Source organism: Manihot esculenta, chromosome 17 (assembly GCF_001659605.2).
Source record: "Manihot esculenta cultivar AM560-2 chromosome 17, M.esculenta_v8, whole genome shotgun sequence".
Classification (NCBI taxonomy): domain Eukaryota; kingdom Viridiplantae; phylum Streptophyta; class Magnoliopsida; order Malpighiales; family Euphorbiaceae; genus Manihot; species Manihot esculenta.
In genome coordinates this window covers 29,630,883-29,915,903 of record NC_035177.2, presented here as the reverse complement: position 1 = coordinate 29,915,903, position 285,021 = coordinate 29,630,883, and the positions used below count along the sequence as shown (strand labels likewise).

Below are 285,021 nucleotides of genomic sequence, written 5' to 3'. Positions count from 1 at the left end.
AATTTCACAAAAAATTGAATTCAATCATAACTGTATGATTTGATTTAATTTACTTTAATTTAATCAATTATATTTTTTAATAAATTTTCATTTTAAACCATAATTTATGTATTTTAATATTTAATTGAAATATTTAAATTTTATTTTTTTATAATAATAATCATGAACTAATATAAATAAAAAATAAAAAATTTTAAATTGAAAACTACAATTTATTTAAAAAAAATCAAATTCATATATTCATTCATATAAAATATCTAATTAAAATTAAATTAAATCAAAAAATTAAAAAATTTTAAAATTAAAAATCAAACTAATAAGAAAATAAAATAAAATGAAACTAAATTCTTAATTTATTAGATTGCTTAATTATTTTAGTTTAAACCAAATTTTGCTCGGTGTTACTAGGTTATGTCTGAAGGATAGCACTAGTGGGCCTTTTAGGTCCAATTATTTATGGGCCTAGCCCGTTAAAACTCTCAGAGTGACATAGGATAGTTGCTGAATTTGAAATGTGGCAGCCTTTTATTGGTCCTTATATTTATATCAGAACGGTTTCAGACTTCCAAACCATCTTTGCGTTATGTTTGAGAGGTGACATAATAAATTAAATTTTAAAAAAATAATTTCCATTAAATGAAAACCTTTTGATTTTTATTATTTGAGATAAATTAGAAAATTTTAAATTATTTTAATATTTAAAAAAATAAAATATTTTCGATCAATCAATTTAATAAATTAAAGTTACAAAATTTTGTTCTCATAGTCTCATGTTTTATTATTTATTATTGTTCAATGGACTTGATCCATGCAAAACGACCCGATCCATGACATGATTCTTTCATTTTTATTTTAAAAATATATAATTAAATTTGACATGTAATTATTGATGTGACATTTTTTAAATTAAAAAAAAAATATTCTTCTTTTATCTATGATATTTAATTAAAAATATAATAGCTAATGAATGCTTATTTTAATTTTATAATAAAAAAATTCAAATTAATTCTTAGGATTTCAATTTTTATGAAAGGGCTTGTGGTGTCTTGTGGTGTAAGAGAAATGTTTGTTGTGGCTCCTATACAGATATCTACATTGCCTCCCACCTAATTAATATTCTTGAGTAAAATCTAAATGTTTCCTTTATTATTATTATTAAATTAGTGGTTTTGTGCACCCACTCCTTACATTCTTTACTATTAATTTACTTCGTATTTTAATTTTTATCAAAATAATAATTTATAATATTATATGGTTAATAATTTATTAATTTTAATAGTGTATTTTTTTTTAATTTAAATTTTAAATACGAAACACATTAAAAATTTAAAAGAGAGCGTTTTATTTATTAAGTGAAATGCAAATTCGAATAAGTCGAATAAGTGAATATTCATAAAATTATAAACTCTGAGATAAGCCATAGACAAAAAAAAGGATGAAAGTAAGTATATTTTTAAATTTTTTATGTTGAAGAAAAAATTTAATAATATAATGTTATATTTATTTTTATATTTTTAAATAATTATAATTTAATTTTAAGTGGTAATTACAAATTTTTAATAAAAAATGATTTTATAAAAATATAACAAGAGATATTATTTAATTTAAAATTTAGAAGAAATTTGATTAATATTTACATTACTAGATTAGTTTATATTTACCTATAAAAAATATGCCATCCGACTATTTTAAAATTCTTTAAAAAATTTAAACATAATAGATGTTTTGAAAATAAGTTTAAATTTTTTAAAATAGATTTTCATTCAATAATGATTTAGTATTAAATTTATATATTGTTTAAGATGAACTGAAATTACAAATAATATATAAATTTTAAAATAATTTCTAATTTAACAAAAATTTAATTAAAAATAGTTATAATATTATATATTTGAATATATATTAATTATTAGCTCATTTTTTTATAGTTATTAGCATAAATTTATTTAAAACCTAGATAATTTATAATATATTCATGAGATTTAAAAAATATACAATTTAATCCTTATTAATTTAGTAAAAAATAATTTAATATTTACAATTTTATTCTGTTAATAAAAAATATTTATATTAGAATTTGTCATTAAATTATAATAATTTAATTTTATAATTTTAATATTTATAATAATTAATTTTTTTTATTTAAATTAAATTTTCAATTAACAATTAATTAATGTTAAAATGAATAAAAATATTATTTATTAATAAAATAAAAATTTAAATATTAAATTATTTACTGTTAAATAAGTATAAATTAAATTATAGATTTTGCTAGATTTAAGAGACTAATACTGTAAATTATTATTATTATTTTTTTTTACTTTATAGTAGTATTTTTTTTTCTTATGTGTTAAAAAATATTAATAATTTCCGTATTCCACCGATCGTGCCTGGGGATTGGAACAGGGTAGACCTTGAAAGCTAAAGCAGATCGTCCTTGAGTGATTTTCAAGTAATGGTAAATAACGCCATTGCCTTCAGCTCTTCTTCTCTTATTAGATCCCCTCTTCTCTTACTTCCAGAAGAACGAAGAGGAGAGAAGCTTAACTAACAGCCATGGACAATCCCTTTGCCACTCTCCTTCTCTTCCTCTTCGCGGTTGTTGTCGCCTCTTCTGTAACCCACGTCAGATCGGACTCCTCCGACCACCGCTACAAGGAGGGCGACTCTGTTCCTCTATACGCCAACAAGGTTGGCCCTTTTCAAAACCCCAGGTAATTATTTCATTTGCCCTCTTCAATTCTTCCCTTCTTTGATCTCTCGTTTTGATTTTCTGGATCTGGGTTCTTCATTCCGCATTGGAATTCTTATTTGCGCTGTTTGGGTTGGCAAAATGTGAATTGGAGAATGAGACGCTCAATGTAGATTTGAGTTCTGTTTTGGAAATTGAGTTGAATAATGGTGTAAAACTTGTTCTTGAGTGATTCTAGATTGATTGGTAATGTTTGTTATTTTCAATTTTTATGTAGTATTAGTAGTATTTCCCATACTTTTGGAGAGTTATTGATTTTTTGTTATTAATTGGCTGATTTTTCAGTGAAACATATCGCTATTTCGATCTGCCCTTCTGCGTTCCAGGTTCTTATCTCTACCTGAATTATAGATTAGATTTTGTTGGACTTTAATTCGTTTGCTACACATTGTTGCTAATAAGTTGGAAGTGGATCTTTATGTCTGCTGCATTTCACACTGGATTAATCAAAATTACTTTAGAAGTCTTGAGGTCTTGGATGGTAAAAAGATATTGTTTGGTCCATTGATTTATTCAGTTTCAATGGCAGATCATGTCAAAGAGAAAAAGGAGGCTCTTGGTGAGGTGTTGAATGGAGATCGTCTAGTCAGTGCTCCTTACAAACTAAACTTCAGAGATGAGAAAACCTCATCACTTGTTTGTAAGAAGACACTTTCAAAGGAGGAAGTTGCAAAGTTCAGATCTGCAATAGATAAAGACTATTACTTCCAAATGTATTATGATGATCTGCCCATCTGGGGCTTCATAGGAAAGGTTGACAAGGAAGGCAAGACTGACCCGAGTGAATACAAATACTTCCTTTACAAACATATCCAGTTCGATGTTCTTTACAATAAGGATCGTGTGATTGAAGTGAGTGTGCGGATGGATCCCAATTCACTCTTGGATCTGACAGAGGACAAGGAAGTTGAAACAGAGTTCTTTTATACTGTGAAGTGGAAGGAAACAGATACTCCCTTTGAGAAGAGAATGGAAAAGTACTCACTATCTTCTTCATTGCCACATCACTTGGAAATCCATTGGTTCTCCATTATAAACTCATGTGTGACAGTTCTCCTTCTGACTGGTTTTCTTGCTACCATTCTCATGCGGGTTTTGAAGAATGATTTTGTGAAGTAAGATTCATTTTTAAATTGTGCCAGTGAGTACTAATATTTCTAAGGATATCTATTTCTGATATTATGTACTTATTTCTTCAAGGTATGCACAAGATGAAGAAGCAGCTGATGATCAGGAAGAGACTGGATGGAAGTACATTCATGGTGATGTATTTAGATATCCAAAGTACAAATCTTTGTTTGCTGCAGCCCTTGGGTCTGGCAGTCAGCTGTTCACTCTGTAAGGAACTCATTTACCACATCTATTCTGAATTCATGTTGCTAGCTTTTGGCAATAAAGATTAAGTGTTCATTTTTTTTAAACTCTTTATGTGCAGCACTGTATTTATTTTTATTCTTGCATTGGTTGGTGTATTTTATCCATACAATCGAGGAGCTCTATTTACTGCACTTGTGGTCATATATGCACTTACGTCTGGAATTGCTGGATATACAGCAACCTCTTTCTATTGTCAGCTGGAAGGAAATAACTGGGTAACTTGCTATGTTTATGTAGATTTTGTTTGCATTAGAATTACCTTTTAATGGTGTCTTTCAAAAGCAAGATTCTTAAAGTGAATTAACTTGTCCATTTTTTCCTGTTGACAGGTGAGGAATCTTTTGCTGACAGGATGCCTTTTCTGTGGGCCCTTATTCCTCACATTCTGCTTCCTTAACACTGTTGCCATTGTCTATAGTGCAACCGCAGCGTTGCCTTTCGGCACTATTGTGGTAATAGTTCTTATATGGACACTAGTAACATCACCTTTACTTGTTTTGGGTGGTATTGCTGGGAAAAATAGCAAGGCTGAATTTCAAGCCCCTTGCCGCACCACTAAATATCCTCGGGAGATCCCACAATTGCCTTGGTACAGGAGTAGTCTTCCTCAAATGGCAATGGCAGGTTTCCTGCCTTTTAGTGCTATTTACATTGAGCTATACTACATTTTTGCAAGTGTTTGGGGACACAGGATTTATACCATTTACAGCATCCTTTTTATTGTCTTCATTATTCTTCTGATTGTCACTGCTTTCATAACTGTGGCTTTGACGTACTTTCAACTTGCTGCTGAAGATCATGAGTGGTGGTGGAGGTAAATAAATTTTCCTGTTCTATTTTCTTCCTTTACTTTTTGCATCATCATGATTAATATGTTCAATGTTTGCCAATCTCATTTTTAATATTATAATTTTTCTCCTGGTGCTAATATATATTGCCTACTCTTTTTACTAATGAACTTGCTAAAGAACAGTCAGCATCTTGTCATATATTGTTTCTTATAGTTCAGTTCTTAAGTATTAGATAGAGATGTTAAAATTTAACCAGCGGATTGCTTAAACATTGTTGAATTTTGACAAATCAAAATTTTATTTTTACAAAGATTCATGTTGACAACTTATAACAATATGGATAAGATAACAGTGGGTTGGTTTGTCAAACAAGATAGTTTATGTGGACTTAATATTTAGCGATGGACAAACTTGGAGATTGTGTCTGGATAGAGAATTTGAATATTGAGTTTTTAGTTCCAATTATAAAATAAAGATTTGAATTCTAAAATGAAGGAGAAAAATGCTTCAACCAATTCATAGGGTCTATTAGATTTAATACATGTCTCAAATTCATTTCAAAATAGTCTTTCATCCGCAATTGGTGCATTTGCTTGCTAATTAGGTCTGCTTATGGCCTTGTGTTGCTAAAACCATTTGCATGCTTGTAGATTAATATCATTATCTACCTGTCACTTCTGGCAAAAGCAGAGTTCAATAGTTAGACAATCATTTGCTTGATTATCTTTTTGTAATGTCCAAATATCTATTATGAGCTTAACTTTACATGACTATCAGCTTTCCCACCTTTTTGGACTGAACTGATTCTGATTCTTACAGGTCTTTTCTCTGTGGTGGATCGACCGGGCTGTTTATCTATGCTTATTGCTTGTACTACTACTATGCAAGATCTGATATGTCTGGCTTCATGCAGACCTCTTTCTTCTTTGGGTACATGGCTTGCATATGCTATGGCTTCTTTCTCATGCTTGGGACAGTGGGATTCCGTGCCTCCTTGTTCTTTGTACGTCATATATACCGGTCTATTAAGTGTGAGTAGAATGGGTCTTTTCTCTTTTTTTGGTTTCCATGAACTCTGTCAGAGAAACATCTATGATTTTGTTCAAAGTTAGGTTGGAGACTGTATTGGATATCAAAAGTTCGAAAAGTTAAAAAGGCAGGCCCTTTCCCTGGTTATGCATTTCTTTTACGGGAAGGGGTTTGTTTTCTGAGGTCTCTGTTATGCATTGGCTTAGGCTGTAGGAACCTTCCAAGGAAATATGTGGTTTAGTCAACATTTTGGGTATATGTAATTGTCAGACATACAAAATGAAAAATATTTGTTCTGTTGCATTTACCTTCAGTTTATACAAGCTCCTTCCTTTTTCGAGTATGTGCTTTTAGAATGTTTTTTTTTTCTCTCTCTCTCTCTAAGGTAAAAAGTTAATTAAAGATAGGGCCAAGCTCTTGTAAAAACAAAGGTTACAATAGCATGCAAAAAGCCCATGGCCAAAAGAAGCCCACAAAACAAAAAGGTTCCAGAGCCCATATTAACAAACCCTAGAGCTATCAGCTACAAAAGCATTGTTGCCTCCATCCAGTCGGCGTTAAGCATTTCCGACTATGCAATAGTTGTACTGCGAAGAAGAGGATGATCACGGAAAAGCATTTAAACAAAAATAGGAACCACATCACCAAACCCAACTCAGGAAGAAATGGAGCCATGGCTTAGGAGACTCGGACAAAGCATCGGCTTCTAAGGAGGGAAAAACAGAGCATTGGTTCAAGGAGAACCAGGATAGCAAAGGTATCGAACATAAGGTTACTGACACTTAAATGTGGAGTCCGACACGAAGAAAAGCTCCAGTACCTCCGGTCACTACTCAAGATCCAGGTCCGAGGTCTTGCATGTGAATCAAACGATGATAGTTTTCGATATGACGATTATCGTTTTCGATATGCAAACTTATTGGTAAGAAATAATCACAACAAACACTAAAAAATAATTAAAGATATGCAGATTAAAGAAAATCTTTATCAATTTTGCATCGATTTACATTAAAATACTGTTTTATTTAAAAATAAATGTAGATAAAATAAGCACACTCTAATCGAAGAAAATAAAACTGTTTTCTTACTCGGTCGAGACAGAAGAGAGCAGTGTGATTGAGTTTGATAACCTTATGGTGCTTAGAATGCTATACCATAAGAATGGTATTGAAAGAGGGGGAAAAAATGAAAATCATATTCATCATTATCTCTTGACTTTAATTTCCATCCTTTCAAGCTACGTGATAATTATGCTTTAATAATGACAATATGACCTTGATAATTTACTCTTCATGATGGGATTTACAGCATTGGAAGTTGAGATTTGTTCAAGTCAATGATTAAAATAAATAGATATAATATAAGTTGGTTGGAAATTTATGTGTTTGAGATTTATGTATAATTAATTTAATTAAAGTATATATAATAAATGTATAATTTTTTAATTAATGATTATTAAACTCATTTTCATATATAATCTCTGCTTTCTAATTTTTATTAAAAGAGAATTTTATTGTTCTCCCACCATCTCATGGGAATCGTTTCAGGAATTAAGGATTGGTTTATATTGATGCTCAGAGTTGGTGTTTAACTATTCTTCTGCTATTTATGCTTTTTTTTTTTTCAATTTCTTTTAAATTATAGCTTTCTTTTTTGACATATAATGTATTCTAATGAAGCAGTAGGTCTAGAAAAAGATATTTTTAATATTAAAGAAAATATTATTTTTAATTATTAGTATTTTTTTAAAATTATGATAAATTTATTTTTATTGAAAAGAGAAAGTATATTAAAATAAAATAATAAAAATTATTTTATTTTTTAGCTTAATTGATTTGAATTTAGACTACATTCACGAAATAAATTAAAATTCATTAATTGTTAGATTTCTCTCTTTTTAGTTATTTTATAAGAAGTTGATATGCAAGAAAGAAAAAACAAAAGATGGAAGTTTACATGCAAGAAAAACAAAATTCAAACGATGACAAAGCAAAGTATGCCAATATTGTTAATTGCTTTCATTTCCAAATTTCTAAGGATTTGAGTGCATAGAAATTCTTGTTGGGCTGAACTTTCAATGAAGATTGAAAAATAAGAAATTCCCATGAAACAAATGATAGATCTAACTGATCTCAACTAAGTTATATAAGTCTTCTAGTTGACCCTGCAGCTTCTGTCCTCTGCTAACCACCGCCATGAACGATCCTTCAACCCTTCTCATTCTTGCTGTTTTCATCGCTTCTGCTGCGACCCATGTGAGCTCTGATGCCTCCAATCATCGCTACAAGGAAGCTGACCCTGTTCCCCTCTACGCCAATAAGGTCGGCCCTTTTCATAACCCCAGGTAAAATTCTAGATCTGGGCATTTATTTATTTTCTGGGAATTCATCAGGCCCTCTTCTGATTGCGTATTAACAATGTTGATAGTGATTTCAAGTTCTGAACAGAGAATGCTGTTTTTTTTTTTTCGTTTGCTGTTTGTTAATTTAGAATTGCACTGTGTGTTTGATTGATTTCATTTTGAATGTAGGATTGCACCATGTATTTTGAACTTGCTAATTAGTTCTCCAATTGTTTTTCAGTGAAACGTATCGCTATTTCGATCTGCCCTTCTGTGTGCCAGGTTCTTATCTCTTTTATCTAGTTCTTTTGTTTCATTTGCGCCGTTGTGGTTGTTAATAAGTTAAAAAAGCAGATATTTAAATTCACTATTTTTTACGTGATTAACTAAAGTCCTATCATTTGTTCATTCTGATAAATTGGGTAAATTTTTATGGCAGATCATCTTAAAGAGAAAAAAGAAGCTCTTGGTGAGGTGTTGAATGGCGACAGGTTAGTTAGTGCTCCCTACAAACTCAACTTTAGAGAGGAGAAAAGTTCAGAAGTTGTTTGTAAGAGGACACTTTCCAAGGAGGAAGTTGCTAGGTTCAGATCTGCAATTGACAAAGATTATTACTTCCAAATGTACTACGATGATTTGCCGATTTGGGGTTTCATAGGGAAGGTTGACAAAGAAGGTAAGGCTGATCCGAGTGAGTACAAATACTTGCTTTACAAACATGTTCAATTTGATGTTCTGTACAACAAGGACCGTGTGATTGAAGTAAGTGTCCGGATGGATCCTCATTCCCTCCTGGATCTGACGGAGGACAAGGAAGTTGATGCAGAGTTCCTTTATACCGTGAAATGGAAGGAAACAGATACTCCCTTTGAGAAGAGAATGGAGAAGTACTCATTGTCTTCTTCACTGCCTCATCACTTGGAGATTCATTGGTTCTCCATTATAAACTCATGTGTGACAGTTCTCCTTTTGACTGGTTTCCTTGCAACAATTCTCATGCGGGTATTGAAGAATGATTTTGTGAAGTAAGATTTATTTTTTATTATGGCAACAATTGACTTATTATTTTATAGATCTATTTTTCTTATATCATCAAATTGTGTTTCAAGGTATGCTCAAGATGAGGAAGCAGCTGATGATCAAGAAGAGTCGGGATGGAAGTATATCCATGGTGATGTATTTAGATATCCAGAGTTCAAGTCATTATTTGCTGCAGCCCTTGGGTCTGGGACCCAGCTATTCATTCTGTAAGGAATTCATGGACCACATATGTTCTAAAGCATAATGCCCATTTTATTGTGTGGCTAGGTTATCAACACGATTGTTTATTTCTTTTCATATGCAGCACTATATTTATCTTTATTCTTGCACTGGTTGGTGTATTTTATCCATATAATCGCGGAGCTCTATTTACTGCACTGGTAATCATATATGCATTAACTTCTGGGATTGCTGGATATACATCAACCTCTTTCTATAGTCAGCTGGAAGGAGAGAACTGGGTGTGTAAGTTTATACAGATATTGTTTGCATTAATTTACCTTTTAGCGGGAGTCTATTAAAAACAAGACTCTTCAAAGTGAACTAAGTTGTTCATTTTTCATATTCACAGGTGAGGAATCTTTTGCTGACAGGATGCCTTTTCTGTGGGCCTCTATTCCTCACATTCTGCTTCCTTAACACGGTTGCAATTGTTTACAGTGCAACTGCAGCATTGCCTTTCGGCACTATTGTGGTAATAGTCCTTATATGGACATTAGTAACATCTCCATTGCTTGTCTTGGGTGGTATTGCTGGGAAAAATAGCAAGGCTGAGTTTCAAGCCCCTTGCCGTACCACAAAATATCCCAGAGAGATCCCACAATTGCCTTGGTACAGGAGTGCTCTTCCTCAGATGGCAATGGCGGGTTTTCTGCCTTTTAGTGCTATCTACATTGAGCTTTACTACATATTTGCCAGTGTTTGGGGTCACAGGATTTATACCATCTATAGCATCCTGTTTATTGTCTTCATTATTCTTCTGATTGTCACGGCTTTCATAACTGTGGCATTGACATATTTCCAACTTGCTGCTGAAGATCATGAATGGTGGTGGAGGTACGATTTTTGCTGTTCTTTTTTAATTACTATTGAATACGGTAAAACTTTAGCAACCTTAGTTGTTTGAGTCTAGATGATTGCTTTTTATTACAGAAAATCACACATCTTTTCATGCATGGTGCTCCTTATAATGTCATGAACTTCTTGTCTAGACATGGTTGACTATTAACCAATGGAACTTTTTTGTATATCAAAACTTACTGAAGTAGGAGAGAGATTTATGCAACAACCAGGTAAACATTAATGAGATAACAATGGTTGTTAAACTAGTTCTATTGTCTTAGGCTTTGTTTGTTCCACAGAAAATATTCTTTAGGAAAACTTTTTTCGCGTTTGGGTATTCAGAAAATTTAATCAATAGAAAATATTTTCTTGGTAAAACAAAAAAGTAAGTTTAAGAAAACGACTTCCTCTTTTGAAAAGAGGAAATTATTTTCCACGCCTTAAAATTTTTATTAAAATCTCTACATATAAACTTATTAATTCTAAATTAAAATTAAGTAATGGAAAATAAGTTATATATTTTTCACGGAAAATATTTTTAAAATACAAGTTATTTTCCGCAAACAAACGGAACCTTAAACTCTTAATATTCAGTGTAAGATTTCTTTTAGAATATGGAATTTGAAATTAAAAATTTGAACTTTTTTTTTTAATTTATATAGATTGAGATCTGAAATTGTAAAGGATGGGAGAAAAAGAATGTTTCAAATGGATCTTAAAGTTTGCATTAATTATATTGCATGAGGACAGCCATCACCCAAGTCAGGGACACATAAATGAATGGCATTGCATTCTGTAGACTTCACATGGGAAATTTTTTTTATGAATTGTTAAGTCCCTTGTGAAAATTACGTGTACTTGCTGTGGCTGATGAGGCTTGTTTTTTGGTTCTAATTGACTGAAATCTGTGTTTCAGGCCTTCTTTTGGCCTGTTGGGTTGATGAAGCTTATTGCATTCCTGTAGAATAGCATATATCCACCGCAACCTACTTTCAAAATCATATAGCTCACTATTCAGACAATCATGTCCTTGATTATGACTTTATTCTGTCACTATATCAACCTTCTACTTGTTTTTGCTCAACTGTGAATTCATAATTTGATATGGTAGCGAGTTAACCTGTTATGTTTTCTTTTGATATCCTATGCAAAGACACTTTAACGAACTGAACTTGGTTTTGAGTGTCACAGATCTTTTCTCTGCGGTGGATCAACCGGACTGTTTATCTACGCCTACTGCTTTTATTATTACTATGCGCGGTCTGATATGTCTGGCTTCATGCAAACCTCTTTCTTCTTCGGCTACATGGCCTGCATATGCTATGGCTTCTTTCTGATGCTAGGGACAGTGGGTTTCCGAGCCGCACTGTTCTTTGTTCGCCACATATACAGGTCCATTAAGTGTGAGTAGTAGGCTGATTCTTCCTCGATCGCTATCGTGTACTCTGCAATAGAAAGATCTATGATTTTTTTTTATCAGAAGCTTAGGCAGAAGATTACAATGGTTATCAGAAGCAAACCAAGCAAACATAGAACTCGGCCATGACTTTCCTGAGGGAGTCTTTGCTGATGGCCTTGAGAAACTTCTGAGAAGTATGGAATTTATTGGCATTTTTGTGAGGGAAATTTATGTGCCAGTGAAAAAAATTCTTGTACTGTTCCATATACAGCCAGCATACATCAAATTGGATGAAAAAATTATTTCGTTGACTTAAAAAATAAAAATATTTTAATAAATTTTTCAAAAGCGCGAGATTGACTTGTTAATAATATTTAGAGATTAAATAATAAATCTCTTAAATATATTTAATACATTTAGCACAATAAAATTTAAAAAAATACTTTTTTTTATAAGACTATATTAACAATTAAATAATTTAATTTACATTATCAATTGTTCTCAAACTTATTAAATTTTATATTTTAATTAAGAGATTCATAAATAATTATTATTAAATAACATATATTCTAAAATAAATAAAGAACTTATTTTATCATTAATTATAATATAATAATTAATAGAGTTTCTATTTGTTTGATTTGAAATAAAGTAAAATAATTTTATTTATGAAAACACATTAAGTATTATTAAAATTAATATTTTGTATCATAAAATTTATGTCAAGTGATATTTTTAAATAATGTTTTTATAAGAAATATATTAAAAAAATAATTTTTAAATATATAAATATAATTTTTTACAAGTGAATATAGAAAAGTTAGATTAAATGAATATTTTATTTAGTTACTTAGTTTTAATAGTAAAAAAATACCATTATTATGAATTAAACTAATATTTTATTATATTATTTGCAAAAATATATCATTATCTTTATATTTTAAAATTAGAACCTTACAATGTTTTGTATTTATTAAAAACGTCACTTCTATTTTTATTAATATAATAATTTTTTCATTAAAAAATAAAAGAATATGTAAAAATAATTTATTTATTTATAAATTTTTTAAAAATAAAATTTAAAGTTTCATAAATTTTAATTTATTTTTGTAATGAAGTAATTGTACGTTATTTTTATCAAGAAACTGTACGTTATTTCGAAGTCCCATTAATTAATTAATTAACTAATTAATTTTCTTGCTTGTTAATTGAATTTTATTAATTATATTGACCTTCTACAGAAATAAAAAAAATAAATTTACTGAAAAAAAGGGAAAGAAAAACTATGTAAATCCTCTTGTTGGCTTCATCCATTTCACTACCTGCAAGAGAAACAAGTGAAGAAACAAGAAGCATGAAAATTCCTTCTGCAATTCTCCTTCTCGCGCTTCTAGTCTCCTTTTCTGTAACTCACGTCAAATCGGACGCCTCCGATCACCGCTACAAGGACGGCGATTCTGTTCCCCTTTACGCCAATAAGGTCGGCCCCTTTCACAACCCCAGGTAATTCCTTCAATTTCATTTCCTAGATCTGATTTTTTGTCTGGCATTTTTCATTTTTCAATAGTGTTCTATTTGGATGTATTTTCAATATTTATCCATTAAAAAGTAGAAATTAGGGAATGAGACACAGCGTGGAAAGGGGTTTTGAAATTTGGAAAATCAATAGAAATGGCGATACCAAACGTATCTTATGAATTGAGTTTCGGAGATCGATGCAGAGTATGAAGTTTTTATTTGCCCTTTTTCCCCTTTTGTATATTTATATATTTTTATTACTGGTGTATTTAATTAAGTATTGGGCTAGATTGTGACTATTCTGCTTATTTATCTTACTCTCACTTTTGGGTTGCTGATAATTTCTGTGTTTTCTGATTGTCTGAAATTTCAGTGAAACGTATCGCTATTTCGATCTGCCCTTCTGTGTTCCAGGTTGTTGTCTCTGCTTGTGCTTTATCTTCTATTTATAGCGGATTTTCTTTTTGTACATGTACTTTTATTTATGTTTTTTTTGGCTAATTTTTTGTTTATTCTCAAGGAAACCTTTCCAAATGCAACATTGGAAACTTGTTGAATAAGCTACTTGTTTAGAGTGGACATATAAAAAGACAGGAAGAAAATAGATGTTTAGGAAGTTTTAATGTGTGCTATATGTGCTGCACTCCACTTAATTCAAATGCGATAGACATTATATTTGTTCGCATGTTCAATAATTGATTTTGAAGCTAGAAAGGAGAGCATTGCAAGAATTTTGAACCTTAAGGATGAAATTTTGTTTGGATGTGAGAATTTTGCCCATTTCTCTTTTTTGATGTTTGAGTGAATTTTAATGGCAGAACACCTGAAAGAGAAAACAGAAGCTCTTGGTGAGGTGTTGAATGGAGATCGTTTGGTCAGTGCTCCTTACAAACTCAACTTTAGAGATGAGAAGGACACAGCAGTTGTTTGCCGGAAGAAGCTTACGAAGGAGGAAGTTGCACAATTCCGATCTGCAGTTGACAAAGACTATTACTTCCAGATGTACTATGATGATTTGCCAATTTGGGGTTTCATAGGAAAGGTTGACAAGGAAGGCAAAGCTGACCCAAGTGAATACAAGTACTTCCTTTACAAGCATATCCAGTTTGATGTTCTTTATAACAAGGACCGTGTGATTGAAGTAAGTACCCGGATGGATCCTCATTCACTGTTGGATCTGACAGAGGACAAGGGAGTTAATGCAGAGTTTCTTTATACTGTGAAATGGAAGGAAACAGATACTCCCTTCGAGAAGAGAATGGAGAAGTACTCCCTGTCTTCTTCACTGCCACATCACTTGGAGATCCATTGGTTCTCAATTATAAACTCTTGTGTGACAGTTCTCCTTTTAACTGGTTTTCTTGCTACAATTCTCATGCGGGTCTTGAAGAATGACTTCATGAAGTAAGCTTTATTTTGAAAATTGTTCAGTTCATATTTATATTTATGAATATTGTTCTTATACATATTGTATTTCTTCAAGGTATGCTCAAGATGAGGAAGCTGCTGATGACCAGGAAGAGACTGGATGGAAGTACATCCATGGTGATGTATTTAGGTACCCAAAGTACAAATCTTTGTTTGCTGCTGCCCTTGGTTCTGGCACCCAGTTGTTTACACTGTAAGTAACTTGTTACAAGTTATATTCTAATTCTTGTTACTCAATTTTATTATGCTGCTCATTCCTGGTTATATTTTCTTTAATGTCTGTCATCAAATTTGTTATGTGCATCCAGTACTGTCTTTATTTTTATGCTTGCCTTGGTTGGCGTATTTTATCCATACAATCGAGGAGCTCTGTTTACTGCACTGGTGGTTATTTATGCACTTACTTCCGGAATTGCTGGATATACTGCAACCTCTTTATATTGTCAGCTGGAAGGAAAGAACTGGGTATGCTTTTATGGCTTTTGTTTGCAACTGAGTTATTTCAATGTGATTATTTCAAGAGCTAGATTTTCAAAATGAAGTTTCTATTTCTGTGTTGACAGGTCAGGAATCTTTTGCTGACAGGATGCCTTTTCTGTGGACCTCTGTTCCTCACATTCTGCTTCCTGAACACTGTTGCCATAATTTACAGTGCGACTGCTGCATTGCCTTTTGGCACTATTGTGGTAATTGTCCTTATATGGACGCTGGTAACATCTCCATTACTCGTGTTGGGTGGTATTGCTGGCAAAAATAGCAAGGCTGAGTTTCAAGCCCCTTGTCGAACCACAAAATATCCCCGGGAGATCCCAATATTGCCATGGTACAGGAGTGCTCTTCCTCAGATGGCAATGGCTGGTTTTCTGCCTTTTAGTGCCATCTACATTGAGCTTTACTACATATTTGCCAGTGTTTGGGGTCACAGGATTTACACCATCTACAGCATCCTGTTTATTGTCTTCATTATTCTTCTGGTTGTCACGGCTTTCATAACTGTTGCCTTGACATACTTCCAACTTGCTGCTGAAGATCATGAATGGTGGTGGAGGTACATAAGTTTTTGCATTCAGATTTATCCCCTTTGTTTGCTTCACTATTAAAAGTTTGGCCCCTGTTCATGATTTTGTCTTGTAGTTCTCTATCTGCCTACCTTTTGCTAAAAGAAATTCCACATTTTCTGTTGTCTCTTGTTTTGCTTCTACCTGAAATATTAGTTATAGTTAGCTGTAAAATTTAGCATCATCAAATTCTTGGTCAATCTTAGTGGAAGATTGATAGTCTTGCATAAAAAATTTTTTATGGAGATTCATGTGAAAAACTGGGATGAAGCTAGGAAATTTCTCATTTGTTATCTTGGAAAAACCGCTTTCTGAGGAACTTGGTTTTCATTTTCACAGGTCTTTTCTCTGTGGTGGATCAACTGGCCTATTCATCTATGCTTACTGCTTGTATTACTATTATGCCCGGTCAGATATGTCTGGCTTCATGCAAACCTCTTTCTTCTTCGGGTACATGGCTTGCATATGCTATGGCTTCTTTCTCATGCTTGGTACGGTGGGTTTCCGTGCCTCTCTGCTCTTTGTTCGCCACATATACAGGTCGATTAAGTGTGAGTAGTTGGTTGGACCTTCCTCATCTTCTTTTTCTGTCAGATAAATATCTGTTATTTTTGTTAGAAGTTAGGCTCGAGAATGCTTTGGGTGTCAGAAGTGAAAAATATGAAGCTTTCGCCTTGGCCATGCTTTTGATCTCTTTCTTGCTTTAGGATTTCTTGGGTATCTTTGATGGGGCATATAGACATTCAGGGTGTATGTAATTATCATACATAAAATATGAAAACGCCTGTATTGCTGCATATACCTTCAGGTCTATAGAAGCAGCTTTTTTTTTTTTTTTTATTTTTTTTCCCTACACGTTCTTTGAAATTGAAACCTATTTTCCTGACTACTAGCTGATGTAAAGATGCAAATTTGTCTGATAAATGCATACGTCTAGTACATTGCCAACCAGCTTAAAACCCTTTATCATTGATCCTGATATTTGACTAAGCCTGCGCAGAAAATATTTTTTTACATTTTTTGGTGTTTGAGATATTAAAAAAAAAATAGTCTAACCAAAAATATTTTTTTGGTTAAAATAATTCAAGGAAAATGGCTTTTTTTTCAATGAAAAAATAAATATTTTTTGTATTTTGAGAATTTTATGAAGAGTTTTATATATAAATTTATTAATATATTTTATTTTTTAAATCAGAATTAAAAAGTGAAAACTAAGTTATTTTTTGGAAGGTTCCTGCGGAAGATAATTTGTATTTAATAATATTTTTTTGAAAAATATTTTTTAATAAAATAATTTATTTTTTATTATTTAATTTTAAATTTAAAAATAAGATATGTTAGTAAATTTATATATAGAACTATTAAAAATATTATAAGAAAATGACTTTTTTTAAAATATTTTAATTAGAAAAATATTTTTTGTTAGCTAATATTTTTAAGTGTTTTAAATGTTAGAAAATATTTTTTTTAAAAAAAAATCTCAAAATTTTAAAAATGTCAAGCGCTGGCTATTCTTCAATCTCAATAATGATATTATGTATTGATGAATCACTGGACTAGCCTCAGCATGAAGTAATTGTACAGTAAAGTGCCACTTGTTATATAATTTTTAGATTAATTGAAATCAAATAAACTAATCGACCTGTCGTGTTGAATCCAGTTCATCAATTCAATTATTGGAAAAAAGGGACTTAATTTTGACTTAGTTCAGGCTTGCTGACGATTTCAATTCCAAATTTTGTTGGTTTAACCTAATTTATTTTGGATTTCTTTACCATTACGTTTGTCTCCATTTTTAACTTTGGGATTCAAAAAATCTGAGTCGACTTAATAGTTGATGTTTTCTGAAAAAATTTTAACAATCCATTGATCAGCATCATAATATAAATATAACACAATTTTCTCATAAAAGAAAAAAAAATAATAGTCGGTGTCGAGCCCTTTACTAATAATATTTATAAGACATTTTAGTTATGATGAATTTTATTTAAATTTATCATATACCATAAAACGTTTTATCAGATTTCTCATTTTTTAGAAAATTCTTTAATCCTTCCAAAATTCAAAGTTAATTAAATAAAAATTTCATACATTTTGTAAAATTTAAACACTTCAGGTTTATATATATAAAAAAAATTTAACATTATTTTTCATATTATATCAAATTAAACCAAAAACTGCACCATTCATAAAGCTTCTATAAGTTTTTTGAATTTTATTTTTGCGAACGTGCTCTCTAAACGAGAAACTTAAAATATGGAATCCAAGTTGCTATAATTTCATAATTCAGATAGATTCGTGATGTATGAGATAGAATCTCTGTCTTCATGCATTAACAAACAGTTTAATTTTATATATTATTTAATTTTTATAATTTTAAAATTTCACATTATTTAGCCATTCTAGTTAAAATATTTTATTTTTTATAGAAAAATAAATAATTTTAAAATAAAAATGAATGCAGTCATTAAATGATAATTATTAACATTATTTGTTCTTTGAATTTTTAAATTATAAAATAAGTTAGATTTAATATTCATGTACTAATTTTAAAGGATCAAGTTTTAATTAAAAAAAAATTAAAGAGTATAATTATAATAAAATAAAAAGCGCAATTATTAATAATTCAACTTAATTATTTAAAACATAAAACACCACTAAATATGGTCTAATTCTGTAAAATTAGACCAGCAATTATTGTAAAATTAAAAAGAAAAAGGATTAATTGGGATTCATATCTCTGCATCAAGCTCTAGACTAAAATCGTGTGGCCCTAGAATGTTGGCCACTAGAACTCCTTTGCGTTGAGGAAGGTTACTGATCTTGTTCGACTCCTCCTCGGTCAACGACCAGTCAAAGATCTGTAGGTTCTCCTTCATCCTCTCCTTGTTGTAACTTTTTGCCACCAAACTCACTCCTTGCTCATGCACCCATCTCAGCGCAACCTTCACACACACACACACATTATAAACGTTTGAAGTATAAAGATTACGTCTAAAAGAAGTATAAGGATTAGTTCAGACAAAATATAAATAAATATTTTGGGTGTAATAAGTACCTGAGCTGTAGTTTTGCCTTTTGCTTTGGCAATTTGTTGAAGCACATCACATTCTAGAATTCTGTTGTCACCCCATTTAGTTCCATTTGCACCCAACGGTGAGTAAGCTGTAATATGAATACCTTTTCCCTTGCAAAACTCCCTCAGTTGCTTCTGCTGCCAAAGTGGGTTCATCTCCACCTGCAACTTAAAAAAAAATATGTGAAGAAATAACAACACCCATTTCTTTTTTTTTTTTCTTAAATAATTTTTGTGCGGTTGACAAAAGTAAAAAAAAAAAAAAATCTGGTCTAGCATTAGATTTATAAAACTCTGATATAACTTTCCACTCGCCTGATTTACGGGTGGAGGAATTTTAGCAGTGGAGAGAAGCTCCTCGAGTTTCTTACAAGAAAAATTGCTGACACCAATAGCCTTAGTAAGGCCAAGAGTTTTGCATTCTTCCATGCCTTCCCACACAGATTTAATGTCCAAAGGAAATATATTTTCTCTTGTAGTTGGCAGTGAACGAACGTTTTGGCTCAATTTGAATGGCCAATGTATAAGGTACAAATCCAAGTATTCCAGCTGAAGATTCCTACAACCAAAACCAATAAAAATAATAAACTCTGCAGGATCTGAAATGAGTTTAAGGGCCTGTGATGATTACCTTAGGCTCATCCTGATGGCAGGCACCACCATATCTTTGTCAGCGAAGCTGCTCCATAGCTTGGAAGTGATGAAGAGTTCATCTCTAGATTTGATCAGACCCAGACGCAAGGCCTCAGATATTGCTTCCCCAAGAGGCTCTTCTGATCTGTACGCCAACGCAGTGTCGAAGTGGCGGTAGCCTGCTTTAATGGCTTCAATAAGGGCAGTTTTTGTTGTTTCTTTATCAGTTGGAGGATACGGTGATGTTCCCATGCCGATCACCGGCATCGTTTTCCCACAGGAGCTTAGAGTTATTTCAGGTATCACTGCCATTTGTAGCTGCTACCAACTAGGCTTTCCAAGTCTTTCTGCAGATTATTCTTGGTTTCACTAAACATATATACATATAAACAATGAGTAAAGTTGGTAATTAAGAGATTGATTGGGGCGCCACCTAAATGGCCGATACCCATTATATCACTTTTTTTTTTTAACTTTTCGTATGCAAAATTGGTGAACAGTAAAAAAATAAATACTAATTTATAATAATTATTATTTTTCACATTTAAAGGTTTAATCTGATAATAAATATATTTTACTAAATATGAGAAATTTTATGTTCTGCTCTCTCATCACTCGATTTTCATTTCAAAAAGAAATAATTATTACTTTTAAAAATTACATTAATTTTATGTGCACATACATTTTAAATAATAAAATAACTCTTTTTAATTACTTGCTTTTATGTATATAATCTAAAAACCAGCTTATCAATAACAATATTTAACTAAGACTAAATAGAATTAGATCAGTTAATTTCTAGTTCATTTTAATTTATTTTTGAGTTAATCTTAAATTTGATTTGGTTTTCTATAATTTTATTTTTTTAATATAATGATTTGATAGACAAAGACCAAAACAAGTCGGGTTTGGATTAAGCTATTAAACCATTAATTAGAATTAGATTCAAATTTAAATCAAGCTAATTAATTACAACCTAGTTATTGCCTGAATGGTTGTATCGACTCCTAATCGGCTTACCTAAAACAAACCCGTGCATGTACAGTGTCTAATCTATCTCTTTAACCTAATAATATTTATTACGTGTCTAAGGAAAAATAATATTATTTATTATCTTTGATAAAAATAAATAAATACTATAGTAAGGGTTTTAGTTTTGAAAATCATTAAAAAAATAATCATTCAATTATAAAGACTGAGGTAGTATAATAATATATTTTTTCTATTAAGACTGTCATGTGACAATACAATATAATAAATAAATATATATATATATATATATATATATATATATATATATATATAAAGATGAAATAATATGAAAGATAAAAGAAGACATTGATCAAATGATAAATTATTTTTTTATTGTAATTAATTGGATTATTTTTATTTTTATTTAAATTTTATTTTAATAAAGATAATAATAATATTCTCGATATTTAACGACTTGTAGACGATACACTTTAACAAGTTTTACTCATGATTTGCTACTTTTATAACGTCGTATTCATTGGGAAAAAGTATTATGGAAGTCATTTTCTACCTTATCTAGTGAGTCTTCATGAAATGCTATTGAAAATAAATAGAAGATATACTAGCAAGCAACAAGTATCTCTTGAAGAGTAAATGACTTCACCATTCTATATACACTTTGCTCTTTATTTATGACTGCCATTTAGGTGTCATGCAAGCTTTTTGTGAGTATTGGAATGTATCACCAACAGTATCTGTATTCCTGGTGGGAGAAATTCACATCACTTTGGGACTTGAAATAATCTTCTCTTATTTTTACTCCTTTTATAAGTAACAAAAGCATATCCTTCATCAGATTCTACCTTCTTTTTATTGTCTTTTAGCTTGATGTCTCCAACATATGGCTGGTTTTCGACTTGAAGTTGAGATGAGGTTTGAGTTAGAGATGCATTACTCAATATTTGAATTGGCTCAAAAGATCCAAACTTCAGCATCATAGCAGATAGGCCAATATACGACTTGATCCTTTTGATAGTAGTCATATTTGAAGTTGCAAAATTTTTTTTATAAAAAATGACATCTCCTATTGTATGTAGCTCCATAACCTTATCTTTGAAGATGAAACACTTTTGCACAGGATGACTAATCAATCGATGATACCTACAATAGTTTGGATCATTCGTACGATTAGCCTTTTCTAAATGTTTTACCTCTAGCAATTCAATGGAATCCTTTTGATAGTAGTCATATTTGAAGTTGCAATATTTTTTTTATAAAAAATGACATCTCCTATTGTATGTAGCTCCATAACCTTATCTTTGAAGATGAAACACTTTTGCACAGGATGACTAATCAATCGATGATACCTACAATAGTTTGGATCATTCGTACGATTAGCCTTTTCTAAATGTTTTATCTCTAGCAATTCAATGGAATTAACTTGCAACAAATTATTCAACATCCCTGATACATCAAAATCAGAGAAAGGATATTACTTCTTTTGACGTTCTTTCAAGGTGATTTTCTTTTAATGGTCGAATAAATTACTTAACCATGAGATCTTCTTCAGTCCCATTGGGTATACCAAAAATTTGTACATACAAATTTCGTGACTAAAATTAAAGACAAAGAAAATGAGAACAAGTATCAATTTAATAAAAAAAAAAGAGTAGTTTGATCTCTAATAATGAATTTATTCATATAAAAGAACTCAATCCTTTGAATATTTTTTTTTACTCGTGCAATTCAAAAATTTGAAAAACTTGTTCTTGAATCGGTAGAGAAGATTTCTTCGATTTGGGGAACAAAAACTTGTAGATTTGGTAGTCTTGAAACTTAGATGAAATTTCTTTAGAGCTGATGGATTCTCTCTTTTGACACTTGTGATTCAAGGACTTGAAAAACTTATTCTCGAATTGTTAGAGAAGACCTCTTCGATGTGGGGAAGATGGACTTGTAGATTTGATAGTCTTGAAACTTTGATGAAATTTTTGTAGAGTTAATAATTTTTGTAGAACCGGTAGATTCTCCTTTGACATTTATAATTCAAAGAGTTAAAAAGTTTGTTTTTGAATTAGTAAAATGACTCTGTCGATTTGGAGAATGGGAACTTATAGATTTTATAGTCTTGAAACTTGAGTAAAGTTAGTAGCTTTTAGTTTTGAAAGAGTTTCTGTAGCTCGAGATTTGATCCTCTTCTTTTTTTTTTTCTCATTTGAGGAGGATCTCTATTTATAGAGAATTTGGGAGGAAGCTGATTGATTTTTGATAAATATCACTATTTTATTGGTTGACTTGACTCTTTTAATTGGATGATGACATGATAATTTTAATTAGTCAATTTATATTATAAATATTTAAATGAATTTATTTATAGAAATTAATTTAATTAAAATAATCATTAAATAAAATTTATGGACCTAAAATACATGTGACATTTTATAGTTGAAATTTAAATAATTTTTTTATTCCTATAATATAATTCTAATAAAAGTAATAATATATTTTAGATAGAGATTTCCATTATTATTTTCCTAATAAAAATGATTTATTTTAACATTAAATATGAAATTAGGAGGGTGTTTAGATTAGCTTATAAGTTATTTAAAGCTTATAAGTATTTTAAATTTTAAATAATTAAATTTTTGGTTAAAATGCTTATATAAGTAGGTGATAAACAATTGATATATTTAGTGATAATTAGCTTTTAAATACATTTATTTATTTTTTTAAACTGAAAATAGAATTAAAAATTGGAGGAGTATAACCTGAAATCTCTTAAATCTACTCAAATATATTTACCATCAAACTAAATATGTGAGTGCTTAAATACATTTATTATTAAAATTACTAAAGATGATAAATAAAATATATGATAAAGTTTTAAAATTTAATGAAGAGGATATGATAATTTACTTGGTCAAACCATCTTATAAATTTAGTATTTCTCAACTTTTTTCTTAATTTATAAATTTAAAAAATGTTATAAACAAATAATTCATCTAACTTTGACTATTTTATAAGCTAAGAGACATACCTAAATTAAAAGGCTTAATTTTTCTATCTGCTATAAAGCAATTTTTTAATGTAATTATTTCAAAAAGAATAAATTTGTAATTTAAGGTTTCATTTATTTACAGAGTTATACAGAAAAAATATTTTTTATAAGGTATTTTCACAGGTTTAGTCGAATAAATATGAGATATTTTAGATTTTACACTTAATTTTTAATTTTTAATTTAAAAAAATCGATACGTGCATTTATTATATTAGTTAAAATAGTTAAATGCAGTGCTGATTTCCTTTACCATCATTGGAGTGTAATGGTGCATTTATTCTCTTCTTGTCGGTCTTGTAGTTTCTCCAACTAATCTGTGGGTTTGCCCTCCTTATGTGAATGTTTTATTTTTCTTTTCTTTTGTTAGTTTCAGATTTTCCATTTATTTTCTGATTTTTTCTTAGGGCGCAAGTGAGTTTTTGGAAAGAATTTCTTTATTTTTGCAAATCCAGTTTGAAAGGCTTAGATCAATAGAATGGCTTTAATATTTACATGGTGATTTACTACTTGGAGCCTGTATCGGCTTACATGTTACTAAGGTGAGCCTCAACACATGATGGCCGAAGTACTTTGGCCACCACTCTTCTTCGACAACAGTTCAAAAGTTTTTTTTTTTTTTTTTTTTTTTTTTTTTTTTTTTTTTTTTTTTTTTCTGGCCCTGCTGATCCTTCTCTCTAAATTCAATAAATGAAAAAAAATAATTAATTTTTTAAATTTCTGGACTTATATATTGTAATACCCGGCTCGAGTCCGGCCTCAGAATTCCTGTCATCTGGTGGAATCTCGGGTGTCGGAATTCTCGAGAAGGGTCAGGTTAAGCCCTGTACAGAAAAGTTTTAATGAGTTACTGGAATGTTTGATCATGTATGAGATTTCACAGGTACACAGACAGTATAACAGGCTTACTACGGGTCCCGGTGACCTTAAGTCGATCTGAATCCTAATGCCGATAGCAATTCGGTTTCCGGGCTGTTACATATATTATAATTTATATTTTTAGTAATGAATATCTACATTTTTGGAAAAAAAATAATTATTATTTATATATATATATATATATATATAGAAAGAACAAATATATACTTTACACCTCATTCTTTTCATTAAGCTGTTCTACCCTTTTAAATAATAAATAAAATCAAAATAAAATAATATTTATTTTGAAAAATGTTAACAAAAAATTATAAATTAAATCATACAGAAACTATCAGACATTAACAACCAGAGGACATTGAAATTCATATATATATATATATATATATATATATATATATATATATATTAAAACAGCGGAATTATTAAAATTTCAAATTAATTATTTAAAACATAAAATACCACTAAAATATTGTCTATTTCTAATAGGCTTAAAATTAGACCAGCAATTATTGGGATTCATATCTCTGCATCAAGCTCTAGACTAAAATCGTGTGGGCCTAGAATGTTGGCCGATAGAACTCCTTTGCGTTGAGGAAGGTTACTGATCTTGTTCGACTCCTCTTCAGTCAACGACCAATCAAAGATCTGGAGGTTCTCCTTCATCCTCTCCTTGTTGAAACTTTTTGCCACCAAACTCACACCTTGCTCATGCACCCATCTCAGCGAAACCTTCATTTTATTTTATTTACAAAACTTGTGGAAGTGAAATAAGAAAAACAAACAAGAAAGCTAACCATTTTTTCGGAATTAAAGTTTAAAAAAAAATTTATATCTTTTCTTAACTTGGGTCATTTTAGTGTTTTTTGTCCTTTTCAATCTTTTCGCTTATAAAAAAATTTATGTAATATTGAAATATATGGTGGATTCACCTGAAATTCCATGTGTTTATATTAAGATCTATAGATGATAAATATTTTGGGTGTAATAAGTACCTGAGCTGTAGTCTTGCCTTTTGCCTTGGCAATTTGTTGAAGCACATCACATTCTAGAATTCTGTTGTCACCCCATTTAGTTCCATTTGCACCCAACGGTGAGTAAGCTGTGATATGAATACCTTTTCCCTTGCAAAACTCCCTCAGTTGCTTCTGCTGCCAAAGTGGGTTCATCTCCACCTGCAACTTAAAAAAAAAATTATGTGAAAAAATAACAACACTCATTTCTTTTCTTTTTTTTCTCTTAAATAATTTTCCACTCGCCTGATTTACAGCTGGAGGAATTTTAGCAGTGGAGAGAAGCTCCTCGAGTTTCTTACAAGAAAAATTGCTGACACCAATAGCCTTAGTAAGGCCAAGAGTTTTGCATTCTTCCATGCCTTCCCACACAGATTTGATGTCCAAAGGAAATATATTTTCTCTAGTTGTCGGCAGTGAACGAACGTTTTGGCTCAATTTGAATGGCCAGTGTATAAGGTACAAATCCAGATATTCCAGCTGAAGATTCCTAAAACCAAAACCAATAAAACTAATAAACTCTGCAGGATCTGAAATGGGTCTCAGGGCCTGTGATGATTACCTTAGGCTCATCCTGATGGCAGGCACCACCATATCCTTGTCAGCGAAGCTGCTCCATAGCTTGGAAGTGATGAAGAGTTCATCTCTAGATTTGATCAGGCCCAGACGCAAGGCCTCAGATATTGCTTCCCCAAGAGGCTCTTCTGATCTGTACGCGAACGCAGTGTCGAAGTGGCGGTAGCCTGCTTTAATGGCTTCAATAAGGGCAATTTTCGTTGTTTCTTTATCAGTTGGAGCATATGGTGATGTTCCCATGCCGATCACCGGCATGGTTTTCTCACCGGAGCTTAGAGTTATTTCAGGTATCACTGCCATTTCTAGCTGCTACCAACTATGATTTACAAGTTTCTGCTCATTATTCTTGGTTTCACTATACATATATAAACAATCTGCAAAGTTGGTGAACTAGAGATTGATTGGAGCGTTACCCAAATGGCTGATACCCATTAAATCACTTTTTTTCAACTTTTCTTATCCAAACACAATAAATTCACCAACTGAAACCGCAAAAAATAAAGACTAAATTACGGTCTTTTTGTATCCGTTCCATAAATTTTGTTTTACACATTAAAAAATATAATTTTTCAAATATATTCATTATAAAATACATTAAATTTTATTAAATATTAAAAAAATTTAAAACAAAATAAAATATAATATAATTATAATAATCAATTTATATATTATTATAGTTAAAAAAAAGTGAATAATAATTTTAAAATAATAAAAAAATAAATAAAAATTATGAAATAAAAGAAATAATAATTATTACATTTAAAAATTTAATCTGTTTGAATACATAATCTTGGCTCTAATTCTAATGGTAGATCGAGTTCCTACCACTATATGAAAAGATTAAATTATTCAAATTTATAATTTAATATATTTTTTTTAAAATTAAGATTTTCATATATCACTAAAATCAAATAGTAATTTTCTCATAAAAAATATATGAATTTGACTAACTGAGGCTTATAAATACTTTAATTAATTAAACAGAAAGGTTGAGATGTAGCTTTCAATGGAGGAGGACGTGTGATTGACCACATAAAATTGCCACACGTTTACTAATTCATAATAAGACGTCCATGATATTTGTGTGTCACTTGCCTTTGGCTGAGCTTGGCCTAGTTTGTTTATTCTTTCCAGCTAAAATGCATATGCTGATTTTGGAAAATATCATGATTTAGAAGAAAACCATGTTTGTGATTCTCTCCTATATAAAACTTTGCTACTTATTAGAAAAAATTAAAAAAATATATATAAACAAATAATATCGTTATGTTGGATATTTTTTATAATCATAAATATTTTAATTCTGTTCGTGAATATTTATTTTATTCATAATAATTGAATTTTTTAATTAGATAAATAGACAGATAAGATGAGTATCAGTGTCTATTTCTTTATGGTTTCGTAAAATAAAATAAGAGAATGAGTGCAAGAAACAAAGATTTGGTGAGTAATACAAATGTGTGGTTTGTATAATGAGTAAAAGGTCGGAGTATGATACAATAAAAAATAGCTTCAGACAACATTAATACGAAATGTTTTTTTTTTTTTTTTTATAAAAAAGGAAATTGAGTTTACTTGTAGAAAATATTATTTTCATTTAAATATAATATTATTTTATTTTTTATATTATGTAAATGGATATATTTTGTAGGATTTATTTGTTTAAAATATATAAGACTTATATTTACTTATTTACATTTATTTAATTTCATTTAATTTTTTTCAAATTAAAATTTAATTGACCGTTTAAATTTTGAAATAATTGGAATTAATATAACTATATATATTATTTAATATATATATTTATTCTAAGTTATGACTAAACAATTTAAAATAATTTATTTTCTTTGAAGATATTTTTCAAAAAAAATATATTCACAAAATATCCTTTACAGATAAATATTTTCTGAATATATTTAAATGAAACGTCTTTCAAAAGGACAAATATCTTTGTTCTTTTTGTTTGCATTTTTCATTAATTGATGGATGCATCATGCAAACAGCACAAACAGTTGAATTTGCAGCTAAATGCCAAATGCATCAGGCCAATCTATTCTTAGACTTCGCACTAAAGTGAAGTCATCACTGTTTCATTTCCCCCTTTTTCTTGGGAAGTCCATTACGGATCAACAAAGAAGATAAGAACGATTTAGATGATTAGATATAAAAGTCAAAGTGGAAAGATAATGCAAAATTTAATATTTTTCTGAATTATTGTCTACGGTCAAACAAAACTGGAAATAATACATTATCAAAATATACAAATATTAACTAGAGTTCTCCATCCCAGAGCTCAGAGAGGGACTTGTAGGGCCCTTCTTCTCTGACGAAAAAATCAGCTAGATGCCCTCTTCTTTGTGGAAGTTGATCTATCTTTTGTAAATCTTCCTCGCTTAGCTCCCAATCAAATATCTGCAAGTTCTCTTTCATTCTTTCCTTGTTAAAGCTTTTCACAACAACACTAACTCCTTGCTGGTATACCCATCTCAGACACACCTCCATTAACATGCATCACTTTGTCAGAAATTGATGTATTGTGAATCAAACAATATTGGATGAAAAAAAAAAACACAATATTATTATATAAATTAATAATATTTAAGATAAAGTTTTTCAAATTTGGATTTATCCTTGATGATGATACTGCAACAACTTTGAGTAATGCGAGATTACCTGAGCCACAGTCTTCCCCCTGGCGCTAGCAATCTCTTTCAACGCATCACAATCTATGGGTCTACAGTTAATTAGTTCCCATGGAGTTCCTTTAGTTCCCAGTGCAGAGTACGCTGTTATATGGATACCCTTTTCCTCGCATAATTTCCTCAGCTGCTTCTGCGGCCAAAATACGTTCATCTCCACCTGCCCAAAACACAGCAACAGTACAAAGCAAAATTACTGTATAAAGTTCAAAGTCCCTAGCAAATATAAAAATATTAATACAAGACAGACGAGCCCCCCTACTTGATTGACTGCAGGAGGAATACTTGCAGTGGCTAGCAATTTCTCAATCTTCTTGCACGTAAAGTTGCTAACTCCTATTGATTTTGTAAGGCCAAGACTTTGGCACTCTTCCATGGCCTTCCAAACACCCTCAAAATCCATTACAAGAATGTCACCTGGTGTAAATGGGAATTGGGTTCCTGGCTTCAAACTCACTGGAAAGTGAATCAGATACAAATCAAGGTACGCCAATCCAAGGTTCCTGCATCCATATTAATAAAACAAACACCACAAATCAACAGAAATTCAACTAGTTAAAAAAAAAAAAAAAAAAAAGTAGTGTTCATCCGTACTTGAGAGTCTCTTGTAGAGCAGGAAGGACGAGGTGAGAGTGACAGTTGCTGCAGAAGATCTTAGAGGTGACGAAAAGCTCATCGCGTGATTTGATTAAACCCCTTTGCAAAGCTTCAGCAATGGCATCGCCAAGAGGCTTCTCGGACTGGTAAGCAGCAGCTGTGTCAAAGTGTCTATAGCCAACTTCAATAGCATGGAGAACTGATTGTTTGACAGTTTCTTCATCCTCTCCAAATGGAAAGTCAGCTGTGCCAAAGCCCAGAAGAGGAATCTTTTGGCCCGTTGAGGCTAAGGATGCCAATGGAATGCTTGCCATTAATTTTCCTTCTTCCCCTTCCGTGGTAATTGCTGGTCCTCCATATTATTATAGCCGTGGAAAGTTAGACCGACAACTTGTTTTTTGGCGTTTTCCCGTAAGGTCGACAAGGAGACAGGAACAAATGGCGGAATAGGTAAGCCGCCAATAAAATAAATGCTCGATAGGCCAACTGAGCTTTTTTTTTTTTTTAATTACAGCTATTATTTTATCTTGATCGAGTTGGCCATCAAAGAATAAAATATTTTCTGTAATTATTTAATATATTTAGAAAAATTAAACCATTAAATTTATTTAAAGAAGAATATCAAATTATTTATCACAATACTTATTGATAGTAAATTAATTATTAAAGTAACAAATTTATATTATCTTTCATGGTATTTTTTTATTGGTAATGAAAGTTAGCAAGTAAAATTACACTAAATAAATAAAAATATTTGGAAAATAAATTCACGACAAAAAGTCTTTAAAAATGAAAAAACTTCACCAATTTAATATTATGACAGTTTTTTTTTGCTAAAACATGGAAAATATAATGGGCAAGAGGGAAGTGATAATAAAATTATATTACATGAAATTATTAAAAGAAAAAATATTGATTATATAAATTTTCAGAAGCGTGCTTCATAAAGTAATTTTTTCGAATTTCATATAGATTGTAGGTAGGGGTGGAGGAATGATACGATAAGGGGCACGTGTCGTACTGACGACAAATGCTTTGAAGGGGAATAAAAGTTCCGCAGCGGCGCAGTCGATAGTGTTTCAGCCGTGCTCTACTAAAAGAAAGGGTCTGACTCCGCCACTGATTATAGGGGTGTACAAGTAAACTTTATATAAAAACAAAAATTTTATTATAATTTTAATAACAGGATTATCATATTTTTAAATTATATTTTATCTCTCATGAAAAAACTTCGTCTCGCTTTTGACAGCAAGAGAATTTTTCCTCTTAATTCCCGAAAGGTCTTTACATTGCTTTTAACGTGTACATGGTTTTCATTTTTCCATACTCAAAATGAGAAAATATCATAATAATAATAAAATAATAATTATTATTTATAATAATTCATATTTATATTTAATATTAATTAAAAATTTTAATTTATTATAATTATAATTAAAAGAATTAAATTAAATTTATATAAGTTAATTGTAAATTATAATATAATTTCTAAAATTCTACTTAAATAATAAAATAATTGTTAAGTATATATTTTTATTTCAATAATATTATTTTTTATTAATTTTATTATTTACTCTTTATTTTTAATTTTATATAATATTGTGAATATTAATCAAATTTTAAAATATAAAAAAAACTTTACTATTTAAAATATATAATATTTTATTTTATTTAAAATATTATTTAAATTAAAAAATTATATATTTTATTAATGATATAAAATTTTAAGAATTATATTATAATTTATTATTAATTTTTTTAAATTAAAAAATATTAAATTTATTATTTAAAATATTAAATATTAAATATAAATATAAATTATCATAAATTTTTAAATTTATTTATTTAATATTATAAAAAATATATTTTGTATTTTTTTTTTATAAGTACTTCAAATAAGAATGTAGCAATCTATAATTTCGAATGCAAATCTCGATATTCATTGAAGAGTTCAAACGTAACTCCGCGCCTTTTGCCGATGCAGCAGATAAAAGAGGACTGATTGTTTTTTTTTTCAAATGAAAATTAAAGAAGTAAAAATTAAAACCTTACAAATTTATTTAGATAATTGTCTTTTTACGGTTTATTGCGATTTTATAATTGTATTTTTGTAAGAAAAAAAAAAAAAAAAAAAGCTGGATCGAAAGAGCTACGTCCTGTCTCGAGGCAAAGGTAACCGGTCACCGTTCTAATCGGTAAAGCAAGAGCCTGCATGATGGCCATTCATTACATGCGCCGCCCAATAACATCTATTTAATGGCAGTTGACATTTAACTTTTCTTTTTTTAATAAATGCTCCATTATAACAGTGAGCCATCTATGGTGGGGGGACCCACTCATCAAACTTTATTTTAATATTTACTCGCACTAAAATTAAGCAAGTTTTTGACTAGTGAAACGCCCTGCTATGCACGGAATGACATAATTTTTAAAATAATATTAATTTTTTGTTAATTAATTATTATTTATTATTTTCTTTTCATTATCATGTTTTCTCCGAAAAATATTATTTTTATTTAAAAATTATATTTTTGCTGAAATTTTAAAAGTGCAAAGCATTTTAAAGATTTAAATGATTTAATTCATAATAATTGATTAACAGAAAAATGATAAGGGATCAAATAATTAATAAATTAAATATTAACTTTAATTAATTAATTTAATTATTAAACAATATTAATATAAATATAAGCAGAGAGAGCTATGGATTTGATTCCAAAACTAACCTGGAAAATAATATTTTTTTAAGCAACTAAAAAATTATCAAGACAATTTCTTTTTTTTTTTTTTTTTTTGAAAAAAATATAGGTTATGAGGGAGAGGAAGGGCTTTTACAACCGAGAGTGAATTTATTTGATTTTTACCGATATGTATCTTTTGTCCTTTCTATGTTTGTAATTAAAAAGCTAATATCAGCTATTTACAGTATAAACAAATATTTAAGGATATTACAAAAATGTTTAGGGGAGGGTTTATTCAAAATCACAAGTATGTGATTTATTGCTATCCTACAATGGATATATATGGTAAAATCTTAATAACTTGTGACACTCAATTATTTAAATTCCATCAATAAAAAAAAATTCGATCATCATGATGGTCAATATTTAAAATATTAGAAGACTCATCCCATATGTCTGGTCGAGCTATCATGGCATTTAAGTTATCATTAAAGGATATTATACAGTATATCCTCATTACGTCTACAGTTACGAAATCTTTTATTCATTGGCCGATACTAATCAAATTTATAAGAAAATCACTAACTAACTCTATTTTTGTAGAGAATAAAAGCAAAGTATGTACAAAGTTCAAGACACATTTTTACACACTCTTTTTAAGTTCAAGCAATTTTAAGTACACATGCCCTCTTTGATAATCTACTAACTTGAACGTCAGAGTGGTAGCTCATAGGCACCAATCACCTCACTTTCTTTTTTTACAGAGTGACAAGTGATTTTTAGCTCATTTTTTGCCATATTATTTGGTTTCATTGAGTTTTCTTGTTCATTTGAGATAAAATCAGCCTAATATTTTCGTTCATCTCTTCTTTTAGTATTCTTTTTTCATCTCCCATTCTTCAAATGGCTGAAAACTCAGAGCTGTTGCAAAGTCTATTGTTAGCAGGCAAGCCATTGTCTCCTCCACCCCTGGCAATGCACAGGACATTCCTCCTCTAGTCAACGAGACAAACCTCAACAATTTGAACAACAAGCATATGATACAATATATCAAGAAGCTGCAAGCAACCATCGAGAATATAAGACTAGAGAGGAGGCCTCATTCTCCCAAGATGAGGGAGGAAGTATCTTTTGAAACTCCAGAGACTCGGACAGAGACAGTTCACACGCAGTCAAAAGGAAAAGCAACATTGGAGGATGAGGAATCATTACATGAGGCCCTAAGGATGAGGCCCTAAGAGACGTTGATTGGAAGTTGGTTCGTACCATACAAAGGTACCAAAAAGAACGAGAGGAGATTATGGCTTGGATGATACCTCGCCCCTATCAGAGGAAATTCTTGCAGAGTCCTTTCCCACAAAATTCAAACTTCCCAGTTTGGACAAATACGATGGGACAGCAGATCTTAGGAGCCATCTAGCTATCTTTCAGACTACAATGCAATTCCAGGATGTCAACGATTTTGTATTGTGCCGAGTCTTCCCATCCATCCTCACAGGTTTAGTTTAGAAATGGTAATAACATTTGAGTTCAGGTTCTATCAATAGCTTTACTCAACTTTCTATGTTGTTTAAGTCTAAATTTATTACTTGTATACATCTTACAAAGCTCTCCTCATACTTGCAGAAAATCTGACAATGGAGAGGACTAGTCTTTAAGGAGTTTTATCTCACGTTTCAATGCTAAAGTGATACAGATTGAAAAATTAAATCATGAAATAGCCTGTGAGGCACTGAAGAAAGGGCCTTGCAACATAAAATTCATGGATTCATTAATCAAGAATCCAGCAGCCACTTATCAGCAATTGATGAATAAGGCACAAAAACATATATGATTGGATGATGAAGTCCAGACATTAAGAGAGGATAAGAGCACAAGTCAGAATAAAATTGAAAAGTCAAATAAGCAAATCTATGAAAGTGAAAGGAGTTATCCAGTGCCACGCAAAAGGGATGATCGAGGTAAGTTTATAAACTATACTCCACTAAATGATTCACTAACACTCATACTTATGTGGATAAGGAAAAACGGCAAAAAAGTCAAATGGCCAGCCAAGTTTAACCCAAACAAAGCAAGCATGCGAGATAGAACAAAGTATTACTGATTTCATGAAGATCATGGGCACACTATAGAAGAATGCATGCAACTAAATGACGAAATTGAAAGACTCATTAGAGATGAAACTCTGAGGAGGTTTTCTATAAAAGACAAAGAAGGAGGTCAGAACTTGAGATAAGAGCACCAGTCAATTCTGATGAAAATGAACATGTAGAAGTTATTCACGTTATTGCAGAGGGACCAAGTAACAAGAAAGGAACCAAATGCCTACAGAAATAAAATGTCACAGGTATTCAACTCTTGAGTCAGTCCCTGAGTCTTTAACGTAGAAGATCCAGTCTTTAAATAGTTTGAAGTAACAAGAGGGGATGTTGGGTTTAGTGAGTTGGGCGAAAACTGAAAGGGACCATACAAGGTCTCCGAAATTATTTGTCCTGGCACTTATAAGTTGGCCAAGTTAGATGGATGAGTCATTTTTTATTCTTGAAGTATTTTGTAATTCATGGAAATGTTATCAATAAAATTATAATGTATTTCTCAATCCTTTTGGTTTTTAAATAAGAATTATTAGAAACGATAGATTGATGAATGTTAGGAAATCCAGAAATTACTGCAACCCAAAACACGCAGCAGAAAATAAAAATCTCTATTTCCCTTCCAGGATCCAAGCGCTTCATTTATTTCGAAAGAATGATAAGAGACTAACCTTTTTAACTTGAAGATAAAAGACAATTCCGGACTTATGGTGCTGCTTCTGAAACGAACACCCTCAATGGTATCCACACGAACGCTTCTGACAGTGCGATTGTCGAGACCGGTCAAAAATAACCTTTTTAACTACCAACAATATTAAAACTGTAGACAGTGGTGAAAGGATCGTATCCACAGGGAATTGACACTTACTTACCTCTCTTGTTAGGACCAAATAAAATAAAGTGCAAGTGCATGTAAAGTAAAAATGGGGGTTTTGAGATTGATTTGATTATACTAATAAAAAGAGCAATTAAAAAGAAAGCAGATGGTAAATTAAGAATGAAACAATAATGGTGAAAGCTCTAGTTGAAGATTCAGATTCACTTTAGTTGATGGGATTGATCATTGACTCATATGTTCCTTTGTTTGATTCAATAAATTGGCCATGGAGATTGAAGAAGCTTTTCACCTCCATTATCTCTCCTTAAGATTAAATCAATTAGGGAAAGTCCTCCAATTAATTACTAATTAACAAGTTGTCAAAGAACGTCTTTGAGCCTTAGACCTTTTACAACAGTCAATCGCATTAAGAAATAGAGAGAATCAATTCTAGTTACCCAAATGTATAGAGACAACACTAGATCATGCAATTTCCTTGGTTGTGCACCAAGTGTTCTTCTGTTTGAACAATTCAAGCAATTACGGATGAAAAATCATTCAAATTAACAATATATTACTTTGCATCAAAGAATCAAAGTAGATCTTAAATAACAAAGCAATAATGTCTCAAAGCATGAAATCACAAGAATACTGAATAACAAAAGATTAACAATGTAGTCCAAGTCTCTCAATCCACAATACAACTAAAGCTTCACTTATTCTTCAACTAGAATAAAAAGGTTTCAGCCACTCATGGCTGAAACAAAATAACCAAAAAGAAAGGTAGAAGAAGCCGAAGGAGGTGGAGGCGCGACGGTCTTGCTTGATCCAGATGGGAGAAGGAGAAGAGTCTCTCAGAGTCTAAAAAAATTCCTGGCTGTCAATGAGAGTACCTTTTTATAGAGATTAGGTGTTGCCCTAGGTCTTCCTTGCTTCCTAATTAGTGTAGAGGCTGCCCATAATGCTGCCCATGCTCAACTTGCTGCCCAAGTTGTTGTAGAAGAGGAAAGAATCGGACTGCAAGGCTTCAAAAGGGAGTTGGTGCGCAGATTGCTTTCAGAATAGGAAAGGGACGTACCTTGTGCTTGAAAAGGAAGGAAGAGTGATTCAAGGCTGCCAATAGAGGAAGATGGCGCGGCTTGACCTTCAGGAGAGAGGTGTGCGCGCGGATGGCATTGAATAGGAAGGAGGCGCGCGGATGGTGCTCTGCAGAAGAGGAAGGCGCGCAGATGCTTCTGAATAGCAAGTACGAGTTGTCCAAATTTCCTATTTAGGTGGAGCTTCTTTTGAATCTTGAATATGGACTAAATAAAGGCCAAGTGCATTGAGATCTCCTTCCTGAATAGAGAGTGGTGCGCGGATCATGCTGCAGAAGGAAGTTGGCGCGCGGTCATTGAATGCAGAAGGGAAAGTGCATCTGTCCAGTCTTTTCTTTTTAGGTGGAGCCTTCGTTTGAATTTTGAACGCTGAACGCAGGAGAGGCGAGTGTGCCTTCATGAGATCTTGCTGCCTAAATTGGAAGATATGACTGCTGCAGTGTGTGCACATCTTTGAACAAGGAAAGAGAGATCTGCGATTCGAATTTCAAATAATCTTCTGACTGAGCTTTCCTTATTTACTTTTGCTTCTGCACTTTCCTCATTTGAAGACTTTCCTTTTCTGAAGACTTGCCTTATTTGAAAACTTTCCTTTCTTGGCACATGTTCTAAATAAGGCAGGAAAGATTCTGCAGTTCAAATTTCGGACAGTTTGCTAACTGTGCTTTCTGACTCTTTCCTTATTTGGCACTTTCCATATATGAAAACTTTCCTTATTTGGAACTTTCCATATATGAAAACTTTCCTTTTCTGGAACTTTTCATATTTGACACTTTTTTGGCAGTTTTAAGAGCATTTTCTCCATATTGTCTTTTCACACCTAGTTTCTGCAAAACATGAACAAAACCACCAAATTAGGTAGAAAATGTGCAAATAAACATCATCAAGATCATGATAATATGGCCTAAAATATGCTTTGTCAGCTTCCGTCTAGAGTGCTAGCTCTCTCAACGGATGGATAAGGTATGTGCTCCCCAATCTGCAACCCAGAAAAACAATTACGCACAAAAAAAAATTTTCCAGCAATTCGCAGAAGATGTTTTATTCATTTTTCAGTTTTTTTCCCACACTTCTTTTCATAAAAGAGTTGTGTTCATAATAAACTATTACAATCTCGTAGATATTTAAATATCTATGTGATAAGTCCATTTTGAAAAGGAAAATCGAAAAATCCTTTATCTGTAATAGTTACAGATAAACTGCAGAACTTTTAAATATTATTATCTTATAATAATAAATTATTAATATTAATAATAATAACATCTTTATTATTATTAATTATACTAATAGGCTTTTAGCCAATTAATATGACATGGCACATAAACGACGTTTTTTGTGTGTGACCTAATAAGCTCACATTAATTGGCAATAGGCTCAGTCCCACGAGTCCCATAAATTATAAGCGGCCTCTAGCAAGACCTTATGACTACCCAATTAATATGAAGATCAATAGTCCGATAAAGTCTAATAAATATAACATGTATTAATCCCTTTGTCACACGATATCTAGTTTGAACATAAGTCATGGTCAGTGTCAAACTTATAATGTTTAAACTTATGATTTCTCGATTTTTAAGTAGACTGATAAAACCAAATGATATTGATCACACTATCAATTCATTTGAGCACGGCCATGCATTTCTCAGTCTCACTTATTGAGGGTACAGAAGATATCTCTCTCAAAGAGAGGAACAAATTTTATCTTGATTATTCAATGTTCTCTACATAATTTCTGTTATACTCAATCATAATGTTTATGATTATCCGATTAAAGACAACGTTTGGTTATGTCAAAATATAACAGTCCTTATGTTGGAAACTATGACAATCTCAAGTTAAAAGATTAAAACATAACTATCTTGAGATTCACTTATGACAATAACTTATGTAGTGATCTCAATGTGGGTCCATCCAATACTTTGCTCTCTAACAAGTATCTATGATTATTGAATTATATCAACATATACATAATCATCTCATGATTATCAATCAATAATCATACTAGTCAAATTTTATTATTATCACCATAATAATAAGTAACCAGGGATGTTAATCATTATTATGTAATATGTAAACAAATAATAATGATAATAAAAACTGTTTTATTAATAACCAAAATGACATACAAAAAGGTCCAAGATAATGGTTTAGGGCAAATACACCAACAATGAAAGCACTGGGACATGAAAAAGATCCACAAGGCAGGTAACCACCAAATGAGTCTTCAGGTGTTGGTCTTGAAAGATAATGATTAAGGTAAATTTTGCCAAAAAAAGCCACAAGGTAGGTAATCGAAAAGCAAATGATCGAGTCTCAGGACCATTAAGAAATTAACGCAATTACGCCTAAGCCTCAAGGCGGGCGACCGCTAGGCAGGGTCCGGATGTTGGTCACAATTAACAAGTTTAAAGCATTTTTTGCCTAAACCTCGAGACAGGTAACCAATAGGCATATAACTAGGTGTTTAACCTATTAAGAAATTAAGGCATTTATGCGTAAGCCTAAGGCGAGCGACCGCCGCAGAGTCTAGATGTTAAGTCACAATTACCAAGTTTAAGGCATTTTTTGCCTAAACCTCAAAGGAGGGTAATCGATAGGCAGAGGTATGGATATTAGCCCAAATCATTAAATATTTTTAGGTTATTTTTAAGTTGTTATTTTTATGCTGTTGGAGTGAGTCATCGAGTTTCGATCCTTATACTCAGTAAAAATAAAGACGAGATGAACAAAATATTTTTTTCATTAATGGAGGGAAAAGATTACAAAGTAGGAAGGTCTTCTTCATTAACCCCCTCCTGAGCACCTACATCTTTAGTTGAAGTTGGGTCAAAAGGATGTGTGTTATTTTGCCTCTCCTCTTCTTGCTTCTCTTCTTCCTCCTTCTCGAGGAGAATGTCATCAATCCAAGAGAAGTATTTCGAAGGATAACACTTTATCAACTCCTTGACAGAATCTTGGCCCTCAATTAACATTTCACCACCCCATGTCACTATGTCCTAAAGCTCCGCCTCCAGCTTTGCAATCCCATCTGTAGAGGCTCGAATTTCTTGAACTTGAGACTGCAGATCATGGAGTTTCTGTTGAAGATCGGCCACTTAATCCTCAATAGTTTTGGCTTGACCTTTCAGAGCGGCTTTTGCAGCGATGACTTCATCTAAATCCACTAGAAGTTTATCTATAAATTCTAGGGACTCCTTCATTGTGTTATCTAGCTCGATGACCCGAGCCTTCAACCTTAAACATTCCTCTTGAAGGAGGTTTTTATTCGTCTCTTACGCACCAAACTCCCTCCTTAGGCCTTTGTTGTGGTCCTTGGCCAAATTTTAGAGGAAGCACGATGATCTCTTCTGCCTGTCATGCCCGTTTTGGAGGAGCATCAGAGATACCAGCAGTAGACTTGCCTTTACAAGTAATACATACTATTTTAGCAAATTTGTTTCTTCTTTGCCAGCCATATCTGCATAAAATAAAGAGTGAGTAAGTAGGATAATTTAAGGACGAAGGTATCTTAAAAAATAAAATACCTTGCTCTAGCAAAAAGGGTAAGATCATTTGAGGGTTCTGTTGATCGGATGACCGAAACAACTGAGCCTGTTCTACTTGGTAATGGCTCTACCATGATAAGATGTCATTTCTCGCGATCACGTTTTATGTCCATTATGTGGGATGAGACCATCTTTTATAGGAAGTCCAAAACTTCTTTTTCATCCCTACGTGGGTCAGACTCCATCCTTCCAAAACCCCACATAAACATTTCAATCAATTCATAGTTGTCCAAAATCTCCAGATATCCTGTGGTGGAAGATGAAAAATTTATTTTTTCAACACTTCAAGAGAGTATATATTTTTTCAACACTTCAAGAGAGTATATATAAAAAATTTATAGAGAAATAGCATGCACATAAATCTGAACTCTTTTTCCCTCTAAAATTTAAATTTGTTACTTCTCACAATTCATACCTAAAACGATGGACATATAATATTTTTATGTCCATCATTTTAAAGATCTAGGTTTTTCTTGAAATAGATATAGTCAATTTTCATTTTAAAATGTTTTAATTATGATATATTTTAAATTAAAGAGTATAAATTTATTTTCTTTTTAGTTTAAAATGTTTATATTTATTTTTATTATTATTTACACAATGGAAGGAAAAATATGTATCAATATTATTAGTGTCGGTTATGAATTTATAAAAATTATCAAATAATTTGATATTAAAAACAATTTTATGGTATCTTATCACACGATTATTGTAACGACCCGAAAATCGGACCGTTACCGGCACTAGGATCCGGGTCGACTTAAGGCCGCCGGGACCCGTAGCAAGCCAAACATATAACCTGTAAACCTGTATAATCCCATACATGATCAACAATCATACATAAAAATTTAAACTTTTCTTTCAAACATCCAACTCAACCTGAACATATACTGTACGTAGTCATAATCATAATTATGATCCCTCTGTGGGATCTCATCAATGCCCCAATGGGCAAAAACATCATGAGATGAGTTGGCTTCCATAAACATCTGTATCATCAAATAACTAAGATCATGCATCAAAAAGGGATTACAATACACATAGGGTCAAGCACATCTATAACCTCAATATATCTCATTACATAACATACTGTAATAATCTCTTACATTACATTATAGTACAACTGTCATGTCCACCATCTAACTATTACATACACATACTTCAAAACTCTGGCTAACCTCCTGGTCTACCCTGTACCTGCACATCTGGGGTTAGGGGAGAGGGGTGAGCTACAAAGCCCAGTGAGCAGAATAGTGAAATCATATATTAAAATTTCATGCCATTATGTAATGCAACACATCACAACAAATCACATCTCGGATGGTATTGTCACCTATAGTCCTCTACATAGTCCAACTGTGCCGGGACGTAGAATGGGTACAACCGGTCTTTCTCTTAACATAACATATCATACAGTCCAACTGTGCCAGGGACGTAGAATGGGTACAACCTGGACTTCCTCTTACATCGTGCCAGGGACGTAGAATGGGTACAACCTGGACTTCCATACCATATCATGCCATAACATCATCATATCATATGAGGACTAAAGGATCATCCAATAACCAATCCACATCAACATCATAAATGCAATGCAACATATTCGTGAATACTAATGCAAGCAACCTACTATATCTCATGGCATTCATGATGCATGGATCATGCTCAAAATTCATATTTCATTTATTTTAAAACTTAAGGTTTATTCCACTCACCTCTGGCTAGCTCTGATAAACTCTGTAGCAGCTGGCTCACTGCTGAGGTCCTCGGTTCCTCGGGTCCGAACCTACACAGGTGGACTCCAATGAGGGACCAAACATACATAAACATAACTCTAACATACTCCCCAAAAACCCCCTAAAACATCATGAAAACATCACATAAAATCATGCAAGAAATGGCTGGACAGGGCACTTTCGGCGGCAGGTTCGGCGGCCGAAAGTCCCTCTAGAGCCGAAAGTCAGGCAGGTTCGGCGGCACCTTCGGCGGCCGAAAGTCCCAGACAGAGACGAAAGTCTCTTTTCGGGGGCAACTTCGGCAGCCGAAAGGCCTGCCTCCCTAGCCATGTTCGGCGGCCGAAAGTGCCTTCGGCTGCCGAACCTGGTTTCTGCCAAAGGGCAGAAACTTGGCTCCTTTATGCACATTTGCCTCCAAACTCACCAATCATGCATAAACTTGTTCTAAAACATGCATACACACCATACATCACACCTAGGGGTCTCAAACTATCATATACCCCAACTACAACACTTCAAACACACAAAAATCAACATACATTGCTCAAATCATCATCAAAACCCATAAACTCACTTAAAGCCTAACATGCATTTCTACCCCATAAAACAACTTAAAACTTACTTAAAACATATAAGGAGCTTAAGATCGGCTCCTACCTCTTGAAGATCAAGAGGGAGACGACCTAAACTTGGAGATCCACGAAAATGAGCTCCTGAGTTCCCAAAGCTCCAAAACTTGTTTCAAAAGTTCAAAACCTTCAATGCAAGCTTAAAACTCAAGAAAAATGGTGGGGATTTGAAGGAAGAACACTAGATTTGGAAGAGGGAGGTCGGAAGCTAGCTGTGGCCGAAAATGGGAGAAAGCTCGCCCATTTCGGCTAAGTGCCCCTTTTATAGTGGCTGGCCAGACCACGTTCGGGGGCCGAATGTGCCTCCGCATGCATGCCATGTTCGGCGGCCGAACTTGACTTTCGGCGGCCGAACCTGGACTGCCCTCACTCATGGTTTCGGGGGCCTAACGTGCCTCCAAAACGCATGCATGTTCGGCGGCCGAACTTGACTTTCGGCGGCCGAACCTGGGTTTTCCTCCAAAGACTTTTCATGCAAAAACTCATTTAATTTTCATACTTAAAACCATGAAATGCTTTAAAACATTTTATGAAAGCATGTTTCTACCCTACTAAAGGCTTCCGACATCCGAGATTCCACCGGACGGTAGTAATTCCGATACCGGAGTCTAGCCGGGTATTACATTCTCCCCCCCTTAAGAACATTCGTCCCCGAATGTACCTCAACTAGCACACATAGCATGGCATAAACATAACATACATACATAGCACATAAACACAAAGAGATCCTACCTTAAAAGAGATGAGGGTACTGCTGGAGCATAGACTCCCGTGTTTCCCAAGTGCATTCTTCCAAGTTGTGGTGGTTCCACAGGACTTTCACCATTGGGATTTCCTTGTTTCTTAACTTTCTGATCTGGGTGTCTAGGATCCGTATTGGCTGTTCAACATAAGTGAGATCCTCTTGGACCTCCACATCAGGCTCACTAAGAACCTTGCTCGGATCTGACACAAACTTCCTCAACATTGAAACATGGAAAACCGGATGGATTCTTTCCATTGAAGCAGGTAAATCCAGCTTGTACGACACATTCCCAATCTTTTGCAAGATTTCAAAGGGTCCGATGTATCGTGGGGCTAGTTTACCTTTCTTCCCGAAGCGAACCACTCCCTTCATTGGAGACACCTTGAGCAATACCAGATCCCCCTCCTGAAACTCTAACTGTCTCATGCGGACGTCTGCATAGCTCTTCTGTCTGCTGGCAGCAGTCTTGATTCTCTCTCTGATTATGGGTACTACCCTGCTGGTGATCTCTACTAGCTCAGGCCCTGCTAAGGCCATTTCTCCAACTTCCTCCCAGCAAACAGGCGATCTGCACTTCCTTCCGTACAAAGCTTTATATGGAGCCATCCCGATGCTAGCATGATGGCTGTTATTGTAGGCAAACTCCACCAAAGGTAGATGTTGCCTCCAAGAACCGCCAAAGTCCAGCACACACATTCTAAGCATATCCTCGATAGTCTGGATGGTCCTTTCTGACTGTCCATCAGTCTGGGGGTGGAAGGCAGTGCTGAAATCCAACCTAGTACCCATGGCATTCTGCAGACTCCGCCAAAACCTGGAGGTGAACTGGGGCCCTCTATCTGACACTATCGAAACAGGAACCCCATGCAGCCTGACGATCTCATCCACATATACCTGCGCCAACTTGTCCACAGAGTAGCCACTAGGCCTGTGCAGATTTCGGTTTAAACCGAAAAACCGAACCGAACCGATTAATTTCTGTTTTTCGGTTCGGTTAATCGGAATGATCGGTTTGGTTCGGTTAGTATATTTGAAATTATTCGGTTTTCGGTTCGGTTCGGTTTAAACGTGTTAAATAACCGATCAAACCGAATAACCGATTTCGGTTCTAATCCCAAGCCCAAGCCCTCCCCCTCCCCCTCCCCCTCCCGTTCCCCCTCTGATACCCAACAAATTTCGGTGGGTATCAGGATCAGTAGCATTAGACTAAAGAGAAAAAGAAACACAAAACCCACCTAATCAAACCAGTGAATTCCACGAATAGCTCATATTCACAGCCAAAGAACTCCTCCACCTTCTCTTTCAACCTCTCTATCCTCGAAAAGAAAAAAGTAAAAGTATAAGAGAGAGAGAGAGAGAGAGAGCGAGAGAGCGAGCGCGAGCGAGAGCGAGAGCGCGAGCTCGAGCGCGAGCGCGAGCGCGAGCGAGAGCGAGAGCGCGAGCTCGAGCGCGAGCGCGAGCGCTCGAGCGAGCGAGGGAGGGAGGGAGGGAGAGAGAGAGAGAGAGAGAGAGAGAGAGAGAGAGTTCTGCCTTAAAAGAAAAAGAGAGAGAGAGAGTTCTGCCTTAAAAGAAAAATACATATATATATATATGGAATAAAACTTAATCGTAGATTTCGGTTTGAATCGAACCGAACCGAACCGAACCGATTTTTATCGGTTCGATTCGGTTCGGTTATATCATCATAATCGGTTTTTTCGGTTTTTAAAATTTTAACATTTCGGTTTTCGGTTTTTTCGGTTCGGTTCGGTTCGGAACCGAACCGACCGATTGCACAGGCCTAGTAGCCACTCCTGACAGGAATGAAGTGAGCAGATTTGGTGAGTCTGTCCACAATCACCCATATGGAGTCCACTCTGTTGGACGCCGCCGGTAACCCCACTACGAAGTCCATAGCTATGTTTTCCCATTTCCATTCTGGAATAGGTAGCGGGTTAAGCATTCCAGCAGGCTTCTGATGTTCCAGCTTCACCCTCTGACACACTTCGCAGGCTGACACAAACTGTGCCACTTCTTTCTTCATCGCTGGCCACCAATAAACTTTCTTTAGATCTTGATACATCTTGGTGGCTCCGGGGTGAATGCTGTATCTTGCATTATGAGCCTCTCTCATAATGTCTCCTTTTAGCCCTATGTCATCTGGTACACATAATCGACTCCCATAGCGGAGGATCCCCTTACTGTCGAATCTGAACTCACTATCGTTGCCTGACTGAACAGTCCTGGCAATCTTCACTAACTCCGGGTCCTCATGCTGTTTCTGAGCCACCTGCTCCAGAAACACGGGTGCTACTCTCATCTGGGCCACCAAGGCACCTGTACCAGACAACTCCATCTGTAGACCTTCCTCAATAAGCTTGTAGAACTCCTTCACCACTGGTCTCCTCTCTGCCGATATGTGGGATAGACTGCCTAGTGACTTCCGGCTTAGGGCGTCTGCCACGACATTCGCCTTACCCGGATGATACTGAATCTTGCAATCATAGTCACTCAGCAGTTCTACCCATCTCCTCTGTCTCAAGTTCAAATCTCTTTGACTCAGGATGTATTGCAGGCTTTTATGATCTGTGAAGATCTCACATTTTACCCCGTAGAGGTAGTGCCTCCACATCTTGAGTGCAAAGATTACTGCTGCCATCTCAAGGTCATGTGTGGGGTAATTCAACTCATGCTTCTTCAGTTGCCTAGAAGCATAAGCGATCACCCTCTCATTCTGCATCAGTACACAACCCAGTCCCACACGGGACGCATCACAAAAGACTGTAAAGTCCTCATCACTAGATGGCAGAGCTAAAACTGGTGCTGAAGTCAACCTCTTCTTAAGCTCTTCGAAACTCTCTTCGCACTGGTCGGTCCACAGAAATTTCTGATTCTTCCTGGTTAGTCTGGTCAGAGGAGCTGCTATTTTTGAGAAGTCCTGAACGAACCTCCTGTAGTAACCTGCCAAACCCAAGAAACTCCTGATCTCCGTCACTGAAGTGGGTCTAGGCCAGTTAGCCACAGTTTCTGTCTTCTTGAGGTCCACCTCAATCCCATTCTCTGACACTACATGCCCCAAGAACGAAATGCTCCTCAGCCAGAACTCACATTTAGAGAACTTGGCATACAAGCCATATTCCCTCAAAGTCTGCAAGACCAACCGCAGATGATGGGCATACTCCTCTGCATTCCTGGAATACACCAAGATATCATCTATGAAGACAATAACGAAGTGATCCAGGTATTGGCTAAATACTCTGTTCATGAGATCCATGAATGCTGCAGGGGCGTTGGTTAACCCGAACGGCATCACAAGGAACTCAAAATGCCCATATCTGGTCCTGAAAGCTGTCTTCGGCACATCTTCATCTCTTATCCTCAGCTGATGGTACCCCGATCTCAGATCTATTTTGGAGAAACAACCCGCTCCTGCTAGCTGGTCGAATAGATCATCGATCCTTGGCAATGGGTACTTGTTCTTGGTAGTGACTTTGTTCAACTGTCTGTAGTCGATACAAAGTCTAAGGGATCCATCCTTCTTTCTGACAAACAAGACTGGTGCACCCCAAGGTGAGGTGCTCGGTCGGATGAAGCCCTTTTCTACCAACTCTTGCAACTGTTCCTTCAACTCTTTTAACTCTGCTGGAGCCATCCTGTAGGGAGGGATAGAGATCGGTCTAGTTCCAGGCACCAACTCTATCTCGAACTCTATCTCCCTAGCAGGTGGTAAACCTGGAAGCTCATCCGGAAAAACATCCTGAAACTCTCTGACAACTGGCACCGAGGCCGGCTCCCTGACCTGACTGTCTAGCTCTCTCACATGAGCTAAGTACCCCTGACATCCCTTCCTAAGCAACCTACGAGCCTGAAGAGCTGATATCAGACCTCTAGGTGTGCCCCTCTTGTCTCCTCTGAAGACGACCTCTGACCCGTTCTGATCTCTGAACCTGACTACCTTGTCCCTGCAGTCCAAGGTAGCACCATGGGTAGATAGCCAATCCATCCCTAGAATGACGTCAAAGTCTGTCAAATCTAGAACCACAAGGTCGGCGGAGAGGCATCTTCCCTCAATAAAAACTGGACTGTACTGGCAGACTGACACTGCCACTGACGGGTCACACTTGGGTCCACTGACCCATAGGGGACACTCTAACCCAGAGACTATCAGACCCAACCTCTCAACGGCTCTCGGAGCAATAAAAGAATGAGATGCACCCGGGTCCATTAATGCATACACATCAGAACACCCAATGACGAGATTACCTGACACCACGGTGTTGGATGTGTTAGCCTCCTGCTGTGTCATGGTGAAGATCCTGGCTGGAGCTGATGGACCTTCACCTCGGGAACCAGAAGAAGAGGCTGCTCCTCTCCCTCTACCTCTGCCACTGCCCTGAGTTGCGGCTGGAACTGCTGGCTGTGCCACACTACCAGAAGCTGTCTGCTGGGGCTGGCCCATAAAAGGCGCTCTAGGACAATCCCGAGCCATGTGTCCCTCCTGTCCACATCTGAAACATGTGTTAGTCCCAGCTCGACACACTCCCCTGTGTGGTCTTCCACATCTCTGGCATTCTGTACCATCTGAGCCTGAGCTCGAGCCACCGCCAAATCCCAGACCGGATTTCAACTTGTTCCAAAACTTATTCTTCTTCAGCTTCCTGGTGGTGTTATCCCACCTCTTCTTACCTGAGCTCTGAGAAGAGAAACCTGGTCCTCCTCTGCATGGGGTCTTAACCCCTGAAGACTGGGTCACTGACTGCTTCACTAACCCCTCAACTATAGCACTTGCTTCCATTCTTCGAGCCATATCCACCACAGTGTGGAAACTTTCTCTCTCAGCTGACTGAACCAACGAGGAGTACCTGGAATGCAGCTTCATAACATATTTCTTGGCTTTCTTCGTATCTGTATCTAGAGCTTGCCCTGAAAAAGGCAATAGCTCCAAGAATTTATCCGTGAACTCCTCTACACCCATGTGCTCTGACTGCCTCAGTTGCTCAAACTCAATCATCTTCAGTTCTCTGGAACTGTCTGGAAAAGCCCATCCAGTGAACTCATTCGCAAATTCTTCCCATGTCATACCGTCTAGTCTGGGGTCCACATAGCACTTGAACCATTCCCGTGCCTTCTTGCACTTTAAAGTGAACCCTGCCATCTGAATGGCCCTGCTGTCACTTGCCCCTAGCTCATCAGTTATTGTCTTCACCACTCTCAGATACTCAAAGGGGTCATCCCCTGACTTGTATTTGGGAGCATCTAGCTTGAGGTAATCTGTCATCTTTACCTTGCTCCCATCAGCTGAGCTAGGTCTAGGAGGTTGAGTAACTGGGGCTGCTGGTTCTGTAGGTGGTGGAGGTGGAGGTGCAGCATTCCCGAGGTGGGGTTTGCCGGGTTTGGATAGAAGGGTGAGGGTGGATAAGCTGGGTACTGTGTGTAAGGTGGATAGAAAGGTGGATAGGGCATGTAGGTAGGGTAGGGGTTAAAACTGGAGTAATCCGATGTACCTCCCATCGGATACTCTGAACCCTGTGGGAAGGGTGGATAATGGGGTGGAAACCATACCCCGAGGCCTGAACGCCTCCCTGAGACTCCCCTGTCCCTTCTTCCTCCATGCTCACATCCAGGTTCCCATCCCTCCTCTGATCCTCTTCCATAACCTCCCTCACATCTGAAGAACTTCCTCCTCTATCAGTCCCCCTTCTGCTAGCATCAAAAGACCTTCTAGGGTCCCTTGACACTCTTTCTCTGTTGGCTCTACAAGACATTGCCCTAGGCAATGTGGGAGGACGGCCGCTCGTGCCCTCATCCTCAGGTGGCACTCCAGTCAATCGTGCAGATCGACGAGTTCCTCTCATCCTATTTTCTGAAAAACAGTACACATCATACAAACATTAGCATCATATGGTTCATGTGGGCACACATGAACCCTCATCACATACGTCACATAGCATAGCATATCATTAATGCACATGCACAAAGTCATGGCATTTCACATCATCATGCAAGACAGGACTCCACATCCTATCCTAGTGGACATGACCTTCCTATTGTGCTTGACCTTCTAGAACATCTATGAGCCCGACACTCTAGGTCCGATCCTATGAACCTAGGGCTCTGATACCATTCTGTACCGACCCGAAAATCGGACCGTTATCGGCACTAGGATCCTGGTCGACTTAAGGCCGCCGGGACCCGTAGCAAGCCAAACATATAACCTGTAAACCTGTATAATCCCATACATGATCAACAATCATACATAAAAATTTAAAATTTTCTTTCAAACATCCAACTCAACCTGAACATATACTGTACGTAGTCATAATCATAATTATAATCCCTCTATGGGATCTCATCAATGCCCCAATGGGCAAAAACATCATGAGATGAGTTGGCTTCCATAAACATCTGTATCATCAAATAACTAAGATCATGCATCAAAAAGGGATTACAATACACATAGGGTCAAGCACATCTATAACCTCAATATACCTCATTACATAACATACTGTAATCTCTTACATTACATTATAGTACAACTGTCATGTCCACCATCTAACTATTACATACACATACTTCAAAACTCTGGCTAACCTCCTGGTCTACCCTGTACCTGCACATCTGGGGTTAGGGGAGAGGGGTGAGTTACAAAGCCCAATGAGCAGAATAGTGAAATCATATATTAAAATTTCATGCCATTATGTAATGCAACACATCACAATAAATCACATCTCGGATGGTATTGTCACCTATAGTCCTCTACATAGTCCAACTGTGCCGGGACGTAGAATGGGTACAACCGGTCTTTCTCTTAACATAACATATCATACAGTCCAACTGTGCCAGGGACGTAGAATGGGTACAACCTGGACTTCCTCTTACATCGTGCCAGGGACGTAGAATGGGTACAACCTGGACTTCCATACCATATCATGCCATAACATCATCATATCATATGAGGACTAAAGGATCATCCAATGACCAATCCACATCAACATCATAAATGCAATGCAACATATTCGTGAATACTAATGCAAGCAACCTACTATATCTCATGGCATTCATGATGCATGGATCATGCTCAAAATTCATATTTCATTTATTTTAAAACTTAAGGTTTATTCCACTCACCTCTGGCTAGCTCTGATAAACTCTGTAGCAGCTGGCTCACTGCTGAGGTCCTCGGTTCCTCGGGTCCGAACCTACACAGGTGGACTCCAATGAGGGACCAAACATACATAAACATAACTCTAACATACTCCCCAAAAACCCCCTAAAACATCATGAAAACATCACATAAAATCATGCAAGAAATGGCTGGACAGGGCACTTTCGGCGGCAGGTTCGGCGGCCGAAAGTCCCTCCAGAGCCGAAAGTCAGGCAGGTTCGGCGGCACCTTCGGCAGCCGAAAGTCCCAGACAGAGACGAAAGTCTCTTTTCGGGGGCAACTTCGGCAGCCGAAAGGCCTGCCTCCCTAGCCATGTTCGGCGGCCGAAAGTGCCTTCGGCTGCCGAACCTGGTTTCTGCCAAAGGGCAGAAACTTGGCTCCTTTATGCACATTTGCCTCCAAACTCACCAATCATGCATAAACTTGTTCTAAAACATGCATACACACCATACATCACACCTAGGGGTCTCAAACTATCATATACCCCAACTACAACACTTCAAACACACAAAAATCAACATACATTGCTCAAATCATCATCAAAACCCATAAACTCACTTAAAGTCTAACATGCATTTCTACCCCATAAAACAACTTAAAACTTACTTAAAACATATAAGGAGCTTAAGATCGGCTCCTACCTCTTGAAGATCGAGAGGGAGACGACCTAAACTTGGAGATCCACGAAAATGAGCTCCTGAGTTCCCAAAGCTCCAAAACTTGTTTCAAAAGTTCAAAACCTTCAATGCAAGCTTAAAACTCAAGAAAAATGGTGGGGATTTGAAGGAAGAACACTAGATTTGGAAGAGGGAGGTCGGAAGCTAGCTGTGGCCGAAAATGGGAGAAAGCTCGCCCATTTCGGCTAAGTGCCCCTTTTATAGTGGCTGGCCAGACCACGTTCGGGGGCCGAATGTGCCTCCGCATGCATGCCATGTTCGGCGGCCGAACTTGACTTTCGGCGGCCGAACCTGGACTGCCCTCACTCATGGTTTCGGGGGCCTAACGTGCCTCCAAAACGCATGCATGTTCGGCGGCCGAACTTGACTTTCGGCGGCCGAACCTGGGTTTTCCTCCAAAGACTTTTCATGCAAAAACTCATTTAATTTTCATACTTAAAACCATGAAATGCTTTAAAACATTTTATGAAAGCATGTTTCTACCCTACTAGAGGCTTCCGACATCCGAGATTCCACCGGACGGTAGTAATTCCGATACCGGAGTCTAGCCGGGTATTACAATTATTGCTAAGGAATATATATAAGAATATGGAATAAAAGAGTTTTTTTTTTTCTAAATATGTTCATTTACCCTTTATAAATATTTTTTTTTAGCAATTTATTTATTATATATTAAAAATAGAAATAAAAGACATTAAAGTTTTATATTTATTTATGATTAATATATTATATTAAAAAATTAAAAAATATATATTAATAGTGATAAATTTGATTTTCCTCTTACTTCATGATAGGTCTGGTTTTCTCCTTACTCCATCATATGGGTCTTTCAATGTTCGATTTGATGAAAGGACCTGCAAAATAAGGAAAGATGGTCATGGGTCTACCGGGAATGCTCCCGGTGGAGACCCTCCGACGTTCTAGTCAGATTCATGAACTAGTGTAGTATAGATAGGGCAGAGTTACAGAGAAAAATAAAGTAAAAAATATGGAGCCCAGGAGGAAGCCGGAAGAAGAAGACCTCCTCAAGAAGATCCCCTCTCCTTTTTTACTTGCCCCTGACGTCTCACGCCTTCCTGCTATTCTGTTACCTGTCTATGTCACTTAGGCCCGTACGTACGAATGTGTCAGACCCCTCTCCATGCTAGGCGGCCATTTAATTCCCCCGACACGCGTGCGGGCTGGGCTTTAAAGTGACTGGACCAGCTCCTCTCCCTCACATCACATCACCGGACTGGGCTTCTTCCTGCTGGGTCGGGGCTCGCGGGTAATCCATCCGGTCCGGCGTGTCTGGGTCGAGGCCTGAGATGCTGAGTTGGTCAGCCTAAGGAGGGCTTGATGGGCTTTGGGCCATTATTCTCCTCTTGGACCCGACCTCGCTCAGGGTAGAGGAAGCCCGACGGTCATCAATTGCCCCTTTACCTTCTCTGCAGTTATTACATGAGTGGCGAGGGGGTAAATCCCTAAACTCTACTTATGACCGCGTGGCCCGAGAACTGCTCCTGTCAAAAGCATCCTTTCCTTGCTTTTTTATTTCTTTGTCTCTTTACTTTGATGTTTGAATGTATAGCGATCTAGAGATGTGTATTTGATGATGAATGATATTTCACCACGGCCTGTACCTCATTATTATTTTTTACTCAGACTGTCTGCTGGTTTTGTCTATTTTACTTAATTGATGGACCAGGCTATCTCTACTGGGACTTTGCTAGTCGAACTAACTCGGGCTGAAAGCTCGGCGTCTGGCTAAGCTTCTGACTTGCGAGTTTTTCTTATTCTCATGAGGGCATTTCTGTTGTTGGCTCATGATCTCGTCAGTGCTGCGAGCTCGGATATATAATACCTAGAGGAATGTCTTATTTGCATGAGTGCTCCACGTTAGAAGATTTTAAATCTTGTTCTTGTTACGAGCTCGGACATCTTGTCCCTCTGGATGTAACCTTCTGACGGTCAGTGCGGGCTGAGCTGTGTGCTCCACTGGAGTAGGGAGCTTGGCCTTTTGTCATTTTCCTCTTCCTGGGTCATCTTTACTAAGTGTTTATTTACTGTGAGTTAATCCGAGCTGTGAGCACGACCCCTCACTTTCGTTTATCCTTTTGTGTGTTCCTGCATTTGCAGGCCTTTTCATATAGGGAGCTCGGCTCTCTGGTATATCTTCTATACTTAGCTTTATTCAGCTTGATTGTTTACTTGTCATGAGTTCATCCGTACTGCGAATTAAGAAGCTCAGATTTTTGTTCTTTACTTAGGCTTTTATGCCTATAGCCTGTGATGCTGCCTGTGCTACGAGCTCAGGAGTTCGAAATTTCGCTTTCTTCACTTTGGTGCCCTGAGCTCTTTTGTGAAGTCGGACTTAATTTCTTGCTTTCTTGTCGAGCCTTATACGGGCTATGTTTCAGTCTGACTATTTATTTGTTCGGCTTTAACTTTTCTTTTATAGGCTTATAACCTTGCCGATACAGACATAAAGCCCCTTCAAGCTTCTGGGGAGATCGACCCTAGATTGAAGAGGTCGGACTATCTATTTTGGACTTGACCATACTGCGATTCGATTCTTTTGTATCCTAATGAGTCAGGACTTTCTATTGCCCCATCCGGTCATTCAGAATGGTTTATTCGGTCTTTTACGTTGCTCCTGTCTCCTTGATTCTTTATCTAAGCATTTGGTTCTCGAATATGTCTCGGTTGTTTGGGTTATTTGCCCCCGAGTGCTTTCTGAGTTGTCTTCCCTCAAGCGTTTTGTGAACTCTTTGCTGCTTAGACCTTTCTCTAGGCTAGCCGAGCTGGTTTAGTGCTAGCGGTCAATTCTCAGGATCAGTGCCACCTATGATTGCCCCTGGTCCTTTGTTTGGTTCTCTATCTTGGTATGCATTTTGCTTAGGATTCGCCTCGCCTTAATTTGGTCTACCTATTGGATATACCAGTACTGAGCTCATTTTCTTGAGATCGGCATGGTGCTTTGGCGCTGTGAGCCTTGCATTGGCCTTTAGTAGGTCACATTGCTATATGATACAAGCATTAGAGCGCTTAGTTTAATTTCGTTATATGCTGGCTATTTTGCGAGATCGAGGACTTATTAGCCTGTAATCCGAGCTCTTTCGAGAGATCAAATTCAGATTTTTTATTTCTGCTCCAACATCCTCTTGAGGTCAGCATGACGCTTTGGCGCTTTTGGCTGTTGTGTGAGATCAAAGTCTCTTTACCTTATGATCCGAGATCCTTTGGGAGGTCGGAGTTTAACTTTTCATTTATGGTCCAGTGCCCCAATCTTTTATGTGAGGTCGGAGCTGTGTTCTTATGAGTTGTTTTTGCGTGTTGTCATCGTATGCCGCTGTTTTCTGTGAGCATACAATATTTTTTTTTATAAAAGGTGAAAGAATAGTTCCCTTCATCCTCTCAGCTCGGTTTTGTGGTGCTGGCGGTCATTTTCCGAGACCAATCACCTACCTCTCTGAGGGTTTGCTCAAGATTCAGGCTCTTAGGCCTTACTGTCGCTTCCTCATCTCAGCCGGTTTTGTGGTGCCGGGGGTCATTTTTCGAGACCCGTCACCTACCTCACTGAGGTCTTGTGCAATATTCAGGCTCTTAGACCTTACTGTTGCTTCTAGACTCTTTAGCCTTGCATGGGGATTCAGGCTCATTGGCCTTACTGTAGCTTCGTCATCTCAGTCGATTTTGTGGTGCCGGGAGTCATTTTCTGAGACCGATCACCTACCTCACTGAGGTCTTGCGCAAGATTCAGGCTCTTAAGCCTTACTATCGCTTCCAGGCTCTTTAGCCTTGCATGGGATTCAGCCTCATTGGCCTTACTGTCGCTTCGTCATCTCAACCGGTTTTGTGGTGCCAGGGGTCATTTTCCAAGACTAGTCACCTACCTCACTGAGATCTTGCGCAAGATTCAGGCTCTTAGGCCTTACTGTCGCTTCCAGGCTCTTTAGCATTGCATGGGATTCAGGCTCATTGGCCTTACTGTCACTTCGTCATCTCAGCCGGTTTTGTGGTGTCAGGGGTCATTTTTCAAGACCGGTCACCTAGCTCACTGAGATCTTACGCAAGATTCAGGCTCTTAGGCTTTACTGTCGCTTTGTCATCTCAATCGGTTTTGTGGTGTCGGAGGTCATTTTCTGAGGCCGATCACCTACCTCACTGAGGTCTTGCGCAAGATTCAGGCTCTTAGACCTTACTGTCGCTTCTAGGCTCTTTAGCCTTGCATGAGATTCAGGCTCATTGGCCTTACTGTCGCTTCGCCATCTCAGCCGGTTTTGTGGTGCTGGAGGTCATTTTCTGAGGCCGGTCACCTACCTCACTGAGGTCTTGCGCAAGATTCAGGCTCTTAGACCTTACTGTCGCTTCCAGGCTCTTTAGCCTTACATGGGATTCAGGCTCATTGGCCTTACTGTCGCTTCGTCATCTCAGCCGATTTTGTGGTGCCGAGGTCATTTTTCGAGACCGGTCACCTATGTCACACCCAATCCCAAAACTGTAGAGACGGATATGACCCAAAAAACTGACAGAACTTCCCCTGATATTTATACATATAAATACATGTAACCTGCTATATTTCAAATTAGAAAACATATAGGAGAGGATTGATAGCTGGACTAGTCAATCCATAATATATTTACAATAAACAAAATAAATTCATCATTTAGATTTACAATCTATACATAATCTTTCAAAAATTACAAAAAGAAATATGACAAAATACCTAGGATTGGTCCGACCTCCTCTAGACTCTGAATGGACGATGTGGAAGGAAGGTCAAACTAGGAGATGAGAACTGCTGAGCGGATCACCAAAAAGGAGCTGTAATATTAAAAGTATGAGGGTGAGTATAAAATACTCAGTGAGCGGATAAATAAATAACAAAGGGGAAAAGATAAAGTTTAAGTATTTAATAGTACCAAATATTTAGCTAAAATAAGTCAGCTGAATAAATACACTTTAATTCAATTTATATAAAATGAACTGTGAAAAAGAGAATCCGCATACACTCATAATATGTTCCCTACAGATAATGCTGGCATCTCAGGTGTAATAAAAGAATAACAGCCTGAGAGCAATGCTGGCATCTTAGGCTCTATGATGACAAATTTGGCCCAAGAGCTAAGAAATGCTGGTCATACACATGTGCAGAGCTACCCCCAAATGGTGACCACCTGACATACGCCCAAAAGGCTATCTGTATATCAAGCGCTGTCCCAAAGACAGTATAAATATATATCATGCTAAAAATAAATCACATGTCATCAATGTGTTATCTGTTCGGTGCATATACAGAGTGTAATCGGCTATTTATTCAGCTGTACTTTGAATTCAATTTTCATTTATTCAAGAAATATAAATTAACTTTATCCTTTTCCATTTTAGATAAACAAAGTAACTATACACATATACATATATTTAAAAAAAATATCAATGTTATATATTTATCCACTCACCAGTACTGAGGATAGAATAACCTAGGTCGCAGGAGCACCCCTATTGTCTATCCTGAAAGCTGGATCCTCTCCTAGAATTAGAAAGAAAAAAAACATAATATATCACATATTATCTTTTTATATATATTTTTATAAGAAAATTCCGGTAGTATTTCGGCATAGGTAGATCTCCCAAAAATACCCAAACTCAACAGAAATACTCAATAAGCTGTAAATATTATTTAAATCAACCTATGAAAATCATTAATCCCACAAAGAAATATAAAATCCTATTGATTGGGTCTAACTAAAACATAATCCATTTTTATCCTCAAATCACAAAAAGCACTATTAACAGGTAGAGAAAATAAATTATATCGTAAAAATTTGAATAAAAGGGATAAAACTCACCTACCCAATTTGGAGCCTCTAGAAGAAATTATTGAATTTTTGAGCAGGATATAGGTTTAATCAGAATCTAGCTGAGAATTTTAGAAGTTTATGGGTTGATATTATCAGGCCTAGGCCCAGGCCCATAAAAAAAAAAAGAAAGAAAGATAAGTGAGCATTAAAGCTCTGGTTTCGGGAATGTCCCGAAACATTCCCGAATCCAGAAGCCCTTCTTCCTCGCGAAACAGAGGAAGCTCTGATATTTAAAAAAAAAATATATTCCTCTTTTAAATCCAAATCTCCTTCCTCTCAACCCAATCAACCCATAAACTTCTAAAATTCTCAGCTAGATCCTGATTAAACATATATCCTGCTCAAAAATTCAATAATTTCTTCTAGAGGCTCCAAATTGGGTAGGTGAGTTTTATCCCTTTTATTCAAATTTTTACGATATAATTTATTTTCTCTACCTGTTAATAGTGCTTTTTGTGATTTGAGGATAAAAATGGGTTATGTTTTAGATAGACCCAATCAATAGGATTTTATATTTCTTTGTGGGATTAATGATTTTCATAGGTTGATTTACATAATATTTACAGCTTATTGAGTATTTTTGTTGAGTTTGGGTATTTTTGGGAGATCTACCTATGCCGAAATACTGTCGGAATTTTCTTATAAAAATATATATAAAAAGATATTATGTGATATATTATGTTTTTTTTCTTTCTAATTCTAGGAGAGGATCCAGCTTTCAGGATAGACAATAGGGGTGCTCCTGCGACCTAGGTTATTCTATCCTCAGTACTGGTGAGTGAATAAATATATAACATTGATATTTTTCTTAAATATATGTATATGTGTATAGTTACTTTGTTTATCTAAAATGGGAAAGGATAAAGTTAATTTATATTTCTTGAATAAATGAAAATTGAATTCAAAGCACAGCTGAATAAATAGCCGATTACACTCTGTATATGTACCGAACAGATAACACCTTGATGACAGGTGATTTATTTTCAGCATGATATATATTTATACTGTCTTTGGGACAGCACTTGATATACAGATAGCCTTTGGGGCGTATGTCAGGTGGTCACCCTTTGGGGGTAGCTCTGCACATGTGTATGACCAGCATTTCTTAGCTCTTGGACCAAATTTGTCATCATAGAGCCTAAGATGCCAGCATTGCTCTCAGGCTGTTATTCTTTTATTACACCTGAGATGCCAGCATTATCTGTAGGGAACATATTATGAGTGTATGCAGATTCTCTTTTTCAATTCGGCTAACTTATTTTAGCTAAATATTTGGTACTATTAAGTACTTAAACTTTATCTTTTCCCCTTTGTTATTTATTTATCCGCTCACTGAGTATTTTGTACTCACCCTCATACTTTTAATATTACAGCTCCTTTTTGGTGATCCGCTCAGCAGTCCTCATCTCCTAGTTTGACCTTCCTTCCACATCGTCCATTCAGAGTCTAGAGGAGGTCGGACCAATCCTAGGTCTTTTGTCATATTTCTTTTTGTAATTTTTGAAAGATTATGTATAGATTGTAAATCCAAATGATGAATTTATTTTGTTTATTGTAAATATATTATGGATTGACTAGTCCAGCTATCAATCCTCTCCTATATGTTTTCTAATTTGAAATATAGCAGGTTACATGTATTTATATGTATAAATATCAGGGGAAGTTCTGTCAGTTTTTTGGGTCATATCCGTCTCTATAGTTTTGGAATTGGGTGTGACAATTTTTGGTATCAGAGCTTTGGTTATAGATTCTGTAGACTTTTCTTGAGTTAGTATTCTTCATTGTATTCTGATAACCTACCTCACTGAGGTCTTGCGCAAGATTCAGGCTCTTAAACCTTACTGTCGCTTCCAGGCTCTTTAGCCTTGCATGGAATTCAGGCTCTTTAGCCTTGCATGGAATTCAGGCTCATAGGTCTTATTGTCGCTTCGTCATCTCAGCCGGTTTTGTGGTGCCGGAGTCATTTTCCGAGACCGGTCACCTACCTCACTGAGGTCTTCACTTAGGATTTAGAATTTTTTTCTGCAAAATAAAAGGTTGCACAGAGCATATATAACGAGAATGATCGTTGTTAATTCAATAATATTTATCAATAAATAATATGTCGCACATGTCACTTAGTTTCATATTTCAGATGAATGTAAATATTTGCTCTAACTAACAATATTAACTTATGCAATTTAGAGATTCAATAAATAATATTTTGCATGTGTCAATTTCTTCAAGATTTTTCAATCTATAAAATACATGATCTTTTTCTTAGGAATGTCTGTGCTAACATTAATAATAAAATTGTTATGACAATATTTGAATTTTAATGTTATCTAAGCAATTATCAAGATATCTAAACTTAGAGAAGTATACTTTAATTAAATTTAGCATTATTATTTACATACAAAGCATATCTTTTAATAATCTATGAAATCCTTTGTGTTCAATATTAACAAAAAACAATTGTCATTAACTAAAGGCAGTTTTGAAATTCTAAAGCAAAATAATAAACATACACAGCAAGAGGCAATTTTGAACAATTGGAGTCTTTTCACTTGAGCTCTTCCGCCAATTTATTTTTCATCATTTGTTGTGCAATCCGACCTCGGCTATTTGATGTCCGGTCAGAGAGCTGTCTAATCTACCCAACTTGCTTCATTTTTTTTCGCAGATCCTTCTTTTTTATTTTATTTTATTTTGTATTTATTAATTTTCTCTTTAATTTACTAACTTGGGACTCTATAGCCGACCTGCCTATTTAACCTTTATAACATATATACAGCCGACCTCACAATTTCAATAAATATATACATCACTTATTTTATTTATTTATATTTTTTTATAGAAAATATTAAAATTTTATACTCATAGATAAGTATTTCGATCTGAAATTTCACTTTACCATATTTCAAAGAAAAAGTTAGTAGTAATAAAATTCAATAAATATTAAAATAAACTATCTAAAAGACTATCAAAATATTCCTAAACATAATTTTATACTCATAGATAAGTATTTCGATCTGAAATTTCACTTCACCATATTTCAAAGAAAAAATTAGTAGTAATAAAATTCAATAAATATTAAAATAAACTATCTAAAAGACTATCAAAATATTCCTGAACATAATTTTATACTCATAGATAAGTATTTCGATCTGAAATTTCATTTCACCATATTTCAAAGAAAAAGTTAGTAGTAATAAAATTCAATAAATATTAAAATAAACTATCTAAAAGACTATCAAAATATTCCTGAACATAATGAATCTTTCTTTTCAGCTGAGTTATTGTAAACCTCCCGTTTTCTTTTTTATAAACTTTCATACCTTCATATAGATCTCAATGGGTGAATTTAGGAACTTTAGAGATAGTAAAAATCTCTTTCGTTCCCACAAACGGCGCCAATTGATAAATCTGATTTTTCTTACTCTATGATAGGTATGGTTTTCTCCTTGTTCCATCATATGTGTATCTCAATGTTCGATTTGATGAAAGGACCTGCAAAATAAGGATAGATGGTCATGGGTCTACCGGGAATGCCCCTGTTGGAGACCCTCCAACGTTCTAGTCAGATTCATGAACTAGTGTAGTATAGATAGGGCAGAGTTGCAGAGAAAAATAAAGTAAAAATATGGAGCTCAGGAGGAAGCCGGAAGAAGAAGACCCCCTCAAGAAGATCCCCTCTCCTTTTTTACCTGCCCCTGACGTCTCTCGCCTCCCTGCTATTGTGCTATCTGTCTATGTCACTCAGGCCTATACATACGGACGTGTCAGACCCCTCTCCATGCCAAGCGGCCATTTAATTCCCCCGGCACGCGTGCGAACTGGGCTGTGAAGTGACTGGACCGGCTCCTCTCCCTCACATCACATCACCGAACTGGACTTCTTCTGCTGGGTCGAGGCTCGCGGGTAATCCATTCGTCCCGGTGTGTCTGGATCGAGGTCTGAGATGTTGAGTTGGCTAGCCTAAGGAGGGCTTGATGGGCTTTGGGCCATTATTCTCCTCTTGGGCCCGATCTCGCCCAGAGTAGAGGAAGTCCGGCGGTCATCAAATAATAATAAAAAATATATATATATATGTTAGTAATATTATTAAAAATAAAAATATAACTTCAAAAATAAAAGGGAAAATTACTTTGTAGTCCCTGAGGTTTAACGTAATTAACACTTCTGTCCCTCTATTTTGGCGACCCAACACTTAAGTCCCTCACTTTCTTTTCTGTCCAAATTCGTAGTCCTTCCGTCCAAAATAGCCGTTTGGGACACGTGAATTGACAAAATTAACCCTCTTCTTCCTCTTCTTCTTCTTCTTCTTCTTTTTCTTCTTCTTCTTCTTCTTCTTCTTCTTCCTACCCAGCAACTTTTTCTTCTTTCTTCTTCTTCTTCTTCTTCTTCTTCTTCCTACCCAGCAACTTTTTCTTCTTCTTCTTCTTCTTCTTCTTCTTCTTCTTCTTCTTCTTCTTCTTCTTCTTCCCAGCAACTTTTTCTTCTTCTTCTTCTTCTTCTTCTTCTTCCTACCCAGCAACTTTTTCTTCTTTCTTCTTCTTCTTCTTCTTCTTCTTCTTCCTACCCAGCAACTTTTTCTTCTTCTTCTTCTTCTTCTTCTTCTTCTTCTTCTTCTTCTTCTTCTTCCCAGCAACTTTTTCTTCTTTCTTCTTCTTCTTCTTCTTCTTCTTCTTCCTACCCAGCAACTTTTTCTTCTTCTTCTTCTTCTTCTTCTTCTTCTTCTTCTTCTTCTTCTTCTTCTTCTTCTTCTTCAGCAACTTTTTCTTCTTCTTCTTCTTCTTCTTCTTCTTCTTCTTCTTCCCAGCAACTTTTTCTTCTTCTTCTTCTTCCCAGCAACTTTTTCTTCTTCTTCTTCTTCTTCTTCTTCTTCTTCTTCTTCTTCTTCTTCTTCTTCTTCTTCTTCTTCTTCAGCAACTTTTTCTTCTTCTTCTTCTTCTTCTTCTTCTTCTTCTTCTTCTTCTTCCCAGCAACTTTTTCTTCTTCTTCTTCTTCTTCTTCCCAGCAACTTTTTCTTCTTCTTCTTCTTCTTCTTCCCAGCAACTTTTTCTTCTTCTTCTTCTTCTTCTTCTTCTTAAGAGTTTCTTCTTCTTCTTCTGTGCTTTGCTCCGTGGTTAACGGAATGAGCGATTTTTGCTTGGTGTCTCCTATTCCGAGCTTCGCCAGTCTTTTTGTTAGCTCGTCAAGCATTTCCTCTCGATCATCTGTTTTGAGTCCAATACTTTTAGTATCCATTGGTTTGAACAACACCTTTTCTTCAATTTTGATTCCTGAGCTTTCTCCCTTTTCTCTACTCGAAGGAATTTGTTGAGGACATATTTTGGAGATTTGATTCTCGACTCGGCTGAGTTGTTGTCCCATTACATGAAGGCTCACATTGGTGAAATTCTGTTGTTTGGCGATTGAGTGGCTATTTTGGTCATGTGAAAAGGGCTCGCATTGTACTACAGAATTTTCTGTCGGTTGATAGGTATGATCTTGAAGTGGTGGATGTATTCCCTTAAGGATTTTTCCTTGGGGAGTTTTGAACACTTTATAATTTGACTCAAGGGTTGCCAAGAAAGAGTTGTCTGTAAAATCAGGGAATGATTTTTTAATCAAGGTAAAACAATGCTTCAGAAATTCAGGGAAGTTTTTACTTCCTTGCTTTTGATGTTTGTAAATCTCAAACCTTTTCTTCCATAATTTTTTCTCCTTTTGAGTCAACTGCATTTCAAACCATTTTTCAAATGGCGTCTCTTCCGTTTCTAATACCATGATTCTGAAAGATCTTGCAGCAATACTTTCAGCTTCATAACCCATGTCTGATGGGCTTGGGCTCTGTGGTCTTTCATAAATGGGCTTGGCCACTTGTTCCTCTGACCTTTGTACTCCAAGAACAGAATTGCTTCTTGCTATCGGAGTTGATACTGAGGATCTGGCTGGCAACGATTCTGTCAAGAGAGAAGGCCCAGCATAAGAGAGACTTCGGCTTCGATTGAAAGAGATAGCTACAGAGCCTTCACTGCTCTGAATTATAGATTGTACTGAGGTTGACTCTTCTTTCTTCGGAAGAACTGCTTCTTCAATTATCCAGCTATCAGGTAGATTAACCTGATTCCACTGGATGGACTTTGGTATTACCAAATTTCCTTTTGCCATGTTGGTTACGAACAAGGTAGTGGTTCCTTTTGGAGTTATCAATTTCGTAGCCTTTTCCCTTAAATTAGGGACTACCGAATTCATGGCCTTGTAATGGATCCTGTAAATTAGGATCAAGTTTTCTGACCCTGGAAGCATATCATATCCCATTGTTTTTATGTCCAGAGTTAGAGTTTGCAAGATGTGTGGATCTGTGAGAGACAAAGTCAGATTTGGATAGCATTGAAAAAATATTGGTCCATCGCACAGAGAAGATTCTACTACTCCCAGCAGAGAGTCGCTGAAATTGCGATGTCTCTTGTCTCGAACACACAACATTGCCGCTGTATTTAGACCGAGTCTAGTAGCAGGTTTTACCGCTACCTGGATCATTCCGACATGAAGGAAGGAATATTTTTCTCGATGTTTCAAGATCAGGTCATCAGATAAGAGTTTTAGAGACTGCAAGTCTCCATGCACAGGGGTTGCTTGTTCAACTGTCTTTATCACATAATCAGACTTATAAGTAAAATTAGACTTATATATCATATCCGTAGAAACAGGAGGTAATTGCCAATTACTTAAACTAGTATCTAGATCTGCAGCTAATAAAATTTCTTTATTTTTCCCTTTTTTGAACTACTTGTCATTTGTGTAGAATTCCTAGATCTACCAGAGAGAGCATGCAATAGTCTTTCCATCTTAATCTCAGATCACTGTCAACGATTTACTCCTTTGACGCCTAAACATGTTTTTCCGGCTTTGACGGATACGCGACTTGGGTTTCACTTAAACTAAGATGAATTAACTACAGTAAACAGGCTCTGATACCATTAGGGGAAGCTTGCGCAATTCAACAAGTAGTTCAGTCGATTAATATGCTAAACATATTTTAATTTCTTTCTTAGGTACTTTGGCGTTATTCTACCCGAGGTTACTTCTACGGCTAATTGTGCAATAGCCGGATCGAAGGGTTACTGGTTTCCAGCCTGATATACCTTAAGAAATTTAAAAGTTATTATTCCTTATTAGCTGAGATAGATATCCTATCATGACATTAAACAATTCCAGAGTTCGTTGATATTCTCTACAGTCGCAATGTTCATTATGATTAACTGTGTGATAAGTAAATAATTCTCCTCCTTCAAAGACTAGAGCTTGATGAAAACTAAGAACTTCGACTCTGTTTGTTAAATCTAATAAAACCAAATTTTCTATAATTTTAAAAATATTTCTAAACATAGTATACTTACTTGGTGCTCGAATTCTTTTCCCCAGCCGGAAGGCACAATTTCTGAGAATGGAGTTTCTGCAGATTCTGGTTTAGTATACCAGACGAAGTAGTCAAATTTTCCAGAAGGTTGGCCGAGTAGATCTCTTTCTCCAACTAAGTCGTTGATCGGTAGGTTTCTTTTTCGACAGATTTTTGCTGTTTCCGATTTCAAAGATAGCTGAGATAATTTGATTCCAAGGTTTCTTTTATCAAATTTCGAAAACGAAGATTTCATTCATGAACAATGAATTACAGGGAATACAAAAGATTTTTTACTTCAAAAACTAAGCACACCTTGCATCTAATTACAAAGTCTATTTATAACAAAAAAAAGAATCTCTCTATCGTCCTTGCTTGCATCATCTTCTTTGTCCGTTACTCTTTCATTATTGGCAGGAATCTTATCTCTTGGTAGTGGGTTTACTGTTTGGTCGACAGGAATAAAACTTTTGATCTGTCTTTTGTCTTCTTATGGCCAGGTGGCTTCATCCTAGTCATTTGGGTCTTGACTATCTTGATAGACTGACAGCAGGTCTTCATCATCATCATCATTACTATTCTTGTGTCGGTCGAATCTGGGCCTGCTACTTTCTCCTTTTTCTTGTATTGGGCCTTTTCCTTTAGAAGAGCTTGAAGAGTCCATTTCCTTTAGGGCCTCAGTTAGGTGCTTCTTCAGATCTTCTTGTGGAATGGACTGGAATAAGCCTTTGAGAAGCTCTGCTACTTGGCTGGGCTGACTTTCCTGTGAAGGAACTAGATCTTTATCTAGGCGAATTATATTTAAATTCTGATAAACTGAGGTTGGCCCGAAGAAGTTAAACTTGTCCCACCATTTTATCATAACCCTCCTGGTTAGCCACTGGACATTATCTATAGAGAACTCCCCAAATTTTTTGGGTTTTTTGGTGGTAATGATATAATCCCACTTTATGATCCAAGGGATTTTATATAATATAGTGAACAATAAGCGATGATTACCGCTGGGTTTATTAACCTCAGAGAACTGCTCATAAACAGTTCGTACCTTATCTGGTAAAGCAATTGGGAAAATTCCCCAATTGAAGAACCACTCATGGAACCATGGTGGGAATTCTAGATATTCTTTATCTAGATGTATCTGGGCAAACCAGCTGAACTTCTTTTGCCGATTTTCATACAGTAGTGCTCCTGTCCATGCATGAATATAATCAAAGTAATTGTACCACCTAGGTTTTCCATACCTTAGTTCTCTTTCTTTAAAGAGAGAAGTTCCCCACTCTTCGCTGGTTATGATCTTTTTAATCACAATCTTGCTATACGCCCATTGATGTCCCGTTCTCTCAGTAGGATAGATCTCTACAGATCCTGTTTCGGAGAGAATAGCTTGGTAGTAGTCATACGCCTTCGGTGCATACGGAGCTGCAGAATGATTCTCCGTATAATACTTAGCTACTTCGTCGGGTTTCAAGCCCTCATACCTCTTCTCAATAGGGCTTAGCACATAGAAGCTTATTGGAACATAAGGGTATTTTACCTCTTTATCACTGACAGGCCTGATGCTTATTTTATAGGCATCATCCCTTACTTGATCCGATTCTTTAACCGGAGGTGGCGATTCTTCATACTGTCTCTTTGCCGGAGTCCTTGAACTCATTTCCTGTAAGAAATTCTCTGGTTAGAAAATCAGGCAGAGAGTTAGAGGATCCTTTGATAAATTCTATATCAAAATCGAATACTGATAATATAGCTTGCCATCTAGCAAATATCTGTTTTGAAGCTATATTCTTGACATCTTTTACTAGGATTTCTTTTGCGCTTTTACAATCTATCCTAAGTAAAAATTTTTGATTTAGCAGATCAGATTCGAATTTCTGAATACATAGGACTATCGACAGAATTTCCTTTTTGACCGTTGAGTAGTTTACTCTCGGTCCAGTCCATGTTCCACTTGTAAACCTTATTAAGGTTTCTTTCTTATCATCCTTCTGTTTAAGGATGCCTCCATAACCTTTGTCTGAGGCGTCTGTCTCTACAATTTTGAATGCCTCGGGTTTTGGTATGGCTAAGCAGGGAAGGGTTTTTACCCTTTGTTTTATTCTTTTAACAGCTTGAGTGCACTCATTAGTCCACTCTGGAGGCTGCTTTTTTAACCTTTGGAACAGTGGCTTCGCATCTTGAGCTAGATTTTTATAGAAGTCTGCCACGTAATTAAGGCTTCCTAAGAATCTCTGCAGTTGAGTCTTGTCTCTGATTTCATCAGGGAACTTGCTGGCAAATTCTATTGCCCTATCTATTGGGATAACAGTAGCCTTTGCTATGTTATGACCCAGAAAGCGGATTTCAGTTTGAAATAACTTCATTTTCTTGGCAGAAACCACTAAACCGTTTTGTTTAACGATTTTTTCAAACATTTTTAAATGTTTGAAGTGTTGGTCTATAGTCTTAGAGAAGATAAGAACGTCGTCTATATAGACTATAGAAAATGCTGAGTAAGCATTGAAAATCTCATTCATGATCCTCTGAAATTCAGAAGGAGCATTCTTGAGACCGAATGGCATAACATTCCATTCGTAGTGCCCAAAGGGAACTGTAAAGGCAGTTTTATACTTATCTTCCTCTGCTATCTGTATTTGCCAGTAGCCAGACTTCATGTCGAACTTTGAGAAAACCGTAGCTTCGAACAGTCTGCCTAATAAGTCTCTCTTGTTGGGCAATGGATATCTGATCCATCTAAGCGCCTTATTTAAGGGCTTATAGTTGATAACCAGTCTTGGGACTCCTCTTTCCAGTTCTGCCGCATTTTCAACATAAAAGGCCGGGCAGCTCCATGGGCTCTTGCTTCTTCTTATCAGTCCCTTTTTCTCCAGATCAGATATTTCTTTCTTACATGTCTCCAAATGTCTTGGGCCCATTGCTATGGGCCGAGCTTTTGTTGGGATGGACTTTTCATTAAAGTCGGGCTCATATGGTAATTTTACCACATGCTTCTTTCTTTCCCAGAATGCGTCTGGGCTTTCTGCACAAATGCTCTTAAGCATTTCTTCTTGGGCTTGTTTGATTTTGCTTTGTATCTTTGGATCCATTATCCGTTCTTTTGTTCTTTCAAACTCAACTTCTTGTTTTAACGAGTTTATAAACTTCGTTTTGTCTTTTACTGATTTCTTCAGTAAATCTATCTCTCTTTCTTTCGGTTGTGAAATGAAATGGAAAGTTATTACTTTTCCATTCATTTCTGTACTGATTCCCTCTTCAGATACTTGCTGTATTGGGTAGAGCATATGTAGAAATGGGTTTCCTAAGATTACTGGATGTGATAATCCCTTAACCATTAGGAAAGGTATCTTGAAGCAAACTCCTTGGTTACATACGACAGTATTGTTGAGCTTGAACCTGACTGTCATTTTACTACCATCAGCAGTATTTAACTCTTCCACTGTTTTGGAAAAATACCTCGAGGGAACTAGTCCTTCATTTATGCAGTTTAAGTCCGCTCCAGAGTCTATTAGTGCAACCGTTTCTATGATGTATTCTTTATGAACCACTATGGTTACCTTGGTGTGCCACTTGTGGGTTATTACCCTGTCTACTCTGTCAATGTATTGGAGATCCTTGATTTCTCCTTCAGCTTGTTCATCATTTGATTCTTCTTCTGGAGAGTACTGCTGTTCCTTTATTAGTTCAAGGATATTTATCCTTTCCTTTATCTCTCTGATTTCGGTTTTTACCGAATTTAATTCTGCCTTTAGTTCTGCCACGGTTGGTTCTTTAATCCTTTTAGAGGTCTTTACCCTTTCCAATATCTCCTTTAGATCATAAGGAGATTGCCTATTTTCTATCTTCTTGTCAATAGGGCTTTGCGAGGAGGATTCAGCTTTTGTCCAGTATAGCTGAAGATAGGTCTCGAGCTGTTCTCTCTTTTTTTCTGGATCTTCAATGTTATCTATTAAATCCAAGATAAGAGTGTCTTCTTTGGTGAGAACCATTAGTCCATTCATTGCACACAGAGATTTGTAGTAATCGCAGTTGCCTTCACATTCAGTCTCTTCTTCACTTGAACTTCTTTCATCTTCAGTTGTATAGTCAATGGCATTTAACTCTGTAATATCTTGTTCTGAGTCTGTGTCATTTAAAAGGACTTTTCTTAGTGCTTCTTTTACATTCTCTTCAATAGTCAGGGCTTGGATCTGTTGCTTGACTCTACACTTATTAGCGTAGTGTCCTTGTTTTCCGCATTTGTAGCAGACAACCGGCTTTTCTGGCTTTCTTTCTTTGTATTTGGATTTCTTTCGAGGTTGTTTAAGCCTGGTATTCTTTTCAGTCTTCTGGAATTTATGGCGATTGAATCGTTTGCTTGAGTGCCGTCGATCTTCATCCTTGTCCTACCCCCTCTAAATTTCGTTGGCGGAAATTTAATAGGTGGCAAGCCATACTGTTCACAGAAGTCACCTAGCATCTGTTTTCCGAATAGTCGTTCTTTCTGCATTTGTTTATGAATTTTTAATTCATTACAGAGAAGAACTCCTGTACTTACAACTTCAGATGCTAATTCACCGTAGGTATATTTATAGTATGGTATATTACCATCATGCTTACTCCTTATCTGTTCTCGTACTCTTTCGGCGAATAAGGTTGGCAGTCCTGCCAGGAACTTTTCTTTCCAAACAGTGTTTTGGCTGTCTTCTCTTGTAAAGATCAAAGAAAAGAAGGTATCTTTATACCATTTAAAATGTGATAAATCTGGGCACCTTAGATTTATCAACTGCTCCTGCGTTCTATCTGAAAACATTCCGGCTGAGCCAATAAAGTGCAGGGCTATAGTATATAGTAGTGTATTTACTACATCTGGTATTTGCCTTTCTTCTTCTTGCTTTATCATTGTAAATATCTGAGTTTTTCCTTCGCTTGAGACTGAGAAGTCCCACCAGCCTTTCAGCTGTCCGGTGAAGCCTGCTATTAGTGCTCGTGCAACAGCAGGATCATCATTCCCTTTGTTCCTGCAAGCTGTTGCGTACATGGTCATGTACTGAAGCACATTCTTTATCTGATACTCAGATAACCCATCAATATTCCATTCGACAATGGAGGTTCCATCAATCTGCACATAGTTGTAACTTGTGTCCTCATATTGCAAATTGATCGGTGAGGGTCTCGGATAGTAAGGCTTTGTCTCAACAGTTGCTCGTGGCTTAGGATACTTTATCCTATTGATTTCAGGTGGTTTATCCTCTTGTAGCATAGATTGCACCTGCGAGAGATACTCTTCATTAAGAGTTTCTTCTTCTTCTTCTGTGCTTTGCTCCGTGGTTAACGGAATGAGCGATTTTTGCTTGGTGTCTCCTATTCCGAGCTTCGCCAGTCTTTTTGTTAGCTCGTCAAGCATTTCCTCTCGATCATCTGTTTTGAGTCCAATACTTTTAGTATCCATTGGTTTGAACAACACCTTTTCTTCAATTTTGATTCCTGAGCTTTCTCCCTTTTCTCTACTCGAAGGAATTTGTTGAGGACATATTTTGGAGATTTGATTCTCGACTCGGCTGAGTTGTTGTCCCATTACATGAAGGCTCACATTGGTGAAATTCTGTTGTTTGGCGATTGAGTGGCTATTTTGGTCATGTGAAAAGGGCTCGCATTGTACTACATAATTTTCTGTCGGTTGATAGGTATGATCTTGAAGTGGTGGATGTATTCCCTTAAGGATTTTTCCTTGGGGAGTTTTGAACACTTTATAATTTGACTCAAGGGTTGCCAAGAAAGAGTTGTCTGTAAAATCAGGGAATGATTTTTTAATCAAGGTAAAACAATGCTTCAGAAATTCAGGGAAGTTTTTACTTCCTTGCTTTTGATGTTTGTAAATCTCAAACCTTTTCTTCCATAATTTTTTCTCCTTTTGAGTCAACTGCATTTCAAACCATTTTTCAAATGGCGTCTCTTCCGTTTCTAATACCATGATTCTGAAAGATCTTGCAGCAATACTTTCAGCTTCATAACCCATGTCTGATGGGCTTGGGCTCTGTGGTCTTTCATAAATGGGCTTGGCCACTTGTTCCTCTGACCTTTGTACTCCAAGAACAGAATTGCTTCTTGCTATCGGAGTTGATACTGAGGATCTGGCTGGCAACGATTCTGTCAAGAGAGAAGGCCCAGCATAAGAGAGACTTCAGCTTCGATTGAAAGAGATAGCTACAGAGCCTTCACTGCTCTGAATTATAGATTGTACTGAGGTTGACTCTTCTTTCTTCGGAAGAACTGCTTCTTCAATTATCCAGCTATCAGGTAGATTAACCTGATTCCACTGGATGGACTTTGGTATTACCAAATTTCCTTTTGCCATGTTGGTTACGAACAAGGTAGTGGTTCCTTTTGGAGTTATCAATTTCGTAGCCTTTTCCCTTAAATTAGGGACTACCGAATTCATGGCCTTGTAATGGATCCTGTAAATTAGGATCAAGTTTTCTGACCCTGGAAGCATATCATATCCCATTGTTTTTATGTCCAGAGTTAGAGTTTGCAAGATGTGTGGATCTGTGAGAGACAAAGTCAGATTTGGATAGCATTGAAAAAATATTGGTCCATCGCACAGAGAAGATTCTACTACTCCCAGCAGAGAGTCGCTGAAATTGCGATGTCTCTTGTCTCGAACACACAACATTGCCGCTGTATTTAGACCGAGTCTAGTAGCAGGTTTTACCGCTACCTGGATCATTCCGACATGAAGGAAGGAATATTTTTCTCGATGTTTCAAGATCAGGTCATCAGATAAGAGTTTTAGAGACTGCAAGTCTCCATGCACAGGGGTTGCTTGTTCAACTGTCTTTATCACATAATCAGACTTATAAGTAAAATTAGACTTATATATCATATCCGTAGAAACAGGAGGTAATTGCCAATTACTTAAACTAGTATCTAGATCTGCAGCTAATAAAATTTCTTTATTTTTACCCTTTTTTGAACTACTTGTCATTTGTGTAGAATTCCTAGATCTACCAGAGAGAGCATGCAATAGTCTTTCCATCTTAATCTCAGATCACTGTCAACGATTTACTCCTTTGACGCCTAAACATGTTTTTCCGGCTTTGACGGATACGCGACTTGGGTTTCACTTAAACTAAGATGAATTAACTACAGTAAACAGGCTCTGATACCATTAGGGGACTTGCTGGCAAATTCTATTGCCCTATCTATTGGGATAACAGTAGCCTTTGCTATGTTATGACCCAGAAAGCGGATTTCAGTTTGAAATAACTTCATTTTCTTGGCAGAAACCACTAAACCGTTTTGTTTAACGATTTTTTCAAACATTTTTAAATGTTTGAAGTGTTGGTCTATAGTCTTAGAGAAGATAAGAACGTCGTCTATATAGACTATAGAAAATGCTGAGTAAGCATTGAAAATCTCATTCATGATCCTCTGAAATTCAGAAGGAGCATTCTTGAGACCGAATGGCATAACATTCCATTCGTAGTGCCCAAAGGGAACTGTAAAGGCAGTTTTATACTTATCTTCCTCTGCTATCTGTATTTGCCAGTAGCCAGACTTCATGTCGAACTTTGAGAAAACCGTAGCTTCGAACAGTCTGCCTAATAAGTCTCTCTTGTTGGGCAATGGATATCTGATCCATCTAAGCGCCTTATTTAAGGGCTTATAGTTGATAACCAGCCTTGGGACTCCTCTTTCCAGTTCTGCCGCATTTTCAACATAAAAGGCCGGGCAGCTCCATGGGCTCTTGCTTCTTCTTATCAGTCCCTTTTTCTCCAGATCAGATATTTCTTTCTTACATGTCTCCAAATGTCTTGGGCCCATTGCTATGGGCCGAGCTTTTGTTGGGATGGACTTTTCATTAAAGTCGGGCTCATATGGTAATTTTACCACATGCTTCTTTCTTTCCCAGAATGCGTCTGGGCTTTCTGCACAAATGCTCTTAAGCATTTCTTCTTGGGCTTGTTTGATTTTGCTTTGTATCTTTGGATCCATTATCCGTTCTTTTGTTCTTTCAAACTCAACTTCTTGTTTTAACGAGTTTATAAACTTCGTTTTGTCTTTTACTGATTTCTTCAGTAAATCTATCTCTCTTTCTTTCGGTTGTGAAATGAAATGGAAAGTTATTACTTTTCCATTCATTTCTGTACTGATTCCCTCTTCAGATACTTGCTGTATTGGGTAGAGCATATGTAGAAATGGGTTTCCTAAGATTACTGGATGCGATAATCCCTTAACCATTAGGAAAGGTATCTTGAAGCAAACTCCTTGGTTACATACGACAGTATTCTTGAAGCAAACTTCTTTTTCTTCTTCTTCTTCTTCTTCTTCCCAGCAACTTTTTCTTCTTCTTCTTCTTCTTCTTCTTCTTCCTACCCAGCAACTTTTTCTTCTTCTTCTTCTTCTTCTTCTTCTTCCTTCTTCTTCTTCTTTCACATTGAAAGAAGGGTATTTTTGGAAAAAATCATCACATCTCACTTTTGACTCTTTGACCAAACGGTTTAAATGGACGGAAGGACTACGAATTTGGACGGAAGAGAAAGTGAGAGACTTAAGTGTTGGGTCGCCAAAATAGAGGGACAGAAGTGTTAATTACGTTAAACCTCAGGGACTAAAAAGTAATTTTTCCTAAATAAAATAAAATAAAATGTCTTAAAATTTAAGTGTCGCTCTATATAAATATATCACTTGCTATAAATATATAAATTTAAATATACAAATTTAAGTGAAAATAAGAAATTTAAATTCATTCAAATGAGATTTTAGAGATAACTCATTGGCTAATGACTTTGTTATATATGTACAATTAACATTTGAAAATAAATCAAATTAAATTTCTGTATTTTTATTTAGTAGCTCAATAAATTCAATTTTTTTGTCAATCAAATTTTTGTATTTTTATTTAATTGGCCAAATGAATTTTAACTTAATATAATATTATTTTTTTAATAATATAATATTAATTTTTTAAATTTAAAATATCAAAAATTTAATATTTTAATGAACATAAAATTTTTTTAAAAATACAAAGAAATAGTTTAAAATTTCAAAAATTGCAACAATAAAATTTTATTAATAAAAATAATATTATATTGGATCATGATTTATTTAACCATTTAGAAAAATAAAGAGGTTCAATTGACCAAAAAATTTAAATTAGACTTATTTGATCTTAGAGCAAAAGTAAATAGTCTAATTGAACTTATATCCATTAACATTTCATCTTCACTCGCCCTAAATTAAAGTTGTTGCTTTCAACTTCTTCAATCTTTCATGAGTTGATCACAGATCAAACAAGAATATAAGAATGATTTCAATTATTAGAGATACAAGACAAGAAGTGAATACGAAAACATATAAAAAATTTAATGTTGTTCTAATTATTGTCTATGTCGAGGCAATAAGGGAAATGATGTGATTGAAACGAAATTATATTGCAGTTGATCGCTCTGAAAAAAAAATATATGTGCGCCAACCATTCCGACGTTTAAGTCAGTACGCCGTTTAAGTTAGTAAATTGAAGAAAATGATAAATATAAAAAAATTATTTAAAATTCAAAAGTAGTTATGTAAGAATGTGTATAAAGAATTGCTTAGAATTTAAGAGTAGTTATGTAAGAATATGTATAAAGAATTGCTTAAAATTTAAGAGTAGTTATGTAACAATGTGTATCTTAGTTTTTACAATCATTAGCTAGACTAAGATCATTAGCTTTTATATTGGAACGCATCTCCTGAAAATCCAATTAGTACCGGCTAATTGATAGGAGATCTCGTATTTATTAGCCAATTGATAGGGAATCCCGTATTTATAGGCTAATTGATAGGATTTATCGGCTAATTGATAGGATTTGTTGGATTGAGCCTCCTATCGATATTTTTACGTGAAAACACGACATATTTAGAAGAGGTTTAGTCTTGATGAAGTATCGGATACTGCAGTATCCGAGTCTTTCTTCCAACAGATGAAACCACGTATCGACTTATCAAACTCTTGCAGTATCCGAGTCTTTCTTTCAACAGATGAAACCACGTATCGATTTATCAAACTCTTGCTACGTGACCCTGTTTTACCGTGATAATCTATAACTTTGAGCAATACTTTATTGTATCAAAAAATAAGAAAATTCTATGAAAATTCTAAAACCTTAAACATATGGAATGCATATGAAACCTACTATAATTTGACACTAAAGTTCCGTGTATCGTGAACGATACACTAATATTTGGATTTATTATATAATTTGGTTATTAGGAAATTAATTAAGAAAACTAGAAATTAAAGTTCTCCATCCCAAAACTCAAAGAGGGACTTGTAGGGGCCATCGTCTGTGACGTAAAAATGAGCTAGATTCCCTCTTCGTTGTGGAAGTTGATCTATCTTTTGCAAATCTTCCTGGCTTAGCTCCCACTCAAATATCTGCATGTTCTCTTTCATTCTTTCCTTGTTAAAGCTTTTCACAACAATACTAACTCCTTGCTCGTAAACCCATCTCAGACACACCTTCATTATCATGCATCAAATATTAACTCATTTTGTCAGAAATTTATGTATATCTACCTAGCTAGGCCTTTTGTTTTTCTAGCAATTACTCAATGCCTGCGGTGTTAAAGGCCTAAAGCCTAATCTTAGTTGCATAATGCACAGAGAACTAAACAAAATTGGAACAAAAAGTCATTTACAAAAATTTATTTCCCAAAGAAAAACACAATATTATTATATAAACTAATAATATGAGATTACCTGAGCCACAGTCTTTTCCCTGCCACTAGCAATCTCTTTCAGCGCATCACAATCTATGGGTCTACTGTTAAGTTCCCATGGAGTCCCTTTACTTCCCAATGCAGAGTATGCTGTTATATGGATACCCTTTTCCTCGCATAATTTCCTCAGCTGCTTCTGCTGCCAAAATACGTTCATCTCCACCTGCCCAAAACACAGCAACAGTACCAAGCACAATTACTGTACAAATTTCAAAATCCCAATTGCAAACATAAAACATTAAGACAAGACAAACGAGCCTCCCACTTGATTGACTGCCGGAGGAATTCTTGCAGTAGCAAGCAATTTCTCAATCTTCTTGCATGTAAAGTTGCTAACTCCTATTGATTTTGTAAGGCCAAGATTTTGGCACTCTTCCATGGCTTTCCAGACACCCTCAAAATCCATTACAAGAATGTCACCAGGTGCAAATGGCAATTGGGCTCCTGGCTTCAAACTCACTGGAACGTGAATTAGATACAAATCAAGGTACTCCAATCCAAGATTCCTGCATCCATTAATAAAACAAACACCGCAAATTAACAACAATTCAACTAGTTTAAACAAAGCGACTGTTCATCTCTGTACTTGAGAGTCTGTTGTAGAGCAGGAAGGACGAGGTGAGAGTGACAGTTGCTGCTGAAGAGCTTAGAGGTGACGAAAAGCTCATCGCGTGATTTGATTAAACCCCTTTGCAAAGCTTCAGCAATGGCATCGCCAAGAGGCTTCTCGGACTGGTAAAGAGCAGCTGTGTCAAAGTGTCTATAGCCAACTTCAATGGCATGGAGAACTGATTGTTTCACAGTTGCTTCATCCTCTCCAAATGGAAACTCAGCTGTGCCAAGGCCTATAAGAGGAATTTTTTGGCCCGTTGAGGCTAAGGATGCCAGTGGAATGCTCGCCATTAATTTTCCTTCTGTGGTAATTGTTGGTTCTTGGTATTATTATAGCCATGGAAAGTTAGACTGGCCTGCGCTTTTTGGCGTTTTCCCGTAAAGGTCGACAGCGATACATGGACATGTGGCGGAACATATTTCAAGTTCCAATATATTTTAGACATAAATATATTTAAAAAAATAATAATAAGAAAATAGTATCTAAAAAGGAAAAATATCTATTAATTGATAATATACCTAATCTAAAAACATTACTGGGCCACCAGCATGGCTTTGAAATTATATTAGACTAGTAAAGCCCAATCCAAGAAGGACAACGACAACGACAACGTGGACCTACACAACTAAAGCCCAAAAAGCTCCTATTATTTTATTTTTTTTCTTTAAATTCATTTCCTGTGAAAATTCACAAATTTTGAGAATTTCTTTTTCTATATTGTAGGACATTTCCACATCCAATAGAGATTTATAAGTGACAAATCATCTTTTCCTTGAGAATTTTTAGTGCAAATTCCAAAAATTAATTATGCTAAAAAAATTGTATAATTTATCTAAATGTAATTTATATTTTAATTTTAATAAAATTTAAAATATAAAAATTGACTTATTAATTTATTTTTTTAATTTTCACTAATAATAAAGTAAAGAAAAGATATAAAGGCATGAGGCCATTAAAAGAGAAAGTAATGATTAATTTTTCATACTTTATTTACTTTGAGCATAAGGAGTGGGGTTAAGCGTGTGGAAAGGCCATCATAAGGACCAAGGAGTTTCACTTCCAACTGTTTTAAAATTCTTTTCAAGATAACTTTGTTATCATAAAACGCTGCGTATCTTCTTCTTTATTCTCCAACGCTACCCAGGAATATTTGTCTCCTTTACTAGGTCAACTCTGCCAAAAAAAAAAACCCTTTTTTATCTAATAAAATTTTACAACATAGAGAGGAAATTAGGGGATTGGAGCTGACTGAGAAGAGAATGAAAATTACCAATCATCCGGATTCTGCATAAAAATCTAATTAGTGGGAAGTGATGCAAAAGGGTCGGCGTTGGCTCTTTGGCGTGCCATTGACGACACTGCATGGTCTTCCTGGTTCTTATCTCCTCTTCTCTTCTGCTCACCGCTAGCTTTTTCAACATCGAAAGTCACGCCTCATTTTACTCATTTTCTTTCTTTCTTTTTTCTTAATTAAAAAAAACCCATAAATTAAATTATCCCATAATTTATCGGTTACTATATAGTTTTTTTTTTTTTTTTTTTTGTCATTTGTAATAATAGCTTTTTTCTTGTTATTCCTGAAAAGAGTAAAAAAAAAAGTCTTCACTTTTGACTATACTATGAAAATGATTTTGGTTGTTTTTTTTTTTTCATAAGATCTTGGTAGGATTAGCTCATAATTATAAGTTTATGAACATGCATGGTCAAACTTTGAATTCAATTAATTTAAATTAATTTCTTTTTTGCATGTATCATTAGCTAGCCATCACAACATGAGTCTGATTTTATTTTTATTTAATTAATTATTTTTTTTAATGAAGAATGCACAAGTAATCTAATGAAAAGAATCATTTCACTTGTGAGGGATTACAAGTTAATTATCAAAGGATTAGACAGTCCAACTAAATTAATTTGAACTGACCCATGCGTGTGCATTTGCTTATTTCCTAGTTATTAATGTGAAATATGGTTAATTTCAAAAAATAATAATAATAAATTAATCTGTTGTAAATTATTAACAAAAATCTCTAAAATTTTTATCACCTTTTGAAAACAGGCACTTTAATCCAATACTATCATTAACTAAAATAAAACCTTTTTTTTTATTACAAATCAAAATATCTTGTACAACCATTGATAAAAATTAAGAGGAAGTATAATTCGTGACTTTATTAATTTTTTATTTTAAAATTTATATTTTAATTTATATTGTGATATTACACTATTAATTAATTTTTAAATGTTATTAAAAATATTAATATAAAAATTATATTATGAGATATTAATTTAATATAATTATTTAAAAAAATCATATATAATATGGACCCACCAAGATAATTATGAAAGATGAACACTAATAATAAACGTAATAATAACAAAAACTCAAAACATCTTTTCCTAACGGTCAAAAATGCAATCCTCAATAATCATGATAATAGAATAAAAGAGGTCTCTTTTTCTCCTCTACTGTAATTGGTGTGATAATAAGAAAAAAGCAGCAAGAGTTGATGAAGAAAGTTTTGATTTTTTTTTTTTCCAATCTTCTTTTTATGAAGTTGGAAGCATGCACTTACACGAAATATGGCCTGTTGGATCTCCCACTTACCCTAAATTTAAGATAAGTGTTTCGATTATATATATGATTGTTATATGATTAATTATCAAATATCAATAACATTTTTATGAAATATTTTTTTAAATATGGCCTGTTTATTTTATGACTGTAGAATTCAACACACTCTTCATATTTAAAACTACACCAAAAAAATTAACTCTTATAAAAAATATATTACTCTTATTCCAAATTGATATAAGATTCAATAAAATTTATTTTTAAAATTTTAACCATTCGTAACTTTATCCGATTTAAAAATATATTGTTACGGTTATAAAATTTAAGTATAAAGTAGTGGTTGGAAATTGTTGTAATATTTTTTAGTCAATCATAATAACTTGAAATCGATTATATATGTATGAATAAAAAATAAAATTATAATTATAATTTTATTTAATATAAAATAATTATTTATTAAAATATATTATTATATATAATAAAAATTATAAAAAAAGTTTATAAATTTTAAACTGTTATCAAACTGGTTCTATAATGATATTAAAGTAATAATTATAATTTAATGATTTCTTAGGTACTTCTTATAAGAGAATAAAGTTCGTTTAAAAATAAAAAAAAATAAAAGAAGCTATTAGAAAGGGAAAACTAAGTTGAGAACACCTTTGATGATGTTGTCCAAAATTTTGACTTCACTGTACATCTCGTTATCTATTTTTCTAATTTCTCATATAATACTTTCATCCTAAGATTTTTATCGTTAAATATATTTATGTTATAGGTAAATATATATATATTTATAATAAAGCGCAGCCGTCCGCACACAGTACGTCGAAAAATTGATTTGAAAATTGAATTACAGATTAATCTTCTCGTTAATGTTCTGTGAGGTAAGCTCTCTGCCATCTCGTTAGCGAAGTGGTATTTTCCCCTCTCACCCATGCTTTCATCAGAAACGACGCTGTATTACATATTTACCACTAAAAACAAATTCTGAAAGTACGTCTTTTACTTGTATAGTATAAAGTCAATCTCATATGAAAATAAATCTAATTAAAACTATTAAATTATAAGTAATTATATAATCGAAATTTATGTAAAATTAAATTAAATTTCATATAGCGAATATACGACTATGTAAGAAAATTCCTTCATAAAAATAATATGTTAGAAAAAAAGTTATATATTAATACTAAAAATTTAAATATTTATTATCGATTTAATATGATTTATTTTATATGAAAAAATTTAAATAAAATTCTTTCATTTCAAATAAAATTTTTTTTTTCTGCCAGGTCCCATCTGTAAGCTATTTTTTTTTTATTAAGGAGACACTGGAGATGATGGATCATGAAGGAAGTGAAGATGGTGGCGATGTTCTCTCTTACAATACCAGCTTAGATTAGGGTTGGGCTTGGGCTGGGTTTAATCTTTGTTCTGTATTAACCTATCTGAGCTGGGTTAGTTGTTGGTTCATGATATTTAAAATCTTTCATCCTTATATTTAGACCCGAGACTTTTTATCGATACAAACTTCATCTTTTGGTAAAAAAAAAAAAAAAAAAAAAAAATTCTGTATTGGCTTATATTATAAGGAAAATCTTGGAGGACAATGGGAGGAAGTGCCCTCATATAAATCCGCCTCTGCTAGCCAGAATGACCTCCAAGTAAGTAGACGAGTGGAATCAAACAACCTCAACCAAGTAAATACGTATAAAAAAACATTATACACGTTACATTTGTGTATATTTAAAAAAAAAAACAGAAATACTTATAAAAGAAATTATTAAAATTTAAAATATCTTTACAAATATAATTATAGCTAATAAGTAAATACGCAATCAAACCATCATAACTCTAAATGTTGAAGACATGATTTGATATCATATGAGATTTAATACAGAAATGAATTCAATATTACGTAAAAGGGAGTGGTCCCAAAATGCCAAAATTAAATTAAAACCAGCATTAAAGTAAAAACTTTAATTAACAGGATGGCTTAGAGCCAAATCAATGAAGAAGAAGGCTATGGGGGATGAACTGTACAATATATATATATATATATATATATAAGAAGCTGCTTCAGCTTTCTCATCAACAAAAGCAAATGGGTGGAGTGAAGCCATCATCACTTCCCACGAAAACTTTGCCATTTGCCCATAGCACCTCTTGATGTTGTTTCTTTTGTGGGTCTCTGTAGCTATAGCTAGGTCTTTTAACTTGTTAAAAAAATTTGGATATTAACATTCATAAAATGATGATATTTGATACGATATAATAATCGTCTAAAATAAATTTTGAGTTGTTATTTTAAAACTGAACCACATAATACGGATATAATAAATTAACACGCGATTGTAGAAATCTCACCTATAAAAATAAAAATTAATATATCCTAACGTTCGATTTTTCGTCAAAATCTATCCTCTTTTTGACCGGTCAAGTGTTAATAGAAAGTTATTTCCACTGCACTTATAGACGCGAGATTCCTTATCCACTAATTGGTATTAGTTGAATTTCTAAAAAATTTGATGATATAGAAATATTCTTATAATATAAAAATAAATGTACACAGAATTCAAGATACGCATCTTTATACATTCATTATAGACTAAAAATAATTTATTATATTTACCCATTTTACTAGTTGATTGACTTAAATATCGGAGAGGCTGCTTATAGACGCCAACCACTTCACATACCTTCCTTTACATATTAACTAATTACAATTTAACTCTATTTTCAATCATATTAATATTTAACTGTATAAATTGATGATTTTGATTTTTCTTCCTTCCATCACATTACAGTATTTAGGACACATCACAATAAGGTCTCTTTTTAAAAACAATGTTCTTTACAATAAGTTAAAATTAGTGCTAGATAACATATAAAATATACCCAATTTAAGATCATAGTATATATATAGTATTATAGTACTTTAACTTCACTATGCACGGTAGTCATCAACTAAGATGAAGAGATCTAGGTTTTCATTTAAAAGGGTTTAGAAGGGATTAGTGTGATCCAAGCACATGAGCACTCTAACACCCTAACTTTTAATATTCGGTTCCTTTAACTGTTTGAATGTCTATGTAAAATTTTAATCGGGCGTGCGACAATCGCCTTAACTTAATATATGTGATATGTGAGGAAAATCATATTAAATAAGCTAATTATTCATCGTTAATGAGTTAACTTAAAATTTTTTACAAAAGTACAATAATTTACTCGGCAAAAGTACTATAATTTACTAAAAAAAAAATATATCAAACATATCCTATATGGATGAATGTATACATAGCCAAGAGAATTATTGGGAGATTTTTTATTTTAAAAAAAAGGAAAAAAGAATTTTTTAATTAAGAAAATTGAATTTTTTTCATTTTTAAAAAATAATTATTAAAAAATAAACCAATTAAATTAAACCAAATGGGATAATGATTCAATTTTTTTTCAATAAAATGATTCAATTCAAATTAAAATAAAATAAACAAGTCATAATTTTACATAGGAGACGCAATCATTATGGTGTAGATGCGTAGCTGAATTCTAGTAATATGAAGTCACCTACGCAACACTACTGTATCTACCAAGGAAACATTCCTCACGCTTCACTGACAGACAGTCGCCCTCGGATCAAACACTGTCCAATTACTATTCTTCCCCCCCCCCCCCCCCCCCCTTCCTTCTCCATCTCTAAAAGCAGCCGATCTTAAGACAGACCTTGTCTGTGGGTCCCAAACACTTTTGACCAAAAATAAAATCAATCTCCTCTCTTTACTTTTCCTTTCCTCTTATGTACAGCTTTAGTCTTCGGACAAAACCGTATTCGTAAAGTATGTAACTAAAGAGTTTAATTTTATAAAATAAAAATTATTTAATTTTAAAAAATAAAAGGGTATTTTAATTGAGTTTAATCTAATCCTCAAACAAAACCGTTCCCTCCTTTTCCATTTTATAAAACACAATAGCAAAAAAAAAAAAAGAAAAAAAAAAAAGCAATTCCTTTTGGAAAAAGCTGTAGGCTCTTTGAAATCTTTGCAACATCAACAACAAATTCTCATCATATTCACCACTTCCTCTCTCTCTCTTTCTTTCCCTCACAGTTCTCTCTATTGCTTACTTCACTCTTTCTCCCAAGTGTCTGCTCCTCAAATCTTGTTTCTTCAATGGAAAACAGAGTCCAGCTTTTCCATAATCTTGTACTTGCATTTCTTCTCTTTACTGTAATAGCTTCACTCTCTGTAGCCGAACAAGGCGTTGGTACTTCGATTAAGACCGATGCTGCAGGCTTGCTTATGTTCAAGAAGATGATTCAGAAGGACCCAAATGGAGTTTTGTCTGGATGGCAGCTTGATAGGAGTCCCTGTGCCTGGTATGGAGTTGCTTGCTCTCAGGGAAGAGTCACTCAGCTTGATCTCAACGGGGCTAATCTTGTTGGGGTTATAGCTTTTGATCCTTTAGCTTCTCTCGATATGTTATATGCTCTGAAATTGTCTTCAAATCTTTTTACTGTAAATTCAACTTCTTTGCTTCGTCTCCCTTATGCACTGCAATTTCTTGAATTATCTTCTGCTGGACTTGTAGGTGTGGTTCCTGACAAATTTTTCTCCCAGAACCCGAATCTTGTTTATGTGAATCTTTCTCATAATAATTTAACAGGTTTCTTGCCTGGTGATCTCTTGTCCAATTCTGAAAAACTACAGTCCCTTGACCTTTCTTATAACAACTTTACGGGCTCAATTTCCGGTTTGAAAATTGAAAAATCTTGCAACTCCTTGTTGCAGCTTGATCTGTCTGGAAACCATTTAGTGGATTCAATTCCTCCCTCTCTTTCAAATTGCACAAATCTGAAGACTTTGAATTTTTCCTTCAATATGCTTACAGGAGAGATCCCAAGATCTTTTGGTGAACTCAGTGGCTTACAAAGATTGGATCTCTCCCATAACCATCTCACTGGGTGGATCCCTTCTGAGTTGGCAAATGCATGCAGTTCACTTCTAGAGTTGAAAATTTCTTTCAACAACTTTTCAGGCTCTATCCCTGTCTCCTTCTCTTCGTGTTCTTTGCTGCAATTTCTTGATTTGTCCAACAATAATATCTCAGGTCCTTTTCCAGATTCTATTCTTCAAGGCCTTAATTCATTGGAAAGATTGTTGTTAAGCTTCAACCTCATTTCTGGATCGTTTCCGGCTTCCATTTCATACTGCAAAAATTTGAGAATTGTGGATTTTAGTTCCAATAAATTTTCCGGTATCATCCCACCTGATATATGTCCAGGCGCAGCTTCTCTTGAGGAGCTGAGAATGCCAGATAATCTCATCACTGGAGAAATCCCTGCTCAATTATCGCAGTGTTCCAAGCTAAAAGCGCTTGATTTTAGCATAAACTACCTGAATGGTTCGATCCCACCTGAGCTTGGGAATCTTGAGAATCTTGAGCAGCTTATAGCCTGGTTTAATGGCTTGGAAGGGAGAATTCCACCAGAATTGGGGAAGTGCAGAAACTTGAAAGATCTCATTCTCAATAACAATCACCTTAGTGGTGAAATTCCAGTTGAATTATTCAGTTGCAGTAATCTTGAATGGATATCTCTCACAAGCAATCGGATCACAGGCAAAATCCCACAGGAATTTGGACTTCTCTCACGGTTAGCTGTTCTGCAGCTTGGAAATAACACCTTGAGTGGAGAGATACCAACAGAGCTTGGAAACTGCAGCAGCTTGGTTTGGTTAGACCTAGGCAGCAATAGGCTCACTGGGGAAATCCCGCCTCGACTCGGCCGGCAGCTTGGAGGAAAAGCATTGAGTGGAATCCCATCTGGGAACACTCTGGTGTTTGTAAGAAATGTGGGCAATTCCTGTCAAGGAGTCGGAGGTTTACTGGAATTTGCAGGTATCAGACCAGAAAGATTTATGCAGGTTCCAACACTGAAGACTTGTGATTTCGCAAGATTGTATACAGGACCAGTGCTAAGCCTTTTTACACAATACCAAACATTGGAGTATTTAGATCTTTCTTACAACGAGCTTCGAGGGAAGATCCCAGATGAAATGGGAGAAATGATGGCCTTGCAAGTTCTTGTGTTATCACACAATCAACTATCAGGAGAGATTCCTACATCACTTGGTCAGCTCAAGAATTTGGGAGTGTTTGATGCATCACATAACAGATTGCAAGGCGAAATCCCAGATTCATTCTCAAACTTGTCTTTCTTGGTCCAAATTGATCTGTCTTACAATGAATTAACAGGGGAAATTCCACAGAGAGGGCAGCTTAGTACTCTTCCGGCGACACAGTATTCACATAATCCTGGACTTTGTGGGGTCCCACTACCTGACTGCCACGGTGGGAATGGTCTAGCGACATCAACTCCAGCCATAGATGGTGGCAGAGGAGGGCAGAAGCCTGCAGCAGCAGCATCAGCTAATAGAATTGTTTTAGGAATCCTCATTTCGGTTGCTTCTCTATGCATTTTGATTGTGTGGGCAGTAGCAATGCGTGTGAAGCATAAGGAAGCAAAAGAAGTGAAGATGCTTAACAGCTTACAGGCATCCTATGCAGCCACAACATGGAAGATTGACAAAGAGAAGGAGCCGCTGAGCATAAACGTAGCTACTTTTCAGAGACAGCTAAGGAAGCTCAAATTCTCCCAACTCATTGAGGCCACCAATGGCTTCTCTCAAGCAAGTCTCATTGGCTATGGTGGGTTTGGCGAGGTATTCAAGGCCACATTGAAGGATGGATCCAGTGTTGCAATCAAGAAGCTCATAAGATTGAGCTGCCAAGGAGATAGAGAATTCATGGCCGAAATGGAAACTCTAGGGAAGATAAAGCACAGAAACCTTGTCCCTCTTCTTGGTTACTGCAAAGTTGGTGAAGAGCGACTGCTTGTGTATGAATTCATGGAATATGGAAGTCTGGATGAGACGCTCCATGGGAAACTAAGGACACGAGACAGGAGAATTCTAACATGGGATGAGAGGAAAAAGATTGCAAGAGGAGCAGCCAAGGGACTCTGTTTTTTACACCACAACTGCATCCCACACATAATTCACCGAGACATGAAATCAAGCAATGTACTTCTGGACCATGAATTGGAAGCAAGAGTTTCAGATTTTGGCATGGCGAGGCTCATAAACGCACTAGACACCCATCTGAGTGTAAGCACACTGGCTGGAACCCCTGGCTATGTCCCTCCTGAGTACTACCAAAGCTTCAGGTGCACAGCCAAAGGAGATGTGTATTCATTTGGGGTTGTTCTATTGGAAATCCTGACAGGAAAACGCCCAACAGACAGGGAGGATTTTGGAGACTCTAATTTGGTGGGTTGGGTGAAAATGAAGGTAAGTGAAGGGAAACAAATGGAAGTGATAGACTCTGAATTGCTCTCTGTCACTAAAGGAACTGATGAAGCTGAAGCAGAAGAAGTTAAAGAAATGGTCAGGTACTTGGAGATATCATTGCAGTGTGTGGATGATTTTCCTTCCAAGAGGCCAAATATGTTGCAAGTTGTGGCCTTGTTGAGAGAGCTGATGCCTGGATCAGCCAATGGAAGCAGCAATAGTGGTTGAAAAATGGGTATTTATTGCCTGTTAATTGCTCATGATTAGTGTGAGAAGATAAGTTTTCCAAGATTTTCAAGCCAAGTTTTCAAGAGCTCTTCTGTATCTAATTTGCAAATTTTCTTTTTCATTTTTGCTTTGTGGATTAGTGCCTAACAGTGAATCAAGCAATTCAGAACTGTAGCTGTGAACCATAAAAGACGTTTTTGGAGAAAATCAAGGCTACCATTTCAATAGCAGTAGGCTACATAAACTGGCTCTTTCCATGGAACATCAGCACTGTTTTATAATTTTTTTCTGAAATGTACATCCGAGTATTTTGATTATTCTCTTGTATATTTCTTAATCCACAATTCCTATATTTTTTTGTTATTTTTTTCTATTTTACAGATTTTTTTTTCAATATTAAGTATACAGATACTAACGTAAAATTCTAAGATTATTTTTCTCGATCGCAATATATCAATTTATCCATTAAATCAAACCAATCCGTGATTCCTTAAATTTCATTTCATCAAATTCAAGCAAGGGTTTCTTGATATCATCTTCGGATCCATGAAAACTATTAGTCTATATATATATATATATATATGTATTAAAATTTTATATAAAAATAGAAATTTATTAAATAAGGCTCTGTTTGGTTTTAGTGGAAAGAAGAGCCACTGGTACATGCCTGATCCATGGATTTACCAAGCCACTCACATCGCATTCCAACACCATACTTGAATTGGGCTTTGATTGAGGTTGCGCAGATGAAATGATTAATTATTCAAATGATGTGAAGTTTTGCAAATAATAAATCACATCTAAAATTGAATTACAAATTTCTGAACAACGAAAAATTCCTGCTTTTTTTTTATATTGTAATATTTATCAAATATTATTAAACTATAATTAAGCAAAAAATTTAACATATTAACCACCAATATAAGATTAAAAATAAAAGACATTTTTTAAAATTACAAATTTATTATGATTTTTTGCTCACTTTATATTCATTTTTTAAAAAAAAACCTTTATGATCATTTTTAAAATTTTCAATAATAAAGGAAAATTATTTTTTTTATATTTTTTATTTATCTTTTACAGAAAAATTATAATTTCATTTACATTAAAATTTTACATTAATATCTTTTATTATTTTCTTTACTTTCCTTTTAAATAAGGAAAAAAATATAACACTCTTTTTCTCAAACTACTTTAATAAATACTTTTTTATTTTAATTAAAATATAAATTTTTTATTTTTAAAAGTATAAAGGTTTTATTATTAAAGTCGTCAATTATTAATGAAATATAATAATTTTAAAATTTAAACTAAATTTTCTATTTTGTAAAAATAAATAAATAGAGAAATGTATAAAATATGTTTTTATTATTTTCTTTTTTTTTTATTTATCTTAATAATAATAATGAAATTTATTTTGCTTACAAAATATTGAAAATTAAAAAATTATAACAAATTTACAATTTTTAGAAAATAGCAAAAAAAAAATTAAATTTTACACTTTTTGTGCTACACTTTTATTTTTGTTAACAATTGTACCATATCATGAATAGAGTGATTAACTTAATCTTTTACAAAACTTAAGAAATTTTCTAAAAGCACTTAATCATTTTCTTTTTTTTTTTTTCATCTCCTCATTTTCTCTCATTTCCCTTTATTTTATCTCATTTTATTTTTTTCTTTCTTAATTATTTATCTTTTCTCTAATCTCTCATCTTTTTCATTATTTTATTTTCTTCTCATCTTACTTTCTTTCATTTTTCTTACTTTTTCTCTCATTTTTTTTATATTCTCTTTTTTTCACATATTTCTAATTTTTATTTATCTCATTTTCTTCCATTTTTTATTTAAATTTTCCTTATTTAATTTTATCATAATTAATTACCATAAAATTTAATAATTTTAAATAATAAAATCAATATTTAATAGAAAATATAATAAAAAATTGATATTTTAACAAATTCTTTTATATTTTTTTATAAATTAGAAACAAATTAGTTATCAATAAATATAAAATTCATCGATAAAATTTAGAAACAAACTTAATATTGGATAATTTTTTACGTTAATCAGTAACTGATTTTAAATTTATTATTAAAATTCGCAAGTTATCCATTATAAAATTAGTCATAGACTACAAATCCCTTAATACAAAATTAATAATGAGGTTCATAATTACATATTTAAAATTCATTACTAAAATCCATTTCAAAAAAAAAAATCATTACTAAAATGTTGATAAAATCCTTAGTAACGAATTTTTATTAAATTATTAATGAAGAGAAAAATTTATTGGTAATAAGGAAAATTCTTGTTGCTTTTCTGCTACAAGAATGGAGATTGGAATGATAACTCCAACACCCAGATCGTCTGGAAAAATGTGTTTAATGAAATTTATATAATTTAGCTTAAAAATTATTATTTAGTTAATTATTTTAAATTTCATAAAAAAATTATTTGAGTCAATTTGAATTGAATTATTATAATTGGTACTTAAATTAAAAAAATAATTGTATAGGGTTAACAGGCGACAAGCAAAAGACTATTTATAAAACAAGATGAAACCGCTCAAAATATTAGCAATCAGAATATTTGAGTGTCAAATAATTGTATTCGATTCTAATTTAGTAATTATTGTTATAATTGATATTTAAATTAAAAAAATAATTGTATAAAGTTAACAGGCCGCAAGCAAATGAATATTTGTGAAACGAGATAAAACCGCTCGAAATACTAGCGAATCACAATATTTAAATGTCGGAAGTGTATTCGATTCTGATTTGCTAATTATATTCGATGAAATCATTCGAAACACTAACGAATCAAATTGCTTGTCTATTTATAGAATGAGATGAAACACTAATGAATCAAATTGTTTGTCTATTTATAGAACGAGATGTAACTGCTCGAAACGCTAGCGAACCACAATATTTGAATGTCGGATAATTATATTCGATTTTGATTTAGCAATTATATTTGATGGAAGAGACTAACGAATCATACTTTTGAGTATCCAAATTCTGCCATAGCAATTGTAATACCCGGCTAGAGTCCGGTATCAGAATTCTACTTTCCGGTGGAATCCAGAATGTCGGAATCCGCTAGAGTGGGTTCTATGTTTACAGACATAGTGCATGCAGGTCGAGTTTGGTAAGTCAGTGGATGGTTGTTTTCAAATTTTATATTTATTTTGGCTCATGTATAGGATTTATCAGGTACACAAAGTTCATTTTTGACTTGCTACGGGTTCGACGGCCTTAAGCCGACCTAGATCCTAGTGCCAGTGGCAATCCGATTGTCGGATCGTTACAGTAATTATATCTAAGTAAAATTGTGCTGGATTGTTACAATAATAAAGACAAAAATCTTGTTTGTTTGCGTACGCAATTAACGAAGTCATCAGCAGAATCCAAATTAGCAGGCTCCGCGAAGAGTGATGTCCTGAGTTTGAAAGGAATTGGAGGATAAGCCCATCTGAAACTGGACAAATATTATACCTTAAAATTTTCTTAAAAAATAATATCACTTCATTTCAACGAAATTGCCACATTCAATCCATTTGGATTATTTTTGTGTAACTATCAGTAATGTGAACATTGACAAGTTTACTATGGGAAATTAAATACGAGGAATTGAGTGATTCATCATTGTTTATATCGAGAAGTTTATAGGTATTTTCGAATGTTATGTTCCAATTCATTGATTGGTTAATTACTTAAATTATTATTATCATTAGTCTTCTATTCCCATGTATAAGAAGAAGCAAAAGCAAAGGATAATGCAACATTCGAAAATAAACAACGATGTCTGAACCAGAGGGTTCTAAAAAGGCCTTACTGCCAATAGCAGCACTTATTCTGAGAGTTCTTACAATGATTTTGCTGTTGGTTTCTCTTATTATTCTTGTAACCGATTCTGCCACTTTCAAGCCTGTTTTATCATCAGACGATGTCACAATTCGCCTGAAGTACATCTACTCCTACAGGTAATTTCTCTATAAATTCACATTTCTTCTCTCTTTAAAAATTAATATTGTAATGCAAGCGATTGAGATGAGTAATGTTTGACGTCACAGACAACTGGGATTGGCTGCAGGTACATGCTAGCCACTGAAGTGCTTGGATTGGCATACACGTTTTTGCGATTACCCTTTTCAATCCTCTACATGATCACAGGGAAACGCCTGATAGACGTTGTTGGCCTAAGCTACTTCAACCTTTTCAGTGACAAGGTAGGTTAAATTTTCTACATATGCTTATTATCTAAATCTACGTCAAAGGAGAAGTAGACAAGTGTTTGATGAAAATGCATGCATGTACATGCAGGTGATATTATCACTACTGGCCAGTGGAGTTGGTGCAGGATTTGGGGCAACTTACGATCTTAAGAAGAACCTTGACGATCTGGATGATATACTTCAAAGACAAGGCTACACAATTATTGCTAATATCCGATCAGAGCTCGACGATTTCTTCAACATGGGATATGTCTCTGCCACTCTCCTTCTCTTGGGTTTCCTTTTCTTTGGAGTTTCCTCTTTCATTTCATCTCTGGCCCTTTCCAACACAGCCCAAAACTAGATAAATTTGAAAAATATAGATGTTCTATTCTCTTTTTTAAAATTTCCTGTTACTAATTATTTATTTACTTTTCCTTTTATGTGTTAAGAAAAGTCATTTAACTTTCAAAATTATGGAGAAATTAAATGTCTATTTTATAATGCTTAGAGTTATGTAATTATAATTAATTTGACCAAATATGTAACTTTTCCAATTCAATTTCCTTTTTTTTTCTTTTTTAATCAAAGAAAATAAAAAATGAGATACTAAATATTAAATATTTTATGATATTAATTAGGATATGGTGGAAAATAAATATTTAACAAATGAAAAGAAATAGTAACCATTGATTTGATATTGTATCAAGGGCAGGAATAGGAGATGGGTTTCCTAGGAAAAGTGAAGAAGAAAAAAGAGGAAGGGTAGGGTTAGAGTGTGAGTCCCTTTCCTATCTCCTTCCCCACTCTTTCATTCCACGTGGATTTGATTTTCTGTGCTTTCAATGAAGATTAGGACGTCTCCATTTTTTTTTTCCTACATTTTCAGAGTTTATCGTTGCAACAACACACTTTACATCATTGTTTTTCTGATTGATAATGGTTAAATTAAATTATTTAATAATATGAGAAAAAATTTATAATAATTAATTTTTAATTAACTTAAATAATTTATCTGTATTTTTTTTTTTTTTGTTCAAGGGAGCATCCCTTGGCTAAACGAGAAAGATAGTGCCTTAGTGGGGAAAAAGTGAAGAGGGAAGTGAAAATCCGACCCTGAATGAACATCAAAATAACGAAATTGCCATCCACAGAAATCCGGCGAGCGGACAAAAAAAGGAAGCTGCATTAAAAGGTGGGGAAAGCGCAGCACGTGGTCCCAATAAAGGAAACGATATTTGGAGAAAGAAAGAAAGAAAGAAAGAAAGAAAATTCCCAAAGCCCTTTTGATGGATTTCTTGCCTCTTCAGTTCTCATTTTGGTGCACAACCACCATCTAATAAACAAGAAATTATAAATCCAATTATCTTTTATCATTAACCATTACAAAGAGAGTGTTAAAACTCAGAGTCATCGAGAATTGACTCTCTGCATTAATGAAATTGAAAAGGGTACTGTGCCCTTCTCCTCTCTTTTCTCATCCTGCAGATTCTGATAAAGTTTGTGTTATGTGTGTGAGGAGAGAGAGAGAGAGAGAGTTGATATATCAGTTTTTGTGTGTTGTTTATGCGTTGAGAGGGACGAGTGCCTGTCGCTAACCATTTCAACTATGGCACTGAAATCCATGGCGTTTTTATAAGCATTTAAAGGAGACACAAATGCAATGAAAATGACATTCCCTTTCGCTTCTCTCTCTCTCTCTCTCTCATTGATTTGGATTTGAATGGTTCTTCCAATTTTATAGCTAAATGGTCCCATGGCTATAATATCTCTTCATCTAATTAACCCAAAATATATCACTCCATAGATAAGAATTTCAATCCATTTGTCATGCATATTTTGAAAGGCTCCTGCTCCTCCATGCTGACTTCTCTACATGCATGCCTTAGTTCAACTAATCGATTTTTTTTTTTTTTTAAATCTCTACAGCTAAATTCAAAGCTGTATGTGAATTGTAGGCAGCCTCATTGATATATATTTTTGAAGTCAGCTCTCACCCTCTCTGTCTCTCATGATTACACTTTTCTGTTTACACAATTACAATCCATATCATAGCCTAAATTTCAAGCAAAAATATATTCAAATTTAACAACGGTCATCTGCCCAATCACGATCTATCGATAAGTGAAAAAATTATTGCAGGATCAACCCACAAAAGCATTTCATATATGGAAGTTATCATCATGTTGTTCTGCTAGGTTTTGATTTATTTTCTTTCACTTTCCTGGAAAAAGAAATGGCACTAATCATGTCAGCACTAGTAATTTATATCTTGTAATAAAAGTTCTTGAGGGACTAGTGATTAAAGAGGAAACTCAAATCTGTCCATCGTGGTAAAGCAAAAGAAACATATTAAAAAAACCACTTTATAAGCTTGTTATGTACTAAGAAAGATATTATTAGATGCTGCTGTCTCTCATTAAAAAAAGCTGTTTTGACTGAATTATTATATATTGTCTGATCAGTAATTGAGTGTGGTTTCAGTTCTCTTTCCCGGGAATCTTCATGCAAATAATGCACCACAGATACTGCTATGAGAACCCATCATGCTGCCTATTTTCTTTAAAAACAAATCAGGAGATCTAGAGATCTCGTTATTACTATTATTAAATGATATATTTCTTTAAATAAGTACAAGAGCCGTTGCATTACTCCAAAATGATCAATTAACATCACAACAATGGTTAAAACAACTATTTGATATGGCCAGAGCAAATTTAAATCGACAACCAAAAACCAAATCAAAAGCGCAAAGGTTTTTTTTGCCTAAATATATGGCTTCCGATATGTTTAAGCTCTAACCTAGCTGCATGATGATGAAAGTTATGGGATTTTACTATATTACTCTCCTTCCCCTTCAGTTGTTGCTGAGGACATGTAACTCATGGCAAGTGAGGTCTCATCTGCCGGTGCAGCTACCACCGTTGAATGGAATTGTTGCTTGCATGTTTGGCAAGTGATTTGCATGATGGTAGAACTGATCTTCTTCGTAGCTTGATCTCTTAAAGCTTGAGCTTTTTCAACTTCAGTTTGTGCTTGTTGCCTTATCCTCTTTGCATTTGCGAATTCCAGTTCAGCTATCTCGAGTTGCCTCTTGGCTTGTTGTCTAGCCTCTTCAGCATAAGCCTTTTCAGCCATAGCTAATCTCAGCTGCTCATTTGCAAATTCTTTCATTTTTTCAGCTTCCGCAGTAGGATCACCAGCACTTTTATCTCTACTTGATTTCAAACTAGCCTGCTGGCTTGATTCATTCTCTTCGCTGCGGCCACTTGACCCTATTGAGAGCTTCAAATTTGTAGGGTAACGATCATCTGGATTTTGTGATAAGCGAGGAATAATGGATGATGGCAGGAGTTGAAGTTCAAGATTGTGCTCTTGCTGACTAGAAGTTGAAGCATCATATCTATCAGATGATGAATATAAGAATACAGGTTCAGAAGGTTTTGGTATTGGCAATCCTGGTAATAGGGCGATGCTAAAATTGGCGTCACTTGAAGGGCTTGTGCTTGACGCAGTCCTAGAAGAGCATGCCGGCTGCAATGCCTGAAGCTCAGGTTGGCTTCTTCTTACTGTGCAAGAGTCTTGGTGTTCGATGAAACTTTCCACCCTGAAAAGGCAAGAAATGGAATGATTCAAACAAGGGATATTTAATACTGTTATTATTGTTAGATTAAGTGAGTAAACGATGGATTCATGGTGTTTTTCAATAATCAAAATTGGCAATTAATACAGCCAAGTCGAGGATCCAAAAAATTAAGGTTTCGGCTCGTGTAGGGTTGCCAAGAAACAAACGTATTATAATATATAATATTGATTAAGGATCTGTGCAATGGATTTATATGACTAGGTTTCCTATATTAAATATGAATTTTCTTATAAAAAAAAAAGAAGAAGAAAGCTAGAGATGGGGTCTGTGTATGCAAAAATAACTGTTTGTTTTTTATGACATGGGTAATTGGAAATTGCATATATTTAGCCAGTGGAAACTCTTTCTGGCATTAGAGGTGCACTGCCCATAAACCTCCATTGGTTAACCTGGATCACATACACGGGCAAGCATGAATTCGTCATCCACCAACGGAAATGGTTGTTAGGTTTCAAATATCGATCTAAATTCCTTTTTTTCTTAATGAAAAATGAGTTTGAGCTTGAATTTACTATGTGGGATCACTGAGCGAGGAGAAGAAGAAAAACAGAAAATTAAAGTGAAAATCCTTGAAAACGAGCAAGCTTTCATGGGGATTTAGGGTTTGCTGAGAATCTATTCAATTAAAGTATATTAGAAATTATTTACCTGGAAAAGACACGGCCACAGTCACAAGAGTGGCCTCTTGTGCCACAAGTCTTGAGATGAGCTTTGAAATCAGATTGGACTGCATAACCTTTAGAACATTTCTCACAAACCCACTGCTTGTGGTTGCTATGTTTCCTTCTAAAGTGCTTCTTTATCCCAACAAGATCACCTAAAGCATGGCAAGGGTCATGGTGCAAGCAGCTTGGCTCTGGGCATACATAAACCCTCTTCTTCACATCTTGTGTCTCCCTCTTCAACAACTTCCATGGCACTTTGTGTCTTCTCCTATGCATTTGTAAGTTCTGGTCTCTTTGAAATCCTTGGTTACAGATCTCACAAACATATCTATCTGATTCCAGCAAGGTCCTGGGCGATAGAGAAACAACCTCTGCATCTGGATCTATATCAACCACAGAAAAAGGTCAAAAAAAAAAATCAAAGAAGAGAATAATTAAAAGGAATAAGTGGGGTAATTTTGAGTATAGTACCAGGGGTTCCTGCAGGTTTTCTTTTCCTTTTGTTGGTGACGGCCCCATTATCGAAGGCAGGGATGGGATCAGAAGAAGGAGATGGAAGGCTTGAAGTGGTGTTGTCAAGCATGGAGACTATATGCTGTTATTGGTGAAGTGAAAGAAAATCAGTCTTTAGCTGTACAGTGGTGAAAGAAGTTTTTGGTGTAGTGGGGTTTTCAGCTTTACTGAAAGAAAGAAATGGGTAGAGAGAGAGAGAGAGAGAGAGAGAGAAAGAAAAGCTCTTGCTTTCTGCTGCAATCAACTTTCTTTAAGCTTTTAAGCTTTTTAGCTTTTATAATTGGCCATGGGCTTTCTTGGCTTTGTTGTTTCATTGACCCCCACCACCTTCAGCTGATGCAGGCAACCGCAGAGTCTCGTGTATATAAAGCTCTTTCTCTACAGTCTCTATGAGAGAGAGAGAGAGAGAGAGACCCAATCCCAATTACTTGAAACTTTGAGCCCACACGCACTGAGCATTTGGACAGAAACAAAAAAACATCCTCTCCACAACAAAACAAACAGTCATTATTCATATCACACTGTAATTTGCATGAATAGATGCAACCCACACTCCCCTCACGTGACCTCACATCACCTTTTCTTCTTCCCTTCTCCCTACCACCTGGGTAAAAAATGTTGAATCAGTTTTACCTAATCCGTGTCCGAATAAAAATCTCGAGTTTTAACCTTATTCGATATAAAAAAAATTAAAATATTTCATATATGTGCATGGTTTTAAAATTATATATAGAAATATATATAAAATTTCAAATTCAAATATTATAACATATTAGAATATAGCCCAATAATTATTCGACTCTCATCCCTACCCTGTACTGAAAAAATTATAACATTTCAGATCAGACTAAAGTGTTCATATTTTTCAAAATAGGTAGACGTAAGAGACATCCAGCCTCTTTCAACAGGGTCTGCTTGTAATGATTTTATACAATAAGGGATCTTTTAATCCTTCCTAATTATAATAAAAGGTTAAATTATATTTTATTTTATCATTAACAATTTTTAAGTAATTAAAAATCCATCTTATAAATAAAAAAAAATATTATAAATAAACAGATTTGATCTTATTTTCAGAATATATAAACGAAAATAGATAACATGAAGACCCATTAATAATTTAGACATATGAAACTGGCATATATGATGAGCATTTCTGAAGCTGTAAGAGAAGATCATTTACATGGGGGTGTGTGTGTAGGGAAATTAATGGGGCCAACCAAGACTGCTACAATAACTCTATTTCGATCTTTGGAAGCAGCTGGCCTCCTCCTTAAGATTCAGAAAGTATATGAATTACATGTTTGAATTCTTTGTAAGTGATCGATTGAAACAAGTACAATACATAGAGTCAAGTACATGGTTATTGCTCAAGATTTGAGTGAAAAATTTTTGAATTTCATTCCTACCTTCTTCAATATATACTTGTCATAGAAACTTAGATTTCAAAAGTGAAGACTTTGCTTACAAGCTTTTCCCTTTTCACTTTTTCTAACTCTTTCCCTTCTTCTTGAGAGTTGGTGAGAAAATGGGGTGAGTTTAGTGAAACATGGGAAAAAAGAAGAAGAAGACAAGAATTTTTTTTTTTTTTTTAAAAAAAACATATATTAATTATTCCATGAGAGAGAGAAAAGGATGATTGAATAGAATAATGATGAAAAGAATGTGGAGATGCGTATACACTAGTTGGTTGAGTTGGAAAGTGAGAAGAAGATGGATTCTCAAGACATGCTGGATCTCAAAAACCAAGTAGATTAGATAGCAATCATCCTTCCCAACTGTCCAGGACTCCAAATCTAATCATCATCTTTTGCTTAATCTAATTAATTAATTATATTCTTGACTTTTGGCAAAAGCTTAATGCCTTGATTTCAGAATAACTTCACTTCTTTACTCTTGGGAAACTCATAATAAGCTACAGTGTGACATACCACATTATTAATCTTAAGAAGCATGTAACTATAGGGAAAATCAAGGTGGTAGACTGGACACGTGGTACACTGGTTCCTGAATGTGCACAGGATGCAATTATGCATGGTGCTTGTTTCTGATTGCATATCTTAGAGTTCGTTGTCCAATTGTTAAGCGTTGTCTTCCAATCCAAATACTATAATAAATAAGAGTTATATCCAATTTGTATCTCGTCTCTGCGCATCTCCTCATAGAGTTAGACTCTTGATCTTTGGCCACCATTGCATGTAATTCCTCCTATCCCCATCATCTCACCACACATTGAATGCTTCATAATTGGCTCTGTCTTCCTTGTTTAACATGTTTGGTTTCATGTAATAAATTTCATTTGGTGTTCACACTTTCTAGCTGAAGAAGAATGAGATATGACGAAGGAAAATAATGAAACTTATCAATAAAAGCCTAAAATGTTCTGTGTTTGAAACCTGATAGAAAAAAGAAAAGAAAAGAAAATCTGAACATTAAAAGAACGTTTTGAAGCTGAACCAAATTGAGAAATGGCAAAAATTTCCCATCAACTCTAGGGTAAGGTGAAATTACCATTTCTATATAACTTTATTTGAAGCATTGTAGAAAATGTAAAAAACAAGACATGTTATGCAAATCTTAAGAAAGATTTCCAAAACAAAGTAGTAGCTAGAGTTAATTCCCAAATGATATAATTCCAAGTACTTGTATTCCAAACATGACAATGTATTTGAAAGTTCAAAAGATGTATCATTGAAGCTAAACAAAAGACAAGGAAAAAAAAATAGCAATGTAAAATTAAAAAAAAGAAAAGCAGATAATAAGTGTCCCTCAATAATTTCATGATGGCAACTAATGGCCCTCTGATATATATTACACTGAAACCTGAAGCCTTTGTCTGGTTTAGGTTTGTTTGCATCCAAAGAAAAGAAAACCATAGTAGGAATCTATAAATAGAGAGTAAGAAAAAGAAAATCAAAACTTCAAGAGAGTGGGAAAAAAAAACAAGAGAGATAAGGACCCTATGGCATATATACATCTCTCTCAAACACAATTTCACTTACTTTTCAGGCATAGAGAAGATTTGTTTGTTTGTTTGTTTCATGTTGTTTGTTTTCTCTTACCTTCATGGAACTTTCATTTTTGTTTTCTATAGATTTTTGTGGTTTTCTTTTTGTACATGGCAAGTGAAATGAGAAAGAAAGAAAGAGAGAAAAATTTTACACTGACAAGTCACTTGGTGGGTTCTGTCAGATGTCTGAAAAGCCAACATGCCCTAACGTAATTATTAAATTAAACAACGAAGAGAAAGTTACCCACAACCACAAGAATAAAAATGAGAAAAAAAAATTAAATAAATAAAAAAGACAAAAAAAAAATTGCTGGGAATCGAGGTAACTGAGTTCAAAGAAAGTGAATAAAGTACAGTTTGAAAGTTTGGTCCATTGTCCGAGAGACAAATATACCCTAAAATATTAAGAGTCTCTTCTCAGTTAGGATAAAAAAATTGCAAAGCTAATAATTAAAATCTGATGAGAGATACCCATTTAACCATAGGGCAATTTGATGAATGGCTGGCCTTTCCTTTTCTTTCTCGGAAAAAGATCCATTTTCCATGATTCGAATCCACCATTTTCATTGTATGATTTTAATGCATGGACCCATTCATTTATCTACTCTGTATGTTTCTTGGTTATGTAGCTATGCTATTTATCTACTTGATCCAACAACTAAATCCAAACAACATGTTCAATGATTTTAATGCTGTCTACAAAAAGAAAGAAAAAAAAGTATGTTATTTTTATGTCATGTTTTTAGTCATATGATTTAATTACTTTCATCTTTTGTTTAATCAATCAATCAATCAATCTAACTATTTAATACTTTATACATTTCAACTAATAATCTTATCATTTTGAATGAGCCTAAGTTAAAGTATATTTTCAATGATATTCCATTAATTTAGAATTTTTTTTATCATTGATAACTGAAATTAAATTTTAAAATTTTTATGTTGGTTTTAATTTCGGTATATGGACAACCTAATTATTAACCTTTTTACAACATGGGCAACCTGTTCATTGAGTTGTAGGTATATTAGACAAAATCATAATTAAAGTTTCAGACAACCATGCCTTCTTAAAAGCTAAAAAATATGAGAGATTATGATAAATAAAAAATGACAAAGGGGGATTGATTCTCCATAGAAGGTATGAATTATTCATGAAAGTTTAGTTTTTTGCTTAATGATAATTGCGGAAAAAAGTATTTAAAAAAAAAAAAAACTTACTGGATTATAAGAAAAAAAATAGAATTCAGATCACATATAATTATTTTATTTATGACGTCATTCGCAGATAAACATTACATTATGACACGCGATTATTGCTTAAATGAATGAATGTGTGGTTGGGTAAATTTGGTGAGTTGGATTTAAAATTGTATTAAATTAAAAATTAATATTTTTAATATTTATAAAAAGTAAATTGAATTTAGATAGAATTTAATTTAAATTGAATCGATCTAATTTAATTCGATTCGATTCGATTCGGTTGAATTTTATCGGTTGAATTTTTAATAATTTTTTCATTTTATTTTTAATATTTTAAAATTTAATTGAAGTATTTTTAACATTATTTATAAATTATTAATTATCGTTACTGATCGATTTGATTTAATTTTAAATCAAATCGAACTAAATAAATAAAAAATTAAAATTTTAATATTTATAAAAATTAAATCAATTTAAAAATATACTATTGTTACTAATGGATTTGATTCATTTCAATTTTACCAATTTTTTTAGTAAAACCAAATAAAATTAAAATAATTAAAATTTTTAAAAGTGAAAATTGAATTAAATTTAAAAAATAAAAAATTCAACAAAATTTTAAAATTAATTCTATTCTGTAAATTTTTTCAGTATAGTTCCTATTAATTAAGTATAAAATTTTCTAGAACTTTTATCTATTTTATTTTAATAATTAATTTTTTAATTATATTTATTTTTAAAAATATTAAATTTTAAAAAAATTTGAGAAATTTTTTAAAAATAAAAAATATAATATTATAATATAAAAAAATAATTGAAAAATAAATTATAGATAAAATTATGAGACGGAGAAGAGTGTAATATAAATTAAGTTATAAGCAATGTTTAATGTGAGATCCACTAATATTGCACCACGTGTCCAAAACTCCATTCGGTGAGAATGCAATCATAAAGAATTAACTGTTAAATTTACCTCAGCATGATGATAAATATACCTAACTAATTGTAATAAAGGAGTTGGGTATGAAGAAGGAAGACTGGAACTTGGGATGGAAATTTCTTGAGACAGAGAAATCCATAATTAATTACAAGTCAAAAGTTATGATATTAAGGTATCAATGAAGACAAAAATGTGTGGTGTGGGTGTGTTCAAGATTAGATTTTTTTAGCCAGAATAAATGGATTTATTTTAAAAAAAGAAATAATGGGTGGTGAAGATAAGGCCCACAAAGGTTTACTGAAGATGAAATTCCAAAGTTTTATGAAAAATAAGGCCCATAAGCCCTTCAACAAACCCACAAGAGACTGTGGAAGATGGATTTTGAAGAGTTGTGAATCCAAAATTAGAGGGAATAATGAAAATGACAAAGTCAAAGAAACCAACTCATGAAATCTGCAAGCAATAACGATTGCTGTCGTTAAATTAATAAGGCCAAGAAATTTTCTTTCTTATTCTGTTTTGGTAATTTTTGGACAATACACAAATAGAAAATATGCCGAAAAACATTCCCAACAGACAACCTAAAATAGAGCAAACTCTTCTTCCATCGCCCACTGTTGGGGGAAAACCTTTGAGGAAATGAAGCTCTGGATGAGGGCCGCCGGTGCCCTCAAAGACCAGAGAAGCATTCTCCTCGTCAGCCTCTCTCCCCGCTCGGCTTACCGGAACCCTGATCTTGAAGCAGCCATCATTAAGGCAACTAATCATAATGATAGCTCTATTGATTACAGGAATGCCCAGAGAGTTTTTGCATGGATTCGTGCTTCTCCTGTGAGCATGAAACCTCTAATTCGAGCTCTCTGTTGCCGAATGGAGAAGACGCAGAGCTGGGTCGTGGCTCTCAAGGGTTTGATGTTAATGCATGGCATTTTTTGTTGCAAGACCCCAGCCGTGCGAAGGATTGGAAGATTGCCATTTGATCTCTCACATTTCAACGATGGACACTCCAAAACAAGCAAAACGTGGGGATTTAATGCCTTCATTCGCAGTTACTATACGTTTTTAGATCAAAGATCTACTCTTTTATATTTCCAACGCAAGCAAACTGAAGATACAATGGTGCAGGAGATTGTAAAGCTGCAAAAATTGCAAACTTTGCTTGATATGCTTCTTCGAATCAGTCCACAGGCCACTAACATGAGGGAAAGCTTGATTCTTGAAGCTATGGATTGTGTGATCCTCGAAATATTTGATGTTTACAGCAGAATTTGTAATTCGATTACAAAGGTGCTGTTGGGAATATACTCAGCTGGGAAGCTTGAAGCGAGAATGGCACTTGAGGTTCTTCAAAAGGCAGTGATTCAAGGCGAGGATCTTGCTCGACATTTTGAGTTTTGCAGGGAGTTTGGTGTCTTTAACGCAATGGAAGTCCCTACAATCACTCAAATCCCAGAAGAAGATATCACAGATCTTGAACGTATAATTAATGGAGTTCCTGACAAAACCCAAGTGAATTACGATTACGTTGATGATAGTAAAGCTATAATGGTAAGAGAAAATTCTTCTGCCATTGTTGAAGACAAGACCCCCAATAGATTAAAGACGATAATAACAGACAAATGGGAAGTTTTTTATGAAGAAAGGAGTGAAATCTACGATTATAGAACCGGAAACCCTCCAAATTCTTCTCTTCTTCCTTTTTTGCCTGTTTATAAACGAGAACTTCCAGATTTAATTAGTTTCTAGAGCTTAGATTTTGTTGGGGAGGTATTTGACCTCTTGGCTTCAACGAGAGAACTTCATCAATGGATGACATTTTGTTGGAAGAGAGGAAACTGGGAAATCACTTCTAATTCCTTGTGAATTCTTTCAATTTTTTTGAGTATAAATACAATATATTCCTAAAGCAGGTAAATATATATAAAGGTTTGTTCATACTTTCTCCATGATGTGCAAGGGTAGAGCTAGCTAGTATGTTTTTACAGTCAAGTATTAAACAAGTAGCTAGAAGAAGTTAATTCGATGAATGCAGGCCATGGATGAAGCAATTACACACCAAAAACTCTTTATTTTTTAGTGTGCTAACTCGGCGTCAATAAAATTTATTAATAATATTATAACAACAAATTAAAAATTTTAAAATTATGCACTAAATATATCTCTTCATACGTAAGTATTGAAAAGTTGATTTCAGACTAAATCTGTGAATATAAATAATAAATTAATTATTAATCTCAAAATTAATGTAAACAATAATAACAAAATTAATATCAACCCATAGTTTCTAAATCAGGGAATGATAATTTTTCCAGTGTGTAGGATGATGTTCTTGAAATGAAGATGGTCATCAAAATCAAACATGGTGGGAAGAGTGCCTCGTAATTTTTAATTATTTTTCTAGTTATTAGATACTGTTTCGTTGGAGTTGACGATGCTGAGAACGAGAACTTTCGATTCTTCCTTTAAATTTAATTAATATATTCATTTTTTATAATTAATATTTAATTTAATAATTACATTTTTATAAATTTTGAAATTAAAATAAAATTAATAAGATGAGTACATGACCATGGTGTGTTCCTTTTACTGCCTAGGATGATGAAGCTGAGAGCAGCTACCTGTGATTCTATGCGTTCGAGACTTAAGTAGTCCTATTTTGGAGACTGCATGTGGGTCTTGTATTGTTTTAGGAGCGGGGTTTTCCAGGAAGCTTTAATGCTTTTGAGGATCTGCTTCCTTCCATTGGTGGCTGCTTTCTTTCTCATTACGAGCTTGCACAACATGAAGTAAATAGCTGACGATTGATTGTAATTATTTGTGTTTTTAGGTTGTTAATCCAATCATGCTATGTCTCGGTGGTCTAGGTCATGGTCAACGATGTTCCTCTCTATTTGTGATAGGTATATATTTTGTCTATTTATTACAATTTTATAAGGTATTTTGTCTATTTATTATAATTTTTTCTTATAAAATTAAAATTAATTATACTGAATTTAGATATTTCGTTTTTGATATTGATGAATTCTATATTTTTTGTAAAAAAAAATTTTCTAATTGAAAGATTTAAGCAGAAATAAGAGATGGAATTACAAAGACGATCTAAAGCAAAGTCGGCATCTCCCGAAACAGACCTTGAGCAGGGCAAATTTTAAATATAACCCGTGCAGTATTAATAGGATTTTCAGATTGAATTCACAATTAACTGAAGAAACTAATTTAAAAAAAAATAATTTTAAAAAACAAAAAATTAGTATTGTTACTCCTTCATAAAAGGATTTTTTTTTCTTTTATTTCTCTTTAATTTAAGATTGCCCCTTAAAAAAAAAGTTTTTTGAATTCACAAGAGAGAGTTTTTCCCTAAGAATTTTAGAGATGAAAGATGAGTTTCAGTTGCGAAACTTCTTTATATAGTTAGGAAATTTTCAAAATATAATTTACAAGAATTGTGAGATTAAATTAATCTTAATTTTTTTTTATTTCTAATTTTTATATTATTTCTTTTATTTTTGAGATTATTATTTATTTATTTGATACAGTCTAGCCAATTATTCAATTGAATGAAAAGTATATAATCATTCGAATTTATTAAATTTATAATCACTTGTGAGTTTGATATTTGTAACAAACAATATATGGAATAATGTATTTTGATTTCACAGTCGTGTTGGAGTGAGCTTCTTGATCAGAGTATTTTTAATGCTGTTATCAAATTAAATCTCATTGAGATGATTATGTGGTTTGTTTATTGATTAGGGGCTGATTAATGAGCTAATCATTTTCAATCTATTATCTAAAGGGAAATTAAGTTATTAGACCGTATCAACATTATAATTGGCTTACCAGAAATTGAGTCGTACATCTTTGCATCTATGATTAATCTAGAAAACTAACACAAAGATATTTTCAAAACCAGATGTTTTCTTACTCTTACTCTGATTAATCTCTTTAATTATTTGCTTCTTATTAGTTTATTTTTGCATCTGGTTAAATCCATTCAAGCCAGTACCTTTATTTTTATAATTTGCTCTGTTGAGAAGTAAGTCGTCAGGGTAGTCATCAAGTCGGTCAATCAATGGGTCATCAAGGCGGTCTTTAGTTTAGTTGTCAGTTCGGTCATTAGATCGGTCAGTTATCAAGTAATCAGGTGATCGGTCGTCAATCATCAAGTCATTAAGTAGTCGGTTATCAAGTCGATAGATAGATCGTCAAGACGGTCGTCGGATAAAAAGTTATTTAGTCGTCGGGTTGATAGTCATCTAGTTGATACTTGTTAGTCAATCGGTCGTCTTATTGATAGTTAAGTGGCTGATTATCGAGTCGTCAGATTATCAAATCGGTTATAAAGTCGTCAGGTCAGTTATCAAGTTAATAGGATGTTAAGTTATTAAATAGGTTATTAAGTCATAATAGTAATTTATCTTCTTTCACATGTGTTCTTATAAAACAAAATGATTAATCTGTTCTCTATCTGTATTTTTATAAAAAAAAATGGTTAACTCATTTTCTGTAAATTCGACTCTACTCACTACATTTTCAATTCATAAATATTAAAGAATGCAGGATTTATTTTTGTTTAATCGGTTACATTTTCAATTCATAAATATTAGAGAATATATGATTTAACTCCGATTCATAATTATTGGAAAAACCATAATTTATTTTTACAGGAGGATGGACCTAGACTTTGCTTCGTATGAATTGGTATTTGAGACTCAAAAGGGCTCTGTTGTATATCAGGCTACGATAGCTTTTCATGTACTTTGACTTGATACAAAAAGTTAAATACCCTAAAGCAAAATATGGAATTTAAATCTTGTGAACGAAAAAAACAATCCATTGGAAGAGCTCTTTGAGTTCGACAATAGCTCAATTTCAGATTAATCGGCAGCCAATATGGCACTAAACGCCAAAAAGTCTAGTTTCCATTTTCGAGAGTATTTCATTCCATTCTACATGCGATCTTATAGTCTCCCATAAACAGCTCAAAATGTGGACATACCTCGGTAAAAGTAGACATTACAATTGAAAATTAATTCATCTTTTAAAGAATTAGATTAGAGATGTAAAGGACCATTAACAGTAGTAGTATAGACCTGGGCTGAACCTGATGCCCATAAGCATTCAATAGAGTAAATTAGCATATCAGATTTTGTCGAGCTCAAAGTCTACACCATTATCTTCCCCCTTGTGTACTTATTAACAACAATGCAACAGAACAAAGAATCAATAGATAAACAACCAACATCAACCCATTGCACATTAACGGATGACTGACGACCCTGCACCCCAAGAAAAAACAAGGGAAGCGGAAGGGGCCAAAAGAAAGAAGGGCGAACAAAAGCAACATGCAGGAACATGAAACAAAATGAACTCTTTCGCTAACAGAACATATTGCCTTGACCATTAGCAATCTCATTTCAGAGTAACTACAAGAAAGACGGTTTACATCATCTGAAAATCTAAGTGTGACAGCTAACCCAACATCTGAAAATCTGAATACATTAGTCTAATGAACCTTCACCTTATCAACTGATATTACAAATGTTCAAGACATCGAAATGAACTATAAAGAACATCCAATATAACATCCAAACTTCGCTAGAAGCTAATACCAACTATCAAAACGACCCAATGAAAATAAGCCAACAGAACACAAGTCCAGTAATTCACATGTTCTTCTAAATCAATAGTACTCCATTATGCTCAATCATTGTGCTGAATAACAGCAGCCATGTGCATGGCTCAATTAGAAAAAGTTGCATGTTACATACTTAAAAGTGCAAGAAGGCTTATAAACACATACACGAAATAAAACGAGCATAAATGCATGTGTTTTAAAGAGTCGGTGGAAATGCCATTCTTGATATAATATACTTGAAACAAATGTCATCTTGTCCGTGGAAAATCTAGCATTATATTACCAAACTCCATATTATCACAATCCGGAACACAAATGTTATCCTTGTATATCACCCTTGTGAAGTTATGTGTTAACAATAATAAAAGGAAACTTAAAACAAAACCCTTAATACAGTCAGAAGAATCCATTAGACTACTGCAAATGAAATAAACAAAGAACCATCATGTGAAATACTTATGATGAAAGGGAAATTCATTTACCAATCTTTGAAGAGATGCATTTAAGGGCAAAAGAGATGTTACCCAAAAATCCAACAAAAAAATAATTTCATCCACATTCTACATCCTGCTGGCAAGAAGTTACTAGTTGCCTTTATAACACAAATAGAACTGAAAATTAACAGCTGACTCTGGAAAAGAGCATATGTTTGAATTTCAAAAACATGTATCATATCTGTGAAGATTCATGAACTACAAAGAACCATAGATCTCTGCAAAAGGCCACAGATATATACAAGAGAAGCAGACCAAATCCAATGGTAGGCTCACCATCGGCACCAACAATGTAGATCTATCTGATAGTGACAAACTTATTGGTACCATGTTTTGCCCAGTGAGTCCTCAAATCAATTGGGTTAGCAAAGTTATAGCCTTCGGCAGCAAGTTTCTCCAATACCTTCTTAAATGCACCCTGACTCATTTTCCTTCCAGCTATCCTCGCACCACGTCTTTTAGTGCTCATTGGCAAGGGGTACATAGAAACATTGGTAGTGCAACAAGCAGACTGCCATCCACCACAGCCCCATCGATAACACTGCTGAGGAGTTCCAGTACAAGAGCATACTGGAATAGGAATACCAGAAATGTCCATATCAATCCCATTAATGACAACATCCATACTTTTCTTAGCTGGCTTCACACGCTGAACAGCATTATTACTATTATCTTTTGGCTTCCTAGGTTTCTTAGCTTTGGGGGTTTTGGGGGCACCCCCACCTTGCCTTTTCTTCAACTGGCTACTTTCCTTGTTTACACTTGGCTCCTCAATCCGACCACCCACCTTCTCATCCCTTGATGTATTGGGTGGCTGTAGAACTTGCATGGAGTGAGCCCCAGATGTTTCAGGTAGAACAGCATAGCCAGGATTTGGAGGTAACATGTTCAAAAACTTCTCCCTTTGGCTTATCCAACTGTCTCTTACATAATTCATAGGGACAGGAGCATCTGAAACAACACAATCACGTGGATGGAAAGCTCCATTGGCACCAACCACTATGTTATTAGGATCACGCCCAGATAGAAAATGTTTCGTGTCACGGTCTGCCATGCTCGACATGAGCTGCAGACCGAGATGCCCTTTAAACGTCGGTTCATAATAACCCCAATTGCGCATGTTCAGTGCATCGTCATCCATGAAAACTACACAGTTATATGAACACACAACAGAGGGGAAATTAGTTATGTTATGTTTTAGATTGACCCATTATGTCAGTTGCTATAAAAATCATAATTTCCTCAAGTTCTGGAATGACACATTAGTGGCAGTGCAATCCTAGTAACTGCAGCTATAAAAGTCGACAAATTTTTTTTTTTTTAAAAGTAAAATTACAAAAACAGCAATAGCTTCACTCGTACACAAACCAACATCATAAAAACAATGTGCTTTGAAAAATGCTCCAACTAGTGCAGATCCATTCAATTTTTAGCAGAACGGATTCAAAGCAAATAGATCCAAAAAAGGGCATCTGCATATACTAAGCAAAAAATGCAGAAAAAAGAAAAGGAGAGGAAGAAGTGCAACTTCAAATAACAAATTTCAATTTCACATTCCGAAAACTAAGATTTCAATATTTTCAGATCCAAACAAAGGAAATCTAAGATCCCCATCAACAAAAATTAAAATTCCAAAGTAACCATAAACAAGAAAACACGAGCTTTTTACATTCACATTTCTATGCAAAATCCAGCATTTTGACCGGCACAAAACCAGAAACCCATTTTCAGATCTACAATACTGAAATTTCAAAAACGGAAAGCATTTTAACGAATTAGGGTTTCAAAAAATTTGACTTCGAAAACAACAGCAGATCTATGCGAGCAGGAGCGAAATCAAGAATTGACGATAAGCAATTTAACCTAAAAATGTAGATGTATGTGTAAATAAGGCAGGTTTGAAGTACAGGACCCATATATTCAAATTTTAGAAAGAGAAATAGATAGATAGAAAGAGAGAGGAGAGAGAAAACTTACTTGGGGGGTGTAAACGGCTCTTTAGGGTTTTGCCCTTCTGGAGAGAGAAAGATAGGAGAGAGAAACCTGAGAGAGAAAGACAGATTGAGAATAAGAGAGAGGAGAGAGGAGAGAGAAAGCCCTAAAAATGAGAGAGAGAAAGAGAAAGAGACCCAATATTGTGTATCTATCAAAAGGAATGGTTATATATATATTTTTTCTGATTTTTTTTTTTCTAAATTGTAGTCTTCTAAAGAGATTAATGAGAGAGAAATAAATTTAAAAATCTAAACAGAAATAGATTTATATATAAAGAAAACACTTAACTTACTGTAATTTTTATAACTAGATTTTCTTATATAATTTAATTAATTTTCTAGTAATTTTTATATAAAATCAAATAATTTATTTTTTAATAATAATTTTATAAAAATTTATTTATTTTTTTACAAAATAAATCATATTAAATCGATACAATATCAATTGATCGAATATAATTTTTAATCTATACTTTATTTAATTTTAACTGTGAAATAAAAAATTAAAATTAAATTATTAAAAATAATTATTATTATAAAATATCAAGTCAAAATTTTGTATCATTAATACTCCATAATATTTTTATGAAAAATGATTTTTACATTTTTAAATTATTGAATTAAATTTTAAACATATGATTAATATTATTAAATTTTTCATATAACAATATTATTAATACTTTTATTATTTAATACTATATTTAAATAATGAAAAATAAATCCTTCTTTAAAAAATAATTTTCTTAAACAAAGTTATACATATGTATTTTTCCTAAAAAAAGCCTAAATTATAAATATATATTAAATTAGTAGGGCATGTGCCAACAAAGCTTAATTCTTATCCTCTTGTATTTTTCTTCCTTTTGAACCCACTTTATTTTATTCTTCCTTTTTCAAGACTTAGCTGCTCGTTTGGATTTCCTTTGTAAATGATGTGTCTTTTTACCTTTCCTTTTTTCCAAAAAAAAAAAAAAAAACATTGTAAACCTTTCTCTTATATACATCACTTTCAATTGTTAAATGGGAATGGACGACTACTAATGGACATAATATTCGTAGGTGACGACTGCCGAGTTTTCTACATATGAGAGTATGGCTAAATTTTAAAAAAGAATTCAGGTTCAAAACTCATTTGGCCATCCTTAAATAAATCCGTCCATTAAAGCGAGTTCTAACTCGGACATATAGGGCAGGCCGGATAGTTCATAAATGCTGACTCAATAGGATAAGTTTAGTCTAATGATGTGATATAAGACAAGAGAAGTGAGTTCAATCATTTTGCAATTCTATCAGCATGTACGCAAAAAGAAATTAAGGGAAGTGAGTTCAGTCATTTTACAATTCTGTCAGCATGCACGCAAAAAGAAATTAAGGGAAGTGAGTCCGGTTATTTTAGGGTCTTAGGGTATCAAGAGGCTTCAAATTGGTGAACAACAAAATCAAGCGAGGCGAAAGCATAAGAGCAGAAGCACGAGAACTAGAAAGCACAGTCTAAAGAATTTTATTACATAGAGAACTCAGATTTATTCATGTCACAAAACAAAAACTAAGAGTGAGACAAATTAACAGGTTCTGGTTTTTTGCTATATAGCTGTCAATTTGGCATTTTGTGATCCTCATAAACACTAATTGCCTGCACAAATAGAGCAATCACTGTCTTAATTTGTAACCGTTTTTACGCAGAGCTTCTTCTTCTTCATCTTCATCTTCACCATTGCATCCTGAGGCAGATCAAGGCAGTGATAATGGACAGGGGAATTTACAAAGAATGCATGAGAAATCACTCTGCCAAGCCCGGAACATACACAGTAGATGGCTGTGGCGAGTTCTGCTCTCATCAAATTACATCAGCAGGAGACTATTGTGCCGCCTGTGGCTGCGCCAAATACTGGCATCGCAGAATCACCCTGGAACACCTCGAAGCTCCTGCCGATGATACCAAGCAAGTTTCAGAAGAAGCAAAGAAGCCCAAGTTGAAGAAGGTGCAAGATCAAGAATCAAGATTTGGAGAAAGGAAAAGAAGGAAGAGCAAGTTCACGCAGTTTCAGATAGAAATAATGAAAAGCTTTGCTGAAGATCTGGGATGGACATTGAAACATAAGGATCGTCAAGTTCACATAACGAGGTTCTGTTCAAGAATACATGTCAGTAGAAGTGCTTTCAAGAATTGGGTTAACAATAACAAGAATCGTTATGCCTCTGCGACGTCGTCGGCTAAATCAGCGACAAAACTTTCTCCTACCTTGCTTAAGGCCGATTTACCGAACTAAAGTTCCTTTCATGTATCATGTTCTTGCTTTTGATCTTCTTGTTTTTTAATTCTTAGTTTTTTTTTTCTCCGTTCTTTTTACATTTTTTTTCAGTTTTGAACATTTTGAACTAATTAATTTCAATTAATTTTATCATGCTATATGGATTCTCTTTATCAATAATTTTTCATATTTATTTTTGTATTTATTAATTTTCAAAAAAAGTATATACCATGATGATTGCAATATTTATTAGATGAAATTAATGATGATTACAATATTTATTAGATCAAATTAAATTTTTATTGCGTGACCAACATTCGGTTTAAATTGAAAAAATCAATCGAATTGAATTAATTTAAAATTTTAGTTTAGTTTTTTATTTATTTCAATTCAGTTCGATTCAGTTTTTAATTTTAAAAATTTTAATTATTTTGGTTTGATTCGATTTTGATTAAAAAAATAAAAAAAATCGAATCGAACCGATTAGCGATAATAATATATTATTTTTAATAATATTGAGAAATTAAATTATATTAAAATTAAAATATTTTAGTTATATTTTAAAATATTAAAAATAAAGTGTAAAAAATAAAAAGTTTACTAAAAATCAAAACCGAATAAACCAAATTGAATCGAGTTAGACTGCTTCGATTCGATTTGGTTTCTAACCAAAATCAATTTGATTCGATTTTTATAAATATTAAAATTTTAATTTTTAATTTATTCAATTTAATTCAATTTTGAACCGAACCGATCGAATGCACACCCCCAAATATTTAATATTCACTGATAAAACATATAACTTAAAAAGTTAAAAGTATAGTTTAAAGTCAAATGTAATTATAAGAAACAAATTTTTAATTAGCTTTCTTAAAATTATTATTTATTTAATTTTTTAAATTATAGTATTATAATTCTATTTAATTTTATATTTTATTTTTAAAAAAATTTCTAAAATATCACTTAATAAAATTTAATGTATTTAAAATAAATAAATTGAAAAATTAATAAAAAATTATATTTTTAATATATGTAAAAAAAATTATGAGACGAATAGATTTTAATAAAAAATAATTCTAATTTATTAAATTTAGTTTCACAAATAAAAAATAATTTTTAGATTAACAATCTATTAAAATAAATTTATCTTCAAAGCTATTTATATTTAAAAACTAAAATTTTAAGAGTCGTTGGCCTTATCAGCCCCTGAATCCGTCACTGCTAAATATTTTATTTATAAAATAAAATATAAAAGATTAATTTTATAATAATTATTTAATTTATAAATTTTAACGTTGAACAATTAAATATTTATATATTCAATCTATTCAAAATCAGTTGAAATTATATGAGTTAAAAATATTTTTACTATTTTTTTAAATTTAAGATATTTATTAGTATTATAATTCTTATTAAACATTTCAATTATTTAATTATCTTTTCATATATTTAACCATCTATTGATCTCTAACCTAACATTTCAAATAGATAAAAATATCAATTTTCAGATGGATTGAAAATACAAAAATTTAAGAGTTTATTTTTAAAAATATAAAAATAGATACATTAATCATATTAAAATTTTAAAATTAAAGTGAATTTACTTCAAATTAAAATAGAATAATAATTTGTAATTTTTAATAAACAAGAGGGTCTAACTTGTAATTTAACAGACTATTAACAAACGGCTAGTAAAAGCGTGTAAAGGCAGGTTGCCGTCTGGCGCTTTCCGCTCTTGCAGCTGCTGCAACTACAAGCCTCAGGTTTCTTTCTTCCTTTGTATGCTCATCTCATGCATGTCTCTGTTTGCATTTCTTTTTTCTTCGTCTCTTCTCCTTATCCTCTGCAAATCCAAGAAAAGCAAAAAAGTGGGAGATTGTTAAGATTTTCAAACGAACTACAGCTGCTCTTCTCAAAAGCAAGAAAGCAAAAAAGAGCTATTTGTCTCTCGTCTATAGAGAGAAAATCAAAGATATAATGGCTTCTACAGAGACCCAATAGTGAAAGAGAAAGGTTATGAAAACTAAAGAAGAATATCAAGAAAAAAAAGAGAAAAGGTTAAGGAAACTGTGGGAATCTTTCTTCATCTTTCACTGTTTAGTTGATCCCACATCGCCACCTCTCTTCTTCTCTCCTGGGTACTACTCCTTTTCATGCTTTTTCTTCCCTTTTCCTTTCCCTCCGTTTCTTTTTCCTCCATTATTTTCTTAATCTTTTTCCCACTCTCTTTCTCAACAGATACTGAAACAAAGCTGGATTTTCTCTGTTTCTGGCATTAGCTTATGAGCATTTCTCCCCATGGGATTGTCATGTGGGGAGCATGATTTTGTAAGCGTCTTTTTTTTTCTCTTCTTTCTTTCTCTTTTCACAGATTAGGTTATGGTTGAGTGGAGGATTATGGGTTGCAGTTTTCCATTCTTCAGTTTAATTCCCTGATTCTAATTAGCTAATGACATTGTATTTTTGGGTTTTGTTAGGGTGACAGAGAAAGTGAAGTGCCACTAGCGGATGAGACCAGACGGAGCAGACAAAGGTGTAGTGACATGGATTTACACCATCATGCAGTTGAATTTGATGTTGAACTCTGGCCTGTTGAACACCCAAAGGAGCCCCAGGATGAAGATCGCCCTCTCAAATGCCCAATTCCAGCTTCTTCTCTTGTTAATGTAAGAAAATTCATACAAACTGTCAAAGTTCTCACCACCATATATGAGTCGCTTTCTCTTCTAATCCTCATCGATTGTGAACCTTATTTCTAAATAGCAGATTTATCAGTTGTTTTTCTTATTTTTGGGGATGAAATGTTGAAAATTTCTTAGTTTTCTTTGGATGGACTGATCAATTAATCCACAGAGCAAAAACTCTCATGTACCTGAAACCCCTTCCAATGGCTTGCTAAACTCCTTCCACACAACTTATTTTTCGGATGATTTTACTTAGATTGGACAGAATGAATTCAGTTAGTTTCATCTTCTTGAATGGTTTTGAAGGATGGAAGCTCGCGTGAGGAGAGGTATGGATACGGTGAGAGCTTGAGGATGAGAACAGAGGTTCCAGCAATGGTGAACAAAGAAGGCATTGTTATTGTGGCTGCAGAACCTCCAATTCAAGCAGTGCGTAAAAGGCACCATACTCTTACCCATGGAGATCATACAATAACATCAAGAATGCCTCATCTTCCTCCTCTTCCTACCCAGAATGTCACCATCTTTCAAATGCTTCAACAGTTAGATGAGTTTGAGTGTAGCAAAAGTAGATAAAAATAATTGTATTCCATGTTTTCTCATCTATCTTCTGTTTCTTTCAATCAAATAGCCGAGGGATGAGCTTCTTCTTGATAAGATAAATGTAGCTTTAATAGAGAAACAAAATCCAAGATGTAGCAAGGTTCATGTTCCTTACCTGAGCAAGATATTGGTCTATAATTTTCTTCTTGTTCTTTTCTTTTTTTACAGAATGAAGGAAATCTTCTGCATCGCTCACATCACATGCATACATTCCAAGTCTCAACCTAAGATTGATTTTTTGAAAAAGAAAGTGTTATGGACCGTGTTACAAGACACAGATGGAAGCATCTTCAAAGCAAGAAACAAGCAAAAGTGAGATACACAATTTAGGCAGTTTATATAACGAGCCAAGAAAGAGATGCGAATTCTTTCTTCCCACAGCAATCTCTCCAAAATAACCAGTTCTGCATTGCACGGACCAAAAGCATTTTCACTTTATAAAAAGAAGTAAAAGAAGGCATCTCCAATCATTGCATGTTTAAATATTGTTGCATCATCTGTTTCTCAGTAATATTTGAAAAAAGTGAAAGATTCTCTGTGTATATAGAGAGAAAGCGAGATGGCAAATGATACTAGATGCTCTTTGTGCCTTCACAATTTAATTATTCTTAACATCAAATAAATCAAGAACACGTTCATTCTACAAGACAGTAGCTCTTTGTGCCTTCACAATTTAATTATTCTTAACATAAAACAAATAAAAAACACATTCATGCTACAAGATAGTACCAGTGAGGTCATTTACATGGCTAGAAATGGACATGAACCTGAACCTTGTGCTTTTGAAGTTAATTTAGGCTGGAGATACACAAATCTAAATGCATATTTATTCTACAAGTGCGATACAAAGGGCAACAGCCATGCCCAACACAAGTGAAATTATCAAACTGTTGAGCTGCTGCTGCTGCTGTTCATTCTGCAACAGCAATATATATGAACCAGCTGTAAAACCCTGTGGGAAAGAGGAGATCTTTGTATTACCCTGAAACTATTGGTCAAAATGAAGTTGATAAATGTGAAGCTCAGCTCAGCTCAATCATAGATTACTGTCCTGGATATCGTCCCCAGAGTGAAGCCTAGAACAAAAACAGTACTTTTCATTTTCTTTTCCTTCTATTTTCTTCATCATTTGAAATTAGAAAAGAAACACTATGGCAATAACGCTCACAAACGTGACTCCTGCCAGTTCAACCAATGCTGAGAGGACGCTGAAAATAGGGGCTCTAAATACGCTAAAACCAGACCTTACCAAAATACCAACATCTCCTACCTGCTCAGATGGATAAACTAAGCTATAAACTTCCAGAAGTAGAGTTTATTGATTCCGGAACCAATTCCACTAGTATCTCATGCATAATCAGTTTAGAACATAAATGTTTACATTAGCATCAATTTTCAGTTTTTACCATTAAATCCCAAACTTGGCAGATAACAAACAGGTGAGTTTGTACTGACTCGGTGATAATCCAATAAGTTTCAAACAAGAAATCACATTGAAGAAACAAGGGAATAGTCACCCTAGTTGCCATCCATTCTTGCATTAGATTATTCAATTTCTCACAGCCACTTGCTAAATCAGAAAGTTAGATGAGATTATCACTTTCTGATTATCATACTCATGAGAACAGCATATAAATGCATGTGCATGAGCACCTGCACGCTTGTGTGTGCAAGAAAGCGAGAGGGGCAAGGGGGACAGATGCAAAAGCTGCAAGCCTGAAAGAGAAACATTTACGCTAGAAAAAGGAGGAGAGACTGGCAAAACTCAAGAAAGAAAGAAGTGAATGAAAGGAGGATAGCTAGTTATTATAAAATATATCACACTTGCCGTCAAAAGTAGTCTTTCTCTGCAGGACAAACACAGATTAACTCACCTCAATAGTAATATTCAACTAACCTAAACTAAATGGCATTGGTTACATCAGCATAGGGCTAAATTTTCTCTGGAAGGATGAATTAATAAGGTTTCATGTAAAGTTTGATATCAATAAATATACATCCAATTAATGAAGTAAGCTGTGATCCAAGTTCAGGCAGGTTCCTATGCACCCCAAACAACATGGGGGTAATTTAGTTTTGCATGTGATGATATTGATTCAACTATCAAAATACTCTTTAAGGGGGAGATTTTTTAAGAAACTTCTACATGCCACACCCTCCAATTCCAAATAAAGGATTTTAGGTTTGCCTGCATTTTGGTGCACTGTTGGCAGACCACCTCCTAACTATACTTCTTAAGCAAAGTTCCCAAAAGGTTTGGTTTCCAATTGGACCACACAATGGGGAGCAGCATCCTTAGAAATCTAGTCGATATTTGACTGCCTAAAGTTGCAGAAATAAAGATACGCTAATTCTCAGTTTACCTTGAAAAGGAGATTTTCGTTTTCCATAAAATTATCCCTGTTGAAAGAGTTATCTGAAACTTCATCCGACACTTCTTCTTCAGTCTCCTTCGGGGATTGTGATTGCAACACATGGTTAACATCATCATCATCTTTCAATTTCTCACTGCTCCTGTGATGATGGTGGTGATGATGACTCCATGAATAAGCTCCATTTGAGTTATCTTCAACATATCTAATGACCTCCTTTACAAGGAGAAAAAGTGCAATGCCAGCTGCAACAACCAATATACCATAATAAGAATGCAAGGTATTGTAACCAATCTGCAAACTCTGTGGAAAATGAAGAGATTACGCTGCAAGTCTCCACAATAAAAGCAATAAAAAAAGATTAAATAAACAAGCTATATATGACTAGTTCAACAAAATGTCTCTTATTCAGGATGGCACTTCAACAGAGAATGAAATTTTTGGAATTGATGAGATTTTTCCTTAAATCATGGAATATGATTGTGAGAAAATCATATGATTGATCAACAATACCACTGGCTTAAGCATTGACTTGATTAAGGCTTATTCTCCCTTCTTTCACAGCCCCTTTCCTTCATACTAGTACGCATCCTCCATAGATCAATCTTTCAAAGCCAAATTCTTATCTGAATCCCTTTTTTTTTCACATCTTTGCTTCAACTCAAGCAGAAAAGCACCATATATCCCATCCACGTTCCAACAAACCCCTATCCACAAACGCACAGGTGAATCTATTGCATCCCATGGCATCACAGATCCAAAGATCAAAGCCCATAGTTGGCACATGTTGATGTCCAGAGATGCATCACTCTTCCATCCAAAGGTGTAGCAAATCCACGTCCATCTCTGCAGCTCTTCTCGATTTGGGTTTGTTTGATTGTTGGGTATTTGGGATTTTTTGTTCGTTTAATTTGATTGTTGGGCTACTTAGGTTTGTTTGTGGAGTTTATTTGGATAAAAAAAGGTTTGGCTATTGAAGTTCATGTTGAGGAGCTTGACGATTGAGTTTGCAAACCTAATGGAAGTGAATATAATTTTTGAGTTTCTTTGGAGAAAATTTGAGATTATTTGATTGTTGAGATGGATTTGTGACATTGAAGTTTTAACTTTGAATGTTGAAAATTTTAGTTTTAATTTGTTTGAACGCCTAAATGGTAAGAAAACTTGACTGTTTCACAATTGAATGGAAATTTTGGGCTTGAAAGCTTCAATAAACTAAAGCATTGTGAAAGGAATTTCTAGATCGCCAGAGCCAACCGGTTATAACTGAACTGGACTTATTTATTTCAGTTCAGTTGGTCCTTATATCTTGGTTTGTTCAGTTCTTCAAAAAAGTAAACTTTGGTTTTCAATTTTTTCAATTGTGTTTGGTACAAAATCAAATTGATCGATTGCATACCCCTAATATCAACTATTCCCAATATAATAAAGAAAGACAAGTAGATTAGGATTGCCATGTTGTAAAAATACAAATTAAGGTGACAACTATGAGGAAGCATTCAATGTAAAAGAAAGAACAACACCATATTATACCATACCAAAGGCATGTGGCAATTGATGAAGGAAAGCACCCCTTAACATAGCTCCTACCTATAAATGGCAAAAAAAAACTTGATAATAAAAAATAATGGAACCACATAACATAAAACTAAAGGAGAAAAGAAAAACATCCAAATAGTTGCAGAAACTACAAGCCCGCTTGAAAATGCAATAGCAACCAGGTCAAAAATTAAGGGACAATAACAAGAAGATTTTAAAACAAGGGTATTACGTGTAAGTTTTGAAAAGAAAAACTTTAATAATTGTACTTAACAAGAGTTTCTCATATATGAAACACATTAATGAGAAATAAAGTTAAACCATTCTTCTCTCTCAAAAAAAAATGTTAAATGTCCAATCTAAATATTTACATACTCATCTACGCAGCAAAGTCTGCTACATCTTATCCCCAAAAGGAAGATTTAGGATTAAACTTATTATTGGAAATATGAGGTCCAGGGGCACTTCAATCTGCCACTCTATCTGCACCCAGTGAAAAAAAAAAAAAAAAATCATCTATCTGCCTAGCTCTAACGAAAAATTGCATCTTAATTGCATTCGAGTTAACACTTAGAAGGTGTAAAGTTGAGTTAATAGTGTGCTGTCAATTAACCATTTATTCGGAAAAACACGAGAAGTCTGCAAGGCCTAATAAGTTAATGAGGTGAGAAGCCTAATGCCTTGCAGAAATGCAACCAAACTTCCAAATGAAAATATGGGGACTAGATAACAAGAGCAATACAACCATGGCCAATTGGAAAGCATAAAATCAGGCAAACATAAAAGACACTAAAATAATAGGAGATTAACAAAGCAATCCTTGCAATGTACTGTAGGCATCAAAGTCATGATCCAGATACAAACTAAAAGCAGCAGAACTTGACAGTTTCTTCACAATAATGTAACAGGTACTTTAGCACTTCTCATCACTAAGGGGGGGGGGGGGGGGGAGAGAGAGAGAGAGAAGAGGGATCCCAACATTTCTGCAACTAAGTGAAGGAAGAAGTATGAGAAATTCAAAATGACCCTCAATTTCAGCATGTGAAAGACTAAAGGAATCCTTTGCATCCATCCAGCTTAAAAAAACTAGAGCAACCCCTACAAGTATTGCAAAAAAGACGCCATGGTTTTCAATTTCCAACAGATTAGATGACCATCCTGGCAGCTGGATTTGGCACCTAATCTACACATCACAGCAGAACTTCTAAATAAATTTCTTTAAACCAAATATTTCAACTTTCAGGATTTCTTAATTGTTAATGATTCTGATGGTACATCACAAAACTTAAATTTCACATGGATATAAGGAAGAACTTGATCATCAATGGAACTTTCACTACATTCACCATTAATTGTCTACCATCTATTATTGGATAACTTGAGGCATAACATAAGTAACAAGCAAGGGCAGACACTGATGAAGGTTAAAAACAACCATCCATACACTAAAGATCCTGAAATTCACAATAAATATACCAGTGACGAAAACAGAGAACCAAGAGCAGCGTAAGTGATGACAAACAGCGAAATAGATCAAAATCACAGAAAAATCAACAAATATGCTTAAATTTCCAGTGATAAAAGCAGAAAAGAGAGATTGTTCAAAAACTAAATGAGGATGGATTAACAATCTGACCCAAATAAAGCCAGTAAATCAGCAATTGTCTTTGATGGTTTTCCTTCTACTTCAATGCAAGTATAAAAGCAGAAATCCATAATTTGTCCACAGAAACAGGTATGCAATAACACAGATCCGCAGAGAACAGTAAAACCACTAACAAAGCCACCAAGATCAGTTTCTGCTTCCGTCACCAACCCCAGAAATTATAAAGCAAAAAAAATAAACAATAAATTAAAATTTTAAGCTTTTGAGCAAAATTTGAGAAGCGTGGAAAAGGAAGGAGGCGTTTGAGGGAGGACTAAGGACTGCGGCGCTTGCAGGTTCCTTCTATGGTGATGTAACAAACAGCACAGAGGAAGAGTACGATTATGCCGATTATGATCCCGAACATAACTACATCCATAAAGACGATTGTTTTTCAACTTTTTCTCTGTCGACTTTCTTCTTGGAATTCCAAAAGAAGATCTGTAACTAAGATGTAACATGAGACAATATCTATCTGCTACTGACTGAGCTGGATGCTCTTCCACTTGCGAGTCGGGTCGGGTCTGTCTGGTCTCTAAACCTCTTACAATTGGGTTTGGGCAAACTTTGACCCATGGGCAATGGGGCGAAAAAATTTTCAATTTAATTAGGATAATGGAAAGCTCATCGACTATCAATTGAGTTTGCCACTGCCTTGTCCAAGTTTGTCTTAAAAAGAAAATAATTGCTAGAGCCTAATTGTGAAAATTTTAATTTATTTTTCAATACTTATTTTATAAAATTATATGAAAATTATAAAATTTTTTACTATTTTGTAATTTAATTTAAAATTTATAACATTGCAAAATGTATTTATTTTGGATGGACATAACATTCTACTTGTAGTTGTGGGATCATTTTATAATCTCAAGCTATCAGAAACAGTCTCCTCCCTCAATCTTTAGATAGTAAGAGAAAAATAATGAAGGAAGTTGTCATGGGAAATAGAATTTTGATTAGATTTAAAGCAATGGGGAAGGAGTAGTTGAGCAAGAAATGTTGCGTTTAAGTCTGTCCCATGAAGCTAAGATGAATATTTCCCAGCTGACCATAGAATTTGCCGGAATATAAAACCAATTTGTAATGTTCAGAAAGAAGCATGATGAATGTGTGGATCTATTTCTTTACTTGTCATGGCTTACACAGCATCGCGACAGATTTGCATGAGATTCAATTTTAAAGAAAATCATGCACATAGTGAGCTCTTCTCTGCTGATTTTTGATTCTCTTTTGTGTCTTCTCCAATTTTATTTCTAGGCACTAACTGTGTGACCAAGCAGTATCTAGTATAAGTAACCTTGTCTAATATTGTTACCTCTCTTGAAAAGATTCATGCTCATCATCAAACTCTCTCTTCTTCTTCTTCTTTCTTCTTCTTCTTCTTTCTTCTTCTTATTCTCCTTCTCCTTCTTCTTCTTCTTCTCATATTGTGGCAGTTGATGTACGTTAGTTATGTCGCATTTGGACATAACCAACTGCAAGAAAAGGAAGAGAGGAGACAAGGTGTTTAGGTTCAAGACTTTTGGTGAACATGGGTACCCAGTTGAGTTTGATGGATCTTTTAGACATAACGTTGAAGCTCTTCTGGAATTTGGGTATTCTGAGAATAAGATTTGCAGGGGAATCCCAAGCTGGTCATTTCAGCTTGAAGTCAGCTGCCACCCTCCTTTCCATATCTTGTTATTTGTTATTGAGGAGCCCATTGAGGCATCTGTCGAACACCATTGCAAGCATTGTCTTTATGTTGGTGAAGTCTTGATTCCTTGGTTATTTTATTGCTGTTTTAATCATTTCTCTCTTGTTAGTTGTTGATTCGTTTATAGCTCAGGCTGGGGTCACCATCTAATTTGCAACAAGAAGTATCACTTTGTGCTGCCATCCAAGGACACAGTCATTGCTTTCCTCAACTGTGAAGGCAACTTTGATGGGGCAATTTCAATGAAGGGTAGGTTTAACATTGTGGAATTTCAGGGACATATCATGCATGGTGTCTTCCATTCAAATGGGTTCGGTCATTTGCTGTGTGTTAATGGAATGGAAGCTGGTTCCAACTTGTCTGGACGACAGATCATGGAATTCTGGGATCGTTTGTGCAATGGATTACGAGCAAGGTTAGCCATCTTTCTAATGTGACAAATCCATAATCAGACAAGCACTCAACCAATGAATCACTGATGAAAAATCATGTTCAATTTGCAGGAAAGTGAGTTTGAACGACATCTCACAAAAGAGAAGCATGGATTTGAGGTTGCTCCATGGGATTGCATATGGCGAGCCCTGGTTTGGTCAATGGGGTTACAAATTCGAGCGAGGAAGCTTTGGCGTCACTCGAGCAATTTACCAGAAAGCCATAGGAACCATTCAAGCCATGCCCTTGTGCATATTAGTCCATTTTCTTAGCAATTCTAATCATGATCTTCCAGCCATTGTCTCTAGGTACCAAACTTTATCAGACTATTCCTTGGCGACCCTTGGTGACCTTTTTCGCTTCATGTTCGAGCTTAAAAGTCGCCTTCCTGACGATAGTTGCATTGATTCCTATAGCACAGGGATTATGGTTGAGCCTACTTGTAGATGGTCTCCGAAGCGAATTGAAATGGCAACTCGAGTGATCGTTGAAGCCTTGAAAAGGGCAGAGTTCAGGTGGGTTTCGAGGCAAGAAGTTCGGGATGCTGCTCGTGCATATATTGGTGACACAGGGTTACTAGACTTCGTGCTCAAGTCGCTTGGAAACCGTATAGTGGGAAACTATTTAGTTCGCCGGAGCTTGAACCCGGTGACAAAGGTTTTGGAGTATTGTTTGGAAGATGTCTCAAATGTATTTCCTACCCAAGAAAGTTTGAGCATTAACAATTCCAAAGTGAAGGCTCGATACAAGATAACGAGGTCTCAAGTAATGCAGGACATGTTCTACTTTTACAAATACATTATCAGAGACCAAAAGCAAAACCTCAACATGGGAATTCTTACAGCAATACAAGCAGCTGCAAGGATAATTCTTGACACTAAACTCCTCGCCAAAGACTATTATACAGAAGTGCCTTCTAGAGTTGAATTAGACCTAGAAGGGAAATTGGAACTCTATTGCACAATTGTCCTGAAAAACACTGAACCTGCTAATGAAGGTGCAAACAAGGCAATGCCACCATTTGAATGCATATCATTGAAAACCAATGCTACCTGTGATGAGCTCAAGCAACAAGTTGAAAGGAACTTCAGGGAACTGTACTGGGGCTTCAGAGGCCTCATCGTCGAGTCGATATTGAACTTGAATGCCAAGGGGAGTGATCTAGTTTTTGGACTCGTCCAAGTAGGTCAGAAAATCCTGTGCGAGGGTAGCAACAAGGAGAGAGGAATGATCAATGAGTTAATATATGAAAGTGATCTTAATAACCGAGTTATCGATTGCCCTTGTGGAACCAAAGACGATGATGGTGAAAGGATGGTATCGTGTGATGTTTGCGAGGTCTGGCAGCACACTAGATGTGTTCATATTCCAAATCATCAGGAAATTCCTCATATATTTCTATGCAGCCGTTGCGAACATGAAATCATAATCTTACCTTCTATACCATAGCAGCTCTCATGTTTCCTTTCACTTCTAGTTCAGGATGTTTTATGTTAAATCTGAATATAATGTGTCATAAAAGAAGGACAGTCCAGACCTTTAGGATGGGTGTTTGTGATTAGGCATCAATGTAGCCTACAATAAGGCTAAAATCAAGCTCTCATAGAATGAGCTTGAGCATAGCATACTTGTTATATCTGCAGGTAAAGTTTCCTGCAAGCATCCTCCAAATAAAAATTGACTTGTTTGACATTTAATTGATATGATACAATCATAACATGGTAAGAAACCAAGAGCAGCTTTTCTCTAACAAAGACATTGGACAAGCTTCATAGATGGCAAGGCATTTATTTCTTGTTAAGTAGAGCATCACAATGATTCTACAGTATCAATCTCGGAGTAAACCAAGCTTCGTATATCAAACGATAGCTTATCACAGTGGACAAAAAGAAGCTTGAAATTGAAAAAGAAGAAACCAATTATCATGTTTTTTTTCCCATTTATATAAACCATATAGCATATGGAACACCAAGGAATTCCTTAACAGCAATACATCAACACAACTTAGTCTCCTGTTGCTTACCCTGTATCTCTTTTTCTCCTCTTCTCTCAGTTGTCTGGCCAGTTTGTAATCTTGCAAATTGACACTAATCTTACCTGCAAACAATATCATTTATAAATTTCTAATAAAAATAACGTAGACACAAAAATCTGCATAAAAACTAAGCACCGAAAATAAACAGCTCACCCCATCATAGAGAAATGACATCTTTTTTTTCCTTTTCCCAAGCAAGAGTTTTACTTATCAGATTGTTGACCATTGCTGGAAAGAGTAAATTATTAGACTCTGAAAGTTAGTAGAGACTAAAGAAAGAATAACAACGGCGTTACCTGGAATTTTGCTGATAGTAACTCGAGCTCGTTCTGCACATTTGAGGTTAATGTGTGCACCCATCCCAGCATTGTACCGGTTGCTGTCCTGAAATACGTGAAGAATCCTTTTGAGGATAACAAGATAGGTGACATATAAATCAGCATAACGGGCCAAATTTTTATTGAATTGAAAAACTTATCATGCCAACAATTAAAAATGAGATTGCAAGGTGAAAGTTCCCTATTTTTACTAAACCTGAACAATAATAGAAAGACTTAAAATTCAATAATGCCTTTACTAAGGAAATTACTATGACAAACTGACCAAGGACTATCTGTTCCACAATCTATCAATGTGATTGATTTTTCAGCAGCAGTACTTTTATCAGGTTCAATATGAGTCATTTTGACTATCTCCTCCAATTCTGATCTCCTTTGTATAACAAGTTCTTTCATTCTACTTGTTTTCAATTTAGTAAGCCTCTCCATCTCCGCTGATGCCTCTTATAAAGACGAGTAAAACTATGGATCCATTCTCCAATCATCAAAAAAAACAAAAAAAAAAAAAAAAGAACAGAGTGCATTGAGACCTGTTCAATCATCTCCTTTGAAAGAACAACTGATTCCATGACTTCAGACTCCGATGATCCAAGGACAGAAATAATTCTTGAGAAGGTATTCTTCTCTTCTTTTGGCGAGTCCATCAAATTCCAGAGTTCAAATAATGATGCCACAGTATCTTATAGCTGGATTTCAAATAGGGTTTTTTTACTTTATATGGAAAAGAAAAATCAACAGTAAAGCACAGGTGTTAACCGTTATCTGCATTACCTTCTGAATACGAGCTTTTCTTTCTAATTTCAACATGATAATGGTTTGTTCTAGACCTTCCAGAGTGCCACTGCTTATATTAGTGGATTGTTCTCGGTTTTCTCCATGCAAACTTGGATGAACATCACCAACAGTCTTGCCAAAATCCAACCCAAGCACACCACAAAGAGAATGCACCTCATTAACATATTCAATGACCTTATGGAGACGATCAGACTGCAACAGAAGGAAGAATTATAAATCATTAGACCAGAATAGTAAAATATCATATTTACCTTGCACTCATTCTACGTGTAAAATATAGCAACTAAGTTCTACACAAGTATACAAATGGCGTCATCAACTGCACGCAAAACGGGTGAGCTTTTCAATTATGCAAATTATGACTGCAGTCACACTTCCAAACAGTAGTAACCATGGGTTACCAACATATATTAATCAAGATTGCCCCCTCCTTTGATTCTGTTCTCACTTCGTTTTTTAGCTGAATAACTATGGGTTACCAACATATAAATTTAGTGCTAGCACCCACTAGCAACTTTGGCATCAATTTGCATACCTTCTTCTTTTGAAGGGTGCGAAGATGTGTTTGAAATTCATTGAGCTTTCTTAAAGAAAAATCTTGCTCATCTGTAATTAAAGAACTCATCAGAGACTTGTTGAAATTGCTATATTCAGAAATTTCCCCGCTGATCTTTTCAATTTGTGCCTTTATATCTGCAAATTGCTTCATCCCTTGCTCTTTCTTTGTCCTCAGATCATCTACCAGTGGACTAACAGATGCAAGTTTCTCTTTCAATGATTGTGCCCTCTTCTCTGTCCAACTTATAATCCTAATCAACCACTTTTTTTTAAATTATACTAATATTTAAAGTGAATTTTTAAAAAATTAATAATAAATAAATTAAGTATTTAATTGTTAGCCTGATTTAATTAAGTGATTAAAAAAAATATTTAATTTATCTGAAATTATAAATTCAGTTTCCATGACTTGCCCAATTCATTTTATATAAGAGAATAATTTTTGGGGAATTAAATTATTATTACTGCATTTGCCATCATTTAAGTCATGGATTTTTTTTCTCAAAAATAACATGTCTTGAATTAAAAGGATCTAAATCCACAGAGTACATGATATTACCCAATATTGTTAAAAAAGGCAAACCCAACCCATCTAGTCTTAAAAAAAAACCACAACGTAAAATCTCATACTACAGCCCAGTCCAAAATGGAACAAACCAACAGCCTAAACACAAGAAACGGGTAGAGTTCTGAATGCTACAGATCCATGCGACCCGAAATAAAAGAGCAGCCCCTGCCGCTTCTTACATGTCATGGAGATGTATCACCGGTGAGGATCGAGAAAAGAAATCGCCAAAGTAAAAACAATATTCTCTTAAAGAACTCCAAGAAGATGTCGAACCAAGTAACAGCAAAAAGGGACAGCACTGGGCGAGGATGGATCTGAGCCAGGGGGAACCATGGGCAGTGAGCAGATATAGACTCCTATAGTCCTTGAGAGACCAGGTGCTGACAGAGAGCACCATTAACATCTCAAGGAGGTGCATGCAACATAAAAAGAAGACCCATATTTCCTTATTTGGTTGTTCTTGGTGAAGAAAGCATTGAGAACCCCTAACAAAATTTTGGCATCAACAAGTATGTAGAAGAGCTTTCTGCAAAGTTATCAAGGAGATAAAATTTGCATGCAAATAAAGGGCAACAAGAACGCACATAAAATAAAATAAGAAATAAATAAAAAACCCTCTCAATCAAGTACTCACAATGTGCCAAGACAAAATAAAAATTAATTATTTATAAATATAATCCCGCCCAAAAATAGAAAAGAAAAAAGAGAAAATAGAGTGCTTGCAAACCCACAGAGAGAAGTGTCCCGGTTTCCATTAAGTCATGGATTTAATGGTTCATATATTTAACAAAGGCATTTGTTTCTAAAACAAGTATACCTAAAAAAATTGGAAAGAGAAAACAGTCATAGGTCTCCTTCATATGAGGAAGTGCACTTTAAAACTTGACAAATTGATCCTATGGTAAGTTAAACCATTTCTAAATATTGCTTAGTGTTTTAGCACTCACTATAATTTTATAAAATTTTATGGTTTACTATAATTGATATTTTAAAAAAACAGAAGGTGAATTAAAAGTTAGTTTATTAGTAAATTATAGGTCAACACCTGCTTTTCTTTTAAGAAACAATTTAATCATAAACTTTCACTCCAATAACAAAATGGTGGCTTTTTACAAATTATAATTACAAATAATTACGTCATTTAAATTTTTATTATAGTTATTTTATTTTAAATATAAAATTTTAGAATAATTATAATTAAATAATTACATTACATAATTAAAATATATAATCATTTAAAACTAAAATATTAAAATAATTATTTAAAATATAAAATTTAAATGAATGAACCATTTTATTAGTCAAAACATTGACATAATTATTTAATTTACTTCAAATTATCTGTAATTTACATGAAATTATAAAAACTAAATTATTTTTCATAAAAAATTGGAGAAATGATAACCTATTTTTTTTTATATATCCTAGGAACTAACTTGTAATTTTAGAAGATTTATCAAAAAGGGGAAAGATCTTGATTTTTAGAGATCGAATCAGGTTCCCAGAGTGGTTGGCCTTACTCTCAGAGAGAAAGAGCGCTTTAGGCTTCAAGAGAAGAAACTGACCCTACAATCTCATCCCTGAGCAAATAATGAACCCACAGTTTGACTTACTATTTATTATAGTCATTCCATTTCATCATAGATATGTCATGAAATAAAATTCTCGATTTATCGATCAAGGTTCCACCATCTTTCACCCAAATTTAGTCTTTAGATTCCTCTTTTACAGAGAAGAATACTTTCCGAAAAGGAAGCTTTTTACTTTGCCCAGCACCACATCAAATTAACTCTTCCAAAAGGTAAGTATAGAACTGGTGCAGCATTTTTAATGGAGAAGGAGAGACATACAGCAGTCATATCAAAGGAATTTCTTCTCTTCCACTTCCAAGATTTTGATTCCGGGTTGTCGAGGATCAAGCACATGCATAAGAATGTCTCTGACAATTTCCACAATATCTTCTTCTTTGAATGAGGTCACAAACTTCACTGCATCCACCAACAAAATTCTCTACATTAATATTTCGTTATTTTTGTTGGAGAATCCACTAACTTCTATCTTACACGCAAATCAATCAGATTTAAAAACTTCACATGCTATGGTATTCTATGACAAATATAGGAGATTAAAGAAGTTTCTACGCGTGGGAGCTTATATTAAACCCTTCTCAAACATGAAAAACTTTCTCACAACCAACACAAAACCTTCCCAGGTAATTAGTTTCCAGAGATTATCAGTTTCCAACAATTAGAAATTTCTTCTCTGGGCCAAACCAATCAGTTCTAAGCAATAAGAGATTTGAATGGGAAGACTGCTTAGATTTAGGGTTACTAAACTGCCTAACATGTAACTGGTTACAGATACTTAACTTTTTAGAGGTAAAACTTCAACCTACTTACCTCCAGTTTCTTTTTTTTTTTTTTTTTTTTTTCTTTTTCAGCTTCTACCGCATTCATTTAGAGGAACATCAGCAAGACTTCAAACTCCTTTGGAAAACCAGCACATTTTCATTCAGCAAATTAAAACCAGCACACTTTCATTCAGCAAATTGGCCAGTGGCATTTCAAGTCAATCACCATAGAAGTAGTTATGGACTCGATATTTTAATAGAAACAAAAACCCATCCAGCTGTCCTATACATGCGAAATCAGCAAAACAAAGTGGTTTTTAATCTCCAAAATTCCAACCCAGGAATGTTCCACATATTCTTGCATCAATACATTGACAATGGTTTACCATCCCACAATCAATAATTCCATAGTACAGACCTTCCAAGAAAGTTGGAAATTTCATTATGGAACTTTTCCAAGTAACTACATAATGACTATCACCTTAGGTAAAGCCTCAAAAGAGCTGTAGTACATTTTGAATGTTGACCTATATCTGGTTTAACTGGGTCTCAACCTTTTCCAACAATTGCAATGAACGCTTATAGTCAGAGTAGATCTCAGTATTCCAAAAGGATCTATTTTCATATCAAAGCCAATGCTAAGCTAAAAACTAAGGGATGTTTAATTCGGATATTTAATGTAACTAAAAAGTTTATAAACATCCAAACAATTGAACCAAAGTGTTTGATAAAACCTAAAAAAACAAGTAGTTGATAACTGATAGGAAGCAAATATGATGCCTATCAATTGGATTATGTGTCAGCTCTATAGTAAGAGTTATTTCTCATCAACTAATAGCTTATTTGACTTTATTTTTATTTAAATTACATTACCCCTCAGTTAAATTTTTTTTTTATTTTTTACATTAATGATTTATTTAAAATTAAGATATAATAGATAAATATACAAATATTATGCATAATAATAAAACTAGTTATAATTTTCATTCTTCTAGAATAAAGATACGTATATGCATAAAAATAATTATATTTTTAATTATTACATATGTTGTATGATAAATTAATAATTCTATGTCTGGCTATATAATAAAATAAATTGATAAGTTATTTTATATATCAATAGACATACTTTACCAAACATAAATGATATGTTAGTTACAATAAGCTGCTAGTTATCAACAACAACTATTAGCTATATTCAACCACTTAGCCAAACAGGCTCTAAGGCAGGTAATCTAAAAAGAGTAAAATGTCTCAGACTTTAGCATCCCCACATCAGAAAGTAGAGCAGAACTAAGCAGTTTATACACATTAGGAAAACCTTAACATTACCTTATACACTGCTTAAATTTAATTTACCATTAACTCCTAAGAATTAAGATACTCTAAAGTTTCCTGCTCTCCACCAAGATTACTACCCTACTTCCCATCGGGGAAAGCAGAGTGAAAACCCTGAAATTTTTAATGAATAGTATAGAGAAAAGGCAATCTGTTACATATAAGAGGAATAGATGGAGGAAGAAGAGACCTGCACGCTGGAAATAGTTGACTCTTTGACTGAGACAGTAATTAGTTGGATTTCGAGGGAAAGTGGTCAAGTCGAATTCTGTTAAGTAGTTAGCTGGATCTGTGGCAGTTATGAGAATGAGTAAAAGGAAGAATAGAGAATACCTGTAATTCATTCAAGATATCAAGAGATTCACTAACAACTTTCTCTCTATTCTCTCCCTATTCTATTCTCTCTCTACAGTCTTCTTTCTCTTCCTATTCTGTTCTTTCTATCTCTCTCCTTCTCTGTTCTACTATTTCTGTAACAGAATCTTAGTGATAATTTTGCCTGTACAATTTTATTTATCTCGAGATAACCATTTGTTCCATAAATTGGGCCCTATAAATCTGAAAGCAAGATGAAGAGTCATTGTATCAATCATAAAATAATAAATTCACTGTCTTGGTTTGTTCATCTTTTAAATATACAGGGAAATATATTAATGGAAAGAAAAAAATGAGAACTTTAAATGAATCTTACCCCAAGGAAGGACAGGAAACCTCCATCTTTGTGTAGGGACTGGGACTGTGATAACATATGAAGCAACCTGGCAGAGATTAAAATCTACTTAGTCTTGCTAAAGGGACAGGAATAGTTGCACATAAATTGGCTACAGCAGAAAATAAAAAATAGAAGGGGATAATAAAACATGCCAAGGTAGATGCAGCGAGTGTACGAGGAGAAGAATAAAGAACTGATGTCTCCTCCTTTTCATAGAGAAGATCCATGATATCCATGCACGCCTCAAAATCGATAAGTTCCCCATTTTTTGCCACTCCCCTGAATTCAAAGATGCAGAAAACTATATAGGCTGTATAGTCATCCATTTGAGAAAACATTAATTCACATTGCACATAATCTTTGGTCACTTAATGAAGACAGTTACCTGAATTGAGCTAGGAGCTCTTCAAGGAAAACAAAAGCAATATTTCCAGCACCAATCTCATAATTTAATACCTTAAAGTTCCAATATATTAATTGAGTGGAATCAAAGTTGTACAAGATACAACAGGAACTACATGAGATTTACCTGCAAAAAGACCACCTCCTACACAATGGCTTCATTAAATGCTCAAGTAAATGGGCAACAAGGAGTAAGGAGATTCTAAAACCTTGATAATGAAACTTGCTTACTGCTTCCAAGAAATCTCGAGCTGTAAAATGTTGTTCTTTGATGCTTTTATCTCCCAAGGTCTTCAAACTCTTGACAGACAGTGGACAAGAATCATGTATCTAAAAAATATCGAGTTGACTGCTAATTATCAACATTCAAAGAAAGCAAAATATAAGGTCATAGCTCTAAAGCATGCTAACTTACTTTGCTGGAAATCCATATAGAAACAAGTGCAAATAATTGCAAATTGCTCTGCGTCATGGGTTGCAAAAGCCAGTTTCCCATTTTGCGTTGGCCCACAGACCTTTTAGGAGGAAAAAGGAGAGGTAGAACACAGGAATTAATAGATCTAAATCCCTAGTGAACAAATGAAGCAAGCATACAACACCAACAATAGTGGAAACAAATTGGAAAAAAAAAAACGAATTCCTGAGTTAAAAAAAAAGGCGGTAGAATGAAAATCACGCAGAACAATGTTTAAGTATTATCTCTTGACATACAAAACTTAAAAGTTGAATTTTGACCAAACACACATTTGTCATCCAAGCTAATTAAAGATTACATACAGCCACATTCATGTAAAAATCTCTAATGTAAATCAACAAACAAGCAAAGTCACTCGAATTTCCACAAAGTTTCATAACTTCTCTAAATTGAGCTTTAATAAGAGTACGCACAACGATTACAGAAATTTATGTTGAATAGCTACAAAATCAACCGCTCTATCAACTCTAATCAACGGTTATAGCATAAGGAAAAAAACAATAAAGAAAATAACGCAAAACATAACTGTGATGGAATATAGTAATACCTAGAGAGAGAAGGATAGAATCGATCAGCCAAGAGAGACAATGCAGTGTATTTGACGATCGGAGTAGCTTCAAGTCGCTATAATTTTTTTTAGCAATCAAATAAATATACTAAATCATTTTATGGACTAAAAAAAAAATCCAAAAATATGAAGTTAGTGTATGTATGCTGACATGAGCAGATTCGATGAGGAATTCCACAGCTAGAAGCCGGAGATCGGACATCGCCGTTTCTCTCTAAATTCAAATCAAACGCGCAGATTTTGGTGTGGAATTTTGCGGGCGCTTTCAGATCAATTTTCGGAAATGCCTCTCAGACACTCAGCTTCAGCAAGAATTTCGTTTCCCCCGCATGCATTGCGAAAACTCTCATCTGGTATTTTGCCGGGAAGCGGTTTCTAATTCTATTGATGGATCCGCTATTGGACCTAAGCTGGGCCCATAGCTGCTCTAATACTTGTAATTTTTATTTATTTGATTTTTCTAAGGAGATTGTTATGGTTATCATTTCCAATTCCTATTTCAGTCACATGAATTATTATTATTATTATTATTATTATTATTATTATTATTATTATTATTATTATTATTTTTACACATACACACACCTCCAAGCTCCAACTCTATCTATTGTTATATGTTATTTGTTAAGTGTTTTTAACTTTTATTCTCTTAATTAGATCTTATGTTCACGATTAGCATATTTTATCAAACTAATTCTGAATTAGATTACCCTAATCATTAGAAGCTGAAATTAATTAATTAATTAAGCGGCTTGTGTGGGGGTTAGCATATACAACACCCTAATTGGGAACATCAAATTGGACAATGAAATTTTTGAAAGATAGTCTCATTAGAACCAATACAAACCCTTAAATAATAGCAATCAATAATTAATTAATCCGGCCATACTAGCCCTAATTCTATAATCCATTGAAAATGAAATGATATGATCATGACAACTCCTCTCCCATAAAGAAACATGAATAACAAGAAACCCATTACCAGTGTACACTCATCAGCAAGTTCAACTTCAAGCAACTACAACATATAATAATAATAATTATTATTATTATACATTATACAACCTAATAATTTATAATAAGATTATATATATATTTGGGTTTAAGCTTAATCTGCTTTTACATAGAGATTTGTCGCAGTTCGGCATGCACGTCAAATTTATAATTTGTTTTTCGATCGAACCTCTCCGATGTGAAGAATTGTTGAATTCCTTTCACTGTTTGTAGAACTTCAACTTCTGCAGAAAATATTGCCTTAACTGGTCTGTGATCAGACAGGTTTTCTTCACCTCTAGTATATAGATGTTGCTTTAACCTATCCCCATACCAAATAATCCGATCGCACCTACATCGACCGGCTAAAAATAAGAAATTAAAAGATTAAAAAAAATATATTTACTAAATAAATTTAACTTTTGCATTACAGTCGATAAAATTTATAAATATAATTCAACTCTTAAAAAAATTACCATGCCGGAGCACGCCACTTTTCGCCTTTTTTACCTTGGATGCATCCGAAGTATACGTTAGAATTAGGGTAATACTTGTAAGTAGGAGGGAATTTGATTATTCCTTCATGCCAACCTTCAAATGCTTGACCATTCATGAGCTCCATCTTCAGCTTCAATTCCATAACAACAAGAAGTGAATAAATAAGCTTAAATAATTTTTTTTTATAACTAGTTGGATATATATGTGTACATACCTGATCATTTTCTAGTAAAGGATCCCATTCTTTTTTATCTACCAATAAACGAGTAGTTTCTTCTGGTAATGAAATTCTATAATTCAAATCTCCAAATAAAATCACATGACTGCATCATGTCAGAAAATTAATTAGCCGATATCATCATCAACCTTATCTAATTTAGTTTTTAAGTGTTATGCATATACTAATCCAAGTAGCTTAGATGGGCTTGGAGAATAATTTGAACTTTCTAATTAATATTTAAGAAGTGCAAATTGCAATAAGAAAAGGGTTTATACAGATATTATCAGGCGGTTTAGCTACCTACAATTTCAATATAGCCCACCTCATTTTCAATTCTTTCATCAACTGCCCTAGCTAATTTTTTAACCATTAAGAAGGATAAACACAATACTTTTTTTTTTAAAGAAAGTAATCTTTCATTGAATCAGAAAATTTTATATTCAATTATTCTTTTTAGACGAAAAAAAAAAAATTTTGAGTAGGTAAAGCAAATAGTGGTTGTTAATTTAAGCTCTTAGTTTATTCTCAAGCAATGTCTTATGCTGATGGTCAGTATAGCAAGACCAAGTGTTGAATATCATTGATTAAGAAGGTATATTAACATAATAACAAATTGGGTTTTGGACGGTTTCATCTTTCAACAATTAATTAATAAAAAAAATTAATATTTTGAGCAAGTAATTAATAAATTAAATTTGACATACTCGTGATCCAGAATCTTTCTTGGCAAATCAAGTGAAGGGCCTTTAGGGAAGCTTGTTCGCGACAAGATTTCTGCTACGTCTGAGTTTCTATACTTTTCATCCCCTTCTCTCCCCCCTGATGCTAGATGACTGCACACAAAGCAGAAGCTTGTTTCATGCACCTGAAACCTAACTGACACTGAACCCTGCAATTGAAAACAATAGTTTTTTATTTGCTGCAATATTTAATACATTGGATCGATCAGGTTTTTAATATACCTTATTGCCTAGGCAACCCATGATGCCACAGCCGACACAAGAGACACTAGGATGTCGGATGTAAGGACGAAGACTGCTTCGAACCCAAACTGATATTAATATTCCAACCATTTGCTTGCTGATGATGCAGCGGAAGTCTTGAGGAATGCTGCTGCTTGCTACAGTCCTTTCATCTCGTCTGCAGCATTCAATCTTCTTGTTCAATGCTTTTCTAACCAAGGAATTCCATTTCATGGAAATCTTACTGTTCTCTGAACCAAGAACGTTGGATGCTCTAAGCGGCACAATCTCTTGAAACCTGTGTAAATTGCATTAGTTCGAACCTCACTCAAACCTCATGAACTTTGAAATGTTATGAATTTATATACATATAAACACGTACCCAAGAACATAGATGTCACAGATGTTGGGTGTGTCTAGCCAATCCGTCAAATCCAAATCTTCATTTGGTGCAATCCCACCAACATTCCACGTGCTAACGAAAAGACTTGTATATGTTCATGGAAATATGAATCACTAATTATGATTGAATTAAAGAATACAAAATATATGAGTTTGCTAGCTGCTTACTTGTAGTCGTGTGTGTGCTTGTGATGATTGAAGATGGTGTCAGCGATCAAAGATGGTTGACCCAAGTTACTTGGAATTTCCAGCAAGCTAGCTTCTGTGTTGCTCGGAAAATCTGCGACAAAGTTGTTGCTACCCAATCTCTTTCTAAGCACCTTGCTAGCTACCAATCTCGGCCACATGACCTGATAAACAACGTACACAATTAAACCAGGTATTTATTACCATATACTAAACAAAGAAGATGGAGAGAAAATTAAAGAAGAATAAAAAGAACAAGGAGAGTTTTTGTTTTTCTTCTTTTTTTTACTTCTCCTTGGTTGTTTGGTCCTGCCATGGTGAAACACAGAGATGGGAGGACGAAGGTGAAGAAGAGGATATGAAATCAGGAAGGGTTTAGATAGAGCACGCCAAAGAGATAAAAAAAAAAATGGCAGTGAGAGAAGATCATGCTGAGGGAATAGAGAGAGACCTCTGCAAGTTGGAGGGAAGCACTTGCTGTGACGTGGATGATGATCCATGCAACTTAATTTGTTTACTTGAATCAAATTAATAAACCGTGAATCGAGAAAGACAAAGAAGATGATACTGTACACAAAAAATAAATCCGTAAATCAAATTTACAAACCATAAATCAAGAAAGACACCGAAAACCTCAAGGGAAAGGAAGGTAACGGCTTTATTCACCACCATTTTCCAACACGTGCCACACGTGTATTTTTTAAGTAAATCAAATTCTTTTTTTTTTTCAAATAAATTCTTTATCGTAGGAATATCATCAAATTTAATTTAAAATCTCAAAAATAACAACCTTCAATTCAATAGCAACATAATTTATTATAGGGAAATATTTAATTTAAGATTATATATATTTGTATAATTTTTTATAAAAATTTAAATAATGATTAAATTATTTCACGTATTAATTTAATAACATTTTGACCTTTATTTATTTTGAACGTGGGATTCCCGACATTATATATTTTCCATTAATAATTGAATACTGTGACAGTATGAATATGAAATTCATATAAATTAAAAACATGCACACTTGCAAGGAAGCGAAACTCATGCATTGGACGGTCGGCTGCCAATGAAAGATTAATCTTATAATAAAAAACAATCATTCCATAATTAGCAATCCTAATTACGATTAAATAAAGTGTATCACCTAAAATAGGCATATTTCAATTTACTACCTCAACCTTTTTTTAAAATGAAAATTGAGAATTTAAATAGTAAAATTTAAAACACTCACAGGTTTATTCTGGTGGTAGGTGCATCCGAGTAAATCTGAGAGATCTCAAGTTCAATCCCCCACTCCCTATTTAAAAAAAAATATTAAAATTTAAAATATCTCAGATTTACTGAGATGCACTTACCATCAAACTAAGCATATGAGTGCAATTTACTACCTCAAAATTAATTTTCTTTTTTATAATTAAATTTATGAGTACAAAAATTGCTTCTAATTAAAGATGGTATGGTAAAATTTATTAATTAGTCTCTCTAATTTAAAAAATTTATTAAAATATCTCTAACATTTTAAAAAATTTACTAATTAATTTCTTTATTAATTTTAATCGTTAAATATTTTATTATTTTATTTAGATAATTTTAAAAAATTCATTAATTAATTCTTTAAAATTTTAAAAATTAACGAAATATTTAATTATTAAATTTTTTTAAGACGTGAATGATATTTTAATGCATGTTTTTAAATAAAAAATCAGAATTTTCTCTACTAAATAATTAATTTTTAATAATAATAATAATAATAATAATAATTGATGACGATGAATAGTCCAATTTAATTGCTATAATGTAATGCAAATTAATTCAATTGAGGGGACCACCCTATTAATTAGTAATTTTGTAGTTCATGATGATGATGATGGACGGTACCCACAATATTTTTTTTAATTACTTTTTTTTTGAATTAGCTACTAAAAATAAAAGATATCCACATATGTTGTCAATATAAATTATTATTAAATATTTTTCTATCAATTTATTATGATATTCAATTAATAGCTAGTTGTACTATTTAATTTATAATTAAAAGTATTGATAAAAAAATATATAATCTAACCCTTAAAAATAAAATCAATTTATTAAACATGATAACAAAAACAGGCTTTAGTTGTAATCTTCCATATAGTTGTTAAAAATTTTAAACATAATATTAATAAGAACTTTCAATAAATATCTATTGTGTATAAACCTTTCATCCAAAGTTTTTAACAACATTTTCATATTAATTTAAATTGCTAATATGTTATATGTTGCTTATTAATTTATATGTTATATTAATGTCAAACAAGTTAATTAATTTTATTATTTATTACTTTAATGTTAGATAATATTATTAAAATTTAAATTTATTGAGATAACGATAGGAATGGTAGCAAGTTACTTGATGTTGCAAAAAATGCTATTCGTTTAATATAGCAATCTAAAAAAATTGAATGTAAAGTTATCGATATATTGGCAATCATTTCGATACTTAAATAAGAATATATTTAAGTGGGCATTTCTATCAATGCATTTTTACATCCCACAGTTTCAGCAAATCGCTTAACTCCGTTTAAGCAAGAGTACTTGATCAGTGAGTTATTACGCATTTTTTCATGGGTAGCTACTTCTACACAAACCTTCTGGCTGTCTTTGCACTCCTACCTCCTTTATTATTGGATGGTCATTTAGGAGGCTTAGTTGGTGATCTAGACTAGATTGTTTCCCTCTCGACAATGAAGCTTATCCCATCGTCTCACTCGCCAACCTGGTGATCTGGACTGGACTGCTTCCCTCTCGACAATGAAACTTATCCCATCGTTTCACTTGCCAACCTTGACCCTATCATTGTGAGGTTATATCTAGTATTCAGAATTTGCCTCGATTTGATACTCCTAAATTATACGAGAGTCGTAATTAGTTTGATTGAGTTAAAGAATACATATCTTAAACTCTATATCCTTATTGCTTTTATACGGTAAGAAAAGAAAGTCAACTGGTCATTTTTTTAAAATCTAAAATCTATTAGCTAATAGATAAAGAATCTCAAAATTGTAGGGATTCTAGCGATTGTATCATAACAAAAATCAATAGTAAAAAACGGAAAAGATCAAAGCTCTGTTTAGATAAGGTGAGTCTTCAAAGATCCGAATGCACCAAGTGAGTGTTGTGAGTGATTGAGACTTCATACCTTGAACAATCGAGTCTGGATGTCTGAGTATCTTAATTATAAAAATGTCATTACACGGTCCAAGGAGAGATTGTCACAGTGTAACATATCTTGAAGGAGTAGAGTCATATCATTACTTACAAAATGTATTTTATGTAAATCTTAATTCATTTTAAATCTAATTAAAATTTATATTGAATTATCGTCTCAAATTTAATTAATTAATAAATATTAAAAAAAATACATGAACTCATTCAATTTTATAATTTTTAATTTAATAATTTATATAAAATATTAATTGAAAATTTCAATAATCAAATAAAATATTTAAATTCTATTTTTTCCTATATAACGTATGTAAAAATAGTATAAATATTATTAAAAAACAACTGATTAGTCATATAATCGAGTTAAGAGTAATCGAATGTTTAAAATATATAAAACCCAAATCACAGATATTATTTATAAAATTCAAACCTATTCAAAACCTAATTATATATATATAATCTACTATAAGGAAGAAAGGGAGAACAAGCACATTTGGAGAGCGCAATACAACGAAGAATTGTATGCTGCGTTTGGGAAGGATGAATCGCTCCCGCAATTCCCCTATTCTTTAAATAGCACATTTATCTTATAGAGCAGGATAATAATTTAAAATTAATGGAAAACTTTTAATAAAAATTAAAAAAATAAAAACAACACCTACTAGAAAATGAAAAATAAATTCAAAGGAAAAAAAGACAAATATATAGAAAATCAACCCCACAAAATCTTACAGGAGTTGAGATTACATATATGGTTCTAAATAAAGAGTTTAAGGTTTATTTAAGTAAAAATATAAAAATGGGCTTATTTGGTCTTAACGGATAATTTTTTTTATTATTTATAGTATTTTGTGCTCTATTTAAAGTTAAATAAAATTTTCTTGGATAGAAATTAATTGAAAAAAAATTTGATTTTATAATAAGACATTTCAATGATTTTTAAAATTAGAAAATAACTAATTAATTATAACTGATGGAATATTAAGATAAATATATATATATATATATATATATATATATATATATATATATATATATATATAACAATAATATTCATTGAGAATAGTGAAAATTTTCCTTTATATGCTTCAACAACTACATATTAATCATTAAAATTTTCCCGTCTTGGATAGAGAAAAAAGAACTACAAATCAAATAGATTCTGAAATTATGAACTTATTTATAGCATGAATTTTTTTTATTTATGCATGCATATTAAATTGTTTTTTTTTTTTAAAAAAAATTGCTTAATTTTAAAAGTTCAAAGGAGTAGAGATTATGCATGAAAATGGAGCAAAATACAAAGGGTTTTGAAGGTGAAAGGGCCTATTGTCTTCTTCCGTCCACACAATAGCTCTTCTTTTTTTTATCGTTGCACAGAAAATGAGGTGCGAAAGGGAAATTTCTACATGTCTTTTTCAATTTCTTCCTAATTCTCTTTCCAAAATTTTTCCGCCATTGGAGAGTTTCTTCAAGGAAAGAGATATATCTAATCTAACGATACCTACAGTTCAAATTTCTTCCCGTGAGGACGCCACCCAGCTCCACCGTGCTTTCAAAGGTAAATGCTCAAATTTCCAATTTCATTGAATGTGTGTGTATATATATATATAATATATATACCGTGACCTGCTTCATTTTGATCTTGATCTCATTTGAATTTTCCTACTCTCAAAATTCAACCATGGAAATCTAATGCATGGTAACTACAAGTTCTTTCTTATAATTGAAAATAAGAAAAAATATTCAAAAAAAATAAAATCTTCATTATCATCCTTCAAGAAAATTTTCAAAGGAGTGTTAGAACTTTAGGTTATATCTAATGCAAAAAACTTGCTAACAGTACAGCTCTTTACATTACCTGAACAGGAATAGGTTGTGATACTGGAGCGGTTATCAGTATTCTTGCACACAGAGATGCATCTCAACGAGACGACATCCTACAAGAATTCGAAACCTTGTACTCATATGACCTTAGAAAAGAGTTGTCTTCAGAGCTTCATGGTCATCTCAAGGTACACAAAGAAATGATCTTTCTTTTTAAGTTGATCATTTTTTTAATAAATATTAATTATTTTATATATGGGTTCTGCAGAAAGCAATTTTGCTGTGGATGCAAACTCCATTGGAACGAGATCTTACCGGCCTGAGGCAAGGTCTAACAGGACATATTCCTGAACCTAAAATTGCCACTGAAATTGTATGTTCTCGTACTTCTTCCCAGCTTCGACAAATTAAACAGGCTTATAATTCTACTTATTGTATCCCACTTGATCATGATGTTGGAGCCCACACATCTGGGAATCATAGACAGGTTCTTTCCTCTATCATCTCTCTTACTCTCTAGATTTTTATTGTTTCCATCATCACCTCGTTGTTATGACAGTTGATGCTGGCATATTTAAGTACAACAAGATATGAAGGCCCCGAAATCGACAGAGTTCTGGTAGACAATGATGCTAAAGCAATGCATAAATTCGGGGAGAGAAAATATGGAATGGATGAGAAAGTTTTGATTCAGATTTTCAGTGAAAGAAGCAGAACGCATTTGGTTGTTCTTGATGGTGCTTACCAGAAAATGTATGGAAGAGAACTGAGAAAGGTAAAGATATGGCATTTCTTAGATAGACCTGTTTCACCATGTGATTTCAGGATCCATGTGAATCGGGTCTAGATAAATTTTTCCCATACCCCTGAACTCTTCGGCTATCTTCCCCTTGTTTAACAATGCTCAACTTGATCTTTCAGGCAATAAAAATAGAAACATCAGGGCATTTCAAGCACGCCCTGTCAACAATTTTGCAGTGTGCTCATAATCCTGCCAAGTATTTCGCAATGGTAATAATTTTCTGCAATTTCCCAATTCAGTCTTTTCATCTGTATGATCTCTATCAGGTTTCTTAACTTGGATTTGCAGGTTTTACGAAAGGCGATGAAGGGTTTGGGGACTAGAGACACTACGCTGATCAGGGTAATTGTAACAAGAGCTGAGGTTGATATGCAGATAATTAAGGAAGAATACTATAAGCTGTATAAAAAGCAGTTAATTGATGCAGTTCATTCTGAGACGTTAGGCCACTACAGGACCTTTCTTCTTTCAATTCTGGGCGCTACTAATGTCAAATAGTCCTCGCAATCTCACATTTGGGATTGTTAACCTAGTTTGTCTTTGCAATTTGTTTGAGAAAATTGCAGAATTAGGCCAAGTTGTTGATGGGTATGATCTGAAATCCCAGAATTCATAAGCAAATTTCTGCAGATGATTAAAGATTATCTGAAATTGTTGGGATTTTTTTGTATTAAGTTATTGAATATTTAGTTACTTAAATTTGTATAATTTTTTTGGCTTGATTTTAAGGAGAGATTAGTTGTTAATTTTGCATATTTGATTTTCCTTTAGAGCAAAGGAGTGGAAGACAAAGGAAAATTATTCAATGCAATCGTTAACCATCCATTTATGCCACTAGATAACAAAGTTCCTTAGCTTAAACACAGAAAATTACCAAACTCTGCAAAAGACCAAAAGCTAACCCACTCTTTAAATTTTTTTTCATCTTTTCTCCTAGGACTTCTCTTTGATTTTCATTTTCATCCTTGGTGCTTTAGTATGCCTCCATTTGTGATTCTGCCTTGCGGAGAGTTTCGTTTATGTATTAAGGCTGGCAACTCTGAGGCTTTAAGTCGTTCTTATTTATTTGGAAGATTGCCCTTAAAGGTGCGAAATATGGACGTCGTTAAGTCTGCGCAACCTCCTCTGCCTTTGCCTGGATGACATTTTCTGGTTGTGCTTGCATTGTTGTTGGGCTGTTAGTATCTCTACTGCTGGTCTTGTGTAGGCTTGGGCTCCTCTTATGGTATCCTTAGGTGTTGAGCCTAGCAGCCTGTCTTCTTTAGTATGCTATTTGCATAGAATTCTTATCATTGGCGGAAAAAACAAAAATTCTTTCAGTTTATATACAGAAATTGACGCAGATAAAAAATCAATTAGCTCAACTGTGAATTCTCGAGCTTAATATACTGGAAGCTTTCAAACTGTGGAGACATCAAACTTAGGGATGTAAACTGGTAGGATATTCGCGAAAATTAAACTATCCGAACTCGAATTCGATTTATATTAATAATATCCGAACTCGTTCTGAACCCGATTAAAAATTAATTTAAACTATCCGAATTCATTCCAAATCCGATTATTATTATCCGAATAAAATTCGAACCCGTTTAATCTTATATATTTTAATTAATAATTTATATAAAAAATATTTTTATTAATAATTTTCATTTAAAAAATCTAATATTTCTACAAAATATTTAAATTTAAATTTTTAAATAAAAATATATAAAAAAATTTATAAATATTATTGTAAAATATATTTTTTATATTAAATTAATTATTTATATAAACGTGTTCGAGTAGTGGGTAACCTATACATAAAACTCAAATCCGATCTGAATCCGCAACGGATATTATTTTTAAAACTCTAATCATCCCAAATCCGATTATAATTATCTAAATCCATTCTATTAGGGTTTAATCGGATCGGATACCCGAAAATATCCAATCCGTTGCAATCCCTAATCAAGTTTGGACACAATATGCAGTTTATTTTGATGAAATTCCCTGCAGATCCCAAGTTTTTATCGTTGGAGTTCTGGATGCGTGGCAGAATAATAAAACAAATTTCTTTGAAGCATCCCCACAAGGCCAAGCTCTTGGTTTTCTTGAAAGGGGTTGTTGGACTAAGGAAATTTGGTCACCAAATAGATTGGGGGAAAGTATTTTCTCAATTCATTGATTTAATAATTTTTTATCCGAAGCAAAATATTACATTTAAGAGAATAAGTAAATATATACAGACTACATGAATAATTTTATATAAAAAATATATGAAGCACATCATGAGTTAATAAGACTTTTAAAATTTTTGATGATTAGAGATTTATTCCGATAAATATATATTTTTTGACTAAAATAACAATATAAATTATAATTAGCCGCATAAAGAATAAAAGTGATAAAAAGTGTTGATCTATAAAAATGAAGAAAAAAATTTATTAATTCTGTCAAATTTTAGAGATTAAAAAGTATTTTTCAAAAAAGAAATTGTAATATTCCCATGGTCATTGGAAGCAATATACCATGTGAGGTGATGGAATCTGGCAATGTATATATATATATATACAATGTCAAGATACTTCATTTTCAATGCATTAATTTTCATTTTGGTTCTTCTGATCATTAACTTGACAATAATTGCAGGTGATGAATCTGTTTTTATCTCCATACAATGTTTTTGTGGATATGATGCCTCTCCATTTGGATAGGCAAGCAGATCTTATTGAAATAGAAGCTGTCCACCGGACATGGATAGAAAAGGAAGCTGCTCAAATTATTGCACCGCTGGAATCTCTGTTCATGTGATCAGGAATCTCTATATGTATAGATACTCCCAATTTCAAATGGGTAGCTCTTACTTTTTCATTTTTCTTCAACATCCATCAGATTCGGATAGGATGATTCTGAACAGAGATTTTTTTTGAGTTTTTTATTCAAACCCTATCCTCAAAATTCAGGTTTGAAGAGATCACTTCTATACTTTCCACTTGATATGTGAGGATTAGAGGTGAGCAGTATTCGGTTCAAATTGAAAAAACTGACCGAATCGAATCAATTTGAAAATTTGGTTTGGTTTTTTATACATTTCGGTTCGGTTCGGTTTAATTTTTAATTTCAGAAATTTCGATTATTTCAGTTTGGTTCGGTTTTGATAAAAAAAACCAAAAAATTCGAATCAAACCGATTAGTGATAATAATATATTTTTTCAATAATATAGAGAAATTAAATCATATTAAAATTAAAATATTTTAATTAAATTTTAAAATATTAAAAATAAAGTGTAAAAAATAAAAAAATTAATAAAAATCGAAACCAATCAAACCGAACCGAATCGAACCAAATCAGACCGGTTCGGTTCGATTCAGTTTTTGACCAAAATCGATTCGGTTCGATTTTCATAAACACTAAAATTTTAATTTTCGATTTATTCGATTCGATTCGATTTTAAACTGAACCGACCGAATGATCACCCTAGTGAGGATACTTCTCATTAATCAATAATCTTATTTAAATTTAATTTATATGGACTCAAAATAGAAAATATATGGTATAATTGTATTTCAATTTATAATTGATCGAATTTAAATAAAAAGTTTTTTCATTCAATTAACTAGTACACTATATTTTATCTAAATTATTTTTACGGTACAGATGTAGAATTGTTATTTTAATACTATTAAGTTAATAGTTTGATAGCAATTTAAATCTGTTAAAAAAATTATTTTTTTATTATATATAATAATATATTTTAATAAAAAATTTATTTTATATCACGATAATAATTTTAACTTTATTTTTCATCTACTAAAAAAAAAATAAACTATTACCTTATATTTAGCAGCGGATGTGGCACAATTTTCAGAGTATTGCTATTAATTTATAATATTGTATAAACCTATTTTTGCACTAGAATTAGTACAATTAAATTAATAGCATGAATGAGTTAGACTAAAGACATTATTAATGGGTTGAAAGCATATACTGCCAACATTAACAAATTATTAAGTCTCTATTTATTTGCATGAAATAAGTTGAATAATTATTTTTCATTAATTAGCTTTAATTAAAAAAAAATATTAAAAAATTTTGTATATAGTAGTATTAGTAATATTTTTTAAATAAAAAATTACTTTTTTGAAAATATTAAAATTATTTTTTAAAAAATAATTTAAATTTTCTTTTAAGTAGAAAAATATTTATATTAATTAATTTTCTTAAATGTTTTAAATGTTAAAATATAAAAAATATTTTTAGCATGGTAATATGAAAAAAACAGAACAAAAACGCATAATATATGGTAATATGAAATAAAATTGTAAAATAGAAAGTGTTTAAAGTCGATACTGATAATGTATAAAATATAAATTTTTTTAAGATCTGAATATGTGCTCTGATCGTGATTTAAAGATTTTATTTTTATCCGATCGGATTCTATTAAGCACAAACTCTAGAAAATTAGATTGGATGTTCATACTACTAATTTTATTATACTATTAGCTAATGGCTCTATTCTCTCCGTATCCATACGAAACTTTAAATATAAGTGTGATAATAGCACTAACATAACAAATACATAGAGTATAGATTTAGCCGACTCAATATATATCAATCAAATTGTCTGTCAGGGGTGAACAGTATTTGGTTCAAATCAAAAAAATCGATCGAACTGAATCGATTTAAAAATTTAGTTCGATTTTTTATACATTTCGGTTCGGTTCAGTTCGGTTTTTAATTTCAGAAATTTCAGTTATTTTGGTTCGGTTCGGTTTTGATCAGAAAAAAATTGAAAAAACCGAACCGAACTGATTAGTGATAATAATATGTTTTTTCAATAATATAGAGAAATTAAATCATATTAAAATTAAAATATTTTAATTAAATTTTAAAATATTAAAAATAAAGTGTAAAAAATAAAAAAAAATATTAAAAATCAAAACTGATCAAATCAAATCGAATCAGACCAGCTAGGTTCGATTCGGATTCTGATCAAAATCGGTTTGGTTCGGTTTTTATAAACACTAAAATTTCAATTTTTAGTTTATTCAGTTTGATTCGATTTTATATCGAATCGACCGAATGCTCACCCCGATTGTGTGCGATTAATAATTCATTTTAAAAATCTGTCAAAGATATACTTGTCTTATTCAATAAAATGTGTTTCAGATATACTATGTACGACCATACGACCACAGAATATATATAATGCTCCTAAAAATAATACCCAACCCCATTAATCTCATTGATTTCCTAATTTATACCAAGTCCCGTTCATTAATTTCCTATGAATCATTTCGCCTAAACTTAATATCACAATCATAAGAGTAAGACCCTTGAATTTCAACATTATCAGATAGATACTAATATTATGTTAGAAATTTTATGTTGAAGTGGGGATAGGCCTATGTTTTTGTGCAGAAATTTTCTATTATATATATAATATTTGTAAAAATATGGTATTAATATATAATATTATATTAATTAGTAGTTTACACTCTAATGACCATTAATTTATTTTCAAATTTTGATCATGAAGTGAGGTATTGGAATGAATATTCAATTGACCAAAACACAATCTTTGTTAAAAATGACTAAATGAGAATCTATTAATTCAATAAACCACCACTTATCTGCAATAATTAAGAAACTTATCAACTTGTAACTCGTGACGTAGCCACCCATTGCATGCATGCATGCATTAACGGCTTAACGCCCAAACACTAATAATTAATAGAAAACCAACTGCCACATGTTAGACCAGTTTTCTCTCAGAAATAGGGATGGTTTTTTCATGAGGTTTAAAGAATGGCTTAGCTTTGTCGGGTAGTTGGCCGCCGTTTTGTAAAAGGTCGGGGACGTAGATTCATATGAAGAAACAGACAATTAAACAAATGTATCTATGGACTGTGCATGGGAGCTGCCTGAATTAAGATAAAAAGCATGCATGATTGTATAAAGCTAGCTGGGAACTGTTTCTTTCCAATTTTAGAATTTTGAATGATGGAAAAAATAAAAAAATTTAATTAAATTAAATATTTCTAAAATTCTTTATTCTGTGATTATTTTGCAACAGGAATGATGGAAGACATATAAGATGTGTGGTATTGGGGTTGCAACAATTAGGTGCCCACAGAGAGAAAATGAATTATGGAAGAAATTGCTAAGGTAGCTTACTTGTCTTGTTCCTCACTTCCAACAAGCCTCCATACTCCATTGTCCACTGTCTGGTGAGATTACCCAACTCTCACTAACCAAATCATTCATCAACCACATTGTACAAGGTTTCTATTACCAGTAATCAAACGTAATGTTTGCATTTAGAAACGTTAAATTAAATTTTTACAAAAAATTTAGAAAGACTAAATATGATATTCTATTAAAAATAAATTTATATTTGATTTATTTCTATTTAAAAACTAAAATTTCAGACGCGAGTCAAACGGAACCTTTCACTAATTGTTACAGGGAGTAATTAAGGCAAAAAGGCCACTGGCAGGTAACGACAGGCTAACTTCTCCTTTCAAATCAACTGAACTGAATGGATGCATGAGCAAAAAGCCAGCCCTACTCTCCACTTGCTCCAAAAAGTTGCTTTACCCGTTTATGCTTGCTTTTATTTTATTTTATATATTTATTTAAGATGATATTTATTTTTGAAAACGATATTTTACAGAAAATTTATTAAAAAATAATAATACTTTATAAATTAATATAATAAAAGATATATTAAATTAAATTCAAACAATAAACTACAGTAACATTTTTGTTAACTAAAAATAATAATTTATTCTATAATTTAACAAAATTTATTATTATTTTATATTTTTAAGTTGATATTATACTTTATATTCCTTGAAAATGTCACTTAATAAAGTTTCATAAAATTATTACTTTATAAAAATATATATCATTTTATATAAATTTATAAAATAAAAATATCAATTTAAATATTATTTACATAAAATACACCGTTTTGCAAGGAAATTAAAATAAAACATATTCTTTTCGTAAATTTTATTTTATTTTTATAATAAAGTGTAAAATTCATTTTATAATTATATTATTTTTTTTATTATTTGATTGGTTTTAGAAAAATAATAGACTCACAATTATTAGCCTATTTGGACTTGATCTCTACTAAATCTTAAAAGTTAAATTTTATGAAAAAAGTTAATTGAAATGGAAATAAAACAACATAAAGGTGAAGTTCTAAAAAAATGATTATTAGAAAATAATTATTTAAAATAATAATTTCACATTTCCATCAAAAAGAAATTTATATTTTTTAAGACAAAAGTGAAATTCTGATTTAAAATATATTTTTTTTTTACAAAAATATTATTTTTTTATTCTCAATTTTTTATTCAATTAAAACATAATTTTCTCAATACATATGAAAATCATTTAACAATATTAATAATAATAAAATTTTAAATCATAAATAATCCAAAAAATACAATGTTCTAACACTTAAAAATAAGATCATGTGATAAAATTTAATAGTTTAGTTCTACTAAGAGAAAAATAACTCGAACGCTTTAAATCAAACTCAATTTAATTTAATTTGTTAAGAGTTAGCCTCTTAACTATAAGTTCAGACTCTACAGGAATATATCGGTAAAAGTTATAATCCAGTCGATTCTCTTTACATCTATAATCACAGAATCTCCGATCAATTAGTCTACAGAATCCCTTATCAACGAGCTAACTATATTATTGTCAGATTCTAAAATATAATATAATTAATTTCGCTTTTTTACAGTATAAAAATTAATAATCATAAAGATAAAAATATACAATTTTTATATAATAACTCTGGAGTTTTAAGCAATTATATTATATTTGCTATTTTCTTTAAATTACTGATTTGAGTATCAAAATAGTTCTCATAGATACTAACCATTTCACGTTTGTTTTCTTGCAGATTGCTCCATTATAGTTCAACTTCATTCCGATCAGTCATAAACCATCTTACGTTTTCTTTTTCGATAGCCTAGTATAATGTTTTATTTTAACTACATGATTGAAGTAATAAAATATTGGTTGACGAAATTAATTATGTGAAAAATAGTAAACTGAGTACTTAATTGAATTTATGGTCTTAGTACAAAATTAATGTTTATTTTCAAAAGTATACACTAATTTTATTTTATTGATGTAAAGTATAATTTTAATTTTTTTTATTTCAAAAGAAAAGTTCAATAATTCTCGTAAATGTTATAAAAATATTATTGACTTATAATGCTCAACATTTTATACTATTTACTATATTATAAATTTTAATTTCACAAACATCTAAAATTCAAAATTAATATGAATATTGTTTAGTATAAAACTAAAATTTAAAACAGTTTATACAACATTTAATTTAAAAAAAAAGGGTAAAAATTATTTATTTAAAATATTTATGATAGATTAAATTTTAGTAGTAGTAATAATAATATGCTCGTGATATGCATGCTTTTGAAAAAAAATGAAGAGATGAAAAATAATGAAGACGGATAAAAGATGTATAATAATTTTATAGTATAATAAATAATAACTAAATTTATATATATTTAAGAAAAATAATTTTTTTAAAATAAAAACCCCAGTTAATATATATTCATTAATACTAACTTCTAATTAAATAAAAACCCCAGTTTTTTTTTTTAATTACTGGTTGAATATTAGATATTTTTGTTTGGTTTTGAAAAAACGACAGAAAGAAATTAGTGGAAAGACAACTAATGTAAAACTGTCTACTTACTATTGAACAAGAAAATTAAAAATAATTAAATATAATAAAAAAATTATTATTTAAACTAAATCCACATAAATCTATAATATAAAATTATAATAAAATTAACATAAAATCTAATATATTTATAATAAAAAAAATATAAATCTAATATAAAATGAAACTTATTACGTTGGTTTCACTAGAATTAATATTTTTGCTTTATATAACTCTTCAATGGAGTTTATTCTTTTTTTTTTCCTTTATTTAACAATTTTTTTTTTCTTGAAACAACCATCTTTCTGAAATCGTGGTTGGAGTATATAATATATATAAACATCGATTGATGAACAAGCCAAAAAAAAAAAATTATGTACACGTTTCCTTTAAAATTAATTATCAAAATAAGTAAGATAAATTATATTTCCACATTCCAAATGTTAATAATGATAATAAATGTATCTAAAGAAATTTAAAAAATATCAAATTCTTCTATTTTATCTGATCTCTATTTAAAAAAAATAAATTTTATTTATAATTATAAAATATTAAGTTTTTTTAATAATTGAATACATAAATTAATTAAAAATTTTCTTTAGAAAAAAAAAGTAAAAAATTCACATTTTTAAATATTTTTATTATTTAATTATTAATTAATTTTTTAATTTTGTAGTAGGTTACAGTCACTTACCTCCCCACGATTAAACTATTTTCAGAGTATAAACAACAACTTGTTCTTGTCCATTTGTCATAAATATATCCTTTTCTTTCTTTTTTTAAATTAATCAGCCTCGTCATTTTCACCACCACCCCCCTATAATTCTTCCCCAGTTGCTTAATTTCTCACACAATCTTTGCGTCTCCTCCCCAAAACATTATAAAAAGCTCCTTTCCTTTCACCACTAACCAAAACTTCTCTTTCTTTCTCTTAAAGTTTCCTCCTGCAACACCTCGCCATCTTCTTCTCCACCGAGCCACCCCCATGTCTAAACTCATGGCTTTAAGCTTTATCTTCTCTGCTCTTTTAGGCTTCAACATCATTTATCTCTCTGTAGCAGAGCTTCAGCGATTTCAACATGAAGCCAAAGCTGATGGGTCTCTCAGCCTCTTGGTTATTGGTGATTGGGGAAGAAGAGGAGCTTATAACCAATCTCACGTTGCTCGTCAGGTAAATATATATGATTACCATCGCTAAACTTCTCCATCATGCATTTTGTTTTTATTTGGATTCTTGTAACATATCGAGAACAAGTAGGAACCAATAGCTGCATCTGCATGAGCATCTGCATCCGGCGAAGGGAGGAAACTTCGTGGCTGGTTCTGTGAGGCTAAGGCCAAAAGTTCTACAGTAGAATGAGTCGGGGAACCAATGATGTTATTGGGACATTCATCCAATGAATGGGCGCCACTTCATCATGTTTACTTTTTTTATTGTAGAGTATAATTCCATGTGGATTCCATTATACCAATCCTTTTCATTTGGATGTCCTCGGTGGCACAAGATGACATAGGCATATATGGAAGCATATCTTGCATATCTGAAAACTATATATTTTTATTATTAAATTAAATATACTTTAAATCTCTGTGTGCTGATGAATCATCAGTAAATGTAATTTTTAAAATTTTAAATTTGTTGAATTATATGTAATTAAATAAAATTTTCAATTAATATGCAGATGGGGATAATTGGAGAGGAATTGGATATTGATTTTATAATCTCCACAGGAGATAATTTTTATGATAATGGATTAAAGGGTGTTGATGATCCTTTATTTTATGAATCTTTCACCAATATCTACACAGCAACCAGCTTGCAGAAGCAATGGTACAGTGGTATATATTCTTATCTCTTCCTCCTAATTAATCATTTTTAATAAATAAATTATGGGTTCTAAATTTGGATTTATGCTTTAATTAATTAATTTAATTTTAATTTTCCTGCAGTTTTAGGTAACCATGACTACAGGGGTGATGTAGAGGCACAACTGAGTCCAGTTCTTAGAGAAATGGATAGCAAATGGCTTTGCTTGAGATCTTTTATTGTTGACACTGGTAATTAATTAACATATTTTACATTCTCTTATTTAATTTAGAAATTAAAAAACTCACATTTTTCAGTGAATTAATATCTAAAATTGCAGAAATTGCTGATTTTTTCTCGGTGGATACTACCCCTTTTGTTGAGAAATATTTCACAGAAAAAGAGCATAATTATGATTGGAGTGGCATATTACCTAGACAGAATTACCTCTCAAATCTCCTAAAGGTAATTATTAATTAATTAATTAATTAATATTGTTGTTATCATAAATTAATTATAATCTTAATTATTGACTGGTGAATAGGATTTGGATAAGTCCTTGAAAGAATCCACAGCAAAATGGAAGATTGTGGTAGGCCACCATACAATCAAAAGTGCTGGACACCATGGGAACACCCAAGAGCTCAGTTCACAGCTCCTCCCAATCCTTCTGGTAAGTTTCATTGATTAAATCAAACTTTTATTTTTTCAAAAAAAAAAAAAAAAAACCCATTAATTAAATCATTCTATATCTTCAGGAAAACAATGTGGATCTTTACATAAATGGGCATGACCATTGCTTGCAGCACATAAGCAGCAGTGAAAGGTATGATTCAAATATAAATCACTAAAATAAAAGGTTAAACCGTCTTATTTATTTATATGTGTGTACGCATGGCGGTGCATGTATTACAGTCCGCTTCAATTTTTGACAAGCGGAGGCGGCTCCAAGGCTTGGAGAGGAGACGTAGATTGGTGGAATCCGAAGGAAATGAAGTTTTATCATGATGGTCAAGGTTTCATGTCTATGGAGATTACACAAACTCAAATGGATATTGTGTTCTATGATGTTTCTGGCTATATTTTGCACAAATGGAGCAAGAACAAAGAGCTTCACTCTACCATTTAAGCAAGTTATTTTGCTTCAACAAGATGAAGATGAAGAAGAAGATGAAACTGATGGGAGCTTGGGATTAAGATTGAGGAAGGGATAATGTTATCTTGTAGACTTGTAGTCTTTGTATTTTATGAGAAGGGAAAATTAGAGAAAAAAAACTATTTAAATTATTCCTGGCAAATATTTATTTATTGTAAAATATTTCGTTCGGCCTAGAATGAGATCGAGCTTATATTATATTAATATAATAATAACTAAAAAAATTGATTACACATGGATAAAATAATTATAAATAAATTTTTATGTCACAAAAAATTAAGATTGTTGATATTTTTTTTTTTTTGAATCAAGAAAGACTTTATTTATCTTGTAGAATAATAATCCAAGAGACAATCAGGAATGTCAATCCAAATCTTGAATCTACCATGATGAATAGACTCTCTAGCTAATAAATGGGCGGCTCTATTTTCTGAACGCCGTACCCAACAAACATGAATGTTACCCTGAGACCGCATAACATCTTTGCAATCAGAAACAACTAATCCAAACTCTGAAAAGTCATCCAGAGGAGAGCGAATAGCCAAAGTTAAGGATTGGTTATCCGTAAAAATACAACCCGCCTGAAGAAAACAATCTCTAGCATAAGATAAACATTGACGCAAGGCCAAAACTTCAGCAATAACAGGTTGCCCACCCCCCTCATAGAAACCCGAAATTGCAATGGAAAAGAAGCCTTCCAAGTCCTCAAATACTGCTGCAAAACCGAACAAATCAGCACTAGCAAAAATTGCACAATCAATGAATGCAATCCAATCAACTTCAAGAGTGGTAGCCTCAACCAATGGGAGCACACGAGGAACAGATGGGTGGGATAACGTCCTTGGTCGAGACACAAGTGAAGCCACATAATCATTAAAATAGGAACTAGCAGCATGATGAACCTCACTGGGTGACAAAACTTTATTGACCCACAATCTTTCATTCCTGGCATGCCATAACTTCTATACATGTATAGCCATACGTGCAGTCCTTTCTCTGCCAAAAGTATTATAAATATGAATAAAGAAATCCATGAATATAGAAAAATCAACAGCAGTAGAAAAACCAGCAAGTCTCCATAACTCAACAGCCATTGGACAATGCAAAAAAACATGTGAAATAGATTCATCATGATCACAAAAAAGACATGCAGCAGGTACATGTATCCCACGCCTCAAAAGAATATCCCGAGTAGGAAGCACTCCACGACAAGTACGCCAAAGAAAATCCCGAACTTTGGGAGGAACATTAAGAGACCAAAGACGATTCCACCCATCATTATAACCCAGCACACCAGTCCTACCCGACAATTCTAAGGCACAAAAATAGGCAGATTTAACTGAGTACACACCCTTCTTATGCAAGTGCCAAATTAATTTATCCGGTTTTGGGAATAGAGGCAATGGAATAGTAAGAATAGCTCTCATATCAGCAACACTAAAAATATTCATTAGCTTCTCTACATCCCAATGCAGCTCACCTTCAACAAATAAATCACATACTCTCATGACTTCAGGAACAAACATCGCCTCATCTAAAGGCATAAAACCAATATCCCGAGGAATCCAAGGGCAATTAACAACAAAAACCTGCTTACCATCACCAATTCGCCACCTTACCCCACGTTGCAACATTTGTTGAGAAGACAAAATACTCTTCCAAACGAAGCTATAGTTAGAACCTAACCGAGCTGACTAAAAATCCCCATTCGGAAAATATTTAGCTTTGAGCACTCTATATAGAAGAGAATTGGTGTCAACCAACAAACGCCAACCTTGCTTTCCCAATAAGGCAGTATTAAAACTAGCCAAATCCCGAAAGCCCATCCCACCTTCCGATTTACGGCCGCACATTCGATCCCACGAGAGCCAATTCATCCCTCTCCCATCCTCACGACAACCACCCCACCAAAATTTATTCATCATGACCTGTAACTGTCGGCAAGTGGAAACAGGTAATAAAAAAACATTCATGCAATATGTTGGAATTGCCTGTAATACAGATTTAATTAATACTTCTCTGACTGCACGAGAAAGAAAACGATTACTCCAACTACTAATACATTTCCAAATGCGATCCCTCAAGAAAGAGAAAATTTGCTTTTTACTACGGCCAATAAGCGATGGTAACCCCAAATAATTACCGCTACCCAAAGGAAGATGAACATCAAGTATACCAGAGATGGTCAACCGGTTTTCCTCAGACACACACGGACTAAACATGATACCAGATTTATCAAAATTTACAGCCTGACCTGAAGCCTTCTCATAAACGCCAAGAATTTGCTTAATCCGTATAGCTTCCTCCACTGTACCATTAAAAAATAGTAAGGAATCATCTGCAAAGAAAAGGTGAGAAACCCGGGGGCAACCAACTTTCGCGCAACACCCATGCAAAAGGCCCCTATTTTCACTATCCTGAATCAACAAAGACAGTCCTTCAGCAACAATTAAAAATAAATAGGGAGAAATGGGATCCCCTGCCGGAGACCCCGACTTGGAACCACAGGACCAATCTCTGCTCCGTTAACAGCAAGGTAGTAGCTCATATTTGAAAAACACATACGCATCCATCCAACCCAAGTATCAGAAAAGCCCAATGCAGATAACATCACAAACAAATATGACCATTCAACTCTATCATAGGCCTTAGCAATATCAATTTTCAGAGCACACGACCCCACACTACCTCTATTTTGTAATTTCAAACCATGCATGGTCTCAAAAGCAACAATAAAATTATCCGTAATTAGTCTCCCAGGAATGAAAGCAGACTGATTTGGTGAAATAATTTTATGCAGGACCCTCTTCAATCTATTGGCTAAGGCCTTAGACAAGATCTTATAAATCACATTACAGAGAGCAATAGGCCTAAAATCCTTCACATCAACAGGATTCACACATTTCGGAATAAGAACAATTAAAGCACTGGAGATTTCAGAAGGGATAGTACCTTTTGCAAGCCACAACCGACAAATATTGCAAACATCCACCCCAATAATTGGCCAATATTTCTGGAAAAAAAGCCGGATTAAGACCATCCAATCCAGGAGCTTTATTCGGGTCCATTTGAAAGAGCGCTGAACGAAATTCTTCATCTGTAAAATCTGCCAATAACTCAACATTATCTTCGGCCCCAATTCTAGGCTGAACCAGAGGGAGAAGCTCCGCAAAATCAATAGGCGAATTGGAAAATAAACCCGAAAAATATTGCAAAAATGCATCCTGAATAGTACCCACATCTGAAGATAATGACCCATCCGATGTCACAATTTGCTGAATCCGATTACATCTGCGCCGAGCTTTGATACTATTATGGAAATATTTTGAGTTCCTATCCTCATGTCGAAACCAGAACTTTTTTACTTGTTGGTGTAGTCTAATATCCTCCTCTGCCAAAATTTGATTCCAAACATCCTTCAGTTGCCGCACTTCCCTTGTATCAAGCGATTCAGAACACTCCCCCAATCTCTTCTTAATTCGTTCTTTTTGAAGCCAACGCATGCGGTTTCTATTCTTCCCCCAATACTGAACACGCTTCACAAGCTGGTCTTTACGTTGAATAAAATCCAACCCCAAACCTTGCTGCCAAGACGTCAAAACCACTTCCCCCAACTCATCATCCTCAAGCCATGAATTGTCAAAACGAAAACGTCGATTATCCTCCCTAACTTGAGTTCCAACAGTTTCAATCAATAAAGGAGTATGATCAGAAACTGGAGCAACTAAATTAGACGAAATCGCATCAGGAAAACGAGCATCCCAGGTTGTATTAGAACAAGCACGATCCAACCTCTCCTTCGAACACTGATCAGTACCCTCTCTATATGTATAAGACAAAAAAGACCCCACAGCCTGAATATCATTTAAATTGGCATCAGCAAGAGCATTACGAAACCCATTAATCAAAGAAATACAACGAAGAGGACCACCAACTTTTTCCAACGGATCAGCAATATCATTATAGTCACCACTACATAACCAAGGAAGCTGACTCCTATCCGCCAAATCCCTCAACAAATTCCACGAAGTTCGGCGACGACCCGACTCAGGGCAACCATAGAACCCAGTAAACCTCCAACAATCAGAACCGTCTCCAATTGTAGAATTAATAAAATTAGAGCAATAACCTGTAATGGCTAGCTTGACATCATCTTTCCACATAAGACAGAGACCACCCCTAATACCAACACAATCAACGGAAAAACAATGAGAAAAACGTAATAAAGACTTTATTTGTTCCATCCTTACACCATTAGCTTTTGTTTCCATAAGAAAAAGAATAGATGGTTTATAATATTGTACAATATCCACCATAGCATTTACTGCCTGAGGATTGCCCACACCTCGGCAGTTCCAGCAAATTATCCTCATTGTTGACGGGCGACCCGCTCAACGGGTTCGGCCGATAGAGAAGAAGAGCCTGACCTTGAATCCATAGTATCAGAAACAATGCCAGTAGAAACAACCCGTTGACGCTTCTTACCATCATCAAGCTTGTATAAAGGATCATTCTCTCCTGCATCCTGCTTATCCCCATTACAATCAGTCTCCATAGAACCAGCACTAAAATCATTTTCACCATCCGTAGCAAGCGCTCCTAAAAAAGAATTAAGGAAAACCTGTGAAGGCAACTGGTTCTGGAAAGAAGAGTTCCCACCAGAAGCAGGAGTCTGTGAGTGTAAACTCAAATTTTCAAACCGCAGCCAAGAGCTAGTTGGACGTTGGTACCTACGCTGAACAGCTTTTAACTCAGGACCCAGTGAGGCGTCAAAGACTCCTTCTTATGATGTAGCAAAAGGTCACAAAAAGAATCTGTATGGCCCAACCGTCCACACAGAAAACAAAAAACCTGAAAGTGTTCATATGCAAAACGGGCAAAGAAAGAGGTACCATCAGGGGCAACTAGTCGACGATGCCTTTTCAGAGGATTTCGCACATCCATCCTGACACGAACCCTAACATAAGATTCCGATTCAACAGTAGAAACCCTGGTCAAATCATGGTCCAGGTAATCCCAATAAAATTAGCCAAGGAACGTGCCACTGATTCAGAAAAAAATCCCGCTTTGAGGTCATGAATCTGAACCCATTCACTAACGTAAATTAACGGAACCAATAATGGAACCTCCCCAGGTTGAAGAGGGTGTAAAATCAAGAGATGGTTATTGAAAAGCCAAGGAGTGCCATTCCAAACACGTTCAAAATCAACAGGGGTATAGAACCGAAACAAAAATCTTTTAGCACCAAGATCAGTAATACTAACTCCCCCAAGAGGATGCCAAAACTCAGCAAGAACGTCCCGCATTGAATTAAAATTGATCCTACTATATGTCAAAAACATACCCACAAAGCACAGATCATAGGAAAAAGAGAAAGTATCCACCAAGGGTACAACCTCCAGGGCTTGATCCTCCTCATCAGATAAGGAAAGATGCTGTAAATTATCCGCCATGGGAGAAGAAAAATGCAGAAACCCTAGGAAAATTCTAGACTTTGAACGAAAAACGTGAAGCACAAGACTTACGAAAAAAGAGCTTTCACTTACAGTGACTATTGTTGATATATTTTTATAATTGATAATAAAACTTTTTTTGAATGTGAAATTTAATGTGATTATGATTTTCAAAATTAAAGGAAAATTTAAGGGATTAATTTAAAAAGATATATAAATAGCTACAACTTTAAATTACAACAAATACAACTTAAAAAATTAATTTGTAAAAGTGTTAATGAGCAATTTACTAATTTAATGTGATTATGATTTTCAAAATTAAAGGAAAATTTAAGGGATTAATTTAAAAAGATATATAAATAGCTACAACTTTAAATTACAACAAATACAACTTAAAAAATTAATTTGTAAAAGTGTTAATGAGCAATTTACTAATTTAATGTGATTATGATTTTCAAAATTAAAGGAAAATTTAAGGGATTAATTTAAAAAGATATATAAATAGCTACAACTTTAAATTACAACAAATACAACTTAAAAAATTAATTTGTAAAAGTGTTAATGAGCAATTTACTAATTTATTATTGGTTAGCTTTTAAAATGGTATTTAATTATCATCCTTTATTTATTTATAGTTAGCTATGCTCAGATCAAAAGAATTTGAAACAACTTTGATTTCATGTCCTCACAAGTTACGGCAACCCAACCTCCACCGCGAAGCTATAAAGGGTTATTGTATTTGGATGGCTAACTTCCGAACTTGATCCCAAAAATAACTCTCATTTTCCCTTAAATTTTCTGCTTGGAGAATCTACTTTTTCACAATTTCATCTCACAATTCAACTATGGCCTTCACAAAACCCACCATCCTTCCTCTTATTTTTGCAACCTTCATCATCTGTTTCTGCTCTTTTTCTTCATTGGCTGAGCTTCAACGTTTCCAGCAGCCATTGAAATCTGATGGTTCTCTTAGCTTCTTGGTGATTGGAGATTGGGGAAGAAGAGGACTTTTCAACCAATCTGAAGTTGCTTCACAGGTCCTCTCTTGTTTTTCTTTTTCTCTTTTACAACCATATATGAATTCTCTAATCTCCTGCTTTTACATCCATATATACAAGTTTTTAAGGATAAATTTTAATTTTGACTTTATAGTTTATCAAAATTATTTCTACAAATATTTTTTTTTGTTTTTTTGTATATTATAAAAAGAAAGTTGCTTCCATAACGATATGAATTATATAAGCTTTTTCTTCTTCAGCCATTTGAAATTATCTATTTCTTGACCCTAAGAGTGCAACAATTCTCTTCAATATTGAGTAACGTAGAAGAATTGGGTTTATAAGTTTATTTAATTTTTTTTGTTTTTTTTTTTTTTTAGAACACTGAATTCTGAAGAATTTCACATGACATTAATCATCATTTTTGATAAATGTATATATTTATATTTGGTAAAATGATTTTCAGATGGGAGTAATTGGAGAGGAACTAGACATAGATTTTGTGATATCTACTGGAGATAATTTTTATGAAGATGGCTTGACAGGAATTGATGATCCAAATTTTTATGAGTCTTTTACTAATATCTACACAGCCCCAAGCTTGCAAAAGCAATGGTACAGTGGTATGTTAATTCCCCAAAATTAATACAATTATTTATTATTCAATGCTTTGAGAAATATGAAACCATTTATTTAATTAATTTTTTCATTATTTTCTTTTCTGCAGTATTGGGTAACCATGATTACAGAGGTGATGTTGAAGCACAGTTGAATCCAATCCTCACACAAAAGGATAGCAGATGGCTTTGCATGAGGTCATTTATAGTCAATGCAGGTAAACAAAAAAATAAGAAGAAGAAGAAAAAGAAGTCCCAATTTTTAATTTTTTTTTACTATAAATTTAAATCCTGAAGCAACAAACTGCTTGAGATTTGTTCAGGGCATAATCGATATTAATTTTGATTTTTTTTTTGTCTTATTTCTGTAGAAATTGTTGAAATTTTCTTTGTGGACACATCTCCATTTGTGAATGACTACTTCACAAACCCAGAACATAACTATGACTGGAAAGGTATTTCTCCTAGGGAGACTTACCTTGCAAATCTGTTGAAGGTAATGCTTCAAAATTCACATGCATATTTTATAAATTTACTAATAAATCCATATTTGATTTATTCCAAACAAAAATGGGTAAATAAAACAAATAATTCAATGCACAACTGGGAAAGGTAATGATGGATTTGATTTCACCTCTGTAATAGGATGTGGATGCAGCACTGAGCAGCTCCACTGCAAAATGGAAACTTGTTGTAGGTCACCATGCCATCTTAAGTGCAGGACACCATGGAATCACAGTAGAGCTTCTACAGCAGCTTGTTCCAATTCTACAGGTAATTTAAAAATATATGAATCAGCCAGTAATTACCAAAAGAATATTGATGAACCTTGAAGTTGCCATTTTTTATCAATTATTTTCCCAGGAACATAATGTTGATGCTTACATAAACGGGCATGATCACTGTATCCAACATATCAGCAGCAAGCACAGGTACGACCTATATATTTCCACAAGAAACAACGTTAAAAAAGTTAATGCAAAACACTAAATCAATGGTTTCTCAATGCAGCAACATTCAATTCATAACAAGTGGAGGCGGCTCAAAGGCCTGGAGGGGTGATATAAGGAAGTGGGATCCAGAGGAATTGAAGTTATATTATGATGGCCAAGGATTTATGTCAGTGCAAATGACCGACTCCACGGCCACTTTTGCATTCTATGATGCCTTTGGCAGTGTTTTGCACCAATGGAGCATATCCAAAGAGAGTCACTCAGCTGCATAAAGATGCAAGAATCGATAATTGCTAATAGGATTATACCATCACTATTATAAATAGAAAAAAAAATGCAGGGCAGATGCAAATAAAAAAGAGAATTTGTAATGATCTTCAAAAAACATAGGTGAACAACGCTTTTTAGGCTTCCATACTGATGTACAAATGTAAAAATTCATATTGGTAGTTGCAATTAGTTTTATTTAAAAATCTTTGATGATTTTACCTTTTTCTTTCTGCAAGCATTGCCTCTTTCCAGAGTATGGACTGTCATTTGATTTCCACGCTTTCCTTTTTTCCACGCATTCGTTTTCAGAGCACAAGGAGAGATCCAATCATTGGATTGCTTTGAGTTTCAACCAACATGTAGAGCAATTTTACTCATTTTACGGATTCCACAAAAAATCAACATAAATAATTTGATCTTATGCTGTTTGAATTGTATTAGAAAATCCAACTTAGAGCAGAAATACATACATTAAGAATACGTAAAAGTGCAAGCGGAAGGAAATTGTCGAACAACAAAACCAGCCAATGCTGCAGCTCAAGTGACTAATGTTATAAACAACTTGAAATCCCTTGTCAAGAACCTTCAAATGGAACAATGTATATAATTCCCTCTGTTCTCCAATATGGTAAGCTCAATAGTAACTCTGTGTAATTTATGTAAATAATCTTCCCATGCAATAATGGCAGCAGAAAAGTTTGCCCAATCAAAGGAACGTTCGGATTTCCGTTTGCCGTTGACACAGCTGAACCCCAATTCCACCAGCTGATGATCCATCAAAACGAAAGACGTCAAGGCAATAATTTTCTCCCTTTGTGATTGTGATAATTGTATTACCTTGCCACTTTCCTGGTGGGATATAAGCAACTCCGAGGCTTTCCAACAATCGAATTGTACATCTATTAGAATGGGAAAAAATTTCAGATATCAGTGGATAAAATTCAAAGTTACCATTTTAAAGAAAGTTTGACCTTTTGGCTAGGCTGGGTCCCAATTTGCATGTACTAACGGTTAAGTACATATGGAAAAAAAATGCGGATCAGATTTAGAAGAATATGCACATTTTCCTGAGTAGTGGAGTAAACATTCCAGAAAAGGTTTTCAAGAAGGAAAACTTTGAAATCCTTTGCATAAGTATTCAAGTAACAGACTGCCTTTTCAAGAGCAAAATTAAATTACGTAATGCAAAGAAGATAGCAATGTAAGAGACATTAAACAAATCGAGGAATACAAAATACGGAAGGGGAAGGAAAAATAGCGTAATGATGGAGCAACGGATAAACTCACAAAAGCAAAGAGATAAATATGATCACTTTCCGTGAAGTCCCGTTGTTTCAGATAGGGCCTATTATCATCACTGTGCCATCCAAAGCTGGCTCCTTTAGTCCAGCTGATTCAGAATCAGAAGGCAGCATATCGTCAGGACTCAGGATCAAATAAGCAAGATGAAGATTTATGATCAAGCAAATTGCAACAATTGTTGTCTTAGAAAAATCCTAAAGCAAAAACCCAGTTTCCCAATTACACTGAAAATTATCAAAATCTATCCAAGTACGAATTCCAGAAAAAAAAACCAAATCTGTGATCCATTGCAGCTGGATTAGTAGAATTAGAGTACAGAGTAAAAGAAACACAAAACCAACCTAATCAAACCAGTGAATTCCACGAATAGCTCATACTAATAGCCAAAGAACTCCTCTACCTTCTCTTTCAACCTCTCTGTCATCGAAACGAAAACAGTAAAAAAAAAAAAACAAGAGACCAAGGTATGAAGGAAACTAACAAACCAGGAAAACAAAAGGAAAGAAAAATAACCTCGGATGGGAACGAAAGGGATGATAAAGTGGGGACAATTCGTAGCGATGAGATAAGAGAGAGTGGTGGAGAAGACGTTGGGACGATAGCCCACAGTACTGCTACTCTTATGAATGAATTCCAATTCCTTGCATTCATCGAGGGAAAGGAATTCATGGAGGATGAGACGAGGGTGCTTCGCGTCTTCCATAATTTTTATTTCTCAATCTACTGGCTAACTTCACTTGGGTGAGTTCTGTCTTCAAAGGAAAATAAATAAATAAAGCCGGGACTCCAGATGTTAATAAAACTCAAACACTAATCCTTCAATAAATTTTTAGTAACAAATATTATTGTAAATAATTTTAATTTTTATAATATAAATTAATATTTTATAAGTATAAAAATTAATAATTAATAATTTTAATTTTCTTAAAAGCTAATTTCTATATTCTGAAAATATAAAAATTATAGAAATTAATTTTATTATTAGGAGTCCGTCTAATTGTACAAGTATATAAATTTTTATATTTAATTAAAATAAAAAATTGATTTTTATACTTATGGAGTCTGTTTAAATTAATTTTTATAAGTATTAAAATTTTTATATTTATAGAATATTAATTTTATATTTTAAAAATGAAAATTATTTATAATAATAATAATAAGATAAATAATGGATAAAATTTATAAATTCACTGATATTTGAGGATTAAAATAATATTTTTTTAAATTTTTGTTATTAAAATAATGAAAGAAATTTATTAAAAAATAAAATATTAATAGATATTTTAATTACTAAAAAATATAAAACTTCTAGTTAATAATTAATTAACAAGTAATTTATATTTTTATTAACGATTTTATTAATAATTTTTATTGACCGAATGATGATTTTATTAAATGAAAATTAAGTTTACATACTAATTTGTTATCAAAAATTTAATGAATAACTATTTTATAAATTTTATCAAATATTGAATTTAAATATTTTTCATTTTCCGTAGGGCTATAGAGGGTTAGAAAATTAGAACTAAAGATTCGATCCATAAACTAAATACATTAGATTATTTCAAATAATAAAAAATAAATCAAACAAAAACAATTAAATCAAATTAAAAAATTTTTTTAAAAAATGAACAAATATGACATCAACCTCTGTGCATCGACACAACCTCATTGGCACTAAACTCACCAATATATTATTTTAAAAGTTGAACATAAATATCGATTATCGGAATACAAGCAAAAACGAGACGTACGCCATCAATAATAGCTAAGAAAATCAAAAGCAAAAGCAAACTAAACCAATATGGAATACAGGCAAATGCACAGTAGGCCTTTAAGTTTAAGAATCGAGCATTCATACAACAATAGAGGAGAAGATGTAATAGAGTTCAGTCTATCAACGGTATGCGGGAGTGATGGTCGTTAGATATAGCGGTGCGATACTGAGATGCTAATGTCGTTGAAATCAGAATCCTTCATAGAAACCAATCGAAGCACCCCTTTAAACTACAGTTTCGACATATTATCTCTCTCACAGTAAAAAGCTCTCAAACCTACACCATATCAAAAGAAACAACAAAGTGAACAACCAAAAAATTCAGACCAACCACACTCTTGACTAGGAAAATTGGGGTCGGGAGATCAAACAACAAGGGAAAAGGAAACAAGGGAAAAGGAAACAACTCACACACCCGTTGCATGTTCCTCGCCGATCACTTCTTCTTTCTCTTTTGTCTTTTCTCTCTTCTTTTCTCCTTAAATAAATTTTAATTAATAATTTAAAATTATAAGATTTTAATTTTAATAATTGAATTTAAATAAATAAATTTATAGAACAATAAGAGTTTAAATTAAAATATACTTAATTTAATTAGACATTATGATATCATTATTTTTATATTAATTATTTTAATTAATATTTTTTTTATAAAAAAATAAGTTGAAGTGAATGAGTACTAAATAAAAACCATGTACTTATTACTTTTTAAAAAATCATTTAATATATATTATCTCATTATTTTTCCATACCATGCAATTTGTTAACGCAATCATAGCATGTATTGAAGGCATAAAATCTATGTGTCATTAGCTTGATAACAGCACAATTGTAGGCTGAAATTAGTGTTGTATTTATCTTTCTTTTTAGTTATTTTATATTGATATATATCTTTGTTTGTGCCTAAGAACAATATATAACAATTCTTTCTCTCTTTTTTCTTTTATCTTTCTATGTTATTATGGCGTCAGAGCTATGCTTTAACTTTTCTTTCTGTTAGCCATTTCAATCCCTCTCTCTATCTCATTAACAATGGTTTTCTCTAAAATTCGATCTGACATAATAGTTTGATATTATTTTAAATAGTAGTAATTATGTCAGTTGGTCTCAAGTGATGACCAGTTTCTTGAAAGGCAGAAAACTCTGGAGAATAGTCATCGATGATGTGACTGCCCCTGTTAAAACAGATAAAAATGATACTAAGCATATCAAGAGATTAGAAGATTGGGACTGCAGAAATCACCAAATAACTTGGTTCCGCAATATTGTTGTTCCTTCCATCTATGAAGAGTTCAGATATTTTACAATGGCTAAAGAAATCTGGGACATGCTTAAACACCAATATGTAACTAATGATTTTTCTTTCTGCTATCATCTTCGCAGTACTTTGCTTCAAATGAACTACGATTGTGGACAATCAATCTACGTATTTTATGCTTAGATGAGATCTATTTGGGATCAAATTGCTCTTTCAGAACCTGTTTGGGAGAATCCCATTGATGCACAAAAATTTTAAAAATATAGAAATGAAAACAGATCGATCCAATTTTTTATGGCTTCAAAAGATGAATTTGAATCTAGTTGGGCTTCTCTTCTCCATATGATTTTGTTGCCTACTCTTGATCAAGCTGTTTCACAATTGATTTTAGAAGAAACCTGTATTGGCTCTCTACACATTTAATGGACTGATATGGTTATGGCTGTTAGTAACACTTCTTCCAATATCATTGTTGTTGTTGCTCCTTCTCCAAAAATAGTCCTATAGAGTGTTGCTATTGCAAGAAGCCTGGACATCACATCTTTGATTGTCGCAAGTTGGCCCGTAAAAGATCTTTTGGGATCGATCAATCTAAATCACCCCAAAATTCACTCCCTACTGCTTCAGTCACTCTGGAGACAGTACGGATATAGTTACCTTCAACTGTCATTCACCATCTTTTTCAATGCAAGATCTTCAAGACTTTTCCAACACCTATCTGTCGTTACTGGTAATCCTTTCTCACCTGCTATGTTTGTTATCATAAGTACAAATTTTTAGTTCTTTGACATTGCTTGCTTTAATCATATGACCTCCAATCCTAATTTATTCGTCTCAAAACAATCCACCTCTTCTTTACCTAACATACATATTGCTGATGCTTCTCAAATGTCTATCACACATGTTGGTCATGTCCATACTCCTTCTCTACCTCTCTTTAACACATATCTTGTTCCAAAACTTAGTCTCAACCTTTTATCTATTGGTCAACTGTGTGATATGGGTTATGAGGTTCACTTTTCTTCTTCTAGTTGTGTTGTTCAAGATTCTCAAACAAAGCAGACCATTGGGACATGGTGTAAAGTTGGCCGTTTATTTGAGCTCAGTACTCTGAAAACGTATGCTTACTCCACCACTGCTACTTCAGTTTCTCCTCCATCTCTATTGACTCTTTAGCATTCATGATTAGGTCATATCTCCCTTGGCCATTTACAGTCTCTTAATTCCAAAGGATTTCCGGAAAATGTAAAATATGATATTGTTGATTGTCATTCATGTCAGCTTGCTAAACCGAAAAATGTAAAATATGATATTGTTGATTGTCATTCATGTCAGCTTGCTAAACAAACATCTTTGCCCTTTTCTCTTAGTGAGTCAATTTCTACAAAACCTTTTAATTTAATTCATTCAGACACTTGGAGCCCTGCTCCTATTCATACCTTTAGTGGCTGTCAATATTTTGTTATTTTTATTGATGATTACTCTCGATTTACTTGGATCTATCTCATGCATAATGGCTCTGAGTTATCTCCCATTTATTCTAGTTGTGCTCAAATGATCCAAATGCAATTTTCTTGTCATAAACACTCTTGTCCAGGCACATCCTAGCAAAATGGTAGAGCTGAAAGGAAACATTGGCACATTCTAAAAACTATTCATGCCCTTCTCTTTTCTTCTTCATGTCCTGAACGTTTTTGGGGAGAAGTTGCTCTCACAACTATTCATATCAGCAATCACATTTCTTCACCTACTATTGGTAAGCAATCTCCCTATAAATGATTATATGGAACCTCCCCAAATTATAGTCTTCTCAAAGTTTTTAGTTGTGTTTGCTTTGTTCATATACAGCCAAATGAATATAATAAATTACAACCTCGATCCTGCCTGTGTTGTTTTCTTGGATACTCCATAGAACATAAGGGTTATCGATGTTTGGATCCTATCTCTCAAAGTCTTTGAATTTCTTGTCATGTTGTCTTTTGGAACATCACAAGTTTTCAACTTTGTCTTCCTTTTCAATTACTCCTTCTTTCTTTACTAACCCTTCGATTGAGTTGTTTCCATTGATCTACATAATTCTACAACAGGTACCTCTTTAGTTGAGCTCAATCAAGCACCTCTTATTACATCCTCTCCCAATATATCTGTTATGGATAAGGCTCCCCCTCCTTCCACCAGTCGTCATTCCACTCGGGTGAGGGAAACTCCTACATATCTTCATGACTATCACGAGGCTTGTACTAATCGCAAGCCATGACTGAAGAATTGCAAGCATTGAAAAAAAATGGCACTTGGGATTTAGTTGATTTGCCTACAGGAAAATCCTTGGTTGGCTGTTGATGGATTTACAAGGTCAAGACTCGTTCCGATGGTATAATTGAACGTCACAAAGCATGACTTATTGCTAAAGGGTATACTCAAGAATACGACATTGATTATGAGAAGATATTTGCTCCAGTTGTTTGCCTTACATCAATGCGCAACTTAATTGCAATTGTTGCTGCTAAGCAATGGTCCTTATCTTAAATGAATGTCAAAAATGATTTTCTTAACGGAGAAGTTTCTAAAGAAGTATACATTCAACCTCCACCAGGCTATGATCATCCAGCAAATTAAAGTTTGTCATCTTCAAAAAGCCTTGTACGGTCTTAAACAAGCTCCCCGTGCTTGGTTTTCTAAGTTCAGTAATATTGTTACTCAACTTGGTTTTCATCAAAGTTCTTATGGTTCTGCTTTATTCCTTTGAAAATCTGATAAAGGTATTATTCTGTTATTACTTTATTTTGATGATATGATCATCATTGTTGATGATGCGAATGGAATCACTGTACTCAAGCACCATCTTTGTTAGTCTTTTGAAATGAAGGATTTTGGATTATTGAGTTATTTTTTGGGTCTTGAGGTTACTCATTCTTCCAATGGTACTTATCTCTCCAAAGCTAAGTATGCATACAAACTCATTTCTAAGGCTGTTTTAATCGACAATAAAATCACCTCTCCTCCTCTAGAGCCAAATGTGCGTCTCGCTCCCACGGATGGCACTTTTCTGTCTGACACTTATCGATGCAAGCAATTAGTTAAAAGTCTTATTTATCTCACTGTTACTCGCCCTAACATATCACATGTTGTTCATATAGTAAGTTAGTTTATGTTAGCCCTTCGTTCAACTCACTATGCATTTGTACTTCACATCCTTCGTTATGTCAAGGGTATTCTCTTTTATGGCTTATATTTCTCAAATCAGTCTTCCTTGCATCTATGAGCCTATGTTGATGCTGACTGTGCAGGTTATCCTAACGATCGATGATCTACTACCGGCTTTTGTTTCTTTCTAGGTGATTCTTTGATTTCTTGGTAAAGTAAGAAACAAACAGTAGTTTCTCGTTCGAGCACTGAAGCAGAATATTGTGCTTTAGCTAATGCCAGTGATGTACTCATTTGGTTGCGATGGTTACTTGCTGATTTGGGTATTGATCACTCTCTAGCCATAAATCTTTATTGTGATAATCAAAGTGCTATCCAAATCGCTGATAATGATGTGTTCCTTGACTCCTTAATGACGCTCCACTATTACCTTCCATCAAATGAGCCGAACTCATTGAGCGATGACTTGAACTCACTTGTGGATGCTTCTCCTGTGATCATTGTTGCATGTATGAGTTCAAGGTGAGACGTTGTGCACGTGGGAGGTCATATGGCTGGACGGAATGTCCATGCGCTCATCCTAGGGAGAAGGCTCGCCATCGAGATCCTCGTAGTACTTCGGTACGGCTTACCTAGATTTTCACAAGGGTGGGTGCAAGAAAGATCAGATGCAACTGCAGTTGCAATGATGTTGGAGGAGTCAGAGGAGGAAGCCGATGCTTTAATATGAGAGAAGTTATGGACCATCCATCGGCAGACGTTAGAGTACACTCCACAATGATCAACCGTCACAATTTTCTATATCCCGCCACTACAATCTCGTAGATCTCACAGCCAGGTCCTCTGTCGATATTGAAGACGACGACAATGAAGTGGCAGGCGACGACTGATTGATAAGAGCAAATGCAACTACAGCTGCAACGACAACGAAGGAGAAAGCTGGTGATGGTGAGGACATGGTCTATAGTCACCTCTAAATTCTCGGAGATTGAAAGGATTGTAAAAGGTTAAAAAACTATGTTTAATGGTTTTTGACGTGGCAAAGGAGTTGTTTTTATTTCTTTAGCCACATAAAATATGCCATATATATATTTCATTGGAAAATCTGCTAGAAACTCACTCGAGTAATTATTCAGACAAACATTCAAATATTAATAATTTTCTTAAAATAAACTAAAATTTAATGAGAATAATAAATCAATAACCTAAGTTTAAATAACCGTAAATGAAATTTATCTTTATATTATAATATATTTTTCAATCGGATTCTCCCGTACACTGAATTTCGTAAACCCATAATATTTTTGTATGTTTCTTTTTTATCCCTTTTTGATAATCATAATTCCTTGATCTTTTTTAGATTTTTATTCTTAATATCTTCCTCCATTTCAATTAAAACAAAATAAAATATTTCATTATTTCAAATTTATTCTTTAATGTAAGTTGTAATGTATGAACTTCACACATTCAAGGCAAATTTTTAAATTTTTTTGTCTAGTTTTTAGGTGTTGAATCTTTTTCTTGTCAAATAAGTTAGAAAATGTTAGATATATATTTAGTAGCAGCAATATAATACTCATATTATAATATATCAATATTATAATATAGCGATTAAGTAAATATGAATCTTTTCCTCTTTGAATTCTATTCACATAGCTATTAAATAAAAATGCATCTTATTCTATATATTATAATATATTAATATTATTTATAAAAAACAATTCTATTCACATGTTTCAAATACTAAATATAATAACTTTGCATGGCCAACTATCGAACTTGATCGCCAAAAATAACTCTCGTCTTCCCCTTTAAATTTTCTGCTTGGAGAATCCCTTCTTTCACAATTTCAACTCACAATCCAACCATGGCCTTTACAGAACCCACCATGCTTCCTCTTATTTTTGCAGCCTTCATCATCTGTTTCTGCTCTTTTTCTTCATTGGCTGAGCTTCAAAGTTTCCAGCAGCCATTGAAATCTGATGGTTCTCTTAGCTTCTTGGTGATTGGAGATTGGGGAAGAAGAGGACTTTACAACCAATCTGAAGTTGCTTTACAGGTACTCTTGTTTTTCTTTTTCTTCTTTTACATCCATAGATGAATTTTCTCCTGCTTTAGTCTCGTATTAATTTTTGTTCCTGCACCATTCTCTTCTTTTCTTTGAGAATAAAAAATTTTATAAAGAAATGAATAATGAATATGTAAAAAAAAATATGTTTAGATGTGCTAAAAGAGAAAAAAATTTATAAAGAAATTATCTATCTCTTGGATGCAACACTTCTCTTCAATATTGAGTAACGTAGAAGTTTTGGGTTCATAAGTTTCTCTATTTAATTTTTCAAAAAATTCTGAAGAAATTCACATGATATCAATAATCATTTTTGATAAATGTATAAATTTATATTTGGTAAAATGATTTTCAGATGGGAGTAATTGGAGAGGAACTGGACATAGATTTTGTGATATCTACTGGAGATAATTTTTATGAAGATGGTTTGACAGGAATTGATGATCCAAATTTTTATGAGTCTTTTACTAATATCTACACAGCCCCAAGCTTGCAAAAGCAATGGTACAGTGGTATGTTAATTCTCCAAATTTAATACAATTATTATATTATTCAATGCTTTGAGAAATATGAATCCATTAATTTAATTAATTTTTTCATTATTTTCTTTTCTGCAGTTTTGGGTAACCATGATTACAGAGGTGATGTTGAAGCACAGTTGAATCCAATCCTCACACAAAAGGATAGCAGATGGCTTTGCATGAGGTCATTTATAGTCAATGCAGGTAAACAAAAAAATAAGAAGAAGAAGAAATAGAAGTCCTAATTTTAATTTTTTTTTTACTAAAAATTTAAATCCTGAAGCAACAAACTGCTTGAGATTTGTTCAGGGCATAATTGATATTAATATTTTAATTTTTCTTTTTTTGTCTTATTTCTGTAGAAATTGTTGAAATTTTCTTTGTGGACACATCTCCATTTGTGAATGACTACTTCACAAACCCAGAACATAACTATGACTGGAAAGGTATTTCTCCTAGGGAGACTTACCTTGCAAATCTGTTGAAGGTAATGCTTCAAAATTCCCAAGCATATTTTATGAAATTTACTAATAAATCCATATTTGACATAATGCAAAAGTTGAAATGAATTCTTATATTTATTTATTCCAAACAAAAATTTAAAAGCTATTCTCAAAATTTGAAGGGTAAAAAAAACAAATAATTCAATGCACAACTGGGAAAGCTAATGATGGATTTGATTTCACCTCTGTAATAGGATGTGGATGCAGCACTGAGCAGCTCCAATGCAAAATGGAAACTTGTTGTTGGCCACCATGCCATCTTAAGTGCAGGACACCATGGAATCACAGTAGAGCTTCTACAGCAGCTTGTTCCAATTCTACAGGTAATTTAAAAATATATGAATCAGCCAGTAATTACCAAAAGAATATTGATGAACCTTGAAGTTGCCATTTTTTTCTCAATTATTTTCCCAGGAACATAATGTTGATGCTTACATAAACGGGCATGATCACTGTATCCAACATATCAGCAGCAGTCACAGGTACAACCTATAGATTTCCACAAGAAACATCGTTAAAAAAGTTTATGCAAAACACTAAATCAATTGTTTCTCAATGCAGCAACATTCAATTCATAACAAGTGGAGGCGGCTCAAAGGCCTGGAGGGGTGATATAAGGAAGTGGGATCCGGAGGAATTGAAGTTATATTATGATGGCCAAGGATTTATGTCAGTGCAAATGACTGACTCCACGGCCGCTTTTGCATTTTATGATGCCTATGGCAGTGTTTTGAACCAATGGAGCATATCCAAAGAGAGTCACTCAGCTGCATAAAGATGCAAGAATCGATAATTGCTAATAGGATTATACCATCACTATTATAAATACAAAAAAAAATGCAGGGCAGATGCAAATAAAAAAGAGAATTTGTAATGACCTTCAAAAAACATAGGTGAACTACGCTTTATAGGCTTCCATACTGATGTACAAATGTTCATATTGGTAGTTACAATTAGTTTTATTTAAAAATCTTTGATGATTTTACCTTTTTCTTTCTGCTGAAGCATTGCCTCTTTCCAGAGGATGAACTGTCGTTTGATTTCCACGCATTCCTTTTGAGAGCACAAGGAGAGATCCAATCATTGGATTGCTTTGAATTTCAATCAACATGTAGAGCAATTTAACTCATTTTACGGATTCCACAAAAAATCAACATAACTAATCTGATCTTATGCTGTTAGAATTGTATTAGAAAATCCAACTTAGAGCAGAAATACATACATTAAGAAAACGTAAAAGTGCAAGGGGAAGGAAATTGCCGAACAACAAAACCAGCCAATACTGCAGCTCAAGTGACTAATGTTATAAACAACTTGAAATCCCTTGTCAAGAACCTTCAAATGAAACACTGTATATAATTCCCTCTGTTCTCCAATATGGTAAGCTCAATAGTAACTCTTTGTGTAATTTATGTAAATAATCTTCCCATGCAATAATGGCAGCAGAAAAGTTTGCCCAACCAAAGGAACGTTCACATTTCTGGTTGTTGTCGTCACAGCTGAACACCAATTCCACCAGCTGATGGTCCCTCAAACGAAAGACTTCAAGGCAATATTTTTCTCCCTTTGTGATTGCGATAATTGTATTACCTTGCAACTTTCCTGGTGAGAAATAAGCAACTCCGAGGCTTTCCAACAATAGAATTGTACTATCTATTAGAATGGCAAAAAAATTCAGATATCAGTGGATAAAATTCGAAGTTACCATTTTAAAGAAAGTTTGACCTTTTGGCTTGTCTGGGTCCCGATTTGCACGTACTAATGGTTAAGTACGTTTAGAAAAAAAAAAAAAAAAAGCAGATTAGATTTAGAAGGATATGCACATTTTCCTCAGTAGGGATCGAAAAGTTAAGAAGGAAAACTTCGCAAAGAAGATTTATTTATGTGTGTACGCATGCGGGTGCATGTATTGCAGTTTGCTTCAATTTTTTACTAGCGGAGGCAGCTCGAAAGCTTGGACAGGAGATGTAGATTGGTGGAATCCGAAGGAAATGAAGTTTTTCATGATGGTCAAGGTTTCATGTCTATGGAGATTACACAAACTCAAGTAGAATTGTGTTCTATGATGTTTCTGGCTATATTTTGCACAAATGGAGCAAGAACAAAGAGCTTCACTCTACTACCATTTAAGCAAGTTATTTTGCTTCAAGCAAGAACAAGGTGAAGAAGAAGAAGAAACTGATGGGAGCTTGGATTAAGATTGAGGAAGGGATAATGTTATCTTGTAGACTTGTAGTCTTTGTATTTTATGAGAAGGAAAAATTAGAAAAAAATATTATTTAAGTTATTGCTGGCAAATATTTATTTATTGTAAAATATTTCCTTTGTCATATAATGAGATCAAGCTTATTTTAGATTAGTTATTTAATTTTTTAGTATTTAATTTGCCCCTAATTTAGCTTTTGTTATTGCAAATTGCAACAATTAGTTATTTGCATGCCTAACCAAACTAAACACTTCCATATGACCCACGATAGATTTACAAGTTAAAACTTATAGAGAGAATTACTATTAGTACCTCAAACTTAGTGAAACTCATTAATTAGTCCCTTTGGTTTTGAAAAACACATTAAAACATCACTTCCATATGACCCACGATAGATTTAAAAGTTAAAACTTATAGAGAGAATTACTATTAGTACCTCAGGCTTAGTGAAACACACTAGTTAGTCCCTTTGGTTTTGAAAAACACATTAAAACATTTCTGAGGTATTAGAAAATCTACTAATTAGTCCCTCCATTAATTTTAACCATTAGGTATTCAGAAAAGTCTAAAATGAAAGGCTAATTAGTTTAATTTTTACAAAACTAAGGGACCAACAAATGAATTTTGTTTATGTTATAGGGACTAGATAGTAGAAAACTTAATATCTAAAGTTAACAAATAACTAATTAGTAGATTTTTTAATACCTCAAAAATGTTTTAATGAGTTTTTTTAAATCAATAAACTAACTAGTAAATTTCACTAAATCTGAGGGGCTAAATAGTTATTTTTCCAAATTTATATGAGTTATAAATATATACATTTAGACTTTTCACCTATAAAATAATTTTACGTTAATTTAGCTAAGCTATCCTTTACTTCCATTTTGATCTACATTTGAAAATATTTTATTATACACACTTTTTTTAAATTAATTATCAATTATTCAAGGACAGATTAATTAATGCTGAATTAGGAGAAATTTTGTAATATAATCGTTATATATAAAATAGTTAAATTTTGACAATTAATTGGGTGATTTTCACTGATGCTATCTAAATTAAGGAGTGGTAATATAGTAGTACATAATAATTAATTTGTGACAGAAAAATGTCTGAACTTTAATTTCGATAACAATAAAAAATACATTAGCTCATTGGTTTAGCTCCGAAAAATTGGCATGACATTATTTGGTGGCATTTTTAATATTTACTTTTGCTGGCTAGGACCCTCAGCAAATGAAAGAACACCAATTTGGTTAAATATTTTAATCCTACAGTCCATTTTATTTTATCCTTAACCGTTCAGTTTCTCTTTCTTTTGCCCCATGATTAAGCGAAGATTAATGTCTCTGAATGAAATGAATTCTGATATTCAATTGTTCAATGAGAGATGGAATTCAATAGAGAAATTTAGAGAAAACTTAAAATGAGATTTAGAATGAATTTTGAATGTTAGAAAACTTAGATCAAGCTTTAGATTGGTGTTGTTGATTGTGAAAGAGATAAGACGAACCAGAAGACAGAGAAAAGCGAATGGTCTATCTGATTTCTATCTGTCTAAGAAGTTTTAGTCACTAACCTCCACCCCACACCTTCAACTCTTCGACAACAAATGGCATATTTGATCAATTCTACTTGAGGCTTAAGACATCCGAGAAGGAGGGAGAGATGCAGAGGAAGATTTGGGTATTCTAAAATGAACAAGTTTAGGGCTTAGGAATAATTGAAAACAATTTTAATTGGGTTAATAGTCTTACATAGTTAGCACTAGTATGGTTAGTAGTGCTCTATGCTGGAAAAAAAATATATATTTACAATGTCAGAACTTTTTTGTTACAAATTATTATTAATTAGCATTATGTTATAACCTCTATGTTCAGGTAGCACTAATGAAAATAATTAGCATTGATGATAGTAAGACTTATATGGAACCCACTATTATTAATAGCTACAATAAAATCTTTGTATGTACTACATAATAATTTTCCCTAAATCAAAGGCAGAGAGTGCCAAATTTTAGAACAATATATAATTGTTATAATTAATAAAAATTTATAAACTGTACTTTTATCACATAATAATAGTCGTACATTTATTATTTTTTTATACATTATATGTTTTATTACTTTTAAATAATTAAAAAAAAAAAGCTTAATAGGGTCCATACCATACTTTTTAGTAAATCTACCAATACATTTAATATATAATTTAAAGACATTAAACAAAATATATAATATGAAGATATCATAATAAAAACTAAAACATAAGAGACTAAAACATATTCCTGAAATGTAAAACTAACATTTAATAAAACTAACCTATTTTCTTTTTTAAATGGGAATTGGGGATTAGGGGAGTAGAACCTGAGACCTCTCAAATTTACTCAGATATACTTACCACCAAATTAAGCCTATGAGTACAATAAAACTAACCTTAATAAGCTATTAGACAATAAAAAAAAAGTATATTTTTTTAATTAATTAATGCTTTGGATAATAAAATATATTCAAATAATAATAACTAAAAAATTGATTACAAAGAGATAAAATAATTATAAATAAAATTTTACGTCACAAAAAATTAAGATTGTTGATATATTTTTATAATTGATAACAAAACTTTTTTTGAATGTGAAATTTAATGTGATTATGATTTTCAAAATTAAAGGAAAATTTAAGGGTTAATTTAAAAAATATATAAATAGCTACAACTTTAAATTACAACAAATACAACTTAAAAAATTAATTTGTAAAAGTGTTAATGAGTAATTTACTAATTTATTATTGGTTAGCTTTTAAAATGGTATTTAATTATCATCCTTTATTTATTTATAGTTAGCTATGCTCAGATCAAAAGAATTTGAAACAACTTTGATTTCATGTCCTCACAAGTTACGGCAACCCAACCTCCACCGCGAAGCTATAAAGGGTTATTGTATTTGGATGGCTAACTTCCGAACTTGATCCCAAAAATAACTCTCATTTTTCCCTTAAATTTTCTGCTTGGAGAATCTACTTTTTCACAATTTCATCTCACAATTCAACTATGGCCTTCACAAAACCCACCATCCTTCCTCTTATTTTTGCAGCCTTCATCATCTGTTTCTGCTCTTTTTCTTCATTGGCTGAGCTTCAACGTTTCCAGCAGCCATTGAAATCTGATGGTTCTCTTAGCTTCTTGGTGATTGGAGATTGGGGAAGAAGAGGACTTTTCAACCAATCTGAAGTTGCTTCACAGGTCCTCTCTTGTTTTTCTTTTTCTCTTTTACAACCATATATGAATTCTCTAATCTCCTGCTTTTACATCCATATATACAAGTTTTTAAGGATAAATTTTAATTTTGACTTTATAGTTTATCAAAATTATTTCTACAAATATTTTTTTTTGTTTTTTTGTATATTATAAAAAGAAAGTTGCTTCCACAACGATATGAATTATATAAGCTTTTTCTTCTTCAGCCATTTGAAATTATCTATTTCTTGACCCTAAGAGTGCAACAATTCTCTTCAATATTGAGTAACGTAGAAGAATTGGGTTTCTAAGGTTCTCTATTTAATTTTTTTTTTTTTTTTTTTTTTAGGAACACTGAATTCTGAAGAATTTCACATGACATTAATCATCATTTTTGATAAATGTATATATTTATATTTGGTAAAATGATTTTCAGATGGGAGTAATTGGAGAGGAACTAGACATAGATTTTGTGATATCTACTGGAGATAATTTTTACGAAGATGGCTTGACAGGAATTGATGATCCAAATTTTTATGAGTCTTTTACTAATATCTACACAGCCCCAAGCTTGCAAAAGCAATGGTACAGTGGTATGTTAATTCTCCAAAATTAATACAATTATTTATTATTCAATGCTTTGAGAAATATGAAACCATTTATTTAATTAATTTTTTCATTATTTTCTCTTCTGCAGTATTGGGTAACCATGATTACAGAGGTGATGTTGAAGCACAGTTGAATCCAATCCTAACACAAAAGGATAACAGATGGCTTTGCATGAGGTCATTTATAGTCAATGCAGGTAAATAAAAAAATAATAAGAAGAAGATACACAAGTCCTAATTTTTATTTATTTATTTTTTCTAAAAATTTAAATCCTGAAGCAACAAACTGCTTGAGATTTGTTCAGGGCATAATCGATATTAATTTTCATTTCTTTTTGTCTTATTTCTGTAGAAATTGTTGAAATTTTCTTTGTGGACACATCTCCATTTGTGAATGACTACTTCACAAACCCAGAACATAACTATGACTGGAAAGGTATTTCTCCTAGGGAGACTTACCTTGCAAATCTGTTGAAGGTAATGCTTCAAAATTCACATGCATATTTTATAAATTTACTAATAAATCCATATTTGATTTATTCCAAACAAAAATTTAAAAGCTATTCTAAAAAATTAAAGGGTAAATAAAACAAATAATTCAATGCACAACTGGGAAAGGTAATGATGGATTTGATTTCACCTCTGTAATAGGATGTGGATGCAGCACTGAGCAGCTCCACTGCAAAATGGAAATTTGTTGTTGGTCACCATGCCATCTTAAGTGCAGGACACCATGGAATCACAGTAGAGCTTCTACAGCAGCTTGTTCCAATTCTACAGGTAATTTAAAAATATATGAATCAGCCAGTAATTACCAAAAGAATATTGATGAACCTTGAAGTTGCCATTTTTTCTCAATTATTTTCCCAGGAACATAATGTTGATGCTTACATAAACGGGCATGATCACTGTATCCAACATATCAGCAGCAGTCACAGGTACAACCTATAGATTTCCACAAGAAACATCGTTAAAAAAGTTTATGCAACACAATAAATCAATTGTTTCTCAATGCAGCAACATTCAATTCATAACAAGTGGAGGCGGCTCAAAGGCCTGGAGGGGTGATATAAGGAAGTGGGATCCAGAGGAATTGATGTTATATTATGATGGCCAAGGATTTATGTCAGTGCAAATGACCGACTCCACGACCACTTTTGCATTCTATGATGCCTTTGGCAGTGTTTTGCACCAATGGAGCATATCCAAAGAGAGTCACTCAGCTGCATAAAGATGCAAGAATCGATAATTGCTAATAGGATTATACCATCACTATTATAAATAGAAAAAAAAAATGCAGGGCAGATGCAAATAAAAAAGAGAATTTGTAATGATCTTCAATAAACATAGGTGAACAACGCTTTTTAGGCTTCCATACTGATGTACAAATGTAAAAATTCATATTGGTAGTTGCAATTAGTTTTATTTAAAAATCTTTGATGATTTTACCTTTTTCTTTCTGCTGAAGCATTGCCTCTTTCCAGAGGATGGACTGTCGTGTGATTACGCATTCCATTTCAGAGCACAAGGAGAGATCCAATCATTGGATTGCTTTGAGTTTCAATCAACATGTAGAGCAATTTTACTCATTTTACGGATTCCACAAAAAATCAACATAAATAATTTGATCTTATGCTGTTTGAATTGTATAAGAAAATCCAACTTAGAGCAGAAATACATACATTAAGAATACGTAAAAGTGCAAGCGGAAGGAAATTGCCGAACAACAAAACCAGCCAATGGTGCAGCTCAAGTGACTAATGTTATAAACAACTTGAAATCCCTTGTCAAGAACCTTCAAATGGAACAATGTGTATAATTCCGTCTGTTCTCCAATATGGTAAGCTCAATAGTAACTCTTTGTGTAATTTATGTAAATAATCTTCCCATGCAATAATGGCAGCAGAAAAGTTTGCCCAATCAAAGGAACGTTCGGATTTCTGGTTGCCGTCGACACAGCTGAACACCAATTCCACCAGCTGACGATCCATCAAAACGAAAGACTTCAAAGCAATAATTTTCTCCCATTGTAAGAGACATTAAACGAATCGAGGAATACAAAATACGTAGGGGAGAAAAAAACAAAAAAAAAGAAAGAAAAATAGCGTAATGATGGAGCAACGGATAAACTCACAAAAGCAAAGAGATAAATATGATCACTTACCGTGAAGTTCCGTTGTTTCAGATAGGGCCTATTATCATCACTGTGCCATCCAATGCTGGCTCCTTTAGTCCAGCTGATTCAGAATCAGAAGGCAGCATATCGTCAGGACTCAGGATCAAATAAGCAAGATGAAGATTTATGATCAAGCAAGATTGCAACAATTGTTGTCTTAGAAAAATCCTAAAGCAAAAACCCAGTTTCCCAATTACACTGAAAATTATCAAAATCTATCCAAGTACGAATTCCAGGGAAAAAAAAAAACAAATCTGTGATCCATTGCAGCTGGATTAGTAGAATTAGAGTAAAGAGAAAAAGAAATACAAAACCAACCTAATCAAACCAGTGAATTCCACGAATAGCTCATACTAACAGCCAAAGAACTCCTCCACCTTCTCTTTCAACCTCTCTGTCATCGAAACGAAAAGAGTCAAAAAAAAAAAAAAAAAAAAAACAAGAGACCAAGGCATGAAGACTAACAGACCAGGAAAACAAAAGGAAAGAAAAATAACCTCGGATGGGAACGAAAGGGATGATAAAGTGGGACAATTCGTAGCGATGAGATGAGAGAGAGTGGTGGAGAAGACGTTGTGACGTACTGCTACTCTTATGAATGAATTCCAATTCCTTGCATTCATCGAGGGAAAGGAATTCATGGAGGATGAGACGAGGGTGCTTCGCGTCTTCCATAATTTTTATTTCTCAATCTACTGGTTAACTTCACTTGGGTGAGTTCTGTCTTCAAAGGAAAATAAATAAATAAAGCCGGGACTCCAGATGTTAATAAAACTCAAACACTAATCCTTCAATAATTTTTTAATAACAAATATTATTGTAAATAATTTTAATTTTTGAAATATAAAATTAATATTTTATAAGTATAAAAATTAATAATTAATAATTTTAATTTTCTTAAAAGCTAATTTCTATATTCTGCAAATATAAAAATTATAGAATTAAAAATTAATTTTATTATTAGGAGTCCGTCTAATTGTACAAGTATATAAATTTTTATATTTAATTAAAATTAAAAATTGATTTTTATACTTATGGAGTCTGTTTAAATTAATTTTTATAAGTATAAAAAATTTTATATTTATAGATTATTAATTTTATATTTTAAAATTAAAATTATTTATAATAATAATAATAATAATAATAATAAGAAGAAGATAAATAATGGATAAAATTTATAAATTCACTGATATTTAAGGATTAAAATAATATTTTTTAATTTTTATTATTAAAATAATGAAAGAAATTTATTAAAAAATAAAATATTAATAGATATTTTAATTACTAAAAAATATAAAACTTCTAGTTAATAATTAATTAAAAAATAATTTATATTTTTATTAACGATTTTATTAATAATTTTTATTGACCGAATGATGATTTTATTAAATGAAAATTAAGTTTACATACTAATTTTTATATAAAAATTAATGAATAACTATTTTATAAATTTTATCAAATATTGAATTTAAATATTTTTCATTGTCCGTAGTGCTATAGAGGGTTAGAAAATTAGAACTAAAGATTCGATCCATAAAAAACAAAAATAAGTCTAAACACCTAAATACATTAGATTATTTCAAATAACAAAAAATAAATTAAACTAAAACAATCAAATCAAATTAAAAAAAAATTAAAAATGAATAAATATGACATCAACCTCTATGCACCCACACAACCTCATTGGCACTAAACTCACCAATACACTATTTCAAAAGTTGAATACAAATATCGATTATCGAAGCACAAGTAAAAAGAGACATTCGCCATCAATAATAGCAAGAAAAGCAAAAGCAAACCAAACCAATATGCAATACAGGCAAATACACATTAAGCCTTTAAGTTTAAGGATCGAGCATTCATACAACAATAGAGGAGAGGATGTAGTAGAGCTCTGTCTATCAACGATATGTGGGAATGATGGTCGTTAGACATAGCGGTGCGATACTGAGATGCTAATGTCGTTGAAATCATAATCTTTCTTAGAAACCAATCGGAACACCCCTTTAAACTACAGTTTCGACATATTATCTCTCTCACAGCAAAAAGCTCTCAAACCTACACCAAATTAAAAGAAACAACAAAATGAACAATCGAAAAATTCAGACCAACCGCACTCTTGACTAGGAAAATTGGGGTCGAGAGGTCAAACAATAAGGGAAAAGGAAACAACTCACACACCCGTTGCATGTTACTCACCGATTGCTTCTTCTTTCTTTTTTGTCTTTTCTCTCTTCTTTTCTCCTTAAATAAATTTTAATTAATAATTTAAAATTATAAGATTTTAATTTTAATAATTGAATTTAAATAAATAAATTTATAGAACAATAAGAGTTTAAATTAAAATATACTTAATTTAATTAGACATTATGATATCATTATTTTTATATTAATTATTTTAATTAATATTTTTTTTATAAAAAAATAAGTTGAAGTGAATGAGTACTAAACAAAAACGATGTACGTATTACTTTTTAAAAAATCATTTAATATATATTATCTCATTATTTTCCATACCATGCAATCATAGTATGTATTGAAGGTTTAAAATCTCTGTGTTATTAACTTGATAACAGCGCAAAATGATACTAAGCATATCAAGATACTAGAAGATTGGGACCGCAGAAATCACCAAATCACCTGGTTTCGCAATATTGTTGTTCCTTCCCTCTATGAAGAGTTCGGATATTTTACAATGGCTAAAGAAATCTGGGACATGCTTAAACACCAATATGTAACTAATGATTTTGCTTTCTGCTATCATCTTCGCAGTACTTTGCCTCAAATGAACTAAGATTAAGGACAATCAATCTACGTTTTTTATGCTTAAATGAGATCTATTTGGGATCAAATTGCTCTTTCAGAACCTATTTGGAAGAATCCCATTGATGCACAAAAATTTTAAAAATATAGAAATAAAGACAGATTGATCCAATTTTTTATGGCTTCAAAAGATGAATTTGAATCCAGTTGGGCTTCTCTTCTCCATATGATTTTGTTGCCTACTCTTGATCAAGCTGTTTCACAACTGATTTTAGAAGAAACCTGTATTGGCTCTCTACACATTTAACGGACTGATATGGTTATGGCCGTTAGTAACACTTCTTCCAATATCATTGTTGTTGTTGCTCCTTCTCCAAAAATAGTCCTATAGAGTGTTGCTATTGCAAGAAGCCTTGACATCACATCTTTGATTGTCGCAAGTTGGCTCGTAAAAGATCTTTTGGGATCGATCAATCTAAATCAACCCAAAATTCACTCACTACTGCTTCAGTCACTCTGGAGACAGTACGGACATAGTGACCTTCAACTGTCATTCACCATCTTTTTCAATGCAAGATCTTCAAGACTTTTCCAACACCGATCTGTCGTTACTGGTAATCCTTTCTCACCTGCTATGTTTGTTATCATAAGTACAAATTTTTAGTTCTTTGACATTTCTTGCTTTAATCATATGACCTCCAATCCTGATTTATTCATCTCAAAACAATCCACCTCTTCTTTACCTAACATACATATTGCTGATGGTTCTCAAATGTCTATCACACATGTTGGTCATATCCATACTCCTTCTCTACCTCTCTTTAACACATATCTTGTTCCAAAACTTAGTCAATCTTTTATCTGTTGGTCAACTGTGTGATATGGGTTATGAGGTTCACTTTTCTTCTTCTAGTTGTGTTGTTCAAGATTCTCAAACAAAGCAGACCATTGGGACAGAGTGTAAAGTTGGCCATTTATTTGAGCTCAGTACTCTGAAAACGTATGCTTGCTCCACCACTGCTACTTCAGTTTCTCCTCCATCTCTATTGACTCTTTAGCATTCATGGTTAGGTCATATCTCCCTCAGCCATTTACAGTCTCTTATTTCCAAAGGATGTCCGGAAAATGTAAAATATGATATTATTGATTGTTATTCGTGTCAACTTGCTAAACAAACATCTTTGCCCTTTTCTCTTAGTGAGTCTATTTCTACAAAACCTTTTAATTTAATTCATTCAGACACTTGGAGCCCTGCTCCTATTCATACCTTTAGTTGTCGTCAATATTTTATTATTTTTTATTGATGATTACTCTCGATTTACTTGGATCTATCTCATGCATAATCGCTCTGAGTTACCTCCCATTTATTCTAGTTGTGCTCAAATGATTCAAATGCAATTTTCTTGTCATATTAAAATTCTTCAAACTGATAATGCAATGGAATACAAAGAGCAAAATCATCTTAAATTTCTCAAAAATCAAGCCACCATTTTACAACACTCTTGTCCAGGCACATCCTAGCAAAATGGTAGAGCTGAAAGGAAACATTGGCACATTCTAAAAACTATTCATGCCCTTCTCTTTTCTTCTTCATGTCCTGAACGTTTTTGGGGAGAAGTTGCTCTCACAACTATTCATATCAGCAATCGCTCTCACAACTATTCATATCAGCAATCACATTTCTTCACCTACTATTGGTAAGCAATCTCCCTATGAATGATTATTTGGAACCTCCCCAAATTATAGTCTTCTCAAAGTTTTTGGTTGTGTTTGCTTTGTTCATTTACAGCCAAATGAATATAATAAATTACAACCTCGATCCCGCCTGTGTTGTTTTCTTGGATACTCCATAGAACATAAGGGTTATCGATGTTTGGATCCCATCTCTCAAAGTCTTTGAATTTCTTGTCATGTTGTCTTTTGGAACGTCACAAGTTTTCAACTATGTCTTCCTTTTCAATTACTCCTTCTTTCTTTCCTAACCCTTCCATTGAGTTGTTTCCATATGATCTCCATAATTCTACAATAGGTACCTCTTTAGTTGAGCTCAATCAAGCACCTCTTATAACATCCTCTCCCAATATATCTGTTATGGATGAGGCTCCCCCTCCTTCCACCAGTCTTGTTCGTCGTTCCACTCGGGTGAGGGAAACTCCTACGTATCTTCATGACTACCACGAGGCTTGTACTAATCCTCTATGGCAGTAAGCCATGACTGAAGAATTGCAAGCATTGAAAAAAAAATGGCATTTGGGATTTAGTTGATTTACCCGCAGGAAAATCCTTGGTTGGCTATTAATGGATTTACAAGGTCAAGACTCGTTCCGATGGTACAATTAAATGTCACAAAGCATGACTTACTGCTAAAGAGTATACTCAAGAATACGACATTGATTATGAGAAGACATTTGCTCCAGTTGTTTACCTTACATCAATGCGCAACTTAATTGCTATCGTTGTTGCTAAGCAATGGTCCCTATCTTAAATGAATGACAAAAATGTTTTTCTTAACGGAGAAGTTTCTAAAAAAGTATACATTCAACCTCCAACAGGCTATGATCATCCACCAAATTAAAGCTTGTCATCTTCGAAAAGCCTTGTACGGTCTTAAACAAGCTCTCCGTGCTTGGTTTTCTAAGTTCAGTAATATTGTTACTCAACTTGATTTTCATCAAAGTTCTTATGGTTCTGCTTTATTCCTTTGAAAATCTGATAAAGGTATTATTCTGTTATTACTTTATTTTGATGATATGATCATCATTGTTGATGATGCGAATGGAATCACTGTACTCAAACACCATCTTTGTCAGTCTTTTGAAATGAAGGATTTTGGATTGTTGAGTTATTTTTTGGGTCTTGAGGTTACTCATTCTTCCAATGGTACTTATCTCTCCAAAGCTAAGTATGCATACAAACTCATTTCTAAGGTTGTTTTAATCGACAATAAAATCACCTCTCCTCCTCTAGAGCCAAATGTGTGTCTCGCTCCCACGGATGGCACTCTTCTGTCTGACGCTTGTCGATGCAAGCAATTAGTTGGAAGTCTTATTTATCTCACTGTTACTCGGCCTAACATATCACATGTTGTTCATGTAGTAAGTTAGTTTATGTTAGCCCTTCGTTCAACTCACTATGCATTTGTACTTCACATCCTTCGTTATGTCAAGGGTATTCTCTTTTATGGCTTATATTTCTCAAATCAGTCTTCCTTGCATCTATGAGCCTATGTTGATGCTGACTGTGCAGGTTATCCTAACGATCGATGATCTACTACTGGCTTTTGTTTCTTTCTAGGTGATTCTTTGATTTCTTGGTAAAGTAAGAAACAAACAGTAGTTTCTCGTTCGAGCACTGAAGCAGAATATTGTGCTTTAGCTAATGCCAGTGATGTACTCATTTGGTTGCGATGGTTACTTGCTGATTTGGGTATTGATCACTCTCTAGCCATAAATCTTTATTGTGATAATTAAAGTGCTATCCAAATCGCTGATAATGATGTGTTCCTTGACTCCTTAATGACGCTCCACTATTACCTTCCATCAAATGAGCCGAACTCATTGAGCGATGACTTGAATCACCTGTGGATGCTTCTCCTGTGATCATTGTTGCATGTATGAGTTCAAGGTGAGACGTTGTGCACATGGGAGGTCATATGGCTGGACGGAATGTCCATGCGCTCATCCTAGGGAGAAGGCTCGCCATCGAGATCCTCGTAGTACTTCGGTACGGCTTACCCAGATTTTCACAAGGGTGGGTGCAAGAAAGATCAGATGCAACTGCAGTTGCAATGATGTTGGAGGAGTCAGAGGAGGAAGCCGATGCTTTAATATGAGAGAAGTTATGGACCATCCATCGGCAGACGTTAGAGTATACTCCACAATGATCAACCGTCACAATTTTCTATATCCCACCACTACAATCTCGTAGATCTCACTGTAACGACCCGGAAATCCGACCCGTTACCGGCGCTAGGATCCAGATCGGCTTAAGGCCGCCGGGACCCGTAGCAAGCCTACATACCTCCTGTAAACCTGTGGAATCCCATACATAACAACATATACATGATCTGAAAAAAATTTTTCTTTTCTCTTATCCAAGCAAAACCTGTGCATGCACAAAATCATACATAAACCCCACACTGGAGTCCTCATCAAATACTCCAATGGGGTATCATCATCATACATATCAGCTTGGATAATTATGGTCATTAACATCATTACTCATTAAACATTCTGTACATAATGGGGATTCACACATCTCTAGGTCAAGCACTACTATAATCCTCAATACATCATCAAATCATTCATTACATTACATGGTCATAAATACTCATTACATCATGTTCATGTCCACTACTATCTATTACAACATACTTGACTTAACTTCACTCTAGCCGACTTCCTGATCTATCCTGTACCTGCAACTCTGGGGATAAAGGGAGTGGGGTGAGCTACTAGAGCCCAGTGAGCAGAATAATAAAACATCAATTTAAATCATGCTTTCATGTATGCGCCATAACACAAACATTTCACAACAAGGATGAACTTGTCACCATTTAGCCCCTATCTTTCTTACTTATACATGCCGGGGGCGTAGAGCCGTAGCAGGCACACCCGGACTTCCATAATCTGACATAGTGCCAGGGGCGTAGAGCCGTAGCAGGCACACCTGGACTCACATAGGCTATCATGACATGCAAGGGCTAATGGATCATTCAACATTCATCCACATCAACAACAAAGTATGCAATGCAGCATATTCGTGAATTCTAATGCAAACAACCTAATACATCTCATGGAATCCATGATGCGTGAATCATGCTAAAACATTTCATTAATTTGCTTTAAAGCTTAAAGTTCATTCCACTCACCTCTGGCTAGCTCTGAAGAGACTCTGAAGCAGCTGGCTCACTGCTGGGGGTCTCGGTTCCTCGGGTCCGAACCTACACAGGTGGACTCAAATGAGGGACCAAACATACCTGAATATGACTCTAATATACTCCCCAAAAGCCCCCTAAAACATCTTGAAAACATCACATGAAAACATGCAAGAAACGGCTGAATAGGGCACTTTCGGCGGCAGGTTCGGCGGCCGAAAGTCCTTCTGCAGCCGAAAGTCATGCAGGTTCGGCGGCACTTTCGGCGGCCGAACCTCCCAGACAGAGACGAAACTTGAGTTTCGGGGGCAGGCTTCGGCAGCCGAAACTGCCTCCACAAGGGGGTTCGGCGGCCGAAAGTCACTTCGGCGGCCGAACCTGAGTTTCTGCCGAAGGGCAGAAACTTGGCTCCCTTGTGTCCACAGCCTCCAAAACGCCTCAAAACATGCATAAACTTGTTTCTACACATGCATACACATCATACATCACACCTAGGGGTCTCAAACTATAATATACCCCAACTACAACACTTTAAACAACACATTTCCAACATACATTGTTCAAATCACAACATAAACCCATAAACCTAACAACAAGCCTAAACATGCATTCTACCCCATCAACTTGTATAAAACTTTCATAAAACATAAAAGAAGCATAGATCGAAGCTTACCTCTTGAAGATCGAGAGGAAGAACGACCCTAGCTCGGAAAATGGAGGGATTTAGCTCCAAGACTTCCAAGCTCCAAACTTGCTTAAAAACACTCAAAAACCTTTGTGGAACCTTAAAACTCAAAGAAAATGGTGGGGATTGAAGGAAAAACACAAGATTTGGGAGAGGGAGGTCGGAAGCTTGCTGTGGCTGAAAATGGGAGAAAACTCTCCCATTTCGGCTAAGTGCCCCTTTTATAGGTGGCTGGCCAGGCCACGTTCGGGGGCCGAAAGTGCCTCCGCATGCATGCAAGGTTCGGTGGCCGAATATAAGGTTCGGCGGCCGAACCTGCACTTCCCTCACTCATGCTTTCGGGGGCCTAACGTGCCTCCTAATCACATGCATGTTCGGCGGCCGAACTTGGCTTTCGGCGGCCGAACCTGGGTTTTTCCTCCAAAGATTTTTCATGCAAAAACTCATTTAACTTCTTACTTAAAAACATGAAATACATGAAAACATTTCATAAAATCATAGTTTTACCCTTCTAGAGGTTTCCGACATCCGAGATTCCACCGGACGGTAGGAATCCCGATACCGGAGTCTAGCCGGGTATTACACTCACAGCCAGGTCCTCTGTCGATATTGAAGACGACGACAATGAAGTGGCAGGCGACGACTGATTGATAAGAGCAAATGCAACTACAGCTGCAACGACAACGAAGGAGAAAGCTGGTGATGGTGAGGACATGGTCTATAGTCACCTCTAAATTCTCGGAGATTGAAAGGATTGTAAAAGGTTAAAAAACTATGTTTAACGGTTTTTGACGTGGCAAAGGAGTTTTTTTTATTTCTTTATGTAACGACCCGAAAATCAAACCGCTACCAGCGCTAGGATCCGGGTCGACTTAAGGCCGCCGGGACCCGTAGCAAGCCAAACATACATCCTGGAAACCTGTTTAATCCCATACATGATCAAGAACATACATAAAAATTTAAAACTTTTCTTTCATACATTCTATCATACGCCAAACTCAACCTGTGCATGCACTGAACATATACATAATCATATCTTGACCTCTCTGTGGGATCTCATCAATGCCCCCAATGGGTGGCATAACATATGTTGAGTTGGCTAAACATAGTCATCATAAAACCTCTAAGATCATGTATTAAAAGGGACAACAACATCCATAGGGTCAAGCACATATTCTAATCCTCAATATCTTTATACATAACATGACTGTTCAACTTTACATCATTATACAATTTATCATGTCCACTTTCTAACTATTACAAACATAAGACTTTACTCTTCTTGACTTCTCTGTCTAGCCCGCACCTGCAATCCTGGGGGATTAGGGAAAAGGGGTGAGCTACTAGAGCCCAGTGAGAAGAATAATAGAAAACAATATTTAAATCTCATGCCATTATGTAATGCAACACATTACAACTAATCACATCTCGGATGGTATTGTCACCAATAGTCCTCTACATTCCAAAGTGCCGGGACGTAGAATGGGTACAACCGGTCTTTCTCTTAACATAGCATATCATACATACCAATGTGCCAGGGACGTAGAATGGGTACAACCTGGACTTTCTCTTACATAGTGCCAGGGACGTAGAATGGGTACAACCTGGACTTCCATACCATCTCATGCTGTAGCATCATCATACCATATGAGGACTAAAGGATCATTCAATAACCAATCCACATCAACATCATAAATGCAATGCAACATATTCGTGAATTCTAATGCAAACAACCTAATTCATCACATGGCATTCATGATGCATGAACATGCTCAACTGTATAATTCATTTGCTTTAAAAACATAAAGGTTTATTCTACTCACCTCTGGCCGAAGCTTTACTGACTCAGAAGCAGCTGAACTCACTGCTAGGGTCCTCGGTTCCTCGGGTCCAAACCTACACAGGTGGACTCAAATGATGGACCAAACAACTAGAACATAACTCTAAAAACATCCCCCAAAAACCCCCTAAAACACCTCAAAACAATCATGCAAAAACATGCAAAGGAAGGCAGAATAGGGCAGGTTCGGTGGCACCTTCGGCGGCCGAAAGTCCCAGACAGAGACAAAAGTCTCTTTTCGGGGGCAACTTCGGCAGCCGAAAGGCCTGCCTCCCCAGCCATGTTCGGCGGCCGAAAGTTCCTTCGGCTGCCCAACCTGGTTTCTGCCAAAGGGCAGAAACTTGGCTCCTTTATGCACATTTGCCTCCCAAATCTTTCAACATGCATATAACTCATCCAAATCATGCAAATATACATACATTGGCTCCTAGGGGCTTCAAACTAACTTAAACCCCAACTACAACACACAACAACAACTCAAATCCAACATACATGCTCAAAACATAACATTAACTCAAAAATCTAACTATGAGCTAAACATGCGTTCTACCCCATAGATCTTGCATAAAACTTACTTTAAACATGAAATGAGCTTAAGATCGGCTCTTACCTCTTGAAGATCGAGAGAGAGACGTCCTAAACTCGAAGGTGGGAGATTTTGAGTTCTTGAACCTCAAAGCTCCAAAACTTGCTTTAAACTCGAAAATCTTCAAAACAAAGCAAAAGCTTGTGAAAAACTTGAAAGATTTGAAGGAAAGAACTCAAGGATGGTGAGGAATGGCAGAAGGACTCACCTTGGCCGAAAATGGGGAAAAAGCTCGCCCGTTTTCGGCTAAGGGACCCTTTTATAGTGGCTGGCCAGGCCACGTTCGGGGGCCGAAAGTGCCTCCGCATGCATGCCATGTTCGGCGGCCGAACCTGGACTTTCCTCACTTATGCCTTTGGGGGCCTAAAGCACTCCCGAAGTGCATGCATGTTCGGCGGCCGAACTTTGAGTTTCGGCGGCCGAACCTGAGTTTCCTCCAATGGTGTTTTTATTCAAAAACTCATTTCCTCTTTACTTAAAATCATCAAAAACATTAAAACATTTCATGGAAACATGGTTTTACCCTTCTAGAGGTCTCCGACATCCGAAATTCCACCGGACGGTAGGAATTCCGACACCGGAGTCTAGCCGGGTATTACATTCGCCCCCCCTTAAGAACATTCATCCCCGAATGTTCCTTAACTAGCACATGCATAACATACACATAACACACATGAAATGTAATACCCGGCTAGATTCCGGTATCGGAATTCCTACCGTCCAGTGGAATCTCAGATGTCAGAAGCCTCTAGTAGGGTAAAACCATGTTTTCATAAAATGTTTTAATGTGTTTTATGTTTTAAGCATGAAAGAAAATGAGTTTTTGCATGAAAATAGCATTAGAGGAAAACTCAGGTTCGGCCGCCGAACCTCAAGTTCGGCCGCCGAACCTCAAGTTCGGCCGCCGAACATGCATGCGTTGCAGGTGTGCTTTAGGCCCCCGAAAGCATAAGTGAGGGAAGTCCAGGTTCGGCCGCCGAACCCCAAGTTCGGCCGCCGAACATGGCATGCATGCGGAGGCACATTCGACCCCCGAACGTGGTCTGGCCAGCCACTATAAAAGGGTCCCTTAGCCGAAAACGGGCGAGTTTTTTCCCCATTTTCGGCCAAGGTGAGTCTCCGCCGCCCCCTCACCCATCTTTAATGTTTTTCCTCTAAATCTTTCAAGGTTTTCACTTTGTTTTGAAGATTTGAGCTTTTGAGCAAAGTTTTGGAGCTTGGAGGTTCAAGAACCCAATCTCTCCCAACTTCGAGTTTAGGTCGACTCTCTCTCGATCTTCAAGAGGTAAGAGCCGATCTTAAGCTCATTGCATGTTTTAAGTAAGTTTTCAGTAGATCTATGGGTTAGAATGCATGTTTAGGTTATGGTTATGCTTTTGGAGTTTATGGGTATAAATGTATGTTCATGAACAATGTGATCTTCTTGATGTGTTGTAGATGGGGTTTATGTTGGTTTGAGGCCCCTAGGAACATGTATGCTTGTGTTTGTGTGTTGTAGAATAGGTTTGATGCATGTTGGAAAGGTTTGGAGGCGAAATGTGCATAGGGAGCCAAGTTTCTGCCCTTTGGCAGAAACCAGGTTCGGCAGCCGAAGGACTTTCGGCCGCCGAACATGGCTGGGGAGGCAGCCTTTCGGCTGCCGAAGCTTGCCCCCGAAAGGGAGACTTTCATCTCTGTCTGGCAGTTTCGGCCGCCGAAAGTGCCGCCGAACATGCATGAGTTTTGTCTCTGTCTGGGAGTTTCGGCCGCCGAAGGTGCCGCTGAACCTGCTTGACTTTCGGCTCTGGAGGGACTTTCGGCCGCCGAACCTGCCGCCGAAAGTGCCCTGTCCAGGCCTTCCTTGCATGTTTTTGTATGGTTGTTTCATGATGTTTTAGGGGGTTTTTGGGGAATAGTTTATAGTTATGTTCAGGTATGTTTGGTCCCTCATTTGAGTCCACCTGTGTAGGTTCGGACCCGAGGAACCGAGGACCCCAGCAGTGAGTTCAGCTGCTTCGGTGTTGTCAGAGTCAGCCAAAGGTGAGTGGAACTAAACTTAATCTTTTAAATTAAATGTTTTATCATGTTTCATGCATCATGATTATGCAATAGGATGATTGCATTAGTTTCACGAATATGCCGCATTGCATCGATTGTTGTTGATGTGGGTGAATGTTGGATGACCCAATTAGTCCATGACAGGAAGACCAGGACCCCATTCTACGGCCTGGCACGGTTATGGGACTCGAAGACCAGGAGCCCAGAGGAGGCCCTGGGGCAAATGGTAAGTAATGTATGTTATGACAGGAAGACCAGGACCCCATGCTACGGCCTGGCACAATGTTAGCTTGGACTAATTGGTGACAAGTTCACCCAACCCTTATGTGAATTGCCTGTGTTATGATGCATTTCATTGGAGCATAGTGTTAATATGTTTTATAGTTCTTCTCACTGGGCTTTTAGCTCACCCCTCTCCCTTTACCCCCAGGCTTGCAGGTACTGTATAGAGCGGAAGTCCGGATAGAGTAAAGAAGTCATGTTTATGTAATAGCTAGTAATGGACATGATCAAATTGTAATGTAATGCCTTAAGTACAGTATAGTTATGTAATGATGTTTATGGATGATTAGAGGTGTGCTTGACCATAGACGTTGTAATCCCTTTTAATACATGATCTTGGTTATTTTATGTCATTTATGTAAACCAACTCAGCATATGTTGTGTCACCCATTGGGGGCACTAATGAGATCCCACTGAGGGATCAATGTTATGATTATGTTAAGTATATGTATATGCACAGGTTGAGTTGGCATATGAATGGAAAGAAAAGTTTTATTTTTTATTATTTTTTTTTTGTATGTTGTTGATCATGTATGGGATTAAGCAGGTTTACAGGATGCATGTTAGGCTTGCTACGGGTCCCGGCGGCCTTAAGTCGACCCGGATCCTAGCGCCGGTAGCGGTCCGATTTTCGGGTCGTTACAGAATGGTATCAGAGCCTTAGGTTCATATGGTCGGACCTAGAGTGTCGGGCTCATAGATGTCATAGAAGGTCAAGCACAATAGGAAAGATCATGTCCACTAGGATAGGATGTGGAGTCCTGTCTTGTATGATGATGTGAAATGCCATGATAATATGCATGTGCATTAATGATATGCTATGATATGTGATGTATGTGATGCGGGTTCATGTGTGCCCACATGAACCATATGATGCTAATGTTTGCTTGTGATGTGCACTGTTTTTCAGAAAACAGGATGAGGGGAACTCGTCGATCAGCAAGATTGACTGGAGTGCCACCTGAGGATGAGGGCATGAGCGCCCGTCCTCCAGCATTGCCTAGGGCAATGTCTAGTAGGTCTAGCAGAGAAAGAGCAGTAAGAGACCCTAGAAGGTCTTTGGATCTGGGTAGAAGGTCTTTGGATCTGGGTAGAAGCAGATCAGTCAGAGGAACAGTTCAGGGAGGAGCGTCAGAGGACATGGGGGATGATATGGATGTAGAGCAGAGGAGGGATGGCAGTCTGGGAGTTAGCATGTCCGAGGAAGGTATGGGAGAGTCCCAAGGAGGCACTCAGGCCTCGGGATTTGTTCAGCCACCCCACTACCCACACTTCTCACAACATCCCGGGTATTCGATGGGAGGTACATCGGATTACCCTAGCTTCACTCCTTATCCCACACAAATGCCATACCCACCATACTACCCACCATACTCACAGTACCCAATGTATCCACCCCCACCTTACTATCCAAATCCAGTAAACCCTACCTCAGAAAATGTTGCACCACCTCCACCACCTACAGAACCAGCAGCCCCAGTTGCTCAGCCATTTAGACCTAGCTCAGCCAGTGGGAGCAAGGTTAAGATGACTGACTACATGAAATTGGGTGCTCCCCAGTATGAAAAAGGGGATGACCCATTTGTATATCTTGAAAGGGTTAAAGTGATCACAGAGGAGATTGGGGCTGATGACAGTAGAGCCATTCAGATGGCTGGGTTCACGCTTAAGTGCAAGAAGGCACGAGAGTGGTTCAAGAATTATGTGAACCCGAGAGTGGACAGCATGTCCTGGGAAGAGTTTGCAAATGAGTTTGCAGGTTGGGCTTTTCCCGATAGTTCAAGAGAACTGAAGATGATAGAGTTTGAACAGTTGAGGCAGACAGAGGATATGAGCGTAGAGGAGTACACCGACAGATTCTTGGAGCTGTTGCCTTTTGCTGGGCAGAGTCTGGACACAGATTCGAAAAGGTCAAGGAGGTATGTCATGAAACTTCATTCCAGGTATTCCTTCTTGATCCAGTCAGTGGACAGGGAGAGCTTCCATGCCATAGTAGATATGGCCAGGAAAATGGAGGCCAGTGCCATCGTTCAGGGGACAATTAAGCAGTCAGTGGCACAATCTTCTGGTTCAAAAACTCTGGGTGGGGGAAGGTTAGATCCCTCTACCCTGAGTGCAGCAGCTTCAGGCAGTAAGAGATGGGGTAAGCCCAAGGGTAAGAAGAATAAGTTCTGGAACAAGGTTAAGTCCAGTCTGGGATTTGGGAGTGGCTCAAGCTCTGGTGCGGATAATGTAGTTTGTGCGAGGTGTGGTAGGCTACACAAAGGAGTATGTCGGTTTGGGACGAACGCCTGTTTCAGATGTGGTCAGGAGGGGCATATGGCTCGAGATTGTCCAAGAGCAGTCCCGATGGCTCAGTCCCAACAGACAGCTTCAGGCAATGTAGCGCAGCCAGCAGCTCCAGCCATGACTCAGGCCAGTGGCAGAGGCAGAGGGAGAGCAGCAGCCTCTTCTTCAGCGGGTTTCAGAGATGAAGGTCCATCAGCTCCAGCACGGATCTTCACAATGACACAGCAGGAGGCAGATGCATCTAACACCGTAGTGGCAGGTAACTTAATTATTGGTTGTTCAGATGTGTATGCCTTGATGGACCCTGGTGCATCTCATTCTTTTATTGCTCCGAGAGCCGTGGGGAGGTTAGGTCTGATGACTTCTGGGTTAGAGTGTCCTCTCTGGGTCAGTGGACCCAAGTGTGATCCATCAGTGGCAGAGTCAGTCTGCCAGTGTAGTCCTGTGTTTGTTGAGGGAAGATGCTTGTCCGCCGACCTAGTGGTTCTAGATTTGACAAATTTTGACGTCATTCTAGGGATGGACTGGTTATCTACCCATGGTGCTACCTTGGACTGCAGGGACAAGGTAGTCAGGTTCAGAGGTCAGGATGGGTCTGAGGTTGTCTTCAGAGGAGACAGGAGGGGTACACCTAGAGGTCTGATATCAGCTCTTCAGGCTCGTAGGTTGCTCAGGAGGGGATGTCAGGGGTATTTGGCTCATGTAAGAGAGCTTAGCAGTCAGGTTAGAGAGCCCGTCTCAGTGCCAGTGGTTAGGGAGTTCTTAGATGTGTTCCCAGACGAGCTGCCAGGTTTACCACCTGCTAGGGAGATAGAGTTCGAGATAGAACTGATGCCTGGAACCCGATCGATCTCTATCCCTCCCAACAGGATGGCGCCAGCAGAATTGAAAGAGTTGAAGGAGCAGTTACAGGAGCTGGTAGACAAGGGCTTCATCCGACCAAGTACCTCACCCTGGGGTGCTCCAGTTTTGTTTGTGAGAAAGAAGGATGGATCCCTTAGGCTTTGTATCGACTACAGGCAGTTGAACAAAGTCACTACCAAGAACAAGTACCCATTGCCAAGGATCGACGATCTATTCGACCAGCTAGCAGGAGCGGATTGTTTCTCCAAAATAGATCTGAGGTCCGGGTATCATCAGTTGAGGATCAGGGAAGAGGACGTGCCAAAGACAGCTTTCAGGACCAGATATGGGCATTTTGAGTTCCTTGTGATGCCGTTCGGGTTAACCAACACCCCTGCAGCATTCATGGATCTCATGAATAGGGTGTTTAGTCAGTACCTGGATCACTTCGTTATTGTCTTCATAGATGATATCCTAGTGTATTCCAAGAATGCAGAGGAGCATGCCCATCATCTGAGGATGGTTCTACAGACCTTGAGGGAGCATGGCTTGTATGCCAAGTTCTCCAAGTGTGAGTTCTGGCTGAGGAGCATTTCCTTCTTGGGGCATGTGGTGTCAGAAAATGGTATAGAGGTAGACCCCAAGAAGGTAGAAGCTGTGGCTAACTGGCCTAGACCCACTTCAGTGACAGAGATTAGAAGTTTCTTGGGTTTGGCAGGTTACTACAGGAGGTTCGTTCAGGACTTCTCGAAAATAGCAGCTCCCCTGACTAGACTGACCAGGAAGAATCAGAAGTTCATGTGGACTGACCAGTGCGAAGAGAGTTTTGAAGAGCTTAAGAAGAGGTTGACTTCAGCACCAGTTTTAGCTCTGCCATCTAGTGATGAGGACTTTACAGTCTTTTGTGATGCGTCCCGTGTGGGACTGGGTTGTGTACTGATGCAAAATGAGAGGGTGATTGCTTATGCTTCGAGGCAGCTAAAGAAGCATGAGTTGAATTACCCCACACATGACCTTGAGATGGCAGCAGTAATCTTTGCACTCAAGATGTGGAGGCACTACCTCTATGGGGTAAAATGTGAGATCTTTACAGATCATAAGAGCCTGCAGTACATCCTGAGTCAAAGAGATTTGAACTTGAGACAGAGGAGATGGGTAGAGCTGCTGAGTGACTATGATTGCAAGATTCAGTATCATCCGAGTAAGGCGAATGTCGTGGCAGACGCCCTAAGCCGGAAGTCACTAGGCAGTCTATCCCACATCACGGCAGAGAGGAGACCAGTGGTGAAGGAGTTTTACAAGCTCATTGATGAAGGTCTACAGTTGGAGTTGTCTGGTACAGGTGCCTTGGTTGCTCAGATGAAAGTGACACCCGTGTTTCTGGAGCAGGTGGCTCAGAAACAACATGAGGACCCAGAGTTAGTGAAGATTGCCAGGACTGTTCAGTCAGGCAAAGACAGTGAGTTCAGATTCGACAACAAGGGGATCCTCCGCTATGGGAGTCGTTTATGTGTACCAGATGACATAGGGCTAAAAGGAGACATTATGAGAGAGGCTCATAATGCAAGATACAGCATTCACCCCGGAGCCACCAAGATGTATCAGGATCTGAAGAAAGTTTATTGGTGGCCAGCTATGAAGAGAGAAGTGGCACAGTTTGTGTCAGCCTGCGAAGTTTGTTAGAGGGTGAAGCTGGAACATCAGAAGCCGGCTGGAATGCTTAACCCGCTACCTATTCCAGAGTGGAAATGGGAGAATATAGCTATGGACTTCGTAGTGGGGTTACCGGCGTCGTCCAACAGATTGGACTCCTTATGGGTGATTGTGGACAGACTCACCAAATCTGCTCACTTCATCCCTGTCAGGAGTGGCTACTCTGTGGACAAATTGGCGCAGGTGTATGTTGAGGAGATAGTCAGACTGCATGGGGTTCCTGTTTCTATAGTGTCAGATAGAGGACCCCAGTTCACCTCCAGGTTTTGGCGGAGTCTGCAGGATGCCATGGGTACTAGATTGGATTTTAGCACTGCCTTCCATCCACAGACAGACGGACAGTCAGAGAGGACCATCCAGACCATAGAAGATATGCTAAGAATGTGTGTGCTGGACTTTGGCGGTTCTTGGAGGTAGCATTTACCTTTGGTGGAGTTTGCCTACAATAACAGCCATCATGCTAGCATCGGGATGGCTCCATATGAAGCTTTATATGGGAGGAAGTGCAGGTCACCTGTTTGCTGGGAGGAAGTTGGAGATAAGGCCTTGGCAGGGCCTGAGTTAGTAGAGATCACCAGCAGGGTGGTACCCTTAATCAGAGAAAGAATCAAGACTGCTGCAAGCAGACAGAAGAGTTATGCAGACATCCGCAGAAGGCTAGTAGAGTTTCAGGAGGGGGATCTGGTATTGCTCAAGGTGTCTCCAATGAAAGGAGTGGTTCGGTTCGGGAAGAAAGGTAAGCTGGCTCCGCGGTACGTCGGACCCTTTGAAGTCTTGCAAAAGATTGAGAATGTATCGTACAAGCTGGATTTACCTGCTTCAATGGAGAGAATCCATCCGGTTTTCCATGTTTCTATGTTGAGGAAATTTGTGTCAGATCCGGGCAAGGTTCTTAGTGAGCCTGATATGGAGATCCAAGAGGATCTCACCTATGTTGAGCAGCCGGTACGGATCCTAGACACCCAGATCAGAAAGCTAAGGAACAAGGAAATCCCGATGGTGAAGGTCCTTTGGAACCACCACAATCTGGAAGAGTGCACTTGGGAGACACGGGAGTCTATGCTCCGGCAATATCCTCATCTCTTTTAAGGTTAGTCTCTATGTGTTTTATGTGTATAATATCTTGTATGCTTTGCATGAGCTAGTTGAGGAACATTCGGGGACGAATGTTCTTAAGGGGGGAGAATGTAATACCCGGCTAGACTCCGGTATCAGAATTCCTACCGTCCGGTGGAATCTCGGATGTCGGAAGCCTCTAGTAGGGTAAAACCATGTTTTCATAAAATGTTTTAATGTGTTTTATGTTTTAAGCATGAAAGAAAATGAGTTTTTGCATGAAAATAGCATTAGAGGAAAACTCAGGTTTGGCCACCGAACCTCAAGTTTGGCCGCCGAACATGCATGCGTTGCGGGTGTGCTTTAGGCCCCCGAAAGCATAAGTGAGGGAAGTCCAGGTTCAGCCGCCGAACCCCAAGTTCGGCCGCCGAACATGGCATGCATGCGGAGGCACATTCGGCCCCCGAACGTGGTCTGGCCAGCCACTATAAAAGGGTCCCTTAGCCGAAAACGGGCGAGCTTTTTCTCCATTTTCGGCCAAGGTGAGTCTCTGCCGCCCCCTCACCCATCTTTGATGTTTTTCCTCTAAATCTTTCAAGGTTTTCACTTGTTTTCACTTTGTTTTGAAGATTTGAGCTTTTGAGCAAAGTTTTGGAGCTTGGAGGTTCAAGAACCCAATCTCTCCCAACTTCGAGTTTAGGTCGACTCTCTCTCGATCTTCAAGAGGTAAGAGCCGATCTTAAGCTCATTGCATGTTTTAAGTAAGTTTTCAGTAGATCTATGGGTTAGAATGCATGTTTAGGTTATGGTTATGCTTTTGGAGTTTATGGGTATAAATGTATGTTCATGAACAATGTGATCTTCTTGATGTGTTGTAGATGGGGTTTATGTTGGTTTGAGGCCCCTAGGAACATGTATGCTTGTGTTTGTGTGTTGTAGAATAGGTTTGATGCATGTTGGAAAGGTTTGGAGGCGAAATGTGCATAGGGAGCCAAGTTTCTGCCCTTTGGCAGAAACCAGGTTCGGCAGCCGAAGGACTTTCGGCCGCCGAACATGGCTGGGGAGGCAGCCTTTCGGCTGCCGAAGCTTGCCCCCGAAAGGGAGACTTTCGTCTCTGTCTGGCAGTTTTGGCCGCCGAACATGCATGAGTTTCGTCTCTGTCTGGGAGTTTCGGCCGTCGAAGGTGCCGCCGAACCTGCCTGACTTTCGGCTCTGGAGGGACTTTCGGCCGCCGAACCTGCCGCCGAAAGTGCCCTGTCCAGGCCTTCCTTGCATGTTTTTGTATGGTTGTTTCATGATGTTTTAGGGGGTTTTTGGGGAATAGTTTATAGTTATGTTCAGGTATGTTTGGTCCCTCATTTGAGTCCACCTGTGTAGGTTCGGACCCGAGGAACCGAGGACCCCAGCAGTGAGTTCAGCTGCTTCGGTGTTGTCAGAGTCAGCCAGAGGTGAGTGGAACTAAACTTAATCTTTTAAATTAAATGTTTTATCATGTTTCATGCATCATGATTATGCAATAGGATGATTGCATTAGTTTCACGAATATGCCGCATTGCATCAATTGTTGTTGATGTGGGTGAATGTTGGATGACCCAATTAGTCCATGACAAGAAGACCAGGACCCCATTCTACGGCCTGGCACTATGTAAGGAAAGACCAGGACCCCATTCTACGGCCTGGCACGGTTATGGGACTCGAAGACCAGGAGCCCAGATGAGGCCCTGGGGCAAATGGTAAGTAATGTATGTTATGACAGGAAGACCAGGACCCCATGCTACGGCCTGGCACAATGTTAGCTTGGACTAATTGGTGACAAGTTCACCCAACCCTTATGTGAATTGTCTGTGTTATGATGCATTTCATTGGAGCATAGTGTTAATATGTTTTATAGTTCTTCTCACTGGGCTTTTAGCTCACCCCTCTCCCTTTACCCCCAGGCTTGCAGGTACTGTATAGAGCGGGAGTCCGGATAGAGTAAAGAAGTCATGTTTATGTAATAGCTAGCAATGGACATGATCAAATTGTAATGTAATGCCTTAAGTACAGTATAGTTATGTAATGATGTTTATGGATGATTAGAGGTGTGCTTGACCATAGACGTTGTAATCCCTTTTAATACATGATCTTGGTTATTTTATGTCATTTATGTAAACCAACTCAGCATATGTTGTGTCACCCATTGGGGGCACTAATGAGATCCCACTGAGGGATCAATGTTATGATTATGTTAAGTATATGTATATGCACAGGTTGAGTTGGCATATGAATGGAAAGAAAAGTTTTAATTTTTTTTTTTTTGTATGTTGTTGATCATGTATGGAATTAAGCAGGTTTACAGGATGCATGTTAGGCTTGCTACGGGTCCCGGCGGCCTTAAGTCGACCCGGATCCTAGCGCCGGTAGCGGTCCGATTTTCGGGTCGTTACATGAAACATACAAGAACTAATCTTAGAAAAGATAAGGGTATTGCTGGAGCATGGACTCCCGTGTCTCCCAAGTGCACTCTTCCATATTATGGTGGTTCCATAGGACTTTCACCATCGGGATTTCCTTGTTTCTTAGCTTTCTGATCTGGGTGTCTATGATCCGCACTGGCTGCTCAACATAGGTGAGATCCTCTTGGATCTCCACATCAGGCTCACTAAGAACCTTGCCCGGATCTGACACAAATTTCCTCAAAATTGAAACATGGAAAACCGGATGGATTCTTGCCATTGAAGCAGACAAATCTAGCTTGTACAACACATTCCCAATCTTCTGTAAGATTTCAAAGGGTCCGATGTATCGCGGGGCTAGTTTATCTTTCTTCCCAAAGCGAACCACTCCTTTCATTGGAGACGCCTTGAGCAATACCAGATCCCCCTCCTGAAACTCTATCTGCCTTCTGCGGATGTCTGCATAACTCTTCTGCCTGCTTGCCGCAGTCTTGATTCTCTCTCTGATTATAGGTACCACCCTGCTGGTAACCTCTACTAACTCAGGCCCTGCCAAGGCCTTCTCTCCAACTTCCTCCCAACAAACAGGTGATCTGCACTTCCTTCCATATAAAGCTTCATATGGAGCCATCCCGATGCTAGCATGATGGCTGTTATTGTAGGCAAACTCCACCAAAGGTAGATGCTGCCTCCAAAAACCGCAAAAGTCCAGCACACACATTCTAAGCATATCCTCGATAGTCTGGATGGTCCTTTCTTACTGTCCGTCATTCTGGGGGTGGAAGGCAGTGCTGAAATGTAACCTAGTACCCATGGCATTCTGCAGACTCCGCCAAAACCTGGAGGTGAACTGGGGCCCTCTATCTGACACTATCGAAACAGGAACCCCATGCAGCCTGACGATCTCATCCACATATACCTGCGCCAACTTGTCCACAGAGTAGCCACTCCTGACAGGAATGAAGTGAGCAGATTTGGTGAGTCTGTCCACAATCACCCATATGGAGTCCAATCTGTTGGACGCTGCCGGTAACCCCACTACGAAGTCCATAGCTATATTCTCCCATTTCCACTCTGGAATAGGTAGCGGGTTAAGCATTCCAGCCGGCTTCTGATGTTCCAGCTTCACCCTCTGACACACTTCGCAGGCTGACACGAACTGTGCTACTTCTTTCTTCATTACTGGCCACCAATAAACTTTCTTCAGATCTTGGTACATCTTGGTGGCTCCGGGGTGAATGCTGTATCTTGCATTATGAGCCTCTCTCATAATGTCTCCTTTTAGCCCTATGTCATCTGGTACACACAATCGACTCCCATAGTGGAGGATCCCCTTATTGTCAAATCTGAACTCACTGTCCTTGCCTGACTGAACAGTCCTGGCAATCTTTACTAACTCTGGGTCCTCATGCTGTTTCTGAGCCACCTGCTCCAGAAACACGGGTGTCACTTTCATCTGAGCAACCAAGGCACCTGTACCAGACAACTCCAACTGTAAACCTTCATCAATGAGCTTGTAAAACTCCTTCACCACTGGTCTCCTCTCTGCCGTGATGTGGGATAGACTGCCTAGTGACTTCCGGCTTAGGGCGTCTGCCACGACATTCGCCTTACCCGGATGATACTGAATCTTGCAATCATAGTCACTCAGCAGCTCTACCCGTCTCCTCTGTCTCAAGTTCAAATCTTTTTGACTCAGGATGTACTGTAGGCTCTTATGATCTGTAAAGATCTCACATTTTACCCCATAGAGGTAGTGCCTCCACATCTTGAGTGCAAAGATTACTGCTGCCATCTCAAGGTCATGCGTGGGGTAATTCAACTCATGCTTCTTCAGCTGCCTAGAAGCATAAGCAATCACCCTCTCATTCTGCATTAGTACACAACCCAGTCCCACACGGGACGCATCACAAAAGACTGTAAAGTCCTCATCACTAGATGGCAGAGCTAAAACTGGTGCTGAAGTCAACCTCTTCTTAAGCTCTTCAAAACTCTCTTCGCACTGGTCGGTCCACAGAAACTTTTGATTCTTCCTGGTTAGTCTGGTCAGAGGAGCTGCTATTTTCGAGAAGTCCTGAATGAACCTCCTGTAGTAACCTGCCAAACCCAAGAAACTCCTGATCTCCGTCACTGAAGTGGGTCTAGGCCAGTTAGCCACAGTTTCTGTCTTCTTGGGGTCCACCTCAATCCCATTCTCTGACACTACATGCCCCAAGAATGAAATGCTCCTCAGCCAGAACTCACATTTAGAGAACTTGGCATACAAGCCATGTTCCCTCAAGGTCTGCAGAACCAACTTCAGATGATGGGCATGCTCCTCTGCATTCCTGGAATACACTAAGATATCATCTATGAAGACAATTGTAACGACCCGAAAATCCGGACCGCTACCGGCGCTAGGATCCAGATCGACTTAAGGTCGCCGGGACTCGTAGCAAGCCTAACATACATCCTGTATAGCTGGTATAATCCCATACATGATCAAACATAAGCATAAACTTTAAAACATAAAACTGTAAACTTCTTCTTTAACCCGTTTGACCTGTGTATGCACTATGACTGAACTCATAGAACCCCTAGGGTCAGCATACCCTTTGTCAAACTCGGTCCATCACATGAAATGACATAAAATAAAACTCATGTATAAAGGGATTAACCAACTCGGGCCAAGCACAATACTATAATTCTGAACATATAACATAATATCATTATGCAATACAACTCTTTTTACATCAATACATAACCTTACATTACATCATGTCCACTACTATTCTATTACATGTCAAGACCATAACCATATCTCGTCGTCTTCCTGAACTACCTCTGACCCTGCAAACCTGGGGTTAGGGGAGAGGGGTGAGCTAAAAAGCCCAGTGAGCAGAAACCATAAAGAAAACAGTTCATTTTAACGTATGCTATCATGAAATGCATCACATCACAAACATATCACATCAAGGATGAATTTGTCACCCATAGCCCTCTACGTGTCGTAATACGTCCAACTATACCAGGGGCGATGAGGCCACACCTAGTATTCGCTTACTTAACTCATATCATAACATGTCCGACTACACCAGGGGCGATTAGGCCTCACCTAGTGTTCGCTTACATAACATAGTGCCAGGGGCGACCTGGTCTTTCTATCTCATATCATACCATGGCATATCATATCATATCATATCGTATTGAGGGCTAAAGGATCATTCAAGATTCATCCACATCAACAACATATTATGCAATGCATCATATTCGTGAATACTAATGCAATACAACCTACTACATATCATGGCATTTTATGATGCATGAACATGCTTAACATTTGATTTACTTTAAAACATAAGGTTCAGTTCCACTCACATGAGACTAGCTCTGGACTATCTCTGAAGCAGTTGACACTGCTAAGCACCTCGGTTCCTCGGGTCCGTTCCTACACAGGTGGACTCCAATAAGGGACCAAACATACATAAACATAACTCTACTATACTCCCCAAAAACCCCCTAAAACATCCTGAAAACATCACATAAAAACATGCAAGAAAAGTCTGGACAGGGCACTTTCGGCAGCACCTTCGGCGGCCGAAAGTCCAGACAGATCCGAAAGTCAGGCACTTTCGGCGGCACCTTCGGCGGCCGAAAGTCCCAGACAGATCCGAAAGTCCTCTTTCGGAGGCAAGCTTCGGCAGCCGAATGCTGCCTCCACAAGGGGGTTCGGCGGCCGAAAGTCCCTTCGGCGGCCGAACCTGAGTTTCTCCCGAATGGCAGAAACTCAGCTCTCCTATGCACATTTCGCCTCCCAAGCTCAAATCATGCATACCATTTAACCAAAACATGCATACAAGCTCCTAGGGGCCTCAAACAAACATATACCCTATCTACAACACTTCAAACATACTCAAACATGCCACATTGTTCAAAAATCACATAAAACCTAACATAGCTCAACTAACTCAAACATGCATTTCTACCCCATAAAACTTCATAAAACTTATTTAAAACATACTATGAGCTTAAGATCGGCTCTTACCTCTTGAAGATCGAGGGTTGAGGAGATCTAAACTTGGAGATGGGAGAAGTTCCAACTTTTGGTCTCCAAGCTCCAAAACTCGTTCTAAGCTCAAAGATCTTCAAAACCAAAGTTATAAACTTGTAAAAATCATGGAAAAAGGAAGGAAAAACTCAAGATTGGGGAAGGATGGCGGAATGCTCACCTTGGCCGAAATGGGGAGAAAAAGCTCGCCCGTTTTCGGCTAAGGGACCCTTTTATAGGTGGCTGGCCAGGCCACGTTCGGGGGCCGAATGTGCCTCCGCATGCATGCTATGTTCGGCGGCCGAAGGTTAAGTTCGGCGGCCGAACCTGGACTTCCGTCGTTCATGCTTTCGGGGGCCTAACGTGCCTCCAAAACCCATTCATGTTCGGCGGCCGAACTTGACTTTCGGCGGCCGAACCTGAGTTTTCCTCCAAGGACTTTTTCATGCAAAAACTCATTTTATTTCATACTTAAAACATTAGAATACATGAAAACATTTTATAAAAACATGATTTTACCCTTCTAGAGGTTTCCGACATCCGCGATTCCACCGGACGGTAGGAATTCCGATGCCGGAGTCTAGCCGGGTATTACAACAATAACAAAGTGATCTAGGTACTGACTAAACACTCTGTTCATGAGATCCATGAATGCTGCAGGGGCGTTAGTTAACCCGAACGGCATTACAAGGAACTCAAAATGCCCATATCTGGTCCTGAAAGCTGTCTTTGGCACATCCTCATCTCTGATCCTCAGCTGGTGGTACCCAGATCTCAGATCTATTTTGAAGAAACAACCCGCTCAGGCTAGCTGGTCAAATAGATCGTCGATCCTAGGCAACGGGTACTTATTCTTGGTAGTGACTTTGTTCAACTGCCTGTAGTCGATACAAAGCCTAAGGGATCCATCATTCTTTCTTACGAACAAAATTGGTGCACCCCAAGGCGAAGTGCTCGGTCGGATGAAGCCCTTTTCTACCAACTCTTGCAACTGTTCCTTCAATTCTTTCAACTCGGCTGGAGCCATCCTGTAGGGAGGAATAGAGATCGGTCGGGTTCCAGGCATCAATTCTATCTCGAACTCTATCTCCCTAGCAGGTGGTAAACCTGGCAGCTCGTCTGGGAAGACGTCTAGAAACTCTCTAACCACTGGCATCGAGGCGGGCTCTCTAACCTGACTGCTAATCTCTCTCACATGAGCCAAATACCCCTGACATCCCTTCCTAAGCAACCTACGAGCCTGAAGAGCTGATATCAGACCTCTAGGTGTACCCCTCCTGTCTCCCCTGAAGACAACCTCTGACCCATCCTGAACTCTGAACCTGACTACCTTGTCCCTGCAGTCCAAGGTAGCACCATGGGTAGATAGCCAGTCCATCCCTAGAATGACATCAAAATCTATCAAATCTAGAACCACCAGGTCGGCAGACAAGCATCTTCCCTCAACAAACACAGGACTACACTGGCAGACTGACTCTGCCACTGATGGATCACACTTGGGTCCACTGATCCAGAGAGGACACTCTAACTCAGAGATCATCAACCCCAACCTCTGGACGGCTCTCGGAGCAATAAAAGAATGAGATGCACCAGGGTCCATCAAGGCATACACATCTGAACAACCAATGACTAAATTACCTGCCACCACGGTGTTAGATGCGTCTGTCTCCTGCTGAGTCATCGTGAAGATCCGTGCTGGAGCTGATGGACCTTCACCTCTGAAACCCGCTGAAGAAGAGGCTGCCCCTCTCCCTCTGCCTCTGCCGCTGGCCTGAGTCATGGCTGGAGCTGCTGGCTGAGCCACACTGCCAGAAGCTGTCTACTGAGACTGTGCTCCAAAAGCTGCCCTAGGACACTCCCGAGCCATGTGTCCCTCTTGCCCGCATCTGAAGCAGGCTGCTGTCCCAGCCCGACAAACTCCCCTGTGTAGCCTACCACACTTTGCACAAACTGCATTATCTGCGCCAGAGCTTGAGCCACTCCCTAGTCCCAGACTAGACTTGACCTTGTTCCAAAACTTGTTCTTCTTGGGCTTCCTAGTGGTGTTACTCCACTTTTTGCTACCTGAAGCTACTGCACTGAAAGAGGAAGAGCCTGGGGTCTTAGAACCAGAAGGCTGTGCCACTGACTGCTTAACTGTTCCCTGAACAATGGCACTGGCCTCCATTTTCCGGGCCATATCCACTATGGCGTGGAAACTCTCCCTGTCTGCTGACTGGATCAAGGAGGAATATCTAGAGTGGAGTTTCATGATATACCTCCTTGATCTTTTCTGATCCGTGTCAAGGTTTTGCCCTGCAAATGGCAACAGCTCCAAGAATCTGTCTGTGAACTCCTCTATACCCATCTCATCAGTCTACCTCAATTGCTCAAACTCTATCATCTTCAGCTCCCTTGAACTATCTGGGAAAGCCCATCCTGCAAACTCGTTTGCAAACTCCTCCCAAGACATGCTGTCTACTTTCGGGTTCACATAATTCTTGAACCATTCTCGTGCCTTCTTGCACTTAAGAGTGAACCCAGCCATCTGAATGGCTCTACTGTCATCAGCCCCAATCTCATCCGTGATCACCTTAACCCTCTCAAGATACACAAACGGGTCATCCCCTTTTTCATACTGGGGAGCACCCAACTTCATGTAGTCGGTCATCTTGACCTTGCTCCCACTGGCTGAGCTAGGTCTAGAAGGTTGGGTAACAGGGGCTGCTGGTTCTGTAGGTCGTGGAGGTGGTGCAACATTTTCTGAAGTAGGGTTTGGATAGTAAGGTGGGGGTGGATACATTGGGTATTGTGAATATGGTGGGTAGTAGGGTGGGTATGGCATCTGTGAGGGATAAGGGGTGAAACTAGGGTAATCCGATGTACCTCCCATCGAATACCCGGGATTTTGTGAGAAGTGTGGGTAGTGGGGTGGCTGAACAAATCCCGAGGCCTGAGTGCCTCCTTGGGACGCTCCCATTCCCTCTTCTGACATACTAACTCCCAAACTGCCATCCCTTCTCTGCTCTACATCCATATCATCCCCCATGTCCTCTGACGCTCCTCCCTGAACTGTTCCTCTGACTGATCTGCTTCTACCCAGATCCAAAGACCTTCTAGGGTCTCTTACTGCTCTGTCCCTGTTGGACCTGCTTGACATTGCCCTAGGCAATGTAGGAGGACGGGCACTCATGCCCTCATCCTAAGGTGGCACTCCAGACAATCGTGCAGATCGACGAGTTCCTCTCATCCTGTTTTCTGAAAGGCAGCACATAACAAGCAAACATTAGCATCATATGGTTCATGTGGGCACACATGAACCCTCATCACATACATATCATTCATATCATAGCATTAATGCACATGTATATAATCATGGCATTTCACATCATCAAACAAGACAGGACTCCACATCCTATCCTAGTGGACATGATCTTTCCTATTGTGCTTGACCTTCTATAACATCTATGAGCCCGACACTCTAGGTCCGACCATATGAACCTAGGGCTCTGATACCATTCTGTAACGACCCGAAAATCGGACCGCTACCGGCGCTAGGATCCGGGTCGACTTAAGGCCGCCGGGACCCGTAGCAAGCCAAACATACATCCTGGAAACCCGTTTAATCCCATACATGATCAAAAACATACATAAAAATTTAAAACTTTTCTTTCATACATTCTATCATACGCCAAACTCAACCTGTGCATGCACTGAACATATACATAATCATATCTTGACCCCTCTGTGGGATCTCATCAATGCCCCCAATGGGTGGCATAACATATGTTGAGTTGGCTAAACATAGTCATCATAAAACCTCTAAGATCATGTATTCTAATCCTCAATATCTTTATAAATAACATGACTGTTCAACTTTACATCATTATACAATTTATCATGTCCACTTTCTAACTATTACAAACATGAGACTTTACTCTTCTTGACTTCTCTGTCTAGCCCGCACCTGCAATCCTGGGGGATTAGGGAAAAGGGGTGAGCTACTAGAGCCCAGTGAGCAGAATAATAGAAAACAATATTTAAATCTCATGCCATTATGTAATGCAACACATCACAACTAATCACATCTCGGATGGTATTGTCACCAATAGTCCTCTACATTCCAAAGTGCCAGGACGTAGAATGAGTACAACCGGTCTTTCTCTTAACATAGCATATCATACATACCAATGTGCCAGGGACGTAGAATGGGTACAACCTGGACTTTCTCTTACATAGTGCCAGGGACGTAGAATGGGTACAACCTGGACTTCCATACCATCTCATGCCGTAGCATCATCATACCATATGAGGACTAAAGGATCATTCAATAACCAATCCACATCAACATCATAAATGCAATGCAACATATTCGTGAATTCTAATGCAAACAACCTAATTCATCACATGGCATTCATGATGCATGAACATGCTCAACTGTATAATTCATTTGCTTTAAAAACATAAAGGTTTATTCTACTCACCTCTGGCCGAAGCTCTACTGACTCAGAAGCAGCTGAACTCACTGCTAGGGTCCTCGGTTCCTCGGGTCCGAACCTACACAGGTGGACTCAAATGAGGGACCAAACAACTAGAACATAACTCTAAAAACATCCCCCAAAAACCCCCAAAAACACCTCAAAACAATCATGCAAAAACATGCAAAGGAAGGCAGAACAGGGCAGGTTCGGCGGCACCTTCGGCGACCGAAAGTCCCAGACAGAGACAAAAGTCTCTTTTCGGGGGCAACTTCGGCAGCCGAAAGGCCTGCCTCCCCAGCCATGTTCGGCGGCCGAAAGTTCCTTCGGCTGCCGAACCTGGTTTCTGCCAAAGGGCAGAAACTTGGCTCCTTTATGCACATTTGCCTCCCAAATCTTTCAACATGCATATAACTCATCCAAATCATGCAAATATACATACATTGGCTCCTAGGGGCTTCAAACTAACTTAAACCCCAACTACAACACACAACAACAACTCAAATCCAACATACATGCTCAAAACATAACATTAACTCAAAAATCTAACTATGAGCTAAACATGCGTTCTACCCCATAGATCTTGCATAAAACTTACTTTAAACATGAAATGAGCTTAAGATCGGCTCTTACCTCTTGAAGATCGAGAGAGAGACGTTCTAAACTCGAAGTGGGAGATTTTGAGTTCTTGAACCTCAAAGCTCCAAAACTTGCTTTAAACTCGAAAATCTTCAAAACAAAGCAAAAGCTTGTGAAAAACTTGAAAGATTTGAAGGAAAGAACTCAAGGATGGTGAGGAATGGCGGAAGGACTCACCTTGGCCGAAAATGGGGAAAAAGCTCGCCCGTTTTCGGCTAAGGGACCCTTTTATAGTGGCTGGCCAGGCCACGTTCGGGGGCCGAAAGTGCCTCCGCATGCATGCCATGTTCGGCGGCCGAACTTGAGGTTCGGCGGCCGAACCTGGACTTTCCTCACTTATGCCTTCGGGGGCCTAAAGCACTCCCGAAGTGCATGCATATTCGGCGGCCGAACTTTGAGTTTCGGCGGCCGAACTTTGAGTTTCGGCGGCCGAACTTTGAGTTTCGGCGGCCGAACCTGAGTTTCCTCCAAGGGTGTTTTTATTCAAAATCTCATTTCCTCTTTACTTAAAATCATCAAAAACATTAAAACATTTCATGAAAACATGGTTTTACCCTTCTAGAGGTCTCCGACATCCGAAATTCCACCGGACGGTAGGAATTTCGACACCGGAGTCTAGCCGGGTATTACACTTTAGCCACATAAAATATGCCATATATATGTTTTATTGGAAAATCTGCTAGAAACTCACTCTGAGTAATTATTCAAACAAATATTTAAATATTAATAATTTTTTTAAAATAAACTAAAATTTAATGAGAATAATAAAACAGTAACCTAAGTTCAAATAACCGTAAGTTAAATTTATCTTTATATTATAATATATTTTTCAATCGAATTCTCCCGTACATTGAATTTCGTAAACCCATAATAGTTTTGTATGTTTTTTTTTTATCCCTTTTTGATAATCCATAATTCCTTGGTCTATTTTAGATTTTTATTCTTAATATCTTCCTCCATTTCAATTAAAACAAAATAAAATATTTCATTATTTCAAATTTATTCTTTAATGTAAGTTGTAATGTATGAACTTCACACATTCAAGGCAAATTTTTAAATTTTTTTGTCTAGTTTTTAGGTGTTGAATCTTTTTCTTGTCAAATAAGTTAGAAAATGTTAGATATATATTTAGTAGCAGCAATATAATACTCATATTATAATATATCAATATTATAATATAGCGATTAAGTAAATATGAATCTTTTCCTCTTTGAATTCTATTCACATAGCTATTAAATAAAAATGCATCTTATTCTATATATTATAATATATTAATATTATTTATAAAAAACAATTCTATTCACATGTTTCAAATACTAAATATAATAACTTTGCATGGCCAACTATCGAACTTGATCGCCAAAAATAACTCTCGTCTTCCCCTTTAAATTTTCTGCTTGGAGAATCCCTTCTTTCACAATTTCAACTCACAATCCAACCATGGCCTTTACAGAACCCACCATGCTTCCTCTTATTTTTGCAGCCTTCATCATCTGTTTCTGCTCTTTTTCTTCATTGGCTGAGCTTCAAAGTTTCCAGCAGCCATTGAAATCTGATGGTTCTCTTAGCTTCTTGGTGATTGGAGATTGGGGAAGAAGAGGACTTTACAACCAATCTGAAGTTGCTTTACAGGTACTCTTGTTTTTCTTTTTCTTCTTTTCATCCATAGATGAATTTTCTCCTGCTTTAGTCTCGTATTAATTTTTGTTCCTGCACCATTCTCTTCTTTTCTTTGAGAATAAAAAATTTTATAAAGAAATGAATAATGAATATGTAAAAAAAAATTATGTTTAGATGTGCTAAAAGAGAAAAAAATTTATAAAGAAATTATCTATCTCTTGGATGCAACACTTCTCTTCAATATTGAGTAACGTAGAAGTTTTGGGTTCATAAGTTTCTCTATTTAATTTTTCAAAAAATTCTGAAGAAATTCACATGATATCAATAATCATTTTTGATAAATGTATAAATTTATATTTGGTAAAATGATTTTCAGATGGGAGTAATTGGAGAGGAACTGGACATAGATTTTGTGATATCTACTGGAGATAATTTTTATGAAGATGGTTTGACAGGAATTGATGATCCAAATTTTTATGAGTCTTTTACTAATATCTACACAGCCCCAAGCTTGCAAAAGCAATGGTACAGTGGTATGTTAATTCTCCAAATTTAATAAAATTATTATATTATTCAATGCTTTGAGAAATATGAATCCATTAATTTAATTAATTTTTTCATTATTTTCTTTTCTGCAGTTTTGGGTAACCATGATTACAGAGGTGATGTTGAAGCACAGTTGAATCCAATCCTCACACAAAAGGATAGCAGATGGCTTTGCATGAGGTCATTTATAGTCAATGCAGGTAAACAAAAAAATAAGAAGAAGAAGAAATAAAAGTCCTAATTTTAATTTTTTTTTTACTAAAAATTTAAATCCTGAAGCAACAAACTGCTTGAGATTTGTTCAGGGCATAATTGATATTAATATTTTAATTTTTCTTTTTTGTCTTATTTCTGTAGAAATTGTTGAAATTTTCTTTGTGGACACATCTCCATTTGTGAATGACTACTTCACAAACTCAGAACATAACTATGACTGGAAAGGTATTTCTCCTAGGGAGACTTACCTTGCCAATCTGTTGAAGGTAATGCTTCAAAATTCCCAAGCATATTTTATGAAATTTACTAATAAATCCATATTTGACATAATGCAAAAGTTGAAATGAATTCTTATATTTATTTATTCCAAACAAAAATTTAAAAGCTATTCTCAAAATTTGAAGGGTAAAAAAAACAAATAATTCAATCCACAACTGGGAAAGGTAATGATGGATTTGATTTCACCTCTGTAATAGGATGTGGATGCAGCACTGAGCAGCTCCAATGCAAAATGGAAACTTGTTGTTGGCCACCATGCCATCTTAAGTGCAGGACACCATGGAATCACAGTAGAGCTTCTACAGCAGCTTGTTCCAATTCTACAGGTAATTTAAAAATATATGAATCAGCCAGTAATTACCAAAAGAATATTGATGAACCTTGAAGTTGCCATTTTTTTCTCAATTATTTTCCCAGGAACATAATGTTGATGCTTACATAAACGGGCATGATCACTGTATCCAACATATCAGCAGCAGTCACAGGTACAACCTATAGATTTCCACAAGAAACATCGTTAAAAAAGTTTATGCAAAACACTAAATCAATTGTTTCTCAATGCAGCAACATTCAATTCATAACAAGTGGAGGCGGCTCAAAGGCCTGGAGGGGTGATATAAGGAAGTGGGATCCAGAGGAATTGAAGTTATATTATGATGGCCAAGGATTTATGTCAGTGCAAATGACCGACTCCACGGCCGCTTTTGCATTTTATGATGCCTATGGCAGTGTTTTGCACCAATGGAGCATATCCAAAGAGAGTCACTCAGCTGCATAAAGATGCAAGAATCGATAATTGCTAATAGGATTATACCATCACTATTATAAATACAAAAAAAAATGCAGGGCAGATGCAAATAAAAAAGAGAATTTGTAATGACCTTCAAAAAACATAGGTGAACTACGCTTTATAGGCTTCCATACTGATGTACAAATGTAAAAATTCATATTGGTAGTTACAATTAGTTTTATTTAAAAATCTTTGATGATTTTACCTTTTTCTTTCTGCTGAAGCATTGCCTCTTTCCAGAGGATGAACTGTCGTTTGATTTCCACGCATTCCTTTTGAGAGCACAAGGAGAGATCCAATCATTGGATTGCTTTGAGTTTCAATCAACATGTAGAGCAATTTAACTCATTTTACGGATTCCACAAAAAATTGAACATAACTAATCTGATCTTATGCTGTTAGAATTGTATTAGAAAATCCAACTTAGAGCAGAAATACATACATTAAGAAAACGTAAAAGTGCAAGGGGAAGGAAATTGCCGAACAACAAAACCAGCCAATACTGCAGCTCAAGTGACTAATGTTATAAACAACTTGAAATCCCTTGTCAAGAACCTTCAAATGAAACACTGTATATAATTCCCTCTGTTCTCCAATATGGTAAGCTCAATAGTAACTCTTTGTGTAATTTATTTAAATAATCTTCCCATGCAATAATGGCAGCAGAAAAGTTTGCCCAACCAAAGGAACGTTCACATTTCTGGTTGTTGTCGTCACAGCTGAACACCAATTCCACCAGCTGATGGTCCCTCAAACGAAAGACTTCAAGGCAATATTTTTCTCCCTTTGTGATTGCAATAATTGTATTGCCTTGCAACTTTCCTGGTGAGAAATAAGCAACTCCGAGGCTTTCCAACAATAGAATTGTACTATCTATTAGAATGGCAAAAAAATTCAGATATCAGTGGATAAAATTCAAAGTTACCATTTTAAAGAAAGTTTGACCTTTTGGCTTGTCTGGGTCCCAATTTGCATGTACTAATGGTTAAGTACGTTTAGAAAAAAAAAAAAAAAGCAGATTAGATTTAGAAGGATATGCACATTTTCCTCAGTAGTGGAGCAAACATTTCAGAAAAGTTTTTCAAGAAGGAAAACTTTGCAAAGAAAATTTATTTATGTGTGTACGCATGGGCGTGCATGTATTGCAGTTTGCTTCAATTTTTTACTAGCGGAGGCAGCTCAAAAGCTTGGACAGGAGATGTAGATTGGTGGAATCCGAAGGAAATGAAGTTTTTCATGATGGTCAAGGTTTCATGTCTATGGAGATTACACAAACTCAAGTAGAATTGTGTTCTATGATGTTTCTGGCTATATTTTGCACAAATGGAGCAAGAACAAAGAGCTTCACTCTACCATTTAAGCAAGTTATTTTGCTTCAAGCAAGAACAAGGTGAAGAAGAAGAAGAAGAAACTGATGGGAGCTTGGATTAAGATTGAGGAAGGGATTATGTTATCTTGTAGACTTGTAGTCTTTGTATTTTATGAGAAGGAAAAATTAGAAAAAAAATATTATTTAAGTTATTGCTGGCAAATATTTATTTATTGTAAAATATTTCCTTTGTCATATAATGAGATCGAGCTTATATTAGATTAGTTATTTAATTTTTTAGTATTTAATTTGCCCCTAATTTAGCTTTTGTTATTGCAAATTGCAACAATTAGTTATTTGCATGCGTAACCAAACTAAACACTTCCATATGACCCATGAGAGATTTAAAAGTTAAAACTTATAGGGAGAATTACTATTAGTACCTTAGGTTTGGTGAAACTCACTAGTTAGTCCCTTTGGTTTTGAAAAACACATTAAAACATCTATGAGGTATTAGAAAATCAACTAATTAGTCCCTCCATTAATTTTAGCCATTAAGTATTCAGAAAAGCCTAAAATGAAAGGCTATTAGTTTAATTTTTATAAAACTAAGAGACCAACTAATGAATTTTGTTCATATTATAGGAGCTAAATAATAGAACACTTAATGTCTAAAGTTAACAAATAATTGATTAGTAGATTTTTTAATATCTCAAGAATGTTTTAATGAGTTTTTTTAAATCAATGAACTAACTAGTAAATTTCATAAAATCTGAGGGGCTAAATAATTATTTTTCCAAATTTTTATCATTAATTAAGTTATAAATATATAAATTTAGACTTTTCACCTATAAAATATTTAATTTAGCTAAGCTATCCTTTACTTCCATTTTGATCTACGTTTGAAAATATTTTATTATACACACTTTTTTTAAATTAATTATCAATTATTCAAGGACAGATTAATTAATGCTGAATCGAGAAATTTTATTATAATTGTTATATATAAAACAGTTAAATTTTGACTATTAATTGGGTGATTTTCACTGATGCTGTCTAAATTAAGGAGTTGTAATATAGTAGTACATAATAATTAATTTGTAACAGAAAAATGTCTGAACTTTAATTTCAATAACAATAAAATATACATTAGCTGATTGGTTTAGCTCCGAAAAATTGGTATGACATTATTTGGTGGCATTTTTAATATTTACTTTTGCCGGCTAGGACCCTCAGCAAATGAAAGAACACCAATTTGGTTAAATATTTTAATCCTACAGTCCATTTTATTTTATCCTTGACCGTTCCGTTTCTCTTTCTTTTGCCCCATGATTAAGCGAAGATTAGTGTCTCTAAATGAAATGAATTTTGATATTCAATTGTTGAATGAGAGATGGGATTAGGTAGAGAAATTTAGAGAAAACTTAAAATGAGATTTAGAATGAATTTTGAATGTTAGAAAACTTAGTTCAAGCTTTAGATTGGTTTTGTTGATTGTGAAAGAGATAGACAAACCAGAAGACAGAGAAAAGCCAAGGGTCTATCTGATTTCTATCTGTCAAAGAAGTTTTAATCACAACCTCCATCCCACACCTTCAACTCTTCGACAACAAATGGCATATTTGATCAATTCTACTTGAGGCTCAAGACATCTGAGAAGGAGGGAGAGATGCAGAGGAAGATTTGGGTATTCTAAAATGAAAAAGTTTAGGGCTTAGGAATAATTGAAAACAATTTTAATTGGGTTAATAGTCTTACATAGTTAGCACTAGTATGGTTAGTAGTGCTCTATGCTGGAAAAAATATATATATATTTACAATGTCAATGCAAAGGCCGCGTTCATTTTTCTAGAGCTCAATCATTACCAATCAGTCCATAGATAGCTTATCGTTACCTCAATTGAAGTTCAGATTTTTTTTTTTGTTACAAATTATTATTAATTAGCATTATGTTATAACCTCTAAGTTCAGGTAGCACTGATGCAAATAATTAGTATTCAGTAAGACTTATATGGAACCCACTATTATTAATAGCTACAATAAAATCTTTGTATATACTACATAATAATTTTCCCTAAATCAAAGGCAGAGAGTGCCAAATTTTAGAACAATGTATAATTGTTATAATTAATAAAAATTTAGAGACTGTACTTTTACCACATAATAATAGTAGTGCATTTATTATTTTTTTTATACATTATATTTTTTATTACTTTTAAATAATTAAAAAAAAACTTAATAGGGTCCATACCATACTTTTTTAGTAAATCTACCAATACATTCAATATGTAATTTAAAGACACTAAACGAAAAATATAATATGAAGATATCATAATAAAAACTAGGACATAAGAGACCAAAACATATTCCTGCAATGTGAAACTAAGATTTAATAAAACTAATCTTAATGAGCCATTGAACAATCAATAAAAATACATAAGTATATTTTTTAATTAATTAATGTTTTGGATAATATACTAGCAAAAGAAAAATTGGGATAGGATCTTATAGAGTTTCCCCCTTCAAAACCGGACGTGAAAGTTTCCTCTCATCCAGCTCAAATAGTTATACCAAATATAATATATTCATATAATAATAACTAAAAATTGATTACATAGGGATAAAATAATTATAAATAAATTTTTATGTCACAAAAAATTAAGATTGTTGATATATTTTTATAATTGACAACAAAACTTTTTTTGAATGTGAAATTTAATGTGATTATGATTTTCAAAATTAAAGGAAAATTAAGGGATAATTTAAAAAGATATATAAATAGCTACAACTTTAAATTACAACAAATACAAATTAAAACACTAATTTGTAAAAGTGTTAATGAGCAATTTACTAATTTATTATTGGTTAGCTTTTAAAATGGTATTTAATTATCATCCTTTATATGTTTATAGTTAGCTATGCTAAGATGAAAAGAATTTGAAACAACTTTGATTTCATGTCCTCACAAGTTACGGCAAACCAACCTCCACCACGAAGCTATAAAGGGTTATTGTATTTGCATGGCCAACTTCCGAATCGCCAAAGATAACTCCCATTTTTCCCTTAAATTTTCTGCTTAGAGAATCCACTTTTTCACAATTTCATCTCACAATTCAACTATGGGCTTCACAAAACCCACCATGCTTCCTCTTATTTTTGCAGCCTTCATCATCTGTTTCTGCTCTTTTTCATCATTGGCTGAGCTTCAACGTTTCCAGCAGCCATTGAAATCTGATGGTTCTCTTAGCTTCTTGGTGATTGGAGATTGGGGAAGAAGAGGACTTTTCAACCAATCTGAAGTTGCTTCACAGGTCCTCTCTTGTTTTTCTTTTTCCCTTTTACATTCATATATGAATTCTCTACTCTCCTGCTTTTACATCTATATATACAAGTTTTTAAGGATAAATTTCAATTTTGACTTTATAGTTTATAAAAATTATTTCTACAAATTTTTTTTTTTTGTATATTATAAAAGGAAAGTTGCTTCCATAACGATATGAATTATATAAGCCTTTTCTTCTTCAGCCTTTTGAAATTATCTATTTCATGACCCTGAGAGTGCAACAATTCTCTTCAATATTGGGTACCGTAGAAGAATTGGGTTTATAAGTATCTCTATTTATTTATTTATTTTGTTTTTTTTAGGAACCCTGAATTCTAAATAATTTCACATGACATTAATCATCAGTTTTGATAAACGTATATATTTATATTTGGTAAAATGATTTTCAGATGGGAGTAATTGGAGAGGAACAAGACATAGATTTTGTGATATCTACGGGAGATAATTTTTATGAAGATGGCTTGACAGGAATTGATGATCCAAATTTTTATGAGTCTTTTACTAATATCTACACAGCCCCAAGCTTGCAAAAGCAATGGTACAGTGGTATGTTAATTCTCCAAATTTAATACAATTATTATACTATTCAATGCTTTGAGAAATATGAACCCATTAATCTAATTAATTTTTTCATTATTTCCTTTTCTGCAGTTTTGGGTAACCATGATTACAGAGGTGATGTTGAAGCACAGTTGAATCCAATCCTCACACAAAAGGATAGCAGATGGCTTTGCATGAGGTCATTTATAGTCAATGCAGGTAAACAAAAAAATAATAAGAAGAAGAAATAAAAGTCCTAATTTTTAATTTTTTTCTAAAAATTTAAATCCTGAAGCAACAAACTGCTTGAGATTTGTCCAGGGCATAATTGATATTAATATTTTAATTATTTTTTTGTCTTATTTCTGTAGAAATTGTTGAAATTTTCTTTGTGGACACATCTCCATTTGTGAATGACTACTTCACAAACCCAGAACATAACTATGACTGGAAAGGTATTTCTCCTAGGGAGACTTACCTTGCAAATCTGTTGAAGGTAATGCTTGAAAATTCACATGCATATTTTATGAAATTTACTAGTAAATCCATATTTGACATAATGCAAAAGTTGAAATGAATTCTTATATTTATTTACTCCAAACAAAAGTTTAAAAGCTATTCTAAAAAATTAAAGGGTAAATAAAACAAATAATTCAATGCACAACTGGGAAGGCTAATGATGGATTTGATTTCACCTCTGTAATAGGATGTGGATGCAGCACTGAGCAGCTCCAATGCAAAATGGAAACTTGTTGTTGGCCACCATGCCATCTTAAGTGCAGGACACCATGGAATCACAGTAGAGCTTCTACAGCAGCTTGTTCCAATTCTACAGGTAATTTAAAAATATATGAATCAGCCAGTAATTACCAAAAGAATATTGATGAACCTTGAAGTTGCCATTTTTTTCTCAATTATTTTCCCAGGAACATAATGTTGATGCTTACATAAACGGGCATGATCACTGTATCCAACATATCAGCAGCAGTCACAGGTACAACCTATAGATTTCCACAAGAAACATCGTTAAAAAAGTTTATGCAAAACACTAAATCAATTGTTTCTCAATGCAGCAACATTCAATTCATAACAAGTGGAGGCGGCTCAAAGGCCTGGAGGGGTGATATAAGGAAGTGGGATCCAGAGGAATTGAAGTTATATTATGATGGCCAAGGATTTATGTCAGTGCAAATGACCGACTCCACGGCCGCTTTTGCATTTTATGATGCCTATGGCAGTGTTTTGCACCAATGGAGCATATCCAAAGAGAGTCACTCAGCTGCATAAAGATGCAAGAATCGATAATTGCTAATAGGATTATACCATCACTATTATAAATACAAAAAAAAATGCAGGGCAGATGCAAATAAAAAAGAGAATTTGTAATGACCTTCAAAAAACATAGGTGAACTACGCTTTATAGGCTTCCATACTGATGTACAAATGTAAAAATTCATATTGGTAGTTACAATTAGTTTTATTTAAAAATCTTTGATGATTTTACCTTTTTCTTTCTGCTGAAGCATTGCCTCTTTCCAGAGGATGAACTGTCGTTTGATTTCCACGCATTCCTTTTGAGAGCACAAGGAGAGATCCAATCATTGGATTGCTTTGAGTTTCAATCAACATGTAGAGCAATTTTACTCATTTTACAGATTCCACAAAAAATCAACATAAATAATTTGATCTTATGCTGTTTGAGTTGTATTAGAAAATCCAACTTAGAGCAGAAATACATACATTAAGAAAACGTAGAAGTGCAAGGGGAAGGAAATTGCCGAACAACAAAACCGGCCAATGCTGCAGCTCAAGTCACTAATGTTATAAACAACTTGAAATCCCAACTTGAAATCCCTTGTCAAGAACCTTCAAATGGAACAATGTATATAATTCCGTCTGTTCTCCAATATGGTAAGCTCAATAGTAACTCTTTGTGTAATTTATGTAAATAATCTTCCCATGCAATAATGGCAGCAGAAAAGTTTGCCCAATCAAAGGAACGTTCACATTTCTGGTTGCTGTCGACACAGCTGAACACCAATTCCACCAGCTGATGCTCCATCAAAACGAAGGACTTCAAGGCAATAATTTTCTCCCTTTGTGATTGTGATAATTGTATTACCTTGCAACTTTCCTGGTCCGATATAAGCAACTGCGAGGCTGTCCAACAATAGAATTGTACTATCAATTAGAATGGCAAAAAATTTCAGATATCAGTGGATAAAATTCAAAGTTACCATTTTAAAGCAAGTTTGACCTTTTGGCTAGTCTGGGTCCCAATTTGCATGTACTAACGGTTAAGTACATATAGAAAAAAAAAATGCGAATCAGATTTAGAATAATATGCACGTTTTCCTGAGTAGTGGAGTAAACATTCCAGAAAAGGTTTTCAAGAAGGAAAACTTTGAAATCCTTTGCATAAGTATTTAAGTAACAGACTGCCTTTTCGCCAAGAGAGAAGCATGAAAAACTCTTAGCAGAATTAAATAACGTAATGCAAAGAAGATAGCAATGTAAGAGACATTAAACGAATCGAGGAATACAAAATACGGAAGGGAGAAAAAAAAATGAACTAAAAATAGCGCAATGATGGAGCAATGGATAAACTCACAAAAGCAAAGAGATAATATGATCACTTACCGTGAAGTCCCGTTGTTTCAGATAGGGCCTATTATCATCACTGTGCCATCCAATGCTGGCTCCTTTAGTCCAGCTGATTCAGAATCAGAAGGCAGCATATCGTCAGGACTCAGGATCAAATAAGCAAGATGAAGATTTATGATCAAGCAAGATTGCAACAACTGTTGTCTTAGAAAAATCCTAAAGCAAAAACCCAGTTTCCCAATTACGCTGAAAATTATCAAAATCTATCCAAGTACGAATTCCAGACAAAAAAAAAAACCAAATCTGTGATCCATTGCAGCTGGATTAGTAGAATTAGAGTAAAGAGAAAAAGAAACACAAAACCAACCTAATCATACCAGTGAATTCCACGAATAGCTCATACTAACAGCCAAAGAACTCCTCTACTTTCTCTGTCATCGAAACGAAAACAGTCAAAAAAAAAAACAGGAGACCAAGGTATGAAGGAAACTAACAGACCAGGAAAACAAAAGGAAAGAAAAATAACCTCGGATGGGAACGAAAGGGATGATAAAGTGGAGACAATTCGTAGCGATGAGATGAAAGGAAGTGGTGGAGAAGACGTTGGGACGATAGCCCACAGTACTGCTACTCTTATGAATGAATTCCAATTCCTTGCATTCATCGAGGGAAAGGAATTCATGGAGGATGAGACGAGGGTGCTTCGCGTCTTCCATAATTTTTATTTCTCAATCTACTGGTTAACTTCACTTGGGTGAGTTCTGTCTTCAAAGGAAAATAAATAAATAAAGCCGGGACTCCAGATGTTAATAAAACTCAAACACTAATCCTTCAATAAATTTTTAATAACAAATATTTTTGTAAATAATTTTAATTTTTGAAATATAAAATTAATATTTTATAAGTATAAAAATTAATAATTAATAATTTTAATTTTCTTAAAAGCTAATTTCTATATTCTGCAAATATAAAAATTATAGAATTAAAAAATAATTTTATTATTAGGAGTCCGTCTAATTGTACAAGTATAACAATTTTTATATTTAATTAAAATTAAAAATTGATTTTTATACTTATGGAGTCTGTTTAAATTAATTTTTATAAGTATGAAAATTTTTATATTTATAGAATATTAATTTTATATTTTTAAAATTAAAATTATTTATAATAATAATAAAATAAATAATGTATAAAATCTATAAATTCACTGATATTTAAGAATTAAAATAATAATTTTAAATTTTTATTATTAAAATAATGAAAGAAATTTATTAAGAAATAAAATATTAATCAAGTAGAGAAATAATTTAAACATTAAAAAATATAAAACTTTTAGTCAATAATTAATTAACAGTAATTTATACTTTTTATTAATAACAGTAATTTATTCTTTTTATTAGTAAATTTTATTATTGGAATGATGATTTTATTAGAGAAAAATTAAATTTATGAACTAATTTGTTATGAAAAATTTAATAATTAACTATTTTGTGAGTTTTATCATATCTCAACTATTAGAGTTTAAATATTTTTCATTGTTCATCGTGCTATAAAGAGTTAAAAAATTAAAATTAAAGGTTCAATCCATCAAAAGTAGAAATAAGCCTAAATCCCTAAATACAATAATCTAATCCAAATAATAAAAAATAAATCAATTTAAAATAATTAAATTAAATTGAAAAAGAATTAAGAAAATGAACAAACACGACATTAGTCTCCATGCACAGACTCAACCCTATGAACACCACACTCACCAACACACTATTTCAAAAGTGGAGCACAAATATTGATCATCCAACCATAAGCAGAAAGAGACTAGGTCATCGATGACGGCAAGAAAAGTAAAAGCAAACCAATATGCAACACAGGCAAATACACATCAGGCCTTCAAGCTAAGGATCGATCATTCATACAACATAAAAGAGAGGAGATCAGTCTATCTACGATATATGAAAGTAATGATCATCAGATGTAGTGGTGTGATACTGAGATACTAATATCATTTAAATCAGAATCTTTCATAGAAGTCAATCGGAGCACCCCTTTAAACTATATGTTTAATATATTATCTCTCTCGCAGCAGAAAACTCTCAAATCTACACCATATTAAAAGAAACAACAAAGCGAAAAAAACAAAAAATTCAGTCCAGCCACACTCTCGACGAGAGAAATTAGGGACGAGGGGTCAAACAATAGGAAAAAGGAAAATAATTTACACACCCATTACATGTTTCTTGTCGATGGTTTCTTCTTTTTTTTTTTTTCTCTTTTCTCTCTCCTTTTCTCTTTAAATAAATTTTAATTAATAATTTAAAATTATAAAATTTTAATTTTAATAATTGAATTTAGATAAATAAATTTATAGAACAATAAGAGTTTAAAATAAAATACAATTGATTTAATTAGACATTATGATATGATTATTTTTATATTAATTATTTTAATTAATACTTTTTTATAAAAAATAAGTTGAAGTGAATGAGTACTGAATAAAAATGACATATTTATTACTTTTTTAAAAAATATTATTATTTTATATGTATATATATACCATATCATGGAATTTGTTAACATCATCATAACATGTATTAAAGACCTAAAATCTATGTGTCATTAGCCTGATAACAGTGTAATTTTTGGCTAAAATCAGTCTTGTATTTATCTTAATTTTTAGTTATTTTATGCTAATATATATATTTATCACTATCTAAGAACAATATATAACAATTTTTTCTCTTTTTTTTCTTTCTCATTTTTAATTATCATGGTGTCAGAACTACGCTCTAACTTTTCTTTTTGTTAGCCACTTCAATCCTTCTTTCTGTCTCATTAACAATGGTTTTCTTTGAAATTTGATCTGACATAACAGTTTGATATTGTTTTAAATGATAGTAACGATGACCAGTTTCTTGAAAGGCAGAAAGCTCTGGAAAATAGTCATCGGTGATGTCACTGCCCCTGTTAAAACAGATAAAAATGACACCAAGTATATCGAGAGACTAGAAGACTGGGACTGCATAAATCACCAAATCATCACCTGGTTTCGCAACATTGTTGTTCCTTCCATCTGTGAAGAGTTCGGATATTTTGCAACGGCTAAGGAAATCTGAGACATGCTTAAACACCAATATGTAACTAATGATCTTGCTTTCTGCTATCATTTTCGCAATACTTTGCATCAAATAAACCAAGATCGTGGACAATCAATCCACGTTTTTTGTGCTCATATGAGATCTATTTGGGATCAAATTACTCTTTCAGAACCTGTTTAGGAGAATCCCGTTGATGCACAAAAATTTTAAAAATACAGAAATGAAGACAAATTGATCCAATTTTTGATGGCTTTAAAAGATAAATTTGAATCCAGTTGGGCTTCTCTTCTGCATATGATTCCATTGCCTACTCTTGATCAAGCTGTTTCACAATTGATTTTAGAAGAAACCTGTCTTGGCTCTCTACACATTTAACGGACTGATATGGTTATGGCTGTTAGTAACACTTCTTCTGACATTATTGTTGTTGTTGCTCCTTCTCCAAAAATAGTCCTATAGGGTGTTGCTATTGCAAGAAGCCTAGACATCACATCTTTGATTGTCGCAAGTTGGCTCGTAAAAGATCTTTTGGGATTGATCAATCTAAATCACACCAAAATTCATGCACTGCTGCTTCAGTCACTCCAGATGACAGTACAGACATAATTACCTTCAACTCTCATTCACCATCTTTTTCAATGCAAGATCTTCAAGACTTTCTCCAACACCGATCTGTCGTGACTGGTAATCCTTTCTCACCTGCCATGTTTGTTACCATAGGTACAAATTTTTAGAATTTTTAGTTTTTTGACACTATTTGCTTCAATCATATGACCACCAATCCTGATTTATTCGTCTCAAAACAATCCACCTCTTCTTTATCTAACATACATATTGCTGATGGTTCTCAAATGTTTATCACACATGTTGGTCATGTCTATACTCCTTCTTTATCTCTCTCTAACACATATCTTGTTCCAAAACTTAGTCTCAATCTTTTATCTGTTGGTCAACTATGTGATATGGGTTATGAGGTTCGCTTTTCTTCTTCTGGTTGTGTTATTCAGGATCCTCAAACAAATCAGACCATTGGGACATGGTGTAAAGTTGGCCGTTTATTTGAGATCAATACTCTAAAAATGTATGCTTGCTCCACCACCGCTACTTTAGTTTCTTATCCATCTCTGTTGACTCTTTAGCATTCACGGTTAGGTCATATCTCCCTTGGTCATTTATAGTTTTTTGTTTCCACAAGATATCTAGGAAATGTAAAACATGATATTATTTATTATCATTCATGTCAACTTGCTAAACAACCATCTCTCTTAGTGAGTCAATTTCTACCTAACCTTTTGATTTAATTCATTCGGACACTTGAGGCCCTGCTCCTGTTCATACCTTTAGTAGCTGTCAATATTTTGTTATTTCTATCAATGATTACTCTCAATTTACTTGGATCTATCTCATGCATAGTCGCTTTGAGTTACCTGCCATTTATTTTAGTTTTGCTCAAATGTTTTAAATGCAATTTTCTTGTCCTATTAAAAATCTTCGAACTGATAATGCAATGGAATACAAAGAGCAAAATCATTTTAAATTTCTCAAAAAGCAAGGCACCATTTTACAACACTCTTGTCCAGGCACATCTTAGCAAAATGGTAGAGCTGAAAGGAAATATTGGCACATTCTAAAAACCATTCGTACCATTCTCTTTTCTTCTTTATGTCCCGAATGTTTTTTAGGAGAAGTTACTCTCACAACTGTTCATATCATCAATCGCATTCCATCACCTACTATTGGTAAGCAGTCTCCCTATGAATGATTATTTGAAACCTCCCCCAATTATAGTCTTCTCAAAGTTTTTGGTTGTGCTTGCTTTGTGCATTTACAACCACATGAATATAACAAATTACAACCTCGATCCTGCCTGTGTTATTTTCTTGGATATTCCATAGAACAAAAGGGTTATCGATGTTGGGATCCCATCTCTCAAAGTCTTCGAATTTCTCGTCATGTTGTCTTTTGGAACATCGTAAGTTTTCAACTATGTCTTCCTTTTCAATTACTCCTTTCTTTACTGACCCTTCCATTGAGTTGTTTCCATATGATCTCCGTAATTTTGCAATAGGTACCTCTTCAGTTGAGCTCAATCAAGCACCTCCTATTACATCCTCTCCCAATATATATGTTATGGATGAGGCTCCCCCTCCTTCCACCAGTCCTCTTCGTTGTTCCACTCGGGTAAGGGAAACTCCTACTTATCAACATGACTACCATTATTTTTCAACTGTTAGCTCCCTTTATGAACCTCGTACCTACCACAAGGCTTGTACTAATCCTTTATGGCAAAAAGCCATGACTGAAGAATTACACGCATTGAAAAAAAAAATAGCACTTGGGATTTAGTTGATTTGCCTGCAGGAAAATCCTTGGTTGGATTTACAAGATCAAGACTCGTTCCGATGGTACAATTGAACGTCACAAAGCACGTCTTGTTGCTAAGGGGTATACTCAAGAATACGACATTAATTATGAGGAGACATTTGCTCCAGTTGCTCACCTTACATCAGTGCCCAGCTTAATTGCTATCGCTGCTGCTAAATAATGGTCCCTGTCTCAGATGGATATCAAAAATGCTTTTCTTAATGGAGAACTTTCTAAAGAAGTATATATGTAACCTCCACCAGGTTATGCTCATCCACTATGATCATCCACCAAATTAAAGTTTGTCATCTTTGAAAAGCCTTGTACGGTCTTAATCAAGCTCCCCGTGCTTGGTTTTCTAAGTTCAACAATACTGTTATTCAACATGGTTTTCATCAAAGTTCTTATTGTTCTGCTCTATTCCTTCGAAAATCCGATAAAGGTATTATTCTATTATTACTTTATTTTGATGATATGATCATCATTGTTAATGATGCGAATGGAATCACTGCACTTAAGCACCATCTTTGTCAATCTTTTGAAATGAAGGATTTAGGATTGTTGAGTTATTTTTTGGGTCTTGAGGTTACTCATTCTTCCAATGGTACTTATCTCTCCCAAGCTAAATATGCATCCGAACTCATTTCTAAGGCTGGTTTAACCGATAGCAAAATCACATCTCCTACTCTAGAGTCGAATATGCGTCTTGCTCCCACGAATGGCACTCTTCTGTCTGACGCTTCTCTGTACAGGCAATTAGTTGGAAGTCTTGTTTATCTCACTTTTACTCGCCTTGACATTGCACATGTTGTTCATGTAGTAAGTCAGTTTATGTCAGCCCTTCGTTCAACTCACTATGCATCTGTCCTTCACATCCTTCGTTATGTCGAGGGTACTCTCTTTCATGGCTTACATTTCTCAAATCAGCCTTCCTTGTATCTACGAGCCTATGTTGATGCTGACTGGGCAAGTGATTCTACCGATTGATGATCTACTACTGGCTTTTGTTTCTTTCTAGGTGATTCTTTGATTTCTTGGCGAAGTAAGAAATAAACAATAGTTTCTCGTTCAAGTACTTAAGCAGAAAATCATGCTTTAGCTTATGCCACTGATGTACTTGTAATACCCGGCTAGACCCCGGCATCGGAATTCCTATTTTCCGGTGGAATCTCAGATGTCGAAAACCTCTAGAAGGGTAAAATATATTTTTCTAAAATGTTTTAACATGTTTTTATGGTTTTAATGAAGAAGAAATTGAGTTTTGAAAGAAAATGTTTTAGAGGAGAAACCCAGGTTCGGCCGCCGAACCTCATGTTCGGCCGCCGAACATGGAGTTGTGGAGGCACTTTTGGCTTCTGAAGGTGGTTTGGCCAGCCACCTATAAAAGGCCCCCTGTCCGAAAATGGGCGAGTTTTTCTCTCTATTTTTGGGCAAGGTGAGTCTCCGCCACCCTTTTTGTCGATCTTGTGTTTTCTCCTCAAATCCTTCAAGTTTTAATGAGTTTTAACTTGGTTTTGAAGATTTTTGAGCTAAAGATCAAAGTTGGAAGCTTGGAGACCCCGGAGCTTGATTTCTTCCATCTCCAAGTTTGGATCGCCTCCCCTCTCGTTTTTCAAGAGGTAAGTGGGGATCCTACCCTTCTTTGATACTTTAAGTAAGTTTTGAGGGGTTTTAGAGAGTTTTAATGCATGATTAGGTTAGTTGTGAATATTAGGGTTTATGGTTGGGGTATAGGTTAGTTTTAGACCCCTAAATGCTTGAGGATGTGTTTTTGCATATTTTTGTATGGTTTGGTTTGAGTTTGGAGGATTTGGGAAGCTGTTTGTGCATGAGAGGCTGAGTTCTGCCATTCTGGAAGAACTCAAGTTCGGCAACCGAAACCATGTTCGGCCGCCGAACCTGCCTGGGGAGGCAGTTCTGGCTGCCGAACCCTGCTCCCGAAAGTTTGGACTTTCGGCTCTGAAAGGGAGTTTCGGCCGCCGAACTTGCCCCCGAAGGTTGGTGAGTTTCGGCTCTGGAACCACTTTCGGCTGCCGAACCTGCCGCCGAAAGTGGCTGAGTTTCGGCTCTGGAGGGACTTTCGGCCGCAGAACCTGCTGCCGAAAGTGCCCTGTCCAGCCTTCCCTTGCATGCTTTCTATGAATGTTTTGTGGTGTTTTAGGGGGTTTTTGGGGAGATGTTTAGAGTCATGGTTGCGTATGTTTGGTCCCTCATTTTAGTCCACCTGTATAGGTTCAGACCCGAGGAACCGAGGACCCCAGCAGTGAGGTAGCTGCTTCAGAGTTTGTCAGAGTCAGCCTGAGGTAAGTAGAATGGATCTTTATGTTTCAAAGCAAATAAATTTCAAGCATGTTCATGCATCACGAATGCCATGATATATACTAGGTTGTTTGCATTAGAATTCACGAATATGTTGCATTGCATATTTTGATGTTGATGTGGATGGATGTTGGATGACCCATTAGTCCTCGATATGGTATGATGATGATGATATGGTATAGAAGTCTAGTGAGGCCCATTCTACACCCCTGGCACAGAGTAAGAGAAAGACCAGTGAGGCCCATTCTACGCCCCTGGCACCATTGGAATGTGTAGAGGACTATTGGTGACAAGTCCATCCTTGATGTGAATTATTTGTGATGTGATGCATTCCATGAAAGCATATGATTTAATATATTGTTTTACTATTCTGCTCACTGGGCTCTAGTAGCTCACCCCTTTCCCTTAACCCCGAGGTTTGTAGGTCCGGGATAGGCAAGGAAGTCATCAAGAGTAAAAGTATTGTGTATGTAATAGTTAGTTGTGGACATGAAAGATAATGTAATGTAATGTATTGTAAGATATTATATAAATTTGTATCGAGGATTAGTATTGTGCTTGACCCTAGAGTTTGTGGTTAATCCCTTTTGATACATGATCTATGTGTAATGTTTTAATGTTAAGAAATGCTAGACCAAGCTTGATATATGATATGATGTCCCACTAGAGCATTTGATGAGGGCTCTTGTGTGGAGTTTATGTTTTGGTTATGATGCATGCACAAATCAAGCTTGGTGAATGAAAAAGTTTAAAATTTTTATGTAAATGTATGATCATGTATGAGATTTATCAGGTATAGCAGGTTGTATGTTAGGCTTGCTACGGGTCCCGGCGACCTTAAGTCGATCTGGATCCTAGCGCCGGTAGCGATCCAATTTCGGGTCGTTACAGTACTCATTTGGTTGCGATGGTTACTTTTTGATTTGGGTATTGATTACTCTGTAGCTACAAATCTTTATTGTGATAATCAAAGTGCTATCCAAATTGCTCATAATGATGTGTTTCATGAATGCACAAAATATTCATGAATGCACAAAATATATTGAAATAGATTGTCATTTCATTCAACAACACATCCGTAATGGCATAGTTTAACTTCATTACATATCTTCTATTGATCAATCGACTGGTCTATTCACTAAATCTCATTTTCCTGGACGTTTTCACACTTTGCTTTCCAAACTCAAGATGGTGCCTACTTTACCCTCTTGAGTTTAAGAGGGGATGTTAATGTAACCATTGCATGTATTGAAGGCATAAAATCTCTATGTCATTAGCTTGATAACAACATAATTTTAAGCTGAAATCAGTCTTGTATTTATCTTCCTCTTTATTTATTTTATGATGGCATACATATTTATTTGTACCTAAGAATAATATACAACAATTCTTTCTTTTTCTGTGCTATCACAATTATATAACTCACAAATATTTTTATTTTTTTATATAAAATATTTTATTTTCTTTTAAGTATTAAGAAATGCAATGATCACAAATATTAGTAATATTGAGAAATATAATAATTATAAAAATTAATATAATGTTACAAAGTGTAAATATCTAATTTTCCTAAATGTAATTCTCATAATTACTTCATAGGTATATTATGGGGTAATTTTCATTTATGGTCACTCAACTTAAATCATAGTTTAATTACAGTCATTCAACTTCAGTTTATTTTAGAAAAATCATCAAAGTTTAAATACTTACATAAAATAGTCACTCGGGTGAGTTTCTGGTGGATTTTCTAATAAAACACACATATGGCATATCCTAGATGACTAAAAATGTAATACCCGGCTAGACTCCGGTATCGGAATTCCTACCGTCCGGTGGAATCTCGGATGTCGGAGACCTCTAGAAGGGTAAAACCATGTTTTCATGAAATGTTTTAATGTTTTAGGCGATTTAAAGTAAAGAGGAAATGAGTTTTTGAATAAAACAACCTTGGAGGAAAGCTCATGTTCGGCCGCCGAACATGCATGCATTTCGGGTGAGCCTTAGGCCCCCGAAGGTATAAGTGAGGGAAGCCCAGGTTCGGCCGCCGAACCTCAAGTTCGGCCGCCGAACATGGCATGCTTGCGGGGGCACGTTCGGCTCCCGAATGTGGCCTGGCCAGCCACTATAAAAGAGCCCCTTAGCCGAAATGGGCGAGCTTTCTCCCCATTTTCGGCCAAGGTGAGCCCTTCCGCCGTTCCTCACCATCCTTGAGTTCTTTCCTTCAAATCTTTCATGATTTTCACAAGTTTTCATCTTGTTTTGAAGATTTTCAAGTTTTGAGCAAGTTTTGGAGCTTTGAGGTTCAAGAACCCAAATCTCTCCCATCTCCGAGTTTAGGTCGTCTCTCTCTCGATCTTCAAGAGGTAAGAGCCGATCTTAAGCTCATTTCATGATTTAAGTAAGTTTTATGCAAGATCTATGGGGTAGAATGCATGAGTAAGCTTAGGTTGAGTTTATGGGTTTTTGATGAGTTTTGAACAATGTGGCTTGTGGATGTATGTTTGATGTGTTGTAGTTGGGGTTTTAGGTAGTTTGAGACCCCTAGGAGTTTGTATGCATGATTTGGTTGAGCTATATGCATGATGGTATGAGTTAGGAGGCATTTGTGCATGTTTGAACCAAGTTTCTGCCCTTTGGGAGAAACCAGGTTCGGCAGCCGAAAGGACTTTCGGCCGCCGAACCCTCTTGTGGAGGCAGCATTCGGCTGCCGAAGCTTGCCCCCGAAAGAGGACTTTCGCCTCTGTCTGGGAGTTTCGGCCGCCGAAAGTGCCGCCGAACATGCATGAGTTTCGCCTCTGTCTGGGAGTTTCGGCCGCCGAAGGTGCCGCCGAACCTGCCTGACTTTCGGCTCTGGAGGGACTTTCGGCCGCCGAACCTGCCGCCGAAAGTGCCCTGTCCAGCCTTTCTTTGCATGTTTTGCATGGATGTTTTGAGGTGTTTTAGGGGGTTTTGGGGGATGTTTTTAGAGTTATGTTCTAGTTGTTTGGCCCCTCATTTGAGTCCACCTGTGTAGGTTCGGACCCGAGGAACCGAGGACCCCAACAGTGAGTTCAGCTGCTTCTGAGTTAGTAGAGCTTCAGCCAGAGGTGAGTAGAATAAACCTTTATGTTTTCAAGCAAATGAATTATACAGTTGAGCATGTTCATGCATCATGAATGCCATGTGATGAATTAGGATGTTTGCATTAGAAATCACGAATATGTTGCATTGCATTTATGATGTTGATGTGGATTGGTTATTGGATGATCCTTTAGTCCTCATATGGTATGATGATGTTACGGCATGATACGGTATGGAAGTCCAGGTTGTACCCATTCTACGTCCCTGGCACATTGGTATGTTATGATATGTTATGTTAAGAGAAAGACCGGTTGTACCCATTCTACGTCCCGGCACTTTGGAATGTAGAGGACTATTGGTGACAATACCATCCGAGATGTGATTTGTTGTGATGTGTTGCATTACATGATGGCATGAGATTTTAAATGTTGTTTTCTATTACTCTGCTCACTGGGCTCTTGTAGCTCACCCCTTTTCCCTAATCCCCCAGGATTGCAGGTACGGGCTAGACAAAGAAGTCAAGAAGAGTAAAGTCTTATGTTTGTAATAATTAGAAAGTGGACATGATAAATTGTAAGATAATGTAAAGTTGAATAGTTATGTTATGTATAACGATACTGAGGTTTAGAAGTGTGCTTGACCATAGTTTATTGTAATCCCTTTTGATGCATGATCTTAGATGTTTTATGATAAAGATGTTAGCCAACTCAACACATGTATATCGCCCATTGGGGCATTGATGAGATCCCACAGAGGGATCAATGTTTATAGTTATGTTTATGTTCAGTGCATGCACAGGTTGAGGTTGGTACATGAGAAGATGAATGAAAGAAAAGTTTTAATTTTTATGTAAATTGTCGATCATGTATGGGATTAATCAGTTTATCAGGATGTATGTTAGGCTTGCTACGGGTCCCGGCGGCCTTAAGTCGACCTGGATCCTAGCGCCGGTAGCGGTCCGATTTTCGGGTCGTTACAAAAAAAGAGGAAAAAAATTCCTTTGCCACGTCAGAGTTTCTCCATTCCAATCTGATCATCCAAATCCCTCATTGGCACCCATTTTTCAACGAGTCGACGTCATCCCTACTCTCCCCATTCAGCAACTATGGAAATACCAGTTTTCCTTTCCTTGATTCCTTAACGGCGCTCCACTAAACGAGTAAAACTCATTGAGCGATGACTTGAACTCACCTGTGGATGCTTCTCTTGTGATCATTGTTGCATGTATGAGTTCAAGGTGAGATATTGCGCATGTGGAAGGTCACATGGCTGGACGGAATGTCCATGCGCTCATCCTAGGGAGAAGGCTCGCCGCCAAGATCTTTGCAGGTATCACAACTTTGGTACAACCTGCCCAGACTTTCGCAAGGGTGGGAGCAAGAAAGACCAAGTGCAACTGCAGTTTTCTATGTGCCACCACTACAATCCCTCGTGAATCTCATAGCCAGGTCCTCTATCAGGAATGAAGACGACGACGATGAAGTGGCAGACGACGACTGGTTGGTAAAAGCAGATGCAACTGCAACTGCAACGACAGCGAAAGAGGGAGCCAGCGAAAGAGGGAGCCAATGACGGTGAGGACATGGTCTATAGTCACCTCCAAATTTTCGGCAAGTACCATCATAAACAAAATTGAAGGGATTGCAAAAGGGTTAAAAAACTATGTCCTGCTGAGGTTAATAATCCTGGACGTGATAAAGAAATTTTTTTCACTTCTTTTAGCCACGTAGAACATGCCATATGTGCATTTCATCAGAAACTCACTATTTCAGGTAAATATTTAAATATTATCATAAATTGAAGTTCCACGCACTAAATTTCGTGAACTCATAATATTTTGTATGTTTCTTTTTTATCCTTTTTGATAATCAATAATTCCTTAGTCTTTTTTAGATTTTTATTCTTAATATCCTCTTCCATATCAATTAAAACAAAACAAAATATTTCATTATTTCAAATTTATTATTTAATATAAGTTGAAATTTATGAACTTCATACATTCAAGGCAAGTTTTTTATTTTGTCTAGTTTTTAGTTGAATCTTTTTCTTGTCCAATAATTTAGAAAATGTTAGATATATATTTAGTAGCAGCAATATAATACTAATATTAAGAAGTAAATGTTTCCTCTCATTGAATTCTACTCACAGGGCTATTAAAAAAATATGCATCTTATTCTATATATTATAACATATTAATATTATTTATAAAAAATTAACAATTTTTTTAAAAAACAAGTTAAATTACAAGTATATAAAAAAATATGCGATGCAGGTTTCAAATACTAAATATAATAACTTTGCATGGCCAACTATCGAACTTGATCGCCAAAAATAACTCTCGTCTTCCCCTTTAAATTTTCTGCTTGGAGAATCCCTTCTTTCACAATTTCAACTCACAATCCAACCATGGCCTTTACAGAACCCACCATGCTTCCTCTTATTTTTGCAGCATTCATCATCTGTTTCTGCTCTTTTTCTTCACTGGCTGAGCTTCAAAGTTTCCAGCAGCCATTGAAATCTGATGGTTCCCTTAGCTTCCTGGTGATTGGAGATTGGGGAAGAAGAGGACTTTACAACCAATCTGAAGTTGCTTTACAGGTACTCTTGTTTTTCTTTTTCTTCTTTTACATCCATAGATGAATTTTCTCCTGCTTTAGTCTCGTATTAATTTTTCTTCCTGCACCATTCTCTTCTTTTCTTTGAGAATAAAAAATTTTATAATGAAATGAATAATGAATATGTAAAAAAAAATATGTTTAGATGTGCTAAAAGAGAAAAAAATTTATAAAGAAATTATCTATCTCTTGAAGCAACACTTCTCTTCAATATTGAGTAACGTAGAAGAATTGGGTTCATAAGTTTCTCTATTTAATTTTTTTAAAAAATTCTGAAGAAATTCACATGATATCAATAATCATTTTTGATAAATGTATATATTTATATTTGGTAAAATGATTTTCAGATGGGAGTAATTGGAGAGGAACTGGACATAGATTTTGTGATATCTACTGGAGATAATTTTTATGAAGATGGCTTGACAGGAATTGACGATCCAAATTTTTATGAGTCTTTTACTAATATCTACACAGCCCCAAGCTTGCAAAAGCAATGGTACAGTGGTATGTTAATTCTCCAAATTTAATACAATTATTATATTATTCAATGCTTTGAGAAATATGAATCCATTAATTTAATTAATATTTTCATTATTTTCTTTTCTGCAGTTTTGGGTAACCATGATTACAGAGGTGATGTTGAAGCACAGTTGAATCCAATCCTCACACAAAAGGATAGCAGATGGCTTTGCATGAGGTCATTTATAGTCAATGCAGGTAAACAAAAAAATAAGAAGAAATAAAAGTCCTAATTTTTTTTTTTTTTCTAAAAATTTAAATCCTGAAGCAACAAACTGCTTGAGATTTGTTCAGGGCATAATTGATATTAATATTTTAATTTTTTTTTTTTTTGTCTTATTTCTGTAGAAATTGTTGAAATTTTCTTTGTGGACACATCGCCATTTGTGAATGACTACTTCACAAACCCAGAACACAACTATGACTGGAAAGGTATTTCTCCTAGGGAGACTTACCTTGCAAATCTGTTGAAGGTAATGCTTCAAAATTCCCATGCATATTTTATGAAATTTACTAATAAATCCACATTTGATGCAAAAGTTGAAATGAATTCTTATATTTATTTATTCCAAAAAGAAATTTAAAAGCTATTCTCAAAATTTAAAGGGTAAATAAAACAAATAATTCAATCCACAACGGGGAAAGGTAATGATGGATTTGATTTCACCTCTGTAATAGGATGTGGATGCAGCACTGAGCAGCTCCACTGCAAAATGGAAACTTCTTGTTGGTCACCATGCCATCTTAAGTGCAGGACATCATGGAATCACAGTAGAGCTTCTTCAGCAGCTTGTTCCAATTCTACAGGTAATTTAAAAATAAATGAATCAGCCAGTAATTACCAAAAGAATATTCATGAACCTTGAAGTTGCAATTTTTTTCTCAATTATTTTCCCAGGAACATAATGTTGATGCTTACATAAACGGGCATGATCACTGTATCCAACATATCAGCAGCAGTCACAGGTACAACCTATAGATTTCCACAAGAAACAACATTAAAAAGGTTTATGCAAAACATTAAATCAATTGTTTCTCAATGCAGCAACATTCAATTCATAACAAGTGGAGGCGGCTCAAAGGCCTGGAGGGGTGATATAAGGAAGTGGGATCCAGAGGAATTGAAGTTATATTATGATGGCCAAGGATTTATGTCAGTGCAAATGACCGACTCCACGGCCGCTTTTGCATTCTATGATGCCTTTGGCAGTGTTTTGCACCAATGGAGCATATCCAAAGAGAGTCACTCAGCTGCATAAAGATGCAAGAATCGATAATACCTAATAGGATTATACCATCACTATTATAAATAGAAAAAAAAAATGCAGGGCAGATGCAAATAAAAGAGAGAATTTGTAATGATCTTCAAAAAACATAGGTGAACTACGCTTTATAGGCTTCCGTACTGATGTACAAATGTAAAAATTCATATTGGTAGTTACAGTTAGTTTTATTTAAAAAACTTTGATGATTACCTTTTTCTTTCTGCTGAAACACTGCATCTTTCCAGAGGATGAACTGTCGTGATTTCCACGCATTCCTTTTCAGAGCACAAGGAGAGATCCAATCATTGGATTGCTTTGAGTTTCAATCAACATGTAGAGCAATTTTACTCATTTTACAGATTCCACAAAAAATCAACATAAATAATTTGATCTTATGCTGTTTGAATCGTATTAGAAAATCGAACTTAGAGTAGAAATACATACATTAAGAAAACGTAAAAGTGCAAGGGGAAGGAAATTGCCGAACAACAAAACCGGCCAATGTTGCAGCTCAAGTGACTACTGTTATAAACAACTTGAAATCCCTTGTCAAGAACCTTCAAATGGAACAATGTATATAATTCCCTCCGTTCTCCAATATGGTAAGCTCAATTGTAACTCTGTGTAATTTATGTAAATAATCTTCCCATGCAATAATGGCAGCAGAAAATTTTGCCCAATCAAAGGAAAGTTCACATTTCTGGTTGTTGTCATCACAGCTGAACACCAATTCCACCAGCTGATGATCCCTCAAACGAAAGACTTCAAGGCAATAATTTTCTCCCTTTGTGATTGCGATAATTGTATTACCTTGCAACTTTCCTGGTGAGAAATAAGCATCTCCGAGGCTTTCCAACAATAGAATTGTACTATCTATTAGAATGGCAAAAAAATTCAGATATCAGTGGATAAAATTCGAAGTTACCATTTTAAAGAAATTTTGACCTTTTGGCTGGTCTGGGTCCCAATTTGCATTTACTAACGGTTAAGTACATGTAGAAAAAGAAAAAAAAAAAGCAGATTAGATTTAGAGGAATATGCACATTTTCCTCAGTAGTGGAGTAAACATTTCAGAAAAGGTTTTCAAGAAGGAAAACTTCGCAAAGAAGATTTATTTATATGTGTGTACGCATGTGGGTGCATGTATTGCAGTTTGCTTCAATTTTTGATGAGCGGAGGCAGCTCGAAAGCTTGGACAGGAGATGTAGATTGGTGGAATCCGAAGGAAATGCAGTTTTTCATGATGGTCAAGGTTTCATGTCTATGGAGATTACACAAACTCAAGTAGAATTGTGTTCTATGATGTTTCTGGCTATATTTTGCACAAATGGAGCAAGAACAAAGAGCTTCACTCTACTACCATTTAAGCAAGTTATTTTGCTTCAAGCAAGAACAAGGTGAAGAAGAAGAAGAAGAAACTGATGGGAGCTTGGATTAAGATTGAGGAAGGGATAATGTTATCTTGTAGACTTGTAGTCTTTGTATTTTATGAGAAGGAAAAATTAGAAAAAAAATATTATTTAAGTTATTGCTGGCAAATATTTATTTATTGTAAAATATTTCCTTTGTCATATAATGAGATCGAGCTTATATTAGATTAGTTATTTAATTTTTTAGTATTTAATTTTCCCCTAATTTAGCTTTTGTTATTGCAAATTGCAACAATTAGTTATTTGCATGCGTAACCAAACTAAACACTTCCATATGACCCACGATAGATTTAAAAGTTAAAACTTATAGGGAGAATGACTATTAGTACCTTAGGTTTAGTGAAACTCACTAGTTAGTCCCTTTGGTTTTGACAAACACATTAAAACATATATGAGGTATTAGAAAATCTACTAATTAGTCTATCCATTAATTTTAGCCATTAAGTATTCAGAAAAGTCTAAAAAGAAAGGCTATTAGTTTAGTTTTTATAAAACTAAGAGACCAACTAATCAATTTTGTTCATATTATAGGGACTAAATAGTATAACACTTAATGTCTAAAGTTAACAAATAACTGATTAGTAGATTTTTTAATATCTCAGAAATGTTTTAATGAGTTTTTTTAAATCAATGAACTAACTAGTAAATTTCACTAAATCTGAGGGGCTAAATAGTTATTTTTCCAAATTTATATCATTAATTAAGTTATAAATATATAAATTTAGACTTTTCACCTATAAAATATTTAATTTAGCTAAGCTATCCTTTACTTCCATTTTGATCTACGTTTGAAAATATTTTATTATACACACTTTTTTTTAATTAATTATCAATTATTCAAGGACAGATTAATTAATGCTGAATTAGGAGAAATTTTATTATAATCGTTATCTATAAAATAGTTAAATTTTGACTATTAATTGGGTGATTTTCACTGATACTGTCTAAATTAAGGAGTTGTAATATAGTAGTACATAATAATTAATTTGTGACAGAAAAATGTCTGAACTTTAATTTCAATAACAATAAAATATACATTAGCTGATTGGTTTAGCTCCGAAAAATTGGTATGACATTATTTGGTGGCATAATATTTACTTTTGCCGGCTAGGACCCTCAGCAAATGAAAGAACACCAATTTGGTTAAATATTTTAATCCTACAGTCCATTTTATTTTATCCTTGACTGTTCCGTTTCTCTTTCTTTTGCCCCAAGATTAAGCGAAGATTAGTGTCTATAAATGAAATGAATTCTGATATTCAATTGTTGAATGAGAGATGGGATTTGGTAGAGAAATTTAGAGAAAACTTAAAATGAGATTTAGAATGAATTTTGAATGTTAGAAAACTTAGAACAAGCTTTAGATTGGTTTTGTTGATTGTGAAAGATATAGACGAACTAGAAGACAGAGAAGCGAATGGTCTATCTGATTTCTATCTGTCAAAGAAGTTTTAATCACAACCTGCATCTCACACCTTCAACTCTTCGACAACAAATGGCATATTTGATCAATTCTACTTCAGGCTTAAGACATCTGAGGAGGGAGAGATGCAGAGGAAGATTTGGGTATTCTAAAATGAACAAGTTTAGGGCTTAGGAATAATTGAAAACAATTTTAATTGGGTTAATAGTCTTACATAGTTAGCACTAGTATGGTTAGTAGTGCTCTATGCTGGAAAAAATATATATATTTACAATGTGAATGCAAAGGCCGCGCTCATTTTTCTAGAGCTCAATCATTACCAATCAGTCCATAGATAGCTTATCGTTACCTCAATTGAAGTTCAGATTTTTTTTGTTACAAATTATTATTAATTAAAATTATGTTATAACCCCTAAGTTCAGGTAGCACTAATGAAAATAATTAGTATTGATGATAGTGAAAATTATATGGAACCCACTATTATTAATAGCTACAATAAAATCTTTCTATATACTACATAATACTTTTCCCTAAATCAAAGGCAGAGAGTGCCAAATTTTAGAACAATCTATAATTGCTATAATTAATAAAAATTTATAAACTGTACTTTTACCACATAATAATAGTAGTACATTTATTATTTTTTTATACATTATATGTTTTATTACTTTTAAATAATTAAAAAAAAAAACTTAATAGGGTCCATAGTCCATACCATACATTTTTAGTAAATTTACCAATACATTCAATATGTAATTTAAAGACAATAAACGAAAAATATAATATGAAGATATCAACATAAGAGACTAAAACATATTCCTGCAATGTGAAACTAACATTTAATAAAACTAATCTTAATGAGCCATTGAACAATCAATAAAAATACATAATATATTTTTTAATTAATTAATGCTTTGGATAATGAAATATTTTCATATAATAATAACTAAAAAATTGATTACATAGGGATAAAATAATTATAAATAAATTTTTATGACACAAAAAATTAAGATTGTTGAGATATTTTTATAATTGACAACAAAACTTTTTTTGAATGTGAAATTTAATGTGATTATGATTTTCAAAATTAAAGGAAAATTAAGGGTTAAATTAAAAAGATATATAAATAGCTACAACTTTAAATTACAACAAATACAACTTAAAAAATTAATTTGTAAAAGTGTTAATGAGCAATTTACTAATTTATTATTGGCTAGCTTTTAAAATGGTATTTAATAATCATCCTTTATTTGTTTATAGTTAGCTATGCTAAGATGAAAAGAATTTGAAACAACTTTGATTTCATGTCCTCACAAGTTACGGCAACCCAACCTCCACCACGAAGCTATAAAGGGTTATTGTATTTGCATGGCCAACTTCCAAATCGCCAAAGATAACTCTCATTTTTCCCTTAAATTTTCTGCTTGGAGAATCCACTTTTTCACAATTTCATCTCACAATTCAACTATGGCCTTCACAAAACCCACCATGCTTTCTCTTATTTTTGCAGCCTTCATCATCTGTTTCTGCTTTTCTTCTTCATTGGCTGAGCTTCAACGTTTCCAGCAGCCATTGAAATCTGATGGTTCTCTTAGCTTCTTGGTGATTGGAGATTGGGGAAGAAGAGGACTTTTCAACCAATCTGAAGTTGCTTCACAGGTCCTCTCTCGTTTTTCTTTTTCTCATTTACATCCATATATGAATTCTCTACTCTCCTGCTTTTACATCCATATATACAAGTTTTTAAGGATAAATTTCAATTTTGACTTTATAGTTTATCAAAATTATTTCTACAAATATATATTTTTTTATTTTTTAGTATATTATAAAAAGAAAGTTCCTTCCATAACGATATGAATTATATAAGCTTTTTCTTCTTCACCCTTTTGAAATTATCTATTTCATGACCCTGAGAGTGCAACAATTCTCTTCAATATTGGGTAACGTAGAAGAATTGGGTATATAAGTTTCTCTATTTATTTTTGTTTTGTTTTTTTTTAGGAACCCTGAATTCTAAAGAATTTCACATGACATTAATCATCATTTTTGATAAATGTATATATTTATATTTGGTAAAATGAATTTCAGATGGGAGTAATTGGAGAGGAACTAGACATAGATTTTGTGATCTCTACTGGAGATAATTTTTATGAAGATGGCTTGAAAGGAATTGATGATCCAAATTTTTATGAGTCTTTTACTAATATCTACACAGCCCCAAGCTTGCAAAAGCAATGGTACAGTGGTATGTTAATTCTCCAAATTTAATACAATTGTTATATTATTCAATGCTTTGAGAAATATGAACCCATTAATCTAATTAATTTTTTCCTTATTTTCTTTTCTGCAGTTTTGGGTAACCATGATTACAGAGGTGATGTTGAAGCACAGTTGAATCCAATCCTCACACAAAAGGATAGCAGATGGCTTTGCATGCGGTCGTTTATAGTCAATGCAGGTAAACAAAAAAATAAGAAGAAGAAGAAATGAAAGTCCTAATTTTTAATTTCTTTTCTAAAAATTTAAATCCTGAAGAAACAAACTGCTTGAGATTTGTTCAGGGCATAATTGATATTAATATTTTAATTTTTTTTTTTTGACTTATTTCTGTAGAAATTGTTGAAATTTTCTTTGTGGACACATCGCCATTTGTGAATGACTACTTCACAAACCCAGAACACAACTATGACTGGAAAGGTATTTCTCCTAGGGAGACTTACCTTGCAAATCTGTTGAAGGTAATGCTTCAAAATTCACATGCATATTTTATGAAATATATTAATACATCCATATTTGACATAATGAAAAAGTTGAAATGAATTCTTATATTTATTTATTTCAAACAAAAATTTAAAAGCTATTCTAAAAAATTAAACGGTAAATAAAACAAATAACTCAAAGCACAACTGGGAAAGGTAATGATGGATTTGATTTCACCTCTGTAATAGGATGTGGATGCAGCACTGAGCAGCTCCAATGCAAAATGGAAACTTGTTGTTGGTCACCATGCCATCTTAAGTGCAGGACACCATGGAATCACAGTAGAGCTTCTACAGCAGCTTGTTCCAATTCTGCAGGTAATTTAAAAATATATGAATCAGCCAGTAATTACCAAAAGAATATTCATGAACCTTGAAGTTGCCATTTTTTTCTCAATTATTTTCCCAGGAACATAATGTTGATGCTTACATAAATGGGCATGATCACTGTATCCAGCATATCAGCAGCCGTCACAGGTACAACCTATAGATTTCCACAAGAAACAACGTTAAAAAAGTTCATGCAAAACACTAAATCAATTGTTTCCCAATGCAGCAACATTCAATTCATAACAAGTGGAGGCGGCTCAAAGGCCTGGAGGGGTGATATAAGGAAGTGGGATCGAGAGGAATTGAAGTTATATTATGATGGCCAAGGATTTATGTCAGTGCAAATGACCGACTCCATGGCCACTTTTGCATTCTATGATGCCTTTGGCAGTGTTTTGCACCAATGGAGCATATCCAAAGAGAGTCACGCAGCTGCATAAAGATGCAAGAATTGATAATTGCTAATAGGATTATACCATCACTATTATAAATAAAAAAAAATGCAGGGCAGATGCAAATAAAAATGAGAATTTGTAATGATCTTCAAAAAACATAGGTGAATTATGCTTTGTAGGCTTCCATACTGATGTACAAATGTAAAAATTCATATTGGTAGTTACAATTAGTTTTATTTAAAAAACTTTGATGATTTTACCTTTCTCTTTCTGCTGAAACACTGCATCTTTCCAGATGATGAACTGTCATATGATTTGCACGCATTCCTTTTCACAGCACAAGGAGAGATCCAATCATTGGATTGCTTTGAGTTTCAATCAACATGTAGAGCAATTTCACTCATTTTACGAATTCCACAAAAAATCAACATAACTAATTTGATCTTATGCTGTTTGAATTGTATTAGAAAATCCAACTTAGAGCAGAAATGCATACATTAAGAAAACGTAGAAGTGCAAGGGGAAGGAAATTGCCAAACAACAAAACCGGCCAATGCTGCAGCTCAAGTGACTAATGTTATAAACAACTTGAAATCCCTTGTCAAGAACCTTCAAATGGAACAATGTATATAATTCCGTCTGTTCTCCAATATGGTAAGCTCAATAGTAACTCTTTGTGTAATTTATGTAAATAATCTTCCCATGCAATAATGGCAGCAGAAAAGTTTGCCCAATCAAAGGAACGTTCACATTTCTGGTTGCTGTCAACACAGCTGAACACCAATTCCACCAGCTGATGATCCATCAAAACGAAGGACTTCAAGGCAATAATTTTCTCCCTTTGTGATTGTGATAATTGTATTACCTTGCAACTTTCCTGGTCCGATATAAGCAACTCCGAGGCTTTCCAACAATAGAATTGTACTATCAATTAGAATGGCAAAAAATTTCAGATATCAGTGGATAAAATTCAAAGTTACCATTTTAAAGCAAGTTTGACCTTTTGGCTAGTCTGGGTCCCAGTTTGCATGTACTAACGGTTAAGTACATATAGAAAAAAAATGCGGATCAGATTTAGAAGAATATGCACATTTTCCTCAGTAGGAGTAAACATTCCAGAAAAGGTTTTCAAGAAGGAAAACTTTGAAATCCTTTGCATAAGTATTCAAGTAACAGACTGCCTTTTCGCCAAGAGAGAAGCATGAAAAACTCTTAGCAGAATTAAATAACGTAATGCAAAGAAGATAGCAATGTAAGAGACATTAAACGAATCAAGGAATACAAAATACGGAAGGGAGAAAAAAAAAAGAAAGAAAAATAGCGTAATGATGGAGCAACGGATAAACTCACAAAAGCAAAGAAATAAATATGATCACTTACCGTGAAGTCCCGTTGTTTCAGATAGAGCCTATTATCATCACTGTGCCATCCAATGCTGGCTCCTTTAGTCCAGCTGATTCAGAATCAGAAGGCAGCATATCGTCGGGACTCAGGATCAAATAAGCAAGGTGAAGATTTATGATCAAGCAAGATTGCAACAATTGTTGTCTTAGAAAAATCCTAAAGCAAAAACCCAGTTTCCCAATTACACTGAAAATTATCAAAATCTATCCAAGTACGAATTCCAGGGAAAAAAAAAATCTGTGATCCATTGGAGCTGGAGTAGTAGAATTAGAGTAAAGGGAAAAAGAAATACAAAACCAACCTAATCAAACCAGTGAATTCCACGAATAGCTCATACTAACAGCCAAAGAACTCCTCCACCTTCTCTTTCAACCTCTCTGTCATCGAAACGAAAAGAGTCAAAAAAAAAAAACAAGAGACCAAGGTATGAAGACTAACAGACCAGGAAAACAAAAGGAAAGAAAAATAACCTCGGATGGGAACGAAAGGGATGATAAAGTGGGGACAATTCGTAGCGATGAGATGAGAGAGAGTGGTGGAGAAGACGTTGTGACGATAGCCACAGTACTGCTACTCTTATGAATGAATTCCAATTCCTTGCATTCATCGAGGGAAAGGAATTCATGGAGGATGAGACGAGGGTGCTTCGCGTCTTCCATAATTTTTATTTCTCAATCTACTGGTTAACTTCACTTGGGTGAGTTCTGTCTTCAAAGGAAAATAAATAAATAAAGCCGGGACTCCAGATGTTAATAAAACTAAAACACTAATCCTTCAATAAATTTTTAGTAACAAATATTATTGTAAATAATTTTAATTTTTATAATATAAATTAATATTTTATAAGTATAAAAATTAATAATTAATAATTTTAATTTTCTTAAAAGCTAATTTCTATATTCTGAAAATATAAAAATTATAGAAATTAATTTTATTATTAGGAGTCCGTCTAATTGTACAAGTATATAAATTTTTATATTTAATTAAAATTAAAAATTGATTTTTATACTTATGGAGTCTGTTTAAATTAATTTTTATAAGTATAAAAAATTTTATATTTATAGATTATTAATTTTATATTTTAAAAATTAAAATTATTTATAATAATAATAAAAAATAAATAATGGATAAAATCTATAAATTTACTGATATTTAAATATTAAAATAATAATTTTTTAATTTTTATTATTAAAATAATGAAAGAAATTTATTAAAAAATAAAATATTAATTAAGTAGAGAAATATTTTAACCATTAAAAAATATAAAACTTTTAATCAATGATTAATCAACAGTAATTTATATTTTTTATTAATAAAATGACAATTTTATTAGTAATTTTTATTAATGGAATGATAATTTTATTAGATGAAAATTAAATTTAGAAACTAATTTATTATTAAAAATTTAATGAATAAAATTTAATGTATAACTATTATATGAGTTTTGTCAAATCTCAACTATCTGTGTTTAAATATTTTTCATTACCCATAGTGCTGTAATGGGTTAAAAAATTAAAATTAAAGGTTCAATCCATAAAAAACAGAAATAAATCTAACCACCTAAACACATTAGACTAATCCAAATAATAAAAAATAAATGGAACTAAAACAATTAAATCAAACTAAAAAAACAAAAAAAAAATAAACAAACACATCATTAGCCTCCATGCACCGACTCAACCTCATCCTCACCAAACTTACCAACACACTATTTCAGAAGTCGAAACCAAATACCAATCATACGCACCAAACTTACCAACACATTATTTCAGAAGTCGAACACAAATACCAATCATCGGACTATAAGCAGGAAGAGACGTACACCATTAATGACAACAAGAAAAGCAAAAGCAAATCAATAAGAAAAGCAAAAGCAAATCAATATGCAATACAAGCAAAATGCACATCAGGTCTTTAAGTTCAATGATCGAGCATTCATACAGCATAGAAAAGAGGATGTAATAGAGCTCAGTCTATTTACGATATATGGAAGCAATGGTCGTCAGACATAGTAGTGTGATACCGAAATATTAATGTCGTTTAAATTAGAATCCTTCATAAAAGCCAATCAGAGCACCCCTGTACAGGTTCAACATATTATCTTCTTCGCAGTAAAAAGCTCTCAAATCTACACCACATCAAAAGAAATAGTAAAGTGAAAAACCAAAAAATCCAGTCCAGCCACACTCTCAATGAGGAAAATTGGGATTGAGGGATCAAACAACAGGGAAAAGGAAACAATTCATACACCCATCGCATGTTTCTTGCCGATAGCTTCTTCTTTTTTCTTTCTCTTTTCTCTCAACTTTTCTCCTCAAATAAATTTTAATTAATAGTTTAAAATTATAAAATTTTAATTTTAATAATTGAATTTAAATAAATAAATTTATAGAACAATAAGAGTTTAAAATAAAATATAATTGATTTAATTAGACATTATGATATGATTATTTTTATATTAATTATTTTAATTAATACTTTTTTATAAAAAAATAAGTTGAAGCGAACGAGTACTAAATAAAAATGATATATTTATCACTTTTTTAAAAATTATTAAATATATATATTCCATACCATGCAATTTGTTATCGTAATCATAGCATGTATTGAAAGTCTAAAATCCCTATGTCATTAGCTTGATAATAGTGCAATTTTAGGTTGAAATCAGTCTTGTATTTATCTTCCTCTTTAGTTATTTTATACTGATATATATATTTGTCTATATCTAAGAACAATATATAACAATTCTTTCTCTCTTTTTTCCTTTCTCTTTTTCTATTATCATAGTGTCACAACTACGCTCTAACTTTTCTTTCAGTTAGCCACTTCAATGCCTTTTTATGTCTCATTAACAATGGTTTTCTCTGAAATTCGATCTGACATAACAGTTTGATATTGTTTTAAATGATAGTAATTATGTCAGTTAGTCTTAAGCGATAGACCGGTTTCTTGAAAGGCAGAAAGCTCTAGAAAATAGTCATCAGTGATGTCACTGTCCCTGTTAAAACAAATAAAAATGATACCAAGCATATCAAGAGACTAGAAGATTGGGACTACAGAAATCACCAAATCATATCATCACCTAGTTTCGCAACATTATTGTTCCTTCCATCTATGAAGAGTTCGGATATTATACAATGGCTAAGGAAATCTGGGACATGCTTAAACACCAATATGTAACTAATGATCTTGCTTTCTGCTATCATCTTCACAGTACTTTGTATTAAATGAACTAAGATCGTGGACAATCAATCCACATTTTTTATGCTCATATGAGATCTATTTGGGATCAAATTACTCTTTCAGAACCTGTTTAGGAGAATCCCGTTGATGCACAAAAATTTTAAAAATATAGAAATGAAGATAGATTGATCCAAATTTTTATGGCTTTAAAAGATAAATTTGAATCTAGTTGGGCTTCTCTTTTGCATATGATTCCATTGCCTACTCTTGATTAAGCTGTTTCACAATTGATTTCAGAAGAAACCTGTAACGACCCGAAAACCGGACCGCTACCGACACTAGAGTTCATATGGACTTAAGGTCACCGAAGCCCGTAGCAATTCTACTATACATCCTGTGTACCTGTTAAAATCCCATACATGATCATACATTATCACAAAAACTTAAACATTTCATGAACCATGGCTCGACCTGTGCATGTATCAAAACTGAAAACATAAAACCCATACTAGAGCCCTCATTAAATGCTCTAGTATGGTCAACATCACATGCCTCAAGCTTAGTTCAAACATAACTCATAATTAAAACTTTTACATAAGAATCATGTTAACAGGGATTACAAAGATAAAAACTAGGGCAAAGCACAATTCTAATCCATTAAACAATACATGTCCACAACTATACTATTACATTTGTCTATACCAGCTACTATGCCGACTTTCCGAGCTATCTTTGACCCTGCAAACCTGGGATTAGGGGAAAGGGATAAGCTACAATAGCCTAGTGAGCAGAACATAAAAACAGTTTAATAAACATATGCTCGTATGAAATGCGTCACAACACAAACAATTCACATCACGATGGACTTGTCACCAGTAACCCTCTACATATTCCAATAGTGTCCGGCCCTCGACGAAGCTCCTCAGGACTTCCTCTTAAACATAATATAACATATCCATAATGCCAGAGGCGTAAAATGGGTCTCGATCTGGACTTTGTAGAATGGGCCTCACCTGGACTTCCGTTTCATATCATATCATATCATACTCGAGGGCTAGTGGGTCATCCAATATCCATCCACATCAACAGTAAATTATGCAATGTATCATATTCGTGAATTCTAATGCAAAACAACCTAATACATATACATGGCATTCCTGACGCATGAACATGCTTAAAAAGTTTGATTACTTTAAAATAATAAATTAGTCCAGTTCTACTCACCTCTGGCTGACACTTGACTAAAACTGGCGCAGTTATCTCACTGCAGGCCTCTATGGTCTCTCAGGTCCGATCATACACAGATGGACTCAAATGAGAGACCAAACATAACTATTACATGACTCTAAACAACTCCCCCAAAACCCCCTAAAACATACCAAAACATGTATATAAAATAAGCAAAAGAAGGCTGGGCAGGGAACTTTCAGCAGCCAAAGGTCCTTCACAAATCCAAAAGACAGAGACTTTCGGGGGCAGGCGGCCTAAACTCCACACAGATCCGAAAGTCAGGGACTTTCGAGGGCAGGTTCAGCGGCATAAACTCCTTCACAGATCCGAAAGTCAATGCTTTCGGGGGCAGGTTAGACAGCCAAAAGGCTGCCTCCAAAAGCAGGTTCGGCGGCCGAACCTTGCTTCAGCGGTCGAACCTGGGTTCTCCAGCAAGGCAGAAACCGATTCTGCCCTATGTACACAGCCACCCAACACTCCGATCCTCACACCCAACAACTCAAAAACATACATACTCACTCAACATGTATAAGGGACATAAAAACTAGCCTAATCCCCAATAAGCATCAATAAAAACAACACAAGAGCAAACATTCATTAATAACCCAACTCAAACCCTAAAACTTTAGATCTAACCTTTTTATGCATTATTAACCCTTAACCCCTTCTTAAAACTTATTTAAAACATAGGAAAAGCAAAGATCTAGACTTACCTCTTGGAGATCTAAAGGTGACAGCAATCCCAACTTGGATATGAGGTAAAACGGTCTTCGGAGGTCTCCAAGGTTTAAAAACTTGGATTCAAGCTCAAATCTTCAAAAACAAGGGAAAAACTCATGAATTTTCTAAGAGATTTGAAGGAAAAACCACAAAACTATAAAAGGGAAGGCAAGAACTCATCTCTGCCTGAAAATGGAGAGAAAGCTCTCTCATTTTCGGGCTGAAGGCCTCTTATAGGTGGCTGGACAAACCACCTTTGGAGGTCGAAAGGGGAGGTCCCGCGGCGGCACCACTTTCGGAGGCCAAACTTGAAGGTTCGGCGATTGAACTTGGGGTTTTCCTTCCAAAACTATTTTCTTTCTTTTTTAACTCAAAACTTTAAAATTTTCAAATTCATTTAATAAAAACCTTATTTTACCCTTCCTAAGGAGATTCCAGCTTTGAGATTCCGGGTTCCAACGGAGATTCTGTCGGAAGATTGGAATTCCGACGCCGGAGTCTAGCCGGGTATTACATTCTTTTCCCCTTAAGAACATTCATCCCCGAATGTTCAACAAGCACCCAAGCAAACATAACATCAAGAAAACACATGAAAACATAAGACACTTACTTTAAAAGAGATAAGGGTATTGCTGGAGTATGGACTCCCGGGTCTCCCAAGTGCACTCTTCCATGTTGTGGTGATTCCAAAGGACTTTCACCATCGCGATTTTCTTGTTCCTCGGCTTTCTAATTTGCGTGTCTATGATCCGCACTGGCTGCTCAACATAGGTAAGATCTCCTAGGATCTCTACATCAGGTTCATTAAGAACCTTGCTCGGATCTGATGCGAACTTTCGTAACATGGAAACATGGAAAACCGGATGGATTCTCTCCATAAAAGCATGTAAATCTAACTTGTAAGATATATTCCCAATCTTTTACAAAATTTCGAAGGGTCCGATGTACCTTGAAGCTAGTTTACCTTTCTTCCCAAAACGAATCACCCTCTTCATAGGAGACACCTTAAGCAACACCATATCCCCTTCCTGGAACACAACATGCTTTCTGCGGATGTCTACATAGCTCTTTTGTCTGCTCACCGCTGTTCTGATCCTCTCTCTAATGATAGGCACTACCCTGCTGGTGATCTCTACTAACTCTGGCCCTGCCAAGGTCCTTTCTCCTACTTCTTCCCAGCAGACGGGTGACCTGCACTTCCTCCCATATACAGCTTCATAAGGAGCCATCCCAATGCTAGCATGGTAATTGTTATTGTAGGCAAACTCCACCAATGGTAGATGTTGCCTCCAAGAACCACCAAAGTCTAGCACACACATTCTTAACATGTCTTCTATAGTTTGGATGGTCCTTTCCGACTATCCGGCAGTCTGTGGATGAAAGACAGTGCTAAAGTCCAACCTCGTGCCCATAGCATTTTGTAGACTCCGTCAAAACCTGGAGGTAAACTGGGGTCCCCTATCTGACACTATCGAAACTAGAGCCCATGTAGCCTGACAATCTCTTCCACATAAACCTGCACCAACTTGTCCACAGAGTAACCACTTCTAACAGTAATGAAGTGAGCAGATTTGGTCAATTTGTCCACTATTACCCATATAGAATCTAATCTATTGGACGTTGCTGGTAACCTCACCACGAAATCCATTGCCACATTTTCCCATTTCCACTCTAGAATTGGTAGTGGGTTAAGCATCCCAGCTAGCTTCTGATGTTCTAACTTCACCCTCTGACATATCTCGCAAGCAGATACAAACTGAGCCACTTTCCTCTTCATAGCTGGCCACCAATAAACTCTCTTCAGATTCTGATACATTTTGGTGGCCCTAGTGTGAACACTGTATCTTGCATTATGAGTCTCTCTCATAATGTCTCCTTTCAAACTTACGTCATCTGGTATACACAATCTGTTCCCATAACGAAGGACCCCTTTGTTGTCGAATCTAAACTCACCATTCTTGCCTGTCTGAATATTTCTCACTATTTTCACCAACTCGAGGTCCTCGTGCTGTTTCTGTGCCACTTGCTCCAGAAATACCAATGTCACTTTCATCTGAGCTACCAGTGCACCTGTACCAGATAACTCTAACTGTAAGCCCTCGCTAATGAGCCTGTTAAATTCTCTCACCACCGATCTTCTCTTTACCGAGATATGGGATAAACTGCCAAGTGATTTCCAGCTGAGAGCATCTACTATTACATTTGCCTTACCCAGATGATACTAGATTTTGCAATCATAATCACTAAGCAGTTCTACCCATCTTCTCTGCCTTAGGTTCAACTCTTTTTGACTTAAGAAGTATTGCAAACTCTTATGATCTGTAAAGATCTCACATCTTACCCCATACAGGTAATGTCTCCACATCTTGAGTGCAAAGATCACAGCTGTCATCTCTAGATCGTGTGTAGGATAATTCAACTCATGCTTCTTCAGCTATCTAGAAGCATAAGCAATTACCCCCTTATTCTGCATCAACACACAACCTAGTCCCACTCGGGATGCATCACAAAACACTGTGAAATCCTCATTACTTGTAGGCAGAGCTAACACCGGTGTTGACGTTAGTATTCTCTTTAGCTCTTCAAAACTTTCTTCACATTGATTCGACCAGACAAACCTCCAATTCTTTTTGGTCAACTTGGTCATAAGAGCAGCAATTTTAGAGAAGTCCTGGATAAACCTCCTGTAGTAACCTGCCAAACCCAAAAAACTTTTAATCTCTGTAATACCTGGCTAGATCCTGGCACCAGAATTCCCTTTTTTCGGCGGGATTTTCGTTGGAATCCGGAATTTCTCGGATGTCGAAGCGTTCTAGAAGGGTAAAACAAAGGTTTTCTAAAATGTTTTTACATGTTTTGAGGTATTTGAGTAAGAGAAAATTGAGTTTTTAAAGAAAAGGCCAAGGAGGGAAGAACCCAGGTTCTGCCGCCGAACCTGAAGATTCGGCCACTGAACATGGGGCTGTTTAGGAGGCACGTTAGGCTGCCGAAGGTGGTTGACCGGCCACCTATAAAAGGCCCCTTGACCGGAAAATGGGGAAGTTTTCTCTCTCTTTTTTGGCATAGGTGAGTTCATGCTCTCCTTTGGTTGTTTTTATGATGTTTCTTCAAATCCCTCAAGTTTTCATGAGTTTTACCTTTGTTTTGAAGAGTTTTGAGCCTTGATCATGGTTTTGGAGCTTGGAGACTTTTGGAGCTTGGAGACTTTTGGAGCTTGGATTCTCCATATCTTCAAGTTTGGGATCGCACCAACCCTCGATCTTCTAGAGGTAAGTGTAGATCCTTATCTTTTATGGTGTTTTAAGTAAGTTTTATGAAGGGTTAAGAGGGTTTTTATGCATGAGTTGCATGGTTGTGCATGATAGGGTTTCTGTACCCTTTATGCATATATATATGTGTATGTGGTTGTTGGTAGGGGTTTAGACTAGTTTTTAAGCCCCTATATGCATGGTTAAGGGCATATGCATGTTTTGGAGAGATTGGATGCATGTTTTGGGTGTTTGGAAGGTTTGGGAGGCTTGTATGCATAAGAGGCTGAGTTCTGGATGAACTCAGGTTCGGTCGCCGAAGGTAGTTTCGGCTTCCGAACCTGCCTGTAGATGCATAGTTTGGCTGCCTAACCTTGCCCCCGAAAGTTGAGTTTTGGATCTGGAGCAGACTTTCGGCCACCGAAGGTGCCGCCGAAAGTGCCTAACTTTCAAATCTGGAGAGGGTGTTCGGCCGCCGAAGGTGCCCTGTCCAGCCTTCCTTTGCCCATTTTTCCATGCATGTGTATGATGTTTTAGGGGGTTTTTGGGGAGATGTTCAGAGTTATGTTAGGGTTGTTTGGTCCCTCATTTGAGTCCACCTTTGTAGGATTGGACCCGAGGAATCGAGGAGACCCACAGAGTTAGTTGGTCCAAAGTTAGCCCAGCAATTGCTAGAGGTGAGTGGAACTGAACTATGTTTTTAAATAACTGAATGTTTTAGCATGTTCCATGCATCACGAATGCCATGTCTATAGTAGGTTGTATTGCATTAGTAACCACGAAGATGACGCATTGCATTGTTTATTGTGGATGTGGATGGACAACAGGACGACTCATTAGCCCTCTAGTTTTTATTGCATGTAACAGAAGTCCTCAGGAGCCCCTTGAGGGCTGGGCACAGAGCTATGTATGTCACAGAAGTCCTGAGGAGCTCCTTCGAGGGCCGAGCACAGAGTAGAGGGAGTTTTGAGTCAGTCCATCCTTTATGTGATTTACTGTGATGTGATGCATTCCATGATGGCATATGTTTTAATGTTTTTATAGTTCTGCTCACTGGGCTTTATAGCTCACCCCATTCCCTTAACCCCATGTTTTTAGGGCCACAGAGAAAGACAGAGTCAGCAAGAGTAGAGTTATGGCTATGGTTATGGCTATGTAATAGAAGTATAATGGACATGATGTAAAGTAAGGTTATGTTATGTAAAGACATGTTATAACATGTAATGTATATAGAGTTATAGTATTGTGCTTGGCCCTAGTGTATGGATAATCCCTTGTACATGAATCTTTTATATGTTTTATGATGAGATGTGATGAACCAGGCTTAACAGATGATATGTTAACGCAACTGGAGCATTTGATGAGGGCTCCAGTAAGGGGTTTTTATGTTTACAGTTACAGAGTGGTACCAGAGTAGGTATCGCTTACAGAAAGGTTACAGTGCATGCTCAGGTTAAGCCTGGTATATAGAGAAAAGTTTATAGTTTTATGTTTATGTTGGATCATGTATGGGATTATACCAGTTGTACAGGATGCATGTTAGGCTTGCTACGGGTCCCGGCGACCTTAAGTCGATCTGGATCCTAGCGCCGACAGCGGTCCGATTTCCGGGTCGTTACAATCTCTGTCATTGTAGTGGGTCTGGACCAGTTAGCTACAACTTCTACTTTCTTGGGGTCCACCTCGATTCCCTTTTTTGACACTACATGCCCCAAGAAAGAGATACTCCTTAACCAGAACTCACATTTAGAGAACTTAGCGCACAAGCCGTGTTCCCTTAAGGTCTGCAACACAATCCTCAGATGATGGGCATGCTCTTCTACGTTTCTGGAATACATCAAGATATCGTCAATGAAAATAATAACAAAGTGATCCAGAAACTGGCTAAAAACTCTGTTCATGAGATCCATGAATGCTGCAGGGGCATTAGTTAACCTGAACGGCATCACTAAGAACTCATAATGCCGATATCTGGTCCTGAAGGCTTTCTTAGGCACATCTTCCTCTCTGACTCTTAACTGATGGTACCCAGATCTCAAATCTATCTTGGAGAAACAACCGGCTCCTGCTAGCTGGTCAAACAGATCATCGATTCTGGGTAATGAATACTTGTTCTTGGTAGTGACTTTGTTCAACTGTCTGTAGTCAATACAAAGTCTTAGAGATCCATCCTTCTTTTTCATGAACAAAACTGGAGTACCCCAAGGTGAGGTACTAGGTCGGATGAAACCCTTATCTACCAATTCTTGCAACTGTTCTTTCAACTCCTTCAACTCGGCAGGTGCCATCCTGTAGGGAGGAATAGAGATGGGTCTGGTTCTGGGCATTACTTCAATTTCAAACTCTATTTTCCTAGCAGGCGGTAAACCTGGTAACTCTTCTGGGAAAACTTCGAGAAAAACTCTGACTACTGGCACTGAAGCTGGTTCCCTAACCTGACCATTAACCTCTCTGACATGAGCAAGAAACCCCTGACAACCCCTCCTAAGCAATCTATGAGCCTGTAGGGCAGATATCAAACCTCTAAGCATCCCTATCTTGTCTCCTCTGAAGACGACCTCCGATCCATCTTGTTCTCTGAACCTAACTACCTTGTCTCTGCAGTCCAAGGTAGCACCATGTGTAATACTCGGCTAGACTCTGGTATCAGAATTCCTACAGTCCGGTGGAATCTCAGATGTCGGAAACCTCTAGAAAGGTAAAATCATGTTTTCATAAAATGTTTTAATGTGTTTATGATTTTAAGTAAGAAAGAAATTGAGTTTTGAATTAAAAAGACCATGGAGACATTTCCAGGTTCGGCCGCCGAACATGGGATAGTTTAGGGGGGCAAGTTAGGCTTCCGAAAGTGGCTCAGGTTCGGCCGCCGAACTTGCATGAGTTTTGGAGGCACTTTAGGCTGCCGAAAGGTGGTCTGGCCAGCCCCTATAAGAGGGCTCCATGGCCGAAACGGGCGAGTTTTCTCCCCATTTTCGGCCAACGGTGAGTCCATGCTCTCCCATGGTTGATTTTTGATGTTTTCCTCCAATCTTTCGAGTTTTAACAAGTTTTATCTTGGTTTGAAGATATTTGAGCAAAAAGAGCAAGTTTTGAAGCTTGGAGACCCAAAGAGTTAGATCTCTCCCATCTCCGAGTTAGATCTCTCCCATCTCTGAGTTAGATCGCCTCTCCTCTCGATCTTCAAGAGGTAAGAGTAGATCTTTAGCTCATTCTATGTTTTAAACAAGTTTTATGAAAGTTATGGGGTAGAAATGCATGTTTAGGTTATTATTTGAGTTTGTGGGTTAATGTTGAGTTTTTGAGCAATGTGGGTTGTTTATGTATGTTTGATGTGTTGTAGTTGGGGTTTAGGACAGTTTGAAGCCCCTAGGAGCTTATGTATGTATGTATGCATGTTGTGGAAGTGTTGTGTTTGAGTTGAATGGTTTGGGAGGCAAATGTGCATGTAGGAGGCTGAGTTCTGCCCTTTGGAAGAACTCAGGTTCGGCAGCCGAAGGGACTTTCGGCCGCCGAACCTGCCTGTGGAGGCAAGCCTTTGGCTGCCGAACCCTGCCCCCGAAAGTGGACTTTCGGCTCTGGAAGGGAGTTTCGGCCACCGAAGGTGCCGCCGAATATGCATGAGTTTCATCTCTGGAAGGAACCTTCGGCAGCCGAAAGTGCCGCCGAAGGTGCATGACTTTCGTCTCTGGAGGGACTTTCGTCTTTGGAGGGACTTTCGTCTCTAGAGGGACTTTCGGCCGCCGAACCTGCCGCCGAACCTGCCCTGTTCAGCCTTCCTTTGCATGATTTCTATGATTGTTTTAAGGTGTTTTAGGGGGTTTTTGGGGAGTATTTTAGAGTCATGTTCATGTATGTTTGGTCCCTCATTTGAGTCCACCTGTGTAGGTTCGGACCCGAGGAACCAGGGACCCCAGCAGTGAGTTAGCTGCTTCAGTGTCTTGTCAGAGCTAGCCAGAGGTGAGTAGAATGAATCTTTATGCTTCAAAGATAAATAAATTTTGAGCATGTTCATGCATCATAAATGCCATGTGATATGTATTAGGTTGTTTGCATTAGAACCCACGAATATGTTGCATTGCATATCTTGATGTTGATGTGGATGGATGTTGGATGACCCATTAGTCCTCAGTATGATGAGATATGATATGATATGATATGGAAGTCCAGGTGTGGCCTGCACTACGCCCCTGGCACAATGTAAGAGAAAGTCTGGGTGTGGCCTGCACTACGCCCCTGGCACAATTAGATATGTATGATATGTTATGTGTAAGAGAATGACCAGGTGTGGCCTGCACTATGCCCCTGGCATGATTGGATTATGTAGAGGACTACTGGTGACAAGTCCATCCTTGATGTGATTTGTTTGTGATGTGATGCATTCCATTATAGCATATGTTTTAAATGTTTTATTTTTCTGCTTACTGGGCTCTAGTAGCTCACCCCATTTCCCTAATCCCCCAGGTATGCAGGTACGAGATAGGTCAGGAGGTCAAGAAGAGTAAAGTTATGTTTATATAATAGTTAGATGTGGACATGATGAATTGTAAAGTATTGAATAGTCATGTAATAATGATATTGAGGATTAGAATTGTGCTTGACCCTATGTGTATGGTTATTCCCTTTGATACATGATCTATAAAATGTTATATGATGTTCATGTTTAACCAAGCTTAATGTATGTTATGATACCCCTTTGGAGCATTTGATGAGGGCTCCAGTGTGTGGTTTATGTTTATGGTTGTGTGCATGCACATGTTAAGCTTGGTAAAGGAAAGAAAAAAGTTTACAATTTTATGTGTATGTTTGATCATGTATTGGAATTAACAGGTATACAGGTTATATGTTAGGCTTGCTACGGGTCCCGGCGGCCTTATGCCGATCTGGATCCTAGCGCCGGTAGCGGTCCGGTTTTCGGTTCGTTACAGATTGGTATCAGAGCCCTAGGTTCATATGGTCAGACCTAGAGTGTCGGGCTCATAGATGTTATAGAAGGTCAAGCACAATAGGAAAATCATGTCCACTAGGATAGGATGTAGAGTCCTATCTTGAATGATGATGTGAAATGCCATGATTTTATGCATGTGCATTGATGATATGCTATGTATGTGATGTATGTGATGCGGGTTCATGTGCTTCCACATGAACCATTTGATGCTAATGTTTTACGTGATGTGTGCTGTTTTTCAGTAAGCAAGATGAGAGGAACTCGTCGATCTGCACGATTGACTGGAGTACCGCCTCAGGACGAGGGCACGGATGCCCGTCCTCCTGCATTGCCTAGGGCAATGTCCTGCAAGTCAAGCAGGGAAAGAACGTCAAGGGACCCTAGAAGCTCTTTTGATGTGAGCAGAAGAGGAACAGTGCAAGGTGGAATGTCAGAAGATGTGGGAGATGGTATGGATGTGGATCAGAGGAGGGATGGCAGTTTTGGAGTGAGTATGTCTGAAGAGGGCATGGGAGAGTATCAATGAGGCACTCAGGCCTCGGGATTTGTTCAGCCACCCCAGTACCCACCCTTTTCACAGAATCCCAGGTATTCGATGGGAGGTACATTGGATTACCCCAGCTTTAACCCTTATCACTCTCACATGCCATACCCACCTTTCTACCAACCATACCGACAGTACCCTATGTACCCACCCCCATCTTTCTACCCAGGTACAGCCAGGGGCGGAGGGAGGGTACGGCAAGGGGGGGCACGTGCCGTAGCGGCGTTGCTCAAAAGTCCCCTCCCTTGCTCTCGTTTCCATGGGGTATTTCCATGGAAACGAAACCGTTCGATCTATTTCGCATTCTCCAACCCACCACTTCCTTCTCCAGGCTGGTCCGCGACTCAAACCTATGCAGCAAGTGCACGCCCACATAATCGTATCGGGCTCTGGTCGCAGCCGATCCCTTCTCACAAAGCTTCTCAATCTAGCTTGCGCCGCTGGCTCCATTGGCTACACACATCGAATCTTTCTCACTGTTACAAAACCTGACTCATTCTTATTCAATTCCCTTATCAAATCCACATCCAAATTTCACTTTTCTATTTATTCCCTTTACTTGTACAGTTGTATGCTCCTTTGTAATATCTCGCCATCAAATTATACATTCACGTCTGTAATAAAATCCTGTGCTGACATGTCGTTTCTGAAACTTGGTAAAATCATTCATGGCCACGTCTTGGTTAATGGGTTTGGCTTGGATGTTTATGTGCAGGCTGCTTTGGTCGCTTTTTATGGGAAGTCTGGTGATTTGGGCAATGCGAGGAAGGTGTTTGATAAAATGCCGTTCAGAAGTATTGTGGCGTGGAATTCAATGATTTCAGGATACGAGCAAAATGGGTACGGGAAAAATGCAATTTCGTTGTTTAAGAAAATGAGGGAAGCAGGTATAGAGCCGAATTCTACCACTTTTGTGAGTTTATTATCAGCTTGTGCTCAATTGGGGGCACTAGGCATGGGATGTTGGGTGCACGAGTACATCGCTAGGCATGGTTTGAATTTGAATGTCGTGCTTGGTACTTCATTAATTAACGTGTAACGAGGTGTGGTGATGTAGGGAAAGCAAGGGAAGTTTTTGATTCAATGAATGAAAGAAATGTTGTTGCTTGGACAGCAATGATTTCAGGATATGGAATGAATTGTTTTGCTCACCAAGCTGTTGAGTTGTTTGATGAAATGAAGGTGCCGCAGCGGTGGAGACCGGTGGTGCCGCAGCGGTGCAGCCGGTGGTGCCCTACCAAAGGGAAGCTCCTGGCTCCGCCACTGGGTACAGCAAACCCTAACCCAGGGGATGCTGCACCTCCTCCACCACCAACAGAACCAGAAACCCAGATACCTAAGCCTAGCTCATCTGGAGGGAGCAAGGTCAAGATGACCGATTACATGAAGCTGGGTGCTCCCCAGTATGAAACAGGTGATGACCCGTTTGAGTACCTTGGGGGGTCAAGATGATTATAGATGAGATAGGAGCTGATGATAGTAGAGCCATTCAGATGGCTGGGTTCACACTGAAATGTAAGAAGGCCCGAGAGTGGTTTAAAAACTATGTGAGCCCAAGATTGGATAGCCTATCATGGGAAGAGTTTGCTAATGAGTTTACTGGATGGGCTTTCCCTGATAGCTCAAGGGAGCTGAAAATGATCGAGTTTGAACAGTTAAGGCAGACGGAGGAAATGAGTGTAAATGAGTACACAGACAGGTTTTTGGAGCTGTTGCCATTTGCTGGGCAGAATCTTGACACAGACCAAAAGAAGTCAAGGAGGTATATCATGAAGCTTCATTCCAGGTATTCCTCCTTGATCCAGTCAGCAGAAAGGGAGAGTTTCCATGCCATAGTGGATATGGCCCGGAGGATGGAGGCTAGTGCAATAATCGAGGGAAGAATTAAGCAGTCTGTGGCACAGCCTTCTGGTTCCAAGACCCCAGGTGGGGGAAAGTTGGATCCCTCTTCCTTGAGTTCAGCAGCTTCAAGCAGTAAGAAGTGGGACAGAGGCTCCAGGAAGTCCAAGAAGAACAAGTTCTGGAACAAGATCAAGTCAGGTCTGGGATTAGGGAGTGGCTTGAGCTCAAGTGCAGATAATGCAGTATGCATGAAGTGTGGGAAGCCGCACAAGGGAGTATGTCGGTTTGGGATGACAGCCTGCTTCAGATGTGGGCAGGAGGGACACATGGCATAGGAGTGTCCTAGAGCAGCTTTTGTGGCATAGTCCCAGCAGACAGCTTCTGGTAGTGTGGCTCAGCCAGTAGCTCCAGCCGCGACTCAGGCTAGTGGCAGAGGTCGAGGGAGAGGGGCAGCCTCTTCTTCAGCGGGTTTCAGGGGTGAAGGTCAATCAGCTCCAGCACGGATCTTCACGATGACTCAGTAGGAGGCGAACACATCTAATACCGTGGTGTTAGGTAATCTCATCATTGGTTGTTCAGATGTTTATGCCTTAATGGACCCTGGTGCATCTCATTCTTTCATTGCTCCGAGGGCCGTCAAGAGGTTGAGTTTGATGGTCTCTGGGTTAGAGTGTCCCCTATGGGTCAGTGGACCCAAGTGTGACCCGTCAGTGGCAGAGTCAGTCTGCCTGTGTAGTCCAGTTTTTGTTGAGGGGAGATGCCTTTCAGCGGAACTTCTAGATTTGACAGATTTTGATGTCATTCTAGGGATGGATTGGCTATCTACCCATGGTGCTACCTTGGACTGCAGAGACAAGGTAGTCAAGTTCAGAGGTCAGGATGGGTCAGAGGTTGTCTTCAGAGGAGACCGGAGGGGTACACCTAGAGGTTTGATATCAACCCTACAGGCTTGTAGGTTGCTCAGGAGGGGTTGTCAGGGTTTTCTAGCTCATGTGAGAGAGCTGGATAGTCATGTTATAAAGCCCGTGTAACAGCCCGGAAACCGGACGCTACCGGTGCTAGGATCCGGATCGGCTTAAGGCCGCCGAGACCCGTAGCAAGCCTAACATACATCCTGTCACCTGGTCAAATCCCATACATGAACAAAACATTAACATAAAACTTAAACATCGGATGCATATACCAAGCTTGACCTGTATGCGACATAACTGGAAACATAAAGGATCCCCTACTAGAGCCCTCTTCAATTGCCCTAGCTGGGTAAACATAACATACATCAAGCACGGATCGCATCCAATGAGCCAAAATCTAACCTGTGCATGCATCCAAACCATAAACATAAAACCTCCACTAGAGTCCTTATCAAATACTCTAGCGTGGTAATCATCACATGCCACAAGTTTGGTTCAAACACAACTCATCACTAAAACATTACATACATCATGTACTAAAAAGGGACTAACCAAGTCTTAGGGCCAAGCACAACACTAATCCATAAACATAACTCTACTTTACGTTACATTACATCACATTATCTTACAACGCATTATCTCAATTTACTTTACATGTCCACACTAAAACACTAATCTATTACATAAGCATAACTTTACCTTTGACGTCTTCCTGGACTACCTCTGACCTGCAAACTTGGGGTTAGGGAGAGGGGTGAGCTAAAAAGCCCAGTGAGCAGAACATGGAAAACAATAGTAAATCATATGCTATCATGGAATGCGTCACAGCACAAACATTTCACATCACGGATGGACATGACCACCAAAACTCCCTCTGTCTGTAACATATCATGGTGCCCGGCCCTTCGGGCTCCTCAGGACTTCATTATGCCCGGCCCTCGGTGGGGCTCCTCAGGACTTCATTATGCCCGGCCCTCGGTGGGGCTCCTCAGGACTTCATTATGCATATCATATCTAGGGCTATTGGGGTCGCCTTGGTCCATCCATATCAACAGCAATTTATGCAATGCAACATATTCATGATTTCTAATGCAAGCAACCTACTACATATACATGGTAGTCATGATGCGTGAAACATGCTAAAACATTTGAGTTAATTCTACTCACCTCTGGCAGATGCTGGACTGACTCTGCAACAGCTAACACTGATGGCCTCCTCGGTCCCTCGGGTCCGATCCTACACAGGTGGATTCGAATGAGGTGCCAAACACACTCTAAACAACTCATAAACAACTCCCCAAAAACCCCCTAAAACATCCTCAAAACATGCATAGAAAACAACCAAGAAAGGGCTGGACAGGGCACTTTCAGCGGCACTTTCGGCAGCTGAAGGTCCCTTCCAGAGCCGAAAGCCATGCAGGTTCAGGGGCACTTTCGGCGGCCGAAAGTCCTTCCAGAGCCGAAAGTCTGGCACCTTTGGTGGCAGGTTCGGCGGCCGAAGCCTCTCATAGATCCGAAAGTCCTGGCCTTCGGGGGCACGTTAGGCGGCCAAAGCTGCCTTCCATGCAGGTTTCGGCGGTCGAACATACCTTCGGCGGCCGAACCTGGTCCCCTCTGAACAATAGGTCCGAATCTGTCACAAGCAAAACCAACCTCCAAACCACCCAAAACCTCACATGCTCTCACCCAAACATGCAAACACACTCCCTCATGCATAAACTAGCCTAAACCTCCAACATAACATCACATAAACATACAATGAGCATAAAATCCACATAAACCTTAACATGCATATCTACCCATACACAAGTATTAAAACTTCCTTAAACTTACTTAAAACTTCATTAAACTCAAAGGGCAGCAAGGATCTACACTTACCTCTTGAAGATTGAGGGTTGGCGCGATCCCTAACTTAGAGATGGGAGGAAACTAACTCCTTGGGTCTCCATGCTCCCAAAACTTGATTTAAGCTTTAAAACTCTTCAAAACCACAATATAACTCATAAAAACCTTGGAAGATTTAAGAAAAGTCATGAAATGAACCAAAGGAGGCAAGAACTCACCTGAGCTCGAGAATGGAGAGAAAACTCGCCCATTTTCAGTCTGAGGGCCTTTTATAGGTGGCCGGTCAACTACCTTCGGCGGCCTAAGTTGCTCCCGCAACTCCACCACCTTCGGCAGCCTAACGTGCCTCCTAAACTATCCCATGTTCGGCGGCCGAAATTGAGGTTCGGCGGCCGAACCTGGGTCCTTCCTCCTTGGCCTATTCTTTTCAAAACTCATTTCTTTTTCATTTAAAACCATAAAATCACATGAAAACATTTTAGAAACACATTTTACCCTTCTAGAAGACTCTGGCATCTTCAAAATTCCAGATTCCAATGGGGATTCCGCCGGAAGGTAGGGATTCCGATGCCGGAATCTAGCCGGGTATTACAGCCCGCCTCAGTGCCCGTGGTCAAAGATTTTTTAGATGTCTTCCCAGATGAGCTGCCAGGTTTACCACCTGCTAGGGAGATAGAGTTTGAAATAGAGTTGATGCCTAGAACCAGACCGATCTTTATCCCTCCCTACAAGATGGCACCAGCGGAATTGAAGGAGCTTAAGGAGCAGTTGCAAGAGCTGGTAGATAAGGGCTTCATCCGACCGAGTACCTCACCTTGGGGTGCTCCAGTGCTATTTGTGAAAAAGAAAGATGGATCCCTTAAGCTTTGTATCGACTACAGGCAGTTGAACAAGGTCACTACCAAGAATAAGTACCCGTTGCCGAGGATCGACGATCTATTCGACCAGCTAGCAGGAGCATGTTGTTTCTCCAAGATAGATCTGAGATCCGGGTACCATCAGCTGAGGATAAGAGAAGAGGATGTGCCGAAGACAGCATTTATGACCAGATATGGGCACTATGAGTTCCTTGTAATGCCGTTCAGGTTAACCAATGCCCCTGCAGCATTCATGGATCTCATGAACAGAGTGTTCAGCCAATACCTGGATCACTTTGTTATTGTCTTCATAGATGATATCTTAGTATATTCCAGGAACGCAGAGGAGCATGCCCATCATCTGAGGTTAGTCCTGCAGACCTTAAGGGAACATGGCTTGTATGCCAAGTTCTTCAAGTGTGAGTTCTGGCTGAGGAGCATTTCATTCTTGGGGCATGTTGTGTCAGAAAATGGAATAGAAGTGGACCCTAAGAAGGTGGAAGCCGTAGCTAACTGGCCTAGACCCACCACAGTGACAGAGATTAAGAGCTTCTTGGATTTGGCAGGTTACTACAGGAGGTTCGTTCAGGACTTCTCTAAGATTGCAGCTCCTATGACCAGAATGACTAAAAAGAACCAGAGGTTTGTGTGGACTGACCAGTGTGAAGAGAGCTTTGAAGAGCTAAAGAAGAGGTTGACGTCGGCACCGGTGTTAGCTCTGCCAATTAGTGATGAAGACTTCACAGTGTATTGTGATGCATCCCGTGTGGGACTGGGTTGTGTGCTGATGCAGAATGAAAGGGTGATTGCTTATGCTTCTAGGCAGGTGAAAAAGCACGAGTTGAATTACCCTACACATGACCTAGAAATGGCAGTGGTGATCTTTGCACTTAAGATGTGGAGGCATTACCTTTATGGGTAAAATGTGAGATCTTCACAGATCATAAAAGCTTGCAGTACATCTTGAGTCAGAGAGAATTGAATCTGAGGCAGAGAAGATGGGTAGAACTGCTTAGTGACTATGATTGCAAAATTCAGTACCATCCGGGTAAGGCGAATGTTGTGGCAGACGCCTTAAGCCGGAAATCACTTGGCAGTTTGTCCCATATTTCAGCAGAGAGGAGACCAGTGGTGAGGCAGTTCTTCGAGCTCATTAATGAAGGTCTACAGTTGGAGTTGTCTGGTATAGGTGCTTTGATTGCCTAGATGAGAATGGCACCCGTGTTTCTGGAACAAGTGGCTCAGAAACAGCACGAGGACCCAGAGTTAGTGAAGATTGCCAGGACTGTTCAGTCAGGCAAGAACGAAGAGTTCAGATTTGACAGTAAGGGGATCCTCCGCTATGGGAGCAGATTGTGTGTACCAGATGACGTAGGGCTAAAGGGAGACATTATGAGAGAGGCTCATAATGCCAGATACAATGTTCACCCTGGAGCCACCAAAATGTATCAGGATTTGAAGAGAGTGTATTGGTGGCCAGCTATGAAAAGAGAAGTGGCACAGTTTGTGTCAGCCTGCGAAGTGTGTCAGAGGGTGAAGCTGGAACATCAGAAGCTGGCTGAAATGCTCAACCCACTACCTATTCCAGAGTGGAAATGGGAGAATATAGCTATGGACTTCGTGGTGGGGTTACCGGCAACGTCCAACAGATTGGACTACATATGGGTGATTGTGGATAGACTGACCAAATCTGCTCACTTCATCCCTGTCAGGAGTGGCTATTCTGTGGACAAATTGGCGCAGGTGTATGTTGATGAGGTAGTCAAGTTGCATGGGGTTCCTGTTTCAATAGTGTCTGATAGAGGACCCCAGTTCACCTCCAGATTTTGGCGGAGTCTGTAGAATGCTATGGGTACCAGGTTGGATTTTAGCACCGCTTTCTATCCACAAACGGATGGACAATCAGAGAGGACCATCCAGACTATAGAAGATATGCTCAGAATGTGTGTGCTGGATTTTGGCGGTTCTTGGAGGCAGCATCTACCTTTGGTGGAGTTTGCCTACAATAACAGCCATCATGCTAGCATAGGGATGGCTCCATATGAAGCTTTGTATGGAAGGAAGTGCAGGTCGCCTATTTGTTGGGAAGAAGTAGGAGAAAGGGCCTTGGCAGGGCTTGAGCTAGTAGAGATCACCAGCAGAGTGGTGCCCATAATCAGAGAAAGGATCAAGACTGCTGTAAGTAGGCAAAAGAGTTATGCATATATCCGCAGAAGGCAAGTAGAGTTTCAGGAGGGGGATTTGGTATTGCTCAAGGTGTCTCCAATGAAAGGGGTGATTCGGTTCAGGAAGAAAGGTAAGCTAGCTCCGCGGTACATCGGACCCTTTGAAATCTTGCAAAACATCGAGAATGTAGCGTATAAGCTGGATTTACCTGCTTCAATGGAGAGAATCCATCAGGTTTTCCATGTTTCCATGTTAAGAAAGTTCGTGTCAGATCCGAGCAAGGTTCTTAGTGAGCCTGATGTGGAGATCCAAGAAGATCTCACCTATGTTGAGCAGCCGGTACGGATCCTAGACACCCAGATCAAAAAGCTAAGAAACAAGGAAATCCCGATTGTGAAAGTCCTTTGGAATCACCACAACATCGAAGAGTGTACCTAGGAGACACGGGAGTCCATGCTCCAGCAATATCCTCATCTCTTCTAAGGTGAGTTTTATGTGCTTTGTATGTATGTTCATGTTTTAGACTTTGCTTGTGTTGTTTGGTGAACATTCGGGGACGAATGTTCTTAAGGAGGGGAGAATGTAATACCCGGCTAGACTCCAGTATCGGAATTCCTACCGTCCGGTGGAATCTCGGATGTCGAAAACCTCTAGAAGGGTAAAATCATGTTTTCATAAAATGTTTTAATGTGTTTATGATTTTAAGTAAGAAAGAAATTGAGTTTTGAATGAAAAAGACCATGGAGACATTTCCAGGTTCGGCCGCCAAACCTCAAGTTCGGCCGCAGAACATGGGATAGTTTAGGGGAGCAAGTTAGGCTTCCGAAAGAGGCTCAGGTTCGGCCGCCGAACCCCATGTTCGGCCGCCGAACTTGCATGAGTTTTGGAGGCACTTTAGGCTGCCGAAAGGTGGTCTGGCCAGCCCCTATAAGAGGGCTCCATGGCCGAAACGGGCGAGTTTTCTCCCCATTTTCGGCCAACGGTGAGTCCATGCTCTCCCATGGTTGATTTTTGATGTTTGCCTCCAATCTTTCGAGTTTTAACAAGTTTTATCTTGGTTTGAAGATATTTGTGCAAAAAGAGCAAGTTTTGAAGCTTGGAGACCCAAAGAGTTAGATCTCTCCCATCTCCGAGTTAGATCGCCTCTCCTTTCGATCTTCAAGAGGTAAGAGTAGATCTTTAGCTCATTTTATGTTTTAAACAAGTTTTATGAAAGTTATGGGGTAGAAATGCATGTTTAGGTTATTATTTGAGTTTGTGGGTTAATGTTGAGTTTTTGAGCAATGTGGGTTTTTTATGTATGTTTGATGTGTTGTAGTTGGGATTTAGGATAGTTTGAAGCCCCTAGGAGCTTATGTATGTATGTATGCATGTTGTGGAAGTGTTGTGTTTGAGTTGAATGGTTTGGGAGGCAAATGTGCATGTAGGAAGCTGAGTTCTGCCCTTTGGAAGAACTCAGGTTCGGCAGCCGAAGGGACTTTCGGCCACCGAACCTGCCTGTGGAGGCAAGCCTTTGGCTGCCGAACCCTGTCCCCGAAAGTGGACTTTCGGCTCTGGAAGGGAGTTTCGGCCGCCGAAAGTGCCGCCGAATATGCATGAGTTTCGTCTCTGGAAGGAACCTTCGGCCGCTGAAAGTGCCGCCGAAGGTGCATGACTTTCGTCTCTAGAGGGACTTTCGGCCGCCGAACCTGCCGCCGAAAGTGCCCTGTTAAGCCTTCCTTTGCATGATTTCTATGATTGTTTTAAGGTGTTTTAGGGGGTTTTTGGGGAGTATTTTAGAGTCATGTTCATGTATGTTTGGTCCCTCATTTGAGTCCACCTGTGTAGGTTCGGACCCGAGGAACCGGGGACCCCAGCAGTGAGTTAGCTGCTTCAGTGTCTTGTTAGAGTTAGCCAGAGGTGAGTAGAATGAATCTTTATGCTTCAAAGATAAATAAATTTTAAGCATGTTCATGCATCATAAATGTCATGTGATATGTATTAGGTTGTTTGCATTAGAACCCACAAATATGTTGCATTGCATATCTTGATGTTGATGTGGATGGATGTTGGATGACCCATTAGTCCTCAGTATGATGAGATATGATATGATATGATATGGAAGTCCAGGTGTGGCCTGCACTACGCCCCTGGCACAATGTAAGAGAAAGTCCGGGTGTGGCCTGCACTACGCCCCGGCACAATTGGATATGTATGATATGTTATGTGTAAGAGAAAGACCAGGTGTGGCCTGCACTACGCCCCAGCACAATTGGATTATGTAGAGGACTATTGGTGATAAGTCCATCCTTGATGTGATTTGTCTGTGATGTGATGCATTCCATTATAGCATATGTTTTAAATGTTTTATTATTCTGCTCACTGGGCTCTAGTAGCTCACCCCATTTCCCTAATCCCCCAGGTATGCAGGTACGGGATAGGCCAGGAGGTCAAGAAGAGTAAAGTTATGTTTATGTAATAGTTAGATGTGGACATGATGAATTGTAAAGTATTGAATAGTCATGTAATAATGATATTGAGGATTAGAATTGTGCTTGACCCTATGTGTATGGTTATCCCCTTTGATACATGATCTATAAAATGTTTTATGATGTTCATGTTTAACCAAGCTTAATGTATGTTATGATACCCCATTGGAGCATTTGATGAGGGCTCCAGTGTGTGGTTTATGTTTATGGTTGTGTGCATGCACAGGTTAAGCTTGGTAAAGGAAAGAAAAAAGTTTATAGTTTTATGTGTATGTTTGATCATGTATGAGAATTAACAGGTATACAGGTTGTATGTTAGGCTTGCTACGGGTCCCAGCGGCCTTATGCCGATCTGGATCCTAGCGCCGGTAGCGGTCCAGTTTTCGGGTCGTTACACCATGAGTAGAGAGCCAATCCATCCCTAGAATGACGTCAAAATCAGTCAAATCTAGAACCACAAGGTCAGCTGGAAGGCACCTATCCTCAACAAAGAGTGGACTGAACCGGCAAACTGACTCTACCACAGATGGATCACACTTGGGCCCACTAACCCAAAAAGGACACTCTAGCCTAGAAGCTATCAAACCCAAACTGTCTACGACTCTCGGAGAAATAAAAGAATCAGAGGCACCAGGGTCCATAAGAACATACACATCAGAACACCCAATAGTGAGTTTACCTGACACCACCGTGTTTGATGTGTTAGCCTCCTGCTGTGTCATGGTGAAGATCAGTGCTGGAGCTGAAGGACCTTCCTCTTGGGAACCTGCTGAAAAAGAGGTTGTCCCTCTCCCTCTACCTCGCCTTCTACCCTGAGATGTGGCTAAAGCTGCTGGCTGAGCCACGCTGCCAGAAGCTGTTTGCTGGGACTGTGCTATCATGGCTGCATTGGGACACTCATGTGCCATGTGCCCCTCCTGTCCACATCTGAAACAGGCTGTAGTTCCAAAATGGCAAAGCCCTTTGTGCGGCTTACCGCACCTCACACATCCCAAGCTATCTGAACCAGAGCTTGAACCACTTCCCATTCCCAGACCAGACTTCAATATGCTCTAGAACTTGTTCTTATTTGGCTTCCTAGTGGATTTACTCCACTTTTTACTTCCTGTGGCGGTTGCACTCAGAGAGGAGGGGTCAAATTTTCCTGGACTTGGGATTTTGGAACCTAAGGACTGTGCCACCTATTGCTTTACTATCCCCTGTATGATGGCACTAGCCTCCATTTTCCTGGCTGCATCCACAATAGTGTGGAAGCTCTCTCTCTCTCTGCTGCTAAAATCAAGGAGGAGTACCTAGAGTGGAGTCTCACGGTATACCTCCTAGCCTTCTTCTGGTCAGTGTCATAAGCTTGACTGTAACGACCCGAAAATCCGGACCGCTACCGGCGCTAGGATCCAGATCGGCATAAGGCCGCCGGGAACCGTAGCAAGCCTGACATAACCTGTAATCCTGCTTAATCTCATACATGATCAACAGTACTCATAAACCTGTAAACATTTTCATATAACAACCAAGCTCAACCTGTACATAAACATAAACATAACATAAACCTCCACTGGAGCCCTCATCAAAAGCTCCAATGGGGTATCTCATCATACATAAGCTTGGTTGAAACATAACCTCATATCTCATATCATAAAGACCATGTACATACAAGTGGGATTAACAATCTGTATTGGTCAAGCACAACTCTATCCTCAATATTCAAATTACATAACATAACTTAAAACTCTTTTACATTACATCATAATACAATTTTCATGTCCACAATCTAACTATTGCATAACATCACTTCATACTCTGGCTAACCTCCTGGTCTACCCTGTACCTGCACATCTGGGGTTAGGGGAGAGGGGTGAGCTATAAAGCCCAGTGAGCAGAATAGAGAAAACATATTTTAAATAGTTCATGCTTCCATGAAATGCAACACATCACAAACATATCACGTAAGGATGGTATTGTCACCTATAGTCCTCAACATAGTCCAATCGTGCCAGGGGCGTAGAATGGGCCTCACTGGTCTTTCTCTTACATACATAACATAACATAACGTTCCAATATGCCAGGGGCGTAGAATGGGCCTCACTGGTCTTTCTCTTAACATAGTCCAGGGGCGTAGAATGGGCCTCACTGGCAATCCATACCGTATCATCATCATATCATACCATAGGAGGACTAGAGGATCATTCAATAGCCAATCCGCATCCACATCATATTATGCAATGCAACATATTCGTGAATACTAATGTAACAACCTAAAATATATCATGGCATATATGATGCATGAACATGCTCCAAAAAGTTATATTTCATTTATTTAAAAACTTAAGGTTCATTCCACTCACCTCTTGGCTGAAGCTCTACAGACTCTGAAGCAGCTATCTCACTGCTGAGGTCCTCGGCTCCTCGGGTCCGAACCTACACGGGTGGACTCCAATGAGGGACCAATCATACATAAACATAACTCTAATAAACTCCCCAAAAACCCCCTAAAACATCAGGAAAACATCACATAGAAATATGCATGAAATGGCTGAACAGGGCACTTTCGGCGGCACCTTCGGCGGCCGAAAGTCCTGGACAGATCCGAAAGTCGGGCACTTTTGGCGGCACCTTCGGCGGCCGAAAGTCCCAGACAGAGACGAAAGTCTCTTTTCGGGGGCAACTTCGGCAGCCGAATGCTGCCTCCACAAAGGGGGTTCGGCGGCCGAAGGTCACTTCGGCGGCCGAACCTGAGCTTCTCCCGAAGGGCAGAAACTCAGCTCTTTTATGCCCATTTCGCCTCCCAAGCTCAAATCATGCAAAAAATTGCTATACCACATGCATACTTCACATACATTACACCTAGGGGTCTCAAACTATCATATACCGCATCTACAACACTTCCAACAACACATAAACGAGCTACATTGTCCACCAAAGCATCAAAACCCATAAACTCACCAATAAGCCTAAACATGCATCTCTACCCATAGATCTTGCATAAAACTTAGTTAAAACACATAAGGAGCTTAAGATCGGCTCTTACCTCTTGAAGATCGAGAGGGAGACGACCTAAAATTGGAGATCCACGAAAATGAGCTCCTGAGTTCCCAAAGCTCCAAAACTTGGTTTGAATGCTCAAAACTTGCAATGTGAGTTTAAAACTCAAGGAAAATGGAAGAGATTTGGAGGAAGAACACAAGATTTGCAAAGGGAAGGTCGGAAGCTTGCTGTGGCCGAAAATGGGAGAAAGCTCGCCCATTTCGGCTAAGTGCCCCTTTTATAGGCGGCTGGCCAGGCCACGTTCGGGGGCCGAATGTGCCTCCGCATCCATGCAATGTTCGGCGGCCGAACTTGACTTTCGGCGGCCGAACCTGGACTGCCCTCACTCATACTTTCGGGGGCCTAACGTGCCTCCAAAACGCATGCACGTTCGGCGGCCGAACTTGACTTTCGGCGGCCGAACCTGGGTTTTCCTCCAAAGACTTTTCTTGCAAAAACTCATTTAATTTCATACTTAAAACATTAAAATTCATGAAAACATTTTATAAAACATGATCTTACCCTTCTAGAAGTCTCCGTCATCCGAGATCCCACCGGACGGTAGGAATTCCGGTATCGGAGTCTAGCCGGGTATTACATTGACCCACAAAATGAAGCAACTCCAGAAACTTGTTTGTATACTCATCCACGCTCATACTTCAATCTGTCTCAATTGCTCAAATTCTATCACCTTCAACTCCCTTGAAATGTCTAGAAAAGCCTACCCTGCAAACTTATTTGCAAACTGTTTCCAAGATAGGCTCCAATTTCGGGTCCATGTAGTTCTTGAATCATTCCTTTGCCTTCTTGCATTTTAGAGTGAACCCCGCCATCTGAATGGCTCTGCTATCACTAGCCCCTAACTCATTTGCTATCATCTTCACTGCCTTGATATATTCAAACGAGTCATCACCCGTTTTATACTTTGGAGCATTCAGCTTTAGATAGTCTGTCATTTTCACCTTGCTCCCTGCTGATGGGTTAGGTTTGGGTGGTTGGATTTCAGAAATTTCTGATTCTGCTGGGAGAGGAGGTGGTGCAGCATTCCCTGGATTAGGGTTTGCTGGATTCTGGTAATAAAAGGGTGGAGGTGAAAACATTGGATAAGGTGGATATGGTGGGTAATAGGGAGGATAGAGCATGTGTGAGGGGTACGGGTGGTAGCTAGAGAAATCCGATGGACCTCCTATCGGATACCCGGGTCTCTGTGGGTAGGGTTGGTACTGAGGTGGGTAAGCAAAACCCGAGGCCTGAGTGCCTCCTTCAGATTCTCCCATACCCTCTCCTAAAAAACTCGCACCCAGACTTCCGTCTCTTCTTTGATCATCCTCCACTGTTTCCCTAATATCCGCAGACATCCTTTCCGGATCTGTCCTTCTTCTATTTACATCAAAAGACCTTCTAGGGTCTCTTGATGTTTCACCTCTATTAGTCCTACTCGACCGTGCTCTTGACGGAGCAGTAGGAGGAAGGGCATCCATGCCCTCATTTTCAGGTGGAACTTCGGTCAATCGTGTAGATCGACATGAGCCTCGCATCCTGTCTTCTGAAAAACAACATATATCACATAAATATTAGCATTATATGGTTCATGTGGACACACATGAACTCACATCATATACATAACATATCATCAATGCACATGCATACAATCATGACATTACACATTATCATACTTTCATCAAGACAGGACTCTACATCCTATCCTAGTGGACATGATTTTTTCCTAATGTGCTTGCCCTTCTATAACATCTATGAGCCCAACACTTTAGGTCCGACCATATTAAACTAGGGCTCTGATACGATTTTGCAATGACCAGAAAACCGGATCGCTACTGGCGCTAGAATTCAGATCGACTTAAGGTCGCCGGAGTCCGTAGCAAGCCTACTATACATCCTGTGTACCTGTTAAAATCCCATACATGATCATACATTATCACAAAAACTTAAACATTTCATGAACCATGGCTCGACCTGTACATGTATCAAAACTGAAAACATAAAACCCATATTAGAGTCCTCATGAAATGCTCTAGTATGGTCAACATCACATGCCTCAAGGTTGGTTCAAATATAACTCATAATTAAAATTTTTACATAAGGATCATTTTAACAGGGATTACAAAGATAAAAACTAGGGCAGAGCATAATTCTAATCCATTAAACAATACATGTCCACAACTATACTATTACATTTGTCTATACCAGCTATTATGTCGACTTCCCGAGCTATCTTTGACCCTGCAAACCTGGGGTTAGGGGAAAGAGATAAGCTACAAGAGCCTAGTGAGCAGAACATAAAAACAGTTTAATAAACATATGCTCGTATGAAATACGTCACAACACAAACAATTCACATCAAGATGGACTTGTCACCAGTAACCCTTTACATAGTCCAATAGTGCCCGGCCCTTGACGGAGCTCCTTAGGACTTCCTCTTAAACATAACATATCCATAATGCCATGGGCGTAGAATGAGTCTCAACCTGGACTTTCTCTTACATATTGCCAGGGGCGTAGAATGGGTCTCACCTGGACTTTCGTATCATATCATATCATATCATACTCCAGGGCTAGTGGGTCATCCAATATTCATCAACATCAACAGTAAATTATGCAATGTATAATACTCGTGAATTCTAATGCAAAATAACCTAATACATATACATGGTATTCGTGATGCATGAACATGCTTAAAAAGTTTAATTACTTTAAAATAATAAATTAGTTCAGTTCTACTCACTTCTGGCTAACGCTTAACTAAAACTGGCGTAGTTATCTCACTGCAGGCCTCTACGGTCTCCTAGGTCCGATCCTACACAGATGGACTCAAATGAGAGACCAAACATAACTCTATTACTTTTATCTCCCTAGAACTGTCAGGAAAAGCCCACCCTGCAAATTCATTGGCGAACTCTCCCCAAGACATACTGTTCATCCTGGGTTCCACATAATTCTTGAACCATTCTCAGGCTTTCTTGCATTTCAGTGTAAACCCTGCCATCTCAATGGCTCTACTATCATCAGCTCCCAATTCACTGGTTATCATCCTAACTGATCTGAGGTATTCAAATGGATCATCTCCCATGTTATATTTAGGAGCATCCAATTTCAAGTACTCTGTCATTTGCACTTTACCTCCAGATGAGCTAGGTTGATGTCTGTCAACAACAGGGGCTACTGGTTCTGGTGGTGGTGGTATTGGGTCATTTAGCTCTGGGTGTGCTGCACTTGGATGGGTAGGGGAAGGTGGATACATAGGATATGGTGGATAATAAGGAGGATAAGGCATATATGGCATGTAAGGAGGATATGGGACAAAACTAGTGTACTCCAACATACCTCCCATCGGATACTCTGGGTCCTGCGGAAAGGCTGGATAGCCAAAACCTGAGGCCTGAGCACCTCCCTGCAACTCTCCCATACCTTCCTCAAATTTGCCTACACCCATGCTGTCATCTCTAGACTGGTCAATCTCCATAGCCTCCCTCCTTTCCTCTGATCTTCCTCCCCTAGCTGTTCCCCTTCTGCTCTCGTCGACAGACCTTCTCGGGTCTATTGACGTACCTTCCCTGTTAGATCTCTGAGACCTTGCCCTCGGTAATGCAGGAGGACGAGCAGCTATTCTCTCACCATCTAGTGGGACTCCAGTCAATCGAGCTGATCGACGAGTTCCTCTCATCTTTACTCTGGAAAACAACACATACTATAGCACTTTAGCACATAAACATCACATCTCAAGAAGGCACATGCATAACTCATGGCATTCCATAGCAGTAAACAGATAGGACTCAACACCCTATCCTAGTGGACATGCTTTCCTATTGTGCTTGACCACTTCTCACCTCTATGAGCCCGACACTGTCTCTATAGGTCCGATCATGTGAACCCAGGGCTCTGATACCAATCTGTAACGACCCCAAAATGGACCGTCACCGGCGCTAGGATTCAGGTCGGCTTAAGGCCACCAGAACCCGTAGCAAGCCTGCTATACTCTCTGTGTACCTGTAAATCTCATACATGATCATACATTTTCTGTGAAAATAAAAACTGTTTTCTGAATCAAGGCTTAACCTGTGCATGCACTATCTCTATACTCTGTACTCTGTACTCTGTACTCTGTACCCCTGACTAGAGCTTGCTCTAGATGGGTTAACTCATACCTGTTAAGCCTGGTTTTTCACATACAGTAAAACATATATACATATACAGATCATGTACATAACAAACATCACTAAGTCAAGCACATTTCTAACTTTATACACAACTATGACATCTCTGTAATAGTACATGTCCACTCTAAGCTATTACAAGTCTCTTTACTCTTTCTGTACTCTGTGGATCTCCTCTGTCTACTGTACACTGAACCTGCAAAACTGGGGTTAAGGGAGTGGGATGAGCTCTATAGCCCAGTGAGTAGAACAGTAAAACATCTCATTAAAATATGATCTCATGGAATGCACCATATCACAGACAATTCACATCAAGGGTAAACCTGTCACCACATAGTCCCGGTAACTCTACCGTGCCAGGGCGTAGAATCGAGCACCTGGTCTTCCTGTCATATATGTATATGTGTATATAACACCTCTGTACTTACCATTGCCAGGGCGTAGTCAAAGGCTCCTGGACTTTACTATATACCTGCCAGGGCGTAGTCAAAGGCTCCTGGACTTCTCTATACCTGCCAGGGCGTAGTCAAAGGCTCCTGGACTTCTCTCAGAGACTATTGGATCATTCAGCATTCACCCACAACAACAATTAACTATGCAATGCAGCATATTCGTGAAATCTAATGCAAACAACCTGCTGTATACTCATGATGCATGAACTATGCTGAAAGCAGTTTATGTCTCAATGAAAAGTATTAAGTTTAGGTCCACTCACCTCTGGCTATCTGAATTGACTCTGCAGGCTCTGAAACCTCTGGAGCAGTACTCACTGCTGCTCTCTCTGGTTCCTCTGGTCTATACCTATACAGATGGACTCAAATGAGGGACCAAACTAACTCAAGAACAACTCTAATAAACGCCCCAAGAATCCCCCTTAAACTCACTCTAACATCCATGCAAAGCATGCAAAGGAAAGCTGGACAGGACACTTTCGGCGGCAGGTTCGGCGGCCGAAAGTCCTCTCCAGAGACAAAACTCATGCACCTTCGGCGGCCGAAGCTCTACTTTCGGCAGCCGAACCCTTTCGGGGGCAAGTTTCAGAGGCTGAAAGGCACTCCAAAGACGAAAGTCTCTAACCTTCGGCGGCACCTTCGGCGGCCGAACTCCCCTCCAGAGCCGAAAGTCCAAAAGCTCGGGGGCAAGCTTGGGCAGCCGAAGCCACCTCCTCATGGGTTCGGCGGCCGAATGTACCTTCGGCGGCCGAACCTGAGTTCATCCGCAAGGCAGAAACTTGCTCTGCCTCTCGCAAAAAGCACCAAAACCCTCTCAATCTCAACCACCTCAATTCCTCAACTTGCATATACCTAAGTATCTGCTCAAAGGGGTCAAAACCTACCTAACAACCCCAAACACACAACACAAACAACACAGAAACAAGCTCTACGCACAAAATCATCAAAAACCTCACAAAGAACCCTATTCATGCAACTCTCCCCCAAAAGCACATAAAACCTTCAGAAAACATAAAAACAAGCTCAGGATCTTCACTTACCTCTTGAAACCAAGAAGATGAACGATCCTAACGTGGAGTTTTGGAGCAACTCTCCTTCAAACTCTCCAAACTTCACAACTTTGAGTTTTTAGCTTAAAACCTTCAAAATAACATAAAACCGAATCAAATCTTTGCAAGATTGGATGAAAACATGAAAGAATACTCACAAAGGACAGGGTTTCACCTCAGAACGTGAAAGAAACGGCGAAGCTTATCCTTTCAACCGACTGAGGGCCTTTTATAGGTGGCTGGCCAGACCACCTTCGGTGGCCACACGTGAAACCGAAAGCCATGCATGTTCGGCGGCCGAACCTCAACTTCGGCGGCCGAACCTGGCTTTTCTGCCTTGGTTAAATTCAGTCAAAACTCAATTCCTTATGCTTTAAAACTATGAAACATACCAAAACCTGATAGAAAAACATCACTCTAACCCTTCTAGAGACTTCCGACATCCGAAACTCCATCAGAAAGTAGAATGCCGATGCCGGACTCTAGCCGGGTATTACACATGTCCACATCTAGCTATTACATATCAAAACTTTACTCTTCTTGACCTCCTGGCCTATCCCGTACCTGCAGACCTGGGGGATTAAAGGAGTGGGGTGAGCTACTAGAGCCCAGTGAGCAGAAGAATAAAACATTGTATTTAAAACATATGACATCATGAAATGCATCACAACACAAACAATTCACATCAAGGATGGTCTTGTCACTAATAGTCCTCAACATATCCAATAGTGCCAGGGGCGTAGAATGGGCCTCGACCTGGTCTTCCTCTTAACATAACATACATAACATAACATTCCTATAATGCTAGGGGCGTAGAATGGGCCTCGACCTGGTCTTTCTCTTAACATAGTGCCAGGGGCGTAGAATGGGCCTCGACCTGGACTTCCATACCATACCATATAACATCATATCATACGAGGACTAAAGGATCATCCAATACCCATCCACATCATCATCATATTATGCAATGCAACATATTCGTGAATTCTAATGCAAACAACCCAATATATTTCATGGCATTCGTGATGCATGAACATGCTCAAAGGCTGATTGTAACGACCCAAAAATCGGACCGCTACCGGTGCTAGGATTCAGATCGGCTTAAGGCAGCCGGGACCCGTAGCAAGCCAAACATTCATCCTGTGAACCTGTTTAATCCCATACATGATCAACAACATACATAAAAATTTTGAACTTTTCTTTCCATTCAGTCACCAAACTCAACCTGTGCATGCACTATTCATGAACATAAACATTAACCCCACCTTGGAGTCCTCATCAATGCTCCAATGGGGTGACATAACATAAATTAAGTTTGGTTTACAATAATCATCATTAAACATTAAGATCATGTACTAGAAAGGGATTAACATAATACTATGGTCAAGCACAACTCTAAACTTTCATAAGCATCATTACATAACATTTCTATATCATCCTTTTACATTACATCATATCCATGTCCACATCTAGCTATTACATAATACATGACTCTACTCCTACTGACCTCCTGGTCTACCCTGTGCCTGCAAACCTGGGGGTTAAGGGAGAGGGGTGAGCTATAAAGCCCAGTGAGCAAAATAATAAAACATAGTATTTAAAGTCCATGCTTCCATGAAATGCATCACATCACAAACATATCACATAAAGGATGAACTTGTCACCAATAGCCCTCTACATCATTCCATAGTGCCAGAACGTAGAATGGGTCCTGGTCTTTCTCTTACATAACATAACATAACATTCCAATATGCCAGGGACATAGAATGGGTCTTCCTAGTCTTTCTCTTACATGGTGCCAACGAACGTAGAATGGGTCCCACTGGTCTTTCATTCCGTACCGTACATATCATATCATCACATCATAGATTGAGGGTTATGGATCATCCAATATCCATCCACATCAACAACATATTATGCAATGCAACATATTCGTGAATTCTAATGCAAACAACCTAATATATCTCATAGCATTCATGATACGTGAATCATGCTAAGAATTGATTTATTTACTGTAAAAAATAAAGAGCTATTCCACACACCTCTGGCTGAAGCTCTAATGACTCAGAAGCAGCTGAACTCACTGCTGGGGTCCTCGGTTCCTCGGACCTGAACCTATACAGGTGACTCAAATGAGGGACCTAACATACATAAACATGACTCTAAAATACTCCCCAAAAACCCCCTAAAACACCTTAAAACAATCACATAAATCATGCAAAGGAGGGCTGAACAAGGCACTTTCGGCGGCAGGTTCGGCGGCCGAAAGGCCCTCCAGAGCCGAAAGTCATGCACCTTCAGTGGCACTTTCGGCGGCCGAAGATTCCCTCCAGAGATGAAACTCATGCATGTTCGGCGGCACTTTCGGCGGCCGAAAGTCCCTTCCAGAGCCGAAAGTCCACTTTCGGGGGCAGGGTTCGGCAGCCGATACATGCTACCACAGGCAGGTTCGGCGGCCGAAAGAACCTTCGGCTGCCGAACCTGAGTTCTTCCCAAAAGGGCAGAAACTCAGCTCAACATGCATAAACGCCTCCCAACTCATTCAATCATGCATTTTCCTATTCTACAACATGCATACTCAAGCATACAAGCTCCTAGGGGCTTCAAACTATCCTAAACCCCATCTACAACACATCAAACATGCATATCCAACATACATTGTTCATAAATGCACAATAAACCCATAAACTCCACATAAACCTACACATGCATTTCTACCCCAAGAAACTTCGTAAAACTTACTTAAAACATTAAAGGAACTATGGATCTACTCTTACCTCTTGAAGAACGAGAGGAGAGACGATCCAACTTGGAGATGGGAGAGATCTCAACTCTTTGGTCTCCAAGCTTCCAAAACTCGCTCTTTTGTTCAAATATCTTCAAATCAACATAAAGCTTGTTAAAACATGAAAGATCGAAGGAAAAACATCCAAAATGAACTAGGGGAGAGCAAGAACTCACCGTGGCCGAAAATGGGAAGAAAACTCGCCCGTTTCGGCCATGGAGCTCTTATATAGGGGCTGGCAGACCACCTTTCGGCAGCCTAAAGTGCCTCCAAAACTCATGCAAGTTCGGCGGCCGAACATGAGGTTCGGCGGCTGAACCTTTGAAACTTTCGAAAGCCTAACTTGCCCCCCTAAACCATCCCATGTTCGGCGGCCGAACCTGGAAATGTCTCCTTGGTCTTTTTCATTTAAAACTCAATTTCCTTTTTGCTTAAAACCATAAAACACATTAAAACATTTTATAAAAACATGATTTTACCCTTCTAGAGGCTTCCGACATCCGATATTCCACCGGACGGTAGGAATTCCGATACCGAAGTCTAGCCGGGTATTACATTCTTCCCCCCTTAAGAACATTCGTCCCTGAATGTTCACCAAACAAACACATGGCATAGCATAAAACATAAACATTCATACAAAAGCACATAAAAACCCACCTTAGAAAAGATGAGGATATTGCCGGAGCATAGACTCCCGTGTCTCCCAGGTACACTCTTCGATGTTGTGGTGATTCCAAAGGAATTTCACCATCGGGATTTCCTTGTTCCTTAGCTTTCTGATCTGGATGTCTAGGATCCGTACTGGCTATTCAACATAGGTGAGATCCTCTTGGATCTCCACATCAGGCTCACTAAGAACCTTGCCCGGATCTGACACGAACTTCCTTAACATGGAAACATGGAAAACCGGATGGATTCTCTCCATTGAAGCAGGCAAGTCCAGCTTATATGACTCGCGGTTGTCGAAGCCGGTCAAAAATAACCTTTCTGGTTATCAACAATTTACAACTGCAGATAGTGGTGAAAGGATCGAATCCACAGGGAATTGAAGACTTACCTATTTTCCTTATCAAGACCAATAAAATAAACTGAAACAAAAATAAACTGCAAAAGAAGAAAACTGAAAACGAGATAAACTGAAACGAGATAAAACTGAAATGAGATAAAACTGAAAGAGAAATAAACGGAAAGCAAAATAAACTAAGACGAGATAAAAGTGAAATGAGATAAAAGTGAAAGAGAAATAAACGGAAAGCAAAATAAACTAAAACGAGATAAAACTGAAACCAACTAAACTGTAAGTAAAATGGGGGGGTTTTGAGATTGATTTAATTAATCTAAAACTGAAAGCAATAAAAATAAGGCAAATAATAAAAACAAAGAGAAATAAATAATAAGAAAAATCTAGTTGAAGAATTGGATCCACTTTAGTTGTTGGGATTGATCATTGACGCTTAGTTTCCTTTGGGTTGATTCAATAGATTAGTTATGGAGATGGAAGACGCTTCTCACCACCATTATCTCTCCTTATGATCAAACCAATTAGGGAACGTCCTCTAATTAATTACTAATTAACAAATTGCCAAGGAACGTCCTTGGGCCTTAGGCATCAAAACAATTGTCAATTGCATTAAGAAATAGAGAGATCCAATCCTAGCTACCCAAACGTATGGAGATAACGCTAGATCATACAATTTCCTTGGGTTTTATCCCAAGTGTTCTTATGTAAGAATAATCTAAGCAATTACGGACTTAAATCATCCAAACCAACATATTATTACTTTGCAATCAAGAATCAACGTAGATCTAAACAACAAAGCAATATTGAAATCAAGCATGAAATTGCATAAATATTGAACAACCAAAAGTTAAACAATGTTTGATCAAGTCTCCCAATCCATAAAACAACCAAAGTATCACCTAATCTTCAACTAGAATAAAAGGTTTCAGCCTCTCATGGCTGAAACAAAAATAAAAATAAAAGAAAAGAAGAAAGGTAGAAGAAGAGATGTGAATCCCACAGGTGTCTCCCAATGGGAGTGTAAAAGACATGTAGAGGCTCCTTATGTGGCTTTTTATAGTTGAAAAGTGTTGCCCAAGGTCATACTTACTGCCTAGGAGGTATTTTCTGCCCAAGTTATGTCTGAAAAGAAAAGAATCGCGTTTTTCAGCTTCAGAAGGAAGGCTGCGCGCGAATGCTTTGTGGAAGGAAGTTGGTGCGCGCGGTTTGGTCTCAGAAAGGGAAAGAGGCGCATATTGTGCTTCCTAAATAAGTTTAGATGCTGACCTTACTTCCTAATTAGTGTAGAGGCTGCCCAAGATGCTGCCCATGCTCAACTTGTTGCCCAAGTTGTTACAGAAAAGGAAGGTGGCGCGCAAATGGCTTTCAGAAGAGGAAAGCGCGCAGATTGTTTCTGAATAGGAAGGATGCACGAATTTTGATCTTCAAAGGGGAAGATATGCTGTCCATACATTCCTTTTTAGGTGGAGCCTCTTTTGAAATTTGAATGTTGAACGCAGAAGAGGAAAAGCATCTCTTTGAGATCTTGCTGCCTAAATAGGAAGATATGACTGCTGCAGTGTGTACACATCTTTGAACAAGGAAAGAAAGATCTGCGATTTGAATTTCAAATAATCTTCTGACTGAGCTTTCCTTGTTTGCTTTTGCTTCTGCACTTTCCTCATTTGAAAACTTTCCTTTTCTGGAAACTTTCCTTATTTGGAAACTTTTCTTTTTTTGGCACTTTCCATATTTGGCACTTTTGGCAGTTTTAAGAGCGTTTTCTCCAGATTGTCTCTTTACAACTAATATCTGCAAAACATAATTAAAACCACAAAATTAAGCAGAAAAGATGTAAATAAACATCAAGAACATAATGATAAAATGGAATAAAATATGCTCTATCAAATACCCCCACACCTAGCCTTTTGCTTGTCCTCAAGCAAATAAACATAGTCAAATAAGCTTTCTTTGCTACTTGATCCTTATTTCCACTTAAGCTCTTACTCTAGACATCTATTTTGAATCATTGCAGTGAATAATATATGCATGAAGATTACTCACCTTCTTTCCTTGTTTCCCTTTACTTACCATGCTAGGATTTGTTTTCCTCAAGAGAGATCATACATGCACATTTTGTTCAGATAAGACTTTTTCTAGCTTTCAGAGTGACTTGCCCTTACCTTGAAGTACTTTATTCAGGCTTTTTGCACTTTAGATCTTGCTTGAAGAAGTCACCAACCTTTTGACGTGAAGGTACATATTTATGATACCCACCCCCAGTTACTCAGTTGGTCACCTTTCCAAGTGGCTACTAGCTCTGTTCTTAGTCTTTTGACCATTGGAACAGTTTTTGATTTGTGCTTTTGAGGTCTTTGCCTTTGCTGAATTTTCTTTCTCTCAATAATTTAGGCAAATCAACACCAATTGCTAAATCAAGTCACATTAAGTTCATTCACACAATTTCAATTCATTCTCTCTAATGAGTGTCATCAATACATTTTTCACCATGGCAAACTCAAAGATTCAATTCAAAAGGTAATTCTCAAACATGAATATAACTCACTACAATTGATTCAACTTAAGTTTAAAGAATCATCACATCAATGGAGTCATGGAAAGAAAGCTCATCCAACATAGTCTATAAGATTGAGTAAAGCATCTCAAAACGGAAACCAAATAAAAAAAAATGTGGCTATTTGTGTGTTTTATTGAAAGCAAAAAAAATGAAAAATTTCAACTAATGCAAGCAAACTAAAAATCAAAGCAAAAATAAACTCAAAAAGTAAAAATTCAGAAATGTGCACCCCCACACCTAAATCATGCATTGTCTTCAATGTATAGGAAATATTAAAATGCAAAAGAAATTGAGTACTCCCCTGGGTGGGTGTGCATGGTGCGATCCACTTGATCAAGGCTCAAGTAATTAGGGAAGGGAAAAGAGTCCCAACTGAATTGAGTAAAAAGTGTAGCACTCCTTTTGATTTGGTCATAACCCATCCTATTTTCTCCATGTGCTCATGAAGTAACATGATTAGCCTTTCCTCTTTCAGATGAGGTGTGTCTCTAGCCCTTATGTTTGCATTTTTGAGCACTTCCAACTTCAATTCATATTTCTCCATAGCTAGTTGCAATTTAGTACTAAAATCTGGCAAAACAAACTCTACCTTATCTGGAGGTTTGGGCAGGCATTGATCTGCATGCTCCTTTGGTTTGGGCCATTGGACTACCATTTGTTCCTCCTGGGCATGGACTGTTTGCATTGGAAGGATGAAAGGAGTTTCAGTTTCCTCCTTCTGCATAGGACCTAACTGAGGTGGAAGACTGATTTGTGTTGGAAGCTGAAAGGACGCGCCCAAGAGGATTTCAGGTACTCCTTCTTGCGCAAGATTGATCTGCAATGGAAGAATGAAAGGAGTTTCATGCGATGGAAGCTAAAGAGGTGCAACTAGAAGAGTTGCAGGACTGTCTTGCAGTCCAAGCTGAGGTGGTTCAGTTGGAGTTCCTTCTGACTGCGCAAGATTGATCTGAAGAGGTGTGATTGGCTCTCCTTTGTTCTGTGCGTGTTCGCAGTCTACCTGTTGGATGTAACAGTTAGTTTCTTTCAATTCTGGCTCTTTTTGGCTCTCTTCCCTGCAAGAATCATTGTTTAGTATATCATCTTGATTTGTATAAAAAATATCTTTGCTCAAATAATCAATGATATCTAAATCAACAACAGGTTCTGTTTGATCAGTTTGTTTGGACAAACAGTATTCTGGTTGTGTTTCTTCAGAGGCTTGTTCTTGTACTTGCCAACTTTCCTCATCATCCTCCACATCTTGAAGTTCTTGCTCTCTTCTTAACATTAGTGCATTCAATGAGATGGCCATTTGATCCATTTGTTGTTGCATACTTTGCAAAGTAACTGCCAATGTCCTCGTCTTATCTTCATCAAGGTGCATATTGAAACTTGGAGGTGCTGGTTGGGCTTGATATTCTTGATAATCCTGGTAGTTGTTAGCCTCAACATAGCCATAGTTCGGTTGGTCTCCCCAATATGGACTGTATGTGTTATAGTATGGATCATGCCTTGGCTGTACATAGTATCCTCCAAATGTATGTCTAGGCTGGTCATACTCATGACGTGTAGAACATTGATTAGTTGGATATCCTATGTATGCATAATTCCCACATGGTGTTGGTAGCTGAGATGCTTGAACCTGTTGCACTATGTCTATGGCAAGGTCTTTCATAAAAGATGTCAGAAAAGAAAAATCAGATCTACTTACCTCATCCATGATTCAGATGTGCAATTGAGATGTTTCAGAAGATGGTTCTGCACAGAGGGCTTTTTTTTTTTTTTTTTGGAATTTGGTCCTGAAAGAAAAACAAATAAGTTAAATCAACTTCCCGGCAACGGCGCCAATTTTTGACTCGCGGTTGTCGAAGCCGGTCAAAAATAACCTTTCTGGTTATCAACAATTTACAACTGCAGATAGTGGTGAAAGGATCGAATCCACAGGGAATTGAAGACTTACCTATTTTCCTTATCAAGACCAATAAAATAAACTGAAACAAAAATAAACTGCAAAAGAAGAAAACTGAAAGCGAGATAAACTGAAACGAGATAAAACTGAAATGAGATAAAACTGAAAGAGAAATAAACGGAAAGTAAAATAAACTAAGACGAGATAAAACTGAAATGAGATAAAACTGAAAGAGAAATAAACGGAAAGCAAAATAAACTAAAACGAGATAAAACTGAAACCAACTAAACTGTAAGTAAAATGGGGGGGTTTTGAGATTGATTTAATTAATCTAAAACTGAAAGCAATAAAAATAAGGCAAATAATAAAAATAAAGAGAAATAAATAATAAGAAAGATCTAGTTGAAGAATTGGATCCACTTTAGTTGTTGGGATTGATCATTGACACTTAGTTTCCTTTGGGTTGATTCAATAGCTTAGTTATGGAGATGGAAGACGCTTCTCACCACCATTATCTCTCCTTATCATTAAACCAATTAGGGAATGTCCTCTAATTAATTACTAATTAACAAATTGCCAAGGAACGTCATTGGGCCTTAGGCATCAAAACAATTGTCAATTGCATTAAGAAATAGAGAGATCCAATCCTAGCTACCCAAACGTATGGAGAT

General features: G+C 35.8%; 27 protein-coding genes, 1 long non-coding RNA gene and 4 pseudogenes across 43 annotated transcripts; 20 read left to right on the top strand and 12 right to left on the bottom strand.

Moving 5' to 3' along the window:
* Positions 1-2,378: 2,378 nt before the first annotated feature.
* On the top strand, positions 2,379-6,256 carry LOC110605241 (transmembrane 9 superfamily member 2). The gene is made up of 7 exons (XM_021743663.2): positions 2,379-2,714; positions 3,038-3,078; positions 3,282-3,867; positions 3,953-4,090; positions 4,188-4,344; positions 4,459-4,943; positions 5,740-6,256. The coding sequence occupies exons 1-7, from the start codon at positions 2,557-2,559 to the stop codon at positions 5,957-5,959; spliced, it is 1,785 nt and encodes a 594-aa protein (XP_021599355.1). The 5' UTR covers positions 2,379-2,556; the 3' UTR covers positions 5,960-6,256.
* A 1,633-nt stretch (positions 6,257-7,889) lies between these two features.
* On the top strand, positions 7,890-12,060 carry LOC110605017 (transmembrane 9 superfamily member 2). The gene is made up of 7 exons (XM_021743308.2): positions 7,890-8,293; positions 8,532-8,572; positions 8,730-9,315; positions 9,400-9,537; positions 9,636-9,792; positions 9,903-10,387; positions 11,585-12,060. Exons 1-7 carry the CDS (start codon positions 8,145-8,147, stop codon positions 11,802-11,804), a joined length of 1,776 nt encoding a protein of 591 aa, XP_021599000.1. The 5' UTR covers positions 7,890-8,144; the 3' UTR covers positions 11,805-12,060.
* A 1,003-nt stretch (positions 12,061-13,063) lies between these two features.
* Positions 13,064-16,685, top strand: LOC110605016 (transmembrane 9 superfamily member 2). The gene is made up of 7 exons (XM_021743307.2): positions 13,064-13,295; positions 13,684-13,724; positions 14,129-14,714; positions 14,794-14,931; positions 15,047-15,203; positions 15,302-15,786; positions 16,136-16,685. Exons 1-7 carry the CDS (start codon positions 13,147-13,149, stop codon positions 16,353-16,355), a joined length of 1,776 nt encoding a protein of 591 aa, XP_021598999.1. The 5' UTR covers positions 13,064-13,146; the 3' UTR covers positions 16,356-16,685.
* A 1,703-nt stretch (positions 16,686-18,388) lies between these two features.
* Positions 18,389-19,869, bottom strand: LOC110604780 (D-galacturonate reductase). Its single transcript, XM_021743085.2, has 4 exons — positions 19,504-19,869; positions 19,188-19,431; positions 18,855-19,034; positions 18,389-18,741 (listed from the first exon to the last, which is right to left on the bottom strand). Exons 1-4 carry the CDS (start codon positions 19,815-19,817, stop codon positions 18,529-18,531), a joined length of 951 nt encoding a protein of 316 aa, XP_021598777.1. The 5' UTR covers positions 19,818-19,869; the 3' UTR covers positions 18,389-18,528.
* Positions 19,870-24,852: 4,983 nt separating this feature from the next.
* Positions 24,853-26,448, bottom strand: LOC110605509 (D-galacturonate reductase). Of its 2 annotated transcripts, XM_021744120.2 has the most exons (4): positions 25,984-26,425; positions 25,668-25,911; positions 25,404-25,583; positions 24,853-25,140 (listed from the first exon to the last, which is right to left on the bottom strand). In XM_021744120.2, the coding sequence occupies exons 1-4, from the start codon at positions 26,295-26,297 to the stop codon at positions 24,928-24,930; spliced, it is 951 nt and encodes a 316-aa protein (XP_021599812.1). In that variant the 5' UTR covers positions 26,298-26,425; the 3' UTR covers positions 24,853-24,927. The 2 variants fall into 2 exon arrangements, with proteins under 2 accessions (XP_021599812.1, XP_043808304.1); XM_043952369.1 differs by having other exon boundaries at positions 25,404-25,911; positions 25,984-26,448.
* Positions 26,449-28,173: 1,725 nt separating this feature from the next.
* Positions 28,174-29,638, bottom strand: LOC110604606 (non-functional NADPH-dependent codeinone reductase 2). Its single transcript, XM_021742848.2, has 4 exons — positions 29,291-29,638; positions 28,959-29,199; positions 28,671-28,856; positions 28,174-28,493 (listed from the first exon to the last, which is right to left on the bottom strand). Exons 1-4 carry the CDS (start codon positions 29,605-29,607, stop codon positions 28,269-28,271), a joined length of 969 nt encoding a protein of 322 aa, XP_021598540.1. The 5' UTR covers positions 29,608-29,638; the 3' UTR covers positions 28,174-28,268.
* A 44,083-nt stretch (positions 29,639-73,721) lies between these two features.
* On the bottom strand, positions 73,722-75,316 carry LOC110604767 (non-functional NADPH-dependent codeinone reductase 2). The gene is made up of 4 exons (XM_021743060.2): positions 74,993-75,316; positions 74,672-74,912; positions 74,387-74,569; positions 73,722-74,146 (listed from the first exon to the last, which is right to left on the bottom strand). Exons 1-4 carry the CDS (start codon positions 75,307-75,309, stop codon positions 73,922-73,924), a joined length of 966 nt encoding a protein of 321 aa, XP_021598752.1. The 5' UTR covers positions 75,310-75,316; the 3' UTR covers positions 73,722-73,921.
* A 6,258-nt stretch (positions 75,317-81,574) lies between these two features.
* LOC110604595 (serine/threonine-protein kinase BRI1-like 2) lies at positions 81,575-85,528 on the top strand. The gene has a single exon (XM_021742832.2). It carries the CDS (start codon positions 81,761-81,763, stop codon positions 85,163-85,165), a length of 3,405 nt encoding a protein of 1,134 aa, XP_021598524.1. The 5' UTR covers positions 81,575-81,760; the 3' UTR covers positions 85,166-85,528.
* Positions 85,529-88,935: 3,407 nt separating this feature from the next.
* LOC110604402 (CASP-like protein 4D1) lies at positions 88,936-89,904 on the top strand. The gene is made up of 3 exons (XM_021742556.2): positions 88,936-89,150; positions 89,261-89,396; positions 89,491-89,904. The coding sequence occupies exons 1-3, from the start codon at positions 88,969-88,971 to the stop codon at positions 89,743-89,745; spliced, it is 573 nt and encodes a 190-aa protein (XP_021598248.1). The 5' UTR covers positions 88,936-88,968; the 3' UTR covers positions 89,746-89,904.
* A 2,095-nt stretch (positions 89,905-91,999) lies between these two features.
* Positions 92,000-94,556, bottom strand: LOC110604519 (zinc finger protein SHOOT GRAVITROPISM 5-like). The gene is made up of 3 exons (XM_043952250.1): positions 94,164-94,556; positions 93,676-94,075; positions 92,000-92,988 (listed from the first exon to the last, which is right to left on the bottom strand). Exons 1-3 carry the CDS (start codon positions 94,273-94,275, stop codon positions 92,223-92,225), a joined length of 1,278 nt encoding a protein of 425 aa, XP_043808185.1. The 5' UTR covers positions 94,276-94,556; the 3' UTR covers positions 92,000-92,222.
* A 5,277-nt stretch (positions 94,557-99,833) lies between these two features.
* On the top strand, positions 99,834-101,290 carry LOC110604386 (putative clathrin assembly protein At1g25240). Its single transcript, XM_021742527.2, has one exon. It carries the CDS (start codon positions 99,995-99,997, stop codon positions 101,099-101,101), a length of 1,107 nt encoding a protein of 368 aa, XP_021598219.1. The 5' UTR covers positions 99,834-99,994; the 3' UTR covers positions 101,102-101,290.
* Positions 101,291-105,424: 4,134 nt separating this feature from the next.
* Positions 105,425-107,630, bottom strand: LOC110605712 (protein BASIC PENTACYSTEINE2). Its single transcript, XM_021744362.2, has 2 exons — positions 107,465-107,630; positions 105,425-106,633 (listed from the first exon to the last, which is right to left on the bottom strand). The coding sequence occupies exon 2, from the start codon at positions 106,626-106,628 to the stop codon at positions 105,786-105,788; it is 843 nt and encodes a 280-aa protein (XP_021600054.1). The 5' UTR covers positions 106,629-106,633; positions 107,465-107,630; the 3' UTR covers positions 105,425-105,785.
* A 1,255-nt stretch (positions 107,631-108,885) lies between these two features.
* LOC110604937 (zinc-finger homeodomain protein 14) lies at positions 108,886-109,897 on the top strand. Its single transcript, XM_021743220.2, has 2 exons — positions 108,886-109,050; positions 109,165-109,897. Exon 2 carries the CDS (start codon positions 109,227-109,229, stop codon positions 109,749-109,751), a length of 525 nt encoding a protein of 174 aa, XP_021598912.1. The 5' UTR covers positions 108,886-109,050; positions 109,165-109,226; the 3' UTR covers positions 109,752-109,897.
* A 1,422-nt stretch (positions 109,898-111,319) lies between these two features.
* Positions 111,320-119,039, bottom strand: LOC110605093 (IAA-alanine resistance protein 1). 4 transcript variants are annotated; one of them, XR_006349187.1, is made up of 5 exons: positions 118,568-119,038; positions 116,931-116,982; positions 115,384-115,637; positions 113,136-113,244; positions 111,320-111,576 (listed from the first exon to the last, which is right to left on the bottom strand). XR_006349187.1 is itself a non-coding variant. In XM_021743402.2 (5 exons), exons 3-5 carry the CDS (start codon positions 116,971-116,973, stop codon positions 114,156-114,158), a joined length of 432 nt encoding a protein of 143 aa, XP_021599094.1. In that variant the 5' UTR covers positions 116,974-116,982; positions 117,307-117,414; positions 118,568-119,039; the 3' UTR covers positions 113,611-114,155. The 4 variants fall into 4 exon arrangements, 3 of the variants coding, with proteins under 3 accessions (XP_043808427.1, XP_021599094.1, XP_043808426.1); XM_021743402.2 differs by lacking the exons at positions 111,320-111,576; positions 113,136-113,244 and adding exons at positions 113,611-114,290; positions 117,307-117,414 and having other exon boundaries at positions 118,568-119,039; XM_043952491.1 differs by lacking the exons at positions 111,320-111,576; positions 113,136-113,244 and adding exons at positions 113,611-114,096; positions 114,189-114,290 and having other exon boundaries at positions 118,568-119,037.
* LOC110605092 lies at positions 111,575-113,167 on the top strand. The gene is made up of 4 exons (XM_021743399.2): positions 111,575-111,871; positions 111,972-112,061; positions 112,211-112,399; positions 112,724-113,167. Exons 2-4 carry the CDS (start codon positions 112,032-112,034, stop codon positions 112,991-112,993), a joined length of 489 nt encoding a protein of 162 aa, XP_021599091.1. The 5' UTR covers positions 111,575-111,871; positions 111,972-112,031; the 3' UTR covers positions 112,994-113,167.
* A 989-nt stretch (positions 119,040-120,028) lies between the features above and the next one.
* LOC110605665 (PHD finger protein MALE STERILITY 1) lies at positions 120,029-122,153 on the top strand. Its single transcript, XM_021744310.1, has 3 exons — positions 120,029-120,323; positions 120,405-120,687; positions 120,776-122,153. Exons 1-3 carry the CDS (start codon positions 120,029-120,031, stop codon positions 122,151-122,153), a joined length of 1,956 nt encoding a protein of 651 aa, XP_021600002.1.
* Positions 122,154-122,476: 323 nt separating this feature from the next.
* Positions 122,477-124,900, bottom strand: LOC110604936 (annotated as a pseudogene).
* A 3-nt stretch (positions 124,901-124,903) lies between these two features.
* LOC110605609 (cyclin-J18) lies at positions 124,904-131,264 on the bottom strand. Of its 5 annotated transcripts, none has more exons than XM_021744241.2 (9): positions 130,995-131,264; positions 130,823-130,899; positions 130,216-130,315; positions 130,032-130,130; positions 129,928-129,945; positions 129,784-129,854; positions 129,551-129,677; positions 129,378-129,444; positions 126,646-126,986 (listed from the first exon to the last, which is right to left on the bottom strand). In XM_021744241.2, exons 1-9 carry the CDS (start codon positions 131,043-131,045, stop codon positions 126,859-126,861), a joined length of 738 nt encoding a protein of 245 aa, XP_021599933.1. In that variant the 5' UTR covers positions 131,046-131,264; the 3' UTR covers positions 126,646-126,858. The 5 variants fall into 5 exon arrangements, with proteins under 5 accessions (XP_043808288.1, XP_021599933.1, XP_043808289.1 ...); XM_043952354.1 differs by having other exon boundaries at positions 130,032-130,100; XM_043952353.1 differs by lacking the exon at positions 129,784-129,854 and adding an exon at positions 124,904-125,524 and having other exon boundaries at positions 126,849-126,986; positions 129,928-130,130.
* A 390-nt stretch (positions 131,265-131,654) lies between these two features.
* LOC110605676 (type IV inositol polyphosphate 5-phosphatase 9) lies at positions 131,655-134,514 on the bottom strand. 2 transcript variants are annotated; one of them, XM_021744322.2, is made up of 8 exons: positions 134,394-134,514; positions 134,087-134,268; positions 133,899-134,003; positions 133,517-133,814; positions 133,259-133,443; positions 132,549-132,657; positions 132,313-132,464; positions 131,655-132,188 (listed from the first exon to the last, which is right to left on the bottom strand). In XM_021744322.2, exons 1-8 carry the CDS (start codon positions 134,418-134,420, stop codon positions 131,963-131,965), a joined length of 1,284 nt encoding a protein of 427 aa, XP_021600014.1. In that variant the 5' UTR covers positions 134,421-134,514; the 3' UTR covers positions 131,655-131,962. The 2 variants fall into 2 exon arrangements, with proteins under 2 accessions (XP_021600014.1, XP_043808730.1); XM_043952795.1 differs by having other exon boundaries at positions 132,111-132,201.
* A 4,145-nt stretch (positions 134,515-138,659) lies between these two features.
* Positions 138,660-140,672, top strand: LOC110605703 (annexin D5). Its single transcript, XM_021744353.2, has 6 exons — positions 138,660-138,875; positions 139,184-139,329; positions 139,410-139,628; positions 139,701-139,916; positions 140,063-140,152; positions 140,232-140,672. The coding sequence occupies exons 1-6, from the start codon at positions 138,698-138,700 to the stop codon at positions 140,439-140,441; spliced, it is 1,059 nt and encodes a 352-aa protein (XP_021600045.1). The 5' UTR covers positions 138,660-138,697; the 3' UTR covers positions 140,442-140,672.
* An 8,812-nt stretch (positions 140,673-149,484) lies between these two features.
* LOC110605420 (purple acid phosphatase 3) lies at positions 149,485-151,736 on the top strand. Its single transcript, XM_021744010.2, has 7 exons — positions 149,485-149,813; positions 150,325-150,481; positions 150,593-150,700; positions 150,790-150,914; positions 150,994-151,122; positions 151,208-151,275; positions 151,365-151,736. The coding sequence occupies exons 1-7, from the start codon at positions 149,628-149,630 to the stop codon at positions 151,576-151,578; spliced, it is 987 nt and encodes a 328-aa protein (XP_021599702.1). The 5' UTR covers positions 149,485-149,627; the 3' UTR covers positions 151,579-151,736.
* A 5,813-nt stretch (positions 151,737-157,549) lies between these two features.
* On the top strand, positions 157,550-159,913 carry LOC122722276 (purple acid phosphatase 3-like). Its single transcript, XM_043952568.1, has 7 exons — positions 157,550-158,095; positions 158,523-158,679; positions 158,784-158,891; positions 159,045-159,169; positions 159,319-159,447; positions 159,538-159,605; positions 159,685-159,913. Exons 1-7 carry the CDS (start codon positions 157,904-157,906, stop codon positions 159,896-159,898), a joined length of 993 nt encoding a protein of 330 aa, XP_043808503.1. The 5' UTR covers positions 157,550-157,903; the 3' UTR covers positions 159,899-159,913.
* Positions 158,402-161,943, bottom strand: LOC110605426. 7 transcript variants are annotated; one of them, XR_006349218.1, is made up of 7 exons: positions 161,712-161,943; positions 161,540-161,615; positions 161,184-161,286; positions 160,367-160,795; positions 160,116-160,235; positions 159,559-159,612; positions 158,402-159,441 (listed from the first exon to the last, which is right to left on the bottom strand). It is a non-coding gene; the product is annotated as an uncharacterized LOC110605426 (long non-coding RNA). The 7 variants fall into 7 exon arrangements; XR_006349222.1 differs by having other exon boundaries at positions 160,116-160,661; positions 160,734-160,795; XR_006349217.1 differs by having other exon boundaries at positions 160,116-160,795.
* A 7,301-nt stretch (positions 161,944-169,244) lies between these two features.
* On the top strand, positions 169,245-171,244 carry LOC122722253 (purple acid phosphatase 3-like). Its single transcript, XM_043952452.1, has 7 exons — positions 169,245-169,436; positions 169,801-169,957; positions 170,063-170,170; positions 170,329-170,453; positions 170,664-170,792; positions 170,884-170,951; positions 171,031-171,244. Exons 1-7 carry the CDS (start codon positions 169,245-169,247, stop codon positions 171,242-171,244), a joined length of 993 nt encoding a protein of 330 aa, XP_043808387.1.
* LOC110605425 lies at positions 170,652-244,178 on the bottom strand (annotated as a pseudogene).
* On the top strand, positions 175,721-177,745 carry LOC110605421 (purple acid phosphatase 3). The gene is made up of 7 exons (XM_021744012.2): positions 175,721-175,912; positions 176,343-176,499; positions 176,604-176,711; positions 176,867-176,991; positions 177,166-177,294; positions 177,385-177,452; positions 177,532-177,745. The coding sequence occupies exons 1-7, from the start codon at positions 175,721-175,723 to the stop codon at positions 177,743-177,745; spliced, it is 993 nt and encodes a 330-aa protein (XP_021599704.2).
* LOC122722252 (purple acid phosphatase 3-like) lies at positions 210,659-212,657 on the top strand. Its single transcript, XM_043952451.1, has 7 exons — positions 210,659-210,850; positions 211,215-211,371; positions 211,477-211,584; positions 211,742-211,866; positions 212,077-212,205; positions 212,297-212,364; positions 212,444-212,657. The coding sequence occupies exons 1-7, from the start codon at positions 210,659-210,661 to the stop codon at positions 212,655-212,657; spliced, it is 993 nt and encodes a 330-aa protein (XP_043808386.1).
* LOC122722251 (purple acid phosphatase 8-like) lies at positions 218,435-219,148 on the top strand. Its single transcript, XM_043952450.1, has 4 exons — positions 218,435-218,467; positions 218,568-218,696; positions 218,788-218,855; positions 218,935-219,148. Exons 1-4 carry the CDS (start codon positions 218,435-218,437, stop codon positions 219,146-219,148), a joined length of 444 nt encoding a protein of 147 aa, XP_043808385.1.
* LOC110604935 lies at positions 226,201-227,055 on the top strand (annotated as a pseudogene).
* On the top strand, positions 233,707-235,693 carry LOC110605422 (purple acid phosphatase 3). Its single transcript, XM_021744013.2, has 7 exons — positions 233,707-233,898; positions 234,263-234,419; positions 234,525-234,632; positions 234,783-234,907; positions 235,113-235,241; positions 235,333-235,400; positions 235,480-235,693. The coding sequence occupies exons 1-7, from the start codon at positions 233,707-233,709 to the stop codon at positions 235,691-235,693; spliced, it is 993 nt and encodes a 330-aa protein (XP_021599705.1).
* Positions 240,020-242,081, top strand: LOC110605423 (purple acid phosphatase 3). Its single transcript, XM_043952449.1, has 7 exons — positions 240,020-240,211; positions 240,641-240,797; positions 240,903-241,010; positions 241,166-241,290; positions 241,501-241,629; positions 241,721-241,788; positions 241,868-242,081. Exons 1-7 carry the CDS (start codon positions 240,020-240,022, stop codon positions 242,079-242,081), a joined length of 993 nt encoding a protein of 330 aa, XP_043808384.1.
* A 13,313-nt stretch (positions 244,179-257,491) lies between the features above and the next one.
* Positions 257,492-258,570, top strand: LOC110605477 (annotated as a pseudogene).
* Positions 258,571-285,021: the final 26,451 nt, after the last annotated feature.

Excerpts from the sequence above, each read along its gene's own strand:
- LOC110605241 (XM_021743663.2), top strand. The coding sequence starts at position 2,557 with ATGGACAATCCCTTTGCCACTCTCCTTCTCTTCCTCTTCGCGGTTGTT. Across the intron at positions 2,715-3,037 it reads GGCCCTTTTCAAAACCCCAG|TGAAACATATCGCTATTTCG; the intron begins GTAATTATTTCA and ends CTGATTTTTCAG. Across the intron at positions 4,091-4,187 it reads GGCAGTCAGCTGTTCACTCT|CACTGTATTTATTTTTATTC; the intron begins GTAAGGAACTCA and ends CTTTATGTGCAG.
- LOC110605017 (XM_021743308.2), top strand. The coding sequence starts at position 8,145 with ATGAACGATCCTTCAACCCTTCTCATTCTTGCTGTTTTCATCGCTTCT. Across the intron at positions 9,316-9,399 it reads TTGAAGAATGATTTTGTGAA|GTATGCTCAAGATGAGGAAG; the intron begins GTAAGATTTATT and ends TTGTGTTTCAAG. Across the intron at positions 9,538-9,635 it reads GGGACCCAGCTATTCATTCT|CACTATATTTATCTTTATTC; the intron begins GTAAGGAATTCA and ends TTTCATATGCAG.
- LOC110605016 (XM_021743307.2), top strand. The coding sequence starts at position 13,147 with ATGAAAATTCCTTCTGCAATTCTCCTTCTCGCGCTTCTAGTCTCCTTT. Across the intron at positions 13,725-14,128 it reads TCTGCCCTTCTGTGTTCCAG|AACACCTGAAAGAGAAAACA; the intron begins GTTGTTGTCTCT and ends TTTTAATGGCAG. Across the intron at positions 15,787-16,135 it reads GATCATGAATGGTGGTGGAG|GTCTTTTCTCTGTGGTGGAT; the intron begins GTACATAAGTTT and ends TCATTTTCACAG.
- LOC110604780 (XM_021743085.2), bottom strand. The coding sequence starts at position 19,817 with ATGGCAGTGATACCTGAAATAACTCTAAGCTCCTGTGGGAAAACGATG. Across the intron at positions 19,035-19,187 it reads TTCCTCCACCCGTAAATCAG|GTGGAGATGAACCCACTTTG; the intron begins GCGAGTGGAAAG and ends TTTAAGTTGCAG. Across the intron at positions 18,742-18,854 it reads AAGGCAAAACTACAGCTCAG|GTTGCGCTGAGATGGGTGCA; the intron begins GTACTTATTACA and ends GTGTGTGTGAAG.
- LOC110605509 (XM_043952369.1), bottom strand. The coding sequence starts at position 26,297 with ATGGCAGTGATACCTGAAATAACTCTAAGCTCCGGTGAGAAAACCATG. Across the intron at positions 25,912-25,983 it reads GCCATCAGGATGAGCCTAAG|GAATCTTCAGCTGGAATATC; the intron begins GTAATCATCACA and ends TTTTGGTTTTAG. Across the intron at positions 25,141-25,403 it reads AAGGCAAGACTACAGCTCAG|GTTTCGCTGAGATGGGTGCA; the intron begins GTACTTATTACA and ends AATAAAATGAAG.
- LOC110604606 (XM_021742848.2), bottom strand. The coding sequence starts at position 29,607 with ATGGCAAGCATTCCATTGGCATCCTTAGCCTCAACGGGCCAAAAGATT. Across the intron at positions 29,200-29,290 it reads GCTCTACAAGAGACTCTCAA|GAACCTTGGATTGGCGTACC; the intron begins GTACGGATGAAC and ends ATATGGATGCAG. Across the intron at positions 28,857-28,958 it reads TTCCTCCTGCAGTCAATCAA|GTGGAGATGAACGTATTTTG; the intron begins GTAGGGGGGCTC and ends TGTTTTGGGCAG.
- LOC110604767 (XM_021743060.2), bottom strand. The coding sequence starts at position 75,309 with ATGGCGAGCATTCCACTGGCATCCTTAGCCTCAACGGGCCAAAAAATT. Across the intron at positions 74,913-74,992 it reads GCTCTACAACAGACTCTCAA|GAATCTTGGATTGGAGTACC; the intron begins GTACAGAGATGA and ends TAATGGATGCAG. Across the intron at positions 74,147-74,386 it reads GGGAAAAGACTGTGGCTCAG|GTGTGTCTGAGATGGGTTTA; the intron begins GTAATCTCATAT and ends ATGATAATGAAG.
- LOC110604595 (XM_021742832.2), top strand. The coding sequence starts at position 81,761 with ATGGAAAACAGAGTCCAGCTTTTCCATAATCTTGTACTTGCATTTCTT.
- LOC110604402 (XM_021742556.2), top strand. The coding sequence starts at position 88,969 with ATGTCTGAACCAGAGGGTTCTAAAAAGGCCTTACTGCCAATAGCAGCA. Across the intron at positions 89,151-89,260 it reads AAGTACATCTACTCCTACAG|GTACATGCTAGCCACTGAAG; the intron begins GTAATTTCTCTA and ends GATTGGCTGCAG. Across the intron at positions 89,397-89,490 it reads TCAACCTTTTCAGTGACAAG|GTGATATTATCACTACTGGC; the intron begins GTAGGTTAAATT and ends ATGTACATGCAG.
- LOC110604519 (XM_043952250.1), bottom strand. The coding sequence starts at position 94,275 with ATGCTTGACAACACCACTTCAAGCCTTCCATCTCCTTCTTCTGATCCC. Across the intron at positions 94,076-94,163 it reads AAAACCTGCAGGAACCCCTG|ATCCAGATGCAGAGGTTGTT; the intron begins GTACTATACTCA and ends TGGTTGATATAG. Across the intron at positions 92,989-93,675 it reads TGTGGCCGTGTCTTTTCCAG|GGTGGAAAGTTTCATCGAAC; the intron begins GTAAATAATTTC and ends TTGCCTTTTCAG.
- LOC110604386 (XM_021742527.2), top strand. The coding sequence starts at position 99,995 with ATGAAGCTCTGGATGAGGGCCGCCGGTGCCCTCAAAGACCAGAGAAGC.
- LOC110605712 (XM_021744362.2), bottom strand. The coding sequence starts at position 106,628 with ATGGATGACGATGCACTGAACATGCGCAATTGGGGTTATTATGAACCG.
- LOC110604937 (XM_021743220.2), top strand. The coding sequence starts at position 109,227 with ATGGACAGGGGAATTTACAAAGAATGCATGAGAAATCACTCTGCCAAG.
- LOC110605092 (XM_021743399.2), top strand. The coding sequence starts at position 112,032 with ATGGGATTGTCATGTGGGGAGCATGATTTT. Across the intron at positions 112,062-112,210 it reads CATGTGGGGAGCATGATTTT|GGTGACAGAGAAAGTGAAGT; the intron begins GTAAGCGTCTTT and ends GGGTTTTGTTAG. Across the intron at positions 112,400-112,723 it reads CAGCTTCTTCTCTTGTTAAT|GATGGAAGCTCGCGTGAGGA; the intron begins GTAAGAAAATTC and ends ATGGTTTTGAAG.
- LOC110605093 (XM_021743402.2), bottom strand. The coding sequence starts at position 116,973 with ATGTTAAGGGGTGCTTTCCTTCATCAATTGCCACATGCCTTTG. Across the intron at positions 115,638-116,930 it reads TCAATTGCCACATGCCTTTG|CTGGCATTGCACTTTTTCTC; the intron begins GTATGGTATAAT and ends TGGTTGTTGCAG. Across the intron at positions 114,291-115,383 it reads ACGAAAATCTCCTTTTCAAG|GTAGGAGATGTTGGTATTTT; the intron begins GTAAACTGAGAA and ends CCATCTGAGCAG.
- LOC110605665 (XM_021744310.1), top strand. The coding sequence starts at position 120,029 with ATGTCGCATTTGGACATAACCAACTGCAAGAAAAGGAAGAGAGGAGAC. Across the intron at positions 120,324-120,404 it reads CAAGCATTGTCTTTATGTTG|GCTGGGGTCACCATCTAATT; the intron begins GTGAAGTCTTGA and ends TTTATAGCTCAG. Across the intron at positions 120,688-120,775 it reads TGCAATGGATTACGAGCAAG|GAAAGTGAGTTTGAACGACA; the intron begins GTTAGCCATCTT and ends TTCAATTTGCAG.
- LOC110605609 (XM_043952353.1), bottom strand. The coding sequence starts at position 131,045 with ATGTCCGATCTCCGGCTTCTAGCTGTGGAATTCCTCATCGAATCTGCT. Across the intron at positions 130,316-130,822 it reads TTCTATCCTTCTCTCTCTAG|GTCTGTGGGCCAACGCAAAA; the intron begins GTATTACTATAT and ends TCCTCCTAAAAG. Across the intron at positions 129,445-129,550 it reads CACTCGCTGCATCTACCTTG|GTTGCTTCATATGTTATCAC; the intron begins GCATGTTTTATT and ends AATCTCTGCCAG.
- LOC110605676 (XM_021744322.2), bottom strand. The coding sequence starts at position 134,420 with ATGGCAGGACCAAACAACCAAGGAGAA. Across the intron at positions 132,465-132,548 it reads CTTTACTAGAAAATGATCAG|CTGAAGATGGAGCTCATGAA; the intron begins GTATGTACACAT and ends ATGGAATTGAAG. Across the intron at positions 132,189-132,312 it reads AAGTGGCGTGCTCCGGCATG|GTGCGATCGGATTATTTGGT; the intron begins GTAATTTTTTTA and ends CGGTCGATGTAG.
- LOC110605703 (XM_021744353.2), top strand. The coding sequence starts at position 138,698 with ATGAGGTGCGAAAGGGAAATTTCTACATGTCTTTTTCAATTTCTTCCT. Across the intron at positions 139,629-139,700 it reads CATCTGGGAATCATAGACAG|TTGATGCTGGCATATTTAAG; the intron begins GTTCTTTCCTCT and ends TTGTTATGACAG. Across the intron at positions 139,917-140,062 it reads ATGGAAGAGAACTGAGAAAG|GCAATAAAAATAGAAACATC; the intron begins GTAAAGATATGG and ends TTGATCTTTCAG.
- LOC110605420 (XM_021744010.2), top strand. The coding sequence starts at position 149,628 with ATGTCTAAACTCATGGCTTTAAGCTTTATCTTCTCTGCTCTTTTAGGC. Across the intron at positions 150,915-150,993 it reads ACCTCTCAAATCTCCTAAAG|GATTTGGATAAGTCCTTGAA; the intron begins GTAATTATTAAT and ends ACTGGTGAATAG. Across the intron at positions 151,276-151,364 it reads CACATAAGCAGCAGTGAAAG|TCCGCTTCAATTTTTGACAA; the intron begins GTATGATTCAAA and ends CATGTATTACAG.
- LOC122722276 (XM_043952568.1), top strand. The coding sequence starts at position 157,904 with ATGGCCTTCACAAAACCCACCATCCTTCCTCTTATTTTTGCAACCTTC. Across the intron at positions 158,892-159,044 it reads GTCATTTATAGTCAATGCAG|AAATTGTTGAAATTTTCTTT; the intron begins GTAAACAAAAAA and ends TTATTTCTGTAG. Across the intron at positions 159,448-159,537 it reads AGCTTGTTCCAATTCTACAG|GAACATAATGTTGATGCTTA; the intron begins GTAATTTAAAAA and ends TTATTTTCCCAG.
- LOC122722253 (XM_043952452.1), top strand. The coding sequence starts at position 169,245 with ATGGCCTTTACAGAACCCACCATGCTTCCTCTTATTTTTGCAGCCTTC. Across the intron at positions 170,454-170,663 it reads ACCTTGCAAATCTGTTGAAG|GATGTGGATGCAGCACTGAG; the intron begins GTAATGCTTCAA and ends CCTCTGTAATAG. Across the intron at positions 170,793-170,883 it reads AGCTTGTTCCAATTCTACAG|GAACATAATGTTGATGCTTA; the intron begins GTAATTTAAAAA and ends TTATTTTCCCAG.
- LOC110605421 (XM_021744012.2), top strand. The coding sequence starts at position 175,721 with ATGGCCTTCACAAAACCCACCATCCTTCCTCTTATTTTTGCAGCCTTC. Across the intron at positions 175,913-176,342 it reads AATCTGAAGTTGCTTCACAG|ATGGGAGTAATTGGAGAGGA; the intron begins GTCCTCTCTTGT and ends AATGATTTTCAG. Across the intron at positions 177,453-177,531 it reads CATATCAGCAGCAGTCACAG|CAACATTCAATTCATAACAA; the intron begins GTACAACCTATA and ends TTCTCAATGCAG.
- LOC122722252 (XM_043952451.1), top strand. The coding sequence starts at position 210,659 with ATGGCCTTTACAGAACCCACCATGCTTCCTCTTATTTTTGCAGCCTTC. Across the intron at positions 210,851-211,214 it reads AATCTGAAGTTGCTTTACAG|ATGGGAGTAATTGGAGAGGA; the intron begins GTACTCTTGTTT and ends AATGATTTTCAG. Across the intron at positions 212,206-212,296 it reads AGCTTGTTCCAATTCTACAG|GAACATAATGTTGATGCTTA; the intron begins GTAATTTAAAAA and ends TTATTTTCCCAG.
- LOC122722251 (XM_043952450.1), top strand. The coding sequence starts at position 218,435 with ATGAATTCTTATATTTATTTACTCCAAACAAAA. Across the intron at positions 218,468-218,567 it reads TTTATTTACTCCAAACAAAA|GATGTGGATGCAGCACTGAG; the intron begins GTTTAAAAGCTA and ends CCTCTGTAATAG. Across the intron at positions 218,856-218,934 it reads CATATCAGCAGCAGTCACAG|CAACATTCAATTCATAACAA; the intron begins GTACAACCTATA and ends TTCTCAATGCAG.
- LOC110605422 (XM_021744013.2), top strand. The coding sequence starts at position 233,707 with ATGGCCTTTACAGAACCCACCATGCTTCCTCTTATTTTTGCAGCATTC. Across the intron at positions 234,420-234,524 it reads GCAAAAGCAATGGTACAGTG|TTTTGGGTAACCATGATTAC; the intron begins GTATGTTAATTC and ends TCTTTTCTGCAG. Across the intron at positions 235,242-235,332 it reads AGCTTGTTCCAATTCTACAG|GAACATAATGTTGATGCTTA; the intron begins GTAATTTAAAAA and ends TTATTTTCCCAG.
- LOC110605423 (XM_043952449.1), top strand. The coding sequence starts at position 240,020 with ATGGCCTTCACAAAACCCACCATGCTTTCTCTTATTTTTGCAGCCTTC. Across the intron at positions 241,011-241,165 it reads GTCGTTTATAGTCAATGCAG|AAATTGTTGAAATTTTCTTT; the intron begins GTAAACAAAAAA and ends TTATTTCTGTAG. Across the intron at positions 241,291-241,500 it reads ACCTTGCAAATCTGTTGAAG|GATGTGGATGCAGCACTGAG; the intron begins GTAATGCTTCAA and ends CCTCTGTAATAG.